Source organism: Melopsittacus undulatus, chromosome 4 (assembly GCF_012275295.1).
Source record: "Melopsittacus undulatus isolate bMelUnd1 chromosome 4, bMelUnd1.mat.Z, whole genome shotgun sequence".
Lineage (NCBI taxonomy): Eukaryota > Metazoa > Chordata > Aves > Psittaciformes > Psittaculidae > Melopsittacus > Melopsittacus undulatus.
In genome coordinates, this window is record NC_047530.1 from 4736245 (window position 1) to 5024602 (window position 288358).

The window sequence follows — 288358 nt, forward strand, 5'->3', positions numbered from 1 at the left end:
TTGCTGGTAACCACTGCCTCCAGAGTACAACTTTGAGAGGTTTCTTAACCTCTTCTCCCATCTCAGCCTGATTGATGGAGACGGGAGAAATTGAAGTGGATGCAAGCCATGGGAAGAGGGGTTTAGGAAAGGGCTCTCAAGCTAAATTGCATGTGTGTAATGAAACTGTTTTTATTCTTCTACTCAGATTTTGTGCCACACCAGTTAACAGTGGAATATGAATTCCTCACTGGTGCAGAGAACCGAGAGACTTTAGTGTTAAAAGCAGCAAGACCCAGGAATGTCATATATAATATGACATATATATAATACATATAATTTAACAGGCTCAAAGGTAAAAGGCAAATTCATAGCTGGGATTGCAAGCAGAGGAGCAGGGCAATCATAACTTACCACTTTGTGATTTGTACATTGATACAAACTGCTGCCATTCTTATTTAGTACCATCTTCCCGTCACTTTGCAACTGATGTAAATGATTGCTGGCAACTGATACTTACACCAGCCATCCAAGAATGAGGTTAGTATGAGTGTGCAGACAAGCCACAAAGGAATCCCTTTGTTTCCTCTTATCTGGAGGACAGGACAATAAGGATAAAGACCCTTAAGCTGAGGAAAAATGTCAGTATGTTTGATATTGCTCTTTGAGGACAAAAAGGAAAATGGGGTTTAGTTAGCATGAGGTTGATTATTCCTAAGTAAGATTTGTTCCCTGTGTATCAGCACACCGCTAGAAATAAAGACATTTAATTTGGCACAACTGCACTTTAACCAAGCCATGTTGCACTTTTAAGTGGGCTTCAAGTGGTTTATAAGCCTTAAGTTAGGTTAAATTTCCTAAGTAAGATATGTCAGTTCAATGTGTTTTAGCAGCAAAGTAAAGTTCCTGTTTAGGACTCCGCAATATGCTCATGCAGCTTTGTTATCCCTTGGTTTAGTGTGTGGTGTCCCTGATTACAGCAGGGGTTTAGAACTGGATGATTTTAAGGTCCTTTCCAATGCTGACTATGCTATGATTCTATGATTCCACAGGGAAGAGATAACTTTCCTTCACACTTGCTGATGTTCTTGTACCAAAAGTTGGGTAGAAATATTTTGCCATGTTTTTCTGCTTTTCCCTTTTCATGCTTATCTTCTAGGGAACCTGCATTGCAAACAATACAGGAATAAGGCTGGGAGGCCTCCTACACACAGAGAAGTGGTCCCAGTGAAGACTGTCTCCTCCATATGGCAGCATATGTTTCTGTGCACTTCCTGATAGAGCAGCCATCTCCCTGTGGCATTTGGGCACGGTATAATTAGCTGTGTACAGAAGTAGAGTGTTGATAACATTCTGCTGGAAGAGTGCCATCAGCATGAGTGTTCTTGGTATTGGTTGCTGTAAGTATCACTGTCTTCAGAGAGCAGCCATTGGAAATCTGTGGGCTGCTCTTGCACACCCCGAGCTCTTTCCTGACTTTTATCATTAGTGGTGCCTAGAAAACAGTGTTTTGGGTGTTGAGTGTTTAAAATGAGAGAGATTCTGGCCTGTTTAGCTATGTATCTTCTTGACTGGAGTCTCACAGGATGAAGCCCAACTGCAGATGTACATTATGACATATAGACTCCTTGCTCTGACATACTTGCTCCCTGTTTTCTCCTGTTGTCAGTACAGAACATGACAAAAAAGGGGGAGGAATCCAGGGATATTTCTCCTTAAAAAACTCAGTCCTTGCACGTTCTCCTCCATGCTTTCTCTCTAATCCAGTGTTCCTGCCTTTCTGCCATTCCATGCAGTCAGAATCCAGTGGTTACAGTGAACCATAAAAGAACTATACAGTGATATGTGTAAATACCATTTCCAGATATGAAAGTAAGTGTCTTGGAGAGTACCTAACAGAAGAGCTTTGGAGGAGAAAGCAGAAAATGTAGGGTCACCACTGATGAGTAGCACAGGGCAAGTTTCATCTTCCTGTAAGCAATCAGAGATTGGGTTATGGGATTATAACTTCTTTATCCATTTTACACTGTCTATTGCAACCTCACATGTCCCATTGTCCATGCAAGCATCCTGTTATCTTTTGAGTACTTTTAATCTGTTGTCTGTAGCTGCTGGAAGATGTGGAGAAATTTATCATGACCTTTTGTGTTTCTCCAGCATTAGTAATGGTTTATTCTTTGCTGTGTGTGCAAATCTGAGATTGGAATCTATGCGGTAGGTAAGTTTGCTGGTGTTGGGTGATAATACTAGAGTTAGTGTAATTGTTTGCACTTTATTCCCAAGTCCTCTTGTAACTCTAGAAGCTGAGCAAATGAACAGTTGGAGGATATAGGGTTGTGATCTCAGGAACAACGGAACAACAGCAGAAAAAAGCTGGCAAGTATAAAATACTTCATTTTCTCAGAGGTTGTCAGTTCCTCAGAAAGACCCAGGGGCACATAAAATTCTGCCTTCTCCAAGCAAAATCACTAAAGAGATGTCTGGGACTTGTGAAGCTAGAATAGAGGAAAACCAATGTTTTGGGATCGTCTGCTGGGACATGGACTGGGAGGCTCAGGAAAAGCAAGGTCAGCTTCTCTGTGTGGTTGTGAAGCAGGAATGCTGGCTTGTTTGAAGCGATTGGAAAAGCAGCCTGTACCCCAGCTCCTTACCTGTGTTAATCTGAACCGCTGGTGGAAAACAGCCATACGTGAGGTACATTTCTTGGTCAGGCTTTGGCAGTCACAGAGGTACAAAGAGATTTCCGGCTTTTCTGACCTGCGATCCTGACAGGAAATACAGTGGAGGGAAAGATAAAAACAAGAAGGGATCAAATGAGGTTTTCTGAAGCCGGGGATTCTCTGCCTTGAATTGGTGCAGACAAAAGAATGGGAGGAAGCAGCCTTTGAGGGCTGCTGGAGAGGCAAGCTTCTATTAATAACCTTGTTTATGTGATCCTAAGGCATTGTTAGAGGCATTTCTGCAGACTGCAAGTTTCTCCTTTTGTTGCTTCAGCTTTGCCCACCTCCATTCCTGATTTGACTCTAAACAGAAGTTTTAGACAGCACATTTTTGGAGAAGACTGCCTTTATCTACCCCATTTCTCCCCCAGTCTTTGGTGTCCTCTAAATAGGCTTGAAAATCCTCACTTTGCCTCATATTAAGACCTAAAAAAGCCTCTTTTTAGCACAGCTGAGGAGAAGATTCCCTCCTTTCCGCTGCAGAGCAAATAATATTGGCTTGTAATAGCAAAAGCCTTTCCGTGCCAGTCCTCCTCTCACCTGCACTATTCGCAACTCGTGCTTCCTTTAAGCTCTCCCTATATGTTCCCACCATAGCAAACACTGAGAAAGGAATTGTGGTTGTTTGTTCCACATCCTCGTGAGCTGCCATTGTTCGAAGCAGCAGTGGACAAAGACTTGGTGTGGTTAAAAAAAGAACAGTCAACACTAATCTTTGGCAGTACAGTAGAGTTGGAAATCACTGCTTTTAGGCAGAGATGCCTACTGTTTAGTGGGATATACTGTGAAGTAATGGGTTAGGACCATCTTTAGCCCTCTCAGAACAAGGCATCCATGACAAACTGTCCTGCTATCCCTTTTCCTGCTCTTCCCCTTTCCCAGAACATTGCTAGCATGAGGTATATTCTGCTGGCAATTTCTCTATATGCAATAAACCTTTCAGTGATACATCAAGGGGATGCTCTAAGCAAGTATCAGGGTGTCTCCAGATCACGGTTCCTGAGGAGCCTAGCAGCATCCTTTACATCTGCTGCTATCAGACCAAAGCTTCCACACCAAAACAAAAGGAGTTTTAACCTGTCCTAGTGAGAGCCTGAGGGGATGTTGAGGTGCACAGCAGCTCTTGAAATCGAGCATCTGAGCTTGGTAATAGCACTGCAGTGTTCAAGCTGCTGCTGAAGGACTTTGAACACAGCCGGAACAGATGGAAAAGACATTTGCCTTGGTGCTGTTAGGATGGGAGAGCTTTCCTGTAGGGCTGGGGTTTCCTGTTAATCTTTGCTTTAGTTTTTATTGAGATACATTCTATACAAAATTAAATAATATATATTAATATTAAATAACGTAAATAGTATATCAATATTGAATAGGCAACTACTTTAATTCAGGCATGCAGCTGTCCGCAGCAGCCCCGTAGTCACAGGGGTTTCACTATGCATTAACACATCTAGGTTTAAAGTGAGGCCATCTCAGCAAATCACAGAGCAAAGTACTATATAATTTATCAGAGAACAAAAATGGCATAAACCAAAGTATGTGAGAGAAGGAAAGAAAAGCATAGCAAGAAAAACCCTTTAGAATGTTATCTTTTTCCCCAGGTTACCAGAAGAAAACCCATAAGCCCAACAATCTACTCATAGAATAGAGCACCCAGCAACTATATAAATCTGTGTCACTTCGAGGTACTGGCACCAGCTTCCCTTTTGCAATATTCAGACATCCAAAGGCTGATATAGCTGTCTGAGAACTGAGACAGGAGCATGCTTATAAACATAAACATGCTCTATAAAGTACATCTGTATGGTCTGGTGACCAGGCTTGTTATCGTTTATAGTACGAAAGGTGAAGTCCATGTGGTGTGAACTGAAGCCAGACCTACAAAGTTAGAATCAATAGGTAAAGCATATTATTTTGCTAGCTGCCTTCAGCTGCAGCCAATACAAGAGACTGTCAAAGGAAGACAAGTATGTCTGAATGCTGCTCTTGACTCACTGTGGGTGGCAGATACCTCAGGAATTCTTCCATGGTGTGATATTTAAGATCATGTTATCCACAGTGATATTTAAGAACGCACCTATAAAGATCTGGGATATCACAAGTCATCCTCCCCTGCGCCTCCTTGGAATCCTACACATCCTAAAGGAATTTGCTGGTAAAGATTTACAAAAGGCCCCGTTCTCTATGGCCTCTGCTGTCCTCAGCCATAGCCACTGTTCTGTTGGAATTCTGTGCCTGGGCCCACTGGAAACCTATAGGAAAATCCTGCCTTCCCTCAGCTAGTAATGAGTAAGTGCTGGAGGCACTTCCCTGTATGTATTGATGCTATGTCTTTTGAAGCTGCAGTTCCCACAGTGTATAAAGGCTGTATCTCTCCCTTTGATGCCAGATGAGGGCTAGGGTCACTGTATTTGACCTCTGTAACTTAAGGTTTGAAATGGAACAAAAAAGAGTTAGAAACCACTAGAAGGGGTCTGGTCCTGTGTAATACAATACTCCATGACAAGAACTTCCACTGTTGCCAGAGCAAGAGTGTGACATACAGCATCTCAGTTCTTCACAACAGAGGACTGGGGCAAGCATAGCTGTAGAGAGACTCAGAGATAAACAACTCTTCTTATCCTGTCTGTATCACTCCAGTGTGATGAAATTGCCATTACTGGTCTAGTAACAGAATGTCTAAAGCCATCTGGCAAAATTAAAATGAGTGGGATTTGCTCCTTTTTGCAAAGAAAATGTCCATGCACCAAACTCCACAGTGTTTCTAAGCTATTTCACATGGGAAAGGTCTGCTTCTTGCATCATAACTAGCAGTGCTGACTTTCATTTCTTGAATCAATCATTCTCATCTGGGTGATGATGCTTCCCTGGGCTGTGGCATTATACCATTCCATTTTCCATAAACCAGTGTGCAGACACAAAGAGTCTGGAGTGTTGAACAAGAAAATCAGCAGGTCTAATGCTGAAGTTATTGATATTGTTTTAAAGTGGTCTAGTAAATACAGTGGAATGAGCCCTGTCATCTCAGTCAGAGCAATCAAAACAGTCATTAAACCTTAATAAAGTTGAGTGATTCATCTTTTGCTGTAATACTTTCAAGTAATTATCCTACTTGAGATTTAAGCTCCTTGAGAGTGTAAATTCTAGGCAGAAGCAAGAAGGGCTGAGTCTGAATCCAATGCTACCTCCTGCCCATACTGTCTCCTCAACTTTGCACCTTTTATTCCTGCTAACACTACTTTGTGGTACTGAGAGTTTCAAGCTCATTCTTGGTGAACATTGTAGATGTTCAAGCAGTTGCAAGACCCAGATGGATGCTTGGCATAGATACTTGAGGATCTCGTTACCAACAAACCCCCATCAAACCATGCATCCTTGTACCATTCTGGTGGCAGATGTCAAATATCCAGTGTATCTGGGGAATATGGCAGTCCCATCATGTACACAGTGATGCCAGGCAGGATGCTGCACAGCAACATGCAGCTGTGGAAGCTAGCCAATGCCACCTACAGCATATACTAATGCAGATCTTCTCATTTAATCCATCTGGCAAGTGTTTACTTCCCAATATTGCTTAAAATACGGAACAGCTTTCTGCCCAGAAAAGGATATAGTTGTGCACCTTGACTCTCTGGTACAGCAGATGGTAAGAGCCACTGTTGTGGTATGTTCAATGGTTAGATGTTTCCAGAGCTTCAGGTTGCTGCTTTGCTTGGCTGAATCCCTTTGGAAACACTTTGGAATTCACTTTGGAAACAGATTTATATAGGGGAGTGGGGGGGAAATATGGCACAGATAACTGTGGTCACCAGCAGGAAGGAGCTTGAAGGCAGGTCCTTATTTCTATCTGCAAGGGCAACAATAGAAAGACTCACCAGGTTAGTTGTTATATCTGCATACTACATAAAAGGCATTCACTGTGAGCAGAGAGTGTACACAATTACTTCAGGTCAGCTTGTTATGCTGTAGTAACTAATTTACTTACAATTGTTTCTCCAAGCCCTAAATCAGAGCCTTTCAAACTGTGTTAATTCCATACCTTCCTTTTCCTGATATAGAAGGAAGGGCAGAGACACTGATTTATCAGAGTCAGAAAGAGCAATAATGGCTAAAACCTGGGCAGTTGAAAAGTACACCTTGGATCCCAGCTGAGCATTTCAGCTTCTTCTCAGTCCAAACAGGCATTGAATTCATGAGAAGTTTTGGTCATGGGGTCAAAATGTACTTTGTACGTTTTCCTCGCTGATTTATGTGTTATCCTTGGTGATGGATGGATTAATGGATTGATGGATGGATGGATTGGACAATGTCCCTGTATCTGTCCCACTCTCGTGGAGAATTCCACCAGAGGGAATTGTGTATGGGCATACTCTGTGCCCAGGCTGAAACTAAATTCCTTGTAAGAAATCTGTTGATAAGATGAGCTTTCTAACAGTGAAAGCCTGCACACTGTTTGCCAAGCAGGGGGAGCAGGCATCTTGATACAGAGCAGCCAGCTTATCTGCTCCACTACACCCCAGAGTGCTCAGGAGTCAGTACAAATCAGCATTGTAGTAATGAGTCCAGCTACTTTGATAACACTTGTTACATACAAGGGCTAAGAAGTGACTGAAGAGCACATGGAGTGTCTCCTTCAGACCCCATCTCAGCCATTCTGCTGTCACTGAGGCACCATCCTGACTGGGTAACCACTTACAGCTCTTTCAGTGATGGGAAGTGATTCAGAACTGCATTGCAATGCTGTGAGTGAAAGCAGAGAAAGTAGGTGGAGAAAACAGGCACTGCCTGGTCTTATTTCTTGACACAAGAAGCTGGGTTTCTGGCTCCACAAGAACTGGACTGAAAAATGTCCTACTAAGAATGAGAGAGGATTTGGCTTTCCATCACTGTGGCAAGGTGCTTTAAATCCCTAAATCGATGGGCAGATGTATTTCTCTCATCCAAGGTGATCGGAGACTCCAATATGAGGTATCTTTCTTTGAGAGCTATGTGTCAATTCCACGATTATCTCATGTTTGTGGTATTGGACCAACAATGCAGAAAACCACTATTATCTCACAGGGAGTAACTATTTTTGACCCTTACCCAGAGACCTTTGCTTTCCACCATGGAGACAGCATCTTTATATGTGTTGGATGGAAAAATTCCCTTCTGGGGAAAACTGGTGCCTGAAATTTCAGACCTTTGTGTTAAGACAGAACTAAAATATGTCCATTTATTTCATGTGGGAAATTAAGCAGCACTTAAATGAATTGTAGTTATCTAGCTTTCCAGTGATGAGCTATGTCCCCAGGACAAGAGGGAATGGGTTCAAACTTAAACAGGGGAAGTTTAGATTGGATATAAAGAGGAAGTTCTTTACTGTGAGGGTGCTGAGGCACTGGAATGGGTTTCCCAGGGAAGTTGTGAATGCACCACCCCTGGCAGTGCTCAAGGCCAGGTTGGACAGAGCCTTGGGTGATATGGTTTAGTGTGAGGTGTCCCTGCCCATGGCAGGGGGTTGGAACTGGATGATCTTAAGGTCCTTTCCAACCCAAACCATTCTGTGATTCTATGATTCTATGCTCATTTTGGAAAGCAATGCATTCAGAGTGAAAGTCTCTTAAGGCAGCCTCTGAATACATGTATTTCTGCATTTTCAGTGCCTAAATATTAGCCATTTCCCACATGGGGATGCTGACATGGCATTAACTTTCTGCAAACGTTTCCCGAAATGGCAGTCTGGGGACATTCTGCAAAAGGCTTACTCTGGGTTATAGATCTGATCGTGCCTGTGCTCTGATGCTTGAATCAGCAAGAGAAAGGTTTAGGTTCATTGTCCCCACACAATTATTTCTCTTTTACTTTGTACAGCATGTGACTGACAGTGAATTGCAGAGTAAAGGCTGTTCTATAGCAGGCTTGGGGTTTGTTCTTCATTTTGAAATGTAAGGAAAGGCAACAGAAAAAAATAGCTGAAGATAATAGTCCAAGATTAGAAATTAAGATCAGCTTTTCTGTTCATATTCAGTGAGGGGATTTGCTGGGTAGCTTGTATCCTTGTACCTCAATTTTCTCTATAGGATGGGAAACCACACAGCAGCTCCCCTAGTTCTGACTTTGATGCTGTCCCAGCAGGTTTTGCTTTCTTTTCTCTCACCAGGAGACACATCTTGTCAAATGGAGATAGCTGTTCTGGTTTGTTTACCTTCACTGTGTGATGGATAGAAAATGCAGCGTGGAGAGATTCAGCAGGAACAGCAGACACCAAACCCCTTCCTCACTGATAACCACCATGGGAGGGAAATAATCTTGACCCCATAGATGAGTGACTGCATCATGTGAAGTGTCTGGAGATCCTGGCCAAGCAGAAAAGCATCATAGAAGTGTTACTGCTGTTGACTCAGAACTGCCCTCCATTCACTTGTTTATCTTTCAAGAAGCAGAGGCAGCTCTGTGGGATGTCAGGGAATCTACCCAGACAAATCCACAGGAACAGAGACAATTGTACTAGGAATTGCATGCCCAGCATTTATATTCCAGGAAAAGATGAGATGAGAGAGATTTTAGTGTTGCCCATCCCTGCCTCTTCCTGCATTTCAATTTTCCATATAGAGGTGTCTGTTTATTTGACACAATCCAGAAAATGTAAGAAGATAGTTTAAAATTAGATAGAAAACCTCTGGGGGGAATGATGAAATAAAAAGGTCTTGGATGGCTGCTCTTATGATGTATGTTCACTTAGTAAAGAAGGCACAAAGATGGATGTAGTGGCTTGTTTATCACTCACTAAGTGCATGTGAAGGGCTTGATGAAGTGACATGATCACCATATGCCACTTGTCAGCAGTCTGCAGAGATTGCACACCCTGTATGCCATGGAACTAGATAACTTCCTCTAAGGGGCATGTTGCATCCTGGGTCATATGGCCTATGAAAGATGTGCTTTTGTATTATGGTGGCTTGGTGATGCAGCATTATACAGAGGAGACAAATCCAAACTCACGATCACTCTGCATCCCTTTATCTACACTGGTCTAAAAGACCTTGTCACCTTTAACTGAAGATGCATAAGAACAACCCAAATGCCATTTCTAAACTGAATGCACATGGAAGAGCAACACTGGCACTAGAAAGCAGCCTGCCAGGTTGCAGGTAATGAGGGAATTGAATCTGGCCCCTTTGGAACTCCGCTATGTTGTTCTCTCCACCCAAACCGCATGGATGCAATGGCACGTTAGTGGCAAGGAAACAGTAAATCACATTTTTTCCACCCAGAGCTACAAGCTGCAGCAATCAGACCCCTGGGAATTCAGACTTCTTCTCCAGCTCAGCTGGAAGGATTAATGCAATAGACTTGAGGGGGTTCCGCTTCAAATCCCAGCTCCCTTGCCTCCCTAATTACTTCCATGTGTATTTGTGCAAGGCTGCGTGTTGTCTGGGGTCTGCAGGTGGCACAGTGACCTTTGGGCTATAGGTGGGTTTTCCATGCTTCACCATATGTTACACGAATGAGCCGAGCAGTTAGAAGGCAATTGTAAGCATCCACAGCCAAGCAATCCCCCTCTGCACAGTGACTGATGCGTTCTGTTTCTCTACCCTCACTTCTCCCTTTATGCTTTCTCCAGCTGTGAAAGAAGAAGGAATTTCTGCCCTTAGTTTATAATGGTTAATGAAAAAGAAAAGCCTTCATGCACAGATAGGTTGTTCCCACAGCTTTGATGTCGGTGCCTGTGGGGAATAGATGGGTTAGAAGTGTATATTCTGGGTAGCACAATGCAAATGAGCAACTTCAAGCATTCTTGTGAGTTCCTCAAATCTCAGAATTGGACAAACCAGATTCAGTGTATTCTCTCATTGAATTCTGTTGTGCTCCATGCACTTGTACTGCTCATTGTGTTGCTTTCTCCAGTTCCCCTAAAGGACCTTTCCAGAAGCCTCCTCAGATATATTTTAGCTTGTTCTATGTGAGGTATCTGTGTTGTTGTGTGAGGGCTCTGTGAAGAGTGTTATGTTTGCAGGGAAAAAGAAGCAGTGCAAGAATCTGCCCATCAGTGCTGGGTAGAGTAACAGCTTCTAATGGTTCTTCACATTGGATGTAATTGGGCAGTGCAGATGAAATTCCTCTTCGTGTTTCTGCCCTTTTTCTTCTTGGGTTTAGTTGTTTTGTGGGTTTTCTTTGACAGAAAAGAACAAAATACATGAGATAATATCCAGTATTTAAGAACAGGGAAAAGCCATCAAAGGCTTTTGGGGCAAAGGAAGTGGCTCTAAAGAATAGCTCATCTTACAAGTTTGGAGTGCTGGCTGCTGGTTCCAGTGGGATAATTCACATCCACCACACAGGGATATGTGTGTCCTGCCCTATGTTTCAGGCATCCTGGAATAGAAAACATGGTAACTTCTAATGGATGTTTTTCAGCAGTTTCTTCAAATGTGCTCTAAGATGTCTGGTCTATTTTCACAGGATTTATTTTGTCACAGTTTTGTTATACTCACCTAAGACGTGTTATACACTGAAAACAGATGTATGAAGGCTGTACAAAAGGAATAGATTCACTGGCTTTGAGTCTTCCCGGAATGAATGCTTGCCCCTGGCTCTTGCCTCCTTCCTGCTGTTTGGTTGTCACTGACAGGGATAAGGCTGAATGAGAAGCTACTGCCCACCATGTTATGAGAGACTAACCTCTGCAGGTCTTGGCTCAAGTGAGGGATCAGACTGAAGAAGCCTTTTGGGAAGGGCTGTGCTAAGGGAGGAACTGATTTTGTTTGTAAGTGTCTTTGCAACCCTGATGGCTAGGCAGTTGTGTAGCTTTGACTTGAAATCTGCTGGTTCTTCAGTGTATCTCTGGAACGTGTCACAGAATCCCAGATTGGTTTGGGGTTGAAGGGACCTCAAAGCTCATCCAGTTCCAACCCCTGCCATGGGCAGGGACACCTTCCACTAGAGCAGCTTGCTCCAAGCCCCTGTGTCCAACCTGGCCTTGAACACTGCCAGGGATGGGGCAGCCACAGCTTCTCTGGGCACCCTGTGCCAGCGCCTCAGCACCCTCACAGGGAACAGCTTCTGCCTAAGAGCTCATCTCAGTCTCCCCTCGGGCAGGTTAAAGCCATTCCCCTTGTCCTGTCCCTACAGGCCCTTGTCCCAAGCCCCTCTCCAGGTTTTCTGCAGCCCCTTTAGGCACTGGAGCTGCTTTAAGGTCTCCCCTTAAGCTTTCTCTTGTCCAGGCTGACCCAGCCCAGCTCTCTCAGCCTGTCTCTATAGGAGAGCTGCTCCAGCCCTCGCAGCATCTCCATGACCTCCTCTGGGCTTTCTCCATGTCCTTCTTCATCTTCATGTATGGAGTGGCTGAAGTGATTCATCATTCTCCAGACCAGGTGCTGTATTGTCTGCTGCAGTGGCTTACTGAGGTGCTTTAGCTACTGTGGTTTGTCCAGCCTGCATACAGTGGTACTGTGCATCCCTGTGGAGGAGCTGAGGTCATACAAGCTTTCTTCCCTAGGACTCCAACTGAGGCACTCTCCCACTTTCCCCAAGGGGACAACAATGGGGACAGTCAGAAAACTGGCCCCAAAATCAGTGTCAAGGCACTGCAAAAGTCCATTTCATACAGGCCCCAGGCTCTGTTCTGCAGGGTCAGACTCCCCTCTCCTCTTGCAGACCAGATGGGATCCTGATGATTCCCTGATTGTATTTGTGGCCGGGCTGACTGGGAGGGAATACATGCAGAGGACAGTGCCTGAGTAGATTAGGGCCGTTTCAATCCATTTGTTTTCAAATACACCCTGTTTGGTTTGGGCCATGTGGGGTTTGTTTGATAAAGGAAGAACCATACTAATTGAATTCACTGGGTCAATGGCAGTTCACCCGGGGGGGAGAGGAGGGAAGGGCAAGGACTCTGCTGGAGGGATCCTCTATTAGCAGGAAACTGCTTTTCATCCTGGCAAAACTCACAGGTCCTGATCCCCCTCATGTGAACAGTGGGAAGCCCAACTGCATAAGTGACTCACTTCAGTTGGTCCTAAAGGCTTTTGCCTGATGAAGGAGGACAAAATGAGCTCAGTGTCTTTGAGTTTGTTGGTGGTGAGGGAAGGACCAAAGCTTAACTATATCATAGCCAGTCCCTTCTCCTTGCAAACCTTAGCAGGAGTCTGTTGAGCAGCAGCAGCTCCCCTTCCTCACTCCCTTAGCACAAATGCTCTGTATCCTTGTGCTGGTTGTGGGGAGAGTTGAGCTAGTGAATGGGAAAAATCAGGGATATAGGGAAGATAAAAGCCGTGAATGAGTGTACCTACTGCATCCTGGAGGTGGTATTACTGTGATTAGAAGCAAGAGGAGATGCAAATAATTATTAAGAAAATCAATGAGAATAGCAGTTTTCATTTATCTGATGGAATATGCCACAGGCTATATTCAAGGGCAAAATCTATAGCTCTGCATATGTGTGTTCCAGTGGGGAATGTTCCATCTGCCCCAGTAACCTCTCTTAATAGTCCCCACTGGCTTCAGGGGAGGCTGGCAGTGTTGACTGAGCACAACACGACTCTGATGCGATTGCCCTACAAATGGGAGGTGATGGAGGAGCAATGGGGAGTCCCTAATTACTTCCACAGAACATAAACCCGTGATGGCTTTGACAGCTTCTGGAGCTGAGAGCTGTATCCCACTGCCTGGCACACCTCGTGTCGGGGAACAGCTGGCTGTGGTCCCACCTCCATCAACACCACCATCAGCACTCGGGGAGGAAAGGGAGATGTTCACACATGTGAACAGTGTGACACTTGATAGAGAAATTGCCTATTAGCTACAGCAGGGCTGGTGTATGGATGCTGAGGCTCTGACACTACCTGCATTTCAGTGAATAGCTATGTCTTTCCCCTTTGGCCTGTGATTTGTGCTCCTTTGAAAGATACAGCTTTACATGTAAAGAGAGGGTATCTTGTTATTGTAAAGTCACACTAGAAGGTGAAGATGTTGGTCCCTCATTCAGTGGGTACTCAGCCTTATTAAAGGGGTGGACACAATTAATCTTCAGGACAAATCCTGGAAGATGGCAAGCCATAAGTCTGTACTCCTTTTCCTCCTCCACAATTGCCCTTTATAGTGATCCTGCTAAAGGAAGCAAGCTTTAATGAACGTGCCTGATTGAGGAGGAAATCCATTGTGAACAGAATAACAATCCTGCCTTGCTTCTGGAGCTGTTCCATCTTCCTCAGGTACACTGGCATGTTCCAGTGCAAATATGCAGGTAGGGATAAATTGCTTTGGTGTAGTTTTATCTTGAGTTCAAGCAATATGTTACGATACAGCATTTTTGTCTGCAAAGCATCATTAAGGCAGAACTGCAATATGTGCAGTAAATGTGGATGTAGATATGGCCCAGTAGCTATCATAATTAAAGATAGTGGAAACTGGATGATATGTGCTGTTTGGAGAGCACTTCAGTGCAGTCTCTAGGAGCAGCAGTTGCTCCCAGGTGATAGAATTAGTAGCTACTGCATTACAATATCACAATGCTATAAGAGGAGGGTTTTGCTATTGCTCTGAAGAAGTGATTTTAGTAACATCCACTCTCCAGATACAGGCAGGAATGCTTGTGTCATCCATGTATTTAATATTTTTGTTGCTCTTTTCCTACAATGAAGGGTTATTGCTAATTTCACTGACCAAAATTAAAGCACTGAATTCATGCACGTCCTTGAATATGTATATAAATCTCATTCTGAATCTCAGTTCAGACGCATCTCTAACGTAGCAGAGTTACTTTAGCCTTTACTGAAGTGCAGCTTCCTTTGAGTGAATCACAGTAGACTGGCAAAGCAGTGTTAAATGACACTCTGGCAGGAAGTAGGGAGGATAATATTTCACTGAAGGAAAATTGCAGGAAGTCAGTAGAATGTCTGTTATCTTAGCTGGAACTGGCATTTGGCCTGGTTACTAAAGATAACACCTTTTTTTTCCCCTCCAAGATTTGTCACTAGCTGGTTTATGACCATGTACCTTGATTTACATCTCACTCAGAACACCTCTGGCTGCAGAGGCATCACCAGTGCTGGGGGGTGACTTCTCAACAGCATAGGCAAAGTTGATTTCTTCAGCCCCCAAGATGAGGGACTGGCACAAGGCTGCTTTCTCCAGAGGCAAGAGAAGAGAAGCAGGAAGGGGTACAAATGTAATTGCAGGCTGAATTGGAGAGCTGGGATTGCTACAGCCACTGCTGCCAGACACCTGAGAGGGGTCAGGTAAGTGGCTGCTGCATCTGTTCTGAATAATGCTATCTTCTGTCTGAGAGCCAACCTGCTTTTCAGAGCTCCCATAGAGACTAAATAGGCAGCACACTATCCATGAGCACACTGCTGTCCTAGGCAACACTGTTTTGCTTATTTCTACGGCTGGCACCACACTGATGTTGTGAATTCTCATCTGGCATAAAAGAAGAAAGATTGTATCTGACTCATAGCAATTGTTGTGATCTGGTTCATTTTCTATGGCCTAGTGAGTGCTAGAAGCTGCTTAATTTTCAGGACCTAACAGGACTGCTGCCCCAAAAAAGATAAGTTCAGGATGCTCAGTTGGATGTTTCTGATAATTTTAATCAGAAATAGGAAATAGGTTATTTTAGAGATAGTTAAACATGGATGGAGATGTATTTCATGCATTGCACGTTGCCTGTCGTGCTGAGCACTAAGGAAATACCACTCGTGCTTCATAAATGGGGTTACCAGGGAAAGTTACTTGTCAAGGGACATGCATTTACTCTACAGCTTGAAAAGCAGAAAGGTTCTATCTCCAGCTCTCTATTGTAAATCAATAGAGAAGTCCCTGCTGACTTTGACAGGCTGCGATGTGAGTTTACAACTTCTCTTGGTGGCTAAAGGAAGTTGCCTTGATTCTACCACAAAGATCTCTTGTGACCTCGATAGCAACTCATCTTGGATGACGGGTTACAAAGAGTTTAGAGTTATGTGTTTTGCTGCTTTGGTGTTTTCGTTCACACTCCTCTCCTGAACTCTTTTCCTACTTTCCTTGAACTTCTCTCTCTCTGTGTTGCCAAAACGTCATGTGTGCATCTGGGAGCCATTCCAACTTCCAATTGCAGAAATGGGTCACTCCTCATGCACGTACATTTAGAGGCTTTCGCGGATGCCAAGGCTCTAAGTGTAGCGCTAGGGGAACCTAAGAAGTGCTGTCATAGCCTGTTGCTTTCAAAGATCCACAGTGTTGCCAGCCAACATTAACTCTCCTATTTGTTCTCTCTGACTGTCTGTCTACAAAAGGAGATTGTGTAATGATTGCCCAGCTCAGGATGAATTATTAATTTGAGATGCTGAAGGAGATTTGTGTCAGAGCCCAGCTTTGGGTGGGTGACTTGCACAGAGCTTAAAAGCATCCCTCGCTCGTCTCCCTGCCTCATTCTGCATTCTGTGCCATTTCTCTCACTGCCTCGGGGCAGAATGTTTCACAAAGTTGAAGTGGGAATATTTTTATTCATCCTGTTACACGAAGTTAATCTCGTGGAGCAAAGCAGCTGTGTAATGTTTTGTATTAAATCTTGTGTCTTCCCTTGGGTATGATTAAAATTCAGGTGAAAGGTTTCTTTAATTTCATTTTAGTTCCCCACTCCTGATGCTCTCAAGGGGCCATCAGGCTTCCTTAATAGCTCGCCACCCCCTTGCCTCTGCCAATGCTGCTGCACACACAACTGCACTCCTCTGACTGATGAAGGGCGAAGGCTCTTTAGTGACTTGTGCACATGCTGTGCATTAGTGAAGCCATTTCTAGCTCAGGTGAAGGGGTGGCTGCTCCCTGGCACATTGAATAAAGACTTGGTTGGCAAATTTCTCTATTTGCCTGATTATAGCCCTGGAACACAGCGAGTCGCAGTTGGAAGGAGACCAGCTGCTCTATCAATACCCTGGGCTTCCCCAAATTACTGCTTCAGTTCAGTGACTGTTTCCAAGACAGGCAGAATTTCCAGCCTCATCCTTTCTAACATGTTATTGCTTCTGCTTGTGACAGAGGTGTTTGTCCCCATTCTGTCAGGCTGAACAGCCCCTTCTGCCTCAAACCCTCCTTTCCCTATTGTCTCTGCTTTGTGTCTTTACTTGTGGAAAGGAAATGAGAGCACCTGGAAGACAACATGGAAATCCAATAGTAAGTGGGGGCTTATGACAGGGACCAAGAATTAGAGTGAAACCCCTGCAGGGAACACAACAGGGCTGGAGAGATTGAGGGAAAATGAGCCTAGAGAAGAGGAAGAAAAAGCAGGAGAGAGGCTGTAAGACATGGACTGAGAAGGAGGAAGATGGAAATGTACAGTCTGGATTGCAGACTGCCCAGAAGGAGCTAACCTGAGGGCTTGCACTGCTTCTTCCCCTCTGCATCTCTACTAGAGCAGTGTCACATCTTAACTGAGTGCTGCAGAAGTGGTTTGGGCAACCCCCTGTTCTCTTCTGACCTCCTTAGTATCAGGGCTCAGTACTCACTGTACATTGCATGACTTCAGGAAAACTGGGTTAACATTAACTTCTTAATGTCCTTATCTTTCACAGACACTCCTGCAATTTGTTATCACATCCAGGATCACCCAGTGCCAAAAGATGACTTGAAAGGCTCTGCAAATGGGACTGGTTACAACAGGAGGGAGGAGCAGGAAGCTTCAGAGCCTTTGCCAGGCTTTCCATACTCCTCTGGTTTCAAGGGTTTGCTGGATCCAACCTTCTAGTAGACTGGAAGAGGGATATTTCAAACAGAATCCACATTCTGGATCTTTCTTTGAGGGTAGCTCAGAAAAACAGGAAACAAGGAGATGCCATTCTCTTTCTATGCAAGCTTTTGTGATGTATGCACAATAAGTTAATCTCAGTAGGTGGCTGAGGGCTACTTAGGTAAGAGATTGTGTCCTTGGCATTATTGCATTGAAATCAGTTTAGTAAAGCCAGGGGTGAAGTTGGCTCCAACCTCTAATAAATTTACAGTTTATCTCTTCCTGATAGGAAACAGCAGCTAGTAACTCACAATGTTGTTTAAAACATTCACAGCAGGAAGCAGTCAGATAAAGGACTTGCTTAGTTCTAACCTGTGCTCCGCAGTGGCATACAAGTATCCATATTCTTAAGGTGTGAGATAGCCGTATTTGTACAAGAGTTGTTCTGAGTAATGTGTGCTGAGCCAGTGAAAGGGTTTTCCTCTTCAGGTAAAGAAACCTGATGTCTGAAGTAGCTGCTGGAGGTGCAATCATGTGGTTTGATCATAGATGAGGAGCCCTAAACTCTAATCCTGATGCGCACTTGGGGAAACCACTGCATGTTTCTGACATCCATTTGCTCTCACTTGTAAAAATGAGAGGCTGATAGATCAGCACCTGGTGAAGGGGTCCCAAGGACCTTTCATTTCATTATTACACTTTAAAAAATAACTGATCTTAACCAAGTCTGCCTCAATCCCACCATGTAGCATTAAGTGATTTCATGGCTGCCGTACCCAGCATAGATGCTCTATTCCCTTAGGAGCTCCCTTTCATTGGCACAGGAGCAGGGCTGCCTTACACGCACATGCATAGAAGGACTCTTACTGTGAGGGTGGTGAGGCACTGGAATGGGCTGCTTAAAGAAGTGGTAAATGCCCCATCGCTGGCAGTGTTCAAGGCCAGGTTGGACAGAGCCTTGGGTGCCATGGTTTAGTGTGAGGTGTCCCTACCCATAGCAGGCGGTTGGAATTGGATGATCTTAAGGTCCTTTCCAACCCAAACCAGTCTGTGATTCTATGATTCTATCCTACCATTGCTTCCTGGACTTGTTAGGATACAACATCTCCATCTGTCACTAGAGATCTCCAAAGCTACACCCCACTTAGGGCACTGAATTTGATCATGGAAACTTCTGGGATCATGAGTGATGTCCAGCAACCCTTCCACCAGCAAGTGGAGTGCCAGTTGTAACACTTCAGCTCATTAAAACTGCGATTGCATTTTACAACCTTCTTGTGCTCATTTCACACAGCCTTGAGTGTTTATCCCAGTGCTTAGACAGTCCAACTGTCTGGATTTAATAAAATGCTGGTTTATGTGATACCAGGAAGTACTTTTGGTTCCATAACAAAAGTCAGCAATCTCCCAGCTAACCTGGTAGTGCCAATTTAAACCAGTTTCTACAGAGCAGGGAGTAGTTTTGCTGTAGGACACCATGGTACCTCCTTTCACTTAAGGGCCCAATGCAATGACTGCTTTGGAGTTCTGACTATGTGCTGTTCTGTTTTTCTCCTTACCCATCTTACATGAAGAAGAATTTGCTTGGATAAGACCTTCTCCCAGGTACGAGTGGAGCTATCACCACTTTTCTGGCTTGGGATCCCCTTCTACAAGTAGACATTAGAATCCTTTGCTTCACTTGGCTCTCTGGAAGGAGTCATTTGGGGAGAAGGGAAACAGTGAAATCGTTTGATGAATGGCATCAGCTTACATCCCCCAGGAGGATTCCATATGTTTTTAGCAGATGTTTAACAAGTTATGGCAACACAACTGGCTGTGTTGAAACAAACTGCAGGGTGACCATCTAACTGCAGTCAGAAGTGAAGTTTTCAACACTTCCATCTGCCCCCTGGCAGTTACTGCTTTTCTCAGTAGATATCTGTGAGCTCCATACCAGAGAACTGTAACTGTCCAATAAAGTGTTATTTATTTGGAACATCTCAAGGAAGAATAAACCCTGAAGGTGTGTTTGTTACTTTTCTTTTATTTATTGTTTTTAAAGGAGAAAGGTGCTTCGTGAAATCTCATGAGAATAAAACCAGCTTCGGATATTATGTGTTAAACTGGAGTTTTAAAAGCGCGTTTGAGCCTCCTCCCTTTGTCTTAGAAGAGAAATGCAAATGCCAAGGAGTGTCAAAACATTTGAGGATAGATGTTTGGATGAATAAGGAGCTTGTCTGGGATCCAGGATCTCCTAGCCCATGTCCTGGAGTTGCCACAGGCTCCTAGTACTTCTTCGGCATTCATTCTTCACGCCTCAATTTCCTATTTGTAAATGGGGATTACTGTTCCTCTGTATTTATCTCTCTCGTCATATTTAAACCATCTGGTGTGATGGGGGCCTCTGTTTTGCTTGTCCTTAGTGAGAGTTACTGAAAAGATTGTGGGAAACAAGGTTTGTTTCCATGTAGGGTTCAAGAAGTACAGGAAAAGCTCAGCTGCGAATTTCAGAGGAAATATGAACATGGAGAACTTTCTCAAAGGATGTGCAGTTGGAAATCTTGGGGGTTTGGCAGAAGCTCCATTTTAGGAAACTGAAGATAAAAAAGCAAAGAGCAGACAGGATATTTTCTGGGTTTTCTTTTTCAGTTCAGTAGAACCATGGAATGGTTTGGGTTATAAGGGACCTTAAAGCTCATCCAGTCCCAACCCCTTGCCACAGGCAGGGATACCTTCTACTAGAGCAGCTTGCTTCAAGCCCCTGTGTCCAACCTGGCCTTGAACACTGCCAGCGATGGGGCAGCCACAGCTTCTCTGTCAGCACCCTCACAGTAAAGAACTTCTTCCTTATATCCTATATCTCCCCTGTTTAAATTTGAACACATTACCCCTAATCCTATCGCTATAGTCCCTGATGAAGGGGTAATATGCAGTAATACACAGCTTTACCTGTTACTAGGAGTGGAGGCGACTATCACCTTAAATATGTTCGTTTTGCTTTAATAGAATCCCTTCAATGCTGAATATGAAAATTATTACAAAGAATTTTCTTAATAGAGATTTTTCTGGGCAGAGTCCAAGGGTTCATTCAGTCGATGCTTCCTCAGTTTTGGTTTTAGGCACCAGTTCTTTTGTGTAGCCTTACAACTTCAAAGGCAAGGAAGGAGGGAGGTTGGCAGGAAAGCATTTAGGGAAGTTACTCTACCTATGTGAGTATCTCAATGAGTACGAAGTGATGTTCATGGGTTGGATAACCTTAAGGAGAGCATGTCTTTTGCCCTAGAAGCAAAAGTGGTCTGTGGGTATGAGAGCCATGAGAAGGTTATATGTGAGGTGATGATGAAACATGCTTGCTCAGTAAACCACGCATATATATCACTGTGTGATCAAGTTGAGAAAAGCAAACCTGGAAATGAATATTCAAACCCCAGCTTAGTTCTTGATTAAATAAAGAATTACCTTGGCAAAGCTGCATGAGGGCCTGTGATGTTTTTTTTCCTCCACAATGTTAGCTGTTTCTGGGATGAAAATGCTCGGGAAATGCTGATATTGACAAAGAAACCAGCTCATAAACAATTCAGCTTCGGTTCATCCCAGCTGAGCCTGGGAAAACAAAACTGGGTTGAGAAAAGGACAAGGTTTTAATTATGATTTTAATAATGGAGTTTGACCAAACCTCTCACTACCAGTACATCAACTGCCCCCCTCATGCTGTTTTCCCAAGCCTGATGGAGGGGCGCTGGGAATGCAGTGTGAAAGCAGATGAGGGAGCATGGTGATGAGTGTGCCTTCAGTCAGCACTGCAAGTGCTTGACATTTAGGGAGAACAAGAGGATCACTCACTTTGCTGTCTTTGGGAGCAGATGATCAGGTTCAGACAGTCAGTTTGTCATCTTAAGGTCTTTGTGGCTAGGACCTTGTTTGTTTTGCACTCTCAGAAGTGCCATTCAATCTCATGGCAGAGTTAATAACATTGTGTGATTCCAACTGAGCACAGATTGCTCCTGGAATGTGCTGTGGTTATCTGGAAATAGACTGGTACTTAGGTTCCAGTGTGCAGGTGCCAGAGTTTCCTTCTACCCATCTGCCTAGGCAACGAGTTGTCAGTCCAGCTCTAGGAACCACAGCCAAGCTGGATCGTGGTTGAATTCCTGCTTTATCCACCTCCACAGCAAATTGGGAAAGACATTAGTAGAAACACCAAGAGAAAAGAATAGGATAAGAACGGGAGGAGTCTGCAGGCAAAGGAAGTGGGAGGAAAGGTGGGGAGGCCAGGGGAAGGAAGCCACAGGGAAACTGTGAACTTGAGAACTAAGATGTGAAGCACAGACAGGAAAGGGTTGATAAGCAATGGGTTAGCTGTATGGAGTCAAATTCAATTCTCTCAACATCCATACGGTTACAACAGGGAGGAACCTGCCCCAATTTGTTCACAGCTTCCCCACATTGTGGTTTCTGAAAACCTAAACCTACCAGCAGTATAATGGAGAGACTATTCAGATTATGATGTATGTGGTGTAATATCCAAGGGACAGACCCTTCAGACAGTGGGAGGGCTGCAGCTCCAGGCACTTCTGAAACAGGAGAAAATGGCATTAACGTTTTGGGCTGAATCATGGCACTATTCCTTGTTCTCATTTCAATTCAGTGATATATTTATCAGCAAACAAGTAAACCAGCCCTCTTGCATGGTTACTATCATTAAATAGGTTTTATCCAAGGTTGCTCTTATGCTGTAGGTTCACAGAGGATATACTATATCCTTTACACATAACAACGAATGTAAACCCCAGCTTCAAATGCAAAACTCAATTCAGTGCTGGCTGGGATTCACAAAGCAGTTCCTTCACCACAGTGAAAGCACTATAAACTCGGGAAGCTAATTTTCAATGGTAGCCCCTTAAATTGCACAGTTGAGCATGTAAGAGCACTATTGTGTCTACGCGAGCATGTGGAGGATCTGAAAGCTGGGGTCACATATAGTTGACTTTTGTTCATTTACAAAACAGTTCCACAGCATCAGGATGGAAAACAGAAAACAAGTCTTGGGATACACTGCCCTGTGCTTTTTTCCCCCCAAAATATCCCAGTGATGATGTCACTGGAAGGAGGGGGGAAGGGGGCAGTTGGTGGAAAAATGCCAAGAGTGTCCCTGATGGGGAAAGGATCTTGTCTATAGAGCCTGGAGCTGTTTCAGACTGTGGTGTTTGGGGCAGGACAGAGCCTACTTGGTTTCCTAAGAACCCTGTGCATGAGATCTGTGGATTAGACCACCAAACAGGGGCAGGAGTTGGGTGGCCAAACAGACAAAAACATGTTTTCATGGCTTATTCACCAGGTACAAGGTGAAGGACAAAAGGGAATGGCTTTAAACTGAAAGAGGGCAGATTTAGGTTAGATATTAGAGAGAAATTGTTCCCTGTGAGGGTGCTGAGGCGCTGGCACAGGGTGCTCAGAGAAGCTGTGGCTGCCCCATCCCTGGCAGCGTTCAAGGCCAGGTTGGACACAGGGGCTTGGAGCAACCTGCTCTAGTGGAAGGTGTCCCTGCCCATGGGTTAATGATCTTAATGCCCTTTTCAATCCAAACTATTCTCTGATTCCATGATTCTACAGAACAAAACTGCCTGGCATGTGGGGTCCTGGAATGGTCCTGTGAGAGTGCAGTGGTAAATGTATGGGATTGTTATGGGGGAGTGCAGAAGGAGGACCAACAGAGCTCAATTTGACAGCTTTGCAAAGCACAAATGTAATCTCAGCCTGAAAGAACCATGATCTGCTGCTCAAGGGGTATGACAAGCCAGCCTCCTGGAAAATAGCACTCGGAGTCGTTTGCAAAGGAATCAAATGAGGAACAAGGCTATTACCTCGTGTCAAACTGTGTCTAATAAAGAAATGGAAATCCCCTGCTCTGCCACAAAGACCAAGGAGACCAAGGATCATGCTGTGTGACACAAATAAATGAACAGTGAAACAGAAATGGAAAAACATGGGCCCAAACGTTACAAGGGAATATCAGACCTTGACATGCTTGCCTGTCTCAAGCAATAGGCTGTAACAAAACATGCATTACAAAGACGATTTGGTTGTGAGATTTAGTTTTTGCTGTTACACAGAAATAGATTTGGGACCATCGCTGTTCAATTCTATGTGTATCTCCCTATTTTTAGATCACATTAAGAAAAGACAGCAAGCCAACGCCAACAAATATCTGTACCTGGGGAGCATTGTAACTGTTCATTACCAGATATGTGAGGCATTAGCAGAGATGTTTAAACAGGGATGCTGGTTGTTTTCTCCTTCGCTCTGCATGGTTAGTCTCTTGTTCTAATAAGATTTCAGGGTCCAGATCTGCATCCGCCATCCTATGGAGCATCATAACCAGGACATGCATAAGGATGCATCTACCCAGGACCATTCACAGGATCTGGCCCTTACGGGATTGATCTCTCTGTTGTTACATGTGAGCACAGAGTCCAATTTACTAACACCTCACTCCTGGGCTACTGATTGCTACTGAGAGTAAATGTTACTTCCACACACTTTTCCCTCCCTCGATTTCTTTCTCTCCAACCGAGCAAGGACTTTTGTGAGTATTAGGACCAGTGAAGTGGGTTTTCCTTAGGGGAGAGTCACACTGATCCCTCCTGGTGTGTGTTGCATGCTCTTGGATTAGAGAACTTGCAGGAGCAATAAAAGAGATGCTTTGTAGTTATCAAACTTAGTTGAAATCGTTGGCTCAGAAGTTACTGGCACACACAGGGAGCACAACTTTACAAGCCATTTTTCCTTAGGAAAACAGGCTTAGGCGGGTTGGCTTTCCCTGTAGTACAAACATGGGCTCTTCATTTGGTTCGGTAGGCTTTTTTTTGACAGCCATTCCAATCCTGCAGTGTCATCCTTTGTTTGAAGCGGCTCTGACACATCTTCGAACGCTCACTAATACCGGCCAACAAGCGACCTTCCCCCTCTCTTTTGCACTCCCCGTGCCTCCGAAGCCCATCAGGAGTTACTGGAGCACCCTAGAGCCGGGGGGCATCGTCAGCGGAAGGGTCCCATTGGCCGCCCTCGGGCCACCCCTTTAGGCTGCCGCTCCCCGGCACCCCCGAAGGGAGCGAGAGCCGAGCTGGGGGTATGTGTGGGGGGGTTCTCCTATGAAGTTTGCTGCCGGGGGAGGGCCGGGCTGGGCGGAGAAGGGGCACGGCCGTGGGGCGGAGCCGGCTGCGCTCCGGCGCTCCGCGGCTGCCGGGCACGGGGCGCGCACGGCAGTGGGAGCCCAGCGCCGCCGGGAGCCGTCCGCCGACAGCTCCGTGTGAGCCCCCGGAGGGGGGGAGCCGCCGGCAGGTAACGGGACGGGGTTCGCGTTGGGTCGGGTTGGGGTTCGCTCCGCGGTGCCCCCAACAGCCGCTCCTCCGCCAAAGCCCTGCCGAGGTCCGTCCCCGTGCCCGGGGCACCAGCGCTGTGGACGCCGCCGGTTGGGGCTCGCTCGGAAGGGGCTCGGCTCCCTCCGCTGCCGCTTGGGTTCCGAGGGGCGTCGCGAGTGCGAGTTGAAATGTTCCCCCCCCGGAGCAGCCGAGTGAGCCCCGCCGGTAGCACCTCTCGGGGCTCGGCAGGCTCTCCCCGTCGGTACCGAGAGTGTCTCGGGGGGGTCTCGGAGCATTCTATACCCGTAATACACCTTTAGTAGTCTGTATTTTATCCCCCCCTCCCCGCTTCCTCCTAAGCGGAGGAGGCGTCGGTGCCTGCAGGCTGTGCCCGCGGCGCTCTGCCGCCTGTTCGCAGCGTTGTGGGGCGTTCTACCCGCTGAAGTTTGGATGGGGGGTGCGAGAGTTTCCCGTGTTTCTGACTCGGGTCCAGCTCGGTAGGAATTTTCCCTTTCAGACTTCGCAGTCCTGCCACCCCCGGTCAGTCCCTGCTTTCTGATCGGGATTTAGAGCAGCAGGAACACGTTAGCGAGGTACAACCCTACCGGGATGTGCGGGTTTTATAGGCTGTGCAGTATGAAGTTTTCCCATAACTTTAGTGTTTAAATATCGTAGTGAGCAAGGAGACGGCGTTTTCAGATGCATTATACTTGGGTGGCTTTCTGTGAAGTCTGATAATCATAGTTCCCTGTTTCCTTTAGCCCTTCCCTCAGCAGTTAGCAAGCCCAGCCTGATTGCTGCTTGTGTTTCTGTAACAAGAGGAAATCTAAATGCAATTCCTAGACTCTAGGCACGTATTTCACTCAATAGCCAGTGGCTACCAAAGATGCTTGGGCAGAAGTGTGCTGGCAAGGGCTATGTGCCCGGCGGGATGCGCGCACACACTGTGAGCCCAGGCTTGCCCTGGATTATACCAGTGGGTGAGAAGTGTGTGGAGTTAGTAAAGAGCTGCCTTAATTCAACAGGATGTGTCCAAGTGTTCGATGGATTCTACCAGTGTACTGCTCATTCTGGTATCTAGTGGTTTTGTAAGTTCTGTCTCAGAAGTATATAGAAAGCAAATAATAGGAAGGAATAAGTGTGTTCTTTATATTTCTCATCATTTGAGGGAATCTTTCAGATGTGACTTTGTAGCATAATGTGCAGAAGTGCTTCTGTATCATCTGCTTTCATTGGAAGTATTTGTATAGGTTGTTAAACTGATTCAAACGCTTGACCCTCCCTGGAAGGCAGTTAATGTCCCTGTATTTGTTGTGGCTGAGGTACAGCTTTTGTTGGCAGAGGCTGGAATACCACACATCACACTTTGCCATGCATTTAAGCGTAGCGAGGCGAGAAGAAGGAAGGAAGAGCTTGAAATTTTCTGAGCTATTCCAGGCTGCCAGCAAAATCCAGACAGGATTTCTATCGATTATCCCACCCTTTCTGCAGAGCAGGCCTTGTCCACGAATGGCTCAGGTACCCACGTTGTGTGTTTAAGACCGAGAGAGAGGTGCTGATGCAGAGGAATGGAGGGGTAGCGGTGGCTTAGGGAGAGACCGCTGGCGACAGAGCATCCGTCCGCATCCCGAGGGATAGCGGGGAGCGGGGGGATGCTCTAAGCGGGCCGCGGACGAGGGTGGAGGGAGGTCGGTGGTCTGGGGTGCGCGATGCTGGCCGTATCCACGAGAGGGCTTTCTTCTCCTCATGCGAGGCTCCGCTTGCCCCGCAGGTGCGGAGCGCAGGGTGAGCTTTGGGGGTGGCTTTGGCTCGCAGAGTGTTTCAGCTTTCCTTTGTAAATCACGGGGAAATCCCTTTATTCCCCTTGGGCTGTAAGGATAAGACATCCTGGGAAGAGCACCAGCCTTCCGTTTCCAGGCTTGCTGTACAACTTAGAGCAGATCCCAGCAACTTCGTTCCTTCCAACGGAGAAGAGGTTGAGTGTGTTTGAGGAGGGGGTCTGAGTGTCTGCATCCTCGCCTTAGCTGATGGCAAGGAATGACTCTATCCTGATCTCATTTTTGGCTGCTTTAACGTGCATTATGCTTCTCAGGGTGGGGCAAAAGGGAAACGGGAATCATTGTGTGTGTATGAAAATGCTGATCTGTCCTGAAGTTCTCTGCCAAGTTATTTAATTCAAACAACTCCATATACACAGCACTGCAGGTCTGTTCTAAAAGGCAGAAACTGTATCTGTAACCAGGAATAATACTGCAGTTCATAAACCATGAGAAGCATCTGTTACTGTGGCTTCAATTTGTCTCTCCCTCCTCAGAATAACCCAGTTGACAGCTCAGACTGTCAGGTTTAATGTCCTGTGCTAAACCTTTGGTCCTGCGTCCTGTGGCTAACTGTGACTCACAGAATCAATAAACCCAGCTCCTGCTCTCTGCAGCAGCTCAATGGGGGAGCAGGAAGGGCTTCAAACCACCTTCCTGCATGGAGCTGGTCCCCAACAGCGGGTGGATAGATGTGGGGTTCTCTAAAACTAGGTCTATGGTGTGTACTTCAGCAGAGCCAGCTGGGATCTTGGCTTCTCCCAGCATTAGGGCTGAACAAGTGAAGGGGTAGTGTTTTCCCTCCTAGCACCTTTTATCTTGCCTTAATCTATCCCGGCTTGAATACTGTAGGCAGTTGAAGCAGAGCCATCTTCTGCTTTGATGTGTGTTTATGGGCTCTAGTGTCTCATTCTCTTGCCTTTTTGTTTTCCTTTGCTTTCTAAGTTAGGTTGTTCTTTCCCCACCCCTCCTCCCCAAACAAAAAGAGCAGAGGAGGCAAACAGTGAATCAAGTGACTTTGTTGTGAATGGCTTTTCTTGCTTCTCCCCTGCCTTCTGTAAGATCCCTTCATAATTCAAATATTATGACTATCCTTATGGTGGCCCTTCGCTTGTGGCAAGGATCCCAATTTGACGTCAATGCAAAAATCCTGGTTTCTGGCAAAAGGGCAGATGACATTTCACCAGCTAGTGCATGCCCAGAGTGGTTTCTCCTAACCACAGTGCTAAGACCATATGGGCAGATAATGAGTTTAAGCTGATAAACAGCTTTAGAGATTTGCCCAAATAAAGCACTTTCTTCCTAGAAAACACGTTTTCCTTTAAACTAAATAATGCAGTTCCTGTGTTTTTATTTAATTATCTCGGGTCCTGTCTGTTCTCACCAGGCTGCAGGAAAACAGACACAACTGCTCTGGGAACAGAAGCTGCTGGATTGATGGGGCTGTGGGACTTGCAGGAGGAAGGGCTAGAAAAGAGAAGTTTGGATGCTGCAAAACTGAGGCTTAAGGCATCTAACTAAGCAGATGGTGGTCTGAGAGTTCTGTGAGGTAGTGCATAGTTCTTGACATCTTGCAGATGACTCATGGCATGAGGTGATAGTAGGTCCACGATCTGTTTGGGAGCTATAATTAAAACAGATGAATATCTCTGCTCCTTGTTAATCCTGTGAGGCTGCTGGAGCACTCCTTGTTTGGGCGTATTGCTGTAAAATAATCCCTCCTTTTGCTTTTTCAAGAGTGTTTGGCTGGTGTTAGTCTGATTTTGTTTGTTTTACTTAGACTACTATCAATAAAATGTGAGGGAAAGGGTTTTGGATCCAGTTTTCTTGTGTTTAGAGGGGGAAAAAGAAAGCAATGATATAGTGAGGGTTGGGAATGAGCTGGCTGTGGGAAGTGGTGGACTTTAGTTTTCATTCCTTCCAACTCGAACCGTTCTGTGACTTTAAAATAGTAACTCAAAACCAAGTAGTGTATTCACAGGAGAGGGCAAAGCCTCTGTATTTCTCCCTCAAGATGCATAAGAATGAGCTGTTTGGATCTGAAATTGCTCCTTTTCTTTTAAGCTATTTTTTAGGAATTCCTTTTCCTAATTTTTATTCTTTTTTATTTTTCTTTTTCCTTGGGAATAGTTGTTAATCTTCATTGGAAGTAGGAAATGAAAGAAGAAAAAGATTGTCCAGACAAATCAGTCCACACATCTCCATTCTTTCTCACGAGGCTTATTCCTTCTAACACTGCCTTAAGTATTTTCTGTTGTCTGTTCCCTCCCTTCCCACCTCTTCTCAGCACTGGGAATGCTACTGGACTTTAATTGTGTTTCATATGAAGATATGTTCCAGATGTCCAGAGCTTTGCTTTGTGATGATTGCTGCTATCTCATTTATAATCGATATGACAGCCGAGCTGCATTTGGTCCTACCATTGCTGGTGACTGCACAGTTCACTGTTCCTCTTGTGTCCATTTCTTCCCCTTCAACAATTCTTATTGTCTTTTCACTGCTCTTGCAGTCCTGACTTTCCAGCATGGTGAATGAGTTATCCCATCCCTTAGTTCCACAGGATTCCTGTGAATTCAGTGCCTACCAAATAGTTGATGGGACTTCCATTTTCCCCTCCACCCCAACCTCTTGCCTTGGAGCATTCAGCAGCTGCTTTGCTGTGTATCATTCCTGCATTGGTAAAGATCTGTTATGGGTTAATTTGGTATGAATTGTGTGAGACTGAAACAAGCAGCTATAGGAAGACAGTGCAGGGATTTTTCTGCTGTTAACCACACCAGCTGCTCAACCAGTTTGCCAGCATGTTTGTGTTTATTTGTGCACAGATAAGATTTAAAGAAACAAGCTATAGAGATGTTTTACGAGTTGACCCCAAATGGGATTTGCTTCTGCACCTCTGCCACTTTCTGTTCTCTAGCAATGGGCTTGAAGGATTTGCATTGGGCCAAAGTTTCTAATCAGCAGCGTGTGCTCTCGACACAAGAAGCTTTGGATGATCATATGCCCAATGTGAATGCTTCATGTTTGGTGGGCTAATACACTGTGGATATTACATGAGTATTGAGAGTCTTCATGTGGTGTCACTTTATCCTCATCAAATTCAGCTCACAGAAAACCATTGTCATTGTCCTTTGAGATGATGAAAACAGGTTTTTGACTGTCAAAGGTTTTTAGGATCTTGTTTCTGCACAAGGTCTATGTAGTCCCTCCAACAAAGATTCAAATGATTGGTGGGTCTCTGAGTGTTCTTATCCTTTAGGGCTTTTTTTGCTATTGGGATCTTCCCTTTGCTATGTTTTACTAAATAAACCTGGTCTAGAACAGAATGAATTGATAAGCCGCTGTAGAAGAGTCAATTCTTAAACCCAAATGGAGTTCAGATTCTTTTAGATGAGTGTATCACTTCAGGAAAATCAGGTGATGTTTCTGATGAAATAAACAGTGCTGAAACCAAATCTCATCCATGTGCTTGGTATTACTTGGTTCTGTGGTTATGCATGAGTTTTGTGAATTAGAGCTTAGGTCTGAGTTTGCTCAGCTCAGCGGTTGATTGACTGTGTTTAGTTAATCTTAAAGGCATTTTCCAGCCTTGTTGATTCTGTGATGTCTATTCCTGCCCTTTTGTCTCTCCCTCATTTAGCTGACACACAGCCATGTTAAAGAGAGGCGGTTTTGGGGTATCTGAGTGTGATCTGGAGTCTGCCTTGGTTTGTCTGCTGGAAGCAGTAAAACCAGTGTCCTCTTTGCTCCTGATGTTAGTGTCAGGACGAAACCTTACAACAAGATATGGGGAGGTGGAACTGGACCAAGCTGCTAATGTGACAAGTCATGTAGTATAGGAGAGATAATAATAGCTTTTATGTTTTTTTCCAGCCTTCTTACTTGAGTCATAAACAGCTTTAAGTGTATTTTATGCCATCCCAGATGTCTGGAAAGCCAACAAGACAGATGAGCTGAACAGAGTATGGTACCATATGGTGACTTCTTGTCTGTGGGTCAGTGGCACAGCCTGGCAGGGGTTCAGGAGCTTAAAGGCCCTGGCTGCAGCTCAGGTTGTATATATTGTGCATGATTACAGTACTGTTGCTGCAGCTCTGTGCTTCTCATAAGGCTCAGCACTGTAATAGTAACGCCAGCAGCTTTTCTTCATGGCCCAATGCCCAGTTGGAAGAAGGGTGATTTTGGTCATGTTGCTAGACATACGTATTTATGGCCCTGTTTCATCTGTTGCATTTAATCTGTTAGGGTATTTTTAACGTTATTATGGAAACTGTTACTATATTTACTCCTTATGAAAAGCTCCATGTATGACAGTCAATGAGGAGGGAGTTTTAGAGTAATAAGGATAGCACTAAATTATGGTGATTACAATTCTTTCAGCAAAAATGGTCCAAATGAACTGACTGGCAGTTTGCCTGTTCTTGAGACATGGACCTTGCAGGGCACTGAACTGGAACAGGCTATGCTGGGAAAGCAATGTCAGGGTTTGTTCTTGGCTCACTTGATGGCACATCTCATTTCCTTGGGGAGCAAAGAGAACCAGATCTTCTTGTACAGGGAGAGTTTATGCCTATACTGGGCTGGTTTCTCAAACTTACTGAGAACCTGTTTCTCATAGCAGGCTCTGGGACCTGTGGGTGCCTTTCAGATGAATGTCTCAAACCCTGTTGGTGGGGTAAATGGGATAGCGGTGTGGGTTTTTGAGTGGCAATAAGTTGGTGATACCTTATTTCTGTAATCAGTTGAAAACAGAATGCTTTTTGATGTCAGTCTTGCTGATAACAATTGCAGGGGGTTAATAGTGATGACAATATGGTGGGTCCACAACAAGCATGTATGAGAAATAACTGAGAATAAAGGATTGAGTGCCTCAAAATGTTCTTAAGAGGAGTGGACTTTGGATCTGATGCACTTCTGAACTGCTGACTGCCCTTTGTTCCTGCTAATGTCCATGGGGATTCTCAGAGCTGCTTAGAATGAGGCTCTGCTTTTCTGTTGATCAACAAAGCTTTTGCTTCCAGTGGGAATGTGGCTGAAGCACAGCAGCTTAACAGGGATCTTCTAGAGTTACACCGAGCTGGTTTTCAGAATAAGAGACAGGGAAAACTGAGAGCTGGTTCTGGAAACGCTGGAGGCACAGCACTGAAAGCACCAATACATCTCTTTGACCTACGTTTTGCTTTGGCAGCCTGAGCGTTGCCAATGTAATACATTGCTGATGTGATGAATGGCTCTGGGTTCACAGTCTTGAAACCAGACCTGCCAAAGTGATAAGGATTTTGGCTTAAAATGATGCTTTGCCAGTTAAAAACTGTTTCTCTTCTTTAAAATGTTAAGGGAAACATCAGTCGGGAACAACAGTCTGATGAGATTAAGAAAGAATAGGGCACCCCAGAGCCTGGATGGATTAAGAGGGGGATTTTGTTTTGTCATTTTCTCTTTCTTGTTCTCCTCACAGTGCTTAGAGGAGCAGAAGGTTTCGTGCTTTGCATTTTATGTGTTCATACTTTGATACTGCAGCAGGGAGGGCTTGGCAGGAGAAGACACAGAGCTTAGTTGAAAAACATTCATTTTCTTTGTTGGTGCTGCTGCAGATAGTTCCAAGTTTCAGTTAGCAGTGGGTTTCTTGTAGCAGTTCTCTAAGGTGATGCTCTTTGTGAACAGCTTTGAAGCTTTGCTCTAGCCTTGGGGAGCCGAGGGCATTAGGAGCGCGGTTTAATCTCACTCCTCAGTCTTATCACTGATTTCCCTGCTCAGAACTGAAGTGTGTAAATGCAGCATCACTACCATCAGCCTGCTGTGGAGCTGCTTTGGCTCTGGGAAAGTTGCACTGCTTTTTGTGAGCATCTGTTTCACCAGCTGTGAGAACGCAGGCGGTACCCTCAGCATGTGGGTATGATGAACGTTCTTGTTAGCTAATCTTGGTGAAATGCATTGGAAATGTGAAGCATCACAGGTGGTTGTTTGAAAGTGTGAAGGTGTAAAATGGTGTAAGCCACAAGCGTCTTTGTTAGGGAAGAGAAGTACCAACTGGGGCAACAAGGCAAAGGGTTTATGGGGAAGAGGAGGAATTTGCCTGTGAAGAACCTTGGTGAGAATTATGCCTCATTCTAACCTTTTGTATTAAATCTAAATGGATTTAGCTGTACCTTTGTAAAGCTTCTGTCCATGGCTGGATGTTGCCCTCATACCACAGGGTGATGCAGATGCATTTCCTTTTGTTGTTTTCCCAGTGCCCCCCTCCACACGCTTGCTTTTTATGATCAAAGCTTCATCCTTTAAAGATATGCCAATTCCTTGTTACAATGCCCAGAAGATCCCCTATGGGGAACAGTTCTGATTAAACACTAAGGAATTCTTTAATTCTCTTCATACTCTTTACTTTTAGGAACATCTTGTTGGTAAAAAAGTGGCTTTTTTCCCCCCTTGCTCTTACTATTTCTTCTTTGGCTCCCCTCCTTCCCAGACACTACACTTGTCCTTTATGCTCTCCCATTGTCTTGTCTTATACAAACTTAGTTCCTTGGTTCTTGCTTTCACTTCATTCTTTCATCTCCTGCAGCACTCAATGAATGCTTAAAAACTAATAAATATTAATAATAGAGCTCTTTGAACCACCAGGTTCTTTGCTGCCTAAACTCACCTTTTCCTGCTGCTTATCCCCTATTAAAAGTTGCTATAATCTGCAGATTGGAGCTGTAATAACTTGTGCAGCAGTGGCTGGTTTTGTGACAAGCATAGGATTATAGCTCCAGGTGGGGAAGTGGCAGCAGGAGCAGAGATCCTCAAAGGCACAAAGATGTTGTTTCAATTGAAACATTCTTAGCAATAAAGGAAGAGAAGCCCCAAAAAACTTGGTGTGGGAATAGAGCTATTTATCTAAATAGCTCTTCTTACACAGGTTTCCATGGAGTGTCAGTGACCTATATAGGCTAATCCTGTATTGCACATGAAATCCTGTGTTTAGAAGGGGAAAAGCCTGCCTCCTGGAGAACACTGTTTAAGCAGGTTGTACTTTTGGAGGTGCTTTCAAACCAATTCACATCTTATATCAGCAAGGCAAACTGTCAGATACATCAGTGATATTATTGTATATTTCCTTTTAATTCCCTCTGCAGGCAGGTTTACCTCTCCTTAGAGCTACACAAGAAACAGATGCTGTCTGCCCCAGTATGTAAAGCTGTCCACATAATGTACAGACCAGGCTCCAGAGCTTTTACCACACACATACCTACATGCACATGCTTTCTTGGACATCAGCAAGGTTTTTACTGTTTCAAATCACATAGGCTAAGGAACAAATGAAGGAAATAGGCATGGTGCGTGTGAGGTTTACCAACCATACCTCCTTCCATCTGTTTAACAATATAAGCTACTGGTTGAGGAGAAGAGAATCCTGAGCTGTCAGGGCAAACTTTAGGAAACTGTTTCTTCCACAGTTGGCTTCCACAAGTAAGTCTTCCACAATGTTGGCTTGGTCTTACTTAGGGAATATGAGCTGTTCCTAAGCAGAATCTCTATTGGATGGGTTGCTTCCAGGCTTGTGTCTTGAGCAGAAACCACACTAGCTACTACTTAAGTCTAGGACTGGCTGGGAGTTTTCCAAGGAAACAATTTGCCTGCAGAAAATGCTGATTTATTGAAAGCAGTCCTGCTTTGTGGGAAAGGTTTGGTTCAGTTCTCCTTGGGTGAATTTCTTGCACTTGGGATAGAATTTCTTAGTCAAAACAGAGAGATGTTGGTTAGGAGCCAAGTGGTTTGGGTTTTCCACCTATGCTGTCCCAAATCCAAAACAGGGTAGAGAAAGCAGGTTTCCTACATGCCAGTAATGCATGTCCTAACCGCAGGACTGCTGTTCTAGAGCATGTGGCTGTTTGCTTGAAGGTTTCCAAGGTGGAATCCAAACCTTCATCTTTATGTGAGATGAAAACCATATTTGAAGTCTCAAAAAAGGGTGGTGGGATGAGAAACTGAGTTCCCATCCAGGTGTCCTCGTGTCATCCTTTGTGGTTGTCTTTCCTCACTGGTTTTGCAGGTTTGTGTCTCCCTGAATGTGTTCTTCATGGAATAGAGTGAAGAATCTCTGGAGACCTTAGCAAAATCATCAGAATGTCAGGGACAGGAGGAGAGTGACCTACCCTGAAGCACTGCTGCTGTGTTTTGGCAGGGTCAGGGCTATACAAGGCTTTATAGCTCCCAAACCCCTGCTTTCTCTGAGGGATATTATTAGAAAAGCACCTTAAGCAGCCAAGTGCAATATAGCTGAACACTGTTGATATGTTTGTGCTTGGACCATTGTTGTTGGGCAGGGTAGGAAAAATAATGCTGAGGGCAAGAGTGTGGCTTTTTGGAACAGGATGAAATGCACTCCTGCTGGTTTGATTGCAGTGAGCTCAGCAAAGGCAGAGGTATATAACACATGGTTTCAGTAATAGGCCTCTTCCAATTTCTTCTTTCCCTCTTTTTATGGAAGGGAGAGGAAAGTGATGCTCTCTTCCTTCTTTCTCAATTCTCCTTGGAGAATGAGGGCATAACAAGAAGAGGGAATCTCAGGTAAGTGAGGTGTGTGCTCAGCCAGGACATTTGCTCTCTGTGGTTGCTCTCTGTATCATCAAAGACCCTGGATCTGGTTGTTCCAGAGCAGCTCACCCACCTGAATCCCGATGTGTTGTGTGCTGCTTGGCTGCCAAAGGGAGCTTTCAGGGACTCCCTCTGTTGTAAAAGGTGGGATTGCAAAATTGAGGTGCACATTTCAGCTCTGATCCTATGAGAACATCACTCTCTTTACTTTGTAATGTTGTTCTGCCTGCTTTTAAGAAGTGGGGAGGGAAAAGGTTGGGGTTGAAGCTTCATTGTTGCAAAGGCAATGACAAAACCCTCCTTGTAAAGGCAAAACATTCCCTTGCTGTGTGTTTGAGGTTTAAATAATGGTCCTTTTCTGCTTCTGAGAAGCCAAGTGCACCCTCAGATGGTCTCTGCTAACCTGTTTTAAGAAGACTTTTGTACATGTTGTGGTAGATGAGGAGTCTGAGCTTGCCTTTTTGGTTTCACCCCTCTTTCTCCTTCAAGTTGAAGGTGTGATTACAGCACACTGAAGCATGAGACAGCAGAAGGCCTGAGATGGTGGAAACCAGAACCAGGATCTCTGACACACAGTCAGCTCTGGAAATCATTTCATGTCAAAGCACTACTGGATGTGAGATGGGGTCTAACGTGTCTGCTCCCCAGAGATGCAGACCCCAGAAACAGTGTTTGAGAGAACGATAAAAACACCCTGACCCTTGATTTTGTGTTTTTTTTTTTGTGATAAAAAGGCAATATTTATTTTTACATATTAGATAATAATAACCTTTTAATATGTTTTCACAAAAAATAACTAAGAAAAGAAAACATTTCTCTTGCATTAATCAAGTGTAAGTTTTTATGTCTGAGTGATTGAAATATCAGCAGATTTCTGCCTCTTGCTTCTGGTTACGGTCATTAAAGGAACCTCTAAGATGCTGATTGCCAAGGCTCCTTAGATCCCCAGGAGGATGAAGGTAAGCTGCTGCATTTCTTCAGAGGCTTAGACTGTGCAGTATATGACGGCTGGCATTTGGGAATTATTTGATACTTTTTAAGGACTAGACTCTGCCCACAAAATTCAATTTGCATCTTCAAATCAGAGAATGACCGGACTTCTTTGCATCCATTTCATGCCCATATTCTCCACATTTGTTAAGTATATTTAAATCATTGAGAAAAGCAAGCTGTTGATCTAAGACTTCACTCTTTTCTTCTTCTTCTGAGTCAGGGATGGAGGACTAGGAACAAAAATCAAGTTAGTGTGGATATAGTTGCAGTAAGTTGAGAACTTAGATGTGTGGTTGAGCTGCTCTGCAAGCCTACCCTGTTGAGATAAGGACACACTGCACTAGGATAGTGTTGTAGAGGCTTTGTCATAACCCAGATCAGGGTTGCACATCCCAGCTCTTCCATGAGACTGACTTGAAAGTTCTTTTCTGTGGCTGGAGCCGTATTCTTGTGGGGTTCACTGTTGCCCTCTAGGATTGGTCATTTAAAGCTGAAGGACTCCAGAAGAAGCCATGGAGCGGATATGTTTCCCTTAGCATCCTAAAAGATGACACATGTAGACTGTCCTTGAACATGAAGCTACAATCTTCAGCTGTAAGCTTTGATTCTTTATGAAGTGTCTTTCATAAAGAAAGTATGGAATGGGACCAGACATTGATTTTTAAATGGAATATGATTAAATGTAAAAGCGCTTGAGTCCGGCTGCCTTGCAGCTTTGTAGGAAACTCTGCATGGACAAGATTTGTCACTTCCTTCCCTTTTCCTGTGCTACCATCACTGAGCTTTTTCCCTTGTGAAGAACTCTGCCTAGTAAAGCAAGGATTTGTGAGGATACGCTATTGTTTAGCAGGGAGGTGGTGAAACAGATGTAGTTGCTGAAACTCGATGATAAGGTAATTTTCTCACCCTTCCAATAGCTGTAAATGTGTTTGAAAGAGGATTCCCATGGCCAGTAGCAGTTATTGAGTGTATACACCTTGATATAAATTGGAGATCGACTGGTGGATAATGAAGCAGTGCAACACACCTGAATGAACAGATTGAGCAGGCATCCGAACACTCCATGTACTAACCCACCAGAATGAGTCTGTTGCTCCCAATTTTCTGGCAGATGTAGCCTTTCTATGTTGTGTCACAGTGATTACTACCTATTTATTGAGCTCCTGTGCGGTCCATTTTAGCTGGACATCTATCTCACAGTTGCAAATGGATTGCGTCTCTTTAGCACCTTTTTGAGGCAGAGAATCTTGTTTACCAATTCCCATTTTACTGCTGTAAGGGAATTCTAAATGACTTGCTGAAGGTGTTGTGGGAACCTTGCAATAGACTAGAAAATAAGAGATCTTGCTTCTAACAGGTAGACTTTCTCTTTCTTCCTTCATAGCACCTAGCCAAATATTGCTCCTAGAAAGGATACCTTGGGTTAAGTCATGGGGAGGGAATGTTTCCTGTATTATAGGAAGAATTTTCCCAGCTAAATAGATGGCTTGCTTTGCTGTTCTCTTGGAGCCAAATGTCCCATATAGCCCAGTGATACTCTATTAAGGCCTCGTCTTCTGGCCGTGTTAGTTGTGTATTTACCTTATTTAGGTAGAACACCTTTTTCCCTATAAATGAAGCTCAGTTTGTGGGTTGTTTTGTGGTGGGCTTTGTTTCATTTTTCTGGGGGAAGGGTTGTTTGCTTGTTTCTCATAGAGAAACAAAGATCTGAGCTTTTGGGGAGACTGAAGAAGGGGAATTCTTACCTCAGCCAAAATAGTCCATTCTTCACGGTTGGGTTATGCAACTAGAATGTGGGAGACTACAGATCATAGCCCTGGGATCTGAACCTCCTTTTCCCACATCACACTCACTGCCACTCTTGCCTCTTCTGAATGCTAACTTTTGACCTGTTAAACTTCCTCAGAACTGCATACGGGTTTATAACAAGCATTTTCCTTTGAACAGACTGGCTTTTTCAGGCCTTTTACCCCCGGGAAAGTGTTTGTGGAGAGGATATAATCAGGCCTAATAGTCCTTAACAAGTGCTTGAGTCCTGCCATTTGGTGATGGATGCAGTCCTGAAGCATTTGCCTCTTCTCACTGCAGTAATACTCCTAATGAAAGCCACCATGAGATGGCTGCTTTCTCCACCCTGAGGCATTCCTGGGTGCTTCCTTGAGAAAGTGAGTTGCTTTGGAGCTGTTAAAAAGGCACATGCTGTATAACACACCCTGACTTCCCAGGTGTGGAGCTGCTCAGTGTTAATGCCAATCGCGCAGCTCAAAATCACAGCTTTGCTCTTGAGATTGTAATAGTGTTAAAAAATTCAGCCTTAATCTCAATGAGAGCTCGAGTCCCTGAGCTTGTGTTGAAGCAGGGTCAAGGTTTTTAATTCGCTGGCTCTTCAGAGATGCTGAGAACCTTCAGTGGAAGCTGAAATGAGAGGAGGCTGCTCAGTGTTTTGGAAGGAAAACAGTGTGTGCATGTGTTGAGCTGTGATGTACAGAAGCCAGGATCTCTAGGGGCGTTGCAGTATCGAAGATGATGCCCCTGTAGTTGTTTCTTAATTAAACCCCAGACACTTTACATGGCTTCTTTTGAACTTCAGGACTCTGCTTTTCCTGAGCATATTTGACACTTCCAGCCTGGAAACTCCTTGGAGCTTTCTGTTAAGGTATTAAGGGGAAGAAAACCAGTTGGTTGCCTCAAGCTGAGGAGGAAATGCTAGACCTGAAGGATTATCTCAGTGCAATGAATTTTAAAGACTTTTTGCTATACATTTGTGGAAAGCTATCAAAATGCTAATAGTTCTGCTGTCTTTTTAACCCTTTCAACATATGGAACTTTTGGAAGGGAGGTGAGAATGTCTTATTTAACTGCAAAGTCGAGTCAGAAATTAAGTTTCAAGCAGCTTTTCATCCATTAGCCACAACTTCTCCCAGTGATGAGGAAGAACGATGTACCCATCACTTGAACACACCAATTCTGTATGCTCAGTTGAGCATAATTAATGCTCAGTCTGCTTGTGGGGTGTAGGTCTGGTATTCCCTGCATCTAACACTCTACAGGAATGGCTATAGCAAGGACTGATGAGCTCCCTCCGTCTCACCTTCACAAAAAGTGAAGTTGGAACCAGGTTGCTGTGTCTGGATGACTTCTGCAGCCCCTTTTTGGGGTGACTTGGGGTGTAGGATGGAGGCTTGGGGCTTCCCTACTCTATTTTTGGGATGCATACACTGCCTACAGTGTTGTGGATGCCTCTTGTATGAGAGGTCTATGTGGCTGGTTAAGCCTTCAAGGAGGCAAGCAGGCATCTTTCCCTGGGGATTCTCTCTATGTCTGCGAGGAACTTCTGTTCCATTTATTTAGTTTGTTGGCTGAGGTTTCTGACGTGTTAGGAATGTCTCATTCAACTCTGCAGAGATTGTGTTAACGTTTCGCTTTGGAGCTAGGTAAATACTTGGATTACTGGTGATATAAATAACTGAATTTGTGAGTGTTATTAAACCCACGAGACTCAGTCATTCCTTTAGCTGTCTCCTAACATATCTCAAGGCAATGGGTCTGTCTGTGCTTATCTTTTTAATCAGGTCTAGCCAGGCAATTTCAGCCCCCCAGGAGAGCCCAAATCACTGAGCTGCAGGGTTATCTTTGTCATTAAGGTTGTGGCTTTCAGGTTTCACTGTTTCAACATTTGGGTGGTTTAGGGTGTTATTTTAGGCATATTTACTGTTAAATATTAGCTGCCAGCTTACTTCCTATCTTCAAATCATCAGCGGTTTCCATTTTGCAGCTGAAGTATGGCTGCCAGCACATACCACCCTGAGGCAGGAGCAAGGGAGCAGGATAAAGAGGATTGCTGCAGGGATCTCGTTGGGGTTGGTACTAGGACACGAGATGAAGCAAAGTGAAGGGACTAGAAAGCAGTGAGAGATCGTGGAATAGGCTTTTCCTTTCTCATTCAGCATCATGAGTTGTTGCTTTGCTTGGGGCATCCTAAGTTACATCAGACAGGACACTGGGGAAATCAGTGTTAGGAAAACTGTTTTGACCTGGATTGTCTTACACGATACAAATATGTAGCAAATTTGCTATTTGAGATTGTGTATGTATATTTATATATTTGAGAGAAGGTACAGATATTCTCCTCCCTCCTTGTATTTTTCCCATCATGGCCAATTTACATCTGCTCACCAATCTCATTTATACTTAAAGGCTGTTTTCAGTGGACTCTTCTTTCTCATTCTTACCTTTCTCAATGGATGGCTTTAGTTATTGCAAACAATACCTTTTAGTAAGAAATTATTGCCCCTGAAATGTTTGTGGCCTCTGGAAAAAAAAACTCTTTTTGCTGATTTAGTTACTTGTTTTCTTGTACAAAGTATATTTTGCTTAATCTTGAAGACTGAAGATCACATACATAAATACATGGCTCTTATCATGTCCACAGTTGTTTTGCAGATAAACTGGTTTGCAGTTTGTTTGCTCTTTACGTGTGTAAAGAGCTTGAAGTGCATTCTTCTAACACAACCCCTTCTTCCGTGCTTAAAGATGGAATTGGCAGAGGCAAAAGTAGGATTTACAGAGGAATTTATGTCCATGACATATCAGCCTCACTTCAGTGGTGAAGTATGCAGTTAATCGCTGCAGATTAAATACTAAACACAAATGCAAAACAAAATCCTCTACTTTTTCTGAAGAAACATGCCATTTAGGGTAGGGCTTTTGGATGAGCCTGTGAAGCAGGTTGTTGGCCTGGATACACTTGCATGATGTGTGGAGGGTGTTTATTGACAGTGGATGGGTCATGTTCTTTGACAGAAAGCAGTGCAGGTGCTTGTTTTATTTAGGGTTGCCTTGGGAGAGTCATTCCTGTGTGGAATAGAATAGGAAACTCAGGCTTCTTTCTTTTATTTTTGTAATTACCTGCATAATTTAAAAGCCCTAATTCTCCTTTCTATTGACTGAATGAGGAAAGAAGGGGTGCTGAAATGCTGGTTGTCAGAAAGCACTGTCTAAAGCTTGCAAGGCCACATCTGTTGGCCTTGTTTGTATGTACTCGTATGTGTTTCTAAGGTGAGAAGGGTAGTAGGAGATGCAGCCCATGATAGTAAACAAGGAAAGTTCCCTGTTTGCTCAGACTAGACTTATGTGCTCTCCTGCTGGAGAAATAGAGGTTTGGCATATTGGGGTTGTTATGCCCTGAGAGATTTCAATCTTCATTGTGGCAGTAATTATTTCAACCAAGAAGCTTCACAGTTCCAGATTCCCAAGACTGAAGACACCTTGCCCCAGGTTATGCACCAGCAGGTTGGGTAGGTCACATTCTGGGAAAGGGCAGGTGTTTGGTTCAAACAACGACTTGAAGTTAGGCATAAAGGGTATATGAACCTGTCTCCAGGTGCTCAGTCAAATTACAAGCTGGTGGATGAGCTGTGGTTGGGTCCATGTGTGGTCTTAGCCCATGGCAAATAAAAGGTTCAGCAACATAGCTGCTAAACTGAATTATCTCACATCAGCTGCAGGGGATGAACACATAGTGAGCTACCACAACTCACTTGATGTACAGCCTACTGTTACTCCAGTAGTCCATATTCTTACTGGGGTCTCCACTTGAGTGTCCTGGTGACCCAGCAACAGGTAATAGCCAGCTGCTAGGGGAAGGAAGATTCAGTTGTGCCTCCTATTAGAGAATATTGCCTCTAAGTCTCACAACATTTGTAGCGTGTGGAGTTCAGGCTGCTGAGTTTGGGGTTGATGGAAAGAGAGTTTTTCAGCAACCTGCTTAAAAAGACATGTATTTTTGCCTTTTCCAGCAGTTGTTGACTCCCTTGCCAGTAGGGAGGTCCTGTTCCCTCTAACAGGCACAGATGCCAAAGACATTTTTGTTCTCTTGGGAATGTGCTTCCTGAAAGGTTCCTTTCATCTGCAGTGAATTCTTGTGCTTTAAACACAGGAAACATTACTGGGTGTTTTTCCAGATATCTTTGAGAACTCTTTTTTTTTAACTGAGTTAAAATTGTCCCATCTGATAGCAGATCAAGCAGCAGTGTCTTCATCTTCATTTGCTTTGTCTATAGGTTCTGTACCATTCCTAGGTACTGAATGACTTGGCCTTGACCAAGGCTTGGCATCCTGGAGCCATACACACCTCTAGGAGATGGGAACAAGGGCTTGCTCAGAGGAAATGTTGAATCATTTGCCTCCCACCAAACTTGTCTTGACAGAGTGAACATGCCCATGGTGATGGACAGAGCTTTTGGCAGTCCGAGTGGTTATCATCGGAGTGCTTTGGTGTTGGTGATGGAATTCTGGCAGCACTACTGCAGCATTATGGGGTCAGGGTCACAGATGCTTCTATGTTCTTGTGATTTGGCTACACATCCTGTTTTCTTCCACGCCAGGGCTGAAATCTCCTGTTATTGGCTGCTAAAAGCTTGTAGGCTGGAAACTATCCCATTCCCATCATCTTCCAGCAATCATTCCAGCTTGGCCCCCTTTTTCCCCTGCTCCAGTCTTTCTCTTTTATTGGGATTTTCTGGAAACCAAGGTCAGAATGTGTTTCTTAAACATACATGAGGTTTAGCATCTGTTCTTTGTGACACAGACCATTGCACATGGAAGAATACATGTGCAAGTTCATGCGCAGCCAGCTTTCACTGCACAATGAACATGTAGTTAAATGGGAATTAGAATTAATACTGGATTTAAGGTTCTCATAGCTGGCTGGTAATAACCTAATCTCCTCAAGGGCTGCAGGCAGGCTGGCAGCATTCAGCTCAAGGCCGTTGTTGTTTGCAAAACCTAAAAGAAATTGAATTTTGATACTAAGAACGCTTTAATCAGAGCCTTTCAGAGTAGTATATGCTCTCCCAATCCCTATCTCAAACACAGCCTTTTAATTTCTCCAGCGTATGACAGTCACCCAGGCTTCTAGCTCTGATGGGCATTTGACAGTAATATCTTTTCATTTCCTTCTGTAGGAGCTTAGGGATTCTGATTGATTTTGAGAAATGTATAAATTGCATTCCACAAGCTGATATACCAAAGTCTCTGCATAGGCAGAGTGAGACGTGTCCATGAAGGGCAGCAAGCACTCCTCGCTTTGAAGTGTTCAGAATGCTAAATGTCCTTCAGGTAAGAAGGCTCAAGAGGCGATGGGAGTGTGCAGCTCCTTGGTGTGATGTGGTCAGTGCAGTCCAGCCTGGTTTGATTGATGCTGTGGTAGGGATGACTGATGAGAAATGCGTTGGTGAGTCTGTACAGGTTATAAAATGAATCACTGCAGCTCATATTAAAGCCCATGTTGCAAGGCAACGTGTTTTAAGATGAACTGATCTTGCTTCTCCTGTTTACTGTGGCTGCAATGTAATTTTCTGTGTGCCTGGTCTCTACTGAAAGTCAGGCATTCAGTTATCTAAATAACTTGTGTCTTCAATTAAACCTCAATGATGGTAGAGCTTGTGCAAGCTTAGTCCTGCACTCCCAAACAGGACTTTTACTTTTGATTCCTTGCTTCCAGCCTTCTCTTGGATAGCAGTTTTGATAGGTTCTGGCCAAACTTTGAGAGCTGGCAATTGCAGAATGCTTTTCCATCTGCATTCACTGCTAGTGGTGCCTGGCAAAGTGACGTGTGCTTACTGTGTCCAATTTTCATTTGTCTTAAACCTATAGCCCATCTTCTGCAGAAGGTATCAAAGGTTTCTTATAGTATGATGATATATGCCACTGTCAGTCAAAGTCTCTCTTTGAGCCACCGAGGCTGGAAGGAGCAGAGGCTTATCAACTATATTTGAGTGGAAAGCTTGTCCTGATGCTGTTGCTACAGTTCAATATCCACCTTGCCAGAAAGAAAATGGCTTGTCTGCAGAGGTGATGAAGAAGCGCCTTTATCTAGACCTGAATGCACTCAATCAATTTGGTTTTTTAAAAGCCTACTTATTCAGCCCTCACCTTGATAGATTTCCTTGGGTTGTTATTTCTGCTGCTGCTGTATTAGTCCTCCTCATTAAAGTTGCCTTTCCTCTCACTGTTGCCTTATGCAGACCCTGTTATCAAATAATCCTGTTAATCTCCTCAGATAATCTTTAAAACACTTAGCTTCAAGCAGGACATTTTTTCTCAGGTATGAAGTTTCTTTGCATACCTGAAGTCACCTGGCTCTCAGCATGTGCCATTGAGAAGCACTCTGAAGTTTTGCCTTCCCGAGGCCCTACATGATGACTTGATTCAGACTTGAAAGATGGTGACTTAATTGATTATTGCAAATGTCTCTGCCCCCATTGTTCTCAGAGAACAAGAGAGTATCAGAAACATTAGGTCAATTGGAATTCAGATCTCTGCAGGGGCTTGCAAGTCCCTTAAAGCACAGGTTTGCAGAAGGCAGGTTAATGGGAATGTTTCTGGTTTGCTTTGTGTTGTGTTTTAAAAGCCACAAGCCAAGCAAATCTTTGGTCTTTCAGCTCCATTTCTTCTTCTCTTCCACGGAGATTAATGGTAAGGAAAACTGGATAGAGAGGGAACCCAGAGGAGTCTGGCACCCAGCAGCAAAGGTTGGTAGAGAGATGCATGAACTGTATTAGTACCAGGTTTGGTTTGGTTAGTGAAAAGCATCCAGCTTTCCTGACACCAGGAGACCTTAGACCTCTGCAGGAGCCAAACAGCGTGGTTGAAGGCATGCAGCAATTCATGGAAGTGCCTTGTAAGCACCTTAAAACTATTGCTTTGTTCAGTATTGGGACTGGTTGTAGGGTTTGGTCTGGTGTGTGGTGGGAGGTGACAAAGACTGCTTAGAACAACACTCTATGATGAGACAGTTATGAAGCTCAGTTTTGTCTAAGCCTGTAAAAATGCAGAAGAACATGCATTAATGCTATTGCTCACCAGTTGCAGCCTCGAGGAAGCAGACAGGGAGCTATTGAACCCCTCTGAACAGAATTAGGGGTGAGGGGAATATCTGTGTAACTTCACCTTGTGTTAGTCGTAGAAGTAACTTGGAGAAGAACAAGCACAGTGATAGTGATTTAGAAACAAACAACAACCAAACCAACCAAGAAACAAACCAACAAAACCCTCTCAGACATCAGCAGGATGTGTCTACCCCATACTTCAAGAGGACTCAAGTTCTTATGCTGGCTGGTTTGAACTGAGCAACTATTAGGTGTGAAAGAAGTGGCATGTTGACCTAGGCATTAGCCACTACTTGTATCCTTACACTTAGGTTAAGCACTCTTTGAAGTCAAGGAATTTTTGATGGTTGGCTTGGCTAAAGACTTGGCACTATAAGAAAAATCCTGTTCTCTGTCTCTTGTAATAGCTGGTAGAGATGCATGGGTGTGAGTACGCTGCTGTCTTGCTCAGGTGCCTTAGAGAGCCCAGAGTGATGGACAATGTGTCTTATGAATGCTCAGTGGAGATTTCTTATTCTTTCTTCAACTGAGTCAACTCTGTGCACAGCAATGAGTCCTTCACATGCACCAAGGAAGTTGTGGCTGCCCCATCCCTGGCAGTGTTTAAGGCCAGGTTGGATGGGGCTTGGAGCAACTTGCTCTAGTGTGAGGTGTCCCTGTCCATGGCAGGGGGTTGGAACTGGATGAGCTTTAGGTCCTTTCCCACCCAAACCATCCTATGATTCTATGCTTTGAAGCTGTAGCTGCGAGCTAACTCTACTCAAAGCAGATCCAACAGATGATGCTGTGCTCTTCAAAGCATTTCCTGTGTTCCCTATGGAAGTTCAGGCAGCACAGCTCCACCAACACTTTTTCTCTCAAGATTTCCCAACTGTGTCCAGGAATGCACAGCCCTGTGCTCTGCTGTGTCCTGCCCAGCTCCCTGTCCTGTTGAATGTGGTGGGATGATCTGTAAACACTGCTGTGTGTCCTGATGGTAAACGCATGCAAGCTGCTTGCGCAGCGTTACTCATTTATACCCCTTGCAAGCTCAGCTGCTGCTTTATCACTGCTGATAAGCGGGTGTGTGAGCCCAGGCAGAGCCCTCAGCCAGAACTGAAGGCAAGGCAGGAGTCCCACGTGCATAGTTTGGGGGCAGCTCGGTTTCTTTCCTGATAAGCCTGTGCCTCTTGCGGCAGTGCAGCGTGCGCTCCTTTTAAACTGTAATCATAATCCTCTTTGCAGCCAGCGCTGCTATCCCCACAGGAAGCATTAGCAATATCACAAAGTGTGGAGACTTCATTGTTTTCCCTTAATCTGCAAAGGGAGCTGAGACAAGACAGAGGAAACTTTAACCTATTCCGTGCCTCGGTGGTAAATAATTAGGTTTTAACAGAGTGGGAGAATGGGGGAAGCTTCTTAGTTAAGATAAAGTGAGTGCAAGGCTCATGGGCTTATCTTGCTCTGTGGAATTCGGGAAAGGACGTGTCCTTGAATTCGCCTGTCTGGCTGGTGTGCCCTGGTTTTGTGTTTAGGAGGAATGAGTCTAAAAGAGCTGCCCTAAGTGATTGCTGGGTATAAGGCACCTCTTGCCAGGAAACGTGGTAGTTATGTTTCTGTTTAAGGTCCTTGAACATTTAAGGTCCTTGAACAAAAGGCTGTGGATGCTTAATAACATGCCAATATGGGTGGGTGGGATATGGAGAAGGTTAATAGGGCTGACTAACCAAGGACAGAAACACCGAGGACAAGGTGGCAATAGAGGGAAGCAGAGCAGGAAAAGCAACCCCTTTCTGCCATGTTAAAGTTAACTAAGTCAACACTGACTATTCTGGGGTACATGTAAGCTGTGTCTGCTGAATCATAGAGTCATAGAATGGCTTGGGTTGGAAAGCACCTTAAGGTCGTCCAGTTCCAATCACCCTATGATGGGCAGGGATGCCTCACACTAGACCATGTCACCCAGTGTGACTCTAAGGTGTGTTGGTGGCCAAGTCCACGTGCTGTGTAAGTGCTGCCTAGACCCCAACCCATCATGAGGGTGGACTTGCTTTGGGTGTTTGTGGGTGGGAATTCTCTTTGGGTCAATGCTTTACAATCACAAACTTCTCTTTGCAAGCAGCCTACTGTTAAAATCTTTCTTGTCACACCTACAAAAGGGGAAGCAGAAGTGGAACTGAAGTGGAGGTGTCCTGGCTTAGCACAGTGGGGCACAAATTCGATGCACATATTTGCCATGGTGAGCAGTCCGCGTGCACGTGTGGAAGTCCTTTAATCCAAAGCATGACAAGAGCAGTGGAGCAAAACAAAAGCCTCTCAAAAATAGCATGAGATAAGGATCTGGAGAATTTGCTTTTTATTTCTCTCAAGAGTCCCTGGAGACTTCTTTTAAGGGAAGAAATGCAGCTTCCAAGGTTGAGCTGCCTTTTTTCCCCCCTCTTTTTCCCCAGACTTCAAAGGCAATCAGCTGAGAGCTTCTTAGGAATGTTACATCTGTTCAGAGCAAACGTGGCTCTGAGGGAAGGAGCTTTTCCCTCTTCCAAAGTGCCTGAAGTTTGTACACCAATATCCTTGAGAGTGTGGTAAACAAGACACAACCTCAGTGGGGATGGATGGTGCACAGCAGGGAAGGGGGAGAGCCAGCAAGTGGGAGCAGTTGTCTGCAGAGGCATTTAGTTGAAACTCAAGTTTCATTTTCCTCCTTACTTAATAGAAAAGCTTTTGATGTCTGGGCCTTTAAATAAGAATTGATTTGGAAGTTGGAACTTGAGCAAATGGGCTGAAATGGGAACTCCAAACGCTGCCTGCTCCTCGAGCTCTTAGCTTGCGTTAGCTTTGTACCTGCTGACACATCGTCTTCTTATTAAATAGCTTGTCCTTTTGCTTTCAATTTGTACCAAACAGTGAAATCGAACAGTTTTGCTTTCCAGCTTCTAACTACTCCTTCTCTGACTGATCCAAAGCCCCTTCGTTGCCAGCAGGCTTTGGATCAGGCACTGCAAGCAGGTGGGTTTAGGGGTTGGAGCTGGTTTAACACTGCTCTGCCTATACTAGGTGGGAATTCATAGCAGATTTTGATGACAGCTGATGTGTGGCATTGCTGAGGATGTTTGGAAATCCTCCCCAATGTAGGACTTGGGGACAGGATCAGGTCTCAGACAGGGGTTGTGCATAACTGCCTCTTCACATCTCCAAAGTGTAACTGAACTGCGAATGGTTTTCACACCAATTATTTCCCTCTTGCTTTTGAATAGAACTGGGAAGGGGGGGGGGTGTTTATCCCATTTCCCTGGTGCAGCTGAAACTCAGAGCATCCAGCTTGTGCTGAAGCTGTTGTTTCCCTCTGCACGTTTCCCATAAGGAAGCCAAGGAGTATGAGATTTGTGATTCAGTGTGTGGCTTTGTCACATGCAGGCTCAGGCTGAAGATGATAGAAATCTTGGTGCTGCCTCACTTGAAGTTGGGTAAGTGTGCTTCGTTTATTGCTTTTGTGGGTTTTTCTTTTAAACAAGGCTTCTTAAATGAAGAAGAGCAATATTTAAGCTTCTGAGTAAATAAGCAGAGAACCCTGGCTTCATCTTGACTAATCTGTTTAACCTTCATCAAACCAAATATTTACTCGAGGCATTAAATATCCAGGCAGTGTCATTCTGATGCTAAAATTCACGCACTGAGAATGCTGTAGATTGACTAATCCTGCAGAATTCCAGAAATCCCTGTCTGTATAAATAAACTTCTTATATGAAGGATTATAACTACATAAATGTGGTGAATTCAGATCAGTGAGGCAGAGGTATAGCAGCTGGTCTTCTTCTTGCACTGCTTGCTGATGTATTTTTATAAGGATATTCTTCTTAGTCTAAATAGATGTGTAAAGATAAGTGCAAATATTGAAGCACGGTGCTGTCAAATCGTGCAGGAGGAGAGTTTACCTCTTTGCCTCTTTCTAGCAACTTTTCCTCTATCAGTTTTCCAATTGCCATCAGCTCGATTTACCCAGGCTGTTGAGATTGTTCTTTCGGGGCACGGCATTCCTGGTGAAGCTGGGGTTTGTAGGTCTTTGTCAAAACCTGTTTGTAGAAGTTTGGCATAAGAAACCTCCTAAGCAGTTTGGCTTCTGTCCTGTTACTGTATTATTTATCCTGTCTTTGTGAGATTTAAATGCTGATTTACTTGGGATCCTTATCTCAGTGAAGTTCTGTTATTACCCCTTCATGGTGCCCTATCTGTCACTGGACATTGTTCCAAGAAGTGAAGGCTGTAAGCACACAGGGGAAAGGGGTTAGTTGGGCTATTGTAAAGGCAACAACCAAAAAGACTGGGATCAAGTTAGAGAAGTAAAATCAAAAGTGTGTGAGGACTTTCCAACAGCATTGTTCATAAGGTTCATGGGAAGCTAATGTGTGCTCTGCTATCCTAGACTCCAAAAATGAAGTAGGAAGAACAGCAGGATGGAGTTGCTTCCTATCAACAGGAATCATAATCATTGTTTTCTGCTTATAAGATTCTCTGAAGCAGTACAATACTACTCTTTGAGTAGCTAGAGGGGGACTACAAGAAGTCTGGAGTGGGACTTTTTACAAGGGCCTGTAGGGACAGGACAAGGGGAATGGCTTTAACCTGCCAGGGGGGAATTTTGGATTAGATATTAGGAAGAAATTCTTCACTATGAGTGGGATGCAGAGGTGCTGGCACAGGGTGCCCAGAGAAGCTGTGGCTGCCCCATCCCTGGCAGTGTTCTAGGCCAGGTTGGACACAGGGGCTTGGAGCAGCTGCTCCAGTGGAAGGTGTCCCTGCCCATGAAAGGGGTTGGAACGGGATAAGGGTTAAAGTCCCTTCCAACCCAAACCATTCTATGAAAACTAGAAGGAAGAAGTTGCCTGGCTGCTGTGTTGTCAGGAAGATGTCTAGCCCTGAATCTGTGGTGTTCTAACACAACATTCTCCCTGCTTGAAAGGGATCACAAAGGGAAGAATTGCACCTCACTGTACTTGACAACATGCTTCTTAGGGAAAATCCTTCTCCGTCCCATGCTGGGTTGCTCAGTCCTTTTAACACTGTATCTGGTAAAGAATAACTGCAGCTAGACAGCTAATCTCATTTCTGTCCTCTGATAAGATTGTTATCAGAGTAATTGTCTGTTTGCTCCCTTTCCTTAGCCTAATCAGAGTGGACTCTGCCAGTACCTCCTGGGGCAGAGGAATCTGGATGTTGATTGCTCTCAAAAGAAAGAGAAAATCCTCAGTGTATATTTAACGTAAACTTCAGTTTTGTTAGATGTTCACAGGGAAAATCGACTGGGAATAACTTGCTCAGGCTTGTCCTGCGCGTTTCACAGTCATATATTGGTTCTGGTTTGCAATCTAAGTTCAGGCAGGCAAGTTCATGTAGTGCATGCTGTGGTGAGGCTTTCAAAAGATAGTGCTATGCACCGGTGGAACTGGTACTTTCCCAAGCCCTGGGATAGAGCAAGTTCATGTCTGCAGAGAATGCATCTTCTTAGATGCTGGGGTTCCAGCCAGCAAATAATTCTGAACAATTAGTGCCTTTTCCCTTATTTCAAAGCAAATTATGGGGGTGGGTGGATTTTGCTGGTAGGTATAAAGGACACTGAAAGATACTGCTTTTTCATCTATCCTTCAAGTTGGGACTAGAGCTTTCCTCTTGATGTGTTTACCTGAGGAAGTGTATGTACTGTTTGGTTTCTTTCTAGTGGTGAGGAAAACATAGTAATGCAGCACTCCAGAGAAATATAGAAATGCTGTGTGCTCCTCATGTGATATGGGTGAGAAAGACACAGAGGTACCATGGACTGCTATGGGAGCTGCTAAAGCAGGGTTGTATGGTTAGAATAGAATCATAGAATCAACTAGGTTGGAAAAGATCTTTAAGATCACCAAGTCCAACCTTTACTCCAATATAAGATAAGGAGGTCTGTGCTAAAATCACAGTTGCTAGTAGCTGATTTAGTAGATGTGATTTCCGGTCTGGGTTACCTTCTCCCAGCTCCAACAGCAAAACATGATCCTGCCCTTAGTGGTGTTTCTGCTGTAGAGATGTTGTCTGGCTCTATCAGACCTGAATCCCTTGATACCTTAATGAAGCTCTATAGCTTTCAAGTGCTATCTAAAGCAAACTTAAAGGGTAAGGGCATACCGCTGAAGAGAGTGCTCATAGCTGCTGAACTTGCATGCCTCCTATGTGAGAACCACTGAGACTGTCTGATTCAATCAGGCTTAAAAGGTGTTGACTGAAGTGGGTCCTTTCAGGCACATGTAAAAGTCATCTTGGGGACCTTGAAATGGGGATGGCCACAGCTGCTTCTAGCCTAATGTGGCTTGGCGTGCTTAGTGGGGATATTCTCTACAACTTTCATTGCATAGTTTGCTGCTTCCCGCTCCATTAGGCTTCAAATCACTAATTGCAGTGGTAGCTTCATGGCTGTAGTGTCCCTTTTAGAAGGGACCATAACCACTTTATATTTGCTGGATGACTTAGCTGATGTTCTCTGGTTTACAAGGAGAGAAACAGAACTGCAGAAAGGGGGGGGGGGGGGGGGGAAGAAATATAAAGAGATGTAAAAGCTGATTTTTTTACCCTTGACTATACTGCATTGAGGCAATGCCGGGGAGTGTTTAGGAAAGTGCTTCTGGAACTGGAAGTAATACAGCTGCATCACAGTGATTAGTAAACAGAGCCTTAAACAGGCAGAATGAAGTGTCCAGAGTGCTGCAGTGGTGCTGGAGCAACTCCACTCTGGAGCCAGGCTGAGAGAGCCAGCGTGGTTCAGCCTGGAGAAGAGAGGACTCCTTAAGGGGAGACCTTAGAGCAGCTCCAGTGCCTAAAGGGGCTGCAGGAAACCTGGAGAGGGGCTTGGGACAAGGGCCTGTAGGGACAGGACAAGGGGAATGGCTTGAACCTGCCCGAGAGCTGAGCTCTTAGGCAGAAGCTCTTCCCTGTGAGGGTGCTGAGGCGCTGACACAGGGTGCCCAGAGAAGCTGTGGCTGCCCCATCCCTGGCAGTGTTCAAGGCCAGGATGGACACAGGGGCTTGGAGCAGCTGCTCCAGTGGAAGGTGTCCCTGCCTGTGGCAGGGGGTGGAAATGGATGAGATTTAATGTCCTTCCAACACAAACCTCTCTGTGATTCCATGATTGGATATGTGGCTTCATGTGGCTTTTGTTGTGGTTATGGTTTGCGTTTTTTTCACTTGAAGTGTGTTTTTGGCAGACTTTGGCCCTTTAACGGGCTCTCATGCTATCAGGCCCCCCAGCTATGTATACATAAAATGTGCTTTGTTGTCTGGATTACAGTTTGGTGTTCACTTTCGCTGCGAGCAATTCATATTCCAGAATCTTGTCTCCAGCTGTTCTTTTTCTGTAATGGCACTGAATCCTGTGTTGTGATTTACTTTGCTGCTTCTGCTGGCGTAGCACTTGGGAACCATCCTGATCCACTGTGTCACTCCCCATTGTTGGGGTGTTGATGGTGAGGTTGTACATTAAGGAGCTGTTGGCTGATTGATGAGCAGCATGTTCTTGGAGGCTGGAGCAGATATTTGGGGGGGGGGGGCTAATGAGCTATAGCCTCTGCCTGCTCCCATTTCCCAGTGTTAGCCCCATGCAGTGCCTGCAGCAGAAAATACAACCATGTGCCTGTTCCTTTACATCATTCAGCTTATTGCTGCATCTGCTGTATTTAATGCTACATTCAAGTCTGTCACCCATGGTACTCCTTATTCAGTGCATAATAACTATTTTGAAGCCATAACTTAAATCATAGAATCCCAGACTGGTTTGGTTTGGAAGGGACCTTAAAGCTCATCCAGTTCCAATCTCCTGCCATAGGCAGGGATACTTTCCTCTACAGCAGCTTGCTCCAAGCCATGTCCCACCTGGCCTTGAACACTGCCAGGGATGGGGCAGCCACAGCTTCTCTGGGCACCCTGTGTCACCGCACTCATAGTGAAGAATCATTCAATTCTTAACAATACGTTCTGGCATATAAGTATTACTTGCATATTGCAGATGATGAAACGTAGACTCATAGAATCATAGAATAGTTTGTTTTGGAAAGCACCTTAAGATCATCCATTTCCAACCTACCTGCCATGGGTAGGTACACCTCACATTAAACTATGCCAACCAAGGCTCTGTCCAACCTGGCCTTGAACACTGCCAGGGATGTAGCATTCACGAAAGTCCTAAACCTTGGAAATTCCTATTAATATATATGCATAAAAATATTTGATTGCATTTGGAGAGAAGGTGGTAATAACAACCCAACAATACACCTAAAGAACAGGACAACCAGGATGTGTCATGGTTGATGTTCTAGTCCCTTCATGCTATACCATGGACTGACCCACTGGTTTACAGAAGGTTGAGTCACAGCTACTCCTTAGGAAAATTAACAGGTAGGTTTTTGATCCTTAAAGATGGTTGTCTTGGTCTAATCTGACTGTTCCCTGATGAGGGGCAGGGGGAGGCCTACCTTGCATATTTATGGAAGTTCACTATTAAACCAAATGCTAGCAAAGCAAGTGTAGCATGAACATATCTCAAGTTTCTATTATTGGTTCTGCCAGCTACCATAAAAACCTTTTCTAGGCACTATTAGCAAGTGAAGAGCAGAGATGTCAGAGAGCTTTCAGGCCAAGGTAGTCAGCCTGGTCTTGCAGGAGTACATGGCATGGTCGAGGTGTTCTGTGTTTGAGCTGATCTAAGGACAGGTTTCTCCCTTGCCTTTTCTGTCTGCATTGCCTTTGTTTAGTAGCAGTTGGAGATGTTGGGATAATTCAGTGTTCTCTATAAAGCAGTCCTACTCAGCCACAGGAATGGCCATGCATTGGGCAAACAGAGGTAACCAGCCTTGCTATATAATAGTTTTAAGAGCTAGTATTGTGGAAGGTTTGTAATGGAGGCCAATAACACAGATTGATGCTGTCCCAGCTTTATGAATTTGACATGCTGAACTAGAAGTGCCCTGAGAACATTTCAGTAAGGACTCTGGCCAGGAGATCATTACTCCAGCTCTCATTTCAGCTCTCGCTGCCTTTGAGATCTGTACCTGAACAAGGACTTTGGTCACCCCCTTCAATAACAAAAATTGACAGCTAGTTTCCCGAGGGCTTTTTGCTTCATATTTGCCGCTGCTTCCCATCATTAACAACAGTGAAGTGGCGTGGGGTGAAAATCAGGTCTAATTTGGGAGCTTGATTGCCTGTGTAATAAGCTTCTATGTTATTCTTTGGCAGGAGAAACAGCTAATATAAATTTTTTGCTGCCACTTCTGCATGGGCCATGTAACACCATCCAAGTTAATCCCACAAAATTACGTTCCATTATAAATCTCTCTTCACAGATGAAGTGGGCGCAATTAGGCAGAGAGGTCCAGAACCATTATAGCAAACACGAAAGAAGCTCTGAAGGACAAAAGCAGGCTGCCTGTGCATCACAAAGTGATGTATGTAGCATATTGCCAGTCACCTCCAGAAGACAGAAGCTCCTTGGCCACAGTGAGATTGTTTGGCAGTGACAATATGTTCTGTGTTGTCCGAGTTCAAGTTCTACCTTTTTGTGAGTACAAGGTGTAGGATCTTAGGAGTAATTTGAGGTTATTTATGTCACTTCTCCCTCATTTCTTTTCTTCCAAGTACACACAGAATATTTAATGTTGTTATTCCTGCCTGAGCCTTGGGAAATCAGAGAAGATCATCAAGACCCTGGTAATAGGCTGACAAAATCCCCAGCATATTTAATTAGAGATTATTCTTTTGATGTTTAGGTTGATTTTGATGCTTGCTTTTGATGCTCTTGTTCAGCATATAGAAGGTTACCCAACTTCCCTGCTTTCATGAATGTCAAAGACCCTCAAGGTTTAAATGTACTACTGTGGTTAAATTGCTTTAATTTCTTTTAAAGTTTAATGTTGAATTCTTTTTGGCTATGGAAAATGGAACTGCCACCCCAGCTGTAACACTCTGACTATGCAGGGCAGGGCTGTACAATGACTGACTTCCTACACCTCATTTAGAAACCCAGCTTATAACTGATGCCTGCTGAAAGTTCGTTCCTGCCTCTTTCTGGATGAGCATGATAGCAAGTGACTTAGGTCCTGGGATTTTTTGCCTTAGTTTCTTTGGAATGCCGAGCAAATGCTATCAAGTCAACATTGAGAATGACACAGGCTATGCAGAGAAGTGAAAAGTTTGTTCCAACCCAATGAATAGGGAGATTCTCCTATTAGAAGTGCCATTAAAGACATGATGTGTGGAGCTGCATATATTGAGGTTTATCTACCTGTTTCTGAGCATAAAGCTTTAATGACATTGAAAATCCATTTAGTCATCATTCAACTAAACTTTAGTCAGGTCAAACTATTTTGGTCAAGGATGGTGATTTTTGTTTTCTGTTCATTATCTGCAGTCTGAAAGGTTTTATTTTCAGAAACATTTATCTTGAATTTGATAGAATTCATTAAAGAAAATCTGCAAAACTTTCACATTAAATATATCTCTGCTTGCATAGCAGTCAAACGTGTGTTACAATCACAGGGATGGGGTGAACATGATGAGCTACATCCAGTTTTTATCATGAAAAGCTTGACATAGCAATATGGTTTGCTGTAAAAGGTCACTTTTTGTTCAGATCTGGCCTGTTAAGCAGAGAAGGGAAATATAAATGAGAGCGGCCTGCACAAAGGGTACAACTATTCTATGCATCAATCATTTGTTGCCTTGTTAAATTCACCTGTCCAAAGGGTAAATAGCTACCTGGTGTACTATTGGCTCTGTCATCTTCCATGACAAGAGGAGATGTGTGTTCTCCTCTGACTTGCACAACCTTCTGTGAGCTTGGGTATCCTTCAGGCTGCTGTGTTCTCAGAGCTGTGCAATGAATCATCACTTACTGCATGGAGCCCAACATATCTGATCCTTCTTGAGCATCCTGTGGCTGCTGACTGCAAAGGAGCCTTCTATACTCCTCTTGCAGTGTTGTGCCAAGTACCAGTGGGAGCTTACAGCACTTGATTACAGGCTGCATGTGTTGTTCTTCTCCAGTGTTCCTATGTTTTCTCAAAGTGTATTCTCCAAACATGCTAAAATGTCTAAGGAAGGGGTCAAAGTGCTTGCAATGTTGGAGTAAAACAGGGGTGAGGTCACCACCCACTTCTCACTATTGCCAATAATGAGTTATTGCATCATTTGTCAGCCACATGTGTGAAAAGGGTAGGGAAGCAAACGGAGGTTTTTGTGGATGATAGAATCCCCAACTGTGGCACTGAAGCATGGAGTGAAATGCAAACGAACAATGCATTGACGTCAGGCTGTCTTGATGTGACTGAGAGACGTTTTGTCTGGGAATACAAGAACTGGAATAAATCACTAACTGGGTCTTAACAGCCATGGTGGTTTTGGCCTCATTTCTGAACTTGGAGATAGACAAAGAATGCAACACAGCATCTAGTTTTCAAATGTGTGACCAACCACTAACAGGATCCTAACACGTGCTGGAGTCTACTGAGATAGAAGCCTTGACAAGCTCCAAAACAATGAATTACACTCAACAGCTGATGCTGGAATATGGGCCACACTTAACCACAGGAATGGTTTTCTCCTGCTGCTATACCAGAACAACTTCAGGCTGCTGTTTGGGGTGGCAGAGAGAATTCAGCTGCTTCGCACACCAGACAGCTTGAGCAGCGAATAGCAACCATGCACAGAATCCATCGTCTCTCGTGAGGGATGTGACTGGGAAGTAGCTGACTTCTGAAAACAAGCTCTCTGCAGATACTTCTTCCCACCCAACAACAAAGGTCTTGTTTGGGAATGCTTTTTGGCAGCAGTCCTGGTGACCCCCCTGGGAAACACACTGTGCATTTGACTTGCACTCACCAAAGGAAAGAGCGAAAGTAACACAGCTGTAGTGATTTACTACCAAGTTTTGAGGCTAATTGCCTCATATGTTTAATTAATAACTGACACATTCTGTCCCTCAAAGAGCTTGGAGAACTTCCATCTGGACCCCTAGTGATTACAGCCTGGAAGCCATCCCTGTAATTAAGGAGCAGGCTATAGGAGGCCTGTTCCCATTATGGGCAATTATTGTGCTTGCTACTTTTTCCCTCCTTTCTTATGAAAGGGCTGAGAAAAAAGGTCTCAGAGACTAATCTGACATAAAACCCTGACTGAAGAGGTGCTTTGTGCTACCCTGTGGCAGAGTGATGGGGTTATGTTTTGGTGCCAGCACTCTTTCTTTCAACAGGCTGCCAGGAGGCAGGTCCTCCAAACAGCAAAATGTGTCCTGCACCACGTTTGTTGGTCAATATTAATTGCCAATGCAAGAAGCAGAGTTTTGCCAAGAACTGGGCAACTGGATATTCCCACTCTTACTTCTCTATCTCTCCCAGCTTCAGACATTCACTAGGTTTGACTTGACAGCTGCTCATCTGCGAAGGATCCGGCTGGCTCGGAAGCCCTCGGAGCAGAGGATGCTGTGTCTTTAAGCCTTCCATACAGTGCTGAAATGTTATGACAGAGCATCTCACAGGGGGATGCGGTTTCCATGGCAACCCCACACTGTAAGATAAGCAAACTGGATCTCTATTTTTTTTCTTACCCTGAGAGGTTCAAGAGCAAGGAAAAGGAATGAGGCGATCTGTCAGCGGGCGAGACTTGAAAAGAGGAAACCATGTCCATTAATCCTGCAGCCCTGGCTGCTTTGTGTTTTAATTAGTGAGTGTTATTATGGCAGAGAGCACGGACGCCTCACCCTGTTGTGGGGTTTTGAGGGCTTTTTTGTTTGTTTCTCTCTTTGTATCTCCAATTAAAAAGAGAGGGGGAGGAAGGGGGAGAGAAGCTTTACTAAGGCGTTAAATGAAGGTCTGAAATAAAGAGCCTCAGGATCTCTGTTTCTAGAGCTTGTATCCCAAGCCAGGGATGAGAAGTGTAGCATGGCTCGTAGGAATGAATTTGCCATTCTCAAATTGAGTGTACAACTTAAATTTGTTTGTCTGTCTTGCCACTGATATTCAACAGAAATGGGAATCCACCATACCCTTGTGTCCTGCATACATATCCATGGCAGGGTTAAGTAAAGTAGGGGAGTTATGACTTTCTTTTGTCCTCCCAGCCTGCCTGGAGGCATTATGTGTTACAGAGCTATGCTACTTTCCCCTGCCATTGTTTTGGGGTAGTTGATACCTTAGGGATAAGCAGTTACTCTTATGTGAGAAATCCTCCACTACCCAAATCACAGAGTCCTGGACTGGTTTGGGTTGGAAGGGACCTTAAAGCTCATCCAGTTGCAACCCCTGCCATGGGCGGGGACACCTTCCACTAGAGCAGCTTGCTCCAAAACCCTGTGTCCAACCTGGCCTTGAACATTGCCAGGGATGGGGCAGCCACAGCTTCTCTGGGCACCCTGTGCCAGCGCCTCAGCACCCTCACAGGGAAGATCTTCTTCCTAATATCTGATCCAAATCTACCCCCTTTCAGTTTAAATGTCACCACTTGTGTGAATACTGAGAGAGTCAACAACATAATGACAAGGAGAGGGAATGCTTCAGCCTGTAGTGATAAGGCGAGTTCCCATCCAAGCTGAGATGGCATCTTAGTAATAAAAGATTCTCTTGGTAGCAGCTAGTGCACCAGCTGGGTAGGAAACTGTGCTGGTCTTGTAAATGTGCTGTGTGTAGGAGTTTATTATGGGAAATATTTTGACAACCTTTATTATTTTCAAACACTTTTATGTGTCACTAGAAAATTAAAGTAAATGTTAGCCCAACAGCAGCCCTGTCTGCGTAGTTTCCATGTCCATCCTTTCTGGAGTACTGCAGGGAATTAGAGCCTGCTGTAAATCTTCATGTGGAATGAGAAGTAAATGATTCTAATCCTTTGAGAAAGGAATATATCAAAGGTGTTCTTCACTATTTTTGGATAAGCAGCAGTGTATCAGCCTGTTTTTCAGGGATTGGTGCTTTCAAGGAATTCTCACAACCAGAGTTCCTCTGACTTTCCTGCCAATGTCTTCTTCAATGCCCTTCCACTGTGATTTATCTCTTTTGGGGTGTTGAGGTGTTTTCTGGTTGTTTCTCTTTTGTTTTCCTCTCCCGGTTAGGGTGCAAAGTCAAAATGCACTAATGGCATTTGCTCCTCTGCTAGTTTGAATGTTTTCCACAGTGCATGGGATGGAGAGCAAACTTTCTGTTTCAGCACTAGGTATAGGTGCTTTTTTAAGGGGGAAGGGAGGTATCTGTGTCCATTTCCCTCTCTAGCCTCTCACCCATTAAATACATTTGTTTGGTCTTATCTCTTTGCTCTGCCTTGCTCTGCCATTAGCTTTTCTGGGGATTTCACAATTCATGAGCCCAGGACATAGCATGGAGTTGCTATTCTCTATCTGGTACATAATAAAGGTTTGGGGTTTTCCTTTTCCCTGCAGTTTTTACTCCTGATATCCTCTCCTGTTTCTCTTCTGCCCATGCCAAAGCAGACATCAGTATACTGTATAAGCCAGGAGATAAATTTCATAGCTAAATACTGATATTCTGTGAAGAGCATTTTTAATTGTCACTCGAGTGATGGAAATGCATCAGTAGAAAGGTTTGAAAGTCAGCGGCATCAGCTGGAACAAGGCAATGCTTGTGCTAATGTACCTTACAGTGAAGAAGCTTAGGGCTTGCACTCTATAGTAGCTGTGCTTCCACATGCCTTTAATGCCAGTGACTCTGGGTATACTGCAAGAAATCTGACCAGCCAAGGGATAACTGATGGAAGACATCACTGATAACACATGTTCCTACGTGTGAGAGCTCTTCCATCAGGTTCAGCTTGGACAGCCTCCGTCTTATTCCACCCTTCTTTGCCCAGCCTGGTTTTGGGTTTAGCCATGCAACACTTGGTGGGATTTGGAAGCTTGCTTGTGGCAGGGAAGGGAAGAAGCCCAGAGAGGTGATTTATCCAAATAACTCAAGGAATCTGTGTGAAGACAGGCTTGAAGTAGGGTGTCTCACAAGACCCACTCTTTCTCACAAACCACTGGACTCTTCCTCTGCACTAAAGTAAACACCATTTACTAATGCAGATCAGTGAGAACTAAGTGTAGGAAAGGGAAACCCTGTGGTATTGAGGCATTGCATAGTACTTCAAAACTAGCTCTTGCAGAACACAGATCCCTCCTGTTCTGTTTGAGGCTGCTGTAGTTACAATTTCTTTCAAAGGAGCCCGAAGCTGCTCTTTAAGAGATCAGCAAAACACATTGCACATTGAAAAGAGCCAAACAGCCTCAGTCCTGGAAATTACTTCCTCCTATGGGTGCAATTCATGTAGCAGGAATGACAGTGAGCAAAGACTGAAGTCAGGGGCCAAACAAATGTTACACCTTGGGGGGGAAATCAGGGCTAAGAGAGTGGTGTTTAGCCACTTGTTGAGCAAAGTCATCAGATGCTGTAATTGACAATCAGCAGGGTTAATTTCTTTGGAGACTGCTCTCTATTCCTTCTTCCGGCTGTATGGATGAATGCAACACTTCGATGGGGATCAGCTTTGTTTAAAGTTTAGAGTTAGGCTGACTCCATGCCTGTGCTGTGGACCTGTTCAAATGAGTACAGAGGAGGCTACAAAGGTGCTCAGAGTGCTGGAGCATCTCTCCCATGAAGACAGGTCAAGAGAGAGTTTGGGTTGCTCAGTTTGGAAAAGAGAATGCTCCTTAAGGGGAGACCTTAGAGCAGTGTCCAGTGTAGTTCCTAAAGGATACTATAAGAAATCTGGAGAGGGACTTTTTACAAGGGCATGTAGTGACAGAAAAAGGGGGAATGGTGTTAACCTGCCCGAGAGGAGATTGAGAAGAGACATTAGGAAGAAATTCTTTACTATGAGGGTGCTGAGGCGCTGGCACAGGCTGCCCAGAGAAGCTGTGGCTGCCCCATCCCTGGCAGTGTTCAAGGCCAGGTTGGACACAGGGGCTTGGAGCAAGCTGCTCTAGTGGAAGGTGTCCCTGCCTGTGGCAGCAGGTTGGGACTGGATGAGCTTTAAGGTCCCTTCCAAACCAAACCAGTCTGGGATTCTATGAGTATTTGCCTATATTAGTAAACAGACCTGTCCTAGCACGAGAACCCTTCACACATCTGCTTCCTAACATGGAATTCTCAATTCACACCCCTCTGGGGCCTTCCTAATTTGCCTTGGCTTGAGCATCATTAAACCCTTGCACATTGCTTGGGTTTGTGGTCCCTTGAGGTACTGCCAGCTCTGAATCCTTGCCAAGCAAAATTAGTCCACCTGCTTCTCTAAGCATCCAGTCACTCCGGCCCAGCAGAGCTTTGTTTAAAGAACAGGAATCACTGTGGTGCCACACTGATTCCCAGCGAGCACAAGCGGTGTTCCCATCACAGGGTGAATTAGGGAATGAGGAAGCACCCAGGAGTAGCTGCATGCCTCATTTGGCTTGCTTTTCACAGGAGGGGGTGTTTAGTCTCTACCCTGGCCTTGTTGGTTAAAGTTGGTGCTCCGGAGCTTAGGGTGGAAGGGAGCAGCTGGGGAGTGTTAGGCTCTGCTCCAAAAAGGATTTGCAGAGGGCCAGTGTTCAACAGCTAAAGCTAGATGTTTGAACTGATTATTTGCTGACTCATCACTTTACGTGGTTTCTTTCCCACACCATTTTTAACCTCCATCCCTCTTCCCCAAAACAATGAATTACTTGTGCATCTGAATAGTTCATTCTTAGCTAATTCTTTTAGCCATTGCTGTTTCACACATATTACTCTTTTTCTTGGTCTGTCAGTTGTGCCCAGCACACAGGTGGTGGGTGAATTTCTGACCATGAAGCCATCAAAATACAAAGACTTCTAAATCAGCTGTCATCCATCCAGAATTCTCCTTCTCTCACCTGCTTGTGGCCAAACTTCCTTAAACAAACCCTTTAGGAAAAAAAGATACAGGCCATAAGGTCCTTAAGTTGGATCCAACTCCATCAGGTTAGATGGGGCTTGGAGCAACCTACTCTAGTGGAAGGTGTCCCTTCCTATGGCAGGGGGTTGGAACTGGATGAGCTTTGAGGTCCCTTCCAACCCAAACCATTCTGTGATTCTATGAAGCTCTTACCTTGTATTGTTCATCCTGAATTGAATCTCTGTATCTGCACGCACTAAGGAGCATGCTGCTTACTTAGCCTGGAAGTCATTCAGACTTAAAACTCACAGAGCTGTGCTGCTTCTAATAAAGAGCTGCCTCTGAGAGGCTCATCAGCAGGGCTACCCTATTACACAGGGACCAAGCATGTGGAGCTCAGTTGCATCATGCAGAGTCCAGTGGGCAGCTCTCTGTAATGTCTAGACTGTCCCTGTCCCTTAACATCACTGCAAAGAGAAAATAACCCATAAGACACCATGATCCTGGGGCTGTGAGCGAGAGCACAGTCTTGAATAAATTTCTTTCATTTATCTTTTGGGTTTAATTTGTTAGTTCAGCACAGCCCATATTGGTGCGTCCTGTTTATGCTCAGCTCTGTTGCAGACATCCAGTGTAATTCAAGAACACTGTAACTGTAAATGCTTGCAATAAGAACAATTTTCATCCTGTTGTCCACAGAGCAACCCTTGGGTCTGGAGTTTGCCAGTTTGCAGCAACTTCAAGGCTTTTTCTAGTCCACAGACTAGAAAGAAGAAATGACTTGGAGCTGTATTTATGTTCTACAAGTCCTAATAATAAAACTGTATTAATTCCTTTTGAATGTCTCCAAGTAATTTCCCCTAAAACTTCTCTGTCCAAAATCATTTGTTGAAGCATGTGTGAATGGATGTATGTTCTTTAACAAAATACTGAAGAAGTACTTTTGTGCTATGACAAGCCAGGACCACAAATTAAATTAGATGGAAAAAAACCCCAACCCCAGTTTTATATGTTTCATGACAGAAATGAAAGATGCTTTGGGAAAAAAAAGCCAACCAGAAAGAGGAGCCAATATTCCTTCTGGATAAGGCCTCAGCATGAAAACATGAACAGCAAATGATTTTATTATTGAAGTCATGTACATCAAAGCCGAGCTGACTGAGAAACTCCCTGGCCTAACCTACAGTTGTTGTCTTTGGTATTATTAAATGTCATGTGGTGATATGCAGCTAAGAGACCAGGATATTTTTCCCATCTAGAGTCTTATAAATCTAATGAAAATGGTCTTGGCTTCACAAACCCCTTGATCTTTGTGTTAAGCCTGTCTGACTTGAGTGAGCCCCAGACCTTCGGCTGCCCTCTGCCTCATGTCACTTGCATTCTTACACAGGGATGGTGCAGGCATCTTACACAGTGATGGAGGCACCAGCTGGAGTAGAAAATTACCTTGGGGACTTTGGCTTGTAGGTCAGAGGAACTATTCCACTTGATGTTATTTGTAGGGGGAAGAACCTTTCTTCAGAAAGAGCAGAAACCAAGTGTATGTCTCTATTCTCTTCTAACTTCCATTAAGACCATTAAGAAAGCTAACTTTCTGAAATGGAAGCTACGTATATATGTAGTTTTGGGAACTGATCGTGATTTCCCTGCTACAAAGACCTGTCTAGAACCAGAATGTAGAGAAATCCAGAGATCTTTCTTTTCACAATGAGTTCAACTTGAGCTTCTGTTTATGATGGGGTGAGGAAGGGAGCCTGCCCAGTTTCATGTGTGCTCATCGATTAAAATGCTCTAGTGCTCAGCTCTTCCCAGACCTCTAAAATCATTGTAAGTAATTGGGTTAAAGTCAGCATTTATCATACTTAGTTAGGCTAGATCTAATCGTTCTTGCCAGAATTGTTTGCTGAATTGCTTGGCATGTCTAACCTTATCGGTCCCGTTAACTTCTTATCCCCATTTGACAAATCTAATCTCTATCTTTCTCTCTGCAAGATGAGACACAACCATCCTTAGAGGCTTCTGTCACTTGCTGTGCAGCTAGCCCACAGGCATCCCAGAAACTTTCACAAGGATGCTTGCAGCTGCTAGAGAAGATGTGAAAGGGATTTAGGTTTAATGGGCATGGAAAGCAGGGTTTCTTGCCAGGATGCTTTGCTCATTTACTCAGCTTTATCTGTTGGAAAGACACGATTTTTTTCTGGTTTAAAAACAGAAAGTCTGCTAAAATTAGCAGATGTCAGCAGTCAGAGATTGCTACAGCAAGCCTAGGGCAAAGGGTAGATGTGGTGTTCTGTGCCTTTCGCAACTCACGCCGTGGTGTCTCGCTCGAGACGCTTTCCTCTAAGCTTATGAAACCACTTTTGGCTCTGGTTGCTTTCTGAGACTACAAGTGAGCCACTTTACAGGAAAACACTCTGAGTGTTGTGCCTGAGCTGCTCACTGGGGACCTGATTTTCCCCCTCCCTCATAAACCAGAAGTGACACCACCAAAGCAAGCAGTGTCACAGGGCAGTGAAACTCAAGTCAGCAAGCAGAAAATCCAGCTTATATTCCATATCATATTCTCACTTCAGGCTATTTTTGCTGAGAAAATCATAGAATGGTTTGATTTGGAAAGGACCTTCAGGTCATCCAGTTCCAACCCCCTGCCATGGGCAGGGACACCTCACACTAAACCATGGCACTCAAGACTCCATCCAACCTGGCCTTGAACACTGTTGCTCTTATGCAGAGGGAGGCAGGGGGGGAGATACTCTCTCTGGCCTTGCATGTCCATTCCTTTGGGGACTTCAGGGAGTTTGGAGGCACACACTGAAGAGCAGATGTCTGCCACAACTGGGAGAAGTTGGATCCTTCCGTGTGTCTGTGTGAATGACTTTACGTAAGTTATGTTTGATGTATAATACTGTCATTCACCACCCTACTTTCAGTGTGCTTGGCACTGCTTGGTGAGTTGGAGGATTTTTCTTGTTACCCTCATGTGGAAAGAAGACTCATCCTCTGTGTAGACTTGGTGCAGGGACCTTTAGAGGCTACCTTCCCTTGCTCCGGGCACAGTGATCAGCCTGGAGAAGAGAGGGCTCCTTAAGGGAAGACCTTCAAGCAGCTCCAGTGCCTAAAGGGGCTGCAGGAAACCTGGAGAGGGGCTTTTGACAAAGGCCTGTAGTGACAGGACAAGGGGAATGGCTTTAAACTGACAGAGGGGAGACTGAGATTAGACATTAGGGTGAAATTCTTCCCTGTGAGGGTGGTGAGACATTGACACAGGTTGCCCAGAGAAGCTGTGGCTGCAAGGTGGAGCAAGTCACTAAAGTTGCTAGCTTACCATACAGGACTGACCTAGCAGGTGGGTATCAATGGGATACAGGGCTGCTATATTGCATGGCATGGGATGGGCACAAAAACATCACTATCCTGTCTGTGGGAGTGCAAAGTTCCTTTTCATTTACCTCATCCTATCCTAGCAACTGAAGATGCGTTTGCAACTAGGTCTCCCAAGTTTGGAGTGCCTGGTGACAGCCCTAAACAGAGGTTCCTAGCTCTACTCTGGGGGCAATCACATTAGACCCAGCATCTCTTTACCATTTTTAGCATCTTTACTCTGCTGGTTCCTGATAAGATGTGGTCTGTTAGCTCCAAACATTGCTGGAGCACTGTCTTCTTCAAAGATGCTTTTCAAGTAGAGTGATTTGAAATCCAGGAGAGATTACCATGGAATGCTGGGGTTTTTTTTCTTCCTCTGTCATTTTGGTTGGGAAAGTTTGGATTCAAAATGTTTTCTCCAGCTTTGTGTTCAGATGAGAGTCACTAAATGTAACTGTGTACTCCTTAGTATAAGAAAGGTGAAAAGGATGTAGTGCTTGGACAGTGATCCATCACCTGATTGCCACGTGTACTGAGTGTCAGGATGAGATTGATGACCCTTAGAATATAAATCCACTGAGGCAGGAAAAGCGCTTTCCCTTCCTTTTTTACACTGCAGAGTGTGTGTATTGTCTGTGCTGAGCCAGTGCTGAATTATAATGAGTGACTGTAGTTAGATCTGAGCTGGGGGAAGCCAGGCCTTGCCAGCCAGCCTGGGGTTAGGAGCACTCATCATTATTCAGCTCCTTTTGAGCCAGCCATGCTCTTTCTGCCTAAATGACTTAGTCTTTTCTTCCCAGTTATTTTGAGGACTAGGAAAAAAGGCTCTTTTCTGTGGAATTTGTATGAAATGGGTATTTTTAAATCTAAAACCTGCAAGATTTGAGCTTTAATTAAAAAAATATTGTTATTACTTGGTTTTTAGTCTCAGAAGAACTCTTGGCTAGAAAATACCAGTTATGGTTGTGTTTGGGGGGAAAAATCACTAAAACAGTCAAATAACCTCTTCTCCTCGTTCCAACTTACTTTGTTTTGAATAGGATGAAGTGTGACAGGATTTTGACTCTATCCAACAGCTCAAAATCAGAAAACAAAGGGTTCTTACAGAGTCTTGTTCCCTACTTCAGTATACCTTGATTTCCCCCACTACATCTGAGCCTTGCTGCTGTGCCTGTGTCAGATAACTGCTTGACTAGTCCATCTCAATGCTGGCAGTGTATATGCAGCCTATCAACTGAAGGGATGATCAGGGCAAGGAAGTTGTAATTCCACCTTTCAGTTAGATCTTATTTTAGACTTCCTTGACAAAAATGTATCTGTGGCAGTCCAGGAAGTGACTGGAGTGGACTGAGGAAAAGAATTAGGGATTCTGCCTAATCCACCTCCAAACTCTTGACAACACCTAGCAGAAACAACTCCCTGACTGCTTTTGCAGAGTATTCCCTACTCAAAGCAAGGATTTGTCCTTAGCAGCTACTGTCATAGAATGGTTTGGATTGGAAAGGACCTTAAGATCACCCAGTTCCAACCCCCTGCCATGGGCAGGAAAGACTCATCCTAGACCATGTCGCCCAAGACTCTGTCCAACCTGGCCTTTTACACTACCAGGGATGGAGCATTTACCACTTCTCTGGAAGTCTGACTTTATATCATGGAACAGCTCTGTGCTTCATGGGTATTTGGGATTTTGTTTATTATCAGCTGTATTCCATTTTGGAAACATGATCAAATCCTTGCAATATAAGACTCCTGTTTCCTTTGGGGAGCAGAGATTTGTAACTGTACATATGGTGGCAGGTGTCTTCTGGCAGCATGTTCTCCTTTCACGTGTTTATGATTTTGACCAATTTCATAGCTGCTATTTGTGAAATCCTCATCAGGCTAAAGCACTTCAGATTTTCAGGACCTGCTGCCTTTTTCTGTTTTCCCATATTTCTTCTGTTGACTGGCCACATCCTGTTGCCTCTGCATTGTGAGCCAGTTGCTCTCACCTGCACATCTTATCAGCACAGAAGCCTCTCTACAGAACGGCCCTTGGGAGAACAAGCTGTATCAAAGAGATGAAGGGGATGACTCCTACATGGAGTACTCACCCTTGCTAAGGAAGGTGGTAGTTTCCCCTCCCTGCCTTGTTTACTCTAGTATCACAGCCTGGTTTGTGTTGGAAGGGACCTTAAAGCTCATCCAGTTCCAACCCCTGCCACAGGCAGGGACCCCTTCCACTGGAGCAGCTTGCTCCAAGCCCCTGTGTCCAACCTGGCCTTGAACACTGCCAGGGATGGGGCAGCCACAGCTTCTCTGGGCACCCTGTGCCAGCACCTCAGCACCCTCACAGGGAAGAGCTTCTGCCTAAGAGCTCAGCTCAGTCTCCCCTTGGGCAGGTTCAAGCCATTCCCCTTGTCCTGTCCCTGCAGGCCCTTGTCCCAAGCCCCTCTCCAGGTTTCCTGTAGCCCCTTTAGGCACTGGAGCTGCTCTCAGGTCTCCCCTTCAGGAGCCTTCTCTTGTCCAGGCTGCCCCAGCCCAGCTCTCTCAGCCTGGCTCCAGGGCAGATCTGCTCCAGCCCTTGCAGCATCTCCACGGCCTCCTCTGCACTCACTCCAACAGCTCCACATCCCTCTTGTGTTGTTGCCCCAGAGCTGGATCAGGACTGCAGGGGAGTGGTCTCAGGAGAGCAGAGTAGAGGGGGAGAATCCCCTCCCCAGGCCTGCTGCTCACACTGCTGGGGATGCACTGGGACATGGTTGGTTTATAGGCTTCAAGCTCACACTGTTGGGTCGTGTTGAGCTTCTCATCAACCAACACTCCCAAGTCCTTCTCCACAGAAGACACCTTCTACTTTGGTTCACAGGGGAGGCTGCTGCTCTGAAGGTTTCCTGACTCAGGCAGTGAGCAGAACTGTTAGAACTGTTGGCAGATCTATTGGGTGGTGTTTTCAGACAGGAAACATAGGAGAGAGAAAACACCTACCTTTAATTGAGACTACAAAATCATATTTAGAGCTTATTCTTCCATCTTGTTGTGTTGAAGATTTTATGAGTTTAGAGGAATCTGAATGTTGTTGAAGTTTGAAAATATAATATTTTGTTCATAAAATACAGTATTTTATTCTAAAGGCAAAGTGGATAAAATGCAGTGCTTGGAAATACATTTCTGAGAGCTGAATTTCTTAAGGGAAATGGATGATTTTCTTGCATTTGCTTGCTTGCTACTGGTTCTGCTGGAGTGGGAAGACATTAAAGTGAGACTAGGCTACTGCTAGAGATGCAGTGTGAGGAAATGAGACCTTCTTTGATTTCCAAATGCTCAATCAAGAAGCATTTGCCAGCAGTGCTAAATGGGATTTATTTGTCAGGTCCTAGCTAGAGGCCAGCAGGGCCTGGAACCAAACAAAAGGAGGAGGTACCAGGCTATAAACTTGGATTCAACATATTCACAGTTAATCTTCTTTTACCTACATAATATGAAGGTTATTAACCCGACTGCAAAAGGACCTACTGCGGAGATAAGTGTCACGTGGAGGGGATTGTAACGTTTTGAAAGGGATTTGTGCTGGTGACTGTAACATAATAAATGTATTAGGCACCTCTCTAGGTCTTCTCTAAGTGGTAAAGCAGCATTGATCACCCGGTGTGATGGGGATTGGGGAGCTCGGTTTTGATGTTTTAATACCAAGTCAGAAACGAGAGCTCAGAGTTGTTAATGAAAGGAGCACATACATTTATTATTATTATTACTCATTTTTCTGTCTTAAAGAGACCAAGAGGGAGTTGGTGCAGAGGGGTGAGAAATAAATCATTAGCATCCCCACATTTGCACTGCAGATTAATCTGGGGAAATGAGGCTGGTAGGTTTTAAGCTTCTTGCATATTTGCCAATCAAACTTTTTAACTTGGTCCTTCCTTTTACTTTTTTTCTAACCAAAAAGATCTCCAGTTATGGATTTAAAAGGTCACCAAGGCTAAGCAGAAATCAGAAGCTTAAGTACCCTTAGCAGACATTTTGGCCAGTAATGGATGGAAGTGATTTTAAAGTCATTCTATTTCTTTTCCTTCTACCAAGCCTCTAAAGAGATACAAATGCTTTATGTATTTATTTCTTATATGCCTGCCCCACTTGCCTTGTGCTCACATTGCTGAACCTCATAAGGTTCTCAGTGCAATGATTTCATCTGATTGTTTCCAAGTACATATCCAGCTCAGAGAGGTGGAAGTGGCAATTCCACTATTATTTTGTGCTGACCTCAATATTCCCGTTTTGTTTCTCCTGCTGGTCAGGCTGTAACAGGGAAATCTTATGGCTGAAAATGATGGCTGTTGCAATACAGCATGGAGCGATGGCTCTGGCTGTGTGAGTTGTGTGAGGTGTTTAGAAATGCATCTTTAGTGGAGACACAAACCAGAGACCACGACTGCTTATGAGAACTAGAGATCCCCCAACACGTGTTGTAACAGCAAGCACTGTAGCCAGAGTATCCAAGGTAATTAGTGGGCCTGCCTGCATTCCTCCTGCAGCTTCAATTAATTATGAGGCTCTCTTTAACTTCTGGTCAAAATCGTTATGTAGTGGTGTTATAGGATGTTAACTAGCTGCCACCTACTGCTTCCATCGATGCTTTATACACATGGTGCAAAGGGCTTGAAAGCAACATCTCCTGCTTGTGAGCACAAGCTCTGCTCTTGTTCTCTTCCTCCCTGAGCACTTGGTCTAAGAAAGGATGACACAATCCTGCCTGTACTGGTAGCAAATACAGATGCTCAAACAAGTGAATTCCTTAGTATGCTTCAAGGGGAAAGCTGTTGCTTTTAGTGTTTCATCCTTTACCAGCTGAAATATGAACACAAGCCGGCAAAGAGACATATAAGCAGATACAGTGGAAGAGCTGTACTGAAACACATCCAACAGAGGCAGTCCCTTGGGCAGTATTGACAGGGAAAGTGGGTTGTAGCTTTTATTAGGCCTATTGATATTGTTGGGGGAAGTAACCTTCTAAACATGCAAATATGGTTTCTTATGTCTAAAATAGAAGCATCAGGCTTTGAAACTAAATAAATACATGTTGAGAACAGTTTCCCTGAGTTTAGCAAAGTTATGTTAATCGCTTAGGCCATCTGTTAGAGAAAATGTAGCTGTGAAGCTGGGGTAGGTAAGGGGTATGTTAGTGAGAGGAGAGGAAATCAAGTTGTCTTTTTAGGACAGACTCAATTGACCATGGTAAAATGCTTTGGCAACCACATTTTAATTGCTTGGTTCTCTTGGTTTTCCAGTTTCTTTTTAAAATTGAGGTTTTTTAAATTATTTTTATTCAAGATATATTTTCTGTCAAGTCCCAAAAATATGATGTGTTGGTTCGATATTCTCATGATGACCTCAATATATCAGGAGGGTGAGGCTGGGAACTTCCTTTCCTGTTCCTCTGCCTAAGCTGTGATTGCTCTGAGGTGATATGGGCAAACTGCTTGGCCTCTGGGGCTGGGGGATGTGAGCCAGTTACCCTGCAACTTTCTCCTGAGAGGAAGCAAAGAGTTAAAGCCAGTCACCTCAAGAAGCACAGGTGGTTCCCAATGGCCTTCAGCTGGCTGAGCTTTTCAGCCTGACAGCATCTCTCCTCCTTAAACACACTGTGAAATGCTGAAGATACACTTGGATGTCATTGTGACATTGGCATTTCTTCAGGACAAGCTGTCTGGTTGCTTAAATAGAGTCCCAAAGGAGGCGCTTGCTGTCCTAGGATTTCCTTTGACTGGTGACCCAAACAGGAGAAGTACCCAGGGAGAGGACATCACAGAGGTATGGCTGAGTGCTGGCAGAAAAGTGATTAACCTTCACCAGACAACCATGCCAGAGCCACTTCCAAACTGCTGGACTCCACACTAAACACGCAGTATATTTGTGACCACTCTCCTGTCCTTTTCAATTACCTTCTGTTTCTCAATTCCAAAGACATTAGTCTTGTTTGAATGCTTCGTTATACCACACTGATGTGCTAATGCTTGTTGTAATCTATCTTCCTTGCAGCATTTACTGCCAGGGAATCTCATGCAGGCCAGAAGAGGTACAATTACAGGGAAAAGCAGTGTTTAGCAAGAAGTAGCCATCTGCTTTGGTTGCTATCCAGCTTTTTTGGGAGATATCAACTTACACCAGAGAGCAAGTTCTTCATCTGGTCTTGTACCTGACTTGAAGAAAACAGCATGAGTGTATTGTAAAATATACAGGAAGTATATTAAGTCTTATGGTTGACATTTAAAATGTTAACATTTCCCCAAAGGTGTAAGCCATGGAAGGCTGTGGAGATGAGATGTTGTGCTGCTGAGGTGCACCAAGCAGGAAGCTGTAAGACTTTTAGGAGGGGTGGGTGGTAGAACCCCAAATGAATGAAGATATTGCATAGTTTAGTGATAGACTTGATGGTCATAGAACCACAGAACAGTCTGGGTGGGAAAGGACCTTAAGATCATCCAGTTCCAACCTCCCTACTCACACTAGATCTTAAAGGTCTTTTCCAGCCTAGTTAATTCTGTGATTCTTTGGGACCCATTGAAGAGTAATAAACCCCTCAGACTGTTTGGAAGGGAAGTTGTTCCCCCCTTCTGCAGCTCTTGCTTCTCTGGTTTAGCAAACTTGGGGCTTTAGTCAATGTGATTAGTGCCTCCTGGACCATCTATTGCAGTGCTCTAATTTCAGGTCAAAAGGAAGGGAATGAAGGCTTCTGTGTGAAACAAAATATGTCACTGTTCTCCATTGTTATGTGGATAGAAGAACTGATAAAGCAAATTAAACTCTAAGAGAAGTAGAACCATAAAATTGTTCTTAAATGTTACAAAATCTCTGCAGTTGTCTGCTGCCATTTTATTACTGAGGTCAAGGAAACCTAATGCTTTTACAAGATCTCTGGCTCTGGGAATTCTCTCCTGCAGAATAAGACCCCTCTAAACTAGGTTTCCTGTTACTCCTGGAGTAGATCTAATCACAGTTGAACAGGGCCAGCTTTCCTTGTGTCCCAGAACCTGCTGTTTTCCTCAGGAACTGGATGGATCATGAGGTTTCCATCAGGAACTGCTGCTGTGAACCTGGAGGACTGAGACTTCTTGATGGCTGCTTGCTGCCTCTCCATGTGGTAAATCCAACAACTAACTTAACTGATGGGTGTAGAAAGGTCACCAATCTTCTTTTTCTTGCTGTCGTGCCCAGCATGGTATCCCTGTCATGTAGCTCTTGGAGAGTTCTTAGGGATTCTTGGAAAATCCAGCTTTATGTTTGTCTTCTTCCAATAGCAGCAAGTCAGGTGCTTTAAAGGATTAAAGAGGGCTGTGCTGCATTGAAATGAAGGTGTCACTGCTCCTCTGTGACTCAAGAGAACTAAGTTATTATCTGGTATGACCATCTGCAAGAATGAGATTGAGTAATGACATTAGTGCATGCAAGTGCAGGCTCATTGACGTCAGATTTTGCTCCAACTTGGTATTTAGAATGAGTCTATTTACCCATCAAGTTTCATCAGCTTGCCTCCATCACTCACTAATGGCTTATGCCTCAGGGATCAGTACAATTGTAACTAAAAATATTATCCTAATACACCTGATGAGTTACAGAATATAATACAAGAAAGAAAAGGCCTTTTCAACCCCTGGTATAATTACTTATGCTTCTTCATGGAGCATCCTACATGTTCTTGTGATAGCTACTTGATTATTTATGGCAATTTTAACATAAGGTTTTCTATGTATGTCCTTCTATTGACAAATCGTCTACAAATGACTTATTGACATCTCAGTTGCATGAGTTATTTGCAATTATTCAGATTGTTTCTTGGTTTGCTGATTGTTTACAAGCAATCCCTCTTTAGTAGGCAGTGGCTGGTATTGAAGTGTTCGGCTTCCAGCTGCACAATTCAGTTTGTCTTTTGACATATAGGTCACATAACAGCATTTCTGCTCCTTGACTAAATGTGTGTAATTCATAGGACCTGGCTTCTTGCATGAATATTTGCAATGAATTACAAAATCCTTATTCTGCAGCCATTCTTTAACATTTGTTTAAAAAGGATAATCTTAGGGTTACAGGAGTATTTGAGGAAATACTAATACACAGTGGACGTTACCATAAATGAACAAATTTATTGTAAAGCTTCAGCTATTGCACTCAGCTGCATTTTTGCTGCTTTAACTGTGTTTGCCCATCTTCTTTGTATGATATTATACTATTAATCAAAAAAGGGGTAAATACCCCATTCCTGGCAGTGTTCAAGGCCAGGTTGGACAAAGCTTTGGGCAACATGGTCTAGGGTGAGGTTTGGGCAAGGAGTTGGAACTGGATGATCTTGGGGTCCTTTCCAACCTTAACTATTCTATGATTCTGTGATTCTATAATACTTATTTTTCTCCTATAATTCAAGCAACTATATTGAAAAGTTCCACATATGTATTGCTAACAGTTGCAAGCATTTCATGTGGAAGCTGCATATCCTGACATCCATTCTCAGTGTTGAATGCCCCCTGCCCCTTATGTGTGTGCTTCTATCTGATTTTAAAAGCTTTCTTCCTGTTATATGATGTTCTTAGAATCCCATAGTTCTGTTTAAAACCTCAGTACCTATAAGTACCTATAAGTCTCAGTACCTCAGACTGTAGAATCAATAGATACATAAAATCCACTGTTTTAACTGGACAAGCCAAAACCATTAAATGAGGAATACACCCAGATGCTCTCCCAAGACCCAATCTTTGTTCTGTGGCCTCACAGATCCTTTTATCCCTTGCCCTTCCCAACTGCCTGCCCTGCCCCAGAGAGAGAAGATAAAGAGATTGCAAGTGTGGAGACATTTCAGCCCTAGGATTGCATTGCAGAGAGCATGTTTGAGATTCTTTTATACATTTCTAAGCTAACAGTGAGAAGAACGCTCTCTTGCTGCCCAGAGATAAGGGAAAACTGCCCTTGAAGACCTCAAGTGTCCAAAATACAAGATTTCATTTCTGTTTCTTAGCACATGGACCATTTTAAAAGCACTTCTATTTTTAATCTTCACATATTCAACCATAACCACAGAGTGTTGTGAGTCTGGCCTTTCTGGATTCTGCTTGCTGTGTTTCCAAACACCTCTCATTGGTCCCTGGGGCTCTGGAGGGTGTTTATTGCAAATGAATGTTTAATGTCTGCCTTGAAGAGCTACTTGTCTGGCCTGGGTTTTCTGGTTGCAGTGCTCTGGAAACAGCTGTATGCAGAGAGGCCCTGTTGAGTGTTATCTGGGCACAGGGAGATGCTCTTGCATCTTACAGCTGGTTGATTAAGGGCTTTCTGGTCTCGCTGGTTGGAAGATCGTTTGGCAGAAGAGAGCTTGGTGAGGAGCTCATAGAATCATAGAATGGCTTGGGTTGGAAAGGACCCTAAGATCATCCAGTTCCAACCCCCTGCCATGGGCAGGGATGCCTGACAGTAGCTAACTTGTACAGGAATCTGCTGGCTGAGTGTGAGCTGCATGGATGAGATGGTTCAAGGAGAAACCTTACAGGCTTTGGGTAAGAGCAGGACAGGGTGGCAGCAATCCAGAGGAGGCACTGGGGAAGAAAGGCTGATGGTGAGCCAAATGATTCTTGCTCATGAAGGTCCAAAGGTGAAGGAGACCTCTGGTTGTAGACATCTGTGCTTTAATGTTGTTCTGACCACTTTCATTTGGTATGACAGCTGGTGCCTGGGGCTTACCTGTTCCCATTTGCCTTTCTTCTAAATGCAGCTGGTTTATGTTGTAGATAGTATGTAGGGTGGGCTTTAGCAATGTGCATCTCTGAAGCTCTGGCAAACTCAGTCTGAGGTGTAAGGGGTATGCATGCTACATCTCTAATAGCTACATCAAGACTGACTCACTTGTGCCTTGGAAAAGTTCCTGATGCTTTGCCTGGATGGATTGGAGCTGTTTGAGAAACTCTCATAGGCTGAAACCAATGAGTAACATTTGATTGCACCATCAGTGCAAAGGAGCAAGGTTTCACTGCCTCCTAAAGCTTTGTCCTTTCTCCCAGTTCTGGGCTCACTTCCCATGTGCCAGAAGACATTTATCACTGATGGAAATTATTTATTCATGGCCCTAGCTCAAGCTGTCTGCAGACTGTTGTGTCTTGCCAACTGGTAGCCAGACATTAGAGCTGATCTAAGTAATTATGGGTTTTAAGCAGCAGCTTTCACCAGGTGAGTCAAAGGGAACAAAGGTTTCCCATTGGAGGAGCTCTCCTTAGCTTCTCATAGCTGGAAGCTGCTTTCTGAGGTCCTTTAAGCATATAACTCCATCCAAAATGATATTCAGCTGTCCAGAACAGGTAATGCTCTCAGCAGCTACACCATAACTGTTCCAGAAGCATTTTTGAGTGCTTGTGTGCCCAAGAGTCCAAAACAATGCAGCAGAGATGCTTTGTGCAGTTGATAGTTTAGACTTGGTTTTTTTTTTCTCATGGATTCCTGATTACAGCTCCTGCCTAATTAGGGACTGTAATCCTTAATTAGGGACTGCCAATCATAGAATGGTTTGGGTTGGAAAGGACTTCAGGATCAACTAATTCCGACCCCCTGCCATGAACAGGGATGCCTCACTCTAGACCATGTCACCCAAGGCTCTATCCAACCTGGCCTTGAACACTGCCAGAGATGAAGCATTTACCACTTCTTTAGGCAGCCTGTTCCAGTGCTCCACTACCCTCACAGTAAAGAACTTCTTCCTTATATTTAACCTGAATCTCCCTTGTTTAAGTTTAAACCCATCACCCTTTGTCCTACCATTACAGTCCCTAATGAAGAGTCCCTCTTCAGCATCCTTGTAGCCCCCTTCAGATACTGGAAGGCTGCTCTGAGGTCTCCACGCAGCCTTCTCTTCTCCAGGCTGAACAGCCCCAACTTTCTCAGCCTGTCTTCATACAGGAGGTGCTCCAGGCCCCTTATCAGCCCTCTAGACTCTTGTGGAATGGTGCAGTTAAAAGTGAAGTGCCAGTAAAATCTCCTGTGGTTGATTGTAAGGCAAATAGGCTTATTTTAGTTCACACCCTCTCTTAGTTGAACTCTTAGAAATAGCATTGATCTTTCCTTTTTTCCCTGTCTCTCAATCTCACTGTTTCTAGTCTGGTGCAAAATGCTGAAGTGCAGCTGTGCCATTTATTGACATGCTGAAAAAAACCCTTGAAGCTGAAATTAAGTGTGGGGAATGTCAGGCAAAAGCTAAGGTCATGTTCATTTTCAAGATGTATCTCTGCAGACAGCTCTGCAGTAGAAAAACAGAATGCAGAGTTTTGGTTGGAAGGAATAGCCCCTGCAATGGCAAAGAGGGTTTGTGGTGCCATTTGTCATGAAGAAACCAGAGATTCAGAAGCATTTCTATTGTTCAGGCTGATAAAAAGGTTCATTTTGGCTTCCACAGCCTATTACAGGCTCCAGAAGCAACAGAGGCAGTAAGATGAGCATGTGCAGTGTTTTGGAAACCCTTTAGGATAACGAGCAATGGAAGTCCCACCATTTATTTCAGTGACATCTAAAAGTTTTGGGAATGGGTCAGCACTGTTGAAAACTTTGGCCTTTCCATTGGAGCTTCTCTCTCTCCATCTGTTTGGGATCTGGTTGTGCTGCTGGTGCAGACACAAGAGTTCTGCCCTTGGCTTTGATGGAATTGTTGTTTCCCTTGGCTGTCCCTCCTCCTCTTGTGTTCAGCAGGCTCAGAAGCACTCCTTCACCAGCTGCCTGACAGAGTCCTCCAGAAGTGTATTCCCTGACAATATAGTGGTTTTACAATAGAAAACATTCTAATAACTGTGGAATTTTAATAATTTTAAAGATTTTAATACAATTTAAGAATTGGGAAAGTGAGGAAGTGGTGTTCCTTTGCTGAGGCATGGTGACATTGAGCCAAAAGGCTTGCTTTCTATGTCTTTCAGATGGTTGGCATTCCATTTTTCCAGGGAAATCCTTTGGGGACTGGGTTCTGTTGCAGAACTTGCAGAGTATTTTGGTCTGCCTGTGCCCTGTAATAACAATAGTCCTTGAACTAAACTGCCTGATCACTTCCATACTTGTGACTTCCATAGGCCACCCTGCTTTTGGTTACTAGCTGTTTAAAGCTGTTGGATGAGAGGGAAGAAGAGGAAACCAGCGGAATGGATTAGGGGAAAAGCAGCTGATGAGGAGTATTTACAAACAGGACACATGCCCTAGTAATGAAAGCTGATATGAGTCCTCAGAACCCCCATCATGAGAAGATATCAGCCAGAAACAGTCACCTTCTCCATAAACAGTCCACCTCCACCAATCACCATTCTGATGAATGCCACACAATGCAAAATGACTTTAAGGTGCTTGTACAATTGAGCTAAGGAAAAGATTACCTCATCTCTGTATTTCAAGCACACGCTGGAATTGCTGATACAATTAATGGTAGTCATGTTTCTTTTGGACCATTGAAAAGTTTCAACTGTTTTTACATTGCATTCCAGAAAGAAGTCTGTTAGAATTGTTCTTTCCTGAAGGATTGGTGATCAGAAGTTATTCCTCTTTATGTATTTATTTATTTGAACATACAGGGAATAAAAGGTTAAAAGAAAAACACAGCTCTTAAAATATGGCAATTTTCTTCTATTTTCTGTAAGAAGAAACTAAAGAATGGATGTGTCCCTTTGCCTGGTGCTAAACTGGAATTCTTCCTTGTCTTCTGCTGCTGTTTGGTTGACTTTCCCTTCTTCATCCCTTCCAGTTATTGGCTTTCTGCAACGAGTAGGTGTCTTTCTGTTGTGCAGACAGAGTAAACCCTTTTGAGGCCTCTAAGGTTTGTATCTTTACTTTCTGATTTTTGGTACTTGAAAATCTTGTACCTGTTTCTATAGGGCTCGGCTCTTCGTGTACTACAGTTTCCTCCCATGAGCAGTCCTACTGCACAATGACAATAGAATTGATAGCCAGGTCAGTTAAACTGTACTTCCATGTGTAGTAGGCATCTTTGGCTTGCAAGTTCCAATGAATGTTTCTCACTGATAGTCTTTAAAGCTGCTCTAGTTTGGCAGATTTAGAAGTTGTGTTTGCACTTTACCCTTCTATGGTAGCCTTTATTCAGAGGTTGAGTAGCAAAAATCAAACCTTTATGTGGTTTATTTGCACCTATGCACAGCTAGAGCCACCTCAGATTGTATGAAGAAGGCAGTGAAGAACAGCAGAAGGTTGGATGACAGAAGTTAGGGTGATGTATGTAGCATGTGAGCAAAGAGACTTGACCTCCTCAGTGGGGAATATAAAGAAGGGTATGGAGAGTAAGAGTAGTTTCCTTCACATCTTGGAAGATCATCTTCCTTTTCTCTTGGCTCTGGACAGTCAGTTTTCATGCACTGATCACGAGATTCACTAGTCTGAAAGGCCGAAACCTTTGAGCCATGTGCTAGATATTTAGGACATGATGAAAATGCCAAGCCATGTGGTATGTAATAGTTTTGTTACTGTGGTCAGGAGGATTTAGGTGGAGTTGCAGGCACTGGAATGGAATTTTGCAAGCTTTTACAGTTCATTTCAACAGGATAATGAAACAGCATTGCATGTCCTTTTCCATAACTGGCTGTGGCTTTCTCCTTGGCCTTTGCCATTTGATGATTAGTTTTTGTGTGCCCTTTCCTCTTGAAATACTACTGCTAAGTCCTTTAAAATTATTGTGTCTTTCAAGAAAAACAATCAGGTCTTAAGAGGCATTTTGGAGGGGTGGGGAATCCGGAGTTTGTTTAAAGAAAGAGGATCTGAAGAAGATAAAGCGGAAGATATCAGCTATGCAGAACTAATGATGCATTCCAAAAGAGAATTGAATACATCTCTGTGAGTGCTCTCTTCTATATTAACTTTTTCACTGAGAAATCTTTTGAAGGCCTGTAATCACACGCACATGTATTATGGATAAAACTCTGTAATGCATTAGAGTATAGAATCATAGAATCATAGAATAGTTAGGGTTGGAAAGGACCTTAAGATCATCCAGTTCCAGCCACCCTGCCATGGGCAGGGACACCTCACACTAAACCATGGCACCCAAGGCTTCATCCAACCTGGCCTTGAACACTGCCAGGATCTAACACTGTGTGAGAAAGCTCACTGCACTCTCATGGAGCAAACAAGCAACACTAAATTCCCTAGGTGAGAATCAAAGCCTTTCCAAACCCTATCACCAGCAGATGTTGAAATTGCTAATAACAGACATGCAGTCCATGCTGCCTTGAATATCTCTTTTCTTTCCATCCTTGGATGCTCCTGTAATTTTAGGAACATCCTGCCCAAAGGTGTCAATGTGTCTGCTCAGGTGAATCAGAGGAAAGAGATACAAGAGGTAGATGAGAGCCTTAGAGAAGGATGATACAAACCAACCAGATTGTCAATGCTAATAGAGTGACAGCTTGACTGTGAAAACTCAAGCGCTGTGCCACAGTATCCCAGGGATCAGCCAGCCCTTTATTCAAAGGAAGAAGAGAAAACAGCAACAGCAAACCTAAGTTAACAGCTCGAGCTGACAGAAAGCAATATTTCTGAGTCAAAAAGAAAGAAAGAATAACTTGAAAAAGAGTTAGACTAACTGTTGTTTATGCACTTAAAGGTATTTCAGACCCAAGAGAAACAAAAGAGTTAGTGGTGCTTGTTAAAGATTATGTAAAATGATTTGAAATAGCTATTAATAATGCAAATATTTCTGTTAGGCAGCCTGATTCCTCAGAGTAGGTAATTTAATCCTATTGCTGAGGAAGTGCCATTGGTTTCTTTTTCCAATTGGTTTAGGGCACAGAAGGCATCTGGATTAATGAGTGTCAGAGATGGTGGAGAAATACTCCATTATCCTTGGCCTTTGGTAAGGCTGGGTAATTAGTGAAACCTTTGCAAGAAATATCTTTCATTTCAATGTAATTGGACAATAATTGTCTTACCTGGCAGGGATAGCATCTGTGTTGACTGATAACATGTAAGTAATGTAAAATACCTACTTCAGAAGTACATGCACTAGCGTGGTTCTGAGTCGGTCAGCTGAAGGACCCATGGTTAGGTATATTAAAACCCTATACAGAACAACACATCCCAACATTTGCTCTTCATTTAAAGGGGGGGAAATTGGCCTCTTTGGGGCAGTTTTTGGGTGCCAACTGAGAATCCCTCGTGCTCATTTACATCAGAAACCCTGAAAATGAGGAGCACATCAGTAAGCTGTGGACTTTGCTTTTAAGGATGAACTTTACAAGCTGTAAAAGAAACAGCTTTCAGGGGAACAGCAGAACAAGAAAGGAAGAAACAGTGATCTACATACTAAAGGAACAGGACTGAGAGTGAAGTTGTTCTCTTCCCACATCTGTCACTGGCTTCCTGTCTGATCTTTACAACCAGCATCTCTCTGGATTTCTACTTCCCGTCTGTAACAAGGAAAATATTAGTATTTCCTTTTTTCCTGCTTTTTTTGCCTGTTTAGGCAGCCAGATCTTTGGGGAGGGGGCTCTTCCATGCTGCACTCAGTAAAAAACTGGGTTCTGTGGGGCCTCATGGGGCTCCTATGATATGAATAGTAACAGAGAGGCAGGAAGATGTCTGAAAGTGTAGTTTTAGAAAGGTTGCCAGTAATTCACTTATTTTTTCCTTCTTTCCCCTTTTGTTTTGAGGGGGGAGGCAAATTCCTTTGCCTTAGTAACCAGGGAAGTTAATGCATTTCTTATATGTAGCTTAGTGCAGTTCAATGTGGTGCTCTGTGGCTGCTTCACGGTAGCGATCCCCTGTTGGAGTGTTTGGCATGAATGTATCTCTGCTTCCATACTTGTCATTGACCCCAAATCAGGATGTTTTTCTGTTGCAGGGAATGGGAAATTATCGACATTATTTTGTTAGGATTTGATAGTACTTACGGGTGTTAAAGGTTAAGAAGCCAGCAGTGTTGGTAGGGAAATCAGTATGGTAAAAGAGCTGGATTTGGTCAGTGCTGCATCAAAAGAAGCGTGACCAGCAGGTCCAAGGAGGTGATCCTGCCCCTCTGCTCTCATGAGACCTCACCTGGAGCATTGTGTGCAGTTCTGGTGTCCTCAACATAAAAAGGCCATGGAACTGTTGGAACAAGTCCAGAGGAGGCCACGAGGATGATCAGGGACTGGAGCAGCTCCTGTATGAAGACAGGCTGAGAAAGCTGGGGCTGTTGAGGCTGGAGAAGAGAAGGCTGCATGGAGATCTCAGAGCAGCTTCCAGTATCTGAAGGGGGCCATAGGGATGCTGGGGATGGACTCTTCATTAGGGACTGTACTGATAGGACAAGGGGTAATGGGTTAAAACTTAAACAGGGGAAGTTTAGATTGGATCTAAGGAAGAAGTTCTTTACTGTAAGGGTGCTGAGGCACTGGAATGGGTTGCCCAGAGAGATATTGAAAGCTCCATTGCTGGCAGTGTTCAAGGCCAGGTTGGATGAAGCCTTGGGTGATATGGTTTAGTGTGAGGTGTGCACCCCATGGCAGGGGGATTGGAACTGGATGATCTTAAGGTCCTTCCCAACCCAAACTATTCTATGATTCTATGATTATGTCATTTGATGTATGCTGGCTCTTCACATTCCCTGATATATGTTGATTAAATCTCTCTCTCACACACATATGCTTTTATGTATCTGAACACAGGTTTTGGAGGTGTGTCAGATCAACCTGAGGCATTGGATGCTGTGACCTGCAATCTCCCCGGGCATCATTTCTGTGGGGAAAGAAGTTAATTGCAAGAGAGGTTTGTACCTTTCAGAGTCAGGCATTGTAATGCTGTTTTCAGCAGGGCAAACTGTAGTTTGCCCAGAGTCTGGTCTGTAACTGGAGCCGCATCTGCTGCTCCTGGGAAAGCCAAGCCTCGCATCTGATCTGGAATGCCAATGAGCCCATATAAAGCTGTTAATGTCTGTGAGGTGGTTTTTTTCCCCCCAGTCCTCATTACCAACCTGATAGAAAGATAATTCCTCAGCTGCTGTTCCAACCTGTGGGATTTTACCCACTTAATTAATCTTCTTTCTTCTTAAAGAAGATCTCTTTTTAATGCACAAGAAGCTGTGCTTGACTGGCTTGTGAGGGACTCTTCTCATGTCTATATCAAAGGCACAGAGGCCCCAGGAGCTGGAGGTTGAGCCCTGGGGGCAGCATGCCTATGGAGGCTGAACTTGGAAGCACTGCCTTGTGTGCTGTAAGGGCAAGCTCCGGGAGGGGAGCCAAGCCTACACAGCATAGGGGACCCTGCTTCCCCCTTTTTGCCACCATAGAATGGAAGCTTGGGACAGGACCAAAGGGTAACAAACTGCATGCTGAGAGTTAAAAATGCCAGCCTCCACCATCCTCCCCAACCTTTCAGCGTGTCAGCGAGCTGTCTGTGTAAATAAATACACGCATCAAACAATAAGCAGATGCCTTTTTAACATGCACTGTTTTCGGGCTGAGATATTCCTTTCTGGTGCAGCTCATCTCGGCATCTGTCAAGCTAATGCCAACTCCACAGCTCGCTTTCAGTTGTGTTTAATGCGCAAAGATTTGTGTTGCGGGAAGTGGAAAATGTAATGAGGAATTGGCTTGTCTTACATCTGTTTTGGTGTTGCTTGTGATGTATAAAATGTAAAATGGGAATGCTTTGTGTTCCTCCTGTTTTCCATGTCACTATATAGTGCAAACTCTTGTTCCTTATGCTTGATTAAGTGCCTTTAGACAAACATGTATGATTGTAGAAGTATAGAAGGCAACAAAAAGAAAAGTCATTTGTAAGATATAACATCATTGGGGCCCCAAAGCAAACAAACTTTGAAGTGGAAGGAAGCTGTGCTGAGGGCTGGATTTAAAATACAATAATAATAATAATAATCTTAATTCCAGCAAGGTCTTTTGTACCCCTTAAGTCAAACCAACCTCAGGAACAACATAGCCTAAAGCCCTGAGGGTACTGCAGTGTTAAGGGGCACCCGTGAGCTGCGAGGCTGGGTCACATCTTGTCTAACCCAAGCTCTTGTGTTTGATAGCAGCCAGCAGTGATTAGAGAGAATGTAAGAGCAGGGCAACTAAGCAGGAGAAATTCCATGTTAAGCTTCTGTTTATTTTTGTTTTCATATTAAGAATGTATTGAGCCCAGATGACCCATATTGATAATGCACCTATGGGGCTAAAGGTATATTAGATCCCGTGGTGCTGCTGTCCCTCAGTCACTCTGCATCAGCATGGGTTTTGATGTCCTTATTCACGTTTCACACATCCTGCTGCTTTTGCTTTAGTGGGATACAAAGGAGTCACAATTAAAACCCATCATCAGAGTGTTTATGCAGGCAACAAGTAATGAAGACAGGTCTCTGTCAGACTTAGATTCTAAGAGAGAAAGAGAATATTTCTGCTGCTTGAGAGACTCTCAATTGGATTAGATACAAAGTGAGCGGAAGGGAGAGGCATGATCCTCCACTGGAGAGGAGGATTTAGGTGACCTGAGATGTCTTCTGTTGCTTAATGTTCCTTGAATAGAGGTGATTGAAATCTCTCATCTGAGCAAGTGTGCACAGAAGACTAAATACAGTGTTAGTGACCCGAAATATGTTAGAGCTCGCTGCTTCTGTTCACAACGGTACATCAGCTGCAAGAGTAATAGGGAATGAATGGGGTTTGCCTGTATGGACATCATGGCTTTCCTATAATGGAAAGGGAAAATTGGTACTAAAGATGCCATTGAATCAAATATTTGGTGACTGTCAATGACACTTTCCATCTTCTGGTTTCAGAGCAGTGTACAAACCTGAATAAGTTAGTCTTGTTTTTCCTTGCTGTTTCCAAAGGCTGGGAATACCACATGTCTAAAACAAGCAGGACCATATTCAATAAGATAGGTTTCTATTAAGCAGCACTTTGACCTCTGCAGCAGTATATGGATGTATACATTTTCTACATGCAAGCACTTGCTCCTCTTGAATACATCCCCTTCCTCTTTAATGAGTATGCATGTATTTGAAATGCCAGGCTGAGCGGAGCAGGGAAGAGGCTTTAAACAAAGACCCACAGGAGGATGGAGCTCAGCATGTGATCCCTCTAGAGAGAGGGACAAGGAGAACATCTGTCTGAGTACCTGTTTGGTGGGTCCCTGTTTTACTCTCTACACCATGTTCCTCCTCTAGTGTATGTAAGATGAACGATGAGGCTGCAGAGCTCTTTTCAGCAGGAGGTCTGTGGCTGAATGTAGTGTGCTGTGCTCCTGTGTCCCATGGAGCCTCTCACTTGTCACAGAATCACAGAATGGTTTGGGTTAAAGGGATTTTAAAGGTCATCCAGTTCCAACCCCTGCCATGGGCAGGGACACCTTCCACTAGAGCAGGTTGCTCCAATCTCCTGTGTCCAACCTGGCCTTGAACACTGCCAGGGATGGGGCAGCCACAGCTTCTCTGGGCACCCTGTGCCAGCGCCTCAGCACCCTCACAGGGAAGAGCTTCTGCCTAAGAGCTCAGCTCAGTCTCCCCTCGGGCAGGTTCAAGCCATTCCCCTTGGCCTGTCCCTACAGGCCCTTGTCCCAAGCCCCTCTCCAGCTTTCCTGCAGCCCCTTTAGGCACTGGAGCTGCTCTCAGGTCTCCCCTTCAGGAGCCTTCTCTTGTCCAGGCTGCCCCAGCCCAGCTCTCTCAGCCTGGCTCCAGAGCAGAGCTGCTCCAGCCCTTGCAGCATCTCCATGGCCTCCTCTGCACTCGCTCCAACAGCTCCAGGTCCCTCTTGTGCTGCTGCAACAGAGCTGGATCAGGGCTGCAGACATCAGTTGCAAGCCTGTATGAAAGAGTAATAGAGGGGGAGAATTCCCTCCCATGACCTGCTGCTTGTCCTGGGGCAGTGTGAAACAGTACCTTTACAGAGAGGAGCACAGTGCTGCTGACAGGCATGCTGCCCACATGCATGGCAGGAATTTCTTTTCATGTGGTCTGGTGTGACATTAGCACTTCCCAGCTGGATTGTTAGTTGCTTTTTCATCTAGTGGATGGACAAAGAAATGTTAGTCCAGTGCACTATGGCTGTATTCTCCATAGAGCATGATAGAGAATGGGAGTTGGAGATGTCCAGATGCAGCCTTGCCTCAGTATCTTTCAGGGTTGATGGAAGGAGGTGCTGTGAAAGGACCTTCTGTTTCAGCTTTTCTTCTTGACCCTAAAGGAGTTTCTAAGTGTTGTTTTGTGTGTAGGGGCACTGATGTTCCTTGACCCTGTATGTGGACACATGGCATTGGCTTTGGGTTGCTAGAGAGGCTGGGCAGAGCGAAGGGGTTTGGTTTCAGAAGAAAGCAGCAAGGTAGACTGGGCAGGAGAGAAGTAATACTCTGAAATGGATTTGCATGGCGCCAGCCTCGTATCTGAATTGGAGCTGTCAGGGAGAATGAGATCCAGGCTCGGTGCTGTTTTCCAGAGAGAAGCCGTTACGGGGTGATTGCTCTAAGTGCTGGCTCCACCTCCATGCCCTGGCTCTGCCTGACTTCTGCAAGGAGAAAACAGGCAAGATCTGGCACGATCCCTCCTGTGTTCCCTCTGGCCTTTTCTGCCTCTCTGTAGGCTCCTATTTACCCTCTTTTACTTGCTTGATGCTATTGCCACCTGAGCATCTCCCACTGAACACTTCTCCTCCTGGCTTTGTTGGCATCTTCATCCCACCCTTGCCTGCCTCTCAGCTCCATCACTTTGTGCTCTTTTTAATCCTCAGTCTTTTCTGGCTCCCTCCATTCAGTGTACAGTTGTACTCTTAATGTCTATCCAGCAAGTGAACATGTGTGTGTGTATTTGTTTCATATAATACAGGAGTTTGTGTGTGTGTGTGTGTGTGTTAAACATTAAACTATCTTTGGTTTTTCACACATGCACTACTTCATCCTCTGTTCTGGCACTTGCCTTCAGGGGACTTGCTGCATCTCTTCCTGTTGGTCCTGTCCTATCATAGAATCCCCAATTAGTTTTGGTTGGAAGAGAACTTAAAGCTCATCAAGTTCCAACCCCTGCCATGGACAGGGACACCTTCCACTAGAGCAGCTTGCTCCAAGCCCCTGTGTCCAGCCTGGCCTTGAACACTGCCAGGGATGGGGCAGCCACAGCTTCTCTGGGCATCCTGTGCATTCTTCCTTATATTTAACCTGAACTTCATCTATTTAAGTTTGAACACACAACCCCTTGTCCTATCACTACAATCCCTGTCAAAGTCTTTTTCTGCCATCTTTACCTAAGCAAGAAGTTTGTAAATCAAAGTCACAGTCTTCTACTCAAGCCCAGTATGGAGCCGTGTGTCTCACGTATTTCTCATGGCTGTTTCTGACAGGTTGACCAGGCTGGATCACAGCACTAAGGACCTGGAGCAAGGATCCTGCCTGATGCATGTGTATTACGACCTGACTTCTTGAGGAGAACAAGTGTTCCTCTGAAGGTCTGCCCCTTCAAGGCAGCACACAGGTAAGGCAGATGGTGCTCCTGATGCTCAGGGCAGGCTGCAATGGGCTGAGCAGAGGAATTTCTTCCATTCATTTGGCTCAAGAGGGGCTTTGTCACCTCTGCCTGCTATATCCGTGAGGGTGAAACCTCGCATTGTATTTACAGCACAGGGAATATATTTCAGCAAAAATGTACAGATTGCTCATATGGTTGAGATAAATATAGGCTAAAAGTGTTGGAGGAATATGCTGAAGAAAGCAAAATGTTGTATATGATCTATTAATAAAACAATATCTGGACCTCTTGTTCTAAAACCATTTTATGTTGAAAATCACCTAAATTTAAACAGAGAACTTTTAAAGAAAAGGGATAAAGGAACATACATTGGGGGGAAGGGGTTAAGAGAGAAATTAATCTGATCATTTAGTTTTCAACTAGGCGAGATGTTTCAGGTCACCCAAAAGTGAAAAGGACCCCAAGCAAACAAACAGTTCTAATCACTATGACTGGTGGAAACCAGATCCAGAGAAGACGAAACCCTTTAGTCCAAACCCTTAATCCCTGACTAGTATGTAACACCATTCCCAGCAGCATCTACCAGTCCTGTTCTAAATGACGGGATTTTCCCTTGTCCCCTTGGGATACTATTGCACAGTCTAATAGAATTAATCTGCTTACTTCTCTTTCAACCCCTGACCACTGCCGATGCAATTAGTAGTAGGCTATGGGAGGATTCTGTTTCCTATGCTGTATTTATGAAAGCTTAGGGCTTTATTGTGTTAAACCAGACATCAGTTGCAAGCTTGTATGCATGAGTGTAGCTTATCTGTCAGTGCTTATTACAGCCCCATAAACATCTCTGAACTACAGAGTTCTCAGACTTTTCTACAGCCATAATTGTGGATCTGATAAGGCACAGACTAATGTATTTGAATGCCTGTAAGAAAGATGGTGTGATTGGAAACTGAAGTGAAATGCTGGTTGTGCTGGAGACTCTCAGAGGCAATTTACTTCTGTTTCTGGAGGCTACTCTGGCCTCATTTTTGGTTTCTCTCTCGGACAATTTGGTAGGAGCTATATGAAATAGCTGTTTGCTGCCTGTGATGCTGCTGAAGGCATCAATGCACCTTTCCATCTGTGAATTTCAGGCTTGTCTTGGGTGTCTGCTGGTGTTTACTGTCAAATAATCAGATGAATATAAGGTCAGATAAATTGGAGCTGAAAAACCATAACTGGTCTTATTAGTCTGTCTCCACTTAACACAAAGTGGAGCTTCCTTCTTCACCCATTTTGCCCCTCAAATTCAGTGAAGCTTTAGTAAAAAGAACTGTTACTCAGTTTTTAAAGCACATGGATGGAGTTTTGACCTGTTTAGATCTGGAGCAGCAGCTGATCTGTAGGAACTCCTTGTGTGGACACTTGGATTGATCCTATTCCAAAGTGAACTAAAACCATATCCTAATACAGAAAGCAATTGCAATATAATTGCAGTTGGATGTTTGAACAAGGTTGCAATATAAAGCAGAGCCAGAGATGCTGAAAACCTGTGCAGGTGCCAGCCTTCCACATGAGCTGTGTCCACTGGCACAAAAGGAGGATCCAGTCCCATTCTTCCTCCCTCCCAATAAATCCCTGGCTCTAACTTTTCTGGTGCATTCCCTCAAATAGAAACCTTAAATATAAACTTAGCTACTGGTCCAGCCTTTCATTTTCAAGATAAATGAATCAAGCCTATTTAAAACCTGTGTTTGACAGATCAGAAGTTCCTAAATGCTGAAGATAGATAGAGTTGCAAATGTGACGTGTGTGAATGGTTGACGCGTTCAGTGAGTCCAGCGCTAATTTGCCCATTGTTTTTAATCAGTTGGAATCCTTTTCTAGCCGGGTGCTTGGCTGCTTCATGTGCTTTTGTAGCAGACTTTAAAGGATGGGGAGGTGGTGACTGAAGCAAGGTGTAATGATCCGTAGCCCTTTAGATCATCTGCAGCTTATGTTTCCTGTCCCTGCATGCCAATCAAGCTTTACTGCAGCAAAAGTGTCAGCAAACCCAAGGCAGACATGTACTGTTCCACCTCAACTCTTCCCTTCTCCTTCCCTCTGCAAGTTTATCTTGCTGTTTGCTTCTTAAAAGCTCTGCATTAGCTATGGTGGGGGGGAGGCTGTGAAGTAAAAGGCATGCTTTAAATACAGATGCTGGTGATAGTCCTTTCAAAAGCTGCCTTTCTCAAGCTGGGAGCCATTGACCCCTTTCAGTGCAGTCACAAAGAAATCCAAGAGGAAATGGAGGGTGAGGGCCAGCAGGGAATATATATATCTATAATTTTTTTCCCCCTCAAGTCATCTTCTTACTTCCCCCCCTGCCAAGCTGGCTATTGTTTGAGCATCCACATGGGATACCAGTTCCCATATAAGGAAAATGGCATCATGCTACATTCTTTCTAAAAATTGATTTTTTACAGTTGCCTTTTTTTTCCCCTTTTTTTTCCTTTTTTCCCCTCTTTTTTTTCTTGCCAAAAGTTGTTCTGCTTTTGTGGAAGCTCTGGGCAAAAGTGAAATGTGTGTATACATTGGTCTGTGTAAAAGATTTTGCTTTGGCTCCGCTATCACAGTGTAGGTGATTAGGCAAAGCAGGGAGAGCAAATGAGGCTCAGCTACCATGACAGGAACATTTTTATGCGTCTTGAACTCATTAATAATCCTCTTTGCCTTTTGTTTTTCTCTTGCTTAAGAGGATTCTCAGCCATAGAGGCACAGAGTGCCCCTCTCTGTCCCTTTTCATCCACAATCTACCGTCTATTCAGTGTATGTTCCAGTGCTGATGCAAGCACGCCTGGACTCTTACATGGGAATCCTGCCTTTTGCCCTCAGGGTGTTCCTCACCAAATTTCAAACACCTATTTCAGTGTTAAGAATGTTAATTTCAATATTAATTTTTCCACCAGAATTTTATGGGGTTTGATCAAGATCCAGGACAAAACCGGTGCTGCTGTACTGGGGCTTCTGTTTCTCCCCAGTGCCTGTAAACATGGTTTATGAAATGGCACTAAATTGCACTGTGCTAGGTGAGGACATGGGGCTGCAGAGACCTGAACCTCCTGCTTCCAGCCTGTGCTTGGTCCATTCCTGCTGATGTGCTGAGTAGCATGCTCCAGTCTGGGCCACCAGCTTCCTCTGGTCTGCTGTATGACCACTACTAGGGATGACCATAGTCCAGTGATGCCCAAAGGCAGGTGAAACATTTGAGCCCATAGGAGCAATGGCTATGTGCACCAGTATTTTAAAGGCTGAGGTGCTCCTACAGGCAGCAGGGGTAGGTCAGAACATGCACCACCAAAGGAGAAGGGCTGAAAACAGCCCTGAGGTTTAGTTTTTGTTTCCTGGTGTAACTGTCTCTTGTGATGAACAGAAATTGCCTGCTTTGTGGAAGTAAGCGTGGACTCCAATCAGATCCACTGGGCACACTGTGCAAAGGAACATAAGCATAATAAATAAGGCTGAATTCCCTGACTCCAGAAAGCAGAGTCTAGAGTAGGAAAAGCATGGGTCTGGGAGCTGGGAACACAGCCAGCTCCTGGGGAGGAGCAAGTGAGTGATTGTGCATGTAAGTATAAGAGTTGGGAGCTCTTCCTCTTGTTTCCTTTCGTATTGTACAATTATAGAATGGGTTGGGTTGGAAGGGACCTTAAAGCTCATCCAGTTCCAGCCCCCTGCCATGGGCAGGGACACCTTCCCCTAGAGCAGGTTGCTCCAAGCCCCATCCAGCCTGGCCTTGGTTCAGTAACTGGGATACAGCCCTTAGCACTACTCCCTATGTTTGCCATCACTTCTGACTTCTTAGGAGGCCCTGTTGATTCTCCCTGTAAAAATCTACTCAGCAACTGACAATGTTGCTGTTGCTGACTTCCGAAGAATAAAAGCAGATAAACCCCAAGAACTTCTTAGAAATAGCAGCAACAAATTTTGGAGTTCATTTACTACCATCATGTCATAATACTCAATCTGTGTTATGCTGAGGTGTGGTTATAGAAGTAGAAAGTGGAAAATACCCTTTTCTGTAGGAAATAGTTTTATATTATAATTATTATTATATACTCTGGCAATATACATTTTTCTTTCTCTTTAAAATGTTGAACAATTGGACAACTTTTAAAGAATATGGAATTCTGTGAATATGAAGTTAGGACTTTTTAAAGGTTCTGTGTTTTTTATAAAAGCCTGGAAATGGAGACTGCATTGACCAAAGGAAGCAGCTATATTGAGAAAGTTCTATTTTTCTTTCATTTTCCTTTAGACTATGAATTAATTTCTACAATGAATTGCATTTCTACAAACTGAGTCTCCAAGGGAATCTTTCCCTTATGATAAATTGTGCTTATCCTAGAGATAAAATTGCGGAAGTCTCCTGAGTTTTCCTAAGATCCTGAATTTTGTACCAGTATGGCAAGGGAATATCCTCACATAGCTTTTTCTTCACAAAAGGTAATATGGTGCCTCCAAAATGCTATCTACTGTGCTACCAAGAGAAGAAACCACTCACAGCAAGTGGTGTGGAGCGATGTGATACCCCATGTGCTTGGTTCCCAAATTAGCAGTGAAGCAGCTAATAGCTTTTGACATGTTGTTGGATGCCTGAGTTAACACCGTACAGATAAATGGGATGTTTCTGCCCCGACAGCTATTGCTTCCCAGGCCTTGTGTTTTGGTTACAGTCTGCTCACATTTATAGAATCATAGAATGCTTTGTGTTGGAAAGGACCTTAAAGCACATCCAGTTCCAATCCGTGCCATGGGAAGGGACACCTTCCACTGGAGCAGGTTGCCCAGGTCCCATCCAGCCTGTTCTTGAACACTGCCAAGATGGAGCTTCTCTGGACAACCTGTGCCAGTACCTCACCACCCTAACAGTAAAGAACTTCTTCCTTATATCCAATCTAAACTTCCCCTGTTTAAGTTTTAATCCATTACCCCTTGTCCTATCACTACAGTCCCTAATGAAGAGTCCCTGCCAACCATCCTTATAGGCCCCCTTCAGATACTGGAAGCTGCTCTGACATCTTCACGCAGCCTTCTCTGCTCCAGGCTGAACAGCCCCAACTTTCTCAGCCTGTCTTCATACAGGAGGTGCTCCAGTCCCTGATCATCCTCGTGGCCTCCTCTGGACTTGTTCCAACAGTTCCATGTCCTATTTATGTTGGGGATGATCAGAACTGTTGTCCCAATAACTGTCATGGCCAATGATGATGTTGTATGTACCTTTACAAGTGGAAGATGAGTGTAAAGGCTGAGTTTTGGTTCAGTGATGCATCCAGAGAGCAGGTAGACCGTATGACCAGCACCATTCCCACCTTGCTCCTGGTGCTGAGGAGCACCACTTAGGATCTTGGTTGGGGTAGAAGGAGATTTCAGCTCTTAATTCTTGCTGCTGAAGGTGCTGTCAGGTAATTCATCAGGCTGTAAGTAGTTGCTGATGATGTGGGACATGTTTGCTATTTCTGTTCCTTGTGGATCTAGAGGTGACACAAATAGCCATAGGGATCCATGGGAGATGGATTGACCTTCTGAGAGATATTCCCTCAGATTTTGGAGTTGGTGCTTCTGAGGTTAACCGTGGCACATATGGGGACTGGTTTTGGCTGTGCATATTTTCCTATGGAAGCAGAAACTTGTGTGACATGTAAATGACAATGAAGGAGGAGGAAATAAGTTGTCATTAGAAATACATCTGTGTCAGTTCCTGTCACTTAATTCCAACACTACAGCAGTAATTTAAAGCTTTTCCTCACTATATCATGAGAAAAGTGCTTTGTAAAGGGAAAATGGGGTTTACTCAACATAACAGGGCAGGAAAGCAAAGCTGCCTTTCATCACCGTGCTGATCCTCAATGGAGCAGTTGAGATCTGGCGTCACTCAGGCACTGAAGGCTTCACATTGCTTATTTTGAGACCTCCAGGAGTACATTTGCTTTCGATTTGTGAATTTTGGAAAGCACTGAGTGAAGCTGGGGACTTAGCTTAAGAGCTGCTAGCACCATACTTGCACTGCAGAGATTTCTCAGGATGCTGATATGTAAGAAGGGTAGATATGTGTGTATTGCGGCTTTTTTTCCTTGGGCTTATGAGTAAGAGCTGGGATAAGTGAAAGGTGATAAGTACTGAAATCAGTACTAAGGGTAGTATTACCCTATAAGCACTGAAGTGGGTTTGGAGAGTTTTGCATTCAATTGCGAGCTTGGTGCATAGCCCGAGTTCTGACAGTGGAAGGTAGCTTGATTCCTGCTTGCCTTTTCCCCCCTGTCTGCATAAGTAAGGTAATTCAGCTGGTAAATTTTTCTGTTGTTGATAGGAGTATTTGGTGTGGAAACTTTGCATTTCTTTTCAGAGAAGCCCAAAGATGAAAAAGTTTTCATTCTGGAGGGTCTATCTTCATTTTTTTCCCTGTTGCTCGTCATTTCTATTATAAAGCAGGAATGGAGAAGGGAAAAGGAAGGAAGTAATCTGGAACTTCCATATCCTCACATGAAAACCTGCCATTCAAGAAATGCCTCTGCTTTCTGAGTGGCATTCTTCCAATACCTGTTTTTGAATTTGCATCCTTCTGATACCTAAAGGGGGCCTGCAAGAATGCTGGAGAGGGGCTTTTTACAAGGGCAGGAAGTGATAGTACAAGAGGGAAAGGCTTTAAATTAAGACAGAGGAGAGATTTAGATTAGACATGAGGAGAAAATTCTTCCCAATGAGGGTGCTGAGGCACTGGCACAGGGTGCCCAGAGAAGCTGTGGCTGCCCCATCCCTGGCAGTGTTCAAGGCCAGGTTGGACACAGGGGCTTGGAGCAAGCTGCTCCAGTGGAAGGTGTCCCTGCTCATGGCAGGGTTGGAACTGGATGAGCTTTAAGGTCCCTTCCAACCTAAACCAGTCTGGGATTCTGTGATTTTACATTAAAAAAGAAAAATGTAGCTGAAAACCAGTTGAGTTTTAAACTTTCAGAATATGAAAAAGGTTATTATTACTCTTGAATGCCCTGACCTGTTTTAAACCCTGACCTGAAGTTTCTTGCTTACATTGCTTTGTCTATTTAGTGCAAAGCCTTGAGAATACTTGTGCCTACATGTAGGTCAGCTGCTGGACAAGCTTGTGCACATTGAAGATAATGACAATCTAATGGCTGCTTTGTCCTTCGTAACATGACTTATGAGCTTCTAATGGATGTGAGCTGCATCCTTGGCAGATGTTACATTTGTTGACAGAGCTGGTAGATAAGAAACCAGGGACTGAACAGCCTTAGACTTGCCTGTGGGGGATGTTCAGGGCTCTCCTCTTTGGCAGCACCCATGAGGTAGGGATGACACACAGGCAATTTGTGGCCGATGACATGGAGGATATAATGACAGTGCTCTGCCTGTATTTCAGCTTCAGTGCCCAGCATCAGGAGGTCTTGAGCGGAACAGAGGACTGTCTGTAGCTGTTACTTGCCTGAAAAATCAGAGCACAGCACATGAACGAAGGAACCAACCTCTCAGCAACATGTGCAAAATCAAATAAATACCAAAGAAGTATGTTTAAACAACATAAACATCCATTTGCAATCGTTTGTGGAAGGTTTAGTTGCAAATCCCCCAACACTCACCAGGTGCTTATTTTCAGATGGGCTGTAGCACTGGCTTGAAACAGCTTTAACAGACTCAATCCCTCCTTGTTGCATGGCACGAGCCATCCCCTGAGCTCAGGAGGGTAGAAGGAAGCTTTTCCTGGGAACTGTCTTTCTTTCATTGCTATTTCAAACTGTTTCTGGCACTTTTCCCTGGTGGCTCCTGATGATAGGGTGTGAAGAGTTTATGGCTACCCAACCCACTGGTTTCCCATGTTCTGTGGCAGGGGTGGGTATCAGTCTTGGGTATTCCTCCCTATTGCCCCAGTAGCCCTTGCTGACGATGGAGACTCACAGATACCCAGTGTAATACAGATGATACATATGCTGAGGCAGAATTTGTCACTGACTCCTCAAACTGACCCAGACCATTTATAACCTTCGTGGCTGCAAAGTACATCCAAGAGTGCATTTTAAGGAGCCTAAAAATAATATATTCAGTTTTAATTTATTTCTCCCTCAAGTATTCAGTCAACAAGAAGGAAAAGAAACAGTTTGTCCTTTTCTTTCCCATGCTTATGTGTTCAGCTTTCAGAATGGAGCTATAAGTTTATCGCAAGTTATTGGCCTGTTAGTTGAGTTGGCTTAGTGCATGGATCACGTTACTGGAAAGTGGGCTCACTTGCCAGAACTGCCTTTGCTTTTCCATTTCCTTTTCCATCTCCCAGTTTTGTACGTTATCTGGTAGCAGCACTGAAGGCTAAGCTCTCACTGAACTGATTGGAACCAGGAGTTGGCATTCTGCTATTCCACCTCCTTCTGCCAAAACCCAGTGTTCAAAATAAAGAACTTTATGTTCAGACTACTTACATGAATAAAGTTTATGGCCATTAAGATACCTGAAGATCAGTACAGAAAAGCTCTGATTCTTCTAGTGACTTAGTATGACCACACAGTGGATAAAGTTGACTATATTAATGTCTTCATCTCAGGAAAAGGGGATAAGGAAAGGTGGCTTTTAAAAAGAAGTAACAAAATGGGGTTTTTTGGTTGTTTTATTGTTTAGTTGGTTGATCTTAGGGTTTTAAAGATGGGGCTTGGAGCAACCTGGTCTAGTGGAAGGTGTCCCTGCCCATAGCAGGGGGTTGGAACTGGATGAGCTTTAAGGCCCTTCCAACCCAAAGCATTCTATGATTCTCTGATGATTCTATAGCAAGAAAACTTCAAACTAGCTAGATGCAAGTGTAAACCTGAATCCAAATGTTTAGAATTAGCAATATCAATCCCTAGGGGTACTCAGTTGTTCTAAGTATTAGGTGTACAAATCAAAAAGTGCTGCCTTAGCTTCTTGAGATCTTGGTCTTTTCCTGCATGTTATTGCTATTGATCAGGAAGAATGGCAATTGGTGAGAAGCGCAGTGACCTGATGTTTCTTCTCCTGTGAATAGAAAATCAGCTGTGTGTATCAAGTCTGTGAATCACATTTCTGCACTAGATCATTGTTATGAATGACAGAAATTACACAAGCCTTTATTTCCAGAATCTTCACAGGCACCATAAATCACAAAATCAAGTTGAAACTGAACGAATGGAACAGAAGGGTTACATATATATTTGTAAACACCAAACCATTTCCTTCCAGATTTCTTAATGCAACACATTTTTGGTTTAGAAATGCCAAAGCTGATCCTTTCAACATTTAACAATGAAAAACACATTTTCCTATTAAAATGTGATCCAAATATTTTATGTAAGGAGGTTTTGGTTTGTTTGGTGTAGTGCTTTTTTAAGTTAGGGAATGTAAGGAAATAAAGTTTCATCTTAGACTGCAGAAGAACTCTGGAGAGTTGAAGTGAAGAAGTACCTTTGTATTGTTTTGTTTCAGAAGCCAGATCTTCCAGTTCAAACTGAAGCAATTCTTCCTTTCTGTTTTAGTTTTGTCACTCAAACAACAGAATCTGTTGATCTTTCTTTTCTATGTTCTTTCTGATGCTACTGAAGCAGAGTGGTTTTTCTTGGGTTTTGCTAGTACAAGATTTGTTTGTGCTCCATTGCTGGAAAAGCTGGGGTTTGCCTGGCAGGAAAATGATCATTAGCACATTACTCCTACTTCTGCTGATGAGTTGCTTTTGTCACTTGTAGTGGCAGGTAGCCTGTTTTCTGAAGCTTTTCTTGTTCCTATTATCACATCCACCTCTGAGTTGCTGAATACTCTCAGCTGTAAGTCAAGGAGTAAAGTGCTTATAGTCACCGTTAAATGTTTTCTTTGCTAATTGTCCTTTATTGTGTCCCAGTAACTTGTAGCTGAGTATTAAAATAACTGCCCTCAGCCCCAGCAGAATGGTCTGTTCAAAACCTCTGATGAGTATTGTTTATATTTTGCCTCTCTTTCCTGTATCCCTCATACAATGCTTTTCCCCAGTGTGCAGCTTCCTCCTCCCCAACCCAAGTGATGCTATTACTGAGGAATGTTGGACCGATACCACTATACACATAGTGGAGGTGCCCCCAGATCTGGGGTTTGAGCTTGATTTAAAGAGGAGGAGATGCAGGAAGGGAATGTTGGTTTTAGGAGGGACGCAGGCTGTAGTGCTCTGCAGAACTGTTTTAATGTGTTCATCAGGCAGGGAGGTCTGTGGGCGCAGGGAGGGCTCAGGGAGCTTTTCAACTGTTTCTATGCACTGCTCAGGGCTGCTGTCCCAGGCACGTACTGCATTAATGCTTCTGGGAAAGACATTCTGGGAATAATCAATCAGTGTTGCTCTGGGTTTCTTCTCCATCGGAGCTGCTCTCTTGTGTCTTTCAGTGCTGCTCATTTTGGTTGTAGTTTCTGAATGAGGGATCAGTTTAGGCCAGGCAGAAGAGTTTGGTCTTGCAATGGGCTAAGACATCTGTCTTGTTTTCTCTAAAGCACTTAAATGGGTGCTTAAAGTTGTAGGTCCTGAAGAAGCCAGTAGTGGTAGGGCTTTGCTGAAGGGTGGTCTGAATGTCTCAGTGTTTTCCTAGATCAGGATTAAGTTGCCCCCTTGGGTCTTTGCTGTCACCTCCTTATCTCAGAAAGGACCTCCATGCTTTAGCTTTACAGGTGTTTTATCACTGAGCTGCTCCACATCTTCTTCTTTCTTCTTTCCTCTGCCTCCAGATTCTTGGGTGCAATTCAGCCTTGCCACAGTCAACTGCTTGTTGTCTCCTTGCTTTTACTGAGGCAATGTTGCAAAGGGCTTTTGCACAAAGGGTGTATTGGGGCTGTAAAGGAGATTTATGTGATCAAGACAGTCTTTACATGTGTAAGAATTTGGGGGCGAAAGCCGGTTTGATGTAAAAGATGAAGAGAACTTTGCCTTCCCTCTGAGTGAATCAGTGGGCAAACTGTGATTGAAATCCAGAAGTACCTGGAACCCAGGTCTCAGGCAGTCCCTTCTGATGTTCCATGTCATTGTTCACAAAGGAGCAAAGGGCTGTACTTATTTTTCTCTGGAGTTCAACTGGAGTTGATGCTATATTCCAAGTAGGCAGCTTTTTACCTCCCTTAATGAGTAACTTTATACTGTGCTGTCTCCTACAATAACAGCTGTCACTACTAGAAGGAAAAGAAGCTATCTGCCAAGGCTGTATAAATTGTTAAGAGACAAGGGAAGACACAGGCAGGGAGCTGAGATTACAGCAGGAGCCATGAGAATTCCCAAGCTTCAAAGAGTGCTCCTGGTTTTAGCATTTCATAGAATCATGGAATGGTTTAGGGTTCAAAGGGACATTAATCTCATCTTTTCACACACCCCTAGGTAGTATTTACCATTTCTAGTTATAGTAAATGAAAGCAAGCATTCCAACTGGACAGTATGTCAGCACTGTGACAATGAGGAAGGTTGGACTATCTGTTGTTTTTGCTATAGAGTGTTGTATCATGAATGATGTTTATGGCTGAGATCCTCAAATGCTGACACAGCATCAAGTAAGGTGAAAAAGGGCCATTGTGACCTCTTTTTTCATACTGGACACAGGGTTTCTTTGAATTAAGTCTGGTTTCAATCAGAGCACCTTAATGCAGCAATTTGCCATACTTTTCTTTCTTCTATTCATGATCCCTCTTCCCTGTATATCTGCAATCATATGATGTCCATATGGCAGCTCCAACAGTTGTTTGGGAGGCAGCTGAACACTACAGCAGCTCTATGAGCATCCTTCCAGTTCTCTGTCAAATAACTTCATCCTCTTTGTCTTTTGAATGCCAGTGTCCTGGAGCTCACCTATGAATTGAAAATGCTCATGGACCAAGTTTGTGTGGTTTGCAGCTCTTGTCCATAGCATTCTTAGTTGGCGGTGTTCTTTGGTCTTTCCTCAAACACCATCCCAAACTCTGTCAACAGCAGCAGTACACGGGAAGAGAGTAGGACAAGGCATCATGAATAAACCTGCCTAAAGCACCACAAAGCAAATATGGATGTGAGTGAAGTTAATGGTAGTGCTCCTACTCACTTCCCTGGCTCTAGAAGCTTATTCCTTCACTGATGAACAACTTTTTCCCCTTGTGAATGTTCAGATTGATGGGTTGTTTGTTCTCAGCTAACCTTTCCTCCCACAGACCATGTGAAGCCCGGGGATGTGTGTGCATATCCATTAATCATGACATCCGTAGGTTTTGCCTGGCCAAAACACAACTCTAGGAATTGAGACTGTGACTTGTAGGTGGCTAGTAAATATGGAGAGCTCCTGCAATAGGAGGAGGTGAACTGAGGGTCGGGCATACATAGTACTGAGGAATAAAAGAGAAAGTCACAGTAAGCTTTGCGGACTATCCCAGGCACCTTCTCAATAGGGAAAGCAGCCCCAGGGAGACCTGGGAATGTGTTTTCATTGTCAGAAGGTAGCTGCAGATCTTGCTTTGCTCTCTGCCTTTATTCTTTACCACTGGAAAAGCTCCTTCTCTCTGTACTCTGTGAAGTCGGGGGGGTACCTGCCCCAGCTGGTCCTCCAGTGCACTTCAGAGGTTTGCAGAGCCTCAGCAATGCCCGTTGCCTGGATACAGGGCAGCCCTGCATCCCTGCTCCCCATCCAGCCTATGGAAGCAGGGGGGCTGTGGGGGGAGAGGTGCGGGAATTAAGCCCTGTGTCCTCAGATGCAGGAACATTGAGTCCATCTGATACAGCTTGTGAGCTCAGAGTTTCCTTTTACTTTGCCACCGTTATTATTATTTATCATTATTATTGATAGGAGCAAAGTGCAACCCAGCTGCTCAGTGCAGAGATCTGAGGGCTCCTGCCGGGTGAAGCGCTTCGTGCCACTTAGAAAACAGCCATTGTGCTGTCTCTTGAATAAGCATTTTATTTCACATGCTTGTTCAGAGCCTCCTGCTGTTGCTCACGCTACAATTGCTGACAAGTAGCCTTCCCGGCAACATGGCATCAGAGGCTGTGAGCTGCTGAGGCCCTGGGAGAACAATATTGAGAAGACAGGGATTGTTGAATATTTAAAGTATTTCCTCTTAAACATGAAAATGCTTTTTGTGCTTTGTACACATCACTGCTCGGTGACAGTGATTGGCCAAGTTATGCATTATTCCTGCGTTCAGGCAGGACTATGCAAACTGCACTGCGCTCCTTGGCTGAAGGCTCACCATTAGCAGGGTGCCCTGTTCTATAGCACGTCTATGAACTTTACTAACTAGGATCAGTCAAAAATCTCAGTTTAAGCTCAGTTATTTTAAATTTGGACCACTTCGTGTTGTAATAATATGGGGTTTTTTTGCTGCTTATGTCTATAGCACATTGTGCCTTTTCAAACAGCACTTGAGATCTGTACCAGGGAGCATTAGTAAAGTGATAGTAATTAACCTTTAGATTGAGATAGTGTGCAACATCTCTAATAATGAGCCAGGGTCCTCTTATTTGAAGCACTGTAAATGTGTGTGATGGAAGTACTATCTGATCTATGAGCATGGACGTTTAATGTAAGGTGAGAAAGCAAATTAGTATAAATGCAGTGGGAGGGGGAATGAACACCTCAGCAAGGCCACATTGAAGTCAGTCACCTTTCTAGGACCATCTTAGGCACTGGGTTTGGTCTTAGGTTCCATGTTGGGCTTCTAAAAACACATTCTCATATTATCTGTGGAATGGAGTTGAACAACAAAGTTTGTTCTACATTGACTCATAGAATCATAGAATAGTTAGGGTTGGAAAGGACCTTAAGATCATTTAGTTCCAACCCCCTGCCATGGGCCTGGACGCCTTGTCTTCATTGCAGAAGGAGGACAGCACCTAACTTTGAGATAATATTAGAAACAAAGCTGTTCGAAGACTGAAAACCTGGAAGGTTTCAAGACAGATAGTAGGAGGTCAGGAAACTTGGAGCAATTTTTTCTAGGTCTTTAGAAAATATTTATGAAGGCATTTGCATCTCTGCAAAATGAGGGCAAAGGGATCGATGTTACAAGTGTGTTGTTCTGACATTGTAGTTCCCACTTTGTATCTCTATTTACACATGCATGAAGAACGGCAGAGGATGAAAGATGCAGCTCACTGAGACTCATTGTGAGAGGTGACTGTTGAAAGGCTGGGCTTAGGTTAGCATCTCCTTTGTCTTGGCTCTGTGTGTGTATGTGTATAAATGTATACATCTACATACATATATATGTATGAAAATATGCGCACAAAGCCACTGATTGTCAGCAAATAACACTATTCACAGAAGCTTAGTACCTGCTGTAAGCAGAAAAGACAAGCCCTTCTCTCTGCTGCTGACAGCAAAGTCAGACATGAAATTGCTGTAGACTGCTACTGGGATTTTGTCGTCCAAATAGTTTATTCCTCTCTTTCTGTCATCATAAATAAATCTGTTAAGTGTTTTTTCAGCTTGTTTGCTTAGGTAAACCAAGTACATGCTAATTAAGGGTATCAATAAATATCTCACTCAGTTTTTAGTGTTAGTATCTGTCCTCTTGGATTAAGCACTTTTACTTAAGTAAAAACATATCCCTTTATCTTCCCTGATTTCATTGTTGTCTTCTTTATATCAACAGTAGGCAAAAGGGCTGCATAATTTCTGGAGTGCAAGAATGGATGGGATGAGTGAGTGTGGACTCTGGTTCTTGCTGAAGAGTAGAGTAACATATATGGGCAGGGGGGTTGGAACTAGATGATCTTGAGGTCCTTTCCAATCCTAACTATTCTATGATTCTATATGGGACCATAGTAACATGAAGGAGCTTTAAAAGACAATGACCAGAATGGAGGTTGAGATTCTTACCTCTCTAGACAGATCTGTGTGAATGACCAGGTGGGACCGAACATCAGCTTTATTGAGAGTAGGGAATCATTGCAACTCAACTACCTCTTTACTGGGAAGTAAAATAACATAGCTCACAATGTACAGGAGGACAGATAGTTATGGAATGGCAACATATTTCTGATTGAAAAAAACTGTTTGAAAGAGTTCTACATCAAATGAGCTGTGCCACACCACCTCCCGATAGGAACTGAATTGGACATGTACAGTACTGAGTGTTTTGAGTACATACAACAGAACCAAAGTCTATAAAGATACTGAAGGCTAGTCTCGGTTCTTTGTTTAGTGAAACCACAGGTACTGTATTTGCCGAGGAGTTTAGCAGTGTGTTGAGCTTCAAATCCTTTGGGAAACTAAAAATACAGAGCAACCCAAAAAGCAGCACTCAAATAGGCATAATTGATTTTATAAAGTTAAACAATTAAACCTTCTTTCTAGAGTCAGTGCCATCCAAACTTCTTCAGAACTTAAACTAATGAAAGAAAGATGGTGCCACATGAGTGGCTCAGATGTCCTTCCACCTCTGGGACATCAAAGATGTGTAAGCCTTCATTTTCTGTGGCTTAACTGAAAATGCTCTCTTATCTTTCTGGGTGATGGGGGAAGGGATGGGATGTTACAGCTGTGATTTGGCACAGCCACAGTGTATTTTGCTGGTCTTTCATAACATTGCAGATTCTTCTTTTGCCCGTTATTGGTTTTTGATGTTCTTTGAAATTGTTCTAAATTGTTCTTTTAAATTGTTTTAAAACAATTTTCCTGGAAAACAGAAGGTCTTGGTTTCCTTCAGAGTGCTTTATGTGATGATGGTGAGTTAAGGTAATGGGGACATCATATGCATACATTTGGAGTTGGATTAATTACATTAAACTTTTTAAATGAACGTTGACAATGTAACAGCCTACCAGAACCAAACCCACCTTAAATTAGAGGAAAATAATTAGGATTGAATGTTAATTCAGATTTAACTGTAATTTACAGGAATGTTTGAATAAAGAAGACCCAGCAAAAGGAACCTTGCTCCTGAGGATCACCAGGAAAAATCCTCTTTGCATATTATGGCCACATAGCAGCCAACTCCAGGGATGAGTTGCTGGAAGTGACATGTTTGATTTATTGCCCACTGCAGCTTTGAGAGTGTTTGCAGGCTGAAGTGTCTGTTATGGTTAGGATGATTATAATGGGGTTTATTTTATTTTAGGGAAAGAAAATAAATAGGTTTTTTTGTGGCTTTTGGATGTGGATGACTTCTGTGGTTACTTTTGGTTCTTAAGCAACGTGAATGGAAGCTGCTTGGTGTCTCTTGCTCTTTCCCTACAAAGGGAGCTGAGGCTGGTCAGTGGGAGGAGATCCCCAACACTTAACCCACTGTTACCCTGGTGGGAATTTCAGGGTAGAGACGATCCATGCTCCCTGAAGAGGTTTTCTGCTGTTCCTGGTATCAGTGGGTCTGCAGCTGGTTTTGATTCTGCCTTTTAGAAACAGGTATGTCAGTGCATTGTAGTTGGAGAGTATCCCTCAGTGCCTAGTTGGAGCGCTTTGTGGAAGGTGCTAAGATATAGCTAGGTAATTGTTCTATATACTATTCACTCTAGGACTATGTTTCACCCTTCCCAAAATGCTTCCCAACCTGTACACAATGGAATTGCAAGTGGCCTTTTGCATAAGACATAAGCAAGCCACTGATGCCTTTCACTGAAAAACATTGCTTTCCAGACTCAAAAGACTAGGAACTTTAACCTGTGTAAAACACTGCGTCATCTCTAAGTTAGGGTTGTACAGAAAAGGTGTGCTCTATTTCATCTGTCTCATGAAGCAGATGTCAGGTTTTGAAACTATGGGGAGATTCTCTTCTGTTATGGTCCAAAATGTGAGCCCTGCTATAGTTTTAAGTAAAGAAACAAATCAAAGATATAGATCTTTACCACTACAAGATGCCTCCTCGAAGTAGCAGCCAGGTTACTTGTGTTCTCTGGTGAGGACTGGGAAAATCAGGAATGTTAGCCTGAATCTTCTATGTCCTAGGTTAATGCCACATCAACCACATCTCTGATTAGTTGAAACTTTCTCTCTTGTTTTGATGAAAAGTTCCATTCTGGATTCCCAGAAATATCACAAAATGCCTGGATTTGAGTCTTAAAACAAAACAAAACATCAATTCTCTCTCCCCAAACTGAAAAGAAATTCTCAGCTGACAGATTCATCTGGAAGATGCAATAACCTCTCAGAAAGTCCTTGATATTCCATCATGCAGAATGATAGCAAATAGATGAGTAGTCCCTCCCCAGTCTCAACACCACTAGAAATGCTGTCCAGACAGTTGCATTTGAAGAAGGTTAGAGTTGTATTTTGTGTAATATCAGAAACAAAGCAGCTCTTTGTACATCAATAGTCCATATATCAGCAGCCCTAGATAAGATTCCACTGTGCAAAATCCCACTTACAGGTGGTACTGGAAGGCAGCCTCTTTGTAGCTAAATAGAAAAGTAAAGCTTTAAAGGTGAGCTGGGCAGCAGAATACAAAAAGAGATTTCAAGAAAGTACAAAGCACACCTCAAAGTTCATGTTTTCAGCTCCTGGCTAAGCTCTCTTACAAAGAATTTGCATTTCAAACCTTTTTCTACCATTTCTGTTTGTGCTGAGGAACTAAAACAGGGAAAGCAAATTCCTTCAGATAAGATCCATCTCTTTATGCCACCTATATTGCCAACATAGGTTTGTGCTCTGCACAGCCCTGGGTAAAATGAACTGGTTATGCAGCAAAACCTGTGAGCATCCTTTCTAGGTTGACTAATAATGAAGAAAAAATGAACTCTAAACTGTCTGTTCACTGTTCTTGGCTGATCCCCTCCTGCTCTCTATTTTAATATCCTTGTCATCCTGCTGGCAAGATGTTGAAGCAGCACCAGCCATCCAGTTAAAATATGGAGTAGCCAGAAGTTTCAACTCAGATTTCCTTGAACACTTACTGGACACTCATTCCAATTCCTATAAAAATGTCTGGGCAACTCCTTGCTTAGTGTTTCACCTCATTTTGTAGCTACTTTACAACACTCTGATTTTAAAATGTAGTTTTACAAGCATTACTTTTACTGACTGTATTTTCTTGTTCATTGTGCATTTTTAAATGCCAAGAGTATGAGCAGGGTGGAAAGGGGACCAGTAATGTGATGGGTAATACAGAGTTCTGGTTGTTCATGGTTCTGCTGCTGTTAAATATGTTTCCACTGCTTCAGGTGATTGTAAAAAATAGTATATTATGAATCATAGAATTATAGAATGGGAAGGGTTGGAAAGGACCACAAAGATCATTCGGTTCCAACCCCCCTGCCATGGACAAGGACACCTTCCACCAGGTTATATTCAACATATAATCAAAATGGGAAGAAATGTTCAGTGTTTGGTCAGATTGACTATAGCTAAAATCTCTGCTGGTCCTATATCTCTGGGAAAGAATATTCTATTTCCTGAGGAAAGCTATATGGATAAAGGAAAGTACCTCTGGTAAATCAAACCTGAGCAAGAAAAGGGGAAGGATTTTCCCCTATAGACACTTCTGTCTTTCATGCAGTTGTAGGGACCCTGGATCCAGCTTCAACACAAGACATAGATGTATCTTCAGTTGAGTCTGGGTGGAACGTGGAGGCAGAAGGGGAAGAATATGATGTGGGGATGGAGTGCCACAAAACAACACAAGGGTACCCAGAGCAGGGCCCATACTGGGAGCTGCGTGTGATTAAAAGGGGCTGAGAAGAAAGGAATGGCAAAGGGGCTTGTTTGTTAAATGGATAGCTGGCTCTGTCCCCTTTGTAGACAGCCAGCACAGCTCAGATCCGTGCTGTCTGTGCTTCCTGAACAGTAAACTCCACATGCTTCCCCCATAAATTTATAAAGGAAAAGGGGAGGTGGGCAAAATGATTTACTGAAAATCGTATTCTGAGTGGAGCTGTATTAACCAGCCTGCGTGCCTGATAAACATACTCACCCTCACCACGATGAAAACTAGATCCCACTGAGCCTTCAGCATCCTGCCTGAGTCACTAAATCCCCAAGGCAGAAAACACAGCAAGCAAAAAAGTTTGTTTGCACACAGCAAAGCCAAATCACGTCCAGTTGTGATTTACAATGAGTCCTGGGAGACTCCTCTTATGTAACATTGAGATATATATATATATATATACACATATATATATACCTCTTCTCTAATATAAAGTGGGGCCAGTGTAGGTGAGTTGAGAAATATAGAAAATGATATTTTTTCTCTCATTCTTTAGAGAAAGCACCTACTGATTTCAGTGGGACTCTTGCCTGCATGTGTTTTGTGACTGGAGCTGGCCTGAAGTGGTATGAGGACCAGAGGCTCCAGCACTGGGGCACAGGGAGGGTTTAGATGTGAGTCAGATTTGCCACAAGCACAGCTCCTCATCTGGCTTCAACAGCCAGGACCAGCAGGACTTTGTCCTACTCCTTCCTCCCTGTCTGGCTGTCCCCACAGGCTCTCCCCATCACCCCTCTTCTGGTGCTTTTTGCCCCTTTGTGATAGGGGCCAAGGCTTCGGCATCATAAGGGTTCTACAAATAATATCCGCAGCTCATGAGGGAAGCAGCAGAGCCCTGCTCTGGTTCCCTGAGGCTTTATAAATACTTTCTCAATGAAAGGCAGCTTATAAATCTACTCAGCTCCAGATCTGCGTGAGTTTGATAGAAATTCTCCACTTATGGTGGGATAAGAGAGTGGAGAGTGAGACTTGGTGCTAACAAATGACCCCTGGCTAGAAGCAGGCTGTTAATGCTTTTAAATGAACTACTGCTGCAGAGCTCAGGGCTTGAACCCAGAAGCACACAATAGAAGGTGCATTATTATTCCTGTTCTGATTATGGCAGATAATTTTGCTGTTCTCATTTACAAATGTAATGGTTTGTTAATAACATCTGATTTGGAAACATAGGATAGTCTATCAACTAAGGCTGGCACGATGGCATTAATAAGGGTAATTGAGGTTGTTGCTATAATCTTGTTTGCTCTATGGTTTGTTAATTGAAAATTACTTATCTTAATATATGATAGAAACATAAATGTGCTTCCTCTGTGAAGCCTGGGCACCTTGAAGCATAACGGGATGTGTCAGTCTGCACTGTTTATACATTGATAGGGTATCTGTACAGCAGTGAACCAGTCTCATCCATGTCAGGTATTGTGTTTATATGTTGTATAAATAACAGCATTGCTGTTACTTATGGCTGTGTGTGCCTTTTGTTGCAAAACCTGGTGTTTTAAGACTGGGATACGTGTGGTTGATGAGAGAGCTGCGATGTAGAGAGGAAATGGAAATGAGAGACAGACAGGCTGCTGAGCATTTAACCCTGGAGAAGAAACTTGGCATTTCATCTCCTAGCAGCGTATGCCCGTAACTACTATTAACATTAATTATGGAGATGCTTATGTGAACACCCTGTTAGCCCTAATTAGAGTTAATGGAAGATACGTGTGGATGTTAACAGGACAAGAGACAACCAAGCTTCCATTTCTAAGGTTAAATATTCAGTAGCTCCCTCTTAGACATATCCAACATCCTATAATCATGCAGTCAGACTTCTGCAAAAGCAGAACAGTTTCTCCTGCCTTTTTTAATATATTTTCCTCTTTTTTCCCCCCAATTATGGCCACCTTTCACTATTTTGCTTAAATTAAAGAGCAAATAACATGGCAGTGACCTCAGCTATCTTTACTAATGTAATTACGCTACCTCTTCTCTAGTTACAGTGCACTTCAGACTTTATTAGCAGACCATTTTCTGTCCCTTTTACTGTCCTTTTAATGAATGCTACTAGATACACTGAATTGGAGCTGGAAGGACTTGGCTTTGTGCTGAACAGAGACCCTGTGATAAAGAGCTCAGGGATGGAGCTCTTGAGTAGGTTGTGTAATATCCAAGGACTGTAAAGTACCTATCTCTGTGCTATTCTCTGAAGTTGTAAGGACAAAAAAGATTACTTCTTGCTTGCACTCTGCCTTCAGTAGTTTGAAATCAGCATCATGTAAGAATTGAGGCTGCAAAATGTACAGGTTGCCTCTTTATCCTGCTGCTGTGTATGACAGCACATCTCTGCAGCTCACCTCTGGCCAGGTGAGCATCTTATGGTGAAAAGATCAAAATCACAGGTCAGTGTCTCATGGGAAGTGTCTTTTAAGGACTGACTTGGAAAGTTATTACCCTTCCCAAAAGCCTTGAGTCAGGTGATGTCACATACTCCTCAGGGCAGGATGTGCTTCCTTGTGGTCTATTTCCAGCAACATACACAACAGTCTTGGATGGTGTATTGGGCAAAAAGGGCATTATTTTTGCCCGAGATGATGTATTACATAGTTATAGGGCAAGGTGTTCATCTGAACATCTCTTCCTAGTACAGCACAGAGTCCCTTTGAATAATGCCCAGTTGCAACTTCCAACCTATAGCTCCTAGCTCCTCATTGTCTGGAGCCACATGACTGATGTTACCCCAGCTTTCCAGCTGCGGTGGCTTTCTCCTTTTTCCCAAAGCAATTCCAAGTGTAAGAACATCCATGCTTGGCCCAGTCTTGCATGTGCCCATTTACAGAAACTACCTAACAGCTCATTGCTGGCTGAGGTGCCTATCATGGGCACGCACAGAGGAGGCTCTGGGGATGGGACAATGCACCTCTGAGGTTTGGTGGGAATGTCTCTGCTAACAGTTACCCAGAGGATGAACTGGGATAAAGTTGGTAGATTTTTATTTAGCATCTATTAATTTATTCTCTTAATGTTTCTATGTATTTTTCCAATTGTGTTATTACAAATGCCTGGTTTATTTTGTGGTTGCCACCAAATCTGTTCAGCTTTGTAATTAATACTACTTTCTTGATTTAATGTGTAAAGTAATGCTTTCACAGGTCAGCCCTAGATGGACCTTTTGTCCTTCTTGTTTTTGTTTGCTAATTGTTGTGTATTTTTAATGGCCATGTAAAGCTTAAAGTGCCTGTATTTGAACTGGTGGGAAAAAAAGGCTTTTAATGGTATTCTGCCCTGGGATTTGGAGTAAGCTGCATTGGTTTGAGAGCCCTTGCTGGATGTTGTTTCAAGTGGACAGATGCTAAGAAACCCTGCTCTAAGCTATGTAGGGTTGCACTGGCGCAGGGTGCCCAGAGAAGCTGTGGCTGCCCCATCCCTGGCAGTATTCAAGGCCAGGTTAGACACAGGGGCTTGGAGCAAGCTGCTCTAGTGGAAGGGGTTGGAACTGGATGAGCTTTAAGGTCCCTTCCAACACAAACTGTTCTATGATGAATGTAGATCTTTCCTGCATAAAGTAGCAAAATCCCATGCTGCAATACGGCTTACTCCAGTTTATGGTAAAGAACACATTTTTCTGGTGTATCTGCATTTTGATCCACAAAAAGAATAGTTACATCATGTTTAAAATGGAAAAAAAACCCCACATTTTATAAGTTTAAATTGCTCACTAAGCCTTCAGGTACGGCAGGAAAGAAACTGATGCTGTAAAGGGAACACAGTCCTGACAGCTCATTTTATTTCAGCTAGGAAAACGTTGTCTTGCTCGGAGCAGAAGGTGCCTCTGTGATGAGGCCACGGTCTGGTTGTGTGGTTGGGAAAATGAAATACAGTCTGACCCAAGACACAGTCAAACCCACTGAGGTTAAGCACCCTTTGCCCCAGGCCAATTCCCTTGTTTCCATAAGCCACTACAGCTAGGCTGTAAAAGGGAAGTCTCCAAGGGGAGCTAAGGTAATAAACACAGTGGTAACTTAAAGCTGCCTTCATGAGCTAAATCCTGCCTTTTCTGGGTCAAAATAAGCAGCGGATGTGTGAAGCAAATTTCTCCCTATCTTGCATATGAGTTGTATGAATGCAGATATTCAAAGTCTTCAGCAAAACCCTTGCACATTGACACCCTAATTAAAATCAGTTTGTTTTGTAGGTTAAGTGCTGATACAACATCCCCCAGCATAATAGTTCTTTCCTGTGAAATGGCTGGATGAGATCTGACATTAGAAATCTATCGTCAAATGGACTTTTGTTCCCCAAAAATTTCTAAATCAAACAATAGTCCAGTTGAAGAGACTAATGTCAGAATCACTGAGCCAATAGCAATGGTTTAAGTAGTGAGAAAATCATTATTCTGTATATTTGGTATAGGCTTAGCACTATTACATTGATTTATGGAAATGAATTCCCCCAATCAAGACTGATAGATTCTGTTGTTATCTGTTCACCTCTGACTTTCCTGCCTTACCAGAAGGATATTCTGGCTATTACCCCACAATGCTTTGGAGTCACCTAATTCATTGGTAGTCTTCCCAAGATAGCAGGGAAAGCAGCAGACAAGTATTAGCTGAGAAACATGAGCAGTTTTGTCCTGGGATAATGGAAAGACAACATATTGTACAGGAGATGCATTTTAGGAGCTGGTATTTTATACAGGATATGTAAAGTGTTTAAAGGGGGTTTGCTTGCTGTTCACTTTTATTCTTTCTTTCATTCATTTTGCCTCACAGATTTGTTTGGATGCTTCTGAGCGAAATCAGATTTGCTTAAATGACAACTCGCCCTCAAAAACCTGACAACAAAATAGATGCTTCTGGTTTACACTATATGGTGTAATTACCAGTATCAAGACAGTTCATTTCAGACGAGGAGGGAAGTTAGGAAATAAAAGATAAAATACAACCTCTCAATCAAAAATTGAAGCAGTGAAGTTGGTGAGGAAGTGAAATACCAGCTATTGCTTTGGGAAAGCCTGCACATCCAGTGTACTCACCCTTCTTGGGTCTCAAGGGGCTGAAACTTGTCTCTGCTAATAAGTTGTGTTCAGTTCCAATGAGCAGCAGCATTTAAAACTGGCTGAGGACAGAATTAAAACTATTCTGATGGGTTTTACAGGATGGACCAGCACCATCACTGCTTTCTATTGGGAATGTGTGGGCTCAGAAGAGAAGTGCAGCCCATTGAAATAGCAGATCCCTCTTGTATTTCTGTGTGCGTCTCCTGTACCACATAGTCTATCTCATCAGAGTCAAGCTACACTTGCATCTAGGGCACCTGGGTACACAGCTTGAAAGGAGGGAGGTTAAATACAGGCCCTGAGCAGGAAGAGGCTGCTGCCAATAAGCAGGAACAGGAATATTGGAAGGCTGATTTACATGAATGCACTCTGTGTCCAGATTAATATGCTTCAGACAAAAGATGTAAGAATAAAGCTGTTTTCCAAGGGCTACAAACAGGTGGAAGGTTTGTACTGCAGCTTTTCTGCTTTGGGCATCAGATAATTGGATCAAACTCCTGATCAAGTCTGTGCTGACTGGAAAACCGTTTATCTAGAGCTGCTTGTGAGGCAGCATCTCTAAACCCTGTGTTTTCCAAAAGAAAGCCTTTATTAGGACCCAAAAGAGCCAGGATATTGATCCTTGATGCCAAATGGCTCTGCTGACCTTCTGGAAGAGCTAGTTGACACCATTGTCAATGTGGAACAGTGGGAAGGGTGGTGTTGACAGTTGTGCTGGAGGTGAGGTTTCAAAACGTGTTTGGGTTTACAGTAGCTCCCAGCTCCTAAGGAGAATGCTCTTTCCCTCCAATACACAAATGCCTGTACTGACCCAGAACCTCAACTGTACCATGGGTGGTGTCTGCTTTTAGGGTGAAATTGCTGTGTCTCTCTTCCTGTCAATAGATCATTGATCTGGGATAGTCCTAATGAGGAGGTGTGAACCTATAGAGGAAACTTAGAATTATAGAATGGTTTGGGTTGGAAAGGAACTTAAGATCATCCATTTCCAATCCCCTGCCATGGGCAGGGACACCTTCCACTAGACCAGATTGCTCCAATCCCCATCCAGCCTGGCCTTGGACACTGCCAGGGATGGAACACTCACAACTTCTATTGTTCCAGTGTCTCACCACTCCCACAATGCAGAATTTGTTCCTTATATCTAGCATAAATTTCCTTGTTGAAGTTTGATTGCAGGGGCTGTCTGTATGAGGGCTGCAGGAGTGCATATTTGGACATACCAGCTCTAGATGGTTTTGAGCACATCATTGTGGGCAATGTAGCACAGTTGGAATACAAACCATCTAACTTATTCCTTTCCAGTTGCTACCATCCCTGGACTGTGTGGTGCATATGAATGACCCCACATGTGGTTTTGTACCTGCACATTTTCAAATACTACTGGCAGGCAGTAAAAATGCTTCATTTAATCTAAAAATGCTTCATTTCCTCTAAAAATGCTTCATTTCATCTAAAAATTGCAATAGTTTGAATACTGTGTTTCTGGGTGCTCTGTTTCTGTATTGCTTTCATCCTGGCACTATCATAGGATACTAAATGCAATCTCTTAGATTCTATGGGTGGCAGATGAGTGCTGGTATTAATTATATTAAATATGGGGGTTATGGGGACAGGACTGACACACCAACTTGAAATAACTTGCTGGAGTCTGAGTTTCTGTGGGAGACATTAGGAAATCAGGAGATATAAAGTAGTCTGAGCACTAGACAGTGAACCACAGAAGCTGGGTATCCTGGAGCAAAGCCATCTCAGCTTCATAAAGGACACAGAGCTTCACAAAGAGCTTTCAGATGGTTACATGGAAAGCAATCTAAGGCTTAAGTGGCATTAATGTTCCGATGCAGGTGGTTTGTGTATCATCAGACATGCAGAATGGTGACCACAAAGCTTGTTTTGAAGTTTGTCGTGAAGTTTATTGTCAGATGCATTTGCACACCAAGACTCCACAGGGCTTTCAGAAAGCTTCTTCTCCCACTGCTGATAGTGATTGGAGAAGAGGCTGTTGAATGCTGTGTCACTTGAGGCAACTTTTCTTGCTCTTGATGCAGAGCTCTGCAGCCTAAATGGGAGAATGTCCTGGATGGGCTCTCTCTCCATGCTGGGAATAGCTAGAACATCCTGTTGTTCCCTCTCTTTTCTCAACCTAAACCTGATTGCTTTGGTTGTTTGCACCACAAACCTGGTTTTGATGCTGTCAAAGTACATGTGGTTTAGCTGAAAGGCAGCACTGCTTTCAAATTTCATACTGGTCAAGGAAAGAGACATAGAAAAGGCAGGGTGTAGTGACCTTCACTTTGAAAACTAGTGTAATTCTGCAGTCAGAATTCAGCCTAGTTATGGCTTGGTGGAGTCCTGCCCCAGACATTTGATTTTATCACTATGTTCTATTGTCCTCCCGAAAGGGCTGCCTAGCCTTTGGAATTGCCAGATTGGCTCAGGCTGTGATCTTTTGGGTGTGAAGAGCAAGGTTTTGCTACAAATGGGTTTTGCGCTGTTGTAAGGTTGTGTTTGCTACTCATGCCTTCATCATTCACTCATACACTTGCAATTATCTCAGCCTCCCTGATATGAATTAGAAGAGTGTTTATATCTTCATTTTCTAACTCCTGACTTCTATCAGGTAAAATATTAGTGAAGGCAGAGTAAAAGAACATTCATGGGCATCCAGAGTGTTTCCATGGTTAAATCTGTGGTCTCAGTTTTGAAAGAGTCCTTATGATGCCCTGTCAGTGCATGCCAATTCTTACTTCTATGTATGATTGATGCTGTTTCAGGTTTTGCCCCAGGCTATACCCAGTCTGCTTGCAAGTGATGCTGGTAGTGAAGTTTCCACGCTGCCCTTATGTGTTATTTAGATTACAATAGAGCTAAAGCCCTGCACTACTACACAAGAGATACAATCCTTTCCCCCCACCAAAGCTCACAAACCCTAAAACAAAACCTGCCTGGGGAGCCTCTTTGGCACTGTATTAAATACCCTTGCTGAGAAATGGTTTCTTACAATTATGGCTTTCCTAATAGGCACCGTGGGTAGTATCAACACAAAGCTATCTGTGTTACATGCTTTGACCTGCTTTAACCCCAGCCAGTCTCCTGGAGATGTGGAAAATGCCTGTTCCATACAAAGGTCTTGCCTTTCAGACAAAGCAGAAGGGATTTGTTTAGAGCTCTGGCTTTCTGAGAGGAGATGTCATACTTTTGGGAGGTGAAAGTCACCCCATGGAGGCTATCTGAAAGCCTGTGCATCCATGTCATCAGCACGTACACTGCTGTCTTTGTGTGCAAAAATGAATTGCTCCCTGAGTCTCTCTGCTTAAGACAGCTGCAGACGTGCTGTGCTTAGGGAATAAGGATATTTTGGGAAAGTGGGTATGCTGTTTGTGATGTCCTCTTCATTGAGGGGGGGAAAAGGTTAGCTTTAAGCTAACACGAAATATTTGACCCAGATTCAAACCGCAATGAAGTCTATATCCCCAATTTTGCTAGGTTTCTACATCCTTAAAAACTCTTTCTCCTCTGAAGAAGTTTTAAGCCTCTCAGCAACATAAGTGGGATTTGGATCAACCCCTGAGCAGTTAAGTGGTAAGGAGATTTCCATAAGGTTATTATTTGACATGTGGAAGGATGGCGTTAGTGTGGGGGAAGTGTTATGGGTAGTGATGGAAGTGAATCCTCCCCCCATATTCATATGAAATTCCTCACTATGAGGGTGCTGAGGCACTGGCACAGGGTGCCTGGAGAAGCTGTGAATGTTCCATCCCTGTCAGTGTTCAAGGCCAGGTTGGACAGGGCTTTGAACAACCTGCTCTAGTGGAGTGTCCCTGCCCATGGCAGGGGGATTGGAACTAAATAATCCTAAATTCCTTTCCAACCCAAACCATTCTATGGTTCTATGGTTCTATATTCTCACCTCAGCAAAGTAAAGCTATTGCCTCATCAGTACTCTCCAGCACACATACACCATATTGCCTAGTTTTCCTGCAGCCTGAAGAGGATGCCTCCAACCCCAAGAGTCCCCAGAGCAGTGACCCCATGCTGTGCTCTACACAGGACCACTCTCCTCTCCTTTATGAGAGCTGCAGCACGGGGCTGTCCGTGTCGCTTCATCAACACGAGGCATCAGCAGAGGAAGTTTAATTAGGCACCTTTTATGTCTTAATTCCTGGAAGTGCTGAAGTGTGCTTGCCTGGGCACAGTAGCCAGGCCCCCGACTGAGGCTGGAGAGGTGGATGTGTTGCTATGGTGCTAGGAGGTGTCTCCAAACCCCACTGCTCCAGCAGTGTGTCCTAATTGCGGTTGTGCGGCAACAAAACAAATACTCAGGGATTTCCATAAAGGCTATAATGAAAGGAGCATCCCTTGCTTTTTAATATGTGCTGAATGGGTTCATTTGTAAGCTTATTACGACTTCAGAGAGAGAAGCTATTAGGGTGATCATTAGCTGCCTGTGCAAACAGCAAGGAAAACTGTGGCATGTTCCAGAATAACCCCCTTTTTAATGTCTGCACTTTCAGATGCATTAACAATAACCAGCCATGCTGTCTTTCATGTTTCCCCTTACATGAGTAAGGACAAAAGAGAAAGGAGAAGGGGGACAGTGAACAAAAATAAGTTCAGATGGAGAGAAAAATGAGGTGTTAAGAGAGCAGCAAATTCACTAGCATGACATTGTGTGTCTTGATGCAGTATCTGTTATCCATTGGGAAAGCAAAAGCAGCTGGGAGCCAGCCTGCGAGTCTTGGCTCGTATCTCACTTAGTCCCTCTACTCCTGTCATGTACGTATGAATTGTGCTGAGGGTCTTTTGTCTGCCTGGAACCTGATCGCTGCTGGAGTGCTCAGATTTGAAGGGAGAGGGAACGTTTAGGATCACGTATGCCAAGATTATGGGAATTATTAACTCTCATTTCTTTTCCATGCGGAACATCTGAAGCTCTGCTGTGGGCTGTGGCCATGGTTCTCTCTCTGCTCCTTCTTAGTCTTTCTTAATCAGAACTATCTGTAGACAAAGACTTTGACTGGTTGAGTGTTTGTACCTGAACAGGGATGGGTGTACTTGAAAGCAGTCATGTTTACCTTTCAAACCACATTAACTACGGGTTTATGCCTTAGAGTAAGCCGAAGGTGCTGATTACAGGGAAACTCAGTTTAGATTTGCACATGGAATATTTGAGATGTGTATCAGTTTGGCTATAAGCAGCATAACTTAGACTTCATGTCTGCCTCTCTTTCCTAGGTCATTTCTCATGACCTTTAAATTATTCAAGTTTTCCTGGACACATCATACCTATAGCTTGTGAAATGTATTGATTTCCCAAACAAATAAATCACTCTGAATTGTGAGCTCTGTGGGATAAAGTATTTCCTATTGCGTTTAGAATCCAATGCAATATTCTTCTTCTTGTTAAAAACATTTACAAGATGACCAGAATCATACAAATAATTCCATTTCTCACATTTCCAGCAGTATTATTTTCTGGTTTATTTAGTGTTACTGACATCCCTCCTTTAAGATCTGCTTTTCTTACAGGATATTTTTCCCAGCCTTTGCTTTTCTATGGTGATTAAACCTGATTAAACTCTTTTCTGTTTGCATCTGTGTAGGCAGTTGCCTTGAACAAAGAGAGCTTATTTTCTTTATATATCTGTATCTATATATGTAATAGTTAATGTATTCACAGTTCTGTTTGGGATTTCTTTCTTAAAAGCAATTAAGATGATTAGTCCCTCAATTAAATGGTGTTAAAGGGTGGGTTTCTTTTCCCCCACCTCCACCTTACAACAAAGCACCGACAGCAACAACAAACAAGACATTCACCCACTGCTCTGGAGCTCTGTTCTGCATTAAATCATATGATAAAAGCAGGGGTTTCAAACTCCTTTGCATGTGCCTTTGCTCAGCTGCTCTGAGGCTGTTTTGCCTTGCTACGGAGAGATCATCACCATCTTTTTGATAGGACAAGGTCCTGTGGTTCATAGGAACCAGTTTTGATTGCTTCCTTACTTTAAAGTCGGAACTAGATGATCTTAAGGTCCTTTCCAACCCTAACTATTCTATGATTCTAGGATTCCTCCCCTGCATTGTTTCCCTGAAGCCTGCAAACTGTCGGGAAACTTCTTAAAACACTGGAAATCTTGGTCTGAGTAGGACAAGGTTGCCACAGCAACTGCCCCATGTTTCCAAGATGTATTCCTGCATCTTTCAAACCAGTCATGGATACCACACACTACTGAGACATTTGGTGGAAACAAAGCAAGGCTAAAGTAGAAAGAGAATAGAGAAGAGCTCGGAGGAGTCAGTTGTAAAGGTGAGATGTGTCAGGCTCGGGCAGGAAAAGTGGCAGGCGTTTGCACTTCATGTTAAATCCCCTAAGCATCTGGAATGCCGTGCAAGCGTATGGAGTGTTTCAACACTTGACAGTGTCTGACATGACAGTGGATAATGTCACTTGGCTTGTGATGCAGCTCCATGGGTTGCTCAGAGGGGTGGCATTTATTCGATCCTGAAGGGAAATGTTTTCATAGGAAGCCAAAGTTAGCAGCCTCCCTTTTGGTATGCTAAAGAGATTCCTTCCTGGGACAGGAGATGCCTGTCAAAGAGTGTAACTTGTCAGCCGGAGGTGATCAGCTTTTGCATGGGGTTAGGAATGGTCTCATATGGGCTGGTGAACAGAGGGCTGTACCACGGATCAGGAGATCTAGCACATCATTCCCTTTTAGATTTGGTTTTCTTATCTACAGAACTATCTGCTTTCTATCTGAGGGTGTTGAAGCACTGGCACAGGTTGCCCAGAGATGCTGTGGCTGCCCCATCCCTGCAGTGTTCAAGGCCAGTTTGGAGCAAGCTGCTCTAGTGGCAGGTGTCCCTGCCTATGGCAGGGGGTTGGAACTGGATGAGCTTTAAGGTCCCTTCCAACACAAATCATCCTAGAATTCTATAAACAGAATTAATATTGTTATATTATCAGTGCATATAATCTTTGGGTCATCTGTTTAGACAGACAGGCAATCAGTACCATATGGTTCCATTCTGCTGCAGATGATACAAGGGAAAATGCACCTGTGAGCTATCTGAGGGGCTCCTTTTTAAGGAACAGAACTTTAAAGAGTTGCAGGCTATCAGATGTGTTGGTTGTGTTTGCACTATCTTCTTTTCTGAGACAGCTGCTGTCTGTGTGTGAAAATATGCATAAAAGAACCAGACATGATTACCTATTGAACTTTGCTTGGGAAGGGGCCAAAGTGAGCAATTCATGTCTCCAACAGTGCTGTATGCATATTTGTACTAGTTGAAATTGACTGGTTTGTGGCCTGATACTCTACTGACACTTCAAACATGTACCCTAGCACTTTTCCAAGCATTATAGCATTTGGGAGAATAGGTTCTACTCTGGGACTTCTGAATTTCCATTTTGAATGTCTGTACATGTGGAAGATTTTACCTCCAGATGATCTCATGTATTCTGTGCACACATAGATGTAGTACATAGATGGTAAGTGTTGCATTACTGTTTTTGTGGCAAAGAGGGTGATATGTATCTGAACGTGTAAGAGCCCTCTTTTTCCTCCTGAGTGTGATTGATGCACTCTTCTTGGGGTTGCCCAAAGTTGTAAATGCTCCATCCCTGACAGGGTTTTAGGCCAGGCTGGACAGAACATTGGGCAACATGGTCTAGTGTGAGGCATTCCTGCCTATGGCAGGGAGATGGAACTGGATAAGCTTAAGGTCCTTTCCAACCCAAACCATTCTATGTTTCTATGATTCTGCACAGCCTTTTGGTGGCAGAAATGTGTCTTCACTTAAGGAGGACGGACAAGAGCCAGGATGTGTCCCAGTTGCCAAGGGCAAGCTCCTACACCTGGGTCAAAGTAATCCCAGGCACAGCTACAGGTTGGGTAGAGAAGAGATTCAGAGCAGCCTTGAGGAGAAGGACTTGGGGGTGTTGGCTGATGAGAAAATGAACATGAGCCAGCTTCAGTGTGAGCTTGCAGCCCAGAAAGCAACTGTATCCTGGGCTGCATCAAAAGGAGCATGACCAGCAGGGCATGGGAGGTGATCCTGCCCCTCTACTCTGCTCTCCTGAGACCTCACCTGGAGCACTGTGTGCAGTTCTGGTGTCCTCAACATAAAAAGGACATGGAACTGTTGGAACAAGTCCAGAGGAGGCCACGAGGATGATCAGGGACTGGAGCACCTCCTGTATGAAGACAGGCTGAGAAAGTTGGGGCTGTTGAGCCTGGAGAAGAGAAGGCTGCGTGGAGACCTCATGCAGCCTTCCAGTATCTGAAGGGATACTGAAATACAGGGATGCTGGTGAGGGACTCTTCATCAGGGACTGTAGTGATAGGACAAAGGGTAATGGGTTAAAACTTAAACAGGGGAAGTTTAGGTTAGATATAAGGAAGAAATTCTTTACTGTGAGGGTTGTGAGGCACTGGAATGGGTTGTGCAAGGAATTTGTGGCTGCCCCATCCCTGGCAGTGTTCAAGGCCATGCTGGACACAGGGGCTTGGAGCAACCTGCTCTAGTGGAATTTGTCCTTGCCCGTGGCAGGGGGGTTGGAACTGGATGATCTTAATGTCCTTTCCAACCCTAACTATTCTATGATTCTATAATTGTCCCAAATGCTCTGCTTGGATAGGAACCTTAAGGTAGTTTTAGCAGCGACTGTGGTTCATTTACTCACCATCCCAAGCCTCATATGATTTTAGCATTATAAAAGCCAATCAGATTATTGTTTTAAGGTATAAGATGCCCTGAGGACTTTGCTCACTCAACTGTACGGAGGAATTAAATACTCTCAGGCAGCGCAGCAACCTCATTCAGTCCAGTGTTGCAAGGCAAGGCAGTCATCGATGGTAAATGGGCCTGTATTACAGTGACATTAGCATTCTAATGCAACTAAGGAGGAGGCAGATTGACTGTAATTTAGTATCTAGTTGCATGGCCTTGTGCAGGTCCCCTCATCGCTGCTCCACGGGGGCCGATTATAGTTACTCAGTGCACTTTGGAATCTTAATTGGATTTACATGCAGTAATGTAGTCGTGTCACAGCAATGACTCTGCTATGCAAGCGCTATGAAATTCCAGTGCAATTAGTTATTTATATAGGAGCCATAGTTACAGGATAACGCATGGAGCTGACAGTCTGTGCCAAGCTCCAGTATAGGAGCAGCAAATATTCTACCGTTCTCTGAAGGCGTTGCGAGGGAATGATATTGAACTGGTCCTGCTTCCACAGAGATGTTTCTCCTCACCCTTCACTGTAAAAGCACTGACTTGCTGCACACGTCCAGCAGGACATGACTTCTGTCTTCATCTGAACATATGGGCTGGCATGTGTTTGGTTCTATAGATCATAGAATCATAGCATGGTTTGGGTTGGAAAGGACCCCAAGACCATCCAGTTCCAACCCCCTGCCCATGGGCAGGGACACCTCACACTAAACCATTGCACCCAAGGCTCTGTCCAACCTGGCCTTCAGCACTGCAAGGAATGGGACATTCACCACTTCTTTGGGCAACCCATTCCAGTGCCTCAGCACTCTCACAGTAAAGAACTTCTTCCTTATATCCAACCTGAACTTCTGCTGTTTAAGTTTGAACTCATCACCTGCAAATGTGGTAATTAAAAGGGACTGGGAGCTGCTAGAGGCACTTGCGAATTAAGACATCTGTAAGCCATTCATCTGGTGGCCTTCCTGCATTAGCTAATGTGCAGGAGACTGGATTTCTCCCAGAGAAAGGCCATCTTTCACTCTCCATTAATTTCTTGTTTCACTTACTCCCTGCTGTCTTACTCTCTTTTTGCCTGCTCCCTCTTCCCTTTCCAACTGTCTTGCTGCATGAGACCAGCCCGAGTAATGAGTTTATAGAATCATAGAATGGTTTGGGTTAAAAAAGACTTTAGGATCAGCCAGTTCCAACCCCCTGCCATGGGCAGTGATACCTCACACTAGACCAGGTTGCTCTAAGCCCTGTCCAGCCTGGCCTTGAACACTGCCAGGGATGGAGCATTCACCACTTCTTTAGGCAACCTGTTCAACTGCTTTTCCTTCATCAAAGCCTGCTTCTCACAAAGAGTAGAGAGTCCAGCTCAATGCCTAGAAAAGAGACATGATGTGGTAGCTGTGAGCTGTGAGGGAGGCAGGACAACGTGCCAAATGCATCTGCTCAGCCAGCTGAGGCAGCATGGTTTGCACTCCCAGAGGATGTAGGCTTGCTCCAGCTTCCACTGCGTTCCACCAGCGACTGTAATTAAAGGCATCAGCTTGCTCCAGCCCCAATTAGCCATGGTGGTTTTGCACTTTCTGCAGTCCTTTGCTATTAACCAAAGAGAGTCTGTTTGGCAGGGACTTTCTTCCCTTTAGGGCCATAGAGTAAGATGGAATATTGCTATTGTTTGGCACCAAGCACGCTCTTTCATCCCTCCTGACACAGCACCTGCTGGCACCTATTGAAGCATTTAAAGCTCTTCCTCTCTGTGGTGCTGCAATCTCTTTAAAATATTGTGCCTTCTCAGGAATAGGAAAAATAAACTTCCTCTCCCACGCAGACCTTTGAGGGCCTGTAGGGATGTACTTATATGCACATGCCGTAGGAACAGGAATCCTATCATTCTGGTTATCTTCCTAATGATGGGTTTATATGGTGCAGTGTAATCTCTGCTTTAAAGTTACAGCCATCTTCTCCTGGCAGCAGCTGTCCCAGGATAACGGCATCACAGGATGGGGCAACTGAAGATATTGACTCTTAGTTGTGTATGCAAAGCACAGGATGAAGTGTGCCCATACAACAAACAGATAGATAAAAAGGGAAAGGTGGGTACCAGACTGCAAGAAGGGGCTGTGACACAGTGCCAATGTCCTGTCCTCACTGTAGACTTTACAAGCCCCTCTCTAGAGGTCCCTGAGCTGATCACATAGCACCCTCTGAACTTCCACACTGGTGGTAAAGCTGACCTGAGGACAGGCTTCATACACAGCACTGTAGTGAAGTGAGGCAATCGAGCTACTGCTCAGCAGACTGGGTACAGATGTTTGTACCCTCCAGATTCCAAAAGGGAAGCCATCCCTGCTCATTATTCAGTTTAGGTCCACAGTGAGAGAGGAAGGACACAAAATGTGAGGGATTAATGCGAAACAAAGAAGTCTATGAATATTCATTATATGGTTTATATTGTAATAGTTTCAGCCACCTTGAAACTGTGTTCGCCTCCTGCCAGCAACAAACGATAGACTTTTACTCACAGAAGCCTTAATGGGAGGCAGTTTTCCAAGGCACATTCACAAATGTTTGTGGGAAACAGATGTTAAATGCACCTCCTCCAGAAATGATGAGGAAATGCTGGCAGTGGGAGAGCAGGGATAGACCCAGGTGACTTATCTGAGCCCTCACAGGGATGCAGTAGCTTCAGCAAAGCAATTTGTGAAGGATGAGTGAGTTACAGTGCTGAGCGACTGAGAGTGAATCATAGAACCATAGAATGGTTTGAGTTGGAAATGGTTTTAAGATCATCCTGCTCCAACCCCCTGCCATGAGCAGGGATACCTCATATTAAACCATACTGCCCAAGGCTCTGTCCAACCTGGCCTTGGACCCTTATGATATGGGGTGCTGTTTGAATAGATAAAAGCTGCCTCTTCCCCACAGGCTCTGCAATGTTGGATGGGTGGAACAACCAACCTGAGAAAGGATGCCCTGAGGAACTATCAGTCAAAGGAGCGTGTTAGACTGTAATCTCACCTCCCTTCTACCAAGCCAGTGTTTGTCATTAGCATTGTGCAGGCAGAAATTAAAATGTATTGATAAAATGGGAACTTCTAGCTCAAGGACAGTGGCTGTGTGCACCCAGGTCCTTCTGCCTCTACTGCTTTATCTAATGCCTTTGGGTAGGCAATGTGGTGGCTTCACCATTCCTCTCTATTGCTGCTTCCCAGGCAGTGACAATGAGGCAGAGGGAGAGGAAATAGCTTGCTCAACTTGGTGTGAGAGCTGGCTGGAAGAACAAGGAACAGTGCCCAGTGTCTCAAGCCGTTGCTCCTAATGGCTGGGCTGGGCTTCCCAAGGATGAATTCCATCTCCCTTCCTATGCCTTTTCCATTTTCCTGCTAAATGGGCTATAAAGTCACAGCAGATTAAAGTTTGTCCAAACCTCCTATAAAATATTGAAGGTGCAGCTGGTATTAATCTAGTCCTATTGTGGTATGAGGTGCGTGTGTAATGGGACTATAGATTTAAACGTGGTATGTGGGCTTTTAAAACACCCCAAAGGTTGTTAAAGAGATGCTGAGGAATCGGATCCCTCACTGGGTATTAAAAGCTCTTCATTAGTGCTAATGTACACTAAATTAAGGTGGCAATTAGACTGAGCATATTCACCAGGATGGTGTGTTTTAATAAATTGTGTATTTAACATGATTGCATTTTATTGACTTCTGCAGTAATTGTGTATTTTTCTCTTCCAGGACAAGCTTTGTTAGAAGGAGATACATGGGACACACAGAGAATTAAAGAGTAGAATAGACACCGTGCTTCAAGTCCCAAGATTTGTGAAGGTGAGTCTTGATTATGGCTCTTTCTTTGTGCTTTCTTTGTATTTCCGTCAAGGATGGTTAGGTGTGCAGGAGGGGAGTAAGAAATACACAGCTCATGTGCCCTCATATCAGCTGCAAGATGTACTGCAACAAACTGCCTTTGGTGTCCTAAATAAACTGCCCTATCTCTGTTCTATCTAGAGGAGCAGATCTGGTGGAAATGATGCTCTGAGGGTGGTTTGTGGAAAGCACCACCAGTTAGATGTTTTCACAGCAGACCCCAGTTTAAAGGAGGTGGATACCACTGCAGACAGTGAACACAGAAATCCTATTGGAGTGGGCAGCTCCATGAAAGGAGGCAAGCATGATGAGTCAAGCCTCCTTACCTTCAAGCTAAAGGGTGTGTTTCCATGTTGTTGGGTAGGGAACACCCTGGAGCAATGCTAGGTTTTGGTGGTCCTTCACCACCAATGCAGCTTGCAGCTTCAGGGATGCTTCTAGTGACATCTCAGCTGGGACAGCCTCTAGAAATTGATGCTTTGACTTGAAGAGAATCTAGTCTATATTTTATAATTCCTTTAAAGGCTCTCTGGAGAGCTTCAAACATGTCTTCTGCTTTTACCTGGTTGCACTCTGTATGAATATGAAAGTAGGTGTGAGTTAACACTATTTGTTCCCCAGGCCTTTGGCTACAGGAGGTACTACAGAACTGGTTCTTTGGTTTTAAAGGAAGCAAGGGATCAATTCAGTGCACAAGGTATCCATGCATGTTGGTGGCAAAGATATGTATGTCAAAGAAAATATAAGTGGATAATGTGATAGAAGTGACTGAAAAAGTGGTGAGGGTAACAAGGTAACATCTAGACAGCTCTTCCAGTCTTAGGTATTCCATGATTTCTATCAGGTATTTGAAATGGGGAGACTGACAAGCTATCAGGCAAGTGCACAATGTCTGAATTTTAGGGGTTTAAACCCATAAACCCTGGTTTAAACCCATTTAACCCTGTGGTTAAACCACAACAGTAGTGGAATACAAATAGCCTGCAGAGGTATGTTAGCAGTGGGTATTAAGTGATTGGAATGGTAGGCAAGGAAAATGGTTCTCATCCTTCTTTTCAGTAGAGAGTAGGAGAGATATGGAAGACGAAATGATTTAGAATGATGAAGATAAGGTGCTCTTGAGAGTCCTGATAGACTGGCACATCTGAGGGATGCTCTTGTTCCTTTGTAACTTGGACATACCTTGGAGGCTCTGTCTTGAAAAAGCTTTTCCCAAGGAGGGTGATCACACATTATAAGAGGTGCCCGGGGAGATGGGAGAATATCAGGCTTTGGAGATACTCAAACTAATGTCACCCTGAGCAACCTGCTGTAACTAAAGTTGAGTCAAACTTTGGGACTGACCCCGGTTGGTGGCAGCAGGTGTTTGTACTCAATGACACCCAGAGTCATTGCTCCTTTGCCATCTCCAAGGCAATGGAGCAATTGAAGTGAAGCTAGGGGGTTCAATCCAGTGTGAAAAGGATATGGTGGGAGAGGGAAATGTCAGTGCTAGCAAACAGAAACTTGGAAGCAGTTTTTGGGGGTGTGGTAGAGCAGCTGCCTTTGGATATGTGATGTTCAGGGTAGCTGCAAAAGCAAATGTCAGAAGGAAGGAAATAAATGGTGGCTGGAGGACAAAAAAGTGCATTGCCTTGAAAAACTAGGCTGTACTCCTAACTGATTACAGCAGCTGGGGTATGTTTCCTGGCTACCCTGCTGGGGATTTTGAGCCTTCCCATCACTTTGCGAGATAAAACTCATATTAGGGAGGGTGAAATGTGGAATAATCTGCCTAAGAAAAAGCTGAACATTTATAGCTACATTTCAGACAAAAACAAATGCATCTCATGTGTCTCGCAGGTCTGAGATGGGACAAGCCAGAGAAAGCATCTGTCAGCCGCTGTCTTCTGCAGTTCTGACTGTTAATGTTTGCTTAGCATTAAATGTCTCCTGTGGAGGAGAACTTAATCTGTCACAAATTTGGGGCCTGGAGGAGGGGGGAAGGTATTTTTAAGAGGTGGATTAAGACATATGCATTTGGGTTTTATCGCATTTGCATCAGCGTGTTGTAGGAGTAACTGTCAAGATCTGCCTTTTGTGTGTATGGCTTAGAAAGAAAAGTGGAAGGAGGAAGTAGCTCTGTGGGTCAGGATTCTCCATTCATGTCAGCTATTTCCTCCATGCAGCCTGTCACTGGGGACTTGAAGTACCTTCAGCTAATTAGAAAAGCAGCAGTTGGCACAAGGGGTATCATAATTACGCTATTAGTAAGTAATGTTGTTTGTATTTTGCTTGTGTTGGTTGTAAATGGTGCTAGCTGTATACGATCCAAAGTCTATGGCATATATGAGCTTAGTTGGTAATATATTTCGTATACGCTGGAGTGATTGAGTTCTGACAGGAAACAGATTTAAACCCTACAAAAGAGGTCAGATCATGTTTTTGATTGATTTGCCCTGTTCTAATCAGTGCAATCACAGGATACAAATGGTGATCTTGCAAGTGCTGTTTGGGAATCTGGATACCCATCAGAAACTGGAAAGCGTGTGTTATGCTGGGATGTATGTGTCTCTCCAAGCTCGAAGTTCCAGCACTGAAACAGATGCTCAGAGCTCCTGTTTCTCAGATCAGATCAGTGGGTTGGCATTTTCTAGTAGTTTGCATTGAGCTGTTATGATGTGGAAGCTCTGACGTGCGTGTTCTTGGCTTTGCCAGCCCAGACCTTGCACTATTGCCACTGACTTCCATTTGCACATCCTGAGCTGAGGGATGCTGGGATTTGTAAGCCCCATGGGGTATGTTCCTGGCTTGAAGCGCTTCAGAATTAACAGGGCTTCACTTAATTGTTGCTTTGCTGTGTGAAGTGAAGTGGGTTTAGAAATCACATATCTGAGCTCAGCATCACCAATGGGGATAACTTCTTGCCCAGGCAAACAAGGGAGTCCTCGGTTATCAAAGCTGAGTGTGCCTATGTTCATCCTGCTCACAGGTTACTATGGCATGAGCCTGCCACACAAGTTTGTTCAGTGGATTTAGAGCCTCTTTTCCCTGCTCATGCCTAGAAAACATCTGTCATACTGAGTGGGTGCATGGGCAGAAGCAGTGCAAAGAATCATAACTTAGGTTTGCCTTGGGAAAGAAAAGGAGGCCTGTACTAAATCAGAGCAGTTCCAAGGGAGCTTGCTCATCTTGCAGAGGAAGCAGACCCAGACACGCAAAGTAAAGTAAGGTGAGAATGTGATTTATTGACTCTATAAAGAAGCAAGACAGCGTTGGGCTCAGGCGCTGCTGGTTCTTGGACCACAGGCAATGTTTTTCATGTGGGTGCCTCGGCAGTGAGATGAGTGTGAATGATGTGAAGTGGCACGATATGGCTCAAGTGGTTTGCTTTTTAGTCCTTCTATGCCTAAGGCTGCTGTGATATGGATCGTGCAGTGGGTGCTCAAGGCAGCAGGACTTACTGGTTTTTCAGATAACTTTCAGGCTTTGGCTAATACAGTGATGTTTAGCTATCCTTTGTTTCATTGGAGCATAACTGTTTGTGTGGGTGGTGATGGGAACATATGGGTGCCACTAATTGTGGGGCTCTTGAAGTTCTAGTATCCTATTGATGTATCTGTATTTCCATGTTGCTCTCTAATATAGTCTCCAAGCTCAAGGGTTAGGGGAGTTGAAGGTTCACCTTTCCCATGAAACTGAAGAATTCCCTCTTCCCCCCCCTCCCTGCTTCTTACCCTTCTGGACTTAAAGATAGAATCACAGAATCATAGAATAGAGTAGTTTGGGTTGGAAAGGACCTTAAGATCACCCAGTTCCAACCCCCATGTCATGGGCAAGGACACCTCACACTAAACCATGTCATCCAAGGCTCTGTCCAACCTGGCCTTGAACACTGCCAGGGATGGAGCATTCACAACCTCCCTGGGCAACACATCCCAGTACCTCACCACCCTCACAGTAAAGAATTTCTTCCATATATCCAATCTAAACCTCCACTGTTTAAGTTTTAACCCATTACCCCTTGTCCTATCACTACAGTCCCTAATGAATAGGCCACCCTCAGCATCCTTATAGTCCCCCTTCAGATACTGGAAGGCTGCTATGAGGTCTCCACACAGCCTTCTCTCCTTTCTCTGTGAGGCTTGCAGACATGGCTTTAAACACCATCAAAAAGCTGTGGACACCTCTTCCAGGCTCATGCCAGAGCTCTGTGCCCCACTCCATCTACTGCAGTTGTGGTCTTGGCTTTGAGTCTCTCTGTGCAGAAGAGTCATGTATCAGAGGTAGAAGATAATAAACTGTAAAGAAAAATACTGCTCTTGTTCTGTGGTTCAGATCTGTGTTTCTCCAGGTCTGTAAGCCTGGCTTTGTGGACCCTCTGTGGAAAGGGACCTGTGTGTGCTGGTGGACAGCATGGTCAAGACGAGTGAACAGAGTGCTGCTGTGGCAAAGAAAGCCAACAGGATGTGGGGTTACATCAACAAGGGTATCACCATAAGAGACAAAGTCATCATCCCGCTCTACTCAGACTTTGTCTAGCCACACCTGGAATACTGTGCTCAGTTTTGGCCCCTGCTATGCAAAAAGAGAATGTGGACAGGCTGGAGAGGGTCTCAAGAAGGGCCACAAAAGATGATCCAATGACTGGGAAGCCACATGAAGAAAGACTGAAAGAGCTGAGCTTGTTCAGCCTAGAGAAAAGGCTCAGGGGAGACCTTATCACCATGTTCCACTATTCAAAGGGTGGCTACAAAGATGCTGACTCATTTCCTACAAGGAGTGACATGGAAAAGATGAGGGGTGATGGGCACAAGTTGCTCCTTGGGAAATTCCAATTGGATGCAAGAGGAACACTTTTCACAATGAGAACAATCAGCCATTGGAATAGTCACCCCAGAGAAGTAGTGGATTCCCCAGCACTGGACATTGTTATGATTTAGCTGGACAGGGTGTTGGGACATCATGTCTATGTCATGGTCTTGCCAAGAAAGGTTGGACCGGATGATCCTTGAGATCCCTTCCAACATGGTATTCTATGATTGATTCTATTATCTCCTCAGGATTCTTTTAGCTAAGGGAATTCACTGAGAAGTGCCCAGAAAGCAGAGCGTGCTGCTGTCCTGCCCCAGGTACATGAAGATGCAGAGAGAAAGCAGCTGCATGTCCACATGAGATGCTGTGTCGCATCATTTGCACCTATGCCCATTTTGCCAATAGGAAGGAACTGTTTTGATTTTAACCCAAGTCAAGCACAGCAGACACACACTGTATGATAGAAATCCCCTTTGCTGGGTGCTCTGCCTGCCATTGGTTTTCCCAGCTTTTAGGCTAAAGCAGAGAAGTTCCCATCACAGAGGAAAGCACCCCACAAGGCTCGACAGCACCCACAAGGTCTGTGGATTAACAAAAGCATTGAAGGAGTGAAAGGAAGAGGTACATTTCTGAGCTGATGAAAACCTTGCATAGTTTCTGGTTTTTCTTTCAGTGAATTGAATGTACTTTACTAACAGTATACCACTGGATGCTGATCTATTTAGTGAATGGCATTTGCAGTGGAGAAAGGGAAAGATATGGGTTCAGAAGCATGTGGGCTTTGGGAAGACTTCTCTAGGGAGCTATGCAAACTTGTGCCTCTGTGTTTGCCAGTGTATGCATCCATCTGTGCATGGTGCCATGACTGCATTTCTGTTTCAGTCAAAGTTTTACTGTTTCACATATTCATTTGTCTGTCCCTTTAGGGTAGTTGATGAGTTAATTTGATATTGGGAGACTTCATCAAACAGGAAGCAGCACTTTCTTCCCATGTAGCCCCACCTGGTCAGGATTTATAGCTGCTTTTCTAATAGAAGTACTGTCCTAAGCAGTTTGTTGTCTAATTCAGACATGGCTTTCAAACTGGTTAAGATTCCTTAGTGTTTTTCCTGGTCTTAAAAGCTTGCCAATGTCAACCCATGGGCTGTGCCTGCAAAAGATCTGTGTGGGGTGGGGTGCAGAACATCATAACTTCACTGCACAGTCACAGTGCATGGTGTGCCCCAAGCTGGGTAACTGTATGGTGACAGCATCCTCAGGCACTCCCACATCTACACAGTGCAGTTATCCCAGCCCAGCATCTCCCGATGTCAAGTTTCATGTTTGAGTGGCATTCATTCTGCGGAGGAAGCTTGTATGGAGCTAACCCAGATACTTGCTTGTGAGTCTTTTAAATGGATATAGCTTATTCTGGCTCCTGTGTCAATATGACCTTTTTTGTTGTGATGTGGGCAGGGTCATTCAATGCTTCTTAGACCTGACAGGCTTTAGGGACTGGGAAAAATAATATCTTCATGTGCAGAGGGATATCTTTTCCCCCAGCATCTTCCTCTGCAAGTAAGGCTAGACCTTTCCTCTCCTGCAGCCCTCCTCTTCATATCTGTGTTCACCTTTAGACCTGGAAGAATGCAAAGGGACTTAGCAGTGATCATTATCTCTTGCTAGCCTGTGCTGTTGCCTTGTTCAGGTAAGAAATGAGCTTTTCTGTATAATGAACTCCATAGGACCTTGGAGGAAATATGAGTGGAGACAGGATTTTATCATTCTAACAGTAAATGAGTGTGCTAAGGAAGTGTTGATGTTTTGCAGGAAGGATTGGGTCAAGGAGCCTGAAGACCATGGAGGGAGACTGCCTGAGCTGCATGAAGTACCTGATGTTTCTTTTCAATTTCTTCATATTTGTAAGTATTTAGAATCCACTTTCTCTCCTGAATCCTCCTGTTTTGAGCATCCTGCTGCTCCCCAGCAGGACAGGCTGTAATCCGGCCACATCATCACAGTACAGAATGTACCCTCAGCTTTGCACTACCAATCACTGAGGGTTTTGCAGCATCCAAAGATGCTCAGATGTTCTGCAAGCCAGCGCTGCGGTCACTGTTGTCTGAGTTACTCCTGTCCTTGGCAAGGGAGACCAAAGGGAAAGCTGTAACTGGTGGTGTACATGGGTCTATCCTGGAATGGCAGAACTGTTTTCTAGTCCTGGATACCCTGCTGAGGTTTCACATGGAAACACAGTAGTTTTCCTACCACGCATTGGGTCATTCTCTGTCATCCTATTGCTCTAGTCTATGACAGGAAGGGTGGGAGTACCCAGCCATCCTGGCTTCTGTGGGGCAATGTTTCATGTGTGGCATTCACTGGGCTGCTGCTTACAGATAGCTGCTCTCTACAACTACCTGAAAGGAGGTTGTGGGGAGGTTGGAGTCGGTCTCTTCTCCCAAAGAACAAGGGATGGGACAAGAGGAAACGGCCTCAAGCTGCACCAGGGGAGGTTTAGATGGAGCTGAGGAACAATTCCTGCCCCAAAGGGTGTTCAGGCATTAGAACAGGCTGTCCAGGGCAGGGCTGCAGTCACCGTCCCTGCAAGTGTTCACACAGTATGTAGATGAGGTCCTCAGTGTCATGGGTTAGTGGTGGCCTTGGCAGTGCTGAGGTTGGACTTGATGATCTTAAAGGTCTTTTCCAACCTGGTTGATTCTATGGTTCTATGGGGCAGCAGCTCAAGGTTCAGTCTTTCAGCGTTAGAGAGGTCATAAACAGCTGGTAGTGACATGTCAAGGAAGGTGCTTTTGCTGCAAATGGTCATTTAGTGAGCAAGAGATTGCATATCAGCAGTCACCTTCTTAGTGGAGAATATATGCCACTGAGAAACAGAAGCTCTCCAAGTGAGCACCTCTGATCAGAACATAGCAATGAACCCCATTTTCCTGCATCAGTTCTTTTACATTGACCAATGTCCCTCTCCTTGTGCCATGACAGCTGGGAGGAGCGTGCCTGCTGGGCCTTGGGATCTGGGTCATTGTGGATCCCACAGGCTTCCGAGAGATAGTGGCTGCCAACCCCCTGCTCTTCACAGGAGCCTACATCATGCTGGCTATGGGAGCCATGCTCTTCCTGCTGGGTTTCCTCGGCTGCTGCGGTGCCATCCGTGAGAACAAATGCCTCCTGCTCTTTGTAAGTGTCCTTGCATTGTCTGTTGGCTTTTTGGAATGGGTGTGTGAATAGATGATGCTGTGATAAATGCATGAAATGGGTGTCTGCTATTGTAGCTGTTACTTCCTTAGATAATAAATAGGCTTTGGGTACTTTTGCACACAGCTAGAAATACAGAGTATTTGCTTTTTCCCTATAATAGATTTGAGCCCAGTGGCTATGGAGTCCGGGAGTGTATTTGATCTTGTTAAACTTTGTTTCAAAATGGTCCTATTCGGTTATTTGGTTTTTCTTTCTATAAAGTGACCAAAAATAATCCTTTCTTGGCCACCCAAGCCCCATGGCTCCACTTGTGCATTCATTACTTGGTAATTCACAGCAAAGCAGAGGGAACATGTAGAGCATCTGTGTAACAGAGCCCCCATGTCAGCAAAATGGTCAGTTCAGAGCTGCATGGTGGTCTGTCACTGCAGCTCTCAATAACTGGTTGCTCCCTTATGCAGCCTATTCTGCGCCTAAAACGTACCAGATTTGTTCTCTTCAGGCAGATTTTCCCCTGACTGATAGGGTTAAATTCCATCCCTTGTGGTCATCATATAATATTTCCAAAGAGCTTAGCCTCTAAAATAAGTCACTTTTGACCTCCACCATAAGTTCTGATACTGCAGGGTTTCCAGCCATTATCTCTTACTGGAAGGCATTACAAGTTATGTGTTGAAAGACAAAAATCATCAGGTTTACTTTGCATGACCTTCTGTTCCCTCCCTCTGGGTCTGTTGGGGTGTTGGGGCTTTGGGTTTTTGTTTGTTCGGGGTTTTGGGGGGGTTGGTTTTGTTTTGTTTAAATCTTGATCTTACGGTGTTTTGCTGTGGTTGTATCTTGCATAACAGCTTCATGGTGCAAAAGACTTGTGTCTAAATAGGAGAGGAAAGTTGTCTTTCTGGAATGCAAACCCATTTTTTCCCCTAGAGATAAGCATGGCTGCAGTGAAGGAATTCTCTATGGCCTTTAGTCCATCCACACCTTGAATTCATAACCTGCAAATGAGAGCCCTGTTCTGGAAGCCATTGTGGCTTGATTTAGTGCCTCACCTCACAAGTAAATCAGCAAACCAAATGTGCCTATGAGGTTATGAAGATCTGCCCAGAGGAATCCAATAACATGCAAAGGATCAGGCACAATAAGCCTGAGGTTACTTTAAAAGCCTGTCCCTGTCAGATTAAGAAACTAAAACTTATGTTTAATGACAAGTATTGATTGAAAGCGAATGGGAGTGTAATACTGTCAGCTTGGACCATGTCCACTGCACATAGACTGGCTGGAGGAAGGTTTCTCTGGCCATGTTCTCTCCTGATTTAACATCACAGGGTTACATCATGGCTTGAATGGTCCTTCTGGTGCTTTCAGTTATACTGCAGTGCACTCAGTTTTGTGGTTCTGATTGTTAGAGACAGTTCTTATCCCTGCTGCTTTATCTATTTACTTTTACTATTATTTTATACTTGGACTGTGAGAAATACATGGGCTGAAAGTAATGCCATGGACTAGGAGAAGCTCTGGAAGTAATTACTGGATGAGGAGTTGGTGTTCCATCTTGGTCAGTTCTTCCAGAGCTTCTGGTATCAAAGTCAACTTTGTTAAACACAACAGTGATGCCCTTGGGCAAGGATCTGTGCTGATACCAAGTGAAAGGTGTTAAAATGCATGAAGCACCTGTGAAACCAGAAGTCTGATGGGGATAAGTTTTAGGGTTTGAAAAGGCAAACCATTCAGGAGCATAAACCAGACTGGGAACACCTTGCAAAGGGGAGAGTGTCAGGCTTCAAGGGGGTGGTACTTGGGGAAAAGTTGCTAGATCAAATCAAGCCCACTTACAAAGTTGTTAAAGAATTGATGAGCCAGAGAGCTGCTCGAGTGAGATTTCACAGTGATGCATAATGCATGTCTGAAGCTTTTAGTCCAAATGTAAACAGGAGATAGAAGGGACACGACAGATGCACAAATGCATGTTCCTAAGGTTCTGGCTTGTGTGCCTGCAAGACCTTAAATCAAGCTGCTTGCCTCTTGGTAAAGAAGCATCACTGTGTAACCTAACATGTTGCATTAAGCACAAGGCTGTGAAGCGTTTCTAGATTTCCCAGCATTTGGACTTGGCTTGCAAAAAGCAACAAACATTGGCCTGCAAGTCAGACATTGAGTAACTTCTAGATTGTCCTCAAGGCCCTCTGACTTCAAAAGAACGCCATGAAAATCAGAAACTAAGATGCTGTTGAGCATGCATTATACCACAGGTCTGATTCAGCTTTGCAACAAGAACAGTCCATATTAATTTCATTTATGACTGCACGTATCCTGTTTTGCACTCTTGTAATCTGGATGCAGTAGCCCCTGGAACTTTTCAGCATGAAAATGTGGGTCTTTTGGGTTAAAGGCCGTTGCTGATTTTGTGGAACAGCATTGCAGAAACTGGAGCAGTAGGTGAGATGATGGGGGTTGGACTAGATGATCTTTTGAGGTCCCTTCCAACACTTGGGTTTCTGGCATTCTGTGATGTAAGATATAAAAAAGAATCATTAAACACATGATAAACCTACAACCATCACCAGGAGCTGAGGCAGGAGTTTTGACCAACATGCAAGACCCCACTCCTCAGGATGTTTACCTTGCATGTGGGGGTTACCCATGTTCAAGTGTTGGGAGTTCAGCATGAATTTGAATGTGAGGCTGTTGTGTCCCACATATTGACCAGTTGGCTATTTAGTGTTCTCATCCATCAGTAATCAATTTAATTCTGGGAGGCAAAACAAAACAAGCAGATTTTGACTCTCCTTAAAATGCAGAATAAGAGCAAGTTCTGATGATCCATCTTCTTTTTCTCATCAGCCCTAATGGCTGCTCATGTCTTTTCCACAGTAGCAGTTATAAATCTGTAGTGCAGACTGCACAATATAAGTGTAAATCAGTTTGGAAATGATAATGAAGCTTATCAGAGATAATCCGGGAGTAACTGCTTCCACTTCTTCACAGACCTGAGCTGGAGCTTGGGTGAACATGTGTCTCCCAGTAATCAGTAAATGAAATGCAATTAGCAAGGTGATGGGATTAATCACTTCATGGCCACCTTAGACCTCTTTGTGACTACGCTGAGATCCCTTGATGGATGATGATGTGAATTTGCAAAGCATCCTTCATTCTCATCACTTGTTCTTTGCCCTCCTGTGGTGAAATTAAAACAGTCTCTGAGCAGGAAGAAAAGAAACCACACAGAAAACTCCAGCAGCAAGAATAAATTAGAGAGTTAACTAGTTCAGCAAAATCAAGCAACAGCATCCTATTAGCAACCCAAGTACCTGCTCATCTGACTCTTCTTGTTTTGGCATTGGAATCCAGGCTCCTTTTGTTTTCCCTGCAGAAGCAGGTAAACAAATGGGACAGGGTGGTGTGTGCACTTTTCCAGTGGGGAAAGATCACTTACAGCCCTGATGACTGACAACAAACTAACATTTTGCTCATTCCAAGCAGGTAGTTTGAATTCTCTTTCCATTACCAAAATGCAGAGTGCACAGTATTTCAGACACTGTTTATAAATCATTGCTTGGGGATCACAATAGTACTTCTGGCCCCATCTGCCTGCCTTCTGCTTCAGAAAGACCTTCAATAACCTTCTCATGTACAGAGAAAGTCCCATCCAGACTTTTCTTGTGTTCATTTCTACTTGTTGCTTCAACCACCTTCACTGGTAACATGTACGGCATGTATATTGCCCTCCATGTGATGTTGTCTTACTTTATCCTCTTTTCACTCCTGGTTTTCCCACATGGTTCCAAAACTCGAGTTCATTTCTGAACATTCACTCAGCTTTGTAAAATCATCTTTTGAGTCTGTGGGTAATTCTTGGGATCCTTGAATTTAGAATCACAGATGGTGATTTCTCCTTTCTAAGAACATAAAAACCTGTCCATCTAGTTCAGACTTATGGTTCCTCAAGCCTACTATTTTGTTCCCAAGAATAGAAATAAATGTCATTGTGGGATAGGATAGAGCCTAGCCACTTTCTGCTCTGTTCTCATAGTTGTTCCTCAGCACCAATGGTTGTTGCTTTAAGGATCTTAGAGGGCATATCCCTGCCTGTTACTTTTACTGTTTCGTATGGACTGCAGCAGCATGAAACTAGCACAAGGCATCAATGCAACAGTGCACTTAATATAAGGATATGAATATGCACACTATGGATGCTATACAAGACATGGATGACACTTGCATAATCGAATTAAAATTATAACGGTATGTTATCAACTTTTTGTAGAGGTTCTCTGTAGTCAATACTTAACTCGGTGCAACCCCATTGTGTGTAGAATACTCTGAAAAGAGTCCATTTTTGGTCAAAGATGTAAATAATTATGTTCCGCTACCTCCTTCCATACACAATGAGCTATGACTGTATTACAGTAAACTTGTTTATATTGTAGTGATGGGTTTGTGTGCTTATGTAGGTATATGCTTGTGATGCATACACCTGTGTCAGCACAGGTTAACCCTGTATGAGCATCTACACAATCATATTACTTTTTCCAGCCAAGTAGGCTTTACTGTTTTAACCTGGTACACATTTATTATTGGGAGATGCTATGTGGCCTGTAGTCTTACTCCCTTTCACCCATTAGAAACAGGCAAAAGCATCCCAAGTCCCACATCTTGTGACAGCAGAGAGGGGCTGTGTCTGCTCCAGGTTACCTACTCATAGGGGGGTTTTATTGTCAGGGAAAAAAAGCTTCCTTGGTTATTTAGGGGTTGGGACTAGATGATCTTAAGGTTCCTTCCAACCCTAACCATTCTATGAGTCTATTTCTTCCATCTCTTTCATGACTAGCAAACCCCTGTGTTCCTACTACCTATTGCAAGCACCTAATAGTATGATATGTTTGGTTGATTTGTATTTCATCTTCTCTCTTCCAGTTCTTCATGTTTATTTTGTTAATCTTCCTGGCGGAGCTTTCAGCTGCTATCCTGGCTTTTATCTTCAGAGAAAATGTAAGTACCCAATGGAGGGTGAACTCTGGACCCCAATGGGGTTGTACGCAGCTGGAGATGCTGTTGGATGGTGGCTGATTGTTTGTAGAGCTATTGTTTGCTTTAAATACCAACAAACCTTTTTCATTCCTACCCTCAGTGGGCAGAACTGCCAACAAGCCAGTGAATGCTAACTAACCTGGGGTACACAGGGTGGATGGTTTATGTACATGGGAGGTATACATTTGGGGGACTACTTAAATCCTGAGGATTTTAGAGTCTTCCTGCTCCTTCTGCAGCCAAACCAGCTGCACATTCCTCCAGAGAGGAGTTTATTATGAAGTCACACTAAGGTTAAAACAAACTCTTCCCTTTTTTTCAATATAGCACGTGTTTAATATTAATACTGTTTTCCCAACAGAGCCAATGCTCATTCTGCAGTGCAAAAAAAATCCTCTTGTTCATCTTCTAATCATACTCCTTCTTGAATTTTCATGTTCTGGTGCTCACCAGATTTCCCTCAAGACTGCTTGAGATAATAAGATATCCCTCCTGATATCCCTGCTTGAGACAATAAGATATCCCTCCTGCCCTGCCCTGGCAAGTCTCCCCATGTCCCATTTTGAGTCCCATCAATGGACACCCTGCATATTGCCCTGCTTACAGGCTTCTGGTTCTTCTCTCCACAGCTTTCTCTATTTTGCTGCTATGCATATTATTATATGACCATCATCCCTTCCCGATGTTAGTAGTAAGCTTTTGCTACATTAGTAGTAAGCACAGTCTCATTTGTTTCTCTAACCAGCAAAGGTTTGTTCATTTTTTTCCTGTTCCCACATAGAATCATAGAATAGTTTGGGTTGGAAAGGACTTTAAGATCATCCAGTTCCAACCCCCCTGTCATGGGCAGGGACACCTCACACTAAACCATGGCACCCAAGGCTTCATCCAACCTGGCCTTGAACATTGCCAGGGATGGAGCTTTCACAACCTCCCTGGGCAACCCATTCCAGTGCCTCACCACTCTAACAACAAAGAATTTCTTCCTTATATCCAATCTAAACCTCTGCTGTTTAAGTTTCAACCCATTATCCCTTGTCCTATCACTACAGTCCCTAATGAAGAGTCCTTCACCAGCATCCTTATAGGCCCCCTTCAGACACTGGAAGCTGCTCTGAGATCTCCACGCAGCCTTCTCTTCTCCAGGCTGAACAGCCCCAACTTTCTCAGCCTGTCTTCATATGGGAAGTGCTCCAGCCCCTGATCATCCTCGTGGCCTCCTCTGGACTTGTTCCAACAGTTCCATGTGAAAGAAGAACCTGGTTGAACTAGATCCATGTTTCCCAGGTCAACCCATCTTTGCAATATGACTGAGTGATGGCCATGAAAAAACTGTGGCAGTTAGAGATGGTCACTATTGACTGTTATTATTTATTTTGTTTATTTGGCTTCTATCAGTAGTAAAAGAGCATACAGCACTTTCCCTGTACTGGAGAGGACAGAAAGGTGTCATGGGCATAGAAGGGCCATGTACAATGATGCTTCTCTTGCGTTGGGATATACTTTATGAGAAGATTTGATAAGCAAATAATTGAGGATCCAGGAAGCTGAGAGCAAGACAGCGTGGTGTTTGTGCAATGGATGGGCTTAGGGTGGAAAATAGCTGGAGAATAAACTGGTCAAGCTGGAGGCAAGCCTGTGTGAAAGGTGCTGCAGGGCTGCTTGTGTCCTCCTCTCTCAGTTACATCTTGCTTCTGAGCCAAGCATCAGTGCCTTCCATGGAAGCTGTGGGACAAATGAGGATATGTTATCTTGCACGATAAGGTCATGGTGCTTATTCTAGACTTCTGTGGCATCTGGCAGTGTTTTGTGAGAGAAAACTTGAAGGGGAATAAACTCCTATCTTTCTTGAGCTCGTCTCCCTGTTTGTGTCACCAGCTTCCCACTCTGTCAGAATGACTGACAGGAAGGGCTTAAAAGGGAAGGAATGAAGAGCGTCAAATCCCAACATAGCTGGAGATGGCTCTGTGCAGAAGTTACACTCAGCCTGCAGATTCTTGTGGCTTGTTCTCTTCTCAGGTTTCTTCTGAAAAGAAAAACAAACCCAACCTTTTTTTCCTATGTATTTTGGGCTTGGTAATTACTTGGGGCTAATTTTGCTGTCATCTTTGGCCTAGGGTGAGGCTAAATGGCTGGACAGAATGTCCATGGGGATAGAGGTGGTCTTGCACATGACCCCATGACGGGAAGAATTCTTCACAGTAGCAATTTAAGGTCATGTTCAGATGTGCTTTTCCCTGTGGAATGTGTTACTTTCAAGGCGTGTGGTGGTAAATACATATTTAGGCACTGTAAATTTCTTGGAAGCTTATCAAGTGGGCTCCTGTGATGGTGATTGCATAAGTCCATATGGCTGTGGCCTCACTGGGTGCGTAAAATGAGACAAAAAAGAGAAGACTTGCTCTATCTCTTCACTTCCCAGATGATGCTCAGTGCAGCTTTCTCTTGCACAGGGTTTTACATCCAAACCAGCTGCCAAACACTCCACAGAGTTAAATTATTAATAGCTGAGGGAGTGAAAGAAATTAAGAAGCAAATATAAGGGAGAAAAGAGATGTTTTCTGCTGAGATTTGACATAAGAGGAAGAGTCAATGAAGCAGAGTGTGGTGCTGGGGTGAGAACAAGTGGTGTTTGTGGTAGTGAGTTACCGTGATCTACAAGTCAATTTGCACCCCTAAAGAACTGTTTAAAAGCAGTTTCTGAAGAGACAGCCTGTTGTTAACCAGCTATGGGAGTACCAGTGTTTCTCTTCTTTTCTAAAGGAGGTTTTGGAGGGTGGAGAACCCTTTTCCATCTAGAAAGACTCCTCTTAAAGTAAGGTCTTCCATGAACAATAGCTAGATGCTAGGAAAGAGCAATTTGACTTATGTACAGGAGCAGCTCTTTATATGCTTTCAGAGGTTTGGGTGGGAAGAACCCCAGAGGGATATTTGACTCTTAGTGAATTGTCTTAGGAAGCTAGCAAGCAGAATGCTAGGAACAGATGGGTCCAGTAGCAGGGCTCAGGATGGAGTCAGGATGTTCAACAGCAAACAAGTCAATTTGGTTCCTGCTACCTCAGTTTCCTCAGACATAAAGCAAAAACTAAAGAACATGAACCATCCATCCCTCAGCTGAGCAGCTGGAAGTCTCTGGGATGGAAAACACTGGGGAAGTGAGAAGTGCAGAACTGGTGACTGTACTTACAGCACAAGCACTGTACTGTGCAGAAGTGTTAGGATGCTCCAGGCAAGTGCAGGTGGACAGGACTGTGTCCTGTTTTCCAAGCAGGCACCAGCAGAAATGCCCTCTTTTTCCTAAACCCCTTTCATCTGACTGCAGTAACTCCAACCAAGCTATCTTTTGAACCAGTGCAACAAAACACTTCATTCACTGGCACATAAATTACCCATGCACATGCTTCCTCTGTATTGGAGATGTTCCTCTCTCAACAGCTAGAAGAAATCACAGCTGAACAGCTCATTACTGTTAATGGCTGTGGCAGATCTGTGTTATCAGAAATGTATGTGAAGATCTAGTTTTATGATTAGGTTCTTTCCTGCCTTCTAAATAGCTCTGGCCATAGGACTCCAATGTGCAGAGACCTCATCGGTGCTGTCACCAGCTTCAGCAGGAGGAAGGCTATGGGCAAAAGTCAGTCTTATGACTTTCATCCTCCTTTGCCCGTGATTTTTTTAGAAGAAAAATGTTTTACTCATTGATTTTTTTATTGATATTATTTTTTATGCGTTTTCTTACATTTTTTCTGAGCTTTAGATGCTCAGGACAAACAGCTTAAAAGCAACAAACTGGAATCAGTTACCTCCCTGGCAAACTTACCCTTTCAGCACTAGGCTTTGCTTTAGGCCAAGCGTCATAAAGAAATCACACACATAAACTCTGAGCAATTTCCTCGGGGGTTGCTGCTGTCAAAATAAAGGCCTCACTTTATATTGAAATGACTCTTTTTGTTTTAGACCCCGCCAAAGGCAGTCAGCTGGGATTATTACCAACAGTGATATCAGTTTCAAAGTCCACGCTTCAGAAACAGACAAGCATCAGAAGAATGTGCTGCTGTCTCAGCAGGGAAGCGTGCTGCGTGGCAAAGTATGCCGAGAAAGGGAAGGAAAGGAGAACACTGAGAACATATTTCAGTTTCACATTTCATATTTCCCTCAGTGTGCCAAAGTCCCAAAGGAAAATGCTGTGTTTTCTGGTATTTTAATATAGAAAAGCCAAAAGAAAAAGAGTTAATATTTGTCCCATAAAAGTGATTCAGGGATTTAGCAGCATTTCTAATTAAAAGGTAGTTAGATTGAGCTACCTGCATCAAGTCTTCGTGACAAAGTATTGATTTAATCCTTACATTTGGCCTTAGTTTGTATTTATTAAAGAGAAGTCAATATGAAGTGTATTTGGCAGTCTGTTAAAGTCACCACAGCCTCCTTATTTTTTCCCCTTATATTCTGTGATACAAAGGAAACAAACAGTTGTGTGTACGGGCTTTTGTGCCCACCCATACATCTCATACATATGCATGTGTATGTGCGATATTTCACATTGCATATCAAGAACCTGAAGCCAACTTGTAGCTGTATGTGTCACTGCATCTGGAGTGCTGGATGAACAATGGGAAAATGGGAGAAAAAGGTCTTTTTCAGGCAGTTTAATTCCTGATCCTGCAAATGTGCAGCACTAAAGCAATGTTGTATCCAACTGAATTCAACCCCCTTTACAATGATAGGGAGATTTTGCCTCTATGGATCACAAATCACAAGGTATTTTGGAGAAGGGACCACACAAGTCAAGACCTACTGGGAACCTGAAAATGTCCTTGATATTTTCCTCCTGAAGTGATGGAAAGGCAACCAGATGGAATCAGGGTGTTCAGTTTAACAAGACTATTAAGTTCGTGTATTTACTGGTTCTCCAGAGAGTGATCCTAAGCAAATGTAATCTCAAGGTGTCTAACTTCCCTGAGCCAAAGTGTTCGTTCAGTTTTCCTATTTTACTGTAAAAGTAAACAGGAGTAAATGAAATTCCATTCATTTATATTGCTGACCTTAGGAAAAAATGCTTGAATTATCTAAACTCTGGAAATACAAAGAGGATTTTTTTGCTTCATGTGTGTGGGTTGGTTTAGATAATTTAAAGCATTGTCAGGGAAATGGTCTTTTTCCCCCTGATTTGTAAGTTGACCTGAACATTCATTTTATGCTTTTTACTTTCTTTTCATTCCCAGAAAGTTCCATATTAAGGCTCCATTCTGCTCTCTCACACAGGGAAATAAATTCAGAGCAGTTCCCCTGTTGTTAGTAGGAAGTTAGCTGATTTAAAATGAAACGTGAGGGGAAAACCATGCTTTGATTGCAGACCTCCTGAAGCAGAGTACATTAAACTACTATTTGGGGGTAATTTTGATGACCTTTCTGAAGTCTGTTTTAGTATGTTTCAACTTATGAAACACTTTCAAATAGCACTGGAAAATCAAAGAAACAACCAAGCTTTAAGTGTAAACATTATCTTATGGGTATATTTATAATTCAATCCCTGATTTTTAGTGAGCAACATTTGAGCCGTTTTATTCAGTGGGTACTATTCACTCTGGATATAGTTATTGTTCAGTCAGTGGTTTTTCCTCTGAGGTTTGCAAAAAGAAGAACAAAACCAAAACAACTTTGGGAAGAAACTTTGAAGAAGACTTTGGGAAGTGCTTGAGAAATGTGTTCATAGAACAATAGAATGGTGTGGGTAGGAAAGGACCTTAAGGCCCATCCAGTTCCAATCCCCTGACATGGGAAGGGACACCTTCCACTAGACCACATTGCTCCAAGCCCCATTAAACCTTTACATTTCCTCCTGTCTGTGCATTTCAGCTGACCAGAGAGTTCTTCACCAAGGAGCTGAAGAAGCATTACCTGAGGAACAATGACACGGATGTCTTCTCTTCCACCTGGAACTCTGTTATGATCACAGTAAGTCAGGCCATGCCAGTCCAATGCTGCCCATGGCCAGTGGCCACCAGCACAGTGCTTAGACCACACTCTCAGCTCATTTTGCTTCAACCATCCTATTGTATCAAGGATAGCACTGGGGTTTGGGGCAGTGGTGGATGGAAGATGAGAACTGGGTTGGCAGCCAGTCTTTCTCAAAACAAGGGACTATCCATCAGTCCTCGGAGAGGCAGAATCATAGAATAGTTAGGGTTGGAGATGCTCCCAATGGCTTTGTCATCCTCTGTGATTTGCCAAAGCCGGAGGCATTTGACCTGAGTGGGTACCCCCAGTTTCCCAACAGTGGGCACAAAAAGCCATGGAGCTCTGCAACTATCGCTGCATTTACCCTGGAGCTTTCACCTTGCAGACTATTTCAGAACTATTCCCAGCCAAAAACTGGTGCTAGCTAATGGGGTTTTTTGTAAGCTCTTGTGAAATTAGTTAGTGGGTGGCAGATCAGGCAGGAGTGTGTGTAATGGTGTATTTTCAGTATAGTAATATTAGCCAGCAAAATTGACTTTGCTGTTACAATCCTAATCAGGCAGGTTGCACATTGGCTGTCATTGGAATTGGCGTTGTTGTTATCTACTATGAGAAGTTGTCTGTGTTTACACATGTGAACTCAGTGCTCAGTACAGCCCACGGTGTGTCTCTTGAGGAGTGAAGAGCAGGACGTCAGACTTCGCAGATGAAAAGTCAATTTTAATCTTAAAAGAAAGAAGATGAGTGCTGCCCTTCACGCTGATTTGGGACTTTAATAAAGATATTTCCTTTTGCTGACTGCAAGGAGACAGAGCCAGAGTATGACTTGAATCCTTAAAAAGGACCTGACTTGAATCCTAAAGAAGGACGTTACTTGAATCATCTAGCAGCAGCATGCCTGACCATTAGCTGTGGGGAGAAGGGGTGTTGAGGAGCCTGCATTGTACTGCTGGCTCCCTTACAGACTTACTGGGTGATCTCAAGCAAGTCATTCTGGATGTGCTCCAAAGCCCTGTGTAGCTCGTGGCAATATTCCCAGTGGTACCTTAGAGTCTATAGTATGCCATGGGAACAGTAGGACTTTTTATACAGGCTTTGATGAAACCGAAGCTCCGAGGTCCAAGCACAACCCACTTCTTTGGAAACAACGGTTGTTTTGTCTCTGCTTTGACTAAAGCTTTGATCCCTACAAGAATAAGTCTTTGGTAGGTTTCTTCTATCTGCTTTCAGGGCAAAGTGTCAGCTCTTGTCTTCTTTTCTTCTCTTGTGCTCTCCCTAGTTTGCCTGCTGTGGAGTGAACGGACCAGAAGATTTTGAAGCTGTGCCTCTTCTTCCATATTCCCCTGAAGCTGTGCCTCCTCTTCCATATTCCCCTTTGGAAAGCACGACACCGGAGGCTTGTTGCCAGCGAGAGCTCCAGAGCCGGGAAGGGATGTTTGTCAACAGGGAAGCCTGCCTTGCAGGTTTCGAGAAGTTTCAGAACAGACAGGTAAGGGAAGCCCAACACCAGGGAAAGGAGTTTACAGGCAGCAATATGGCTGTAGTGGTAACGGTGATCATACCCATGGACCTGCAAGCCCCTGTGTCCAACCTGGCCTTGAACACTGCCAGGGATGGGGCAGCCACAGCTTCTCTGGGCACCCTGTGCCAGTGCCTCAGCACCCTCACAGGGAAGAGCTTCTCCTTATATCTAACCTAAATCTCCCCTATTTCAGTTTGAACCCATCACCCCTTGTCCTATCACTACAGTCCCTGAGGAAGAGTCCCTCTCCAGCATCCTTGTAACCCCCTCAGGCACTGGAAGCTGCTCTGAGGTCTCCATACAGCTTCTCTCCTCCAGCCTGAACAGCCCCAACTTTCTCTGTATTGGAGGTGCTCCAGCCCCTGATCATCCCTGTGTTTCCTTACAATGTCACTACAACATGAAGATTAAGAAACTTTGGAACAAGTCCAGAGGAGGCCACAAGGATGATCAGGGGCTGGAGCATCTCCTGTATGAAGACAGGCTGAGAAAGTTGGGGCTGTTCAGCCTGGAGAAGAGAAGGCTGCATGGAGACCTCATAGCAGCCTTCCAGTATCTGAAGGGGGGCTACAGGGATGCTGGAGAGGGACTCTTCATTAGGGACTGTAGTGATGGGACAAGGGGTAGCGGGTTAAAACTTAAACAGGGGAAGTTTAGATTGGATAAAAGGAATAAATTCTTTACTGTTAGTAAAGTGGTGAGTTAGTGGTGAGGTACTGGAATGGGTTGCCCAGGGAAGCTGTGAATGCTCCATCCCTGGCAGTGTTCAAGGCCAGGTTGGACAGAGCCTTGGGTGCCATGGTTTAGTGTGAGGTGTCCCTGCCCATGGCAGGGGGGGTTGGAACTGGATGATCTTAAGGTCCTTTCCAACCCAGACCATTCTATGACTCTATGAAGTTCCTGACTGCTTTCACCTCAGCATTAAGAACTGTCTGTACAAGCCTCCTATTCTCTCCAGACGAAGCACTGGTCCTCTTTCCAGCACATGATAGCAGGTTGTGAAAGAGGGTAAAGGGAGTTTGGAAGCAGTGTGTGAGCTGTTCCTTGCCTGGCAGCTGGAAATGGTTGGCAAAGGCACTCTGCGTGAGAGATCATCACAGTCAGCACCATACTGCTTCTGCCAGGTCTTATTGCTGTGAATAGATGGGAAGAGAGAGAGGAGGGAGATGACAAAGAGCAGGGAGAGAGAAATGCATTTTGAGGAAGAGGGTGAAAGCAGGTAACTGATTTAGCTGTTGCTTTCTCCCAGGCAGCTTGATCTGCCTGTCATCTGCCCTTAGGGTCTTTTCCTCTGTGCTTAGTCTCTGCCCTTTGCACAGGGAGTGACACTCCTGTGCTGCTCCTCTTTGCCCTCAAGTAGTCACAGTTCCTCGTGGTCAGTGTGAGGTTATGTGTGGATGGATCCATTCCCATCCCACTGCACAAAACCTTCCCCTCCATGGCACTGTGCTGTGGGTCTCTGCTTCCTGTGCTGGGTCAGGGGGTGACAGAGATCCATGCTTGTAGTGCCTGGATCTGAGAGCACCTCCTGTACTAATCATAGAATAATTTGGGTTGGAAGGGACCTTCAAAGGGCATCTAGTGCAAACCCCCTGCCCTGAGGGCTGTGCTGTGAGAACAAGGTGATGCACTGCTCAGGTGTGTCTCACCATGTTTTGTCCTTCTTAGGGCTGCTACACTGTGATCCTGAACTCCTTTGAGACCTATGTGTACCTTGCAGGAGCCCTTGCCATCGGAGTGCTGGCTATTGAGGTACTTACCTTTATACCACTGGAAGAAAATCAGTGCTGGTCCATTGAGGTTCCCCCATTGCCAGGGAAAGCTGCTCCCATGAGCAGATTGTCAGTTTGTGGGTTTTAATTGCCTGGAAAGAGCTGGGTGCTTGGTCCTTTGTTATGAAAAGGTGGGAAATAATGGGTGCCACAGCCCTGCCACGCTGACCATGGGGGATTCGGGGATGCACCACGAGCCCTATGGCCCCCTGTAGTCATTGTCCTCATTGCAACTAGCAAGCTGACTGCTCTGTCACTTGGTTAGTGTGTTCAAACTCTGCCTTTGCTTTAAAAACCCCTGTTCAGAGCCTGAAACTCTATTGGTTCCAAAGCATCTCCATTATCTTCAGTTAATACCTGCTCTTTGGTGATGTTTCTGAGGAGCAGGCTTCTACCAGACATGATATTATCACAGAAATGATGTCCCTGCAGCATCACTGGGACAAGGCTGAGTGCTTTCCCTGGTCCTGTGCCTTGTACAAAGGAAAGTGATTCGGGCAGAGAGCCCCAGCAGCCCCCAGGAAGCTGAGCTCTGCCTGTTCTGGGCTGTGGCAATGATGTGCAGAGCTCCCCTGTGACACCAGGGGCAGTTTGGGAATGAAGCCAGGCTGCTGCTGTAGCCACAGACAGTTGGGGCAGGGGAAGAAAGGGAGGGATCACCTTTAAGATAAACAGGGAACATTTTGCCATGGGTTGTAAGAACCATCCTCTTGCTGCAGCACTGACTGATGGGTGGGAAGGAATGACAGGAATGGTGCCATGGCCATGGGGGACGTTTCCAATCTTCTGGAAGATGCAGCTGACTCCTGTGATTCTCTGTTTTTCTTTCCCCACCTTTCCCAGCTCTTCGCCATGATCTTTGCTATGTGTCTCTTTCGAGGGATCCAGTAAGAGGTGGCCCATGGACCGCCACGTTCCCCACATGCTCAGAAGAAGGAAAACGAGAAGAAACAAAACCTGAAACCACCCAAAAAAAAACCTTTATTTTTTTTAACAAAATGGGGTAGGGGGAAAAAAACCACAAAAAGAAGAAAAAAAAACAAAAAAGAGGGTTGTAATATATGAATGACCAAAAGGATTGTACTTCAGGGGCTGGAACTTTGAGGTGATGTGCACTACACTGTACACCAGACCCTTGCCCAGAGCCACCCACAGGAGCCCAGCACAGCCGCCGATTGCACTAGAGACTGATGGAGCTGATGGGGAAGAGCAAGAGGACAAACACGGCTGCTTTATCCACTCAGCCATCTCTACATTCATGACTCTGTCATGCTTTAGACAGCAAAGGACTGAAGAACACACACAGGGGCTGGATAAGGCAATGGGTTGGCCAAAGTTTGTGACTGTCCAGGTGGGTTTGAGACGAGCAGTGGTGGCTCATCTAAGGAGTAGGTAGTTATCGTTGGTGTGGTTCTGGCTTCAATTCCCAGCCACAGAATGAAAACACATGTTCTTCAGTGGAAGCTTTGCCTCTGAAACTTGTTGGAGAGGCCAACAAGGAGGTTGGCTTCTCTCTGGAGCCCCAGGCAGGGGCAGCATGGTCTCGGTGATGGGACTCAGCTAAGGATGGCTGATGGTCAAGAGTTTGGTGCCTACCTTTCTGCTTTTACTAAGGTTTATAGTTCCTTGTTGTGAAAGAGAAAGAGACCAAACCTTTCCCTGCTGTGTTCCCATCTCCTGGGAGAGAGAATGGCTCTGGTCAAGAATCATTGATACTGCTGCCTTCCTGAGAAGGAGAGGAAATAGTGTTTAAATCTTGTCAGTCTTTCCCTTCACACTTACAAAAACCAGTTTGTGGTGCTCAGCATAAATATTTGCAGTGGTTCCTAGATGCTCTCCAGCCCTATGGGTTGGGCCAGGCATGATGCTGGATGGAGGAGGCTGATGTCTGCCAGCTATTCCCATGCTATGTGCATCATTTCTGCTCAGAGGATTTCCTCTGGGATTCTCCCATGGGCTCACAACGAGAACATCAAGTCAGAGCTGGTTTAGTCTGCCTGTTAGTTGTGTTTCCTCCTTGAGACTGTTTGACATGTAACTACTGTGTCACCTGCTTAACCATTTGGAAGTGAACTTGAGGAAGATGCCTGGGACTGCGCCTTGGTCAGAGATGAAGATGGAAGCGCTGAGGACCCAGGTAGGCTCTGAGAGCTCTCACCATGCAGCTGAACTGCTCCAGCTGCTGCTCCAGTGGTCATGGTTATCAGGTCACTGGTTTCTCTCCTCTGGAAGCATCAACCCCTGTTGCCTTAATTGTTCATCTGGTCTCTCCCTAACCCAAACCTCATTTTCCACAGGGGAAGACAGAAGGGCTGTGGTTTCTTGTTTAGCTTAGGTCTTTTTACACGTTTTATAGGCTCAGATTATGGAGCCCTTTTATATAGGCTTAAACCAGCCCCTCTGAAAGCTGTAACCACTGGCAAGGAAGGAGAGGGGGCAGAAGGCAGCAGCAAGGAGACGAGTAGTAACCTCGTGCCCTGGCTTTGCAGCAGCAGGTACACTGGCTGTTCCCATACACTACTGGGGCTGTGTCCATTGAGCTCTCCCAGTGGCACTGCACAGGCTACAGGGAAGAAAGGAAGGAAGCAGCAGAAAGCCTGGTCCATAGTAGACAGATTCTGTAATAGATTAGATATTAGGAAAAAGCTTTTTACTGTGATGGTGGTGAGACATTGAGAAGCTGTGGCTGCCCCATCCCTGGCAGTGCTCAAGGCCAGGTTGGACAGGTCTAGTGGAAGGTGTCCGTGCCCATGGAACTAGATGAGCTTTAAGGTCCTTTCCAGCCCAAACCATTGTTTGATCCTGGATAAATATCTAGTTTGGGGAATTGGGATGCTAAGGAACAGGAAGGAGCTATTAGAGCTTTTCCAAGCTTCATTTGAGAACAATTTGCTCATCAGCAGGAGAGGCCTGGGGCAGGTAGAGCTGCAGCCTCCCCCCATGCTTCAGTCAGCATATTCGAGCAATGAAATAGGTTTCCAGGGCTGCTGAGCAGCCTCAGATGTTGCATTAAACCTCATGGAAAGCATTTCCGAACTGTTTCCCTCTGGGCCTTCTTTTAATGAGGCATTTTAGCATTAAATTCTCTTGTTTAATGAAGGAAAACAGTTTTGCTAGCCAAAAACCAGGAGTATTTGTGCCGGACAGCAGGTGCTGTGCTTAAGATAAGGAAAATCTGTTGCATCTACTAGTATTGCAGGGAATGGGCTGAGCAGAAGGCGAGCTTATCTGTTCTGCTTCTGCCTCAGGAGCTGTTGTTAGGGACTGTTCTGGCAGAGCAGTTCCCAGGGGAGGAACAAAAGCATCAGCAGTGATGGTGATTTGGCTGGAGGTGAGTGAGAGAAGCAGAACTTTCTCCTCCCAGTCTCAGGGTTTTTCCCCCCCTTTCCCTCAGTTTATTATGCCAAGGCCTGGCTGAAAGGTTTGTGCATGGTGAGAAGTGAAGGGGGAAAAGGGAAAAGGAAAAAGAAAAAGGAAAAGGAAAAAAATAAGAAGAAAAAAGACTTTTAGAGCCTTTTTCTGCTACCAGTGGAATTGGGAAAATAATGTATCAGTGATGCAGAAACAACTGTCAGTGATGGGGAAAGCCAGAGCAAAAAGTGCTAAATGCACACACCTGTGGTACTGTCCCTGCTGGCTTCTTTCCCTTTGGCCTTCCAAATTCTGCACTCATTGCTCTGTCTGGTTTTAGCTTCCTTGCTTTCCCTCTCCCTAACAGCAGCCTCTGTATCTTCAAAAGGCTGTTACTCATAGAATCATAGAACAGTTTGTGTTGGAAGGGACCTTAAAGGTCATTATTAATCTGTTATTCTGGCCTTGGCACCATCATTTCTCCTCTCTTACCTTGCCTCATCCCCCATTGCTCTTTTCTGGGTGAAGACTTAAATCCTCCCTGGAGCTGGCTAGCATGCCATTGGGAACACAGCTCGGAACCCCATCAAAGGCCAGGCAGCACATATTAAACAAGAACCGGAGACAGCTGTGAAGATAACAGGCAAACCTGTGGAAGTTAGTAACAGGCAGAAGGAATTTCCCCCTTAGGAGACCCTAATGAACAAGCAAGCCCAGAAAGCACACTCCTGCTGTATGGAAAAGCGTGTGGATGTGATGGTTTCATCCCTTGTTGATGTGGCTGCTCCCTCTGTTGTACAGTAGTTTTGTGAACAGGAGGCAGGAGGAGCAACTGTATTGTTATGTTTAACAGCTCTGGTGAGTATCTTAGGGCCAGGGGCTCAGGCTGGGGACCAGAGGGAGCTGCTGTGCTGCCACCTCCTTTGCTGTAGCACTGTGCCTGCAGCCCAAGCACCTTGGATGGAAGTAGTAGAGAGCAGCCTGTGCCTGCAAACCCACAGCCCCTCCTGGTGCCCCTGTTATTTAATGCTCAAATGACTGTCACGAATGCCTGGGAAAAGGGCTGCGTGTGGAATAATGTTTGAAATCTATTTTAAAAGAAACACACACAAAAAAAAAGAAAAACCCTGTAAATGTTCTTTTTATTAGATAGTGGAGCTAATTTATCCTGTATTCCCTACTGTAATGCTTTTTTTATATTGAAAGGATTTGGTTTTGGTAATATAAAGCAGAACACAAGCCTGAAGCACTCTCTGCACGGATTTTGTGTGCGTTTCTTAAGAAAAAAAGGTAAAAAAATAATAAAAATAAAAATAAAAGAAAGATATTGTGACAGTGAAGTGAAACAGCTTTAATTTTCACTATTTGCTCGGTGGTAAGTACAGTCACTTTCTTTACCGGAGGAGAAAGAATGAACTCAGGTACAGCAGCTAAAATGAGGTATAAACTGAAGTGTCCCATTCTCCTCCTATGCCCCCCTCCCCACCCCAAGTAAAAACCCCTTGACCAGAAAGGAGGCCAGCTTAGGACAGACAGAACCTCTCCTTTGGCACCAGCTCCAGTTTGCCAGCTATTAGTTAGGTGTGAATAAGGTGATGGAGGGAGTGATGTGAATGATGAGCTTCCTTCACCCTCAACAACAAGGGTTTGGGTCCATCTCTGGCAGAGAAAAGGGGTCAGCCTTGGTCCTGGCTTGTACCCTCTGGGGAACATGACTCCCAACCCAGCATGTTACACAAATGCAGGTAATCCCTTGCAGGTTCCTTTGGGAGAGGGTTTCAGTCCAAGGCCTTTCTCACAGTTTAACATAAGGAAACTGAAGACTGTGGAAATGGAGTTGTTCTTCTTCAGCAGATCAGTAGCAGAGCGTGAAGTGATGCTTTGGATCCCAAATTATATACCAGCACTTCTGTCCTTAGGGATGCAGTTCTGTACAAACATTTCAGCATCCTCCTCCCTTTTCCCCCATTCACAACAGAGTGAAGACAACCAGCACAGTTGGGCTCTGGCAGCACTGTGGATGCTCTGCCCGGGCTCCATCCTCAAGCCACCCTGAGAAACTCTGTCTTCAACCTCACCTACTACAAACTCACCTCCTCAAGTGGGCCTGGCCATGTTTCTCCTGCTGCACCTTGTTGATGGGAACAGGCCAGGGACCACAGCCTTTGCTAGGCAGAGGCATCTATTTGCCCCTTCTCACTTAACTGTAAAAGTAGCATACAGCCCCAGTCCCATTCCATGCTTTCTACATGGTCCATTATAGCAAGATGGAGCAAGAAGCATGAGGATAAAAAAACTTCTTCATCTCTCCCTGTTCAGGACCAGGTAACAAGTAGCATGAAATCTCCTATGTGGCCACTCCTCTATGTTGAAGCAGAAAACTGTGGTTTCCCTGTGCTAAGTTTTGCAGAGGCAGTTGCTAAGCATGGACCAGAGGAGTCCAACCTCACCTGACTTAAAGCTCCTTTGGAAAGCTCCTTCCTTCCCACCTGATTTAACCGTCAAGAGGTCTTTGGAGAACTGCTGTCACATAGTGCAGTAACTCATTCCTCTCACCTGCAGCCATTGTCAGACCCAGAGTCATAACTAAGCTCCTAGGACCTGCAGCCAGCACACATGGGAGGATAGCATTAAAGGGACCTTCCATTTCCTTCTTATACAAGATTGCTTTTGCTGTGGTCAGTTTACTTGTCTTCTAGAAATATATCTCCCACCCCCCCAAAAACCCCACGATCAAGCTGTGTATACATTCGTGTGACCCCCAAAACACAAAGAATCAAGCTTCACGTACCTATACCAACAACTACAGCCAAAGTGCTGCACGGATGCCACTGCAGCTGCCCATGCAAGTGGTGTGCAGGGTGAGAGCAAAGCCATCACACACAGCTCCCACACACAGCACCATTCTGTCTGATTTGTGGTACCCACCAGGCTGCCCTTGATCATTTCCTGCCTCACAGGGAAAAGGTTTCCCTCTTACAGACCAGTTCTTCCACCTGAACAGGAAGGCTCCTCTTGTATCTAAGTTTTAGTTGCTCAGTATCGCATCTGGGACATGGTGAAAGCAGCTTGGCAGGCACGTGTTGATGGCAGGCTCCAGGATTCAGGATGTTGCCTCTCCATTGGACTTTCTTCTCAGGGAAGGAAGAATTACAATTGTGATGTTTCCTGGTCCAACTATTCCCAATATTCTCACCTGACAGACATTCTGCATGGCCAGCAGGTACAATGCACACAGTGTCCCAAGTTTATGCAGCTGCTTCTAAATGCAAAAGCACTAACACGACATACAGTAACTACCCACTACCTTCTTCTAACTCTACTTAGATATTAAATAGCCATAGATCCCAGTCTCACCAGCAGCTTGAGGGCTGTTGTTCACACAAGCACTTCTATTTCAATAGGCATCTTTATACTGGGATTTTGGGATGTCAGCTCTATTCCAGGGCATGCTTTGATCCAGTCAACAGTAGTGCATGAGTAAGAAGTCCATATCTTGTACACAGACCTTGTGGCTTTAAGTCACATGGAGAACAAAAAATGCCACCCTCCAGCTGTGGACAGGGATAATCTGCAAGGAAAGCACTAGGAAGTACAGCAGCTAATGCTGTTAAGCCCAGGAGGTGTTAAACACACTGGCCAGTGAGCACTAAAGCACATTTAATCTGTCCTTGACTGAGCTACAGAAGGAAGTGATGCCTTCATATGTCCCACTCCTTGCTTTCTTCATCCCAGTTAAGTATCTTAATGCTGCAAACTTTGGTCCTCCCTGCCCCATCCCTGGCAGTGTTCAAGGCCAGGCTGGATGGGCCTTGGAGCAACCTGGTTTAGTGGAAGGTGTCCCTGCCTGTGGCAGAGCATTGGAACTGGATCAGCTTTAAGGTCCTTTTCAACTCAAACCATTCTGTCATTCTGTGATGCCTGCACATTAGCAGAGCTGGAACACCATCTTCCACAGCTGGGGCTCATTGCCCCATGCAGCTGTATTGATGCTCGCTCTGCTCTTACAAGTAACTACACCAGCATTCCAGCCCCTGTTTAGCTAAAGCATCACCATACCTCAACCCCCCCAACTACTACCATCAGTAAAGCTGCAGCTGTAGGAAGTGCTCTGGGTGAAGGAGACAGAACCCCAGCCTAGAAACTTCAAGAAACATCCCATGCAAGATGTCTTTGTGCTCAGTGGGCCGTTTCCAATAGCTTCCTTCACTTCCCACATACTACAGCTCAAGCTGCTTGGCTGTTCCCAGTGCTGTCCCTGCAGAGGGACCAAACAAGGGATCTCCATCTTCTTTTCCTCCTGCTGAGCTTTGCACAGCACCCAGTGCAAAACTACATGTGAAGTGGCCCCTCTGGCAGCAAGGAAGGAAGAAGAGCTATTTGCAAAGCACTGAACTCAGCCTAGCCCCATCCAGCTCCCTAGGCAGTCCATACTGGCTAAGAGGGAAGCAGGATGTACATAAGGACATACCCCACCAGGTGAGTGGCCAGGCTTACAATGGGAGCAGCAGCATCCTCCATTGGCTATCTCACCATCCTGCCTCCTCAGGGATTTGGTTTCAATGTGCTGGTCTTGGTTTGTGCTTTGTTCTAGCGGGTTCCGAGCCTGTGATCCCATCAGCCAGTTCCATCCTGCAAGGAAACTGGCTCTTCCCTGAGCCTGCCAGGCTCACACACCTCCCTGAGCCTTCCTCCCACTGCTCCTCACCTCCTGCAGAAGGACTGGGGATGCTGCTCCCCTCTGTTTAACCAGGCAATGCCACCAGCACCGGGTTACACACTGATTCATGCCGGTAAAGTGGAAAAGGAGGAAACCCCTTTAGAACCAAAAGGGACTAACAAAAATAAACCAAAAAGAAACGAAAGTTATAATTATAACGCAAAATTACCGACACAAACCCCCCCTCCCACCCTTCCCATAACAAAAAGCCCAGGAATTAGACTTTCTTGGGACGGCGTCCGACTTGGTAGTAATAATAAATGCTGATGAGGATGAAGAGGACTCTGCTGACCAGGAGGAGCATGGCACCGGTGGCTATCCGGCTACTCTCAACCAGGGAGACAGTGGTAACTGGAGGAGAAGGAGGGAGACAAGGCAGAGGTTGGTGATGAAGAAACAGATGCAGACAAACAGCACAAAGCTGTTTTCTGCTGCCCTCTAACGTGGTGATTTAGCAAGGCCTGCTAAGCCTTTGGAGCACAGGAGCTTTCAGCACAGGCTCATCCACACGAACCCAAGGCAGAGGCTCTTAGCTTGATTTCACAGCCTTGAAGTTAGCCACAGACCCACAGAGCTCTAAACTCAGCCCCACATCCCAGCGGCCACAATCTGAACAGGTCACTCAAGCCAATAGAAGTTCCCACCATGCTCAGCTATTAATTGTGGATGTTGTGTGTTCCTGAGCTTGCTCTGAGGCTTGGCCACATCAGTGCTGATAAATATTTTACAGCTTTAGAAGCATCCACAAAATGCACATAGCCCAAGCACACTGAGCATCTCTCCTTTTGGGTTACCACTACATAGCCCGTATCTGAACCAGCTACCTTATAACACAGTTAGTGAGCTTCCAGTACACACATAAAAGAACCCCCTTCACTGTTAAATATAGATAAGCTCCCTAGAAACAAACTGAACTGTTATTCTGTGGTTTGGCAAGACTGAACATCCCCCTTTTTAGTGTAGGTTGCTGCAGTCTTTTCTTATTAGCCACAGGATCTAGGCAGCCCGCTCCAGAGTATAACCACTGAGGGCTGCGAAGATCAGGGTGGTTTTAGGGGAGAATAAATCCATAAATCCTAAGAGGAAGATGTTTCCCCTGTACCTGGACACCTTTAAGTGAGCAGCTCAAAGCAGAGGCTGCTCCATGGGGAAGAAAAGGGAGATGCTGTAGGGAAGATGCTCCCATGGCAAGGTTATCTTTGCCTGCAGAGCAAAGGAGCCACCTCCAGCAAAAGCTGGAGACAACCAGGGATCAGGTGCTCCTCTGGCTAGGCCAACAAATCCCCATCAGCTGATTCCACTATGACCCCCCAGAGCCTCACCCCACAACTCCTTCAGCCCAGAGTTTACTCCATCAGACCCAAAGGCCTACAGTCCCACCAATGGTTCTCCTGCTCACTTCTCCCTCCTCCCTGTGTGCTTTGGGGTACACAGTATGTACCCCCACCCTTTGCATCCTCCTCTTCCTCCCTTCTGGAGGCCACAGCTACTCACCCAGGAACTGCACGGCAAAGTAGCAGGCCTCAGTCAGCAGGGTCCAGCGGATAATCACCTTTTCTGCCGTGTAGAGAGCGTTCCACATGATGAGAGAGATGCCTGCAGAAGAGGAGTACAGCAGAGCTGCCCAAGGGGCTCAGGAAGGGGCAGCTGGTGCCCAAGAGAAATGTTTCTGCCTCCCATGGATGGAGGGATAAAGGGAAGGAGGGAGGGATGCAAGAAAGGAGGGAGGAAGAAATGGATGGATAGAAGGAAAGAGGAAGGTAATGAGGGATGGATGGAAGGAGGAAGGTAAGAAGGGATGAATGGGAGCAAGGAGGAAGGTAAGAAAGGATGATGGAAGCAAGGAGAAAGGTAAGAAGGGATGGAAGGAAGTAGGTAAGAAGGGATGGAAGCAAGGAAGAAGGTAAGAAAGGATGATGGAAGCAAGGAGGAAGGTAAAAAGGGATGGATGGAAGGAGGGATGAAGGGAGGGACAGACGCGTTCCGCCGGCGGCCGCGCTCGCCCCGCGCCGTGCCCGTTGCAGTCCCAGATGCCGCCGCCAGGTGGCGCTGCAGGCTGCGGGACGGACCGGCCGGCACCGGCACCCCGCAGCCGCTGGCCTCAGCCCCTCCGACACCCCCCAAAACCAACCCAACGCATCCCATTAGCAGCCCCTGCCTGCCCTTTGCTGCCTGCGGCTCCAAAGAGGCACCCGGGTGCGCACGCAGAAGGTGCAGTCCCGGTGCTGAGCTACACAATCCCCGTGTCTTGAATTCCTCCACTCCTTTCACAGACCATTCCTCTAAGCTCCCTGCACCCTCCTGTCCTTTGCTCCCCACCTCTTCCGTCCCCTGCATGGGACCCTCCCGGGATGCCATCACTTGCGCCTTCTCTCTTCCCACTCCCACAAAAAGGATCTGCTCCCAACTTGATCCTGGTATAGGTGCATGGGACCTTCCTGGGATGCTATTGCCTGTCCCTTTTCTCTTCCCACTCCCATGAGAAAGGTCTGGTCCCAGCTTCATCCCCAGCAGCCCACCCACTCCCATGAGAAAGGTCTGGTCCCAGCTTCATCCCCAGCAGCCCACCTCCCAGTGCCCTATCTCCCAGCCCATCCCCAAACTGCCTTTGCTGGGGCACTTGGGATACATCCTTGATATTAGGGCATGCACATCCATCCCTTCTTACCCTACCTGCAACGAGCCTGAGCCCCTCCTAGGAAAAAGCTGAGCTTTTCAAAGCACCCCTAAACAATTTCTTTGCTAAGAAGAGATGTTGTCCTCTCCCACTGCAGCTGTACACAGGTTTTGTCCCCTCCTGCTGTTTTGGCATCTCTCATCCCTTCACTCTACATGGCAGCAGCATGATCTGGGTACAACAGCACAGCACTCACTGAGGAGAGCTCCTCCATAGAGCCGGATGGGAGTCTTGCTGCTCGCCGGTTCCTCCTCGAAGATGGCATCGTAAAGCTGGTCAGGGAAAGCAAGCGCCTGGCAGAGGCAAGGAGAGACTCAGCAGCCTGCACTGGACACCAAAACATGCCCCTCACTGGGGCAGCAGCGCTCCAGCATCAGCCTTTATGGGACTGGAGCTGCTGGCCAGGAAATGGGGAATTAAGGAGATGCAAGAAGTATCAGTGTCAGCTCCTGGCTTCATGGCTGGTTTCTACAGCTGCTGGTGCCGTGCTGTGTGTGGTTTATGACCCTGCTAATGAAAACAGACCCGGGTAATGGGAACAAACCATCAAGGACACCGCTGGCAAAGCCTATTACTGATACATGGTGAGAGCAAAGGCCTTGCAAGAGGAAGCAGCAGCAGCTGCTGGAGGAAAGGAAGCAGGATAAATGCCAAGGAGCCAAGCTGGGGCACCTCTTTCACAGCAGGGAGCTGGGGGTGCCCAGGACCATGTCCCTCACTTACCATGATGGCAACCCCTGAAAACATGACGGCGGAAACCAGCTGCCAGACCCTGTGTGAGAGGGAAGAGAGGACCCGGTGTGAGCACACCCATCACTTGTACTCCATAAACCATCCCTGCTGCCTGCTCTGCTATCAGCCTTCGTCCTCCCACATCCCACAGTGGAGGCAGCCAGGAGCCTCCCATGGAAGTATGGCTCCCATACACTGATAGCTCCAGACTCAGTGCACAGACCAGCCTTGCTGAGACAGACAAGACCCTCTGCACCTAAGCAGAGAAAGGAAGTGACCCTGCCAATAGGACAGTGCTCTGCAGGGTCCAGTCCCAGACCAGGAGCTCCTCCAGTACCATGTAGGTCTGCAGCACCTACTGTGGGAGAAGAGCTTGAGGGCCTCAGGGTTATTTCACAGAGCCATAGAACAGCTTTGGTTTTGGAAGGGACCCTAAAGCTCATCCAGTTCCAACCCCTGCCATGGGCAGGGACACCTTCCACTAGAGCAGCTTGCTCCAAGCCCCATCCAGCCTGGTCTTGAGCACTGCCAGGGATGGGGCATCTTCTCTGGGCACCCTGTGCCAGCGCCTCAGCACATTCACAGGGAAGAGCTTCTTAATGTCTCATCTAAATCTACTATGGTAGACAAGAGGGCTGGACTGGTCCCGTGGCCCCGAGAAGCCCCTGCATGGAGCAGTGATGCTGGTGCAGCAGCAGAGCTGGTGACAGCAGCCAGCTCTGACAGGGATGCTGTGGTTCGGGGCCCTCAGATGACCCAGCTCCAAGGTAGCCCAATATCTTACCTGAGCCCCAGTGGTTCCCGGACAGCAAACTTGATTTCATTTCCCAGTACTTGGCTAATCTGAAATTCAAATATAAGACACATGGTGACTGAGCAAACCCTTCCCCAGTCTTTAGGCAGGATTTGGAAGCCCTAAAATGCATACCTAACCCCATGTGGGAGTTTACCTCCAAGAGGGCTGGAAGAGGACATGGGATTCACTCCTTGGTCCCTACACCTGCAAAAGGCTGCCTTGATTTCCATCAGGAGCTGCAGCCTCTACTGCTCCTTTAGGGGATAAGTCACCCGCAGCATGGGGCTGGAGCAGGGTTAACATTATCTTGTGTCTCCTCTTAGCTACCTAAGCAGGGAAATGTCTCCTTCCACACACCGCCTGCACATCACATCCCCATGGAACACCAGGTGTAGGAGCATCCATCCCACTCTCACATGCACACTGCCCAGAGCAATGCCTGGCTGTGATTACCCCAGACCACAGGGATGGAAAGGCTACACCAGTGACAGGGAAAGGTACTGGGGGGGCTTTTGGACTAACGGTCCCTCATGGGTGTCTTGGCAACGGATTAAAGCAGCTTGAAGGCCAAGCTCATCCCATTACCATTTGGGTCAGCTCCTGTGTACCCAGCAGGCTCCACAACCCATCTCTACTCAAAGACATCATTGCTTGTGCCACTTGGCCTTCATCCTCCCTTTCCAGGAGCCCCACAGAACCCTGTTTTTGACTACAGACATTAGATCCTAAAGGAGCCCCCCTGTGCCACCTTGGTTTTCCCAGGTGTAAGCTCTCTTCTCCATCATCACTACACAAGGGCTTCCCATACCTTTGAGCGATGCACCTCGCCGTCATCATCCTCCCCGCCGACCCCCAGGATCTTGCGTGTCTTCAGCCTGCTCACCAGGTCGGTCTGGCTGTGCTTCTTCATCAGCGGCGGGGGCTGCTTCGCCGCCATGGTGGGGTCCTCGGCTGCGAGGTGGGAAGCAGCTCCACTGTCACATGAAATTCCACAAGGATCGGGAAGAAAAGCCCAACTACGGCCACGGAATGTTGCTGTTAGGCTGGAAGATGGGTCCTCATCGTTCCGGGGCAGGGACCCGGCTGGTCCCGGCTATGGGCAGCTCATCTCAAGGTGATCCTGCTGTCACCAGGATCTGCTGAGTGGGGGGAAGAAATATAATCAGATCAGAGTGGCTTTAGCATAGGCTATAAATGCTTTTGACCTACGAAGTGTAGTCTAGCCAGGGGCTGTAGCGATAGGACTGGAGGTGATGGGTTCAAACTGAAACAGGGGAGGTTCAGGTTAGATGTAAGGAAGAACTTTACTGTGAGGGTGGTGAAACACTGGCACAGGTTGCCCAAGGAAGCTGTGGCTGCCCCATCCCTGGCAGTGTTCAAGGCCAGGTTGGACACAGGGGCTTGGAGCAACCTGGTGTAGTGTGAGGCGCCCCTACCCATGGGGTTGGATTGAATGAGGTTTAAGTTCTTTCCAACCTAAACCATCCTGTGATTCTATGATTCTATCCCAGCATAAGGCAGTGCCCAGTGGTATCTCTTGTTTCCCAGATGAAGGGAATTAAATGCTTCCCAGACCTGGGGAATTACAGTCATTAAGTGATGCCTTGCCTTTTGTCTTTCCCCGTGCCATACATCACACCCTTCAGCTGCTATTTCAGGCCAAATAACACAAATCTCAGGTTTTTACTCGTGTGCCCCCCCAGATGCTGCAGCCCCCATTTGTCTTCATTTAATCTTGGATTAGCTGAACACAAACACATTCTCCTGTTTGCCACTTCACCCTCCCACACCAAGGCATGGGACACACCTAATCCATCCTAAGCAAGGACAGGACTCAAGCACAATCCCATGCCCCAGCTGAGCCTTCCCATGGCTGTCCCATGAAGAGATGATTTACACTCATAGCTAAAGACTTCACGAGTCTTTTGGGAGTAATAAAACAAGGTGCCAGTTATTTTGCCATGGTGCATGCAAGTGTTGTCCTGCTGCCTTGTGAGGGATTTCCCTCTTGCAGGAAAACCCTTCCCTGTTGTTGTCTACACAAGAGCGAACAGTCATGTCTGTGAGTACCCAATATAACCCTTTCTGTAAGGCAAAGCCAAGGGGTCTCACTGGGGCAGTACAAAGACTGAATCCCATGAACAAGGATTTAATAAGACCCGCTCAGCAGACCACAGGCAAAAAGCCTTTTAGCTACTGGAGGCTTTGCAAGTGCTTCTTTGGGATTGCAGAAGGTTTTGTTGGGTTGTGTGGGGTTTTTTTGCTCTTATTCTGCTCAATAACCAAGTCCTGGAAAGGCAGCTCAGAGCCAGATGCAGCAACTAGGGACTAGAAATATTGTAGAAGTGGGATAATGGCAAATAACCACCCAGGAGGAAGGTGGGAGCTGTATCTACTCATGCCTGCATTCAAGCACAAGGCAAGAAGCTCAAAAGGTAACTACTACATAGCAGAAATGTTCAGATTTACCATGTCTGGAGTTTGCCAACACAAATAACTCATCTGTACTCAGACCTAGACAACCTACACACAAAATCAGCCCCATAAAACAAATCAATGTGTCACAAAAGACCTCCAATGTCTTTTACTACAGATGCTGTAGTGCTTTCTCCTCCTGGCAGATCCAGACTCACGAGGTTGGATGCTGAGTGGTTTCTCACCCCTGCTGCTGAAACCAGAGACCTGTTGCTGGGGTATTTCTAGTCCAGCATTTTCTGACCAAAGCTCTCCAGCCCAATCCAGCCCTATCAGGACTACTCGGAGGCCATCCTACATCCCTCACCTGACCCAACACAGCTCCTGGGACACAGGGACAACATTCCCAAGTGAAGGGCTGATGCATGGTACCCAGTGAGGACCCTCACACCGCTGTAAAGGTGCTGGGTACCTATTCAGCCACTCTTCCTCCCCTCCAAAGTCCTTCCCAAAGCCTTGCTAGCTTATGGAACAGTCTAAGCAGCTGCATCCTTCTGGCATGGGTCACCAAAGCCCTACCAATGGATGAGAGACCTGGGGCTTGCAGGTCTTGGCAGGGCTTTGGGTACTGAGTGTGCTGGGTTCCTTCATGATTTTGAGAAGAAAATGAATAGCTTTAAAGCAAAGAAAGTGTCATTTCTGAAGTAATTAATCCCTAATCACACAATCACAGCATTGTCTGTATCATTAATGTGACTTCAGTTTTTCAACACAGTGTGCTTTTAATTAAACAAACCCATAGGTATATTCTTCCTCCTCCTTTGTAAGACAAATTAACTTCTTCTTATTAGTGGCAAAGAATAAATGAACTGTGTAATCGGTGACTATTACTCGGTCACTTCTGGAAGGGTTATTGCTGGGTTGTTTGTATGCAGTGGCTGGAGAATGGTTATGAAATAACAATTAATGATTATGAAATAAGCATTTCAAGACACCAGCACAGGATGCCCAGTGAAGCTGTGGTTGCCCCATCCCTGGCAGTGTTCAAGGCCAGGTTGGACACAGGGACTTGGAGCAACCTGCTCCAGTGTGAGGTGTCCCTACCCATGACAGGGGCTTGGAACTGGATGAGATTTAAGGTCCCTTCCAACCCAAACCCAATGATTCTTGCCAGGTAAAACTGCTGCCTGCACTTCCTTCTCTGTCCTCATGATCAGAAATGGCAAAGGAAGGGAAGATGGGACAGGTGAAAAAGAAAACAAGGAAGGAGAGAAAAGAAAGGGAGGAAAGAGAAACAAACCAAAACATCTTCATATCTAAAGAATCTGTCCTTAGGGCAAGAAGCAAAGGAAGGTGATGGAGGCTGAAGGGGGCAGGCACTCCATGACTCACTAGTGAAGACAGCAATGAACACCTCCGTGATTACAGAGGCAGTTTTGCAACTCTAATCATGGGCCAAAAGATCAAAATTTGCCTTTATCGGTTGTCTCACCCGTTACTTTCAGGGCAGGAGTTTGTGGAAATTCACCCACATCTTCATTAACACTGTTCTCCCCTTAAGAATTCCCACTAATTTGTGGTAAACCACTGGCCAAGAGCCAGGACAACTCAGGCCAGATGGAAATGCCAATAAAACAATCGCTGAAGGCCATTCTGGTACATAAACCCACACTCCTACTGTTCTATGCACAGCTATGGGCATGGCCCCACAGCCAGTCCCACATCTCATTACACCCATCTACCAGAGAAAGAGCCAGTCTAACACTGAATAGTAATGAATAATGAGCTAATGAATGCATTGGTGTGAATTCAATGACATTCACATAGAAGATGCCAAGGATTTGAAAACATTATACTTACATTATCCTGACACAGTAACAATTTAGAGGATGTTTTCTATTAGCCTGTGTGTTTCCAAAGGGGAACCTCCACCTCCTCTTTCTCCTGAGATTCTTTCTTCCTTAATCCCGTTTCTGAGCATCCCAGGGGCTGTGCAGATCAATCACCATAAACAGGCAATTCCCACTGCCTGTCACAGCTCTCAGTGATGGGCAGTGCCTGTGAGCAGTTGAAAGAGGTGCTTTCTTCCTCCAAAGCCCCTTTTCAACGCAGGTTCCTTTCAGTATCTGTTCCCTTGCTCAGCTGTTCAGCATACTGCACTCAGTGCTGATAGCTACTGCTTGGTGGTGCAAAGAAACCTCACTGGTGCCACAGTAATGATAGCTCAATCTCTCCCCACCTCCACAGTTCTTCCCCCAGCATCTCTGTTTCCCTCCCAGTGTCTGGAGTGAAGAGGAGCTCTGCAGCACAGGAGAGAGGAGATTCAGCCACACACACGATGCTGCAGCAGCCAGAGCTGTGCACCCATCAAGGGGAACCAGACCCCGGTCCTGCAGGCACCTCAAGCTGAGCACCTATATCATCATAAAGACACTACCAAAACAGCATCACTCTCTCCACCTCCCACATAGTTTGGGTTGGAAGGGACTTTAAAGATCATCCAGTTCCAACCCCCTGCCGTGGGCAAAGCATCAGGCTGCTCATCCAGCTTGGCCTTGAACACTGCCAAGGATGGGGCATCCACATTGGAATACTTGGAGCTGGGGTTTTCCCACAACACCAAGGCAAACTGTATGAGGAAGTTAATGAAAGGAAATTAATGATTTCTCTCATGCCAGCACATGGCTTTGCATACTCTGGGCTAGTAAAACATCTTAAATCAACCCCAGAGTAATGTGCAGGTACTGCTGTGAGGGATATACTGCTACCCATGCCCTGGCTGAGGGGTGTAAGCTTTCTACTCTGGAGAAGAGGAACTTGTCCCAAACCAGTTTATGCAGGTCAGGAAGCCTCAGAGACCTGCAGGGAATGAAACTTGATCAAGCCAAAAATAACCTGATGCTCAGGCAGTGCAAAACAATCAGCACTCAGCCACCACAGCAGCACAATGAGGCTGGCACAGTCTGTACACCCAAGCAACAGGGAGACGTCAGAGTTCTCACCAGTAACAAGCTGGGTACACGGGACTCCCTTCCCACATCAACACCAGCACTTTCTGTACAGAAGGCTCTTTGCAACACCAGCAGGAGACATTTCTTGCCAGAGGTTCATCCCCAACTCAGCTACAACCCTGCTGCTTCCTTAAGCATCTCCAACAGGCACAGGGATGCTGTGTCCTCCCTACAAACCCATACAGCAGATATCCTGCTGTCTGGGTTTACACATGAGGAAAATGGAAAGCAAAATCCTTAGGGCAAAGAGCATCTTCATTGGGTGCCTCCAAATCATCTGCAGACAAAACTCAGACCACAAAGAGCACATCCAGAGCTCACCCTGCAGATTAGATATACCCCATGTAGGTTAGACATGCCCCATGGCCAGACATGGCTGGATGCCCTCCAACAGTTTATGAGCCCTGCAGAGCTGCCCATGGCCACAGAGATGCAAGGTGGCAGCACCCTGTGCCTACAGCAGCTCCAGCAATCACTAAGTCAAGGGATGCAGCCAGCATCACACTAAGCAGGGGACAATGAAGCCTCTGCAGCCTGATGGGGAGGAAAGGAGTTAAATTGTGTTGCTTACTCTGTTCGCACTGCAGGCAGAAGAGAACATCCAAAGCCTGCTCAGCTTTCCCCATGCATCCTGAACTCTCCCTAGTGCCTGATTGAGGGCTGCATCCCTTGCGCAGGCTTAGCCCCTGCATCCTCCTCCACACTGCTCTATTCCCACTGCCCCCAGGCACTGCAGCTCCTGCCCACAAGCTCCCCATGGCCATAAAAACATCCTGCCCCAAGAAAGCACATCTACTAGGACCAAACCACAGCATCTGGGAGGTATGGCCCAGCTCAAGGACTTCACTGCCCATAGGTTTCACATTTCCTTTTGCAGGGACCACAGGAAAGTTCCTTTCCATGTCACAGGAGGTGTTATATAGCAATCGAAACCTGCAAAGTGCTTGGTTTCCCCAGAACAAGGCAGAATAAACTGTGTTGCTTTACTAGCTTCTCAAAGGGGAGCTATAATTAAACACAGCAATCACACTCCTGCTCACCACCTGCAGCAATGCATCAACCCTTCCATGGCAAGCCAGGTCTCCCAGGCTTGACTTGGGGACAGAAATGCTTGTTTGCCAGACATTGCATGGCTATGGCCACCAGCACACTTGATACCCCATAGGGGCTGCCCCACTGCAGCCCCACTGCATGGGCATGGATGGCTCCCAACATGGGGTCAAACAGGCTTCACATTTCGTCCATCACACATGTGCACGTCTGCTGCTTCAGTGGCTCCCATCTGAATTATTTACATACAAGACCATCCCCTCCATCATCATCATCCTCCCCATTGCTAAAGCTTTCAGATTAGCTGACTGCAGCAATCCATCTCCCAGTGCCCAACCTGCTCTAGTGGAAGATGCCCCTGCAGGGGTTTAGAACTGGATGACCTTCAAGGTCCACTCCAACCCAAACCATTCCATGGCTCAGGAAGCCTCAGGCTGCAGCCCCTCATTGTCCCCACCATCAAGCAGTGAAGTTCCCCAGGGAGCTGGGAGGATGGAGCAAAAAGGAAATAAGACATATTGTGATGGGGTCCTGTTTGTCTTTAAGGGCATTAAGAGGGAAGAATTCTTCCATTTCCCAGCTGCCTTAGGCAGGTGTTTGTGGGAGACAGTCCCAGAAGCTTGGCGGGCCATCTGTCCTGCAGATGATTGCTACAGGGAAACATTAGAAGCGAAAATAAAACCCATATGCACACATGCACACACAGAGAACCACCAAAAATCCCAGAGTAAACCAACCCTTGCTACTGGAAAAGAGCAGCTTTGAAAAGCCAGGAGAAGCCTTCGACCAAACAGGGTGATACAGGTCAGTTTTACACTAAATCTGATGCAGCTCTGCATTTCATCTCTGCCTCACACCTGCCTCAAGGGAAGTCTATGGGAATTAATGCTGGAGCAGGGAAAAACCAGACCCACAATGCTGACACACAACACTGCTGAATACTGGCTCGTCACAGTGCAATGGGGCTTCTTGAGGGGTTGGAACTCTATGATCTTAAGGTCCTTTCCACCCCAAACCATTCTATGGTTCTATGATTCTTGGTACTTCTTCCCCCAACAACCTCAAACCTCCCCAGAATTTCTTTCCAGTGTGTCCCCAAGCATCTGATAACTTCCTTTCACAAACCTAGGAAGTTGGTCCCCTTCATTCCCAACAATCCCTCACCTATGTCCCTTTCCATAACCCAAAGGAAAGCCATAAGAGATTACAATCTGGGAGATTCAGTCCCCTCAGTGACACAGCAGCATTGTACATGGTCACCAAGGCAGTGATTTCAAAGCCATTCTTAATGGATTCTCCCCCTAAAAGAAGACAAACTACATCTCCAGCAACATTATTCCTATGCCTGCAGCCCAGTAGCTTACTCAGCACAATGCTATTGCAATTTATAAGCTACCAGTATGTTTACAACCTTGAAACAGAAGATGAAACGAGGCTGTGCCACTCCAGCACCCCAAAAGCAGGTTCCCAACCTGTTTCATGGGTGGATTTGCAGCCTCAGCATGAGAAGAGCTGCTGCAGGATGCCCCAGCACCATCAGATTCTTTTTCTTCCATTTCTATAGAAAACAAAGGGTTCCTCTTCTCCCACACTCTGTCATGATATGACCAGATGTGCAGTATAGGCTCACACAAAGGGAGGGAAAAAGGGCAGACGAATACATTTGCATTAAGCAGGGAGATTGCCTTTTGGTGTAGCCAGGGTATTTCCTGAGTCCCAGGCACACAGGCACTCACAGGACTCATGCCTCAGCTTGTGTAAGCAGTCAAGTTCGCTTCCATGACACAGATGTCCTGTAAATCAGGCTTGATAGGAAATGGCTCAAGTGAGCATCAGTCAGCAGCTGAGTTGTCACCAGCCCCCACGTTGTAAAGCATTCCCATAGTTACATCCTGTAAGTGCATATTAATTATATATAATGTATAACTAATAATATATGAATAAGTCAAATCTATATTATCTCACTAGAAATAACAAATAAAGGGTATGGTTTGATTCATGTAGACTGACTTTGAGTCCCACTGCACAGTGATGATCTCTTGAGGCTGGTTACTAAAGGCAACTCATGCTGCCAGAATAGACAGAATACTTTAGCATTCACCTATATTTTAGTCTCAGGGGTGAAAAGAACCACAGGGAGCAGTTTGTTGCAGACTTCCTGCTGGGAAATGCCATTAACAGCCTTGACTTCTGCTTCTAGGTTAACCATTTATTGCGTCAGGAACCAATGTCTCCTTTCAACCCTCAGCCCTGAACCACCACTCAGACCCATCACTGCAGATTGGGAGCACATCCTCACATCCTCCCTAAGCAATTTGCCAACATTAAGCCCTTCTCATTCGTACACCATTACAACTCCAGGTTTATCACTCCCCTGTGGCTCTTTAAGCTCGAAATAAGCACAGGCATGCAGACAAGCTCGGGAAGTTGCTTAGCAAAAACACGATGGAGAAGGCCTCCCAACAAAACACATACTTCAACCACTTGGTAGCCTATCCCCAAGTGGCAAAAATCTCCCTCTGACACCTTGGAGGTTTCTATAGCAACAGGTTAAGGCTAAAAATGTTGGATGCAAAATTCCCCCATGCTGGGCAAACAGGCGCTGGGGAGGACAGATTTAGAAGGGAAACTTCTAAATAGCTGCTGACAGAGCTAGCACAGGCTCTGCTAATTCATGAGTCGGTGGTGAAACAACGTAAAAGAAATTCCTAGCAACCTGCCAGCAGTGCAGGTACACAGGGATTTGTCTATGGAGCACCAGCCTGAAGCATCCCCCAGAGCCACAGCATCCCCCAGAATGAGGAGGAGCCACAAGTATCCTGCATGGAAGCACTTGGAAGTGAAAAGAGCTGTTTTCAGGAGCAGAATTACAGCCCAGCATCCAGAGTAGGAAGCCTGAAAGCCAAAATACTTGGCTTATAGGATAATAATACTTGAATTATAGGTCTGACAGTGCTGCTGCCCCTCCATGCAGTGGAGAGCGGGTCATTTAACTGCTCATACCTCTGGTTTCCCAATTGTATATGAAAAGAAAGCCTACCACCTAACTTCATCCTCATGCTCAGCAGGTATTTAACATTTCAAAGATGACTGCCCAAGCACCATATCCCACTAGTGCTGACTGCATGCTTGTGATATCCCATCTTGCTGAGGAAGTCTATGGACTCCTGTGCAGCACTCGGTTCATTACACACGATGTGCCAGAGGCAGAAATGTCCTTCCTGGCATTTTCCTGAGTAACAGCCAGCTTAGCATGACATCTATTCTGTATCTGTCTGTGTTTTGTACCTATCTGTGCTCCCTGCTGGCAGCAGAAAGCACTTTGGGAACACTGGGGTGAACCTCACATCGATATCCCCTTTGCTCCTGGTCAGGCTCAACCCACAGCATAAACCCAAAGCAGCCACAGTTCAGTGCGATGCCACACAGGGGAGAGGCAATTGAGAAGCAGCATGGTTCTCAAGCCAAACAGTCCTGAAGGCCCCACAGGCTCTCACCACACACCCCGCAGGAGCTCACACCAACCTGACCTTGCTTTTATTTGCTGCTGAGTCAGGGGAAAGCGCTCTGCGTGCATGAGCGTACGTGTATGTGCACGTCTGTTTATGCATGAGCTGTCAACCCAGCACAGATCAACAATTCCCCCACTGTGAAGTGTGTGACATTTAATCTCAGCCCTCCTTTTAGGATTTCATAATGCGCATTATCAGCAAACAGGGACTCTGCACACAAGCACCCTTTGGAAAGCTTTCAGCACAGAAAGGGTATAATAACAAGGAGACTGAAAAAGACAATGCCTCCCATGCCTGACAGGTTCCACAAAAGGCCAGTGTATGTGTACGGTGAGGATCACACACAGAGTCTGTCCCCACCCCAAAACAAAAGCATTCCATAGGTGAAGAGTGCTCCTTGGAAGAGGCAAATATAACATGAACCTATAGCTGTCCATACCTCTCTCTTTTTGGCTCCCTGGGAAATAGGCAGGGTGAGCCATCCCCCAGAGGTGTCTATTTTAGGTGTCATGGTTTAAGCATCATCTTGCAGATAGCGTGCATCATCTCCTGCAATGGCTTACCTCTTTCCATAGATAACAGGAGGAGCCTAGATGAGTGAGACTGGGGTTTTGATTGCTTTTATATAGATGGACAGGACAGGTTCTTGATCCCCACAGTCAGCTTTTTGGTATCCAATCCTAGGCAAACCCCACACCACTTTTGCCCACCCTCACAACATGGAATCACACTTTGGGATTATAAAAAACCCTAGATAGTAACCTGAAGGAAAGGGGCTCCCTTCTCTTCTGCTTGGCATGGAGAAGGTATATCCTAAGTGACTCTTAGGCACAGCCATGGAGGATGCACATCAGCCTAAGGATCTAAAGCAAGAATTCCCTCCTTATAGAATGGAGGTGACAAATGGGTGGATGTCAGTGCATGGCATCAATAGCCTTGGTGGTAGGAATAGCCTTGAGAAGAACTGAGAGGTCCCACAGTCATCTAGCCTAGTAATATGAGAGAAGCCTTAGGAAAGCAAGGATAAAGGTCCCATGGACTAGTCCTTCTCCCTGCCTTTGACTCCTCAGGGACAAGGAGGCAACAGGAACACCCAGGAAACAAAGTGCTAACAGCAGCAGCACTGGTAAATCAGAGTCCCAAGTAACCACAGAAACCAGTGTTTCCAGATGCCTCATCTCTATGAACAAGGATTATCTAAGGACCTCCCTTTGGTTCCAGACTTTTAAGTCTCAGACACAAGCTCCAGCACTATAAGCACTATATAGCAGTGTGTGTATACACACACATAGTGCTTTGCTGCTGTGTATATCTGTATATATACATGTCTATCAGCAAGCATATAGCTCAAATTCCTGCTTAAAAGAGCTCATGGCACAGAAGTGTCAGGGTCTAGACAACACTTTCCCCATGGCTTTACCTGCAGTGACATTGTGTGCAGCCTTGGCTCTGGGGATTGCAGGCTTGTCTCTTCTCCCTCATGTTCTTTGCAAACACAAATGACAGGCACTTGGTTTGCATGGTGATGTGATGCAGGGAATAAATTGGCTGGAGGGGATAAGCTCAACTGCTTTGTTATACCTCCATCTATCAACCCTCAGTGCATCCTACTTGCCCAGAGATTTAAGCAGTGGACACACACAGCTCACAGAAGGCACTTGTTGAATAAGTGATGTGCAGCACCAGAGGGTTTACCAGCAGACAAGGCAATATCACACTCATACATCCCACTGAGCAAACAGTTGCACTGGCAAGGCAATGGGGAAGGAGGGTGGGATGCTGCACTATAGGTGCCTGCTCTTCGGAAGCACACCACATCTTACAGAACCCCCATCAGCAATGCTGGTGTTAAAGGCAGCTACATTTTATTCTCACTTACCATGAAAACAACCTGGGAATGTGCAGACAGATGGTCTAAAATCTTCAAACCTGTTTGGTGTAGACTTTGACTCCTGACACATTTCTACTTTCCATGAAGCATTGTTTGGAGCTATTTATTACTATTAAGCAGCTTCTACAGTAACTTTTTTCCTAGGCCACAAAGGTTTTGGTGAAAAACCAGTACCACTCAGACCCAGTATTGCAGGGTTTGAGTTTCCTCCTCCCCTCCGTGAGGAAGCAGCTTGCACTGAGCTGGGCTTGTTCAGCCTGGAGAAGAGAGGGTTCCAGGGAGACCTTAGAGCAGCTTCCGGTGCCTAAAGGGGTTACAAAAACCCTGGAGAGGGGCTTGGGACAAGGGCCTGTAGGGACAGGCCAAGGGGAATGGCTTTAACCTGCCAGAGGGGAGACTGAGATGAGCTCTTAGGCAGAAGCTCTTCCCTGTGAGGGTGCTGAGGCGCTGGCACAGGGTGCCCAGAGAAGCTGTGGCTGCCCCATCCCTGGCAGTGTTCAAGGCCAGGTTGGACACAGGGGCTTGGAGCAAGCTGCTCCAGTGGAAGGTGTCCCTGCCTGTGGTGGGGGCTGGAACTGGATGGGATTTAAACTCCCTTCCAGTCTGGGATTCTGTGATTTCTACCTCCTTGGTATAACACCGAGCATTTACCAAGAGTGATTTGCCAAGCAACTGACATTAAACATCAACAGAAGGATTCAGAGGGACTTAAAACCATGAACCTTTAAGACACCTTGTTTCCTAAGAGAATAGCTTGCTTCCTGGAACTCCTTTGCTGCGGGCATTATGCCACCCTATTTTTATTACAGGCTCCTGTTATAGCATGTCTGCACCCAGGCTGTGCCCAGGCCATCGCCCATGTATCTTGTTACCAGCAACACCATACAGGGACCATTGAGGATGCTGCTTACATCATAGCAGATACTATTTGCATCGTGACATGTTCCTTGCTGTATGTGTGCTTGGTCCCAATCGAATAGGTCCCCAGATTTCTAATGAGAATGGCTAAATGCTGTTACAACACAAGAGCATCTCCCTCTGTTGCAGGCAGGATGAGCTGCTCAGGAGGCTTCATATTGACCTGAAATATTGCAACTGAAATCCAGACTGGCTTGGATTGGAAGGGACCTTAAAGCTCATCCAGCTCCAACCCTTGCCATGGGCAGGGACACCTTCCACTGGAGCAGCTTGCTCCAAGCCCCTGTGTCCAACCTGGCCTTGAACACTGCCAGGGATGGGGCAGCCACAGCTTCTCTGGGCACCCTGTGCCAGCGCCTCAGCACCCTCCCAGGGAAGAACTTCTTCCTTACATCCAACCTGAACTCCCCTGTGTCAGTTTAAACCCTACCAAGGGCTGGAGTGTTTACAGGGCTCAGCAGTGAATTCCTGACATATTCTCTGCCAGCTGGAGAAGCTTTTTAAGTCTTTCCACAACCACAAACAACCGGACACCGGAGGTTTGTATTCCATTCGTATAAGATGGCACCACCACAACAGAGCGCTCCTGCTGCCCTCATGGGTCACTGAATGAAAGTGTACTCAGACAAAAACACCAGCTGAGTCACCCACAGTAGTTTCCTGCAGACTTGTAGGGTTTCTCTATAGGTTTGGCTGCTGACACAGCCTCTAACTGTTGACTTTCTCAACCCAGGCAGGATGCAGCCTAAGACAAGAGGGCTGCAAGCCTTTGTGTGCTGCTCTGCCTGCACCTGCCTTCCTCCTGCCCCTCTGGCCTGACAGTTGAAGTCCTGCCTGATTTCAATAAGAAAAGGAGGGATTTCTCCCTCCGAATGCAGCGGCAGGCAGCTGCCAAGGGGATGATGTGCTAATCTCCCTATGAAACACAGAATCCCTTCAAACAATGAGGCTGGCGGTGGGCAGCGTTATCAGACACTCCTCTGTGCGCATCTCCGGCTACATCAACTCCTACTGCTAATGCCGCTCCCCAGGAGACCGGACTACAGAATCACTCTTTGACTTGTTTCTAACCGTTTCTCACCCCATGCTCTCCTCCTCGCCTTTGGCTTAAATCGTCTGAATCCAGATCCCTAACGAAGGCTCTTAGGAAGCTCTGCGGCAATGGAGCCAGCAACTTTCCAGCTCCCGTATGCTCAGGCTTCTGATCTGGGCTCTATAGGTTCAGAAAGTGTGTGGTTTCTTACCACCAGCATCAACAGAAGCCTCTCACCTTTAGCATTAAACCCATTTATGACTGTTTTCTCATTTCCCTGTTTTGGCAGCAGATCTTTCCTCCCTCCTCTCCACAACCACAGTGGTTGTTGGTATAAATCTGGACTAGAGCTTTCTTCAGACTGTGGATTTGGAAATCCTCTGGGATGGCCAAAATGATGATCCCGTGATATCCTCTAGGTCCTTGGTTTTGCCTTATAAGATGAACTGGATAAGGGTCCAACCAAGGCCTGGTAGAGATGGGTCAGGTACAGTGTAGGCAAGGACTTCCCCATCAGAACCTATGCACAGACATGCTCAGTAAGTCCCTATTTTGCATACAGAGGGGTAGAAGGACATTTAGGGATTTAGCTAACTGATGAGGGGGAGAAATGTACCACACTGTGAAGCCCAGAGGGAAAGTTTGCTGCTGGGGTTTTAGCTATAGCATTGGCTACTGTGTGGTTGGTTATCCAGCAAGACCCTCTGCATCTCCCAGCCTCATTGTCTCCATCTGTCATCGGGGTCAGTCACACTCACCAGCACCACAGATGGGCACCGAAACACTCTAAGATGCATTAACCCTTGCAGATCACATAAAGCTTCAAAAAGATGACAACCAAGAGGGCCAGAGAGTCATTTGTCATTTCCCTTTGTGTCTGCACCATTGAAGTATCTTTGGTTATAGCTGGATTTTGCTTTAGGAGCATCTTTCAGCATCTTGCACAAAAACTCTTCAAACATGGAGTGAACTCGTGCTAGTGTGTGATCCCCAGGCAGAGCCAAACCCCTGTTTTCCAAGGGAAGGCAGGAAGCAATGTAAACACCTGGTCACCCCTTAAGTTATTGTTCTTCCTGGTTTGGAGAAAGTCCCAATATATGTGGGGCCAGCATTGGGTCTTTTCCTCCCAAAGCTTGTTTTCACATTCCTACGTCAAAAACACAAAACCCAGAAGATCTGCTTTCTATAAATAATGTCCCAATAGTGCCAAGGTCACCAAACCCTTCTCCCTGGAGCCAGGCCAGGAGCAGAACATAAACAATCTCAACATGTTTCTGGTGCACGTGTGCTGTTTTCTTCCTGTGCAAGGGGAAGGCTTGAAACCAAAAACAGCACTAGGAAGAAATACTCCTCCACTTCATGGTCCCATTGGTCTCTTCTCACTTTTGCCAGCCCAGGATAGCACCCAGGTCAATATAAAGCCTCCTGGGCAGCTCACCCTGCCTGCAACAGAGGGAGATGCTCTTGTGTTGTAACAGCATTTACCCATTCTCATTAGAAATCTGGGGACCTATTGGATTGAGACCAAGCACACATACAGCAAGGAACATGTCACGATGCAAAACAGCTCAAAGTGATGCTTGGAACTGGCATGTGAAACCATCCCTCCCAGCCCCAGCCCCTGCTATTGAACACTCTGACCTTCAGAAAGCTGCAGGAGAAGCGAACACCAGCTGCAGATGTACTCTGGGCATTTTGCACACTTCAGCACTCGATGCTCAGTGAGAACAATAGCAAAATGTTTCCCTTTGGATCAGGCCCCAGCCTCCAAGCAGCTCCAAATAGACAAAAAGCCTGAGGGCAGAGCATCTCTGTGGTTTATTATCAACGGCCACCCCAAACTCTGCCTTGATGTCCATCACTGGAGATGCTCTGGTGCTCGTATCTCTCTACCATAAATCCTCATACAGACCCACAAGCAGAAGGGATCAGCTTCCCCTGATACTGTATGGCAGTCATCACCTCCAGACTCCTGGTTGGGACAAATCACCTCCCCAGAGAAAAGCCCCCTCGATCCCAAAGAACAAGAACACACAGGCACATTCTGAAGCAACCAAGTCCCACTTTGCCATCAGTACCCAGCCCCTCTCTGCTGAGGGCACCAGGACACTGTATGTTCGTGGTGTTCCTCACAACGTGCATTCATCAGGTGTACTTATGCAACCCAGCTGAGATATGGCTAGGGTAGTTGAGATGCCTTCATGCTGAGTCTTAGTTCTTGCTTATTTTGGGGTTTCGCTAAAACCTAAGAAAACTTTATCCCAATGGAAACTCCCCTTCCTGAACAGTAACTACTATTTACTCGTTTAAAAACCGCTTTCCTCATCCACAGACTGTTATTCAGCAGCTTCTGCTTTAGTGCAAATAGAGTTACTAAGCAAGTTATTTATGCCAAGTCCGGAATAGCCAGTTCTCTTGCATACTCTGTAGTTTCTCATGGCTCAGCTGTACTGGTGGTAGCCCTAATGTCAACAAGGGCTTTGGTTGCTGCTGGCATTTATAACTGCCAGCCTCTGCAGACAGAGGAGATGGATTAAATGGTACCCATTTACGTACTTGCAGCTCAGGCTTTGCTGGCCCCGTCTCTTGAGCAGCTGTGAGAAGGACAGGGACATTGCTCATGTAAGGAAAAGGCTCCACACAGTCCAGCCCTATGCAGTGCAGTGGCAGGGCAAGGAGCACACACTGAATCATAGAATGATTTGGTTTGGAAAGGACCTCAAGATCGTCCAGTTCCAACCCCTTGCCATGGGCTGCTTCTTCCTCAGCCTGATTTGCTCAGAACTGCACTCACCAGGAAAGCCCAAGAGCTGCTGCTGCTCCAGACAGAGCAATGCACTTGATCAGCAGAGACAGAAGTGGCATCTCATTGTGCAGGGACATGCGAGTGCCCAGGCAGGGATGCAGAGCCTGCTGAGAGCTGCCTCTTCTCACCTTCCCCTTCTGTGGGCTTGTCCCATCTCCTCTCCCCAGCTCCCTCTTGCATCACAGCTCTCATGCATCCCTCTCCCTTCATACCCTTCCAAGTTCCAACCTCTCCCCCATGGCCAAGCCCTCCCTGCAGCCAGCACTCCCCAGCACAGCTACGGGGGCACATCCCATGGGAGCGCAGCCTGCCAGCCTCCCTCATCCCAGTCCCAGGGGCTCAGCCATCGAGGCTGACTTCCCAGCCTCCCCATTCAGCCGCCCGTTTGGGGACCACAGTCCTTCCTCCTGTGGCTTTTCCCGAGCAAGCAGTTAAAGGACAAGCACTTCCAGGAACGCAGCGGCATGGGACTCCCTTGGAGTGGAGCGACAGCCACAAAGCTCCCAGTCAAGCCACCCACCCGCACATCAACTCACGGCTATAATCCCCCCCCGTGCCGCCGGGTACCCTGCCACCTCCCACCGGGATGCAGCGCTCCACCACCTCCTCCTCCTCCTCCACTCATCCCACACGGACCACGCACGGCCAGGACGGAGAGCAACACAAGGGCTGCTCCCACCGTCCGTCTATCCGTCCACCCCCCCTGACACCGGCGAGCCCCCTCCGAGGTCCGCGCCCCCGAAACCCCCAAGCCCCTGGTTACGGAGACCCCGTCGGGGGGACGCGCACGGTACTCACCGCCCTAACGCACGTCCCGGCAGCAGCAGCAAAGCCGGGGGGGGGGGTCCCGAGGGCTCGTTGTGGTTACCCCATGGGCGAAGCGATCCAGACTGAGCCCGGCCCCGCTCGGCACCGCCTTTACCGCGCCCGCCCGCCCCGCCCGGGCCGGCCCACAGCGGGCGGGACCCGGCGCAGCCACCGCCCGACGGGGCGGCCCCGATGGGAGGCAATGGATGCGTGCGCGGCAGGGGATGGGTGTGTGTTACCTGCGCGGTCCGTGCGGGTTACGAGTGGGAACAAAGAGCAGCGGCCAAGGGCCTGGGAGGGAAGGAGGGAAAGGAAGGGGGGGTTTGGGAATCAGTCGTTAACGCGGAGTAACAAAAGGCTGGGAAGGAGCCAGAGGGGTGTTTCAGCTCCGTGTGCTCAAGAAGGTTTAGGGGAAGTGGGATTGGCCCAGTCCTTCCCTGCAATACAAACGGGCGTTCTGTTTATGGGTGCATGGTGTTGAGCACTGTTACACAATTCCCTGTGATGGGTGAAAGAGAATAAACGTGGGCACAGGGAAACAGACTTGTTTTATCCAAGTGAGTTGGTGCAGGGGAAGAGACTGGCTTTGGTTCTGCATAGGAGCTGCAGGGTCTGCTGTCCCCACCATCCTCAACCAGAGCCCATCCTGGTATGGGGCTCACATCACTGCATCCCTTTGAAAGGATGCTCTAAGAGCAAATCCAGCATGCTAGCATGTTAATGTTGCATTTAGCTCAGACCAGATGGGATTGGAAGGAAAGAGGATGATAATGTGGTAAACAGCAAACCTTGGGGACATGGAGGGGTGGCAGTGGTTGGGCAGCTCAATCTCTGTCCTGATGCTGCCCCTTGGGTTTCTGTTGTGCTTGACCCAGCTGATTTCAGTGTAGAGGTTTATAGGAGGAGCATGGAAACAAGAGCAGGGAGATGTGCTGGGTGAGGGAAACAGAGAGGCAGGATGGGGTGGGAACCTTTGGACTTGCTTTAACCTCATGGCCAAAGCCTAATGGGGAACCACATCCTGAACCATCCAGTGTGATGAGGTCATTGCAAACACAAGAGTGTCCTGTTAGAAACTGATGGCTCATCTGCTGGGAACTGGGCTGAAATCTCTCATCTCACAGAAGCCAAGTAATGAATCTTTGGGAAACAGAACATTTCTGCAGAGGGAATATCTGACATTTCAATCGCTGGTTTTGCTGCATAACAAGGGCAAAAATAAAGCTGAAGATTGAACACTAGGAAGAAAAGAAATAAACCAGACCAGAATTCCACAACAAATCCAGCCCTGGCTTGGTGATAGTGAAACATTTCACTGTGATAAAGTTCAGAATCTTCAGTGTGATTGTGCCAGAACACACACAAGAGATGAAATATTATACGCACTCCTTCTGGGCTTTGTGACACTGAAATATGATAATGTAATACAAAAGCACACAGAGCAAAGAAAGGAGAAGGCGAAGCTGAAGCGATCATGTTTTACGTTATTGAGATGAAATAACGATGATATTGTCAAACAGGGGAAGTCAAAATATGTCATGCTGTCTGTTTTAAAGAGAAACTTGCATTCAAGGAGATCACTCGGGATTGTTTCGAAGGAGGAACGAGCACAGAGTGGTTCACGAGTAGTAAATGTCATTGTTCAGATGTGATTTAAGCATCTGTGTCACCCAGTGTCACGAGGGGCTCCCGGGTTATTCCTGGCATGTATAAACGTGCTCTTGAACATATTAACCTTCAAACAAGGTCTGAATCCACAGACAAGGGCCAGAGGCCTTCTGCTTTATTTGAGATCTCCCATCCACCTTTTCCTCATGCAAAGCCTTGGGAAGAGCCTTTGTCCTCCCTGCCGAGTATTTCAACGGCAGGACAAGCATCACAAAACATGCTCTCAGCTCTGCCCCTCTCTCTTTGATGCTGGATGGGGTCACAGCATTAGTACTGCTCTGTGGGACTGTGGTCTGATGAGTAACCTCAGGCTTTCATGTGCATTTCTCTCTGGCTCCCCAAGCAACAGGATGCAGGCAGCATCTCGGGAGGCACTTGGGAGAAGACTTAAAAGGGCAGGGGCTGATCTGTAGGAGGTCTTTCACCTGCACAGTGCTGCATCCTTACACAGGTCTACACACAATCTTTAGTTGCCTTCCCAGCAGCTTTAGTACATGCACAATCACTTTGGTGTAGCATCTCCTCCCATGGCTCGGGGCTGACGCTGGGATGCAGCATGGTACTGCAGGACTGAGGAAAGCAAATGGTTCAGTCACTAGCTCCGTGTCCCATAGGAGCTTTGGCTGAGGCACTTAATGAGGTGGTGGAGAAGGAAGGATGAAAAGCAAATTGAGCTGTGGACCTGGGGAAAGCCTGGGATGGAGGCATTGTGAACCAGGACAAGGAGGAGGGGAGCAGGGAGAGGGCTGCGCTTGCCATTGAGCCAGCTGGACCCTGGATGAGAGGGGAAAGGGAAAGGAAAAATACCTGAACTGTCCCTAAGGAATGTTCTGTGCTTTAAGGAGAGTCTGGGGACAGAGTCCTGAGGTCCATGGACAGCAGTGGGGAGTGAAGAGGGGAGACCATGGTGCCTCCCGAGCTGTGCTCATGGATGTCTGGCAGAGGAGCATCTGCAAAGAAGAAAGGTCTTGCAGCCATCCCACCTCATACAGGAGAAAGCCTTTTGTGTGATGCATGGAGCCTTAGTTCCAAGGCACAGCAGAGCTCTGTTTGTGCAGTCCTGGGATGGAGAAACACCAGCCTGCCTTCTGCATCTCTGAACAGGACAGCCTGTTCAACGTGATGCCTCTGAAATGTGCTGAGGCAGATGCATCAGGAGCATCTGTTATATCCAGTGCTGAACATTAAAATGCATGCTGAGAGGAAGCAGGGTGGGAACCTAGAGCAGATACTCAGTTCTGGATGTGGTTCTGAGCAACCTGATCCAGTTGAAGATGTCCCTGCTCATTGCAGGGCTGGATGAGCTTTGAAGGTCTCCTTCCAACCCAAACCTTTCTATGATTCTATTTTCCCTCCTGGGCTCAGGGAGGTGAGGGTGGTCTCTGTCCAAGGCAGCCACCCCCAGGCAAGCCCTCTGCCTCCGCAGCATCCAGTTGGTGCAGAGCTGTTTTATTTAGTTATGGTAGCAAGGCAATGAGGGGAAGGATGAAATTGTTTTGTGGAAGGGGCTGGGTCAGGGCAGCACATCCATCTCAGTGTGCGGCAGGCAGCTGCTGGCAACAGCGAAGAGGAGGAAATAATCAATACTTTGTAGATGAGTCTGGGTTTTTATTAGCACATCTGACAGCTCTGACCATCTGTCCTCTTGTGTCATAGGAAAATCACAGAATCACAGACTGCTTTGGGTTGGAAGGGACCTTAAAGCTCATCCAGCTCCAACCCCTGCCACAGGCAGGGACACCTTCCACTGGAGCAGCTGCTCCAAGCCCCATCCATCCTGGCCTTGAACACTGCCAGGGATGGGGCAGCCACAGCTTCTCTGGGCAACCTGTGCCAGCGCCTCAGCACCCTCACAGGGAAGAGCTTCTGCCTAATGTCTAATCTAAATCTTCCCTCTTTGAGCTTAAAGCCATTCCCCCTTGTGCTGCTATTACATGTCCCCAGGTCTAGGATCACTTCTTATGGTGGGACCTAATTCTGCCCTCGAAGTGGGGCTGGAAGATGATGACAGCAACCCTGTCTTCACTGGGGACGAGACCCAAGCTGCTTTAACAATAAAGCAGCCTTTATACCTGGAAGTGAAGCACAGGGATGGGGTGTGTGTCCCCAGGATGCTCTCCTTCGAGGGTGCTGCATATCAGATGGACAAATGTTGTGGGACAATAAAGGTGATGAAAAAATGGCCATTTCTGATCTGTGAAACGTGGTGATGACAAGAAAGACAAAAAATGTAGGTTCCAGATTGGCAATAGCTTTTTGTCCTTTTTTGTTCTTTTTTCAAGGAAATCCCATAATGTGTTGTTTCAAGTCAAACCATTTGGATTCAGGGCAAAGTGATGCATTTGAATCCCTGTCTTTGCAATCATTTTGTGTATACCCAAGAAAGCACTGGAATAATGACTTTATAAATAATCTCTTCAGGTTTTACCTGAAGCAGCATCAGACATATCAATGGTTTTGCTGAAATGGCATTTTTAGGAGAAGAAAACCCAAAACCAAAGAAAGCAAACCCCAATATAAAATATATATTATATATCATATAAAATATATAATATATATCTATACAAAAAAACCCAAACCAACCAACCAACCAAAAAAGCCATAACAAATGGACATCAACAAGTGATACCTCAAGTGTCACGTGAAGGAGCTGGAAGGAGCCTGTGGATACCCAGCTACCACTGAAAAGGTACACCAGCATCTTTATGAGGCTCCATCAGGAGCTCTGTGCTCTCAGCAGGATGGGTACAAACTTCATCCACTGTAAAAGAAGGACACATCGGGATAGATTAATAATCCCTTCCCTGTTTTCCTGTTTTTCTTTCCCTCTGCAGCCTTCTGCACCTTTCTGGATTGATTGCCACCCTTGTTTTCAAAACCATGTAATGTTGTTTTTGCTGTTACCCTGCAGCTGCGTTTCCCTCTGCTTACTCACCCCATCAGCTCTGAGCCTCTCGGAGTACCTATGAGTGTCTTCTTTTCAGTCCTTTTATGCCCTGTACCTGACACTGCTTTGTTGTCCCTGTAGCACATTGAGACAGTTGCTGGCTTCAATTTCCACCCTTTAGGTTGTCATTTTCTCACACTAGGAAATATTTCCTTGTGTTCCCTTTGAAGGATGCTACAGAAAATGCTCTTAGCGGTACATCCATGAGGTGTAAGACCAGAGGAGATGATTAGACTGCATAGTCTGAGCTCCTCTAGACATCACAGCTTCTTGAATTTCATGTAGTTAGAGCTGTATTGAGTGTGACAATATGTGCTTCTCCTTGGCTGAAGCATCCTTTCCAGATAGGCAGCCAGGATAAGCTTCTACCATAAAGCTGCTTTGCAGAAGTTACCTTCCTGACTGCTGAAGGCCTCCAGTCAACACAAACACAAACAGGTCACCTTGTGTTTCCCCACATAGCCTTCCACAAGGCACATGGGTGACAAGGGAAAAAGCCATCCCATTGTGCATGTCCTGTAGGCAGCAGCTTGAAACCAACAAGTATACAGAGTGGGCACAGCTGTTCTCTGGATATGAAAACCTGATGGGATGAGGATCGAGTCCCATTCCAGGAATATCTTTATTATATCATATCTATATAATATATCTATATAATATAATATATCTAATACAATGTTTAATCAGCTTTGTGGAGAAAAACATGTCTATTTTCCCACTGGAATTTGCTTGGCATCCATCTCTGGCCACCGGCAGTTCTTGTGTTCTGTACTTAAAGAACATGACACATCTGGAAGCAAGGGGTGATATGCTCTTCTTTATGGGCCTGTGGTGATGGAGTGCATGTGTGGAGCAGTTGTGTTAAGAGAGGTACAATCTGAAGCTGTGGCCCTCAAAGCTTCTCCATGTGGGTTTTCTTCCTCATGGACATCTTCGGCACTGCGCAAGTTTTTTCCTTAGCTCCAGGAGTAGCAGCTTCATGACTTCAGTATCTAAAGGTCTTATATTCACTTTGCTCTGGAAACATATATATAATAACATCATATTTCCTGTTATAAACAAGATACCACAAGGCCACCTCCTGGATGAACACTTTGCCTTTCTCCTGAGCCTTCCACCTAGGGTATGTTATCTTCCAAGCCCTCCTAGATGCTCAGCAAACAATAAGCAACAGGATTCCCCATGAGGAAAGCTGACAAACTGTGTATTGTACATCAAAGAAGCATGAATCTGAATGGAAAGGTATTTTCCGAGAGTCTATTGTCAAACTGTGGCAATATTATGAAGCAGATATTATCCCAGCAGGGTCTGTTTCCTGCTGGCATTCCCAGGTGCTGTGCCGGGAACAGCAGTGTGGTGATTATACCTGGGTTTGGTTTCCACGCGACTGACACTTGTAAATGGTCCATGATTATACCTTGTGCTGCGTTTCAGCTCCCCTGTGATGCAGGCAGGGCAGGGAGGGGGACAAAGGGACGTGATGGTGGGGACTGTGGTTCTTCACGATTCCCACAGCTACCAGCAGGAAAAGAGCTGCTTGTGCTTTGATTTGCAGGTACAGGCAGAGGCAGGCAGTGCAGGCAGCCTGCCTGTCCTCTGGTACCGAAGAGGAGAACATCTTGCATCCTAAAGCACAGGGAAAGGGGAAAGAGGCTGCTTGGAGCAGTATTGCAAGTGTCAGAGCTAACGAAGTGAGATGTCGTTTCCCCTAAACCCAAGCACCACACTGGGGGCTGGTGATGCTCTGGCCCATCTGGAAGGCTTCGGATGACAATGAGGGGCTGCAACAAAAGGAGCTATAGAAGCAAATGAATGACATATAGAAACAGGGACAGAGCTCCCGACCAGCCTCATCCTCTTTGATTTGAGCTGGAAAATCAATGGATAAGCCTTGCTCAGAGCCCTTGCCTCCAAGGGCAGCTGTGCTGGGTGCTCCAGTCACGGCTGTGCTGCTGCCCCAGTGAAAACAGGGGTAAGGGAGGGATTCCCTCATTGCCCTGAACTCCCAGCCTTGTTCTGGGAAGGGGAGGGAAAACCAGCTCAGCAGAGGTGTTTCCAAATCACAGTGGTAGGAAGCAGCTGAGCTGTACCCTGTGCCCTGGTGCTCCCCATCCCTGTGCATCCCAGCAGCCTGTGCCCTTGATGCTCAGATACTTCTCTCCCTCTTCTATGTGAATGTAAGCCAATTTAGCTAATGATTCTGACATGTTTTGAGGAGGGGGGTAGGTGATCAGTGCCAGATGTTGGGGTAGGTACCACAGTGGTTTTACATTGACAAATAGGAGGCTGCCTGAGCTTTTCCATTCTAACTCCTTGCTTCTGGTTGCTCTTTGCTTTTCTTTTGTCACCTTGTGGGCTGAGGTTTCCTCAGCTTAATCTCCAGCTGAAAGTGAGATGTTTCTCCTTTCTGTTAATTGATTTTCTCTGCTGAAGCTTTGGGTCAGAAGGATGGGCAGAAAGAGGAGAGAGAAAGGACGTGAATTCTCCCTTCTGAAAAGGATGCTGGCTGTATCTTTTTGCCAAGCAGGGAGGCAAGCTGCCTTAGGGGCCCATCATGAGCCAGGTTTTGGGGCTGGTGTGTACCTGGTGTGTACCCATGCTATGTCATGTGTTCCCTACAGCCTGACAGCAGTTAAGCAGCAATGTACTTTTTGAGCTGCAAAGTAAAGACTTTAGAGCTCGTTGGTGCAAGGCTGAGAACGAAAGGTCACAAGAAAATCAAACCAAGCACTGACACAGGCATCTTAGCAAGGTATCTCTCATTTTCCCATGGCACTCTGCCTAAAATGCAGGCAACAATGCTAGCCTGGGTCCCAATGACCCACTCTCCATCAGGTAACCCCATTACACCCTCCCTGTCATTCTGTTTGTTCCCTTTCTGGATCAGCCCCAGCTTTCTTCTAATCCTTTTCTTAAAGAGGAAGTGCATCTGCAGCATCCGGACCAAGTGCATGTCTCATCTCTGCATCACCCTGGGGTGCTGGTGACTGAGGAAGGGGCTCATGGATGAAGTGGGACCAGCTCAAACCACAGCCCATTGCTCAAAGAAGCTGAGATCCCCAGGGCAGCCTCCTAAAGAAGAGGGAGGCAAACCACCGTGATGGAGCTTTGCATTAGGATTCCCCCTTGCAACCTTAAATGACTTCATGTAGCATTTATAGTGCTGCCCGCTGCTCCCTGTGTCTTTGTAATTAATTCATAGGAGATGCACAGCCAACCGTACCTACACAGCATACCACAGATTAAATTTAACATCAAAGAGCAATTGTGAATGTTTCTTGGCATATATAGGCCACCTAGTTTAACATTTCAGCCATCTCTGTGGTTAACTGCTTCGATCCCTAGATGAAGCCATGCAGCTGCCAACAGCTGGAAGTCTCTTGCAGAGCAAAAAGAGCATCCACTGCAGACCTCTTTGCCTGTGTGATGCTTTCAGAGCCACAGCTGTGCTGTCCAACTCCTGGCCACAGTCAGAGCACAACCGTGAAGGTGAATATTCAAAGCAGGACCCTCACTAGAGCTGGGGCTGCAGGTTTGGTGCAGGTGCTGCTTCCCCAGTCAACAGCCAGGCCCCCACTGCCACCCTGTCCATGAGCAATTGTTCACATTCCCAGATGTGCACAGATTTCCTCCTCATGGTAATGGGGGTTTTGACAGAAACATAGAAAACCCTCATAAACAGTGAACAAAACCTTCAGCAGCTGCACAGTGGAAAGGGACCAATCTTGCTCATTGGGAGCCAAGGTTTACATCAAAAGTATATCACCCTTGGTGGCTGAGGTGCACCAAGGCACCTTCCTGCAGGCAGAATGATGCTTGTGAGGACCAGGCTGTGACAGACTGCCCTGCAGTTGCTTATGGTATTGAAAGGAAAGATGTTTGCAGGGATAACATGATAATACCCGAGGCCTGCTCTTCTTCACCTGCTAGGTCAATGTGAGTCTTAGAATAACAGACTCACAAATTGGTTTGGGTTGGAAGGGACCTTAAAGCTCATCCAGTTCCAACCTCTGCCACAGGCAGGGACACCTTCCACTAGAGCAGCTTGCTCCAAGCCCCATTGAACAATGAGAAGCCCTAAATGCCTGCAGGACCCTGCCCAGAAGGACACTGTGATGCTGGAGGAACCAAAAGAGGAGGAAAAACACTTTATAAGGAACCTGGGAGTTAGGTGCAGCACCGACCTGGCAGCCTGCAGTGTGCAGGGTACATTATGGGGACACTGCATGACAGTATTAACCACCCTGTTGTGAGGGAGAGCTGTAACCTGCTGCCCACAGCCAGATGTTGGGATGTGCAGGGTCCTACGCCTGTGCTTTGCATCAGGCTGACGTCAGGCAGTGCTAGATGAGGCTAGCCAAACTCCCTCTTTCCCTGCTGAGTAGGAGTGATCCACACTACGGCAGCTCATACTGGAGCTGTAGCATTTGCTTAGTACATGGTGTCCATCAAAATAAGGGTGGGTAAATGGTATGAGCTCAGTCAGTGTAAACAAGGGAAAGTGGAAAAGAGACAGTGTTTATGCAGGTTTGCCCTGGTTGCAGAGCAGGGATAAAGCCAAATTCCTCATCCCTTTGCTGACGGATGTTCCATCCCCAGCAGTGTTCAAGCCCAGGTTGGATGGGGCTTGGAGCAGCCTGCCCTAGTGGAAGGTGTCCCTGCCTGTGGCAGGGAATTGGAACTGGATGAACTTTAAGGTCCCTTTGAACCCAAACCATTCTATTATTCTATTCTGTGACAGGGTTAACACTGAGTGCAAGGCTGGATCTGATCTCCCCACCAAAGAAATGCTCAGGTACTTGCTCCTTCTTCAGTCACTTCTCCCTCTCACCACCAGCCTGAAGCCCCATCTGCCCTGGCAATGGACATAGATGTTGGGTGTTGGACATACATAGATGCATTTTGACTACAACACTTAGCATCCTATGACTGGATCCTGAGAACACCTTTCCCTTGGAGAACAGGGCCCTGGTGATCATCTAGTGGGATGGAAACGTTCCACTAGCTGCTAGCTATATAAATATAGCACTTGGCACCTTTACATATATACTTTTAATGCCATGAATGCCTTTGCCAAGTCCTGTGTTTTCCAGCATGCTGAGTTCTGTTCTCAGTATACCTTGCCAATCTACTAAACATGTTTTCAGTCCCATTGAGGTAAATAGAAATCTTCTTGCATCTGGTCCTTTCATGCTCTGGGTGCTCAGGGAGCTGCCTTTGTGCTGAATGTTTGGCCAATTCCCAGTGCAGCCATTCCCAGGATCCATCCTCCTTTCAGGGAGTGAGAAGAAACAGCAGCATTTGGCAGAAGCACAGAGGAAGGGAAATGGATCCCTTACAAATAAGATTCAAAGCCAGGGCTAGGTTTGGAAAGAAGCAGCTCGGGAGAAAGGAACAAGAGTTAATATTGACAGGAAACATCTGGAAGGTTCTTCATTCTTAAGTGATGCTGCCTTTGTCTTGTCCCTGTATCCCCAGCTGCAGGGATGAGCAGACATCCACCACCACTGGAACTCTGGACCAAGACTGTGGCACCTCTCTGTCGCAAAAGGCAGTCCAATGCCTATGAACCACTTCCATTCTAACTAGGGATGCATAGGATGCTGTGTGTAATGATTCTGCCTAATGTGTTTTAAGCTGAAGTGATATAAGAAGTAAGTAAGCAGCAAAACCAATGACAAGTTGTCTTCCTATCTAACCATCAAAGTTCAGCTTTAAATACAAAATGGTCATAGCAATAAAAAGCAGGTTTGAAATAAGGCTATAAACCTGTCTGTGTTTCCCATCACCCTCTATTCATAGCCAGAAAGGAGCAGTTTTACCACTGAAAGAACATCATCACCAGACACTGAGTCTCTGGAGATGTCTATTGCTTAGGATGAGCTCCAGCTCTCTAAGCATTGACCTAGGCCTGAGTTTTAAACTCTGTACATCTATTCCTCACATAAAGAGCCAGGAAAAGTCAAATCCCTACCATTGGTAGTGGGACGTTTCAGATGTGTGGGTCAGCCTCTAAGCCAGACACAGCTTGGGCAGATCCATTGAGTGGTCAGATCTGTAGGAGTCTGAACAAGCAAATCCCTGGCTTTGCCTACTTTTCCAGTGTATCCTTGTGGTTAGAGGTGCCTCCAGCTCTTCTCCAACACACACCTTGCTGAGAGTAAACTGACTCCTGCCCATGAAATTACAATGCTATTTTCCCAAAGAAGGGTAAAGAATAATTCCTCTGGGGCACTGGGAGGTGAGTGGGGCCAGGTAGCCAAGGAGACAAATAGCATGAAACGAAAACTAAAGCACTATCAGGGAGATAAGAGCCTGCTTTATGGGAAGTATTGGGAGCTATTTTGAGGGAGTGCAATTAGCAGTCTAGAGTTCTACTTTTGTGGGAAGGACATATGAGAAAGAATGAGGCGTTCATTGTTACAACCAGAACTTGCTTATCACGAGGGTGAGTTGCAGCTTATGGTTGGGAGGAGATCTACAAAAGCTATGTACTCCCAGATTACATTGAAAGGAAGTAGAAGCATCTTTCCTAGGGTCACATCTGACAAATCCCAGTGGTTTTATAAAGAAAACTCTTTATAGGGAAACAAAACCCCCACAATATTCACAGTTTTCACTCCTATAGCCCTAAACCAGTGGAAGTGCATTGGCTTGGTCTCCAGGGACCTAAGTTGCAAAGCACACCCATATCATTGTAACCTTTAAACTGTATGTGATGACTTTGTGAGAGTTTCTTTACCCACTCTGGTTTGTGCATTAGAGCAGAGCCCTTTTTGATTATACAAGTCCATTTCCTCCAATGTGCTTTATTATGGTGAAGCTATTATAGCAGTTCAGCCTTGTGCTTCCTTATTCAACCAAAACAGCTCCAGCAAACAACCCAAACATCTTCACTTAGCAAAACACCACATTTGTGCTGTACTTGCTAATCAGCCACAGATTCCTGTCGTTCTTTTGGGGTATAACAGCATGTCAACATACATCCAGCCTAGGTCTGCACTGCTGTGGCACTGGCTCTGCAATGAGTTGTGCATCAGGCTATGGGCACGGACCCTCTTCCTGCATTCCTGATGCTGTAACACCAGACCCACAGCCACACAGCTCCCTTACTGTGTGTAGGACTGCAGAGCATCCCCCTCTGCATGGAATAATCTATGCCTGTAAGGTATCATTGAAAAAACCCCAACAAAAACCCCCCATCTGGACAGGGTCAGATAAGCTTGTACAAACTGTTCATCCACTTAGTGAATTACTGCAAAAGAGCAGAGATTTGCAGGCAGGAGCCCAGGAACAGCACTAATATTGAGGCTGCTGCTCAGGGCAGCTCCTGCTCTCACTAAAGGATGATTTGAGAAGGAAAGTCCAAGTGGATACAGAGGGTACTAAAGGACACATCCCACTCCTAGGGCTCTACATTCAGGTTTGCAGCTTTGTTTCCCCCCTCCTCTTTTAAGTGAGCTGTAATGTTAAGCACAAATGGGCCATTAAGTGGACTTGTACCAGCAAAATGACCTCTCTGATTGTAAAATGTCTTCATTTAATTGGCAAAAGAAACCCTCTAGGCACACAAGAAGTCCTTTGCCTGGTTTATAACAAACAGCAGTCACCATGGCATTTTCAGCTGTCTAAGGCAATGTGTACCTTAAGGTAAAAGATGAGTGTTTTGAACCGGCTTTGTGAGCATTTGTTAAGTCTCACACAGTTATACCCAATGTGTCCAGTATAAATAGTGGGTTCATATTTTACAGACATGAGAGCTCATTAGGGCTGACCTAAACCTCCTGGCACAAGTAACTGCCAGGTTCCTCAAGGGGACAGCCAGGAAAATGACAGTGAATTAATTAAACCCTACCTGGTTTAATCCTATAAAAGGAGTTTGAGGAGAGTTTAATGAGATCTAAGCTCACATGTGTTGCTTTTCCGTGGTGTGTTGCTTTTGGCGGTGTAATACCACAGGCTTTCTCGATACAGCATGACAGGTCCCTGCTGCTGCCACGTTGGTAGGGTGGGCTGTGGGGTTGTCCACTGAAAAGAGACTGCTCAAACTAACCTGAGGATAAAGTGCTATTGGAATGGGTTGGTGGCTCCAGCACCCCAGGGGCTGGGCTTACATCTTAGGGTCATGGAATCACAGAATGGTTTGGGTTGGAAAGGACCTTAAGATCATCCAGTTCCAACCCCCCTGCCATGGGCAGGGACACCTCACACTAAACCATGGCACCCAAGGCTCTGCCCAACCTGGCCTTAAACACTGCCAGGGATGGAGCATTCACAACCTCCCTGGGCAACCCATTCCAGGGCCTCACCACCCTTACAGTAAAGAACTTCTTCCTTATATCTAACCTGCACTTCTCCTGTTTCAGTTCTAACCCATCACCCCTTGTCCTACCACTGCAGTCTCTGATGAAGAGTCCTTCCCCAACATCCCTATAGCCCCCCTTCAGATACTGGAAGCTGCTCTGAGGTCACCACGCAAGTGAGATCACACCAAGCAAGGAGGAGGGATAAGGAAGGAAGAAAGGAGGGGAACAGGGACATGGCAGGGCAGTGATTTAGGACTTTCTTCTCAGGGTGGCAAACAGATTAGCTCTGTTGTGCCTGAAACTGTCTCCAGAAGAAGCCAGTGCTTATGGCAGAACCCAGCCATATGGTGTAGTTGGGCTTGGGCAAACTCCAGACTATTTGTTGTAGTGGAAAAATAAAACCACAACTGGTTTTCCCCCAGAAAACCAGAATGGAAAGCAGGAGAAACAACAAACCCCAGCTTGAATTCCAATAGGTCCTTGACTTTTAGAACTAGTGTAGGTTGCATCTGTTTTTTTTTCCCCGTAACATGAGAGAAACTGATTTAATTTCACTTGTAGCTAAGCAGAAGATTAGATGGGGCTAAACATGCGTGTAGGCTGTTTATTAGCAAATGGAAGCAAGCAGTGAAGGAAAACAAACAAGCTTGTTGTAGGGAGACTTTGTCACTGTATCACCGGTCACAGGCTCCCCAAGGAAAAGCAGGCAAGCTCCTAATTGGACTTACACAGCACTGAGCAGCTGGCGAGGATCCCTGCTCCAGAGCAGGACAATTGTGCAATTTGGCTTCATTGAAAAAAAAGCCTGTTTCCCAGAGGATGCAGCCCTGGGTTAGCTCAGTTGAGGCTGCTGGGAAGGTCTTCCCTTGGGTTGTGTTCAGGCATTTAGTAACTGGTTAAAGGGTTTTGAATGGGAGAACTATTGCCCCCAGCCATAGAATCAGAGAATTGTTTGGGTTGGAAGGGACCTTGAGAACATCCAGTTCCAATGTCACTGCCATGGGCAGGGATGCCTCGCACTAGACCACATCACCGAAGGTTTAATCCAACCTGGCCTTGAACACTGCCAGGGATGGAGCATTCACAACTTCCTTGGGCAACCCACTCCAGTGCCTCACCACCCTCACAGTAAAGAATTTCTTCCTTATATCCAGTCTAAACTTCCCCTGTTTCAGTTTTAACCTATCACCCCTTGTCCTGTCACTACAGTCCCTAATGAATAGTTCCTCCCCAGCATCCCTGTAGGCCCCCTTCAGATACTGGAAGCTGCTATGAGGTCTCCACGCAGCCTTCTTTTCTCCAGGCTCAACAGCCCCAACTGTCTCAGCCTGTCTCCATACAGGAGCTGCTCCAGCCCCTGATCATCCTCGTGGCCTCCCCCTCTCCACTGTGCTGCAGTCCATCTCTCTGGTGACAGCGATGCCATCATGGCTCATGAGCCACCTCTGAGCAGCAGTGCCTTGCTCCAGCAAAGCAGACTCACTTCATTTGTCTTACAAATTGCATTCATAAACCCCAATATGATTTTGATTTATTTTCCATCACAATGTAACAATGGTATAAAGTCTGCATAGGTGACCCTTTCTAAGCCCTTTCTTCCAGCAGACCCACTGCGTATCCCACCATTTCCATCACATCATAGAATCATAGAATCTTTAGGGTTGGACAGGACATCAAGATCATCTAGTTCCAACCCCCTTGCCATGGGCAGGGACACCTTTTACTTAAGAATCTGATTATTCCTTCCTAAGCATACTGCTTTGTACTTTGTGCAAGTGCCTCCTGTTATTTTCAGACTATTTCTTTAACTCATCAAGACCCTTTTGAATTCTACTCTTGCCAAATGTGCCTGCAGCCCCTCCCAGATTAATGCCACCTGCAAATTTAATAAGTATGTTCTCATTCCATCATCTCAGCCATTAATGAAAACATTGAATAACATCTGCTAACAGGAATGATCACTGCAAAATCTCAGCTGATGAATCATTCCGACTTGACAATTAAATGTGAGCAGTTTTAAGCTACCCTTACACTCAGTCTATAGACGCTGCCTTTGGGCCATGCTCCTCTAACTTGTTTATGAGTATGTCATAGAAGACCAGTGTTATAAACCTTACTGAAGTGAAGACACATGACATTGACTGTTCCTGCCTTGTCCACAAACCCTATTACTCTGTCAAGGAGGAAATTGAATTGTGTTGACATGATTTATCCCTGACATATTCCTATTAACTTCAAATTCTCTCAGCTTTATCATGTAGGTACTTGCAAAAAGAACGGTTTGATTGTTTGTTACCAGGTTTCTGTGCAGAAATAGAAGTTAAGCTGATGGCTCCATGATTTTCTGTCTCCCTTTATCCAAATGAAAGGCTTTTTCTCTGCCTGGGAAGCAGGATTTGCAAATGCTCTCCATTATTATCAGAGAGTAGCCTTAGGTCAATGTTTCCTTTAGGCTTTTGAAAAATCTCTTCATCTGCACAGAAGAGTATGAAGACCAGCAAAGATGGTGCTCATGCACTGTCTGTCTTTAACATTGCTCAGTTTTGTGCTATACAAAGCAGGAGGACTTTTCCCCTGCACTCTGAGCACCAGGTAGTGCCTACTGCTCTAATAGGAACAGAGGTGCTCTGCTGCAAACAGACTGAGCCCACTCATTCACCCACCACTGCTTTAAGAATGCATAACCATGCTCAGGTCCAGCAGAAGACCATCTTAGAATAACTGGCTTATCGGTTTGCTGCTTCTAAAGAGAGCTCCAATGATGAGAGTTAGTAAGGGGTGATGCCATTTGCATCTTTCAGGAGGACAATAGGAGAGGAATTAAACAGCACCACGATACTGCCAAGTATTATGATGCTAATTTTCCATAGAAAGGGTCAGAGGGCTTCAGGCAGTTGTGAAAGGGAGTCTCTTCGTGCTCCATCACCCTCCCACTCCTCACTGCATTTTAATTGGAAGCAGAGTGTATGTCAGTACTGGGAACACTGGGGAGACATCCCTTTGCAGCTTCCCTCTGTCTTTCCTGCCTATTCTGGGCATGAGGTTTATATTTTGCTGGTGCCACAGCTACCTCATCACAGTGATATCAGTGCTCAGTTTGGGTGCCCTGGAGCAGAATAAGAGCAGAGCACTGAGCCTGGCCTTGCTACTCCATGGGTCAGACACCCACTGTGACCACAACCTCCTAGTGTGGCACTAGTAACCCTACAATAAAGGTTTAACCTTCAGTGATGGTTATTAATAACAGATAGCCTTCAAACACAGCCTGATGTGAGCAAGCTGGCATGGCAGTAAGGCATAGAGTAACCATATCACAACATCACATCAGGCATAACATATGTCAGGTCTCTGTTATAAATGTATTATGGGAGGAGAGGAGCAGCAGGAAGGCAGGCAGAGGTGCACAGTGGAGCGGTCAGCCTGCTGTGTGCATGCAGCCATCTGAAACCCTTTAATGCTACATGTGCCTTGAGGAAAACCAGCTTGGTGAGGAGCTTTAGCAGGCACAATCAGTGGCATATGTGAACAATGGTCCAGACGCGGGGGCTGAAATGAAAGCTGAAATGAAAGCTGAAAGAAAAACCTTTATCAGTCAGCACCGTTACAGCACACACAGCTGAGCCTCTTGGGGTTATGCACTGAAAAGCCCCTGGCATATGGGGAGGCCAGCCTCTTCTTTTAACCCCTCCCCAGCCTGACAGGTTGGGGCATGAAAGGGAAAGATAATCCCTCAGGAACAAGGAGCAAAGTCTTCTTGTTCCCTAGTGCCGGTGGCACAGCAGGATGATGGTGCCAATGGGCTTGCTGCTCAGCATCCCTGCCTCTGTGACTGCCTGAATGAGCATGATGCTGCTTGGGGAACAGGGCTTTTCCACTCAAAAGGCATGAAAAAGCAAGGACAGCAGCAGGCATAGGGATGTAGTGCATGGGCGATGTGTATTTTGTGTCATATGGCTTGATGAGTACCTAGGTACTTCCCCCTGACCACTGGTATATGTGAAACTGGGCCTGTTTGGGAGGTTTGGATATAGGATGGGAAAGGGCTATGCGGGCAGTGAAGCTGGAAAGGAAAACTGGTTGTGAAGAGGCAGGATGGGTGCAGGGAAAAATCTGGCAAGGTGCAAGACTGGGCAAGACTGGGGGTTAATTTGATGCTGAGAAGCAGGAAGATGAGGAGAAACCATGGGTGGCATAGAACAGGAGCATGTGTGAAGGAGGGAAGGTGGGGATATAGGCATTGTGCCATTTTGGACTGAAACCTTTAGGATACCTTTATCCTATCCTGTTTCCAGTAATAACCATGAAAGCCTTCCTCTCTGGGGCCAGCATCGCTGAGCCTCGTTGGTGCGTATGCTGAAAGGGATGATCCTTTAACCGCGCTTGCAGTCACTGCTGGTGAGGAACGGATTTTCAGGACTCAACGGAAGCCCTATTAAGTTGATGTGAATCAGATCCAATAAATGAGTCCAAATTAAGTTGGGCAACAGTCTCTATATGAAAAGTCCAGTTAATGAGAGCGTTGTATCCAGAGGGTGATGGGTGGGTGGAGGAGGGGGCTGTGCCATGCACAATAGTCCCTCAGTGTCATATTCTGCACAGAGGGGATTTTACTTTATTATTCCATGCTGGAATGACACAAAGGAGGAGAAAATAACTCCTTTTCTACCCCCAAACTGGAAATGAATGTTGCAGCTGTGCAAGCAGCACCCGCCCTGATTTGCCTGAGAGAAAGGCCCCAGTTAAATAAGGGGAGGATCTCAGCAGCCAGCAAATTGTATTACAGGGGAAGAGAGATTCAAGCCTCTCTTGTTTGATGCCGGTTCTCTTATTGAGCAGTATTAACCCTTCTGGCTGCTGCTTTGTTTGCTGGCTGGAAGATATCCCCAGAGAGGCTCCCTGGGTGAGCTCAGAGTGACCTTACCCTGATGCAGCTTCCCTGCATCGGCCATGGGGCCACCTATAACCACTGAATAACCCCAGCATCTGCCTCATTAGGGGATTGAGATTTAACACTGTATAGCTGGTTCCCGTGTGCCCTACATTGGAAATTAGCTTTCCACGGGGGGGACTGGGACCAGCTGAAATGGAAAGAAGATTCATTACTAGCAGTGGGAGGGATGGGATTTCTTTCCGTTGCTAACCGCACTGGCTTCCCATAGGATCTGCCTTGAAGATCTTCCTTTTGATTTTCTTTTGCTAAGCAATAAGCTGAGCTATGGAGATAATTTGTCTCTCGATGCTTTCCGTTCTGCCTTCCCCACACAGTGGGGTATGAGATGCGATGCGTAAGGATTCATTGGATGAATCAATGGACCCTGGTATTTCTGCAGGGGAAAGTGTAAGTGGGGTGAATGTTTCTGACAGGTGCAGATTCAAGGTGAGGATACAGAGAGATGTGGGATCTTGGGCTGGAAAAGCATCTCCCAAATCTCATTAAAAAATGTCAGAACTGAGTAAAAAGAAAAGAAAAAGAGTTAAAAACTGAACTAAAAATGGAAACAACAGAAGTGCTTAAAATGAAAATAAATGAGGATATTCTGTGGCTTAAAAAGTTGAATGGGGGTATGGAGATGTGAATTGCAGAGAGGGGAATCATTATGGAAATCAACAGGATGGGGCAGGGTTAAAATAGGTAAGTAATGAGAGCATGCAATGTGTAACATTTGATAGCTGTAAAAGAAGGAAGGGATCCCAGGCAGCAATGAAAAAAGAGAACAGCAACCATCCCCACTGATTAAATAGCTTAAGCTGAAGGATGGGATATTCAATGACCAGGAAACAGGCAAGAAAGAGGAAAGGAAAGCAACCAAATGAGATGAAGGATCAAACTTGGACCTAAATGCTACTTGAATTAATACGATACATCCAACTTTTAGGTCAGACCCTAATGTTTTTGTTTTCTATTTTATTCTCCCTGGAGAGCAGTTACACAACTGAGTGTAAGGGTAATGGCTCAAAATCTGAAGTAAGCATCCCCAGTCCCCCAGCAGCTGAGATACTGTGTCCCTCCAGCCTCCCCCCCAGGCCTGCATCTCATGTGGTTGTTGCCCAAGAGGTTCTTCTGAACTATGAGTTGTTCAGAGCTCTTCCTATTTGCCTGTGCAGCCTCCGAGCTGCAACTGGAACAGTAAATCATAAGAATTGCTGATTTAAGGCAGCAAACTTGTCCCCTGTGAGGGTCAATATGTCCTCTTGGATTCGGGGAATGCAATTACATAGCTGCGTACAATGAGAGGGGTTGATGTTCATATTGGAAATAGAGAAAAACCATAATATAAGGACTGATTTCAAGGAAATTGCTCTGATTTTTGGTTTATGAAAGGGAGAATAGCATTCCTCATCTGCCGCTCACTTCAGGGATCCTAAGCCTTCTACCCTATTCTGTACTGTGTGTGAGAGATTAAAAGAGCTGCTTTTTTCCCCACTATTTTGAAGAACTGAAGATTATTCTCCTCCTTTAAATAGAATTGAAAGAGAAATAAGATCCAGCTATGCATTCTCTTTCAAGATTTGAGTTGGACATATTGAGATAGCCTCTGCTGTGATTTATATGCACCAATCATATCTGAGGGGGAGTATGAATAACACTTGTCATGAAGAGATTGTGGCACATCCACCTTTCTCCTCATTATTGATCCCATGGGCAGAGAGGTTTTGTCATTAGCCTCTTTAGCTTCATAGCCTCTGGCTTAGGGACTGGTTTCAGCCAGGGATAATGCGAGGCAGGGAGGGATCTCCATGATCACTCCAGGCCACTCATCCATCTGGGTCCAGGGGAAACCTCTCATTGCTTCAGGATGAGCCTCCTTGGTTTATATGAGACAGAACAGAATATGTTATTGACAGGAAGCTCTGGAAAACATGGAGATGGAGTTGGAAGGAAAAGGAAGTGTAAGTCAGGGTGCATTTGCACGGGCTGGTTATGATTCAAAAGCTGACGTCAATATTTGCCTGGAATTTGGCTCCATCTCCAAGAATGCAAGCAAGTTGTCCTGCACAGCATCTCCCTCAGCCAAGGAGTGTGTTTAGAGGAAGGAGATGATGTGTTGTTGTTTCCACAGGGATATGGACCAGGCCACCTGGCTCAGCCACTAAGAAGCTCTTTTGCACCTGGTATTAAACATGCAAAGACCATCTCAGGACAAGCACATGGGTCCATGATCCAGCCCCAACACTGCTACTGCAAACAGTGATGGGTTTATAACCCTGGGGGTGCAGCCCCACTGTATCTGAGGAAAGTGAACACAGGGACCCTTCTTGTGGCTGCTGTGCTAACCAGTGACAGTCTGAAACCAATGCTTCTGGTGGGAGAAGGGATAGAGAAAACATGTTGACACACTTGGATGAAACAGAGGATACAGACCCAGTAGATTTGGGTCCCTGTGTCACCTTGGCCAAAAATCTGCAATGCAATGAGTCAGCATGTGTATAATCCGTAAGAAAAATATTCAAAGAGTGTCTTTGCTGTTTTCTGTCTTGGCAAATGCCCCTCACCAGCATCATCCCCTCAGCTGACCATCACTTTCTGTGCTGGCAGGTCACTGCCATCACAGCATGACATACTATCAGTGCCATGGGGTCCTTTGCCCATCTTCCCTCCTGAGCTAGGGGATGCTCTGTGCAGTTGGTTTATACATGATTGCTTAAGTCAGTTCAATAGTTCAGCTCCTGTTCTAACCATCGTATCATGTTGTTGTGCCTTTATATTTGTGTTTGCTTTCCTGGACCCACTGTTTCTGTTGTGTGCTCACAACAGTGTTGGCCTGTTTCTTCAGTGCCTGATTCTGTTGGCTACACAAACCCACTCTGTTGGCTGCCTGATCTCGTTCAGTCCCCACACAACTCTCTGCAGCTTCTATCTATGTGGGTTCACCTGCCACGTCCCAGAGATATGGACACCCATAGCAATGAACACAATGCCCATGCATCACCCACCACACATACTGGGAAACCCCACTCCCAGTCCCTTCATCAACACCTGCCTGAGAGCTTACAATAAAGCAGCCAGAGCTAGAGATAAAGATGATTCAGCCTTTTGCAGGCATCTAAAATATGAAATCAGGGTTATTTTATATCATGTGTGAAGCAATGAATAAGAGCATTTGTGGAGGGAGAGGTAGTACCTCTCATGAGCATCACTCCTACAGCCGTGAAAAAACCCGCAAGCCTGGGTTTCAAATGTTAAACCCAGATATAAAGGATATGTTCATGTATATCTATCTCTGTTATTAATGCAGATGTCAGTGGATGCCAATTAATTTCAGTGGTTTAGCCTTTTTTATGGAGGGGGGAGTTACAGACTGGAAGTTATTACAGTCCTCTCTGGTGTCATTCAATGTGCTGAACCGCATTATGCCTGGGTAGCTCCACATAAACACCGCTGAGTCAAACCAGAGATTATATTTGGTCTCTAACAAGTCTGTCTCAGTTTCTAATTTTGTGACATGAGCCACACTGGTGCATAAGTGGGAAGCAAATATGTGGAGTTTATAAACAAAATCAGGAATATGAGTCACATCCAGCACTCAAGTCACCGGGAAAAAGCCACATACTCTCAGGATGATGATTGGTGGGTCCTCTGTTGGGAATATGGCTAGTAGAGAAGATGTGGCACGTATGTCAAAACATCAGCAATACCAGGCTAGTGTGGTCACTAGGAGAAGGCTTTGCCCTGCAGCAGTTTATGCCTATTCTATGGAAAGGAGTACAAGAAATTTCTCACCTTTTCAAAGTCTAAATCTGGCCTTTTCTTTTCTCTTCCCACAAAATGCCCTTTGTGGAACATGCAGTCATGAGCTCTTCTAATTGGCTTCATCTCAAGGATAAAGGTTTCCTTTTTGGAATCAGTCAGCAAATACACTCCTGGAGTCGCCTCTCTAATTTGGACAAGTGACCCTTCCCTTTTCTCAAGTTATTGGGGATGTAAGTTCAACTTAGAGCCTTGAGGTGTAACAGCTTTTAGAGGCTCTTTCTTCTGAAGAAGTGATGTTATAGGGCATTTTAATTAAGAGGAGATAATAACCCAGTAAGAACGAAAGCCGGATCCCACTCTTGTCTTCAGTCCAGCTAATGACCAACCACCCCCTTAGTCATTCCCACAGGAAGGAAGTCCCAGTGTCTGGATGCTAGCAGACCAAGGGCCCAGAATCCACAGTGCTGAGAGCATCTTTGGCAAATTAATCTCATCCTCTTGGCTTCCTACTGAAAGCTGCAGTCAAAACTTTTGCTTGTTGTTACTGCTTGGCTGGGTTTTCTCCCTAACACTTTTCTTTTTGTCCTTTTTCTTTTTTTAGCAATCTTTGTGTTTTTTTTCAGGGAAAAAAGTCCTTTCTTGGCAGCTGTTATTGCAAGAACTACTGAGTAACCCCTTTTTGTCTGGCAAAATGATAAGGGCAGGTTAATTGGTGCTATTTCTGTAGGTCTGCATACAAAGTGTTTGCCGTGCTTTTGCCCTTTCGAATGAATACAGGGTAGAGGTGCGTAGGCTTTTCTTTAACAGCTGTACGTGACTTCAAGTTAGATTTGATAAAGCTGCTTTCATGTTTTTCCCCCTTGTTCAGACCTTGGTGTCAGTCCTGTTATTTGTTCCGAGAGTTATTTCAAGCATCTATTCAATAAATGTGATCATTTTCTATTAATTTGTTTGTTCTTAATGATATAAAGCCAAAGTCTGCTATCAGACAAAGACTTCCAAGCTGAATGGGACAAAAGCATAAGCGTTTTGATTGTGCAGGGGAACAGCCTATTTAAATGCTCATAGATGAGTAACTGGAACATTCAAACCCTTATGCATCTATGAAGCATGACCCCCACAATACAGACACATTTTGTCACCTCTTTGGGTTAAGGAATGTGATTAAAGGTAAAAAGGCATTTGATTGAGACTCCAGCCCATCCCTAAGCCAAAAGCTGCCTCTGGTTTCCTGGCCCCAGGACAGCAAATCTCATTCAGTGCCAAGAGTAGAGAAAGCAAAGCTGAATATTGTCTATCATTTCAGTGCCTTTGTGCTCTGTGACCTGAATCTCACAAAGCCTGTTTCAAGGAGCACACTGGGATTTCTTGCCCATCACTGCCACCCTCGAGACATCACTGAACTTTATTGTAGCAGAGTCTAAGCAGACATTGAGTCCATAAGCTGCTTCCCTGGGCACAGTGTACTGTCCTTTCATACTGTTCTTTTATTAGTTTGTGGCTGTTCCGATGTCTCCGGTGAACAATGCTTCTTTGGTATGAAACTGATATCAGCAGTGACAGTTATGATTACCATCCTCTTTTGATTACTTGTATTGCCTCACTATTTATCCTCCTGTCACCACTCACGTCTGTTTTGGGTCAAGTCTGCTTGTCTTCAGTCCTTCTCCACGGTCATCATGGTCTATCTTAAGCCAGGCTTGAAATAAGTAATGGAAAATTAAATACTTCTTTGAAATCACTTTTGTTGTGTTGCTTTTATTCCACAGAGTAAATGAAAAGAGAAGAAATAAATCACCAAACCCCAGCGTTAACACAGTTCCTCTGGTAGTTAGAATTTGGAAGCTAAGCAATTAGAATAACTAACAGATACCCCTGGCAAAAGCAAGATTTACTTTGTCTAGCTTAGCTCTACAGTACAAAGAGTTAAAACCAGATATGCTTCTTGAGTTCAGTGTAAGAAATTCTAGTTAGAGAGACTAGCAGGTTGTCTGCATACACCGTAGAGCCCATGCTGCTATAATAGGAGTATGGAGACTCTATCAGAGCTGCTCAAGAATGAATGTGACAAATAACAGAGTGGGACTGTCGCAGACAAGGATGCTCCACAATCCTGTTCTTCTGCTTGTCTCTCTTCACAAAACAAAAGTGGAAAAAACTGAGAAGGACAAGAGAAAACCATGTAGGCAGCAAGGAATGAAGAGAAATAGAAGAGGAAGCTAGACTTGCAAAATCTGAATTGTGCATCATAGAGTGATTGCACGAGGTGAGGTGAGAGACTCGATGCAAATGAAGAATTGAATTGAATTAATCACACCTACGGAGGATAGTAAACCAAGAAGAGGTGATGCTAAGGATTGGCTTTGCAGCTCTCTACCATCACAAGTTCCCAAGGAGGACAGCAGGATGGAGTCCTTCTCACAAGCTTTCCTCACTGGCAGTGTGTGTGGCTCAGTTACTGCCCAGGAGCCACTGGAGGCACAGGGACAAGCTCACTGTAATTGCATTCTGCAGTGCAGGGAGAGCTGCTTCTCTCCCAATAAACCTGTGTGCAGCTGAGGGTAAACACAGATAAAGCAGATTGTCTGCCTTCAATATAGGGAATACAGAGTTAAGTGACTTCTCGTATTTACTCTGCAAGTAGTTTATCCCCTATTTATTTACTACTGTATCACCTAAAACAGCGCAGTGCTGCTCCTCAGGATATGCCCTGGTGCTCTGCCCAGAGAAGACCAATCAATCCATCATTTATCTGCAACTGGGATTTTGTGTTGGCCTGAGTAGGAGTATTGGCCATAAAATCCAGCAATAGCCTAAGCAACTCTTTTCCCTTTCCCTTTGTCAAATGAAGATGCCACAATATCCCTGTTGCAAATGAACTCCGAAATACAAAGACTGCACCAGCACCATCTTCTGTAACTTCTATTCTGTTAAACAGAACTACTTAATTCTATTAAAACAATTATTTTGCAGACAGAGGCATTTCTTAGAAAAGCATCATCCCATCCCTGGAAGTGTTGCCCTATCCCTGACAGTGCTTAAGGCCAGGTTAGACTGGTCTTGGAGCAACTTGGTCTAGTGGAAGGTATCCCTGCCCATGGTAGGAGATTGGAACCAGATGATCCTAAGTTCTTTTCAAACCCAAACCATTCTATGATTTGGGTTGGATATGGGGCTCAGACATGATAAAACCAGAGCACAGAGTACCAGCAGACACTTGCCATGATGAACAGAGGAAATGTGAGGGGTGAAGCCCCCTGAGCCATACTCACTCCTCTGGTGGAGAGCTCCTGGCTGAGCCATGAGGCAAGGGGTGCCTGTAAATCATAGCATGGCTGATACCACCCTGTGCCTGCCAGAGCAAAACAGCAGTAAAGTGACTCAATAATGCTTTAGCATCTTCTGCAGATAAGTGTCAATGCATGAGGTGAGGCACTCTCAATCCTCCACAGCATGGTTTTGTTAACGCTTATTGAATACATACAAAAGGTGAACTTTGAATTCATGAGAAAAAGAGGATGATGTTGCTGAGGTGTGTTTATACTTTGGATTAGTCAGCTGCTTGCTTGTGGGCAGCAACTGTTTTAGTGTTGAAGCATGAATAGCACTTCAGGTTTGATGGGTTTTGGAGGGGATAAGTCCTTCTTTGTTTTCCAGTAAGCACCAAAATCATAGAATCATATAATAGAATCAAAGAATGGTTTGGAGAGGACCTTAAAGCTCATCCAGTTCCAACCCCTTTCCACGGGCAGGAACACCTTCCATTAGATCAGGTTGCTCAAAGCCCCATCCAACCTGGCTTTAAAATCTGTGACATTGAACACTTAAATCACTTCTGAAAATGGATACCCTCCCTCTGCACCTTTGTCATTTAAGAGCTATATACCAACTTCTGTATGCCAAACATTGCCTGCATCTGCACCCACCAAGAGGGGTACCTTTTCCCTGGGAGATGTGGAATCCTTTCCATTCAACCAGCAGGGGAATGCGTCAGCCCCACAGCTGTTTGTCAAAGAGCAAAGGCAGCCTGCAAACAAGACCATGGCCCCTACTTTTTCAGCATGCTCACCAGTGGCAATGCAGAGATGCTTTTAGTAGTAACAAAAAGTTTTGAAGCTTCAGAGCAAAGATTTATATTGTAAAATAAGTCCAAAGTGGTCTTGAGTGGCTGTTTTGAGACATCAGATTCGTCCTATTACCACACAAGCACACAGGTAAGGAAAAGACATTCTTCAAGAATTTCTTTGCTCTTTATTCATCCTTTCTAGGTGGTAAGTGACACATACTCAGGCTGTATTTAATGATGAGACTGGTCTTTGACTATCTTACATCACTCAAAGGTCCCTTCTGCACCCTCAAGGCTCTAGGTGCAAGAGGTAATGAACCCTCTGCCGACCTGCTACTGAAAAGTGTATTGATTTCCACTAGACAGTCCTATTCATACTCCTGATTGTATGTGTTTTTTCTCCTTTGAATTAGAGTCTGGCCTGAAGCCACATGACAATAAGCAATGGAAAATGTTCCAAGAATAGATAGCTTACTGTTTCCCCTTTGTCAAACATTGCCACATGGGGAACAGAAAGTAGCAGCAAATTATGCAAAATGCTTGAACAAGAATTACAAGATGTGCCCAGATAATGATAGATTTCTTGTTTGCAGTCTTATTCAACTATGGAGCATTAAAATGAGCTTTCTGTGGTGCTTTCCATCTTCGGACGGGGGCTCTTATGGCATGTTAATGAGTCCAGCCTCCCCATGCTCCACCACAGGAGCCATGAGCATCCTTGCGTTGATCAACCATCTCAGCTCTGGCTGAGGCCACAGAGCATAGCAAGAGAGGCTGTGGATTGTTTTGGTTGGACCAAAGATAGTGTGCAATATGTTCTTTCAAAATCATTATTATTATTATTATGATTCCCAGTCATGTGTTAGAGATGTGACAGCCAGATCTGATGTTATCTAGTCTGAACCGCTCGTACAAAGCACAGATTTATTTCCTATCCTTGTATGAATGAATTCTAATCCCTAAGGAATTTCAGAATTGGGTCTACTGACATAAAAAAAATTGGAGAATTCTCTGGACAGGTTCCATGACAATTAAGTAGATGAATCTTCAGAGGGATAGAGGAAAATTATCCACTCCTACAGATAGGGAATGAAACAAGAAGACTTTCATATTGTAGGTTGGATGGAGTCTTGGGGGATATGGTTTAGTGTGTGCTGTCCCTGCCCATGGCAGGGGGGTTGGAACTGGATGATCTTAAGGTCCTTTCCAAACCTAACAGTTCCAAGATTCTATATAAATTTATGGCAGATAAGGAAAGTAAAACTACAGCACCTAATCTCATGCTGTTGCCTTAAATATTGGTTCAGCCTGATCTTTCTTTGTAAATGTATGGTATAATATGGAATTCATGTGAGAATAAAGGTGCATGTGTGTATACATGTATGTGTGTGTATACATGTATGTGTGTATACATGTATGTGTGTGTACACACATATGTGAGTGTACACATATGTGTGTATACACAGAGCCAGAGTTCCAGCTGTGCTCACCTCCCGATCAACCCTTTGATGCTTAAGCTGTAACTTCTCCCTGTGCTTGAAGAGCTCCTTGAGAGGCTTGTGATAAATCGTGAAGAGCCACAAAAGTGCTCAGTTTTCATTTCTCTCCACATGAAAGCATTCATCTCCCAGTGAATCAGCTGGCAATTACTGCTCCTCTGCTGCTCCACAAAGCACCAGGTGTCAACACAGTAGAGTCGAGTACCCTAATTGTCAAAAAGAGACCCTCTCCCGCCAGCTTGTTGACCCCCCTGTATGGAAGGCAGTGAGTTTGAAGGGCTCCCCAGGATGGGAAAGATGGGGTTTGGGCTGCCCCTTATCTCCAGGAACTGTTTCATCTTGGAGGAGAAGGTTTTACCCCTCTCCATCTCATGCAGCACTTCTTGATGATATTCTGAAGAGAGGCCACACTCCTAATCCCTCCACAGACACAGCTGGTCCTCATTACTAACAGGAGTAATGCTGTTGCTCATCCTTGACCTGATGTTGCTTTCCGCCTGCATGTTGGTCAAGACAGGGTAGTTATTTCCTGTGCAGGAGGCCCTGTTGGCAGCTCAGTGTTTCTGTATACTTCCATTTTGTAAATAGCTCTGAATTTTGGGTCTGTATCATCTAAGGTTGGGATTCCAATGCAAATATGGCTAAAAGAATCCTCTGTCACAGTTAGACTAACAGTACCAGTGCATGTAATACAAGGCATCACCCTCCCTTACAGTCCTTGCCTTGTTCTATTGATGACCCCCCCTTTCTGTGGGTGACAGGGGAAAATGAGTATATAAATGGTGCCAGAACAGTGCAACCATTTTGCATTTCACATATATCACACAGCTTTATTTTTCTCTCACTTTTCAGCTGTTATCACAGCATTTATGGAAGAAAGGAAATGTGTGGATGATTTGTGGAGGAACAGAATGTGTCTTGAATAGATATGTGGGTTTCCAATGACTTGGGAGCTGTCAAGATGACTATAAAATGCTGCACGTGAGCTTGTATATGGCAGTCAGGTTTAACTATTACTACTTGGGTAGGGGCTGGGGGAGCACTGTGCTTTGCCAAGGTGTATTGGGTTTGCATGGCAAGGTTGTGGGAGGCTCTAGGTGTGGGTTCTGTGAGAAGCTTCCCCCATGTCCAATAAAGCCAACGCCAAACAGCTCCAAGATGGATCTACCACTGGCCAATCCTGAGCCCATCAGTAATGGTGGTAGCACCTGTGAGATAACATAGTTAAGGGTTAAAAATACATGTGCTTGCCTTTGATGATAACTGGTGAGTGATCTCCCCCTGCCCTTGACACATGATATGTTGCATTTTCTCTCCACTGTTCAGTTGAGGAGGGGAGGGATAGAGCAGCTTTGGTAGGCACTGGGGTGAACCCATCACACAAGGTCTTTCAACTTTGCCTCTTAAGAAAAGACATGAGCGGCCTCATGACTCTCTTTGTAATCAAGCAGCCTGACACCATAGGCAGAAAGGTGCAGAGAAGGAAAATGTGTCAATTCTGAGCACTTAAAGAACAGGGTTTCCAATGCTATTCAGCTAACTGGCATGTCTCAGCTCTGGGGACATCCCCTTCCAGGTCAGTCAGCATTTCTGACCCACATGAGACTATTTGTGGACTTTCTGCAGGGATATACAAGAATCATAGAAACATAGCATAGTTAGGGTTGGAAAGGACCTTCAGATCAAGTTCCAACCCCCCTGCCATGGGTAGGGATACCTCACACTAAACCATGGCACCCAAGGCTCTGTACAACCTGGCCTTGAACACTGCCATGGATGGAGCATTCACAACTTCCTTGCAACCCATTCCAGTGCCTCACCACCCTCACAGTAAAGAACTTCTCCCTTATATCCAATCTAAACTTCCCCTGTTTAAGTTTGAACCCATCACCCCTTGTCCTATCACTACAGTCCCTAATGAATAGTCCCTCCCCAGCATCCCTGTAGGCCCCCTTCAGATGCTGGAAGGCTGCTCTGAGGTCTCCACGCAGCCTTCTCTTTTCCAGGCTCAACAGCCCCAACTTTCTCAGCCTGTCTCCATACAGGAGCTGCTCCAGTTCCTGATCATCCTCGTGGCCTCCTCTGGACTTGCTCCAACAGTTCCATGTCCTTTTTATGTTGAGGACACCAGAACTGCACACAATACTCCAAGTGAGGTCTCAGGAGAGCAGAGTAGAGGGGCAGGATCACCTCCTTTGACCTGCTGGTCACGCTCCTTTTGATGCAGCCCAGGATACGGTTGCTTTCTGTGCTGGGAGCGCACACTGAGGCTGGCTCATGTTCATTTTCTCATCGACCAACACCCCCAAGTCCTTCTCTACAGGGCAAGATGATGATGAAGATCTTCACCATCTTCCACACAGAAGATGGTGAAGAAGTGGGTGCATGAACTTATGGAGTTTGAGACACCACGCTGTGGCTGCTACACCCCCTCTTCTGCTTTCCATAATGTTTGATGGATTATAAGAAAGGCACTGTTCACCCCAGTAGGGGGAAAATGCTCATATGATTTGTAATGAATGAGGATTTGCTGGAGTTGTTTAGTCTCCTCTCCCCTGACTGCATATTTTCCCATATTCTTTCATTTTGTTTGGTTTTAGTCATCAAACCATGTTCACAGCTTTCTCTTTCAAATTCTTTTTGGGCCACTAACAACTCCAACAGTCAAGTTCTTTAACTGAGACTGTTCTACAAAGCCCCCACTGCACCAGCGTGGTGCTTCTGACATAAACATTGTGTGGATAACTCCAGTCTTTTGCTCACAAACAGTTGGGCGTGCAGCTCTGACAGTCACATTCACAGCCCTCCATGCCAAAGTAAGCAGCCTGTGTGAGTGTTCAGATGAAACAAACCCCAGCGAGGAGAAAAAACCAAGGCAAGTTAATTCAAATAAATATTCAAGAGGCATTTTTGGCAGCAACAGCCCATCTTTAATGAAAGGTGAAAGGCTAATTGAGGACGATTAGCTTTGAAAAGCATTGCTTTATGCTAGTCTTGCTGCTGCACCCACTGCATGCACCATTCACTTTCTTTCAGCAGGTTTGGATGTGAGAGTAGCTACACCCCTTAGAATAAAGCCTACTTAATGCTGAAACCATGAGTTTAGGGAAGCAGCATAGCAAACAGAAGCACAAGCTCACAAGTGAGCTTTTTGAAGCATCAGCTTGTACCTTTCTATAATTTAAGCTGCTGGGACTTCCAGTGCTAGAGGTCGAGCCCAAATCCCTGCATTTAGTTGCTGCTGGTATTCCCATGGTTAATGCGGCTTCTGTCTTTAAATCCATTTCTGGTTTAGCTCAGAATGGTGCTCTGTGGCAATGAATTTTGAGGTTTGATTATTGTACAGCATTTTCCTCATCATTGTGAATAGAGAATCAAGGTACTACTGAGATCTGAAGGGATGTGTGGAGATTGGTCCCACAGAAAGAAGGGCTGGCTTGGACCATGGTGTTTGGGTCTGGCTGGGTGTAGGCAAGCTTTGGTATGGGTTGCTTCCAGGAGTTCCCACAAGTAGGTGATGTATGGATTTCCCCTGTGAAAGCCATGGTAGTTCCTCCTTCCTGTACTATTTATATCTAATGGCACAGGCAACAGAAATGCCGGTTTGTGGGTTTTCAGATCAATGCTTGAGTTCTGGTTTGGAAAATGGTGCCGTGGTTCCCATGCCCTGTTCTTCTGGCACCAAGACCAGTTTAAGCAGCAGGTAATATCCCAGAATCAGTAGTTCAACAGTATCATATTTATATTCCTCTTCAGATGTGGGCGAAGGCTGATCCTGGTGATTTGTTACTACTGCTCATTGCATTAATTTGTTCCCAAAATCCCCCTCCATTTGAAACTGAGAGAGTTTGACTCAGCCTCTGCATGAGCTAACTCTGCTCTAAAACCTCCCTGAGCAGTAAACACTGACATAAACCATTCCCTTTGCTTTCTTTGGTTGTTTCTCCCCTGAAATGCTCCTTCGACACCTTCATCAGTTGGACCCATCATCTCTTTAGCAACTGGCAAGCTCTGGCAGACAAAGCCCATGAGTGCTTTGGAGGTAGAACTGGTTTTCCACAATGGATCTGATCAGTATGTAGCATAAGGGATCTTAGCTCTGATTGAGGCTCCTGATGATCACTGCTGTTAGGCAGGCACTATTATTAGCATCTAGATTTTGAAGCTGTTTCTTTAAAAAGCCCAGTAAAGCATACCAGGTCTCATCTCCTGCAGATGCTGTATTCATACACAGTGGGACAGCCTTGGTTTGGGACCTGTGTGCCTCTGAAGAACGTTTCTCAATGACGACTGCTGCAGGGAAATGGCTGTAGCTTGTCCCACACAGATATCATTTCCTTGTGAAAACAATTGGAAACAATAGATCTGCCAATTCTAAGAGCTTTCTGTGTACCTTTCTGAACCAGTACATGCATTAGAGGAATGCAACAACAATAAACTTGTTATCTGCCTACACAATCCCTGTAACAGAGCTCAAATCCAAGTCCCTTTGGCAGAAATGATGACTGAAACACAGAGATGGTGCCAGATCCAGCAATGGCATGGGATGCTTCAGTCAAAATGCTGGCATCTGCACACTGTACCCAGCGAGTGGCATGGTGCTGGCTGTGTTGGGAAGAGCTTCCCTTGCTGTAAATGCTGCAGAGGGGGTTTCAGGGTCACTGGTTTAGTTGTACCTGTCAAAAACTCACCACAGACTGCATTGGAAGTGACACCATCACTTTCACAACTTCAGAGGCAACCGGATAAATTAGTGGTGGGTGTTACTACACTGACTTGAAATGAGGGATCTTCTGGAGATACAGCAGTGGCCGAATTAAACTGAAGCAACAGAGCTGTTCATCAGGACCAGAAATAGCTGACCTCCTTCACCTAATACCTTTCAAGAAGCAAGTTGTATTTGATAACTGAAGAGCTAATCCGACCTTGTCCACAACCACCTAGCAACGGAGGTTAAAAAGACAGGAAATATGTGGTAACATAGGCAAGGGAATTCTGAAACCTCATAGACTGACAAGAGCACAGGGGGACTGAAGCAGGAATTCTTCAGTAATCTGACAGGAAAATAAGCAGCCTGTTTTTCACATCCTGACAAGAATGTAAATAGATAATTTATGAAATAAAGTGTTTGGAAAAGCAGATCTAGACCTCTGTACACCATAATCAAGGTGTTTATAACAGTATTAAAATGTACCTATGTAGTAAACTCATTATCGTTAGGTTACACTGCATAAAGCAACGTGTATACCTAGAGCATAATGAATGAGCAGAGGCACTGCCAGGTTTCTGAGCAATGAATACTGAGAATTTTGAGCAATGTGGTGCCATCCGAAGACCTCTCTCAACATCAGATGTATTATAGGGATGCATATGAGCACCAGAGAACTGGGAACGAATCAGAAAATGGGGATAATTGCTGCCTTTTTTGTGAGGCAGATTGCATTTCAGAAAGAGCACAGAGAAAAAGGAGATGTATTTAGATAAGACTAATAATACTTTCCCTGAGTTTTGGGCAGGCATGCAAGTATGCACCATGTCCCATAGATCATAACTATTTTTGTTCTTAATAATGCATTCCACATATTTTTGTAAGGACTTTACTGAGCTTGTGTATACATAAAAGACTAAGTAGATACCAGGAATATATTGTCCTAGGGATAACATGTCCAACTGTGCAAAAAATTATTAGTGTGGGGCATGAAACCTGGTTTCTGTCAGCTTGATGAATGTTCCATGACCAGGGTGCTGGAGCTGCTCCATGCTGTTCATCAGTGCTGGGCAACATGTCTTTTGGATTAGCTCCTTGTGCAGTGGCACTGGGGGAGAGCAGAAAGACCCATTTGGGTTATCCTGTAATGGGTTGAAATGAAATGTGCTAGAATGGCATCATCAAAGCACTCCTGTTAACTGGATGTGCCACCTTCAAAAGAAAGTCATCCCTGTGGGCTTTTATTTTCCATAAGGACTCTTTCAGAACAGGTCTTGGATGATTGTCCCTAATTGCTGAAGAGGATCTTATCTGACATTCTCATGCATGAAATGTACTTTGGCAGGGCAGAAAAAGTCAGCAGAAATGAGTTTTCTTGCCTTCAAAGGTAGAGTGGTTGAGCTAGATGAAAACATGAGATCATCATTATAGGTGAGAACAGGCAAGGGAGCCTGTCAGAGATAAAGGCTTTCTCTAGCTTCTGCAGTTCCTACCCTTCCTTCCCCCAGTTCTGCATCACCTCGTTTTGGATCACAGTCCAAAAGTGATAGGTTGGTAATGCACAGGCAGGTGTGGATGCTCTGAAAGCTGTAGCTGCAAATCTGTGCCAAGATGGCTCATAGCCCAGAGCTGTTTTCTCCCAAGCTAAAGTGCAGGGAAATTTGACGGCCCTCAAGTGACTGAGAACTTCATTATGGGGAAAGATTGGGAAAAGCTGCCCTAAAAGAGTCTGTTTGACATTGCCTACAGCTGACATGAGTCATAGAATCACAGAATCACAGAATGGTTTGGGTTGAAAAGGACTTTAAGATCATCCAGTTCCAACCCCCTGCCATGGGCAGGGACACCTCACACTAAACCATGTTACCCAAGGCTCTGTCCAACCTGGCCTTGAAACCTCACATAAATGGGATGAGTCAAACTTTACAGCCAGGTATAGCATCCTTGAGGATGGTGGCCCATTCAGTATGTGCTGAGGAGTTAACTTTGGTGGATCATCAGCACTGCTGGGCTCATTGAGGCTGTGATGCACTGTACAAAGCCACCAGTGGTCCTGGAAGGCTTTGGGTGAAGCTGGGAGAGAAAAGAGGAACTCAACTTGCAGTGAAACTCAGGGTAACTGAGGAGGCCACAGCTCTGTCTGCTCCAACTTATCCTTGTGATTGCAGCATCACTTGGAGTAACCCTATTAGGGTATTTGTTTATTTTCCTCTTATGTGCTCCAGAGAAATGACAAAAATTGGATGAGAACATGAGATATCAGACACAGAGATGTGCAAACACATAGAGCACACGTCAAAGCAGAGTGGGGCCATCTGACCTGCGTAAGTCTGATGTTAGATTATCAGTATTAAGAAGACTCTCTTGTAGAGACCTGCCTGAGAAAGTTGTCCTGATTTAAGCTGGACCCAGGACCAAAATTCAATCCCCAAATGCCAAATTTCTGCTGCCCTGTTGCAAAACAGACAAAAGACAAGGCTGGATGATCCAGTTACATTAAAAATTGTTCCTATCTAGCTCCCAAAAGACATGAAAAATCACCCCTGAGGTCAGCCTTGTGCCCCTTGCTCTTCTGAATGGAAACATTCACCACCAGGGCTGGACTTTGTATTAGAAGGCACCATTAAAACTGACATGGAGAAGGAATTGCTGGTTGTCATCTCTAGCAAAGACAGACAGGTGATAGAACTATTACTAATATCAAATACCATCAGTGGTTCATAATGTTTCTTTTCCTCTGTCTGAGATGATGAGTAGCAGACTGCAATATTTAACTGGAGCTCAGCTAATTGGATGGCGCACATTATGCAGAGCCTGTCTGAAACTTAAAAGCGTTCAGACACAAGAAATGAAATTAGATTAACATCTAAATTTAGATTAATTACCTTATCATTAGTTAATATTAGCTACAGCCCTTCTAATGCATAAAATCCTATATTAGTACCAAGAAATAGCATCATCCTGTGACTGAGTCTACTGCAATGTATGGGCGCAGTATGTTTTTACTGAGGTGCAGTACGGATGCTGGACCAGATTTGTTGCTGGCACCAAGATATATTAATGAGAGTTTTGTTCACTCACAACAGAGAGTATTCTGGCTCACAGAAAGATATACACAAAACAGAAACAACATGGGCTATTAACCATAAGCAGACAGTCAAGGGAGGAAAGGGTTTTTTATTCAGTTACTCAGAAGAAATCTGGCTGCTTTCCTAAAACCTATCTTTTACTTAGGCAGGAGTTATTACACTCACTACTGTCATAAATGAATTAAAGTCTGCAACCTCTTATGGTTTAAGACGTCAAACTGGGCAATGGCATCAATTTAGAGATCTGACATAAGCTTCAGTTTAATTCTGCTGGACCAGAGGTCACATCAGTGATTTTGCAATCCCTCTTGCTTTTGCATGCTTCACTTGTCTCTCATCTGTCCAGTGGATGAGGCTCTGCTGGGAGCTGCTGAAGTCCAGCTGGTTTCTTTGCTTTCAGGGCAGGGTTGGAGCAGCTCTTGGTGCCTATGGCAGAGAACCCAGAGCAATGGGGCAGGAGGCAGGACTGTTTCCTTTGATGAAAAGCTCAGGCCCCCATAGAATCACAGAACAATTTGGGTTGTAAAGGACTTTAGGATCATCTATTTCCAGCTCCCTGCCATGGTCAGGGACAGCTCACACTAAACCATGTCACCCAAGGCTCTGTCTAACCTGGCCTTGAACACTGCCAGGGATGGAGCACTTACCCCTTCTCTGGGTAACCTGGTTTGATGCTGTGTGCATGGAACGATGCTCCACAAACATGTTACCATGCCCAGAAATTGAACCCATGGTGGTCTGAAATTGCCTCTATGGTTTCCTCTTGGCCCTCAGCAATGCTTCAAAGGATAACTCAAACAAGCTGCAACAAGCTCCTGTAAAATAAGTGGCTGCAAGTGAATATTTTGCCCTTATCCTCTATTACTGTGTATCTTATGTCCTGGAAGACAACAGCTTATGTCCCTCCCAAATTCTTGTCGTTCTCCAGCTGTGATTTTAATCTTTGCCATAGTACTTGAGAGTACCCTGCTCTGTACAACACACACTCTTTCCTTCAGCCCTGCTGAGCTCCTGACGCAAATGCCAGAAAGTCTCATAACTGACTGTGTGCCGTGTGAAAACAACATTTTTTTCCCTAGGTTTTGCATTTATTATCAGCTACACTGAATGCCTTCATTTTCTACTGGGATAAAGCACTGAGGATTTACTGTTTCTAGCCTCTTCATATTTCACGCTGTTGCAGCATATCCTCCTCACTCATTTTATGTGTAAAATAGACAGTTTCTGTCTTTACAATCTGTCTTCCCATGAAAGTTTTCCCATGTCTCTAACCAGACTTTCCACCCTGCTCTTATATTACTCTACATCACAACAGACAGCTTTATCATAATTGAGGCTGGAAGCGCTTTTCTGGCTTGTAGCTGAGTTTTTCAGAGGTTCAGAAATACACACATTTACTTATACAGCCTGAGGGTTTAACATGATCAGAGATACAGAATCATGCTGGAGGTCCAAATGTGTGGTCATTAGAGATAAGATGTAGCCAAGAGACAGGATGAGAGTTTGGCTTGTTCAGCCTGGAGAAGAGAAGGCTCTGGGAGAGCTTAGAGCAGCTCCCAGTGCCTAAATGGATGCCACAATGGGCTGTCGTATGGAAGAGATCTCTCCCACCCTTAACTTTCCCTGTACCAAGTTCTTTAGACAGGGCTGTGCTTGAGTGGCAACCATGTAGTTGCCTGTGAGAAGGATTTAGGCATCACTAGATAGCAGGAACTTGATTTAAAAGTAAAGGCACGAATCAGCTCTGCTTGGGGGGCTGTGATGTGATGCTCATGTATGCCACGAAGCCCTTCACAACAGCATGGACCTGATACCAGGCATTAGCAAAAGCAGTGCTAACAAGCTGGATTGGGAGTTGGTTTGCTTTGGGGGGTTGCATCCACCCCATCACCATCACAGGGAGCAGGAGAGGGTGTGCTGGCACAGCCACCAAGATGCCAGGCTGCTTTTGCAGACTTCCTGAGGCTTTTTACCCCTTTGCTAAGCAAACCTTACCAAAAAACACTCCCTTTATCACTAGCTTTGTTGGAAGTGCAGAACTGGAAATTAGAGCTGCCTTCAGCAGATGCTGGTGTGAAAATGCAGAGTTTACAAGATGTCAGAGTGGGAGTATAGGGATGCTGGGAGTATCTCTCATTTATACTAATCTCCATAAAAATGAAGGCAGCCTGGTAAGTCAGAAAAGAAGATGTCAAAGTCCTCTCCTCTTTTTTGGTTTGTTAAAACAGAACATTTCTCCTCATTTCAGCTTGAGATTATTCAAGTGATTTCCTGTGATGTGAGATTTCTGCTCAGGTTTTAACAAAGGCCATTCCTTAATGACTAGTCTTTCTTTCTTATGATATATATTGCTTGCAGGGGAACCATTCATTGATTTATGTATCTTTTTCTCCGAACAGCAGGAGGAAGAACAGTGAATTCTCCTTCTCCCTCCCTCTCCCTGTTTCCAGCCATGGTAATGACAAACCCAGGGGTAGTAGGAGACTCATCAAGACCAGCTCGGCTAACATTTATATTTGTTTTCCCACTTAGAGTGGAAGGCTTTCATTTAGAAATGATTTCATATAATGGCACCGAATAAAGAGAACTCCTCACATCTGCCCTTTGCAGGAACGGTTTCTTTGTGCCAGGATGCTTCAATGTGTGCTTTCTTGGAAAACGGGGTGTTTTTTCATCAGAACAAAAGTGGGGCTTGGATCATTTGGTGGGGTGAGAAAGTGTCTGGGGGACAATCACAGGCAGCATCTCTAGCGCTTTATAGCTAATGGGGAATTTAACAGAGAAAGAGGTGGTGCAGTGGAGATGTAAAAGAACAGCAGTGTACAAAACACAGCCGTGTTGGGTTACTCATTAACAGGGTAATACTAACAAGGTGAGGACACTTTTCTTCTACATGTCCCTTATCACACTCAACCCAGGTCGCTCCTTGCTTGTCCCTGCAAGCTTAGAGATTGCCAGCAAAAAACCTATTGATGGCTATTGCCAGGAGCCCAAATGCACGAGAACTCATTAGTATGAATGTGCTTTCTGCTGATACAGGTTTTAAGGAGCCTTTGTAGCTGCCTTTGTTGCATAAGACAACTACACTGAGTTACGCCACCTCTGTCACTGTAAAGAAGCAAAGACGAAGAGAAACCTTAACAAAGTTATATCTTTCCACTGTGTTTCTCCCACCACCCCAAGGCAGCTGCTCTATGGTCATAGGGGTTTTCCCAATGAAGTGGGGACTTTTGCTGTTGTTTGGTGTGGCTTGTGTGGGTTATTTCACAACCTTGTATAACCTGCTGTGTTCCTGGGGACAAGAACACATTCTCTCTACTGCAACAAGCCAGAAGTAGGGTGATCTTCTTTGGGGTGCATGTATTTGAGCTATGGCTTCAGAGAAATGGCTTCTGTGCCTAGCTGTAGCACTGCCTGGTTATGTGATGTTCATCAGGTTATTTCATCTCATGGCTTCTATTTTATGCAGTTAGACTGCAAGTCATTTAAATCAAGACCTGATGTTTCCTACCCTTACATAGAATATCTTGAATGCCTGCAGGAAAAATGATAATCGAGAAGAATATATACAAAATCAGGGAGAGAATACCTCCCCAGTCACAAATTTGGGTGGTGTAATGATAAGGGGCCCTGGATATAGTCAGTTCTCTTACAGGGAGTAGCTTTATTCACTTTAGTGTTGATCCCTTTCATCCCTGGGCCTTAGAAATGATTTTTCCCTTCCTGTGAGAGTTACTTGTAACCTATCCCTTTCTACATGAAAAGCTGATGTGGGTCCAGGTTGTGCACCCATGGTCCTTTCCAGCTGTGCTGATGCCCCACAGGCTCTTCTCTCCCCTTTGCTCCAGATGACAACCTTTCCCATTCTTCTCCTCCAGCATCTGCTGCCTATTTTGATCAAACCAAGCCTGCCTCTTCCTTTTCCTTTAATTGTGTTGAATAAATGAAAAGCATTTGGCTGGGAAATGTTTCCTCAAAAAGGCAGAAATATGTTCCATAAGCAATACCGAGCTTTTGGTTTCCTGCACAAAGCAGGGCAAGATCTTTTCCTCTTCTCCTGTCTGTCCCTCGAGAGGTGATCCGAGGGTTAGGCACTGCAAATGATACATCACAATGGGAAAATCTGGATTATACTTCTTCCCTAGGAACTGATCTGCAACAGGAATTTGAGAAAGGATCATTTCTTATAACATATGAGAAGTGTGCCTATGTGCAGAACATATGCCTAGTGCCATGGGCCACCAGGCATCAGATTTAACAAGTTCTCCACATCTCACACCTGCAGGTAGATTTTATTGTATGGCTTTCTACAGATAACAGATTGATTCCTGGGAAGGTAATTAAAGTGGTGTCTTTTGGGCATTTTGAGGTTTCTTCATTATCACTGGAACTGTGTCCATGTGAAGATGAAGGAAGGATGCCTTGATGTCTTGCAGTACTGTCTCCCAAGGTTGCTTTGTTTTAAACTTTTTTGGTTTTGAGATTATTTTGCTGGTGAACTTAGATCATAATATTACCATTGTAGGCCTGGGTGACTGATTAAACTAGAATTATAAGGTGGAGGTTTTTCCCTCAATGTCATTGTCTCCACTTCAGTTCAGGTTCTGTTTGTTCCAGTGGATCTCACAGGATGGCTTTTGCTGGTGGGGACCTTGGATGGCTGTCTGAGATGACTTCCCCTGTCTTCACAGTTAGATCAGGCCATGCAGGGCTATGTCCAGCTGAGCTTTGACTATCTTATTTTAGTCTGAAGTGTCCCAGCCCATGGCAGGGGGGTTGGAACTGCATGATCTTAGGGTCCTTTCCAACCCAGACCATTCTATGATTCCATGATTCTATGAATCTATCTCCAAGGGTGGAGATATTGCAGGTTCCCTGGGCACCCTTTCCAGTGCATGACTGATCAAAAGAGCCTTGGGATGGTTGGTAAGGGAATGTGGAGCACAGGTTATTTTTTACCTTTTTCCTTCTAGCTGTGGACAGCAAGATCAGAAGAAACAGATTCACCCAGCCTGTTAATACATGGCTCTGTGCCTTGTATTGCCACCACAGTTCTGAGATTCTGGATAATGGGATGGCTTAAACAGCACAATCTTGCATCAAAGGGGATTCACCTTTCTCAAGGAGAAGAGGGTCTTTGCTCTTGAGCTAATGGGGCTCATTGACAGAGCTTTCAAATAGGCTTGAAGGGAGAGGGGGATAATACCAAGCTTATCTGTGACAATCAGTGGGATGATGCACCAAGGTTAGAGGGTTTGGGTGCTAGTGAGTGCCCTCAGAGAAGTATATAGAGTGTGAAGAGCTGTCTCCAAAGAAGAGCAATGAGCAGGTTGAGAGCTTATGGGTAAGAAGTAGAGACTGAAGCAACAAAGGGAACTTTAAAAGGTTGCTTTCAATCCAAACTGTTCCCTGATTCTATGGTACAAGGAAGAAGGTTTTTGCTTACATACAGCCAAAATCTCCCATTCTGCAACTTGCCTTCATTGCTTCTCATCCTCTCCCTACCATAAGAGGACGCTGGTTCTGTCTTGCTTTGTGAGGTATCTGAAGTCAGCAGTGAGAAACCCCCTACAGCCTTCTTATCCTTAGGGTACAGGAGCCCAACTCCCTCAGCCTTTCCTTGCACAGCACATGTGGCAGCCTGACAGTGCCCCTCCAATGGATCTGCATCAGCTCAACCAGGTGTGATTCAGGGAGAGCAGTTCACACATCACCTCATCTGGAAGCTCAGCTGGTGAAAGGATAGGGAGAAGGATACAGATCTGCATCTATGGGTCTGTTTTCCTGCTTTGCAACTATAAGAGGGTACCTGTGACCCATGAATATCTGTGCCACTATGTGAGAACTGCTGTTTGGAGCAGCTGAGGTTTGTTCAAAGAGCTGTGTTTATCCTCACTTATTTACATGAAAGCCAGGTATTATCTCCCCCTGGAAGCATGGTGTTAGGACAATAACAAGTCTGCCCTGTTCCAGGGGTGACACTGGGCTGCATTATCTCTGACAGTGCTATAAGGTGGAGAAGAGCTGGATATGAATAAGATTTGCACAGAAAAGGTGTGAGAAGAAGCCTGAAATGATTTTCCCTGTTCTTTCTGCTTCTGAAGAGCTATTCCTCAGTGCAGAAAATGCCTCATGTACTGTCAGTGTAGCCATCCAGGCAATGGCAGATACCTCACAGTGGGATCGGCTGAAGAAATGGTTTTCCACATGCAAAAGGAGCAAACAAGACTGTGATGAGGCTCATTGAAATGGAAACTAACTGAAGGAGATAAACCAGGAGGAAAGATTAACCTGCCTATGAGCCCAGAGGTAAGGGAGAAGCACCAGAGCAGGATAGCTTAGGAAGAGCGAGAATGACCATGGAGCCTCCATCTTCACTGTCATCATTGGGTGGTTTGGGAATGTCCAGACTGGAAGTGTCTACTGGAAGGTGTCCCTGCCCATGGCTGGGGGTTGGAACTGGGTGAGATTTAAGGTCTCTTCCAACCCAAACCAGTCTATGATTACATCTGTGATTACTGTGGGTACTGGTGGCTTCAGATACTCCAGCTTTTACCTCCATGGTCAGTGCAATGGCAGCTAGGGGCAGGAGCAATGCTCTAGAGGCAGGTAGTGACCCTGACAACAAGGGCTCATCCAATGGGAGGCAAATTCCCTGAGGGCTTTTCCAACCCATTGGTGACCCATTGCATTGATAGCCGTGCCAGGTAAGGTGTGCCCTCCCCAAGGCTGGAATGAGGAAAAGGAGAAAGGAAGCAGAGCTGCTCCATGGTTTATGAAACAGTTGAAGTGGAAATCAAGCACATAGTTCTGTCTGTGCTGTCCCATGCATCTACACCCTCCCTAGCACCGCTTATCAAAAGGATGTTACTTGCCTTTCCCTGTCATGTGTAACCTTTGGGTTATATTTTGCCTTGAATTCAGTGATATAATGCACAGTCTGCTTCCCTTCTTGCATCTGAGGATTTCCTGCTGGCTGGGGCTGCACTTCCCTGTTTTGTTTGCTCTCTGTATATGTGCACTTCCACAGGGTTATTTCAGGCAGAAAAAGACATCTCTGTTGGGTGGCATTTGTAGCTGTCGTTTGGGAGGGTTGTTGAGAGTCTTTATTAGGGCTCATAAAATATTCTATTGCTACATGGCACTAAAGGCAGCTTATCAGTTAATGCTGATCCTGGATCTTCCCCTTCCTTTTCCAGATGGGTCCCTGCCTTCTGCTCACACAGGTTTTGTATAAACTATGTTTCCATCTGTTTGGCTTTGTGGACATGGATCAGGCTCCCTTTCCCATGTTGAATTACAGCAGCTCTCCACTCAGCCCATATTCACATCCTACCTTTGCTCTCCATAAGCTCAACAAATAAAAGAGGGTTTCGATCCATTGTCACTCCCACAAACCTTTGCAATTTCCAAACATTTTCAGCAAATCCAAAAGTCCCTCCTCAAATATTGCTCCTCATACAGAGAAATGTTATGACAAGATCAAATAAGAACATAGCTGATATTTCCCAGATAAGGAAATTGAGTGATGGCCAATTTGGCTTTTCTCTTGCCTCTACAATTTGCAGGCAAAGCAGCCCAAGGGGATCTAAGGCCTGGAGATGCTGTTTGCTCATTGTGGGATGTGTTTATTTGCCATTAGTTGATAGCTAATTAAGTTAGCTCTGCTTCTCTGCTTCTTCCCTGGGAACTGCCTTAGGAGGTGATGCGGGAGCTCATATGCTCCAGACAGCCCTGCTAGCAAGAGATTTCTCTTCCAGCAAGGCTATTCAAGGCAAACAAAAATTACCATTCAAATCAGTCAAACTCCAGGTTTGCACTGAGCAATGGGTCAACAAACCAGTAAAACCAGAGTGCTGTGCTTGGGGAGAGCAGCACCAAGCACTGGTATTATAACAGGGGAAAGGAGCGGTGCTGTGACTCCGTTCTGGAGGTGAAGGATGTACCCAGCTGTCTCTCCTGTGAGTTAGGAGCTGGCCCCGTAGGACAGCAACCCTTCCCAGTAGATCCCACTGGCTTCCTAACAGGCACAGGGTGCTTTGGTGTGTGTTATCTCAGTGATGCCTGTTTTGCAACATGTACATGCTTACCTGAGAGTCACCTTCCTTACTGCTGTGATGGGACTTGAGGGCTGGAGCATGACATAGACCTCTAACCCCTTCCTTCTCTACCACAGATATAGAATCCCAGGATGGTTTGGGTTGGAAGGGACCTTAAAGCTCATCCAGCTCCAACCCCTGCCATGGGCAGGGACACCTTCCACTAGAGCAGCTTGCTCCAAGCCCCTGTGTCCAACCTGGCCTTGAACACTGCCAGGGATGGGGCAGCCACAGCTTCTCTGGGCACCCTGTGCCAGCGCCTCAGCACCCTCACAGGGAAGAGCTTCTGCCTAAGAGTTCATCTCAGTCTCCCCTCTGGCAGGTTAAAGCCATTCCCTTTGTCCTGTCCCTACAGGCCCTTGTCCCAAGCCGCTCTCCAGGTTTCCTGTAGCCCCTTTAGGCACTGGAGCTGCTCTCAGGTCTCCCCTTCAGGAGCCTTCTCTTGTCCAGGCTGCCCCAGCCCAGCTCTCTCAGCCTGGCTCCAGAGATATCTCCCAGAAATACCTTTATTTTAATAATTCTTCTATTAGCTATCACATATTTACACTGCACTCCTGTTCTATTGGAGCTCGCAGAACTGTCAACCATCGCTTCTACAGCTGGGCTGTGGAGGGGTGACAGTTTAATACAAGCTTTTTACAACTCTTCTCCCCATTGAATAGCTCCCCCAGCTTGCCATGTGCTTGTACAGAAACCAGGTCTAGGCCAATTGACAGAAAGGGTGAGAAATCTCAGCTCAGAGCAATGTGGGCTCCACACAAAGAGGAACTGAATGCTGCCCATAACCACTGAGATGCCAGAGGAGGAGAATGGCACATAAACTGCTGTGTGCCTCCCTCCAACAGTTCATCGAGGATTATATCACCTTCCAAATCTGACCCAAAGAAGGCACGTTACTGATGGCAGGATATTATTTCTGTAGCTGTGCATGTTATGAGCTGACCATATGTGGTGTGAAACCACCTGCCATTTCATTGCTCTGGGAATGAAATCATTAAAAACGGGTGGAGGGAGAGGAAAAAGTGTATTTATTTCCTGCAAAGACCTCACCTTTCTACATACCAGATGTATATATCCTGCAAAGAGTCTACAACAGGCACTTAGCTAAGCCTCTTAAGAGGAGATTCAAGAGCATAAACCACAACTTTCCCCTTTTTGGGCTCAAAGAGGCAGGGAGGGGATGGGTTTCACTGCTCACATCCTTCCCAACAGCCTCACACCCTGATGTCACTTGGAGAGCAAACAGCAATAGCCACATGAGCGAAGAAACATCCTAAGGGGAAAGGAGCAATGTGGTCACAACTGAGATTACCAGTGAACAAGGTCACCATGACATCTTCCTTGTCCCCTGCTTATCTCATCCCTTCTCCCTGTGCTTCAGGTTGTGTTGACACTGAGCAGTATATCTAACAGGCTTTGAGAACAAAACCAGTGGCTTTTTCTGTGTTATTTGGCATCAAAGAGTGGGTGGCAGCAGCGGCAACCTGCCTGGGAAGTGCTGCTCCATACTCTGCTCTTGTGGCATTCCCACAGGCAATGGGCACTGGCATCTAGCTGTGCTTGGCTGACCCTGTGGACACAAGAGGATGGTCTTCATCCAGCTTCCAAGGCATCACACAAGTGATGATTTAGCTCTGCCTTTCAATTCATCTGTGGCAGCAAGACCTTATGCACTGCCATCCTCTTAAGTTTGCAGTGTGGGCCCCTTTGAGACAGCTGCAGACATCCTCCAGGTCTTCATCACCCACATTTCTATCCCATAAACCAGCTTCTTCCACAGGGTCAGAAAACTGCAATGGACAAAGTGATGGACAGGCTGGAAGCCACCATGACAATGTTCTACCTCTCGGAGTCCTCTTTCCTTGTCACCACCAAAAAAGCATTGAGCTTTTCCTGCCTCAAGCAGATCATCAATCGTGGAGACCTGCATTTATCTGCATGGCATGGTCTGCTGACTGCCAGTGCTGCAACACCAGTCTGGTACAAGCTAGAGGAGATGGGGACTATGCTGGCTCATAAGGGAGGTGGCTGGTGAGAAAGGAAGGTGACCAAAGTGGGTTTTTCCATTGTCAACCTACATGGAAATATTGAAAACACAAAGAAAGAAAACCCCAAACCGCAAGGCAGACTGAAAGGAAACAGCGTGGCCAATAGGGGAGGTTGTTGGAGCTCTTCTATAGATCGAAATCTGCACAAATCTAAGAAGGCTGTGCTCTAACACATGCTTATTTTTCCAGCCTAAACTGCTACACAAGCTGCAAGTCCTTGTATGTGACTTGGCATGGTTTTCTGCCTTTTCTCTTTGCTGGACAATGCCACTTCCAATTGTCAATGCCACATGTCAGGCATGTGAAATAGAATCACAGAATCACAGAATGGTTTGGGTTGGAAGGGACCTTAAAGCTCATCCAGATCCAATCCCTGCCATGGGCAGGGACACCTTCCACTGGAGCAGCTTGCTCCAAACCCCATCCAACCTGGCCTTGAACACTGCCAGGGATGGGGCAGCCACAGCTTCTCTGGGCACCCTGTGCCAGCACTTCAGCACCTTTAGAGGAAAAATCTTCTTCCTTATATCTAAACCAAATCTCCCTTGTTTAAGGTGGTTTTTTTTTCAGTAGGTTTGTAGCTCTTGTGCACTTGGTAGCTCCCAGTTACTCTCCTGTATTAGGGAAAAATACTTGCTTAAATTTCAGTACTATGAAAAATCAAAGTTACACAGTAAAGGAGCTTGTCTCCTGATTGCATTTACAGAGGGTGATTCTGTCATGTGCAAGCAAAAGCCTCATCCTTTCTTAATGACCTTTACCATTCATGTGGCTATAGATTTCAGAAATGAAAATGAAGAAATACAAGTACCTGGATGAGAACGTGGATACAGGATCTGAGGCCAAAGGCACAGTTTTCCCCAATGGATTCTCTCCCATATCTCTCCTATATGAGAGCAGTAAGCAGTCCATCTCCACCCAGAATACATATTTGTGTCCAGAGCAATGGAAAGCGATGGGGCTGTGACTGTGCCTGTTGCCAACCTGGTCAATTGGACATGTCCAAACTCTGACCATGGGATGTGATCTGGGAGTGAATGAAGATATGAACATGTCAAAGCTGGATGCACCAGACTGACCATAGACTGAATGTGTGAATGTGACCAGGCATGAACTGTGGTTGCAGGGACCCTGTGGACTAAATTTCCCAGGTGTGGCTATCCTAGAATCACGGAATGGTTTGGGTTGGAAAGGACCTAAAGATTATCCAGTTCCAACCCCCTGCCATCGACTATGAATATGAATTAGTCAATCCCTAGAGTCCTTCATAGAAAAAGATGAAGGTGACCTTGCTGGCAGGAAGGACAAGGTGTACTGACTGCCATTCTGGATTCTTCTCCTTTGGTACTCCCACCTTAGCTTGAAGCACAGACTTCCAGTGGCACTGCTACTACCAGAAGTAGTACTGGCAAAAACATTCTCACATGGCATTTTTAGTCAGTTTTAGACTCAAAAAAGGTGCCATAAAGATGATAAGATGTACTGGTGCACTGTTGGGGATCAAAGGCTAACCATGTTCCAACAAGCTTCTCTAGTTTTCACACTTCCGTGGTATCAGACACACTTTTCTAACCCAAACTTCTGAACTGAGCAGAGCCTGATGAGCGAAACCAGAGGAAGCAAATGCACATTACATTTAATTCTGTTTGTAATTAACGTGACATTTTATGGTGAGTGAAACTAATTTCCTCCAAAGATATTAGATATGGGAAACACAGCTGACAATTTAATGCAGTAGGAAAATAAAATCGGTGCATTAGAGGAAAGCTGGAGAGGTGTTGATGAACTGGTGTCCTTACCCAGTGTGGCAACAGCTTGGATGTGTAACTACATAAATCACTACCCTGTTCTTGTGGGCAGATGCTCAATTCTGAGACGGTTTAGAGATATGGTTTACCACTGTCTCGAGACATTGTTTTGCAACCAGAGATGGCACATGCCATAGGTTTGCAGTTGAATTATGCTACCTAGAGCTAGGTGCATATATTTTTGCCTTTTCCCATGGCAGCTTTCAAGTGTAGTTATTCTTTAAATAAGTAACCTTCCCTCTTCACCAATGCAGCCTGCTCCTGCTCTAATGCATCATATACTACATTACTGAGTGCACTGAAACGGTGCATCTGAGTGGCCCACATATCATAGAATCATAGAATAATTGGGGTTGGAAAGGACCTTAAGATCATCCAGTTCCAACCCCCCTGCCATGGGCAGGGACACCTCACACTAAACCATGGCACCCAAGGCTCTGTCCAACCTGGCCTTGAACACTGCCAGGGATGGAGCATTCACAACCTCCCTGCGCAACCCATTCCAGTGCCTCACCACCCTCACAGTAAAGAATTTTTTCCTTATATCCAATTTAAACCTCTGCTGTTTAAGTTTTAACCCGTTACCCCTTGTCCTGTAACTACAGTCCCTAATGAAGAGTCCCTCACCAGCATCCCTGTAGGCCCCCTTCAGATACTGGAAGGCTGTTCTGAGGTCTCCATGCAGCCTTCTCTTCTCCAGGCTGAACAGCCCCAACTTTCTCAGCCTGTCTTCATACAGGAGGTGCTCCAGCCCCTGACCATCCTTGTGGCCTCCTCTGGATTTGTTCCAATAGTTCCATGATTCCTTCCACTACATCAGCCACACTATATTTAGCTTTTCTTGCTGTTGGTTTTGGTTCTTTTTTTAATTAAGATTTGTCATGGAAGAACAAATTGTGTCAGTCACAAGAATAATCTCTCCCACATGGAAGCACTTTGAACAATGAAGATGCAGTGACTGCTGTAATTATATAAACTGCAAACAATCAGATCATATCACATCATTAGCTAAAACAATCAGGGCTAAATTACAAAGAGTACAGGTGCATAGACCTCAGCATCTACTAAGCATATCTATTCTGGAGTTGTTTGAAGTATTCACCTCCTGCCTCACACAACTCGCACCAACAAGTGTGCTACATGGACCCTAGACCTAGCCCTAAATCAACCTTTATGGGGACTGTCCAGGATAAAGACCAATAAAAGAGAATCACAAAGATTTTACCATCTCTTTTGTTGTATTTGCTGCCTGGAGGGAACTTGGAGTGGTCACAGCAGTGGTGTTATTTGGACACAATGATATAATTACAGTTACTCTATGATTTCAAGGTGTATCAGCTCACACCATCTCCACAACTTGACTGTGTATTTTAGTGTTATCCCCAGCTCTGGAATGCTCTTTTTAGGAACTTTCTATTCCTACCAGCCCAAATGTGTGTCAACATGTCTCTACCAGTCATTGGGATATCATAGAATCATAGAATTATAGAATGGTTTGGGTTGGAAAAGGCCTTAAAATCATCCAGTTCCAGCGCCCTGCCATGGGCAGGGACACCTCACACTAGACCATGTTGCCCAAGGCTCTGTCCAACCTGGCCTTGAACACTGCCAGGGATGGAGCATTCACCATGTGCTTCTTTGGGGAACCTGTGCCAATGCCTCAGCACCCTCAGAGTAAAGAACTTCTTCCTTATCTCTAACCTGAACTTCCCCTGTTTAGTTTGAACCCATCACCCCTTGTCCTATCACTACAGTCCCTGATAAAGAGTCCCTCTCAGCATCTTTGCAGATCTGCTTCAGATATTCCATTGTCTTCACATATATGTTTGCTTCCCAAGTAGACTGATAAATTATTAGAAGTAAGGAATGGAAGCTCCTGCCCACTTGGAGATACTACATTTGATGCTACCCATTTGTTTGTTAGGAAGAAGCAGGTTTCATGGGCTATTTACAGCCCAGGAGGAGGTATTTACTTTGATCTCAGATTTGCTGAGATTTATCCACCTGGGAAATACATTATTTTTGCCTGAAAATGGCAGAACCGTGTCAGGCAGAGCACTGTTAGCAGAGCAGAAGGGCTAAGTGGTTCTGTTAGCATGACCAGGGCTTGCAGGAAGTCCCAAGGGCAGGAATACTTCAGCAGGAAGCTTGCTGGAAAATGTTTAGGGGTATTTCATGCTGCACAACCAGCACTTTAGGAGAGGACAAGTAGAAAAAGTGGCATAGGAATAGGACTGAGCTTTAGGAAGTTATTGGAATAAAAGGCTTTACTCTGAAGCTTTCTGAGCTGGAGTAACCAGCTACATAACTGGGGAGCAGAAGTGCCTTGCTGTGAGACTGCAGTCATAGGAGTCTGTCTCTAAATATAGTAACTATTTCATTAGGCCTTGCTTTGCAGTAATGTGATTTTTTTTCTTTACATAATGTTTGCCCATTGCTAAGAATGAGATGGGGGTTGCCAAAGTATCATCTCTCCTTTCTCCTGGGAGCAATAGGCTGAATGGGGCTAATGCTCCACTCCCAGCGTTCAGCTCCTCGGGCTGCTCTCTGGCTAAGCAGCAAGACCACTTTAGGGAACATAAACTCCATGGCAAGGCCATCATAAAGCATCTCTAGGTTGTAAAGTAACCACTTTTCAATACAGAAGGTGATGAAGTATTTTTGCATTGATGGCCTGTCTCCCAGGACCTCAGGTTCTGTCTGGGTTGGCTGCCCCTGTAGAGTATCTTGGGGTTTGAATGCATGCATCATGCAGATGTGCAAAGAACAGCTGTCTTTCGCAGGCTTTCTTCCTCTCTTTTGTCCATGTAAAATTATCTTTCTTCACGAAGAATTTCAACAAGGAAGAAGAAAATGGCAAATTTAGGCTCCTTTCATTTTTCTTTTAACCCCAACATAAAAATAGCTTCCACCAGTGCCTGCTGTTCAGTCATGTTTCTCCTTAATGTGCATCCTCTGAGACATGGTGGTTCTTTTAGGAGGATGAGAATACAGAAATTATACCAATGTGGCCAGGAAAAAGGAGAATAATCAGGTTTATCTCTGATTCTTGGCTTTTTTCTGCTCTATGACCTTTAGACCACAAACTGAGGTCCATGGGGTGTGAATACTATGCAGAGACAGAGATAGGCAACAGGGGCAGGCCAGAGGAGAGGCAGTGAGATAAAAAGCAGCCCAGCAATGGCCTTCAGAAATAGATTTATTTGCAGCATAAACATAACACCAATGGGAAAGATGACTTTCTCTGCAGTGCTTAACACTACTCACCTCCTGCCTTGAAGAAAACACTGCAAAACATGAGAGTAGGTCCTGCCTTCTCTCACAGGACCACCCAGAAATGCCTGTTCTGGTTTCACATCACGGATTTGTAGTGATAGGATAGGGGGAATGGGTTCAAACTTAAACAGGGGAGACTGAGGTTAGATATAAGGAAGAAGCTCTTCCCTGTGAGGGTGCTGAGGCGCTGGCACAGGGTGCCCAGAGAAGCTGTGGTTGCCCCATCCCTGGAAGTGTTCAAGGCCAGGTTGGACACAGGGGCTTGGAGCAACCTGCTCTAGTGGAAGGTGTCCCTGTCTGTGGCAGGGGGTTGGAACTGAATGAGCTTTAAGGTCCCTTCCAACACAAACCATTCTGGGATTCTATGACAGGGCAGATCCATGAAGGGCTGAACTGACAGGCACCAAATTGGACTTACATGGGGTACTATACGGGTCTCCGAAGCAGTAATTTGTTGGTGTTATTTATTCTAGGCTGAATTTGAAGTAACCATCTTTGCTTCATAAAGCTTTGTACTTTGGTTTCTCCACTGCTGCTCTTTAATAGAAAGCCAGGCAATACACTGAAGCGAGCAGAGCTCAATCATGCTTTAATTTTGTATAAAGCGGCAAGCCTACAAGGGCCAGGGCTGGCAGCAAACCCAAGGTTTCCCAACAGGTAAGCCTGTTTTGCCATCTCCTGCCATCTGGAAGGCTTTTAAGCTTTCCCTCTGGTTACAGATATTCCACAGATTTGGGTTCTGGCTCCGAGCAAACTGTTCCTTTCTCCCAGACCCAGCTGTGGTGAAGGTTTCCTTAGAAGCCTGCTTTATACTCTGGTGTTAACTCCTGCAGTCACAGCGCTGTGCAGCCTGAAGCCACTTCTATCTCTTGTCTCCTGGCTTTACTCCTTTTCTTTGTCTCTGTGCTTTGATTTCTCTCTTTTTACATTCCAGTCTCCAGTCCAAGATACTCTTTCTTGTCAGTCTGTATGGTTTGGGTTTAATTCAACCTCAGGCATGCTCTGTTTGTCACTGGTGAAGCCTTTGCAGGATGGGTTACTTCATTTAGAGGAGTCTCCTGGGAGACAGAGATGAGATTTATTTCTTGCAATATCCAAACTAGTGCTGCTTGTACTTTAATCATGAGAAAGCAAACTGCTTCTGATGGATTTGATGCTGACAGACTGCAGATGAAGGCTGCCAATCCTGGGCAGGCTCCCAGCCCAGGTAAAGAAAGCAGTGCTCTCCGGTATGAGCCTTCTCTTGCCTTTCTCAGCATGACCCTGAGGTGCAGTTGTGAGTTGCATTGGTTCATACACACTGTGAACCAACAGGGGAATCATCACACAGAAGAACATGAATATCTAGAGTTGGTGCTTGTCACATTAAAATATAGTATTTGAAGAAGATGGGGCTTTTTTTCTAAATAACAAACCTATTTAAATATTAATCCAACCTTTTAAAATCAGTCCTCTGATTATAGATAGAAAGCTGCAAACAGCTGCTTGAATGGTGCTTTTCCCTCCTCCATAGCATCCTCAGCATCACCAGCACATCCCCAGTGGGGATGTGGGAATGAGCCCACAGGATGCTGTCAGCTGGGGACTTTCAGCTGGAGGATGCTGAAGACAGCATCATTCCTACCCAAATATCACATCTTTGGGTTGCTTCTTTCTCCCTTCCTGCTTCTCAGTGACACGAGAAAGAGGGTGATGATAGAAACAGTGAATGGGAAAAAAAGGTCTCCCCATCAGTTCCCAAATAATGCTCTAAGAATGTGCCAGATGGGGATGGGGACAACAATTGGTGAGGGATAAGTGTAAGTATTTTACCTCTGCAAAGGCAAAGCCTGGACAAGGATGGTATAGGATGTCTGCAAAGGGTCCTATGCTAGCCCTGTGCTAAGATGTGGTCAGCATGGGCTGGTATCTGTCACTTATTGGCCTGACCTGCAATTCTCACATCTCTAGTGATCACCCTCTTCCTCTGACACATATCAGGGACCCTTCTCAGTTCCTCAAGCACCTGGGTTATAGTTTTGTGGCTGCATTTTACTTCCTGAATGGGCTTGTTTGAAGAAAAGCTTGTTTTAGAACTGCCCCATGGATTACAAATGCCTGCAGAGTGCAGTTCACTGTTTGCCCAGCACCCTGGCAGCTTTGGCTGTACTTGCAGCAATACCCACAAGCATCTTGGCAATGCTTCATGCAGTGTGCAGGCACATTAGAACAGTGGTTGCTGAAGCCACCATAGTGCCTGATGACACCTTGCCATGATGCCACAGCAGGAAATTATAGACCCTGTCACTTATTCAGGCTTTTTTAAAGGATTAAATGTTTGCATGGATGGGATTTGCATGTGAAATGATACTCATTAGGGAATGGTTAGGAGATAACGCTGTCATTGTGCTTCAAGGCAAGGTTGATTTCCATCTGCACTGGGAAGCACGATCTTCCATCCACCAAGATTTCCATCTTGGGAACACGATGATGATAAGGTCAAGCTTTTATCACTGGTCAGTCAGAAGGAAGACATATGTCATAGAATTCCAGACTGGTTTGGGTTGGATGGGACCTTAAAGCTCATCCAGTTCCAACCCCCTGCCATGGGCAGGGACACCTTCCACTAAAGCATCTTGCTCTAAGCCCTATCCAGCCTGGCCTTGAACACTGCCAGGGATGGGGCAGCCACAACATCTAGGACTCTGCAGAAAACAATATTAGCTAGAAAATCAGAGAGGAGAGACACTTACAACCTCCTGCACAAAAATACACGTGAAGGGAATACTGCCATGGTTCATAGCACACAGTGAGTTATTGATACCCAAACGGTTACATCAGTATGATTAAGAATCACTTTGTCTCCTCTGGCAGGCAAAAATGTATTAGCAAAGGAAGCACACAGGTAATTTTATTATGCAGCAAAGTAATCAAATACAGCTCTTCAAAGCAGAGCAGTCTTGGTGCCTCCTGGTGCAGAGTCCTGCTGTCAGCAGCTGCCTCCTCCACTGCAGTGGGTACCTGAAGGCTCTACTACCCCTAGGAAATGTTAAGTGCTTGGGAGCCTTCCTGTCCCCTCCAGTGACCCCCTCATCTGCCCAGCCCCATTTCAGCCCCAATTCAGCCCTCTTTCCCTGCTCCAGAGGGCAGAGATAATGGGATGGAGCAGCCTGGCCTCTTTGGGTCCCCTTTGGTAAACATATGCACACTCCTGTCACTGCAGTGCAATCAGGGACTGGCTTTGCAGCCCCCCATCACTGGGCACCAGGAATGATTCATCTCCTGTCCTTGCTAAAGGCAGCAATAACAGCCAGTTTGCTGGCTGTATCGATTAATATTTCCACTTTGATCCCCATTAGGATCCTGCATGCACTGGGCAGGCACAGCCTTCATCTGCACCTCTTCGTGATGTGCCTTCCTTCTCAGGCTCCAGCATCATGCAAGAAGGCTGAAAACCCCCAGCTTCATCCTGCCTTTGTTGATTCCCAAGATAGCAGCTATCGATGGCTCCCTCAGACAAAGATCTCCATGTGTGCCTGCAACAAAGCCTTCAAAATGGGAAAGATGATGGCAATGTGGGAAGAGAGAAATAAAACCTGTTTTGCTCCCCCTGTGTGTTTGCAAATGATGGAAGAAAACAAATCCAACATAATGTAGCAACAGTTAAAATGGCATGGAATGAGCAATTTCTGGCATGGGCTCTGAATCCCAGGTCTGAAAACTTGGATACAAAAGGTGCACTGTGCAATGAGAGCTAGGGAAAGTTGGACAGCATCACAGTGGGCAGTGAGCTGAGCAACAGGGGTGTCATTTAGGGCACTTCAGAAGTGCTGTCTGCATGCGAGTGACAATGCCCATTGCCCTGCTTTTCTCTTGCAGGTGTTATCTGTGACACCAGGAGCAATTTAGGTATTAAAATGTTTCACCTTTTGTGCTACAGGAAATCCAAGAGCAAAGCAATGTGGAATTCGGCCTGAAGAATTCATTCAGTAATAGAATTAGAAAAGAAAGGATTGCTTTTCATTTGAAGCAGGCACATTACCATGACAATGCAGCCACAGAGGCAGAGGTGTAGGAGCAGGCTGGCAATGCAGAGGGGATCTCTAGAGCAACTTCCAACCCAGCATCGGAGCATGTGGATATATAGTGAACATGGAACCTGGGCACCAAGGAGTGAGGGTCAGGGCACATGTGGTCGCTTTGGTGGCCATAGGGTCAGCGGGACAGTCACCTTATGATCCAAATACATTGCCCCTGCTCAGAGACAATCAAGGCCAGGCAAAATGAGCATCCCTCTTAATGAGAGGAAAAGACTTTGGGGAGAACTAAGCCAGGACCTTCTACCATGAAAGGAATTAGCTTGGGAGCAAGGTGCCACGTGTGACTTCTTCACATATTTGAGCCTTTGCTGCCAGTGGAAACCTTCCAACAAGCAGCCTGAGCAGAAGTAAAATGCTTCGGATGTCTCTAGGAGAAAAGCAGACCACAGCTTGGCACGAAGCTACTTCTGTTGGCAGTGCATAAGTGATGTGAAATGAATTACGAGCCAAAAACCAAAGAAATCAGGCTGTTCTTTAGGGCACTGCCTCTAATGGGGGCTGAACACTCTATTTCAGGCTGTATTATTCTGATGTGAGAAGCGTGACAGATTGAATTGCTGCCCAGCATCTTATTAGGTTTATTTACTAAAAGGCAAAAAGCATAAGAAGACAAGATAATCATACCTGGAGTCTGCCGACCCCTTCCTACTGCCTCCCTCATCTGACAGGGCACTGATTGATATTAATCTTACTGGAGATCCATGAGACTCTTGGCAGATGGACCACTGAGCTGTGTCACTGCAGCATCACCAGCAGATACCCTATGGCTGTTCCAGCTTCTCTGCTCTTCCTCATCTTTGAGAGAGAATTCAGACTAAATCCCTTCTAATAGGAAGCTGTTGCTTGGCAGACCCAGCACTCCTCATCTTGCATGTCCCCAGGCATTTCAGATGCACCCTCACAGCCATGCTCTGCATATGAAATTACATCTGTATGTGGACCCAAAGTGCCCCAAATGAGGAAATATGCTTATTAAAAACATATTTATTACTTTAAAGGAGTCCTCGAGGAGCGTTGTTATCAGCCTGTAATACTGCTGTTTGCTCCCCATTGCCTGCAGCGCTCTTTCAGAAGTCTGAAAAGAACATTTCTTTCCCTGCCCATTTCTTCTTTTGGCTTCACTAAACACTTAGAGTTTAGAAATGGGTCTGTTCAGGGCTGCATTACATTGAGGAATTCAGCACTGTGGCAGGAATGGCACTTGTGCAAGCTCTCGGGTGATGCTTTCAAACAGCACAGTTCCAGGCTGTACCTAAATGAGTTGCTTAGCTTGGAAAAAAAGAGATGGGTTTTTTTCCTGCCCCATTTACAGCTGCTGTAGCAGAAAAGTGACTCCTTTTGGAGTCTTGCCACTTTGGGTGGCAAGGCAGCTCACCCAACCTGGGCTTTAATCCATAGAAGAACTACAACAGATGGATGCTGGGGAGGAACTCTTTATCAGGTATCGTAGTGATAGGACAAGGGTTTAAACTGAAACAGAGGAAGTCCATGTTAGATATAAGGAAGAAGTTCTTTACTGTGAGGATGGTGCAGCACTGGCACAGGTTGCCCAAAGAAGCACAGGGTGAATGCTCCATCCCTTGCAGTGTTCAAGGCCAGGCTGGACAGAACCTTGGGTAACATGGTCTAGTGTGAGGTGTCTGTGCCCATAGCCGGGATTTTGAATTAGGTGATCTTAAGGTTCTTTCCAACACAAACCATTCTATGATTCCATAACTGAGCCCACTGTGTGTGTGTAACATCGTGGCAGAGCAACAGCCCCATCCCCTGCTTCATCTCTACAGCTGTTCTTCAGTTCTCGGGTTTAGGGACTCAGATCTCTCATTTCATTCCAATTATGCCTGGTACAGGATTCAAGTGAGGATGCTTCAGGATGACAGTGAATAAAGCTGGCTTTTTCATCCAGACATTGATCCCCTAACAGGAATCAGATCTCAGGCTGCACTCAGTCTATCCTGTCCCAAAACAAATACAATTAAAAACATCAGCTGTAGAATCAACCATAAAGAGTAAAGGTCTTAACGCTGGCTTGCCCATACATGACATAAAGGCTGGGCTATCTGGATACTTCTGTAGGATTTATAATTCCTGGCTATGGGTTGTATGTTTGCGGAAGGAGGCGACGTATAGTTTTCTTTCCTTTGTTAAAAGCCTTTCTCTGGTCATCTCTCATGGGTAAAGTGGATTTCTTCACTATTAAGTTACAAGAAAAGCCCAGAAGAATGAATCAAAGACAGGCTAAGGTAAGCAGTGAAAAGAAGTGATGTTTTTACAAGAAAATAAATCCCATTTACATCAATGGTTTGGGGACATTTGGTCACTTTTATGTGACTAAATGTTAGGAATGTAAATTTAGGTGCCTACATTCAAGCATTTGAATAGTCACAGATTTCAAAAGCCGTGTCATCCTGATGTGATAACTTGGATTGGTAGGGACTCCAATCAGCCAGTCCCAATCCCTGTTCAAAGCAGGGCTGGTTTAGCTTGGGTTTCTTGCCTTTTGTCCAACCAAGTTGTGAGTGTTTCCAAGGACAGAGATTTCACAACTATTTCAACCTGCTCCAGTGCTGCGCTACTTATGACTCTTGTGAAAATGCCACAGCAGAACTGAAACATTCACCTCAAAAATTCACCTCTTGTGCTCTAAATGTAAGTCCCATGTTTAAGATCGAGCCTACTGCTCCTTTCCTCAAGTCTTGGGAGGTTGACATCCCAGGAGACTTTCATTTAAATACCACCACCAAGGAAGTATATCAGGCAGGTACATAAGGGGATGATCCAGTCCATAGGTGACATCTCAAGATGGGGTGGATTGGTTGTGTTCGGTTTTCTCACTCCCTGTCCACCTCAGGAGCTGATGGTTGCTGATTCAGGAGCAGCAACTGTGTGTGTCCTGCTGGCAACAGGGCTCCTCTTGGGCAGCCACAAAGTGACTTATATGTACAACTGGTTCCAAAATTCCCTGTGGATTATTGAGATCACCCTCCTCTCTCACCAGAGACTGCAAAGCAGCTAATGGGCACTATTATACATCAAGCAGCAGGAAAGTGGGTTGCTGCTCAGAGCTCAGTGTAAGCTTGCCTAGTCAGACATTGGAACAGGCTGCCCAGGGAAGTGATGGCATCACCACCCTGGAAGTGTTCAAAACCCATGTAGAAAAGGCCCTCAGTGCATTGGTTTAGTGGTGGCCTTGGCAGTGCTGGGGAACGGTTAGACTGGATGGTCTTAAAGGTTTTTTCTAACCTGATTGATTCTATAATTCGATGATTGCACCTACTTCCAGCCCAGCCCATCTCCCAAGACAATATGAAAGAACTTAGCTGCAAGATGGAATCAGTGCCCATCACAGCAGTATGTTGAGCACAATCCAGGCATCCAGCATCATGAAGAAACAAACAAGCACTGGTTAAGCTCCTGTACTATCCTGGGTGGTCTTTGTCCAGACAGAAGGCATCCAGCTAATCAACCAAGCAAATGCCCAGTAAATTAAGTGTGGCTTGCATTGTTCTCTATTTATAGCTAAATATGAGGTCTGAGGGAGGAAGTTCCCCAGAGATCAGCACCTGCTGTAATGAGTTCAGCAGCCAGCATCCCTCCTGCCTCATGAGCAAGCCAAGATCTCAGCATCGTGAGTGATATTGAACTGCATCTACAAGCATTTGGGCAGCCACTGCTGCTCAGAGCAGAGGAGATGATGCTCTGTGCCGCTGGGACAACCTCTTCCTTCCTTCCTAACTGAAACTTCTCAGAGACCTTCAAAGTCTGCAGTTGGGCACAGTGTATTCATATTGCAACCCAGCAGCCAGTCTCAGCCTCGCTGCTGGGAGGGATGCAATGAATTTGGGAACAGAAAGGGACCCCTGAGGGGCATCTTCCCTGCTCTGAGTTTCTACAGGGAACTTGATGTATTGTCTTTGGAGCATCCCAGTGCACTCTGTTTATGAAGAGATGAATTAAACTGCTCTCTGTGTAGTTACTGCCATGCAGCTTTGTCTGTAAGAGCTGGGGAGGCAAATCTGAAAGAATTTAAACAGATTTTTTGCCTTAAACTTACATTTCATGTTCGTGTACCCAGATGGTGACAAGACAGTGTTGGTAGCGCGTCTCAGATCTGCCATCTATCTTCACATTAACATCTCTTAGCCTTTACGATAGTATTTTAAGAGTAGAAGAGATCAAATATATGCATATAAATATGAAGCTAAAAAAAGGTCCACAAAATCATTCTACAGCACTGTGAACATGGATGAGGTCTGAGTGAAGCTGCCATCCTCACAAGCCTTTTCATTCACTAGTTTTGTTGGTTGCATGTGCAAAATGGTGGGGCAGCAGGAGAGGGAGGGTCCATGTCATCTAGTTTGACTCTGAAAGGCAAAGTGGCTGTGGCTGTTTGTCCAAGTGTTCTTCACATGGACAAAGCAAGATCAGGACTTAAAACTTACTCTTTTTACATTCATATACCATCACATGGGGAGCCAGCATGTGGGGGGTTACTGTGCCAGCATTTGATAGAGATTAGAGTAATAGAATCATAGAATGGCTTGGGTTGGAAAGGACCTTAAGATCATCCAGTTCCAACCCCCTGCCATGGGCAGGGACACTTCACACTAAACCATGGCACCCAAGGCTCTGTCCAACCTGGCCTTGAACTCTACCAGGGATGGAGCATTCACAGCTTCCTTGGGCAACCCATTCCAGTCCCTCAGCACCCTCACAGTAAATAACTTCTTCATTATATCTAACCTTTCAGCTAACCTTATATCTAATCAGTCCAAACCCTGGATTTGAGTTTTGTGGCTTTTTATGCCTGCTGGCACATGTAGGCTTAAGATTAGTTTTCAAGCCTGAGAGCCATCTATGAGAGAAGTTGTATTTCTCCAGCAAGGACCTACGCTGTGTTTTCTCATCCTTTGTGTGACCCTGGGGATTACTCTCTTCCCAAAGCAGCTGCCACAACAGCTGCCACTTCATACAGCAGAAAATATTTCCTAATAATTTAACTCAGCTAATGCAGCTTTTACAATCATTGAATGCTATGGCATAGGTATCCACGTGAACATTACGTTCACCCTGGGTCCAACATTGTGTAGGCTAATACCTCATTAAAGAAAGGAACTGAAGGAAAGCAAGTACCAGTGGTTGGTGATTGTGAGCAGTCAGCACACAGGGTAAAAAAGCAGTGTTTATAATTACAGTGCCAGCCTGCACAGCTGGGGAAAGATTGCTGCCACTGCAGATGAATAGCATTAGTAATATCTCATTTCACACATCGTGGTGAAGGCTGCTAGTGATAGAGAGGCAAACACACCGTATCCTTTACGATCTACTGATAACACATATTCTGTTCCTACCTTCGGTGTAGTGATCATCCCATGCGTCCTTGCAGGAGAGCTGGATTTACGACTGCTTGAAATAGAGCTTGTGTATCTTGCTTGCGCCAAAGGGAGCCAACATTTCACCCCATGTCTCTAAATTCCTGTTGGAATGGATGGATGTGTTTATTCCCACTGTGGATTGGCCTCAGTGATTTAGTTCTTCCAGTCTTCCTGCAAAACCAAATATACCTTATCCTCTTTGGACACTGAGGTGGGAATGGGAAGTCTGTAGTAAGCTTTATGGCAGCAAAGGGAAGGCACTTGTGTCATTACCACCACTGCCTCCAGCATCCACACAAATGGTGGTGCCTGATCAAGATCACTGCCTGTTGACAGCTCGAATATGCTCTAATCTGCATCTGAATGTTGGAACACTTCTTGCAATGGACTCTGAGGACCAGAAAAAAACAAGAGCAATTATAGGTAGTGGATCTCAAACAGATGCTGTTGGTCTGAAAATGAAATTGTTGGTAAACAGCCTGGCCAGCCTCCTTAAACAGTTTGTCAGGATGAATTACCCTGTGCCTGCTTGGTTTAAAAGATTGGAGTCTACAAACAGAGGAGAAAACAGTGTACGAATGATTTCAAAATCATATGAGGAAATTAATTATCCTTGCAGCAGAGCAACACTTTGCATATCTCATGTGCCACAGTCTAATCAGATTACTTGCATGAGAAACTGGACAATAAAATGGCACAGGCAAGCAGGACCCAGCATCTGCAGATGTCTTCAAGTGGACATTTGGGCTGAAGCCAAGCATCGTGATTATTAACGCTGCCATAACTTTTGATGAGCTCATGAACAGCTCCAAGAAAATCAGCACATCGGGGTCTGTTTGAACTGAGGTAAGAGACTGCTTTGACATCTAAGGGTCCATTTTCTGAAGCCAGCTGGCTCCAAACTGATTTTCTTTGCTTGGGTTTGGTTCAGTCCTCTTCAGTCATCTCCTTGACCAAGACACCTCACTCTGGGAGGCATTTCTTGCTTTTCTAACTAAATCTGTGATGATCCTAAGGTCTTTCCAACCCTAACTATTCTATGATTCTGTTGCTATGGGTGTTTCATAGTCCACTGTGCTTCTTCAGTCAGTGCGCTCTGCCTTCTCATTCCATATGCCCTGGAACTTGCCATAATACATTTCTCTCTCTACTGTCCTCCAGGTCAATGTTATATCACATGAACTCCTTCCATCTTTCTTTCCACTTATCCAGCTCACTGATCTTTGTCACTGCTGCTTATTATGAGGCTGCTGAGGTGCTGGCACAGGGTGCCCAGAGAAGCTGTGGCTGCCCCATCCCTGGCAGTGTTCAAGGCCAGGTTGGACACAGGGGCTTGGAGCACCCTGCTCTAGTGGAAGGTGTCCCTGCCCATGGCAGGGGTTGGAACTGGATGAGCTTTAAGGATTTGCAGAGTAGTTTCATTCTTAATATGCTGGGAGAGTTGTGCAGTCCTGGAAAGAACAAGGAAAACTGATCTTTATGTGGCTTTGTGGCTTGTGCTTGTTTTGCAAAAGCCACTGAAATTGTTGTTCCTTCTGCGCATGCAGCCAAGCTCCTGAGTCTCTTGAAGTGTGGCAAAACACTCACCTCATTGGCAGCCCACAGAGGTGCTCAGGTGAGTCTATCCCCATATACACAAGCTGCAAAAACCTGTTCCTAATGAGATAGTTCAGTGTCTGATAGCAATTTAAAGAAGAGTTTTGATGGCTGCAGCTGATGGTCTTTGATGGAGGGCTTAAAAATATCATCTTAGGTCTCTTTGAGTCCATAGTAGGTCCCTCGCACTGCTCCAATGTCAAAGACAAAAATGGACTGCTTCTCTTCCTTATGCTGTCAAAAGGATGCTGCTGGTGGAGAGGGCCTTTAGACAGCTATAGGATGCAGCCCTGCTCCATGTCCCCTCTAGTTCCAAGGAGAGATCTGGCTGCTGGTGGTGTGAGAAGGGTCTGGCCTGAAGCTGTTTCAAGTTCTTCCCTTTTCTCTTCTGCTTTTGCTGCTTCTCAAAAGTTCTGATGCTCCAGGGCAAGAAAACAAGGAAGCACTGCTCCCTAGCAGTGCCAGTCACCAAAGGTGCAGGCAGTCTATTTCCTTTCTAACTACGGGGAGTGCAAACACTGTTATTATTTTACTCACATTAAATATAGCATTTGTTGAGCACGGAGGCTGTGCTTGGCTCACTGTGATTATCCAGCTGAGCTCTCCAGCTGAAGCAGGGCCAGCATTGCCCTGCTCCAGGTCTATATTCTTATGCCTGGCCAACATCACTTAGTGCCAGGCTCCTTGGCACAGGGAGAGCCAACGGCTGTCTCTGTTGCCAGGATTGCACCAAGCCAGGTTGGACGGGGCTTGGAGCACCTTGATCTACTGGAATGTGTCCCTGCCCATGACAGGGGATTGGAAATGGATGAGCTTTAAGGTCCTTTCAACCCATGATTCTATGAAGCCAGGAGCTGTGATGCTGTGCTTCACAGGGCCAGGTGGACTTATGGGGTGGTCCAGGGCAGCAGCAACAGATGTGGGACTCTCCTGACTTAAGGGGAGGTGAAACACACAGAAGAGCTGTGTGATGAGAAGGTGAGGCTGATATCTGAGTACAGCACAGGAAAACTCAGGCCATCTCATGGAAATACAGGCCCAAGAAGCCATGCACACAGTGGAAAGGAGATGAATCAGAAGCAGCAAAAGCATCTCCCAAGAGCTGCTTTGCTATCATCCAAACCCACCAGAGCAGAGCCTGTCACACAGCCACCCATGGCGTACCCTTTGCTTCGCATGGGTGGAGAAGTTCTTTTGCTTGTTTTTAAATCTCTCAAGAGAGCCTGTGTCAGGGAACTCTGCCATTAGGTGGGAGTTTTCATTAAACAAGCCTTTTTGGACCAAGAGGTAGGGCACAAACCAGCTGAGTACAAAGAGAAGCCGTTGGCTGCCACAGGCTGTGTGTGCAGACGGATGCTAGCCTCACTGAGACAGGATCTTCTGACCTTGGTCCAATGAAAGAGAACAGAAGTTCATGTTTAATTCTTAGAGATCTTCTTCCTCAAAACAAGTTGCACATAGGAGGCTTTTCTGCCTCTAGCACTAAGCACACATCCAGGTACAGTCCTGTACCTGGATGAGTACAGGGTACTCATGAGTAAGGATGACTGTTGTCTCTTTGAAGCAGCAGCCTGGCCATGCCACCTCTACTCACACCACTGTGGTGAAGTCCAGAGGGATACACGAGAGGAAAAGAGAGCAAAGATGGGCCTTAGGAAGCCAAAATACACGACCTGCATTGCTGGGAATGCAATAAAATAATGGAGGAGAATAAAAGAGCAATTCTAAGCTAAGACGCTGAGTTCCTCCTGGGAGGATATAGCATCCCAGGGGAGCTGGGCTGTAAAAGATGCTTTGCCTTTATCTCTTCCAGAAGGTATTGGCTTACATTTGCCAGCAGGAAAGCAGCCTCCCAGATAATTCCATGGCCTGAATTTGCACAGAGTGGAAGCCCAGCTGGGTGGTTTCCCTTTTCAGCACAGTTCTTTAGTACATGAGTATTTTTTCACCACTGTCATCACCATTTAGTGTATGACAGATCTGCTGGAGTGCCTCGCAGGCAGTTCTGATTCTCTCGGGGACCAGCTCTGTTTCCCTGCTAGGGTTAGAAAACCCCATTTTCTCCATCTGTTGGGCACAGAAGGGCTCTTTTTGCACCCACAAATATCATTTTCCCACATTTAATTGCTTAGTTTCATAAGCCTGATGTGATTAGGATGTCCCTGTTCCCCTATGGTCTGCTGTCAGCATCTGAGAAACATCTGGCTTTGCCTAGCCCTAAGATTTCCAACTCTGGACAAGTTCCTTGGCCACACATTAGTGTCTCTTCAGGCAGTGCTGCTCTCACCAGGTGCAGCATTAGCGCCTTTAAGTTATATCTCTCATTCCTTTGCACCCACTAGGATTTTGAGGTGTTTACTGGACTCTAATGTATGAGATTGTTTAAATAACAGTGTATCTTAGCTCCTTCAGAACAATTTGCTGCTGTACATCCCATCTCCATTTCAAAGAGGATGAGGATGGCAGCTCTGTCTTGTAGGTGATGAAGGTGATGCATAAAGATACCAGAATCATTGTGGAACCAGGTTTAAAAGCAAAGTCTGAGCCCTTAGAATATTCTGGCCATGCTCTGTCCCTCTGACCCCTCCCCAGGCCTTGGGCACCTGCTCATCTCTCATGCCAGACCATGATACTCCTCCGTTTCCTCACTCTATGACCAATGGTGTTAATCTCTGATGCTCCCTTTGCCCATGTCACACAGCAATTTGTCCCAGTACCCAGCCTGCTGTTTGCACAGGCCATTCATTAGGGATAAGTAGAGCAGGGAGCAATGAATGTTGCTAATTGCATATAATTACAGATCCCAATTATCTTATGCTGTATGTGTGTGTCTGTTTATAGGGCAATTACACAATAAATAGCATGCAATTAGAGTGATCTATGCTGAAGGGCTGCACTTGTTACTGAGTGCTGAACTGGATGGACTCCAAATGGGGATGCCACCTCTTTCCATTGGATTTTTCCCCAGAATCCAGTTCTTGTCAGGTTCTTCAGCTTCAACCCTGAGCATCAAAGGTGATTTTCACAAACTTGTCTTGCTCTGCTGCCCCTGCAGCAAACAGATATCTCAGGAAGGCAATGTCTCTACTAACTATCCCTTCTCTTAGTTTTCCTTCTCCTGTTGTTCCTTTCCTTTTGGCTTAAGCATATGTACTGCTTAGAACTACATGTCAGAGCTTTAGGTCAGGGTCCTACTAAAACAGGGTTTTGATGACAGCCTAAGGGGGTGGTGAGTGATTAGCTGATGCCAGACGTTCACACTGTTCCCTGCACAAAATGAGTGTGCAGATCTCAGTCTGGATAGAAAAATCCACAGTATGTATGTGCAGTTACATTGGGAGTCTCAGAGGAGTTAAAAGTGGTTTCTCCCCTGGTCCTGCTTGCTAGAATGGAAGAGGTTATCTGTTTTTACAGGGCTCTGAAGAGGGAGGGTAAACTGGTTGGAGCTCCAAAACACTGGTTCAATACGAAAGGCAAGAAGGAAGCATTCCCTTCTGCTGTGTTTTTCTCTCAGTTCAAAGAATAAGCAAACCACAAGTGCCCACAATTGACAGTTTAGGGCTTTAGCACAGGTGGCATCTTTAAGCAATAGAGATGATGTTGGGTCAACAAAGTCTCCGATAAGAATAGCTGTACAAATATTGCTTCAGGCTTCCTAGAGCGTTTACCTGTGAGCTTCTCACATCCTATCTAGTGAGGTTACTCAAACAGGCACACTGTTGAATACAGGCACTCTTTTGTCTGGCTATGAAAGCTAAACCTGAATTCACGTTGGACTTTGGATGCACCACAAGAATGTGTCAGATGAACTCTGGCTGTAAAACCTTCCTGCCTGTTCCCGAGGCTAGATAAAACAATGGTATGGTTTGAAGGGTTTTTGTTTTCTACTCTGAGATTTTACTGCATAAATCAGTATCTCACTTGAGTTTATAGCACAGAGGTGCTATTGCTGGCAAACTGAATGGCACTGAGAGCTGGAAACAGCTTTCTGCCCAAGGGAAAGATGGTACCTTACTATACTTAGGGAAAGCTTTCTTTTATAAGCACTGAATGGCTGCTGATCCTTCAAAGATTTGCCAAGCTGGAGAGAAAATAAAAGCCCATTAAGGAATGCTTTAGAAACTGAGAAAGCCTTACTAAAGATACCATAAGAGGGTTTAAAGGAAACCAGTGCAGCTCCTGTCATTGGGTATGCAAGAATAGGAACTGGGTTATTATCACAAGTTAGACTGAATTTTCCCCTTGAAACTCTCTACACTGGGAGTTTCCTATCCCCATCCCAGCATGAGCTGTTGAGATGGAGTCACCATCCCTGGAGGTTGTGAATGCTCCATCCCTGTCAGTGTTCAAGGCCAGGAAGAAGCATTGCTTTAGTATGAGGTATCCTTGCCCATGGCAGGGGGTTGGAACTAGATGACTGTAATGTCCTTTCCAACTCAAACCATTCTATGATTCTAAGTGTTCACAAACTGTGTAGATGAGGCCCCCAGTGCCATGGGGTAGTGGTGGCCTTGGCAGTGCTGGGGAACAGTTGGACTTGGTGAGCTTAAAGGTCCTTTCCAACCTGGTTTATTCTATGATAGTGGCATGATTCTATGACACATGGTATCATAGAATGTCCAGCCTAGGAGAGCTGGACATAGGAGGCTCCATGGATGTAAAAGGTTTATGGTCTTGCCAGCAAATGTCCAGCAAGTGAGTTATTCATGCAGCCTAAAGCAGTTAATGTCCCTCTTTAAGGAGCTTGTATTCACTGATTATAAAGGGAGAAACCAGCTTTCCTATCCTACCTTTAGAGTCCATGCTGTCATGACTTTAGTGATTCAAACACCCATCCGCTGCAGTGATGCCTTCTCCTTCACTGCACAAACAGTGGATCATTATCTGATCAGAGTCACTTTGTCACAGCTCAAGGCTGGAAATGGCAACCTAGACATGAAAGGGTTTATTGCTCATGCCCAGCAAAACGTCACACACCTCTTTGTGCAGTGCGTGCTCCCATGGCTACCCTAAAACCCTTGGTCTGGTGGAGGAAGTTGAGTGATGTGGGCATCATGCTTGTCTGGGAAGAAAAACAACAGCATTCTCACATTCCTGCAGGGCAAGTATTTGAAAGTCATTAAAGTGTCAGCTAGAGACTGTGTTGAGCATCCACACTGACATGTTTGCAGGGCCCATTTGGCAGGCATTTCAAAACAGGGGATAAAAAAGGCATTTAATTTTTTGGTGTTTCACAAATCCCAAAGGAAAGAAAATCCTGGCAATAAATGGTTCTTAGAAATTAGCTTAGGCTGCTCTAAGCCTGTTCAGCTTTCTGAGTTTATAACATCAAAGGGTTAGGAAATGCCTATGAATTTCCCCATTTTGGAGACAAAAGAGACATATTTCATAGAATCATAGAATTGTTTGGGCTGGAAGGGGCCTTCAAATGTCATCTAGTTCCTGCAGTGAGCAGGGACATCTTCCACTAGACCAGGATTTGATAGAAAGGGCTGAATGCAGTCACCCTGAAAGTGAAGCCCAGTGAAGCTGTGTTTGCTAGGAGCTCAGAGATTGTAGGTCCCTCTGAAAGGGTGCTTTCTTCTTGTGCCCCAGCTTTGGTCCTTCACAGTGAAAAAGGGCAATAGCTCTTGCATCACATTGCTCAAACCCAACTCTCCACTGAGTGAGAAAGGAATCTCTACAGCATCTCAGGCTTTGCTCTGGCACTAGTGCTCGTGATTGGTCATGTCCCATGTCTCATCTGCTGGACTTTGTCTCATGTTAACTGGTTTAGTAGGCCTAAACCCAGTGAAATGTAGCCCTGTATTATAGAGGAAAATCTTTATAATCATTGGAAATAGAACACAGAAGGTTCCAAGGACCCCTTATAACAGTCTTTCAGTACCTAAAGAGGGCCTACAGAAATGTGGAGAGGGACTTGTTACAAGAGCATGTAGTGACAGGACAAGGAGGATTGGCTTTAACCTGCCAGAGGGGAGACTGAGGTCAGACATTAGGAAGCTCTTCCCTGTGAGGGTGCTGAGGCACAGGGTGCCCAGAGACGCTGTGGCTACCCCATCCCTGGCAGTTTTCAAGGCCAGGTTGGACATAGGAGCTTGGAGCACCCTGCTCTAGTAGAAGGTGTCCCTGCTTGTGGAAGAGGGTTGGAACTGGATGAGCTTTAAGGTCCCTTCCAACCCAAACCATTCTGTGCATCTTATGTCATCCTTGCTTTAGTTAAGCTAAGTGGAATTTAGGTGATGGACAAATACTGGAGGTGAGAGACAGAGATGAGTCAGGACTTTCCGTGAGAAAAATGTTAAAAGGCCCATCTTGCTGCTAAGTACCACCAGACATACTCTTCACCTTTTTTAGACTAAGGTAAGGTGGCAGGAACATAATCAGTTTATCTGGAGTTCAATATCTTGTGTAATTGAATAAGATCATAAAAAAGGGGTCTTACACTGAGGCTGAGGTCCTCTAACCCATGTCAGAGAACCATAGAACCATAGAGTGGTTTGGGTTAGAAAGGATCTAAAGATCATCTAGTTCCAATCCCCTGCCATGGGCAGAGACACCTCACACTAGACTATGTCACCCAAGACTCCGTCCAACCTGGCCTTCAACACTGCCAGGGATGCCCTTGCAGATATTCTAATTTGCAGCGTCTGACGCCTTCTTAATCCTAATCTCTGAGTTTAACTCAGATGCAAGACTTTCTTCCTCAGCAAGGATTCCCTTTAATGTGTCTTATTCATCTTTACTTGAGTTTATGTCTACATTCCTTCCTTATTTTCATTATACAGCCACACAGACTCCATTTGCATCGATTCCCAACACACCAGCACATCAACTCTGTGTTGCATCCACAGCACATCGTCTCTCTGTGTCGCATCCACAGCACGTTGCCCTTTGCTGTGTGGTCAGACCGTTAGTTAATCTATTCACCTGCTCCCATGAAAGCCAGCTCTCTTTTTGGTGGTTTAAGTGAAATTTGTGGCTTCCCAGCTAACGTTTGGGGGTTAACACAGCTCTTGATACAAGCCTCCTCAAGGCAGGAGACAGCCTTCAAGCACAGGAGTCTGAGATGAGCACACAGCTGCATGTTTCTATTCATACAGGCACTGCTGTCTGTCAAACACACATAATTGGATATTTATCCCTATATTTGCATGAGGAACCACAGGAACTGTCTCCAAGAGCACAGACCCTGCATTTCAGGAGCTTCCTTGCATTCCTTCTCCCAGCCTCCAGAGCTTCCCAGAGGATGCCTCTGTACCCAGATGGTCACTCTGTACCCAGAGCAGTCACGGCTGCATATTCAAGTGAAAAGTGAATTATGATTAATAAAGACAATGGAGGAAAGAACTGTGCTTTGTCCTTGTGACATTAGGCAATTACTGCCCAGCTCATTTTGGAGGTCTATGTTCTTCTCCTGATGCAGAACTAGAGAGCATCCTATACCACCAGTATTCACCTTTCAGCCCAGGAGCTCTCTTTAAATCCTGGTGCTCCGTGGCTGCTTCTGGTGCATGTTTAATAAATATTTAAATGCTGGAAGAACTTTGTGCACTTCATCTTGTAAAATCACGTTGCTGTCAGCATGCTCCTCCCATGCAGTGCTGGTGGCAAAGTGCCTTATCTCCTCTGAAAGCTTTTTTGACTCCCAGCTGTATTCTCTCTTGTTTTTTAGCCAGGCTTTCAAAGAGACACACACAAACAACCAGCTGCTAGATATTTATGTGGAACATTAGCCTTGCAATTAAAGAGAGATAAAAGAAGCTCTACGCTGGGGTTCTTCAGAGTTTTATTACTGCCTGTTCTGCTCCATTGCTGAGTTTCTTTGGAAAGTGACCTGTATTAGGGGGCTCAGCTGCAAGCAGGTCCCATTGATCACCAGCTGACTAAGGAATAATCCATGCTAAGCCATATGAGTAAAGTCATGCTGAAGGTTATGAGTGACTCTCAAATCCTACCCACTGCTTCTTCCTTCTGGGCACATGAGCATGATGGAAAAAAGAGCTGGAGTTGAAGCCCATCTACAGAGACAGAAGCTACACTCTCATTGTCCTGCTTGTGTGTTACTCATTATGTCTTAGGTATGAGAAGAACACAGTGTTGGTACCTCCTGCTTGGGTCCATATTCCCATTTCAGCCTGTATCCCTTCTGGTCAAGATTTAGCCTGCCAAATTTCAGTGTTGGAAGCACTTTCTAAGCAGTTATCACTTAATCCTAACCACGTTCTTGTGGGCCCAACAAGCAGAGGTAGACAGAATGAACTTTGAGGACCATAACTAGCAATGAAGTGCAGAACATAGAATATGCTGCAATGTGAACCATATGCCAAGCAACTAAGGAAGGCTTTAAAAGAAAAATAAAGATTGTAAGGATTAGGATGTTTCTCTAGATTCTTGTGGTAACTGCATTTGCTGTGATGCTGTAGCTGAGGGATCAGGAGTGAACACATCTCCAAGCAGTGGTGTATATACCCTATGGCAGTGGGGTTGGAACCGAATGATCTTTAAGATTCCTTCCAACCCAAACCATTCTATGATTCTATATCCTAATTTCAGAGAAGGGAGTGGGAATGTCACTGCCTGGCTCAATACTCTGCATCCAGTTGGTGAGCAAGCAGAGCTTGGGAGGAAAGGGATCACCAAGGCAGCAGAAGAGCCCAGCCTGCTGTTATGCTTCCAGCATGAAGAACGAATCCTCCCATCTTCTACCCAGAGGATGCTTGAAAGGCTCACTAAGGGTTGCCTTGTGGCTGGCAGGAGTTCATGTGGCACCCAGCAAGAGCCAGGAATGCAAATGACATGCTTCCTTAAGCCAAGAGACTTGAGGATCTGTTACTGTTCACTGTGGTCAGTGGAGAAAGGAAGCCAACGCAAAGCTGAGTGTGGGGAAGGAAATGTTTTCCTTCCAGCCTTCCAGAGCATTTCACCACCAAAACCTCACAACGCTCCCATGGTGATTTTATTATTTCCATTATAACATACAAGGAGAATGAATGACACTGTGGCACACAGAGTGAAAAATACGTTTCCTGCTTTCTATTTCTAGTTCTGTGTCTAGCTACTTGTCTGATCTCCAAACCAGATACTTACCCCGACCAACAGCACTTCATTATATCTCTCTGCAAAACAGGAGTAGAAAAGAACTGCTCTGTAAGGGGACTGTGAATGTTCCCTTCGCTGCTTTTAAAGCAGCTCTTGCTCAGTTTTGAACAATGATGTATATATCAAAATCATCTAATTATTATTAATTTATACGTCATCAAGAGAGATCTCACATGGCAAGGAAATGAAGTCAGGAACCGCTCTAGATCTCATACCGTTTGATGGGCTTTCTCTGCCTGATGGACAAGTAGTTGGTGGTTGGACTCCAAGCGCGTTGCCATCTGACAGGACTTAATTAAACTCTACTTCTGCACATCAGGGTGGCTGTTCCTACCCCACTGGCATCAGCACAGGCCATAGAACAGGATGGAGAACTGGCTCTGCAAGGCCTTTTTGGCTTCCCTTTCTCCCTTGGTCCAAGGCCAAGACGTCTCCCTAAGTGCCTGACAACTGCTGAGGATGCTCCTCACTCACAGCAAGGCTGGCAGCACTCGTCAGGCTTCCCACTGAGCTGTGGATGGACAAACAGTGTTGACAGCACAGCATCAGAAACTGCTGCCTCATGAAAACTGATATATTGTGGGAATAAGTTGGTGTCAGTTTTAAGAAAACATGTTGACTGAAAGGGTTTCATAAGCAATGTTCTCATTTAATTTTGTTTTGAGTTTTGGGAACTACTTTGTTGTCTTGTCAAAAAGTTTCAGTTATTAATTAATTTTAATGTGTGAACATACAACAACACATAGGAAGGTTTATTAGGAAATATATGTTATGTTTTTTTCTATACTATTGATAGAATCACAGAATGGTTTGTGTTGGAAGGGACCTTAAAACTCATCCAGTCCCAACCCCCTGCCACAGGCAGGGACACCTTCCACTGGAGCAGCTGCTCCAAGCCCCTGTGTCCAACCTGGCCTTGAACACTGCCAGGGATGGGGCAGCCACAGCTCCTCTGGGTACCCTGTGCCAGCGCCTCAGCACCCTCACAGGGAAGAGCTTCTTCCTTATATCCAATCTAAATATTCTCTTTCAGTTTAAAGCCATTCCCCCTTGTTATGTCCATAGCCCACTAGTCATTTAGCTGGGTGGCGGAGAGTGAATACTCCCCAGATGAGACTTCAGTGAAAAGCTGAAGGAGGTTTTAGCACGTGAGTTCCAGGACAGAAATTGTTCCCTTCACTTTCTTTCAGAGTCATTATCTCCAATTCATGTGTGGAAAGCAAAGCTTCTAATTAGACACTGCAACGAGTGCATTTTTTATAAATAGCACCAATTGTTCCACTGGGACATTCTCATCTGAATCAGCTCCTATTCAGCTTTGCAGGCTCTGTCTTCCATGTGCAAGGAGGATATGTTTTACTAATGAAACCCAAGTGGATTGCATGTGACATAAAGGCTGAGGAGTTAGAATGGCATTGGAGAAATCAGGGTTCTGCTGCTGGTTGACACTGGTTTCACCTGCTGTGTCATCCTGAAGTTGCTTAACTTCACTGCAATTCCACCCCTTTTTCATTCCTGACACAACCACTGGATGAGGGTTGTTGCTACCATGGACCAATCCCACTCCACGTGGATGAGTTATTGTAATACAAAATGCAATTTCAGAGGCACTTTTTGGTGCACTTCCAGCTTGGAGTCATACAGCAGATATTCACTTCAGGCCAGGTCACCACTGGCCAAGATGCATTTGAGTTGTGGAGTGCTTTGCTTCTGGAATACTTGTGTCAGGAGTCAAAGTCTACACCAAACAGGTTTGAAGATTTTAGACCATCTGTCTGCACATTCCCAGGTTGTTTTCATGGTAAGTGAGAATAAAATGTAGCTGCCTTTAACACCAGCATTGCTGGTGGGGGCTCTGTAAGATGTGGTGTGCTTCCGAAGAGCAGGCACCTATAGTGCATCATCCCACTCTCCTTCCCCCATTGCCTTGCCAGTGCAACTGTTTGCTCAGTGGGATGTATGAGTGTGATATTGCCTTGTCTGCTGGTAAACCCTCTGATGCTGCACATCACCTATTCAACAAGTGCCTTTTGTGAGCTGTGTCAGTGTCCACTGCTTAAATCTCTGGGCAAGTAGGATGCCATTCCCCTTGTCCTGTCCCTACAGGCCCTTGCCCAAGCCCCTCTCCAGGTTTCCTGCAGCCCCTTTAGGCACTGGAGCTGCTCTAAGGTCTCCCCTTCAGGAGCCTTCTCTTGTCCAGGCTGAACCAGCCCAGCTCTCTCAGCCTGGCTCCAGGGCAGCTCTGGAGAGCCCTGACTCTGAAAGCCAATGCAGCCCAGTGTCAGAGGCTGTGTTTATGTGGCAGTGAGTCTGTCACAGAGAGGAACTCTCAAGCGTGCCTGGGGCAAGCACTTCACAGGCTGCTCAGTTTATGAACACATCTCAGCCGGGAGCGTGTGTTTAATTGCTCAATGTACTGTAACACCCGTCGCTTCCTGCATTATCCACTTGCCCCAGCTCTAGAGCTGCCACCTTCTCAAAAGAGTTGTTTCATGGAGTGAATTGCCTTGCCGTGATTATCTTTTTATGCAATTAATATTTTCTCAGCAAATCATGGATCATGCTGCCTCCTCAATAGCTAAAGCAATTAACGAGCCCCAGCCAGCAGCCATGGCTGAATGAGTCACTCTGCTGGAGGAAAAGAGATCATCTTTGCATATTCACCCCTTATGTTGTCATTTGTTGGTTGATATTTTGGGCTGCCGGTACTTGTCTTATTCCCATGATGGAGCTGGACAAGGTCTCTAAACCTGCCAGGTGAAGAGGCTGCATGTTGGGGACTTAGTCATAGAATCATAGAATGGTTTGGGTTGGAAAGGACCATAAAATCATCCAGTTCCAACTCCCTGTCATGGGCAGGGACACCTCACACTAAACCATGGCACCCAAGGCTTGATCCAGCCTGGCCTTGAACACTGCCAGGGATGGAGCATTCACAACTTCCCTGGGTAACCTATGCCAGTGCCTCAGCGCTCTCACAGCAAATAACTTTTTCCTTATATCTAACCTGAACTTGCCCTGTTTCAGTTTGAACCCATCATCCCTTGCCCTATCACTACAGTCCCTAATGAAGAGTCCCTCTGCAGCATCCTTGTAGTCCTTTCTCTCATCCTGGCGATCATCTCTGTCCCAGCCTTGAGAATCCCAGACTGGTTTGTGTTGGAGGGGACCTTAAATCCCATCCAGTTCCAACCCCCTGCCATGGGCAGGGACACCTTCCACTGGAGCAGGTTGCTTCAAGCCCCTGTGTCCAACCTGGCCTTGAACACTGCCAGGGATGGGGCAGCTGCAGCTTCCTTGGGCAGCCTGCTCCAGCAGACTCTCACCTGGCTGAGCAATGGATGGGGAAGGTGCCTGCTATAAAACCATAACCTACTTGGCTTCTCCAATAGGGTTTATGAAATTCAGAGAGCTACTTTGTGCTCTGTATCTTATTAAAGGAGCACACTTTTACACCCTTCTTCAAAAAAAGAAAAGCCAAACTGGGACATTCCTGGAGCAAATTCTAGGTCATTTTTTAAACACAGATACATCAGCCCAATACACTTTTCAGCATGTGTGTCACAGGCACATTTCAGTTCATTCCTCCTGGTCCAGCTCCATCATGGGAATGACAAAGTACCCACAGCTTCTACAGCCTGCCACAGTTGGTTTTGCTGGGTGAGGTCAAAAAGGCTTTCTGGAGCTGTCTGCAATGCTGCCTTGGTATCTTCCTTATCTGAGAGAGCTAATGTGGAAACTTAGTGTACAAACAGTTGAAGTGCTATGAGCCTTTAAAGAATAACCCAAACACTGAATCTCTTTTGTCTCCATTTACCCATCTGATTCGATGTGAAGGTGCTTTGAGTCCCCTTTCATCTCTACTGACTAAAGAGATAGCTTTGTCATCAGCATGTTGTTTGGTCTTTCTGTTCACTGTCTTTCCAAACAGCAAGAAATACGAGTTGTAAGGGGGCATCTGAAAGAGATGAAGGCTTCTGGCTTAGCTCAGGAAAGCAGTTGTGTATATATCTTAAGAGGGATGGAAACCTTTGTACATCTGCAAGAAGCAGACGAGCAGAGAGGAGAGATAGCCTGATGTGTTGTGGTTGCTGAGGAGTGGGATAAACAGAAGCTTAAGGAGCCTTGGAGGCAGGGGTCAGGACTGGGAATTTGGGATGGAACTAAACAGGGTAAGGAGCAGGCAGCAAGGGCAGGAGGCTAAGTGTGGCTGGAGAGTTTGTGGAAAGCATCACTAAAGCCTGACAAGGAAAACCAGGCAGAAGAGGCACAGGTTGCTTGGATGGTTATTTAGCTGTCAAGCGGAGGAAGACCTGGAACTAGAAGAAATTAGCAATGGAAAAAAGAACGCAAAATCCAAGTACTGATGGTTCAAATTCCCTTTTTTACCCAGTTTTGTATCTTTTTTATAGCAAGATTGTGATGTCACTTCTCCAAAGTAAAAATTGAGGAAATGGCCCTAAAAAGTAGGTGGCAGTGAGCAAGGGGCCCTCAAAATCTACTGATCACACTATTCATGTGTTGAAGCTTTGATTTCAGCCACGAGAATGCTCCAGGTCCGCCAAATTGTTGTGTGGCTTTTAGTCTGCAGCTGCTGGCCATCATTTTACTCAAAGAAATCCCTCTGGATAGTTTGTAGATTGCTTTTGTAGATGGGATTAGTGCTGAGTCCACCTATATTATATTTTCTTCCACTCAGGAAGCTTGTCTATACACTCACTTCCGCATACAAAGCAGGGCTCTGTAGGCCTTGTGATGCCCTCCCCTGGATGCCTTTATTGCTGCCTATTGAACCAAAGATGTCTAAGAAAGACACAGACCATGCATTAGCCTCCTCCTTTCCCCAGCACTAAGCAAGATCCAGCAGAACAATACAGATTTCTGCTTTCCACATGGCCCTTCAGTTAATGTTTCTTTTGGGAGGGGAGAAAATCAGCCCACCATTATTATTTATTAACATCTACTTTATGCCACATCTGAATTTCTGACCTACATTGTGCTTGCGCAAATAGCCCATGGAAGGAGAATAGTGCCTAGAGTAAGGAAGTCAAGTTTAGGTCTATTAATTATTAATTGCTCTATTTATTTATTCAAAGGCCCTGGTGAAATGGGAATATTAGCTGTGTTCCTTCCTCATGAACTCGTTTTCTTGCCTGCTCTCATCTGGATTTGCACATGTTCTTCTCCAAAGAAACCAGTCAAAAAGTGTGTGTGTGTGTTTGTGGAAGGAAAGGGTCAGTTTTTTGCCAGGCAGGTCAGGGTACAGCCACATACATGCTTTTCATACACCAGCCTGTGGAACAGCAAGCTGGCAGATAGAGTGAAATATTAGCTTCATTTCTTGCAGGTCTGAATTTAAAGAAATAAAAGCCAAGGATGGAGAGGCTGAACTGAGAACAACAAACAACAAAGCTACAGAGACTCTGCCAGTCAAAGAAAGGCTTCCACTGCAGTGATTTATTAATGTGGAAGATGCTGAAGGCTCCATCAAGGCTACTCACCTGTAAGCCCCTTTGATTGTTCAGGTTTTGGAGGATGAATCTGTGCCAACCAGTGACACTTTCATGTTTTCCCACCGTATTCTGCCCCCATCGTGTGCTCAGTTTCTTGGTAACCCAAAAGAGCAGGAGGCCATAACCTTCCGTTTTGTGCTTTCCTTCACATCATCAGCGGCAGCAGACCAGTGTGTGCAACAGCAGTGGGAGAAAACAACCCTGCTCTGTGTGTGCTGCAGACAACAGCTCAGGCAGGACTGGGAGCAAACCCTGGTTGCACATCTCTGCGAGCTCAGGGCTCTTGCAATGTGTTGCTTGAACACCGAAGGGAAGAAACAGCTACTTCTGGACAAAGCTTCAGGGCCTAATCTGAGCACACATCACAAAATGGAACAAAAAGCCCCATAGAAACCAAAAACTCTGGATGCTTTCACGGAAGAGGGACAAACCTACATACCTTGGTAGAGCTGTATTCAGACCTGCTCTGAGTCTGTTCAGGTGGAACCTACTGATGCTGACATCTGCACACATTTCCTGGGACACAAGAGCACTGTATTCTTGTACTTAGCATCACCTACAAATCCAGGAAGAGTAAAGGAACCTTCTTGTGTCTCTACTTGCATGTAACTTGTTTTAGTTTCAAGGCAGACAATGCAGCTGCAGGTTGGTGGCCCTCAGACACTTATGAGGCTGTACGCATTAATGTCAATAACCCTCATCTCTCTCCTCCAAGCAGCTCCTGGAACATCATCCAGCATTTCAGTCCAGCATCACATATACTCCCTTATTTTGGGTTTAGGAATGACTTTTCTTTGGGTGCACTATACTTCCCCTCTTGTAAGCATCTAGGTATTGCTGCTTCATAAATACTGCCCCAAGAGCTCTTCCTAGCAGGTCCTGGGATATAGTTTGTTTTGTTCCTCTCAAGCACTGTCATACTGAGGAAACAAACATGAGGTTTGTATCCAAAGTCCTGTCCTGCTCTTTTTGGGTATTCTAGTAGCTCAGATGAGAGGAGATAGAAAGTGATCCTCTCCCCATCATGCTGCTGACAGCCTGAACTCCTCTCCTTCCTCTCCCTGCCACATCCTGCCATGCTCATTGACCCCAAACCCCACCAACTGCTCCATCAATAAGCTGTTTGCTGCCTGTGGCTCAATGTATCATCATGCTGAGAGTTAAAAAAAAGCAGCCACACATCCCTTTAGCAGGCTGCTTGTTTCAGTGTTTTAACTGTGCACAGAGATGCTCTGATTAACTTAAGGGATTATATCCATTACCCAGTGAGAGTGCAGATAAAGACATAACTGCAGGTAATGGCAGTGTGAAGATGTGCAGACAGGGCAATAGACAGGAACAATATCCCCTGAAAGGAAAGCAGGGGAGTAATCTCAAGGCTAAATCACACACATTTGCCTCCTTCAGAGGTAGTTAAGGCAAATGATGCGGTGGGAGTAGGTCTAGAAGTCTCATAAGCAGATCCTGGCTTGTTTGGTGTTTAGGCATGGAGCTGGGTCCTTCCTCAGGTCCAGGCTTCCTGCCACATCACAGGACTGTGGAAAGACCACCACCCAGCCAGCCAGTGCCACAGCAGCTCAGGCATCACCTCTGCAGAGCCGTGCCAGGAAGGACACAGGATGTCTCACAAAGCTTCACCCGCTGCATTGGCCCCACTGCTCTGCGGTGCTGGAGGTAAAAATAACCAGTGCTGACACACACTAGAAATACAAAGAGAGGAGAAGGCTTAGTAAAGGTCGAAGTAGCAACAAGCAGCAGCAAACTGCACAACATCTCCTTACAGTCTACAAATAAAGATGACTTTTTCCAGGCCTGAGTGTTGAATCTTCTCCCTGCTCATCTTGCAGCTTCCCCATCTCTGCCCATCAGCGAGCTCCAGCTTCTCCACTGAATCATAGAACCATAGAATCAACCAGGTTGGAAAAGGCCTTTAAGACCATCAAGTCCAACCGTTCCCCAGCACTGCCTAGGCCACCACTAACCCATGGCACTGAGGTCTCATCTACACAGTGTGTGAACACTTCCATGGATGGTGACTCCAGCCCTGCACTGGGCAGCCTGTTCCAGTGCCTGAGCACCCTCTGGGGCAGGAATTGTTCCTCAGCTCCATCTAAACCTGCCCTGGTGCAGCTTGAGGCTGTTTCCTCTTGTCCCATCCCTTGTTCCTTGGGAGCAGAGCCCAGCCGCTCCTGGCTCCATCCTCCTGTCAGGCACTTGTAGGGAGCAATCAGGTTCCCCCTGAGCCTTCTCTTCTCCAGACTGAACCCCTCCAGGTCCCTCAGCCATTCCCCATCACACCTGTGCTCCAGACAAGTCTCCCTTCCCACCCACCCCTTCCCATCCCTGTATGCTGGTACCTGCTCTCACTTCTGCAAACTCAGTTTCCCTCTTGGTCAGTGCAATTCCTCCCTATACCCAGAAATCATCATCAGGCCCAGAATGCAACCACCAGCACCAGGGAGCAGACACTCACCCACGGAGCACACAGCCTGTGATAAACTGCAAACAGATAAACACAAGAAGCACCATCCATCACAGCAGACAAGCTGCTAACATCTGATGCAGGTCTGTGCATCTATGCTTTAACCCAAAGGCAGATGGTTGAAACGTGGGGATGTGGATATGGCAGTTCCAGTTCAGACCTATGCTCATTTCTGAAGATAACAGCACTCTGCAGAGGTGTTGGGCTGAACATTTCCCAGCCCTTCATTTCGTTTCAGATTAGTTTGCATCCACACCGTTCTGGCCTGTGGATGTGGAACTGGTGAGTAGGCGTTCTCCCTCTCGCTGCCTGTATGCTTGAAACGTTTAAGCTGAAGAATAATGACTAGCAGAAGGTGAATATTGAATCTCACGCCTCTGGTATCAGCTTCCCAGCAAGTAATAACTCATGGTAGATATAGTGCATCTCCAAGAGGTTCTAAGTATTTTCACATCATGCTCCAAGGTAGAATTGCTTTTCTTTATGGGTTTTGGTTGGGGTTTTAAGGTTTTTTTCTGATGGGTCCATGTTTTACTCAGTAGTTTTCAGGTGGGAAGCAGGAGTTGGAGCTTCCCTCGCCACCACTACTGCATGGGGGTGGTTGCACCTTCCACAAACTAAATCTGGATGAAAGTACATTGCTTTCACAGGATTTTAAAGAGAAATCTATGAGCTATTCTCTGTGTGCATGCATGAATGTGTGTGAACACACAGGGAACAAGGCCAGTGGGCTGTAGGAGCATGGCACAGCAGTGCATAGCCCATATGCAGTATAACCATGCAGGAAAGCAGTTTGATGGGGACAGGGGAGTTGGATTTGTTACATCTTAAATGTCATTTTTTAGCAGGGAGGAGTTTTCACGGCTACATAAAGGAGAGAGCCAGGCACAGGGGCAGTCTGCCTCTGGGGAACATCAGCATCCCATAGGGAGCTGGGCCCTGCTGGGAAACAGGGAGGAGGAAGCCCCTGAAGCAGAATGGGGTTTCATCCCATATGTCACCAGCTCCCATCTCTGCTGCAGCAGCTTTGCCTCTAAAGGAGAGGCCACAGAGTTTCCCATAGCAACCTTTTTTAATAACAGGCAAAAAGAGCATCGTCTGCCCCTGAAGACACCAAAAGAAGGTCAAGCTGCAGGAAGAGCCTTCACGCTTCACCCTCCTCGCCTGCAATTTACTTCTGCTCTCACAACAACCAGTGCCTCAGCTCTGCTTCTTGGCCTAGTTCCCATCTCATCCCCTTACACAGCAGCCTGTCAGTGCTGCTGTGGTCGGGAGCAAGCCTCAAAGCACTGAGTGGTACAACACTTTATGCCTCCTCCACCCCTAAACCTCTTGGACATCCCCCATTTCTTCCACTGTGGGTGCTCACCCTTCTTGCAAGGAGAAGCAGGGGCCAAGCTCAGTGCTGAGAGCCTGGAGACGAGAAGGCTGCTTGGAGACCTAAGAGCAGCTTCCAGTGTCTGAAGGGGACTACAAGGATGCCAGAGAGGGACTCTTCATCAGGGACTGGAGTGACAAGACAAGGGGTGATGGGTTAGAACTGAAACAGGGGAGATTTAGCTTAGATATAAGCAAGAAGTTCCTTCCTGTGAGGGTGGTGAGGTGTTGGCACAGGTTGCCAGGAGAAGCTGTGGATGGGTTAAGGGCCATAATAGAGATCTGGATGGTATCAAGGGGAAAATTAGCAGAGCAATTGTAACTGCTTGGGATGAAACAGAGCAAAATACGAACATCTTTTCTCCTTCTCCTCACATATGTACTCTACATTTTTAATAAAGACTGGCTTAATTGTCTTCTGTTTGTTTCCTAAGCCTGAAACTCTACAGAAAATAAATGTGCCATCCAGACCAGACTGCCAAGTGCTGCTGGCTTTATTTATATAGCCCCAGCACCCTTACTGAGTTATTACTTTGGAGGAGAGCTGGCTCTGAAGAAGCTGTTACCTTGCCCTTGGTGTGAGGGTACTGCAGAGCAGTCCCTGTGTGTACCCAAGAGATTGGGAGTGTGGGTTGAAGGATAAGTTGTTTCCAAAGCCGTAGTCTATACAGGGGTATCCTCTGCATTCAGCTCCTGACGTGGGAGGGCATTCAGGGGCTGCCTGGATCCCTGAGGTTTAGAGAACTAGCATACATTCTATTCCATGTGTTGGCTGGGGATGGGAAAATCTCTGTCTAGCTTCCCCAGAGGAAACCTCCTGCACCAGCACACAGCCTCCCTTTGTCAGAGAGTGAAAATGAAACAGCCCTGATAGGTCCTTTCTGGGCCATTTTCCTGAGAAAATCCAGGGGGAGATTCTCTCTTCCAGCTTTTCTTTTTTCTGACGCCTTTTCAGTCTTGAAATTTGGCTTCCCACCTTATCCCTGTGATTCTGTCTCACAACCAACCACACATCCAGGGTCCATATGTTCCTTCCTAAAGCTTTCCGGTGCTTCCCTGGTTTAGCACTGTCATTTCCAGATGGAGGTTCCCCTTTCATTCGGTTAGATGCTCTCCCTCCTCCCCTGCTGTCCTGTAGGCTGATGGATGCTGTACTGATGCTCATGCACAGCTTACACAAGCATTGTAACTTGGCCTCTCATCATAGAATACTACAATGGATTGGGTTGGAAAGGACCTTAAGATCATGTAGTTCCAGTCCCCTGCCATGGGCAGGGACATGTCCCACTAGACTAGATTGTTCAAGGCCCTGTCCAACATCTGACCTCATATATCCATCCCTGAAATGCTTTTGCAGCTGCTCTCTGAGCTCAGTACAGGTTGCCATCATCCTTCTGATGCCACACGTTTTGGTACTGAGGCAGCAGCTCTCATTATCCCTTCCTTCACATCAGTGTGGCTCCTGCCCAGAGGGTTTAATCTGGGCAAATCCAAGCAGGAGGCTTGGAACAGGCAACTGTCAGCCCTTCCCATGCTGGGAGTGAGCAATGGGACTGCTGTTGGCTGCTGGTAGATATGACACATAACAAATAAACCCAGTGATTGAAGAGATTATGTGCAAAGGGGTTGAGCTGGGAAAGAATTCCTTTGTGGCCTGGAGGCAGCTCTGTTTGCCTGTGTGTGATCTGTTGACTGCCATGAAATCCTGTGGATATATAACTCCTTTGCCATCATCTAACACTCACAACACACAGCCAGTTGCTGCTGTGGGCTGAAAGAGCCCAGAGCTTCCCTGCAGCTTGAGGAAGGTGTGTGTTGCTCCCCACGGGGCACTGCCTCTTAATTACCTCTGTTAAAATGACTTAAATGAACCCTGTGGCTTGTAGAGTCAAGAGGCCCCTAAGGATGCTGTGATGCAGAGGTGGACAGGGAAATACTAAGATAGCAGCAAGGAAAGATGGCACGTTCCTGCCTGGAAAGGAGAGAAGCAAGCAAAGAAACAGAGCTTCCAGAGGCAGATGAGATTCACACAGATGGGGTCCATTGCCTGTTTGAAAGCACAGAATCCTTCCCTCTGTCCACCCCACAGGAGCAGTGCAAGAGGTGCTGACAGCCAGTCACACCTCCCCACTGCTGCCACCAGCAACACACTTTGCTGTCAGGTGCTACCTGGGGAAGAGCTGGTCACATCTCACTGGTGCAGCAAAGGGAAGCAGAATTGGTGCTTTGATGAGCTGTCCCCAAGCAACATGACCTCAGAGCAGCTTCCAGTATCTGCAGGGGGCCTACAAGGATGCTGGAGACTCTTCATCAGGGACTGTAGTGGTAGGACAAGGGTGAACAGGTTTAAACTGAAACAGGGGAAGTTTAGATTGGATATAAGGAAGAAATTCTTTACTGTAAGGGTGCTGAGGCACTGGAATGGGTTGCCCAAAGAAGTGGCAAATGCTCCATCTCTGGCAGTGTTCAAGGCCAGGTTGGACAGAACCTTGGGTGACATGGTTTAGTGTGAGGTGACCCTGCCCATGGCAGGCAGTTGAAACTAGATGATTTTATGGTCCTTCCCAACCCAAACCATTCCATGATTCTATGGCAAGGTGGAATGGGGCTGAGGACCATAGCATCCCAGCTGGGCTGCTTCAGTTTTTGGATGAATCCAGGCCTGGAGGTTTCAAAGCAACCTATGAAATGCGGTCATATCTCATGCAGCAGTGTTAAGAGGAGCTGTGTGGATAAATCCCATGGTCTGCTTTGAATATCATCAAAAAAAGAGATCCGGAACAGTGAGTCATCAAAGGGTTTGTTGTATTTCCCACAAGAATTGATTGTCTTCTGAGAATTCCACATCAAGAAACCACATTTTGCTTCTACTTCCCATGTCAACCATGTGCAAGATCAGACTCATGAACCTCTGCTGGGTATTGTTAGCCAGGCTCTGCGATGTGCTCCAGTTGCAGGGGATGGAATAGTGCTGGTGTATCCCTGAGTTTCCCTTTGGAATGCTGAGGCCTTGTTCTGGCAGTGGAGCAGTCTTGCTGAAGTCAGCCCGACCATGGTAGCAATGCTCCTGCTGCTCAGCCCAGCTCAGCAGGTGACTGAGCATCTTCAGGCTGAGAACTGCTCAGGAGGGAGCAATGTGCTGTCAGTGCTGAGGGTAGTTTTATGAGTTGCTTCCTGCTACAGCCCCATCCCTCTCTATTAGCCTCCAGGCCTCCCGCAGCAATAAATGCTTCCCTTTCCTCCACCTTCTCCAAGAGGTTCACTTCATAGGAGCAAGGCAAAACTGCTTCTAAATCCCTTTACTGTTAATGAAAGTGGATCACATCAAAGACAACCTTCCCCTCCATTCCTGAGAAGGAAATGGTGTCACCCTGCAGGCTGGCTCCTCCTTACAGATCTTTAAATCCTCAAAGAAAGGACCATTTTTCAGTGGTTTCCACTCAAAGATTCACACTTTTCCACCAGCCTTAATCTGTGGCCCCTAAATATCTTCAGTTGCCAGGGCAGAAACTGCACAGGGACTACACAGGCTTAGTTTTCCTTTGCTTCCTTTCACAGGTGCTTCAGGAGCAGACCATGGGCTTCCATGTGCCCGCAGAACCACAGGCAGAAAGCTGAACCATCCTAGTTTGGGGCATATATTAGGATGCTCCTTCACACAGCACATCCAATCCTCTGTTCCTCAAGAACCAGTAATTGTAAAGGCCAAAATGTACTTCCATTTTAATCCCATCATCATTCCAGTAGGTGACTATGAAGCAGAAAATAATGGCTTTCTTTCCAGCATAGAAAGCTGAATAATTCAGACACCTTCTTTAGGCCTCCTCCTCTCTTCCCAAGATAATAATCATCCCACATTATAGTGCTGCCACAAGACAAGCCACTCAGGACTTCATCGTATTCACTAGGCTTTGCACTGACAGGAGGAGAAAGCACAGATCCTCTTGCTGTTGGAATACAGAGAGAGAGAGGATGTTTATGCAGCCCAAGACTAGGGGATCAGCTGGAATACAAAAAAGACTTGTTGCATAATTCCTATCTGATTTTGGCCACATCTCTTCATCTGTGACTCCTTCCTCCTCCTGCAAAGACAGCAGTGAAAACACAGCAAGCCCACAGCTGACTGCTATGAGAAGCAGTATATGGAGTGGGTGTCAAGAACTGGATGACCACAGTGATGGGGAGTGTTAAAGAGTTATTCCACATCCTGCATAACTTGTTCCCAAACCTCCAAGCAGCATGGGATGGGCCAATGATGCTGAGGACTTTGCTAAGCCCTGTCTATAGCCAATGCAGAGTAGGTTGGGCTAGGCACAGCATGAACTGGGCTAGGCATGGAATGGATTGGGTTAGGCACAGCACGGATTAGGCTAGGCACAACATGGATTGGGCTAGGAATGGCATGGATTGAGCTAGGCATGGCATGGATTGGGCTAGGCAGGCTCTGCTGCAGCTTCCTTTGCTCCCCCAGCAAGTCTTAAATCTGCATGGCCAGAGGTGAACACCAGCACCATGTTCTCTCTAGTCCCTGTAAATGGGAAGCCTTTTTTCTGAGAAGCAGGGATTAATTTAGCCCAGGAGATGAAAGTCTAAGTGCCATCAAATTACATGTGATGAGAACCAGGACAAATTCATAGCAAGTGTACAGATTACAGTCCTTACCTGACAATTTAAAATCAGTTGCTGCCTCCAAGAGAAAGTAATTATGAGGCACAAATGATGAACAAGAGAAAAGTGGCAGTTTAAGGCAGAAGCACACCTTCCCTTGATGTAAGTTACCATAGCTTTATAGCAACTGAACAATACTTGTGCCTCTAAAATATCTTAACTGAGGGGAGCTCTACAGACAGACAGCATCAGTAATATGCATATAGGGAGTCTGTGAGAATCTGCGCAAGTGCATGAAAAGGGATTAAGAGGCTCTAAAGTGAGCTGGAAGAAGTGTGACTCAACACTATGAAGATGGTTAATGTGGATAGAAATGTCCTGAGAACAAAAGAAATCCTATAATTGTTATAGATCTTTTATCAGATGAAGATAATGATGTATCTAATATTCCTGCACCAAAAAACCCCAACAAAACAGCAGTATCCAATAACTATCTTCTGTATTCCCAAGGAAATTAGGCAGCATATTAATATCCTATGAGAGCAGTGTATTATTCTACTCTATTTGAATTACTCTATTTGACACTAATTACAAAAGCTGTTGAATATCCTTTACTAGAGATGACTATTTCTAAATTAGGACACCTAGATAACAGTTAAAAGGTTTCTAAAAGCTCCTTAAATGGTTAATATCAAATCTAAGTAAAAATTCAGGACAACTGAGAATTGTCTGTAAACTGTAAAGAAGGCGTTGTTCCATTACCACTTCTACAGCATAAATGGGACGGCAAGGGGAGAGAGATGAGCAGGACCATCTTCCACTAGAGCAGGTTGTTCCAAGCCCCATCCAACCTGGCCTTGAACACTGCCAGGGATGAGGCAGCCACAGCTTCTCTGGGCACCCTGTGCCAACGCCTCTGCACCCTCACAGGGAAGAGCTTCTGCCTAATGTCTAATCTAAATCTCTCCTCTGTTATCTGCATGGAGTAATCTTCCATGTGTCTGTGCAAGATCCTGGCCAGACCTCCAGTTCCCGGGAATTATGGGCAGATGAAAAGCGGCAATTTTTCTGTGAGAGCAGCTCTTCAAAAAACCTCTTCTTGTTTGAAGATGTTCCTGGGGTGTGTTTGAAGAAGGCAGATGTTTTTAAGGACTGAATGATCTGAGCCAGCATTAGAAGCAGTGTGTGCCCTGGGGAGGATGCAGGCATGCTGACAAGTTGGGACTTTGGTTCTCTGTTACCAAGGAAAGCCTAAGCAGCCCGTATCAATGTGCACAGTCTCTGCTGGCTGGAGAGCTGCCCATGCACAAGCACCTCTGGGAACTGCCAAAAATCTGGTGCCACTTTTTCCTCTGGCTATTGAGACTGGACAGTTCTCAAGCCACTTGGAGATCTTCACCCTTGCAAGGTAAAAGGCTGGGGCTTTTTCTTCCCAGGTATCTGACTTTGCATGGTTCTTCATAAACCAGGATGCCTGGAGCTGGGCCCAGTGATTAAACCAAAGATAAATGCAGGTAAATAGGTTGCCTTCAGTTTCATTGCTTAGCCTGCACACTCCAAACAGATGAGATTAATCCTTTCCTGTGTCTACCCCACTCTTTGGGTTGAATCCCTAGTGACCATCCCCTTAGGCAGCATATGGCTACTATGGATTCTGCCACAGAAGAGGCAGAGGTTCTGCACTGACACACAAGAAAGAAGATGGTCCTCATCTCATTTTCCATGATGCTGGGAGTAGCTTTTGCTGATGATGGAAGAGCTGCCACTTGAAAAGGCTGCATGTAGAGGTATGCTAATACACTTGCACAGAACAGAGAAAACATCAAATTTCCAAAGCACTGGGAGGAAATAATCTGTTTCTATGTGTGCAGCACCACTAGAGAATATGCATCAATCTCTCTCATATATGAGTTCACTTCCTATTTCTTTTGATACTTGCTCTTGTCAAGATCCAAATAGAGGTTTTTCCCTTTGAGTGCAGGTTCCCTGCTCCCTCCTGGGTCTGAGGGCTGACTTATCTACCCGTTACATCAGCTTTTCCAGGCGGAGAGATAAACACAGGCCTAAGGAAAAAGCTTTGTCAGCTTTTGAAGGAAAGATTAAATGCAAGCAGTTACTGAACCTCAGGCAGCGCCGGTGCCCAAAGTGGAGCTTGATAAGCAACACAAATCCCTCTGTTTCAGAGGCACCAGTAGAGTGAGAAATCTATCCCACTTAACTGTGGCAATAGGTCTGATCCTCAGGGAGAGAAAGTCAATCAGCCACAACACCCCCAATTCTCTTGCCATGTTTGCATAGTGTGTCCAATCTCAGCAGCTGCTCAGAGCTGTCCTTTCTGGAGCTACAGAAAGAGCAGCCACTGAGCCTGGTGCTTCTAAATGCACAGTGGAGAGATGCTTGGCCCTTTTGCAGGTTACCCATCACCTCTGCGTCATCATCCAGGCTTGAGCTATACACACTGTGCTCTGTGGAGAGCACATGTAAAGGCAACCAGAAAGCAGGTAGCAAATGCCTGTGTCCTTGGATATAGTGGGGATGCTTTCCAGTGCAAGTGTGTCACTGGGGAGCTGGAAGGACACAAAGGAAGGACAAACTGAAAGAAACCTCCCATGACATGTCCAGAGTGGGAACATCCATGGCTTTTGCTTTATTTGTTGACACTGCTTTGGGAGGCTGCTATGAGACTACAGAGGTCAACTTGCTGCTCAGAAATGACAGCAAAGACATCATCCCTCAGTGGCAGTGAAAAGGGACTTTACGACACACACCTACAAGATAAGATGTGTTATGCCACCACAAGTACCCAGGAAGCCTGTAAGTGCATAAACAGTATTGAAAGAGGAATACTTTACATTCACATCTACTCCAAATCCATGGGTCTTTTGACTTAAACTGGTGCCAGTGTGTTGTGGTTTAAGCTCAGATGGTGAATCAGAATCACGCAGCCTCTCTCTCATTTCCCCCCCCCCCTTTATCCCCCTGCTCCTGGAGGGATAGGGAGGAGAATCGGAAGAATGTAACTCCCATGGGTTGAGATAAGAGCAGTCCAGTAACTCAGGTATAACACAAACCACTGCTGCTACCACCAATAATAATAATGATAAGGGAAATAACAAGGGAAGACAATGCAACTGCTCACCACCCGCCAACTGATACCCAGCCCAACCCCGGCTGTGATCTAGCCCTTCCAGGTAACTTCCCCCAGTTTTACATCCTGGGTATGGAATACCTCTTTGGTCAGTTTGGGTCAGGTGTCCTGTCTCTGCTTCCTCCCAGCTTCCCCTCCTCCCTCAGAGAGCATGAGACTCAGAAACTCCTTGCTCAGACTAAACATTATTTAGCAACAACTAAAACCATTGCTGTTATCAGCATTGTTCCCAGGCCAAAAGTCAAAACCACAGCACAGCACCAGCTACTAAGAAGGAGAAAAATGACTACTACTGCTGAACACAGGACACAGCGATAGCATGGGGTAGCACATGGAAGTAGCCTGCTAATGTATCTTGAGCATCCATTTGGCTCAGACCTTCTAGGTGTCTCAGAGATGCACAGGCACATGCATTCTCTGGACTTTTAAGTCACAGCTTTGCCAAGAATCCAGACACGGTGAAGCAGCTTCAGGCTTCAGCCGAAGATCTCCCATGCCCCTTGCTGGAGAAGCAGTGCAATAACAGAGCTCCGAACAACAAACTTGTGAAAGCAGTCAAACGGAAGAAGAAAAGCCAAGTAGATGATGAATCTATATCCCCAGGGATACAGAGGTTGTCCCAAACTCATTTGCAGTAGTGAAAATTGACAAATGAAACCATACAACTTAAAATGTAAAGTAGTACGGGCCTGTCATATTTTGGCACTGATGAATCACAGTGCATATTCTCCTATTTCTAAAACCAGAATGACCATTTCAGAGACTGTGGTACATCAGAAATCACATTAGATGCTCATATGGCATAGCGGGAGATGGCATAAAATGACAGTGTTGCAGTATAAAGGTACTAAAAGTCAGTATCAAAAGAACTAGCTATGTCCTGATAGCCATTTACTGGTCAGGTATCTGAGATAGTCAAACCTGAGCAGCTCTTGCACTGAGCTAGTTAATGGCAGGAAAAGAGTAGAGAATAAGGTGAATTCAACAAAGACAAATGTAAGGCCTTATAGCTGGGAAAACATAATCTAGGAGTGTAGCACAGGCTGGGATCTGCCTGGCTGGGAGGAGCTCTATGGAAAAGGACCTGAGGCTCCTGGTGAACAAGCACAATAAGAGTGAACAGAGTGCTGCTGTGGCAAGGAAAGCCAATAGGATGCTGTCGAACACCAACAAGGCTATCGTAGCAGAGACAAAGAAGTCATCATCCCACCCTGCTCTGCTCTTGTCAGGCCACCCCTGGAATACTTGCTTAGTTTTGGTCCTGTTATGCAAAAAAGATGTGGACAGGATGGAGAGGGTCCAGAGAAGGGCCATAAAGATGATCTAAGGACTGGGAAGCCACATGAAGAATGTCTCAGAGAGCTGGGCTCGTCAGCCTAGAGAAAAGAAGGCTCAGTGGACACCTTATCACCTTGTTCCAATATTCAAAGGGTGGCTACAAAGAAGATGGAGAATCCCCTTTTTACAAGGAGTTATACAGAATAAATGAGGGATGATGGGTATAAGTTACTGCCAGGGAGATGCCAACTGGACAGAATAAGACAATTGCTGATAATGAGAAGAATCAGCCATTGGAATAATCTCCCCATGGAAGTGGTGGATTCCCCAACACTGGACACTGTTAGGTTTCAGCTGGATAGTGTGCTGGGGCATCTGGTCTAGGTCATGCTCTTGCCAAGAAAGGTTGGACCAGATGATCTTCAAAGTCTATTCCAACCTGGTATTCTATGATTCTATGAAGTTAAAAGAGAAGTGATTTTGACTTGCTGTAGTTACATAGAAAAAGCTGTGGTTCAGTTAATACATTGGAGGGAAGGAATGCCATCCAGAGGGACCCTGACACGCTTGTGAGGTGGGCTGATGCCAACCTCATGAAGTTTAACCATGCCAAGTGCAAGGTCCTACACCTGGGTTGGAGCAATCCCAGGCACAGCTACAGGTTGGGCAGAGAAGAGATTCAGAGCAGCCCTGTAGAGAAGGACTTGGGGGTGTTGGTTGATGAGAAAATGAACATGAGCCGGCTTCAGTGTGCGCTTACAGCCCAGAAAGCAACCGTATCCTGGGCTGCATCAAAAGGAGTGTGACCAGCAGGTCAAAGGAGGTGATCCTGCCCCTCTACTCTGCTCTCGTGAGACCTCACCTGGAGCATTGTGTGCAGTTCTGGTGTCCTCAACATAAAAAGGACATGGAACTGTTGGAACAAGTCCAGAGGAGGCCACGAGGATGATCAGGGGCTGGAGCACCTCCTGTCTGAAGACAGGCTGAGAAAGTTGGGGCTGTTCAGCCTGGAGAAGAGAAGGCTGCGTGGAGACCTCATAGCAGCCTTCCAGTGTCTGAAGGGGGCCTGTAGGGATGCTGGGGAGGGACTGTTCATTAGGGACTGCAGTGATAGGACAAGGAGTAAGGGGTTAAAACTTAAATAGGGGAAGTTTAGATTGAATATAAGGAAGAAGTTCTTTACTGTAAGGGTGGTGAGTCACTGGAATGGGTTGCCCAGGGAGGTTGTGAATGCTCCATCCCTGGCAGTGTTCAAGGCAAGGCTGGACAGAGCCTCGGGTGGCATGGTTTAGTGTGAGGTGTCCCTGCCCATGGCAGGGGGGTTGGAACTGGATGATCTGAAGGTCCTTTCCAACCCTAACTATTCTGTGATTCTGTAAGCTAATACTACATTAACATAAGCCAGCTGAGAATTCCCTCTCACTGTGGCTTGGTTTCCATCCTCAGGAGCTATCTTCCTTGATAGGACAAACATGGAAAGCCCGTACTTAGAGACACAACTTTAGATTAGAGACACACATCAATTTGCAGTGGCTGAGACACTCAAGGTAAGAGAAATGCTGTCTATTGCGGGAGGAATACCACACTTCTCTTCCTGTGCTTCAGGTGAAGAAGGAGCTGCAGAGAAAGCCCTGCAAGACCCTGCTCTAAAGCTGCTGTTCTCCCTGCATAGTCTTCAAGAAGCCTGACAAAAGCCCACTTTCATTTAAAATATATTGTATTATTTGGCAAACATTTAATGTGTTCCTAACAGAGCATGAATTGAGTGGACGTACCGTTTAACATTTCATTTCTTCCTTCATGCTTTGTCGGTTGGTAGTGATGGCAACTAAGTGACCCAGTGGGAATTGATAATGAAATTACTGGAGCAGCCCAAAACAAAACTGGTTTTAATTTAGGTCCTGCATAAATTAACTTTCTGACATCCTTTAGTTTAATTCTTAATTTTCCAAAGATAAAAGCAGCAGCCACATGTGTCTGACAACTGCAAAAGTGAAAACAGGCTTTTAGTCAAAAGCAATGTCCGCATTTTGTGAGAAATGAACAGATTTTCTAGTTTTATCAGGTTATAAAAACCTCAAGTAATTAAGTAAATAATAAAAGTTTGCCTCTGGAATAAGGATATCAAGTAAGAAATCAGAAAGGTGAAAATGTGCCTCAAAATGAGGCACTGAAAACCAGCTAGATGCAAAGGAAATAACCACAGAGGAAATGCTTCTAAACTGTCAGAGGTGCCTCTGCATAAGACTATAAATTGTTTTAAGTCAGTATGTGACAATCACGACAGACGGATCATTCCAGGGATGGGGCATCCACAACTTCTTTGGGCAACCTGTTCTGGTGTCTCTTTACTCTCATAAGAAAGATAATGCTTTTCCCCACTATATCTAATATAAACCTACTTGCTTTTAGTTTAAAACAGTTACACCTTGCCCTATCACTATAGGCCCTGGTAAAATGCTTCTCTCCATCTTTCCAAGGCCCCCTTTAAGTATTGAAAGACCACAGTAAAGGGCATACAGCAACCATAGAATCCCAGACTGGTTTGTGTTGGGCCAGGGGCCTTAAAACTCATCCAGCTCCACAGGCAGGGACACCTTCCACTAGAGCAGGTAGTTCCAAGCCCCCGTCTCCAACCTGGCCTTGAACACTGCCAGGGATGGGGAAGCCACAGCTTCTCTGGGCACCCTGTGCCAGCACCTCAGCACCTTCACAGGGAAGAGCTTCTGCCTAAGAGCTCATCTCAATCTCCCCTCTGTCAGGTTAAAGCCATTCCTTTTGTCCTGTCCCTACAGGCCCTTGTAAGAAGCTCCTCTCCATATTTCTTATAGGCCCCTTTAGGTATTGGATATCCAGATACCTCTTAAACACAGAACACAAGAAGGCGATTCTGGACTGAAATACAACAGTCATTAGGCAGGAGTGCTGCCAGCCTGCAGAGTCCAGGGAAAAGAAAAGCCAGCTACTGGGCAGCCAGAATTAGCTTTAAAATCCTGCTATTTTGAGTAATAACAAAGGGGTGGCTGCCTCTTTTATTTACTTCTAGCTTAGGAATCTTAAATCATTTGTACATAAGCTCAGGCTTTCTGCAACCTCTTAACCAGAGGACAAGAAAGCACTATTTTTAAAATGAAAGCTGAGAAACCCATGCAGTCAGAAGCTTTAAGGAAAATACCAAGTGTCATGAGAGTTGGCACCACTCTAGTTCCCTACCACCGCCTTTCTTTAGATGCTGTTTTTAATGCAAAATTAAAGGCTATTTTCTCCCTCCCGTTCTTCAATGCTACAGTTAAGTGCAATGTGCTGCCCTTTAAGTGAATGCTCTTTTTACAAAGCAATTTGATTATCTTCAATTATGCTATTATCAACAGCTGAGATTAGTTAAAAAAGGCGAAGGTTTATAATTATACCCAATTTTCTTCTCATTTCAGACAATAACGTCTGGACAGTCATTTTGCTTTGTATTATTAGCTTCCAATCACAACGATTTTCTGACTGTGATGCATTAGAACAACATGAAATGGTTTGAACTGCAAAAAAAACCAGGCAAATTACTTGCTACAAAAGTCTTTTCCTTTAGGACTTCAAAACCACACGGAAGTATTTATTTGATGTAGATTAATTGGGTTGCTTTAAATAAAACTGGCATTCAGAGTTAAATTTGATCTACAAGTCTCCCATTTGGAAGAGAGAACCCTGAGATTTATAGTCTGTTCTCATGAGGTAGTGCTGGTAACAAAATCCGCCGGTGCAGCAGTGAATGGCAGAGGCTCCGCCTGCAAATATCTGTTGGAACTATTTGCTTTGGAGTTCTCTGCTCTGGTTGTGCAGTGGAATTAACTTATCCTAATGAAATAGCCTGTTGAGGATAACATCAACTAGTAGATAATTATAGCACAGACTGTCTGTAATATAACCTGTTAGCATTACTGGAAGTGGAACACTCCTGCTGCCTCCTCAATACAATGAAATAGGAATAAATGAAGTGTGCAGGAGGCATTCCACCTGGCTGTCTTAAAGTCACACTGTAAGAGTTGCCTGACAAGGACTATCTTCTTACAGTAGCAAGCAGCAAAGGGGTCCCCCAGCCCTCCCAAGGCAGCATGAAGTAGCTGCAACTCCTTGTTGAGTGGGTAGAGGGTTCAGCAGAGGTTGATGCAGAACAGAACTATGTACTGGGACTGGAACTATGGACTGTACTGGAACTATGACTTGGGCTGGAGCAATGACAACCTGCTCCCAGACTGTGTCCCCTGCTCAGGAGCTCAGCTCAAAAGTACTGCAATAGATAAACAGCTAGTAATGAACTGATAAACATCCTCATACAACTGAGAATACAACACAGCAGCATCTGGGCCTCCCCCCATGCCACAGATGATGCTGTGGATCTCAGTGGGGAGCTGAGAGCACCTCCAGGTCTCCTCTCCACTATGTGCTGGCCCCATGTGACAGAGGAGTAGAGGGTGCTGTGGTCATACATCCCAGTGTGCAGCTGGAGAGGAGCAAACATAATCTGAAGGGCTGTTGAATGGCACCTAGTATGGAGCTGGACAGCAGCTGAACAGGGGCAATGGGTCAGGCCAGGCACTGCTATGCCAGCTGCATGGAAGGAGCTGCCTTTGGGTCACTGGGATATGCACTCAAATCCAGTGTATCCTGAACAGATGAAACCCACGTAGCTCTGTATAAAAGAAGAATTAATTCCTCCCCAGCCTAGAAGCCAATGCAAGGAGTTTGCCCCCTGAGGTAGAAATAAACTGCGTATTTATTGTCAGCATTGCAGAAACCTGGTGAGCTAGTGCTGGTGACATTTTAATCCATCCAGAACAGCATGGTTTATATTAATAATGCACCCATTAACTGGATTAATAACTGGCTCCTTTCAGATCTCAAACCTGAATTATCAGCAGAGAATCCCCAGCAAACACAGGCAGTGATGTGGCAGGACTTTCTAAGAAGCAGTATTTACATCTAACCTCTTCAGTAATTTAATCAATGACCAGAAAGTTAAATATATAATTACTGCTGATAAAATTCACAGGTGAATCATCAAGATTAGCAAAGGAGGGAACAGGAGGTGCTGCATTATCTGATCTGAGGGTATCTGATGTCAGAAGCATGCCAAGAAAGGAGTTTTGCAAGCGGTGCCATGCACAATGGTGCAGGCATGGGCAATTCCCACAGAGTGGTGGAACATCCCCTGGGTAACTGCAGCTCTAGAAAGGATAAAAGGACAAACAGTTCATGGAGATCTTTCAGTGTTATGATACAATGAAATATGAGGGTGATCCTGAATGCATAGCTGTAAAGAAGAAATCTGTGTATTTTTGGTTAGGTGCATCCTAGATTGCCAGGGGCCATTCCACCATATTTTAAAGGGGATGTTGAAAAACTGAGCAGGGTTCACAGGAAAACAGTGAAGGACTGGAAAAAATATCTTTTGTTGAGAAGTTTAAAGAGATCCATTTGTTAACTTAGCCAGAAGGAAGAATTTGAGTACAGCATATATAAAATTGTCCCAAGAAGAAAACATCGAGACTGAAGTATAAAGAAAAGTGTAAAAAGACTGAGTGGCCACAGGGTAGATGCAGCCAAATTCATACAGAGAATCCAAGCCCATGTTCATAATGAGGAGGGTGAGGACAAACAGAAAGATAAATTCTTTACCTCTTCATTTCTTCAGATCTGAACTGTTTCTTAAAGACAGCTTTATAGTTAAACACAAGTTATTTGGCTCAAGGCAGGGTAGCTGCTTGTGATATACAGAAGAGCACATTCCTATGGACTGCCAAAACATGTGACGGATGCCTAGAAACAAACCACTGAGTTTTGAAGTGCTTGTGAGCGGAGACATTCCTTGCTTTGGGCCAGCTACAGAGAGACCATTTCATATGGAAAAGCACTTCTGATTATCCATTAAAAACACACCAGTGCAAATTCTCAAAGCCCACTGTTTGAAAAGGCACTATTTGCATGTGTCTCATGAAGCCCTAAAGAATCAGGATGGTCTTGGGCAGGTGATCTGGGTTTCTGGCTATGGTTTGAGTGCCTATTTGTTGCTGCAGCCCAAGACAGAGGCACTGATCTGGGTAAAAGGCAAGCCACATGCATGCACCAATATTGCAATAAATAAGCAGCTTTCTTGGGTTTTTTATGGATTATTTTTAACCCAGTTCATGTCTCTGCAAACAGATTTGTCAGCATGGCTGGGGCTGGGCAGCCATGGCAGCACCCACCCATCACAGAGCAAGTATTCCCAAAGCCAGTACTGCCTGAGAAGTGTGGATGCTGAGGCTGTGCCAATGGCTCATTGCTGCCATGGGAGAGATCCAGCTTTCCTCCTGTCCCCATACAGCATGGTACACCACCTCCTGTTGCTGGTGTTGGCAACTGGTGACTAATTCTCTGATGGATTAGGGACCCAGCTCAGAGAGAGCAGCAGCAGCAGCCTAAGGGACCATGCCTGATGGTCTATCTACCTGCTGCACCACAGCATCTTTATCATCAAACCATAGCCTCTAATTCCTGTATAGCTCTGGGCTGTATATAGCCATATATAACTGTATAGAGACAGGAGGCCTCCCTGGCTCCATATAGTCATCTAAATTCCAGGCAGGATCATTCCACCCTCTCCACTGTCCATAACAGTGCCTTTTCCTCCTCTCTCCTTAGCATAAGAGCTGAGGGGATGAGCAGGCTCCACTTAGCTCTTGAAATGAGCTCAGCAGATGGTGGCACAACTTCCAGGTCTTGGAGAAGAGAGAAAAAGGGAGAAGGTTTTACTGAGTTTTGTAGAATCCCAGACTGGTTCGGGTTGGAAGGGAACTTAAAACTCTTCCAGTTCCAACCCCCTGCCACAGATACCTTCCACTAGAGCAGCTTGCTCCAAGCCCCTGTGTCCAACCTGGCCTTGAACACTGCCAGGGATGCAGCAGCCACAGCTCCTCTGGGCAACCTGTGCCAGGGCCTCAGCACCCTCACAGGGAAGAATTTCTTCCTAGTATCTAATCTAAATCTCCCCTCTTTCAGCTTAAAACCATCCCCCCTTGTCCTGGCTCTCCATGTCCTTGTAAAAAGTCCCTCTCCAGCCCCTTCAGGCACTGGAAGCTGCTCTAAAGTCTCCCCTTAAGGAGCCTTCTCTTCTCTAGGCTGAACCAGTCCAGCTTTCTCAGCCTGGCTCAAAAGCAGAGCTGCTCCAGCCCTTTTCATGGCTCTCCTCTGCCCTTTCTTGCTTTCCAGTTGACCACAGCAATGCTTATCTGCCTCCTTGGGCAGATCTCAGTCTTAACTCAGGCTTAACCCAGAGACTTAACCCAGGCTTAACCCAGAGACACCCATAAAATTCACGGAGAGCATGGCATTGCTAAAGCATTCATATTCTCCTACTTATAATAATGAAAGACTCAGGGCACAATGAGGAAGAAGATGGATCACTGCTGGGCAAAGGTCATCACTACTTCTATTGTAGAGCAGAAATAAACACAAGCTGCAGCCCTGCACAGCTACGTGCTCTTCAAAGAGCTCTTCCCCTGTGCCTCTTTCAGGGCCTGTCCCACCCTGCTACAGTCATTTGTTACTATGGGTTTCTGGCCGAGTTTCCTTCTCAGTCATGTAATTTCCTTTTTCTTTTCTTTTGTGGGACGTTTTCAGATTTTCAAAGGGAAAAATCTGTATTCCGATTCACCATCCAACAACCCATCAGTGTGGAAGAGAAATGTTCCTAATTTTCTTAGGGAAACTTTCCAACTTGCTAAAACAGACTTAACAGCCAACTAACTTCACACTGATTGCGAGCATTGATGTGATGGTCCTGCAGATTGCAATCTTTTCTGTGTGCAAGGAAGGTGTTGTCGGGGTAATGGCAATAAGGTTTTCCTTTCTGCTTGCAACCCTTCCTAGAGGAAGAGGCAATCTGGCCTCAAACAGCTCACTCCTTGAAGCCTGGGAAGCAGACACCAGCCTCCTGGTATTGATGTGGTTATGTAGGATGCTGACAATCTTAAACAAGAGGATATTCAGTAATATGATGGTTGCTGTGCACATCAGCTCGCAGAAGAACCCAAATGCTCTTCTATCTTCCTTGGGCACACTGTTGAAGATAGCCAGGGAAGGCAGCCCCCCAAAGCTCCACCTGCAGCATGGGTCTTGACTTCCCTCTTCTTGCAGTGCTGCACCTGAGCCTCCTGGTGTTTTTAGGGAATAATATGCCCATTACATACCATCACTTTTGCTGCATCAGACGTCAGAGCTGGCAGAGGTACCTGTTGACTCCCAATGTCTTGCGCTCTGACGTCCATTTAAGCATAGTTGTTGACAAGCTGGATTCTGTTTCATCCACTGTTGCACGCATTATTTTTTATACCATTGGCTAAAAGGAGCAGAAGAACTCTTTTGCCTCCTTGGGACATCATCCAGCATTTCATGGAGGAGCAGATTTGTCAAGTCTTAATACTGGAACATCAACTCCTAATTACATCATTCCTATCTGTTGTTGTCATTTTGCTTGTTCTGAGAGCCAGGCAGAGAGGAATTGCTGTGGGTGATGGAGTGAGGGATGAACACAAGGCAAAAGTGCTGAAGGACTCTTTAAATTAACTAATCCTATGCTTTCTTAGTAAGTGAGGGGGCATTTTGCTAAGAAAGAGGGAAACCTTGCAAGCCCCAAAAGTCACGTTTTTGAGAGACAGTGCAAGTTTGCACTGTGCTCCTTCTGTAATGAGTTTCAATGCAGAAAAGACACAAAATGCAGAAAAGACATTTCATTGGGATTTTATTGCCTGATGTAGTGGGTTGACCCAGGCTGGACTCCAGGTGCTCACCAAAGCTGTTTTATCACTCCCCTTCCTCTCAGGGGAAAGAAAATAAGGAAAGGCCTGTGGGTTGAGATAAGGACAGAGAGAGATCACTCAGCAATTACTGTCAAGGGCAAACCAAACTTGGAGAAATTAGTTTAATTCATTACTAATAAATTTGTATTAAATTCCTTCCTCTCACCCCTTCCTCTTTCCAGGCTTAATTTTACTCAGTTTCTCTTGCTCTTTCCTCCCCAGCGATGCAGGGGGACAGGGAATGGGGATTGTAGTCAGTTCATCACACATTGTGCCTGCTCACATGTTTCCCTTGCTCCAACATGGGTCCCCTCCATCGGCTACAAGTGGAAATCTGCTCCAGCATGGACCTCCATGGGCTGCAGGGGCACAGCATCAGCATAGTCTGCACACCAGGTTACAAGGGAATCCGTGCTCTGGTGCTTGGAACACCTCCTGGCCTCCTTCACTGAACTTGGAGTCTGCAGAGCTGTTTCTGTCACATACCCTCACTCCTCGCTCCTGTTGCGATTGCTGTTGTGCAGATTTAACCCCCCCCCCCCTCCCAATTATGTTATCCCAGAGGCCCTACCAACCATCACTGATGGGTTCAGCCTTGGCCAGTGGTGGGTCCATCTTGGAGCTGTCTGGCACTGGCTCTATTGGATATGCAAGAAGCTTCTAGCAGCTTCTCACAGAAGCCACCCCTGTAGCCCCCCCCCCGCTACCAAAACCTCACCACACAAACCCAAAACACCCATTCAGTACATACAGACAACAAGCACACATTAAGACAAGGCAACTCCCAATAAATTAGCATGCCCGTGTTTGCAAGGAAACATAATAGCTGTTATTTATACTGCACTTACATATTTAATTTTCTTTATAAATAAAAGCTTTATGCCTCCCTTTGAGCCCGCTCTTGCAGCCTTTAGACTACAACAGCTCCAACCAAACTATTACCCCAAATTAGCATGCCATTCTGCATGCGCTTGTATTGCTTCCATGATTTTTATTGTTTTCTTAATTATTATTTTTCCTCTCAGTTCATTCATCCATCATCTTTACAAGCCCATTGTCGCACTTGCTGCCAGTTTAGTGTTCTCAAACATTTCAGCACACAGAAACGGCAAACTAGGGCGGCTCTATTAGGATCTCTAATATTTCTGAGGAGTCTGAAGGTGCTGACAGCTTATGGTATGTCTTTTCCAGGCAAGTGCAAGTGCCTCAAAGTCCATCTATCTGCAATTACTAGGAGTAAAATTACACAGCACGCTTACCCTCCAAGTAGGAATCTGCTCCCCAGAGGTTAGAAATGGGGAGCAAAAAGCACATCACAGCTGGAGAGCTGGCCAATGGTTTGAACTTCTGAATCATCACCAGTGCCTCTGCAAGGCGAGCATGTGTCGGACCCGAGTTGATAGCCTTTTTCTTGCTGCTTTGTCAGACAAATGATCTTCTGCTCACTTAAGTGATGCATCAAGACCCCCAAAGTCCTGCCACCCTCCAAGCTCTTGGTGACGGCAGCTCAGGGATGGCAGATGTGGGGCCTCTATTTTGCTCTATGTCCTGTTTTACTTTGTGCCCTCTCTGCTTTTTCTCCACACCATCCTTTCATAGTAGGCATCTCAGGGTGATGGATATTGGGAAAGAATTCCTCTTTTCCCTTGGGACTGCAGAAAAGGGTATTTCTCAGGACACGTTCCAAGTATCCAAGCGTGCACATCGTCACCACTGCCCTGTTTGCATACAAGCCCATTGTCAACCAAAGGAACTGGAAAATTAGGGCTGTTTATCCATCCCTTTCTTTACCCCCTGCTGCGCCTCTTTTGGCAAAGCAGCTGAGCAGTTCGCATTGTTTCGCATTTAACGCTCGCAGATGGTTTTATTTAGAATTTGGTTTATTGGTGAGACATGCTTCCTCTGCTTATTAAATTATGCCTACTTTTTGTCATCCCTCATGTAATTCCTGCGCGGAGCTCGGGGGAAGGGGTTGTTGTTATTGCCGTTGGGTGGACTGCTTTTTAAGGGGGGGGAAGGTGGAAGAGTTAACACAGCCTTGCTCCAAGCGCAGGGCAAACACCGGCGCCTCCACATCCACTCCTTGCTCGCACAAGGGCATGAGGCTCCGAATGGGCGAGCGCAGCCGCGCACCGCCGGGGCTCCACCGGGGGGAGCGGGGCCACCCGGGGGACACTCGGACTCTCCCCCCGGGTAGCAGCGGAGCCCCGGGGCTCGTCCTAGCGCTGTCCCCACAGGCGGGCGGCTCCATCCCGATCCCGGTCCCACTCGGGCGGCGCAGGTGGTGTCCGCAGCAGAGCCCGGAGGGGAGCCCCGCGGGTGTCTCCCCTCCGCTCTGCCCCACGGCCGCCCGGCCGGCGGGGTTTGCCCTTCACAGCCCCCCCCGAGCCCCCGGCCGCAGATCGCCACCGGCTCCGCTCGGAACTCGCCGGCTCCGGAGCAGGAGGTGGGAGCGGGTTGGGTTCGCTCGGCTTTTTCCCCTTTTATTCCCCTTGCTTTGTGCGGCTTTTGGGGTTTGTTGTTATTATTTCTGCCCCTTCCTCTGTTTCCATCCCGGTGCTCGGAGGGAAGGCGGGAGCACCGCGGCCCCGGGAGAGCACTGACGGGCCGAGCCGGGCCGGGCCGGGCGAGCCGGCGGCGCCTCCCCCCGGTTCGGGGGGTCCCCGGGCTCGGCCCCCGAACGCCCCTCTCTTCCGTTCTCCATGTCATTTCCTGTGCTAATAAGATGGTGGTCACGGCCGGGAGGGAGGGAGCCGCCGCCGCCGCCTCCGCCGAGCCCGGCCCGGCCCCGGGACCCGTCCTCGCCTGGGACTAGCCAGCGGGGCCGGCGGGGAGGGTGGGAGGGCGCAGCCGGACGGGCTCTCCCCGCTCCCCCTCCCCGGGCCCCCCGACTCCGAGGCGGGCCCCCCGCGCCCGCAGCGCCGAGGTGAGTCAGCCCCGCTGGTAGCCAAGGTGGCCACGAAAATGGCTGCGGAGTGCGGCGGGGCGGGAGAGGGGGGAAGGTCCTCCTGAACCGTGCCCGGCTGAGGGGCTGCCCGCAGCGCGGCCACGACCCTCGGGCTCAGGTAGCGCTGCCCCCCCGTTCTCCGGTCCCCCCCCCCCGCCCCTTCGCTTCCCCTGCGGCGCTGGGCCCGGCCCGTCCCCGCTGCGCCCGCCCTTCCCCTCAGCGCTGTGTGTGCCCCCCCCCCCGGCTCGGCCGTTAACGGGGCCGGTGAGTGACGTGGCCGGTGGCCAATGGGCGAGCGGGGCGGGAGCCTCAGTGGAACGCGGGGCGGGGCGGTGTCACCGGGGCGGGGGGCGAGGGGTGGCCGGGGCCGGAACGCGGGGGTCCCGCAGCGGAGCGGGGTAGAAGCCGGGTCAGTGGGACCCCCCCCCGCATGCAGCATCACCCCGGTTCACTGCGGAGTTGTCCTTGCGCCGCTTAACCAGGGTGCTTCGTGTGGAAAAACTTCCCCAAATTCATGGGTTTTGGCCTTTTTCCCTGTTAACTTATTGACTCATTCTGGCTTCTTTGCGGACAGACGCTCCCGAAGAGCGTGTAACGGGTTGAAACTTAAACAGCAGGGATTTAGATTGGTTATAAGGAAGAAATTCTTTACTGTGAGGGTGCTGAGGCACTGGAATGGGTTGCCCAGGGAGGTTGTGAATGCTCCATCCCTGTTCAAGGCCAGGTTGGATGAAGCCTTGGGTGATATGGTTTAGTGTGAGGTGTCCCTGCCCGTGGCAGGGGGGTTGGAATTGGATGATCTTAAGGTCCTTTCTAACCCTAACTATTCTATGATTCTATGATATTTTTTAAGCCCAATTTGTATATCCCTTGACATATTCCAAAGGGGAAGGGAAGATGCTTCCAGCATCCTGTATCAGATCCCTTAAAAACCAAAACCAAAACAAACAGAAAACTGGCCCGTGGGCAAAACTGTTGGCTCGGGGTTGCTTCCTCTTTTCCCAGTGATTAATGTTTCTCATTAATGGGAGGAGAACTGGCAGAACCAGCTTAAAAACCACCCGGACCTGACGGAGAGGGGGTTGTTTTCCAGCGCTGCAGGTGCTGCTCAGTGTTATGTTGAGCAGCTGAGGAGCCCCAAGTATCCACCAGCCCCCTTGGATCCAGTCCTGCTGGTGAGGTTTGATTACCTGTGAGATCAGTGGAGCCAGCCCGGGCTTTATGTCCCCTAAATTTCCGTTCATACACTCAATGGAGATTAAGCAATGAAAGTGGAAAGGGAAATGACACTTTCAACTTTCTAATGCCTTGTGTATAAACCCCACCATGGACATGCGTGCCTGATGAGGATAGTGCGGTTTGTTTGGTTTCCAGCGCAAGCTGCAATCGGAAATGGAAGTATTCGGATGATCTGTGTTTGTCTCTTTCAAGCGGTGTTTGGAACAAAGGTGCTCCTGCTCTAAGGATAGTGGCTTAGTGCGTGGCTGGGTGATTTGGGGCTCTTCAGGCACATGGAGCCTGCAAAGAGATCGAGTGCTGGGGCTGCTGGTGTGACCAGTGGAAGGATGGTGACATTGAGGAGCTATGGGAGGTGCTGAGGGTTGCCCTGGCTCTTGGATGCTACGTTGTCTGGTCATGCTGTGTTGTGGAGAAGCAAAACCAGGGGAAGCCACTGTACCCTCATGCTTTAGGTGTCAGAATTGTGCAGTGGTTTGAGTTATAAAGGACTTACGATCATCCAACTCCAGCTCCCTGCCATGGACAGGGACACCTTCCACTAGAGCAGCTTGCTCCAAGCCCCTGTGTCCAACCTGGCCTTGAACACTGCCAGGGATGGGGCAGCCACAGCTTCTCTGGGCACCCTGTGCCAGCGCCTCAGCACCCTCACAGGGGAGAACTGGCTAATGTCTAGTCTAAATCTCTTCTCTGTCAGTTTAAACCCATTCCCTCTTGTCCTGTCCCTTACATGCCCTTGTCAGAAGTCCCTGCCCATGTTTCCTGTAGCCCAGTTAGGCACTGGAGCTGCTCTAAGGTTTCCCCTTAAGGAGCCTTCTCTTGTCCAGGCTGACCCAGCCCAGGTCTCTCAGCCTGGCTCCAGAGCAGAGCTGCTCCAGCCCTTGCAGCATCTCCATGGCCTCCTCTGCACTCACTCCAACAGCTCCATGACCCTCTTGTGCTGTTGCCCCAGAGCTGGATGCAGGACTGCAGGGGGGTCTCCCCAGAGAGCAGTAGAGGGGGAGAATCCCCTCCCTTAACCTGCTGCTCATGTTCCTTTCGATGCAGCCCAGGACACAGTTTCTAGGCTTCAGGAGCTCACTACTGGCTCATGTTGAGCTCATAAAGCAACACCTCCAAGTCCTCCTCGGGGCTGCTCTCAGTTTAGTCTCTGCCCAGCCTGTATTTGTGCTTGGGATTGCCCCAACCCAAGGGCAGGAAAAGCACCTCAACACCCAGTGTCTGAAGCTGCTGTTCCCTCAGGCTGTCAATGGGAGGTGAAGGGGGATCCTGCAGCTCCCAGCCTGGGGCTGGCCTTGTTGTGGAACTGACTGGTTTGGGGAGATTGACCTCTCACTCCCCTAGCATCTTTGTGGACCATGCATGAAGTACAGTTTGTGGGGGACTCCTTCATCATGAGCCTTGCTGGCAGCAATTGCTGGTGCTTTCTTGACAATTTAAGGGGGTAGGATTACTGTGAGGGTAATTCCTGGTTTTAAACACTAAGGACACTCCTGGAGGAGCCCAAAGCAGGAAGGTTCCTGCTGCAGCAGGCTGGGTTTGTGATCAGGGCTCCACAAGCCTCAGTGAATGGAGGCTGCAGCCCTGAGTCAGGAATCAGAGTAAAGTATGTGTATTGAGGAGAAAAGCGGCAAGCCCAGGCAAGACAGGCCTTTGGTCTTTTTATAAACAGTACCATGTACACTTTATCCTTCCGCTTGTTGGGGCTTTTTATTAATACACTTTTTTCCTTTCATAACTTCTGTCTCATGCTGGTTAATTCCCAAGCAAAGGTGGGGTTTATTTTAGTTTCCACCTCCTTTTGTCCATTTATGCAAGAGAAATACATGCTTTTACCTATTTCTTTACTCTTAAATTTGCTGTTAGCAGGGCCTCTCTCTTGCTGGTTTGGCTGCAAGTGCTAGTGACCACATCCAGAGCTCTTAAAATTCATGACATTTTGGAGTAGCGTATTTAAAATTGTTATTGCCAGTTGTTGACATTGGGACGATTTGCATGGAGAAACTAAACATAGTCCCAAAGACAAAATGCTGTTTGTTTGATTTGGTGTTTTGTTGTGTTTGACAGTCAAATAATAGTACTGTAGACTAACTGGGAGACCTCCAGAAGGAAGAAATAAGCTGCTAAAGCTTGTTCTGAAGATACAAGGCTGGGTGACTGTAAGCAGTAATGACTCTTGTTCCTGGTGGCATGAGGCAGACATGCAGAGGGACTTTTCACAAGGGCAAGTAGTGACAGGACAAGGGGGAATGGCTTTAAACTGACAAGGGAGATTTAGATTAGACATTAGTCAACTCTTCCCTGTGAGGGTGCTGAGGTGCTGGCACAGGTTGCCTATGGAGGCTGTGGCTGTCCCATCCCTGGCAGTGTTCAAAGCCAGGTTGGGCAGGGCTTGGAGCAAGCTGCTCTAGTGGAAGGCGTCCCTGCCTATGGCAGGTGGGTGGAACTGGATGAGCATTAAGGTCCCTTCCAACACAAACCATTCTGTGTGAACACAGGTGGAAACTTCTGATGCCTGCTTGGCATTGGGAACATGTATCTGAGACTTATGTACAAGTGTTTTGCCTAAGAAAGCCAGAACAAGCAAAACATCACTTTTATTCCTCAGTTTGGATTGCAGTTTTCTAGCATTTTAAGAAATCTGGAGTCATTTGGACGCTTGTCTGGGTATGCCTGACATGTCTTCTTGCATCCGTGTTGAGTTCTGTGGATTCTCGCCTGAGCACAGGTTCTTCAGAGCCCAGGGCTGAGAGCTGCTCGGGGCACAGGCATAGGTGATGCAGGGGGCTCAGTACATGCAACATCCATCAGCACTGGGCAAGTGGCAGAATTCCTCCTTGACTGCCGGTGGGCAGCTCTCCCACGGGATGTTGGCTTTTCTGCTCCTCATCTTGCCCCTTGTCATGCTTGTGGTGTATTTCATTGCAAGAGCTTCTGTACAGCATTACTGCCTGAAGATCTGTCATAGAGGGTGATGTTCCTTGGCCCAGAGCTCCTGTGCAGCTGCAGACAGTTTTAGTGCCTCTTCTTGCATTGTTCTCTGCAGTAATGGGTTAAAGAAGGCTTCAATTTCACAGGCTCTGTTCTCCCTGTCACCTCCTCTCTGCTACTGAAGGTGTCTTTAAACAAAGCTTCTAGAGCAATGCTCCTCCTGAAGCTGCACTGTGAAATGTTGCTTTTCAGGAATCCCTGCCAGTTAAACCTTTGCAAGTGGATTCCAGAGCAAATCCAACCTTCCAAAGCAAAAGCAGAGAGAATAAGGTGAGAGACAGGTTCATATTTGCCTGCCTGGCATCTTCAGGAAGGTGAAGGAAAAGTGCCTCAGAGAGGAAGTTTGTGGGCAAAATAAGCCAAATAAAGAGTGATGGAAAACACAGAGTAGTCCTGTGGCTTCTTTGGAATGTGAGAGCATCCAGGGTGGATGGAGGAAAAGCCTGATGAAGAGGGCAACACAAGCATCCCATGTTAGAGAAGTTTTTCTTTTAAATGCCTGCTGTGTGATAGGCACTACATGACTAATAAAAAAGACCAGGAAGATTAAGAGCAAGGAGGGAAAAGAGCACATCCCAAACTGCACATAACTGCAGGAACACATGTTTCTGGGAGAAGACAGTCAAGCAATTAAAAATCCTGACACTTAAAGCGTTGCTGTTGTGCGTCCTGGTCATGTTGGTCTGTTTGTGTGAGCAGGGTAGCTCATATCCTTGAGAACTGTTGTTCCCAGGCCTCCTCTCCCTGCAAGTCAGCACTTTGGGGTTTCAGACTCTCAAGAGTTTCTCTGCAGTCAGAAGGTAAAAACATTATACATATAATTTAAGGTTTAAGCTGCAGAAACTGGCAGCCTCCAGAGAGAGATCAGTAATGCGTACTGCAGAAGACTGTTCACTGCAGACCCTTGGTCATGGACAGCCATCACTAAGGGGCCCATCAGAAGGGTATTGTAAGCAGAGCTGTCCAATTTGAGCACGCTCTGATAAATGGCTTCATTTCTCTGCCCCCTTTTTTCTCTCCTCCCTTAGGCTTTGGCTTTTCAGCAACGGTAGTTTTACTCCAGCTGTAGTGACTTGTCCTGGAGGAGGGATTGCTGTTCCCAAGTGAGTGTTGGCATGGAGCCCTGCTGGGGCTGGCACTCTTGGGGCTCAGCGTGGCTGCCTGTACTGCTGTCAGCTGTTGGTTGGCTTTTGTAGTATCAGAGAATAGTTTGAGTTAGAAGGGACCTTAAAGCTCATCCACTCCAAAACCCTGACCACGGGCAGGGACACCTTCCACTAGAGCAGCTTGCTCCAAGCCCCTGTGTCCAACCTGGCCCTGAGCACTGCCAGGGATGGGGCAGCCATAGCTCCTCTGGGCAACCTGTGCCAGTGCCTCAGCACCCTCATGGTAAAGAAGCTTGGCTGTGGGTACTTTGGGTGATGTATGAGGACAAAGAGGTGAAAATGCATGGAGGGTGATGTGGGGAATTAGCTCAGAAGCTTTAGAATTGCTGTAATGAGCTAACCCTGACAGCATCCTGTCCCTACTGGCCCTTGTCCCAAGCCCCTCTCCAGGTTTCCTACAGCCCCTTTAGGCACTGGAGCTGCTCTCAGGTCTCCCCTTAAGGAGCCTTCTCTTGTCCAGGCTGCCCCAGCCCAGCTCTCTCAGCCTGGCTCCAGAGCAGAGCTGCTCCAGCCCTCGCAGCATCTCCATGGCCTCCTCTGGACTCGCTCCAACAGCTCCATGAACCTCGTGTGTTGGAGGCCCCGGAGCTGAACACAGGACTGGGGGGGTTTGTGTCTCCCCAGAGTGCAGTGGAGCTGCAGGTTCACCTCCTTTGATCTGCTGCTCATGCTCCTTCTGATGCAGCCCAGGACACAGTAGGTTTCTGGGCTCAAGTGCACGCTCTTGGGTCATATTGAGCTTTAATGAGCTAACCCTGAGAGCATCCTGTGCTGGTCCCCAAGCCAGGGGCCATCGCTGGGCTGGCTCCAGGCTCCTGAGTGCAGATCAGGGCACTGTGGGCACACAGCTTCTGTGGCCCCGGAGTGTTGAAGGCCAGTAATTGGAGCTGATGTTAGTCAGGGACATCAGCTGTTTCCAGGCTGATAACTGACGTGAAATATTGCCCAGTACATTCCTTTTCAGTACAATGAAGCTTTATTTTGAAAATATATCATATAAACTCTATCATAATATGCTGAGTGGCGTTAAATGTGGTCCTTCAGCTGCAGGCTCAAGCAGCTGAGCAGACTTGAGTGTACATAGCATCTTCATTGAAAATGGATTTAAGTTTAGCTTGGATTACCTTCCCACTCCTCACATTTTCCTTTTTACACCCTTCATTTGGATAAACCTTGATTTCCTTATGTGGGGGGGGGCTGGAGATTGCTGTTCTGTTTTGGTTTGATTTCTTTTGTTCTGAGGCTGCTGGAGTACTTCATGTGGTCTGCTGCTCTCATTAAATTGAAGGACTTCTGCTCAGAAAGGCTAATGCAGATGCTAAATGTGCCACAGTTTGCAGCGTCCAGTCCTCTTATCCCTTCAGGAAAAGTGAATGAAAACACTTGGAAACTGACTGCAGAAAACATCAATACTGATGGCACCTGGGTGTGTTTTTGTGTCACTGTGAACAATAAAATATGTCCTACAGTTGTCCTGTGTACATACCTAGGCACACAGATTATCTTTTTTGAGCTTGAATGAGTTTAATCAGGTTTTGAAGAGCAGAAGCCTTTTAATTCCTGAATTTCTCTTCCCATCATGACTGGGAGAACATTCGTATGTACAGAATGTGTGTAAGTTGCTTCATTCATTGGGAAACTCTTCCTACATGATATTGTGAGGGATTGCTGGGTTGGTGCAGTGTTACCTGAACCTCAGGGCAGAATCCCACCAGCTAAGGCTGCATTGCTGTTACTTATGCACTACTTCCAGAAAGGTGGATACTGCATGTCCTGGACTTGTTGAGAGTTAGCTCCAGCTAAAACTGATGCTAACATACCCTCCTATGTGTGGTCTTCACTGGTGGTTGGTGGTCATGAGACCCCGCTTGGAGCACTGTCTGCAGTTCTGGTGTCCCCAGTGTAAGAAGGGCATGGAGCTGTTGGAGCAAGTCCAGAGGAGGCCACGAGGATGATCAGGGGCTGGAGCACCTCCTGTATGGAGACAGGCTGAGAAAGTTGGGGCTGATCAGCCTGGAGTAGGCTGCGTGGAGACTTCATAGCAGCTTCCAGTGTCTGAAGGGGGCCTATAGGGATGCTGGTGAGGGACTCTTCATTAGGGACTGTAGTGACAGGACAAGGGGTAATGGGTTAAAACTGAAACATGAGAAGTTTAGATTGGATATAAGGAAGAAATTCTTTACTGTAAGGGTGCTGAGGCACTGGAATGGGTTGCCCAAGGAGGTTGTGAATGCTCCATCCCTGGCAGTGCTCAAGGCCAGGTTGGACAGAGCCTTGGGTGCCATGGTTTAGTGTGAGGTGTCCCTGCCCATGGCAGGGAAGGGGGCTGGAACTTAAGGTCCTTTCCAACCCTGGCTGTTCTATGATCTTCTGGGGGGGGGGGGGGGGTCAGTGATCTGTTGTAGTTCCTCAGTGACTTGCACACATGAAGTCGCTATGATGTGCTCCCTCTTATTTCTGGACTAGAACTGAATGAGTTCTTGGGCTCTTTCCACGCTTCTGCTAATCAGTACTTAAAAACATCTGCAGTGTAGCAGACCAGGTATTTCTGGTGCCTTTACCCTTTACCTTTATATAGAAGGTGCATAGGGGGTGGTTGAAGGAATGGACTAGGAATGCTTGCCTGGAAATCTGTTGTAGTTCGCTGTGTTAGGATACGCAGGGTCTGAACACCCCTCTCTCTGTATGGAAGGGAATGTGCAGGTCATATGGTAGTGATGGTGAATTCAGCACACGGATATCTAATTTCTTGGCAGATCGGACACTGGGAGTATCTGGACTACTGCCTGCCCCAAGGAAAAGAGGGTCAGCATGACCCATGCTCAGCCAACACTCATCCAAGCTGTGTAACGTGAACCCCTAACCTGTAGACAGATTTACCAGCCCTGAATAATGTCTGTTGTGCTGTGTGATCTTATCTCCCTAATGGCCTGCAAGAGGGTACAAATGAGGAGAAATAAATATGGCTTTTGCTTTTGCTTCCTCTGCATTTTATGAAACAATTGATTTGTTCTTGTTTTGCCTGGAGTGTTCACCAGTGCCTTTAAAGGACTGAGCTAGGGTTTTAGGAGTTTTGGAGCAAAGGAAAATATGATTTGCTCCTGTCTTCTTGTTTTCCCTGCAAATACTTTTCCCCTTTTTGCTGAACAAGTAAAAAGAAAGTTTGCCATGTTCTGATGCTCAGGTAGAGTGAAACTGCTGTAACAAACATACAGGAACCATAATGTAACATCATTCAGCAGAAATGAACAGGCACCAACTGGACAAATGGTACCAAAGCAGGATTTTGTCTTTATTTTGCATCTGTACCCATAGGTCCCACTTACATGGGGACCCCTGAGCTGCTGAGACACCCTGCCTGGATGTTGTAGAGGCTTTATGATTTGATGTTTGGCTTTTGAATTGGCTGGTGGGATGTGGCATAGCTCAATAACCAGGTGCCTACTGGAGGTCCAGAGGTGCCCTGGTGGGGTGAAAGTTCCTCATCTGCCTTTGGGATACAGGATTCTGGATTGTGCTTTGTAAGCAATACCATCTGCTCAAGAAACTGTCATGTGCTGTTTCAGGGGTGAAATTATGTTTTGCAGTTTGTGCTTTTTCTGTGACAGAATTTAAGAGCCGTCTTATTTAAACCCACTAGTGTGTATAAAGGCTGACAAATGGTTGTCACTGTTGGGTGTGTTGTTGGCTTTATGCAGGACAAGATGAAATGCACTGAGCTTCCTGACTTGGGGGGACAGTCTGAATGTCATGCTTAGCTTGGCCATGGTTACAGATATGTTTGCAAGCCTGTCATAGAGTCATGGAATGGTTTGGGTGTCCTGTCACTTTGTCCTGTCCTCTCCTCTAGCATCACTGCACCTTCTCCAGTGCAAGAAAAGATCAAGACTACTGCAGGTAGTCTTCTTTATTAAAAGATAAAGAGCTAGAACTTGTGGAAAAGCCTTGAGTGAAAGGCTGTCTTGTTAAAAGATGGATTGTGTTCTCCAGAGGGGCTAATTTAGACACTAAGGAAATATATGTGGAGCTGATTGCTGGCCGGGTGCCTGTCACTGAAGGGCACCGGAGGCTTCAATGCCAGGCGGGGCTGGTAGTGCTGGCACTGCAGCCCATGACTGTTGGCTCTCGTGAATTCTCTCTCTGCCTTCCAGCTAATTTTATCCCGTTGATTTTTTCATGAATCATTTCCCATCTCTGTTGGTTAGAAATTAAAGTGGAACTTTGCTAGCCAGAATAGCCACATCTGCTATTTAGAAAGTACTGTCTGGGGTTTGCTTCCTGCCCACCCCCCCTTATGCCTTCCCTTTCCCTTCTTTCTCACATCCGTCAGTGCTCACATGCATGAACCCCTGGTATCGCTCCCCCAAAGGCATTTTTAGGCTGGCACCAGCGCAGGGGTCCTCCGGGTGGGTGGCTGGGCAGCAGGTGGGTGCTGAGTGCTATGTGGCAGGGTCCCAGGCGTGTGGCAGGGCTGGCAGGACCCCACTGGGGTGGCTTGGGTTTCCTGCACGTGCTTTGTAAAACATGAAAGGCGCTCCTGTGGCTTTTCCTAGCGCAGCAGAAGAACAGGAGCGTGCTGCAGTGTCTCAGCCAAGTGATTCCTCGCTGCAGCCTTTTTGTCTGTCCATGGATGAGTAGGTGATACGGGTGTTAAATTCACATCTTTACTTTCTATAAAGGTGTCTAAGTGATGATAAAACTTGACTTTTCCAGACCCAAAGATAACTTCCCTTTGTTAAGCTGTGTGTGCTTGATTGCCATCGAGGCTGCTGTCTGGGCCAGCAGCAAGGAATGGGGAGAATCATAGAGTCATAGTATCAGCAAGGTTGGAAAAGACTTTTGAGATCATCAAGTCTAACCATTACCCCAGGACTGCCAAGGCCACCACTAACCCATATCACTGAGGGCCCCATCTGCATGGTTTTTGAACACTTCCAGGGATGGTGATTCCACCACTTCCCTGGGAAGCCTGTTCCAACACATGGTTACCCTCTCTGTGAAGAAATTTTTCCCAGTAAGTTGATTATCCAAAAGTTGAGCCCTGTAAGTAGGGATCCAGGGATCTGTGTAGGAATTGTGTAGCGTAGTCCTGTGTGTAAGCAAAGTTTTGCTGGCAAGCTGTGCTTAGGAAAAAGCATGTTCCCTTGAACAGTGAGCCCTAGATAAACAGGAGGAGATGTCTAGCTTGCTGATTGATGTTCATCTTCAGTCAGTCTTGGTGGATCGCAGCAAATCCAGAAGACTGGAAGAGTGGTTGTGTTGGGATGGTTCTGGAAATGATAGATTGGGTAGCAAGACACTAATTCTGGGTAAATATAGAATAATTCATGCCTGAAACTTGATGTTATGGAAAGTGTCTTGTACTTCTCCAGCAGATCTGATTTTGTTCATAAGATTTTGTTGGTTTAAAGAAAGATCCGTAGATGTGATATACTTGGATCTATAAGGCAGTTAACTCACTGCATGAGGACACAACTAGTATCTAATATCTGATGCCATAGAATATCAATAAAATACAAGTGATTTAGGAAGTCAAGGTAGTGATTGATAGTCTGCATCCAGTAAATAAACTGAAGTGTCAGTATAAACTGTAAGGGGGATGAAGGATACTCAGAACTAAAGGACAGTATTAGCACGCTAATGAATCTACTATTTGTGTATTAACTTTAAAATGAATGTAGAAAATCATTTTTCAGCATCAAAAGATCAAGGCTCTGGCATTGCCACCTTAGACGAGGGGAGCAAATAATCCAGCTATTTTAAGCTAGAGCTTGATCATTTTACAGAAGAGTCTTTGCAACCTGATATGTGGAGACCGTGGCTTCAAAGAAGTGGACTCGATGATCCTTCCCTCCAAATGAGGGGAGAGAAGAAGCCAGTTCTGCCTCACACTCCGTCAGTGATGCAGAAGAAACCACCACTCTCCATTGGCAAAATGTGTCGATGAAACAAGCCTGGTGAAATACAGCTATTGATAGGGGAAGGATGGAGTTATGCTGTTTGTTTGGTAAGTGGAGCCATTGAAACAGTCTTTTTCATGCAGACAAGTGGAGAGTTATGGACCTGGGAAGGTATCTCGTGATATATGTGAAGGGAAGCCTGAGCAGTCCCATGTAGGGGTCAGAATGGGCAAGTGGCTTCAGGGAGCTTCAGTGCCAGGTCCTAGCTGGAAAAGGTGACTCTGATTTTGGACATACAAACAGGGAGGTAATGAATCAGGGTGAGGAGGCAGTTTTATGTCTGTAATCCTTGTATTTACTTCAAGCTTAGTCTGACACCAGTGTGGCTTCCTGATGCCAGCATCTTGAAGTCATGCAGAGAATATTGGAAGAGTTACCCAGAATGACAAAAACCTGTTGAGAAGATGCTGCATGGGTGCATATCCAGGGCTCTGCTATGTATGTGTTTATCACTATTGCTGTCCAAACACCTTTCAACAGTGCCTTAAGAAACAAGGCTTACGTCTGCCACTTGCTTGTACCCTTATTCTGTCCTTGGGGAGAAAAATGGTGGTGTAACAGCTTCATGTCTTAGCACTGGGGCTTGTGTGTGTTTTAACATTGTAAATGTATATATATGTTTATGTTGAAGAAGCCTAAGGCAAGGAAGTGCAATTGACCAAAGATGGTGAGGTTTGTTACAGCCATTAACCTGGGAAACAATTCTTCCCATGGTCACAGCGCAGCATCCCAACATGATGGCTATTTCAGCCTTTCCCATGGGGTTGCAGAGCCCTTTGAAAGAGCTGTTGAGTGATACCCAGAACTAGAGAGATCCACATAGCATGTCCCTGGTTGGGATTAACAGTTGAAATGAACTTCTAAGAAAGTGTTGGCTTCTCTTCCCCTTGGGTGCAGAGTTTGTCCTGTTTGTAGACTAAAGGGCATGTGACATACAGGGGATCGGTCAGGTTGACCTAATTCTCCTTTCTACCCTCAAACTGTGGATCTGTGAGATCAGTGCAAGGAGCTGAACACAGTAAAAAGTTTCCAGTTTAAGGGAATTATTTTTGGTAAAATTAAAAAGTGCAAGTCACTTGCATGTTCTTCCAGCTGCAGTAAGGAGCTGCCTTTGCTCCATGGCATGCTTCACAGGCATTCAACATGCATGTTTCACAGGCTTTAAGGCTTCATGGAAGCTTTACATACACAGCATCCTGCTGTGCTGACTCCTTACTCAAAGCTTAATGTAGTTACACCAAATAGTACCTGGTTTGCAGGGGCTTGTGCTGATCCATGATTCTTTACCATGAGGGTGCTGAGGCGCTGGCACAGGGTGCCCAGTGAAGCTGTGGCTGCCCCATCGCTGGCAGTGTTCAAGGCCAGGTTGGACACAGGGGCTTGGAGCAACCTGCTCCAGTGGAAGGTGTCCCTGCCCATGGCAGGGGGTTTGGACTGGATGAGCTTTAAGGTCCCTTCCAACCGAAACCATTCCATGATTATATGATACTAGCTTCTTACTCTTTGATCATCAGCAAAGGGCAAATGCTTCCAGCTGACCATAATACAGAAT

General features: G+C 45.6%; 2 protein-coding genes across 6 annotated transcripts; one reads left to right on the plus strand and one right to left on the minus strand.

Annotated features, from left to right (window-relative positions):
* The first annotated feature begins 24593 nt into the window (after positions 1–24593).
* Positions 24594–149800, plus strand: TSPAN18 (tetraspanin 18). 4 transcript variants are annotated; one of them, XM_034061740.1, is made up of 11 exons: positions 24594–24705; positions 86529–86659; positions 122798–122887; positions 125095–125175; positions 129530–129621; positions 130700–130894; positions 135830–135904; positions 141800–141898; positions 143181–143390; positions 145092–145175; positions 146039–149800. In XM_034061740.1, exons 5-11 carry the CDS (start codon positions 129559–129561, stop codon positions 146084–146086), a joined length of 774 nt encoding a protein of 257 aa, XP_033917631.1. In that variant the 5' UTR covers positions 24594–24705; positions 86529–86659; positions 122798–122887; positions 125095–125175; positions 129530–129558; the 3' UTR covers positions 146087–149800. The 4 variants fall into 4 exon arrangements, with proteins under 4 accessions (XP_033917631.1, XP_033917630.1, XP_005154247.1 ...); XM_034061739.1 differs by lacking the exon at positions 125095–125175; XM_005154190.4 differs by lacking the exons at positions 24594–24705; positions 125095–125175 and adding an exon at positions 44628–44649.
* TP53I11 (tumor protein p53 inducible protein 11) lies at positions 149678–174982 on the minus strand. 2 transcript variants are annotated; one of them, XM_005154191.3, is made up of 7 exons: positions 174906–174982; positions 158280–158607; positions 157460–157518; positions 156667–156715; positions 156140–156236; positions 154761–154862; positions 149678–153617 (listed from the first exon to the last, which is right to left on the minus strand). In XM_005154191.3, exons 2-7 carry the CDS (start codon positions 158406–158408, stop codon positions 153484–153486), a joined length of 570 nt encoding a protein of 189 aa, XP_005154248.2. In that variant the 5' UTR covers positions 158409–158607; positions 174906–174982; the 3' UTR covers positions 149678–153483. The 2 variants fall into 2 exon arrangements, with proteins under 2 accessions (XP_005154248.2, XP_033917633.1); XM_034061742.1 differs by having other exon boundaries at positions 158280–158610.
* Between the last annotated feature and the right edge of the window lie 113376 nt (positions 174983–288358).

Coding starts and splice junctions, on each gene's coding strand:
- TSPAN18 (XM_034061740.1), top strand. CDS start 129,559: ATGGAGGGAGACTGCCTGAGCTGCATGAAGTACCTGATGTTTCTTTTC. Junction 130,895..135,829: donor ACAAATGCCTCCTGCTCTTT/GTAAGTGTCCTT, acceptor TCTCTCTTCCAG/TTCTTCATGTTTATTTTGTT. Junction 145,176..146,038: donor TCGGAGTGCTGGCTATTGAG/GTACTTACCTTT, acceptor CACCTTTCCCAG/CTCTTCGCCATGATCTTTGC.
- TP53I11 (XM_005154191.3), bottom strand. CDS start 158,408: ATGGCGGCGAAGCAGCCCCCGCCGCTGATGAAGAAGCACAGCCAGACC. Junction 156,716..157,459: donor CGGGAACCACTGGGGCTCAG/GTAAGATATTGG, acceptor CCTCTCACACAG/GGTCTGGCAGCTGGTTTCCG. Junction 156,237..156,666: donor TTTCAGGGGTTGCCATCATG/GTAAGTGAGGGA, acceptor TGCCTCTGCCAG/GCGCTTGCTTTCCCTGACCA.